This window comes from Scyliorhinus torazame, chromosome 21, assembly GCF_047496885.1.
Source record: "Scyliorhinus torazame isolate Kashiwa2021f chromosome 21, sScyTor2.1, whole genome shotgun sequence".
Taxonomy (NCBI): Eukaryota; Metazoa; Chordata; class Chondrichthyes; order Carcharhiniformes; family Scyliorhinidae; genus Scyliorhinus; species Scyliorhinus torazame.
This window is the reverse complement of record NC_092727.1, coordinates 123,595,576-123,850,867: the sequence shown is the minus strand read 5'-3', so window position 1 is coordinate 123,850,867 and position 255,292 is coordinate 123,595,576. Positions and strand designations below refer to the sequence as shown.

The 255,292-nt window shown below is 46.5% G+C and overlaps 2 protein-coding genes and 1 long non-coding RNA gene across 3 annotated transcripts; 2 read left to right on the top strand and 1 right to left on the bottom strand.

Annotated features, from left to right (window-relative positions):
* Positions 1-9,015: 9,015 nt before the first annotated feature.
* Positions 9,016-13,967, bottom strand: rpl23 (ribosomal protein L23). The gene is made up of 5 exons (XM_072487445.1): positions 13,879-13,967; positions 12,762-12,845; positions 12,033-12,161; positions 9,841-9,954; positions 9,016-9,155 (listed from the first exon to the last, which is right to left on the bottom strand). Exons 1-5 carry the CDS (start codon positions 13,889-13,891, stop codon positions 9,073-9,075), a joined length of 423 nt encoding a protein of 140 aa, XP_072343546.1. The 5' UTR covers positions 13,892-13,967; the 3' UTR covers positions 9,016-9,072.
* Positions 13,968-52,818: 38,851 nt separating this feature from the next.
* On the top strand, positions 52,819-239,690 carry lasp1 (LIM and SH3 protein 1). Its single transcript, XM_072487444.1, has 7 exons — positions 52,819-53,089; positions 105,201-105,295; positions 146,520-146,604; positions 192,702-192,809; positions 227,440-227,551; positions 234,921-235,009; positions 238,742-239,690. The coding sequence occupies exons 1-7, from the start codon at positions 53,021-53,023 to the stop codon at positions 238,913-238,915; spliced, it is 732 nt and encodes a 243-aa protein (XP_072343545.1). The 5' UTR covers positions 52,819-53,020; the 3' UTR covers positions 238,916-239,690.
* A 6,519-nt stretch (positions 239,691-246,209) lies between these two features.
* LOC140398605 (uncharacterized) lies at positions 246,210-254,160 on the top strand. The gene is made up of 2 exons (XR_011937515.1): positions 246,210-246,485; positions 250,396-254,160. It is a non-coding gene; the product is annotated as an uncharacterized lncRNA (long non-coding RNA).
* Positions 254,161-255,292: the final 1,132 nt, after the last annotated feature.

Below are 255,292 nucleotides of genomic sequence, written 5' to 3'. Positions count from 1 at the left end.
TGGAAGAGGGGGGAGGGTAGAGGGACAGAGCAAAGAACAGTACAGGAACAGGCCCCCTAAGCCTGCGTCGATCACGTGTCCTATCTAGACAAACCGTCTGTATCCTATACCCCATCTGTTCGTACAATCATAATCTTTATTGTCACAAGTAGGCTTACATTAACACTGCAATGAAGTGTTATGGGCCAGGGTCTAGAGAACCCCAAAGTGCATCATGGAGTTCACCTGACCCACAACTTTTAATAGACTGTGGTATGGGGAGCACACGGCCCAGTCTACAGGTGTGGTACAGCAGAAATGGAAAAGTATTTTTTAAAGCAAAACAATGTTTATTCTATGAATTCAAGTCAACCTTTTTAAAACATACAGTGAACATCTTAGCAACCATTAATTCAAATACAACCCCCAAAGACTACAACACTAAGTAATCCTTTAAGGTTTCCTTTTAACATCCATAAGACTTAAAAACACCTTTTTACAGAAAGATATCAGGTTTAACTTCACTACTGAGAACAGTTACCACGTTGAAATCAGCAAATGGACACTCATAAGCTTGCAGAGATTCACACACATCCTACTGTGATTGCAGCTTCTCCAAAACTAAAATGAAACCAAACCCACCCTGCAGCAAAAAGCCTAAAGCGAAAGTAAAAAGCTGACAGACAGACCAGTTCCACCCACTCTCTGACATCACTGCAGTAGTAAACACCCATTTCTTAAAGGTACTCTCACTACAGATATTTATATACATACCCATTTATAAACACCCAATTCTTAAAGGTACTCTCATATGACACCTCCCCCCAAGAAAAAAAAACCCATCAACTTCAAGATGGTTTAATTTTTCACCTTTTCACTATCCTTTAAGAAATTTATACAATAAATATATTTATTTGTTTCAAAAAACAACACATGCAAACAGGTATAATAGTATCGTCCATTTTTGTTCTTCTTACTCCAACTGGAATCCTTCTCGATTAACAGTCTCTTTGAACAAGAAGGTCTCTGCATGATCCATCCATTCCTCTATGCTCGGCATTTCTCTTTAAAGTCAGATACTTTAGTTCATTCTGATCACAGAGTCCCTTGTAATTCTCAAACACAGGAGCATTGGTTACCACAGCTTTCTGGCCGTCAATTGCCTGTTGAAAGTCCGCTGTACACTGAAATTTTCGACGCTTCTTAAGCAAGTCCATCAGTGGAGCAACCACGCTGCAAAAACTTTTCACAAATGTTCGATCAAATCCACTCATGCCAAGAAATCACATTATTTCACTTTGTGTCGAGGGTATTGGAAACTCCTCAATAACTGTTGGTTTCACATTCCGTGTGACCATTCGACCCTGTCCGACTGTATGGCCAAGGAAAGTAACTTGGGTTTTTCCAAATACACTTTTGGCTAGGTTTATCACCAAACCCGCCTCCTGAAGTCAATCAAATAACTCCATCAGATGTTTTAAATGTTCTTTCCATGTCTGGCTGAAAATTACCAGATCGTCCATGTATCCCGCACAATTGGGTAATCCTGAAACAACTTTGTTAGTTAACCGTTGAAATGTGGCTGGGGTGTTTTTCATGCCAAATGGCATAACTTTGAATTGGTATGTACCACCTGGAGTCACAAAAGCTGAAATCTCCTTCGCCCCTTCGAATAAAGGTACCTGCCAGTAACCTTTAAGTAAATCCAGTTTGGAAATAAAAGCTGATTGTCCCACTTTCTCAATGCAATCTTCCAAACGTGGGATAGGATAAGAGTCCGTTCCTGTAACTGCATTAACCTTTCTATAGTCCACACACAACCATTGGGTACTGTCTGGTTTAGGTACCATCACTATGGGTGAGCTCCACTGGCTGCAACCCACTTCAATTATGCCATTTTTAAGCATACTCTCAATCTCTTTGTTAACCTGTGCCAATTTTAAAGGGTTAAGTCTGTATGGATGTTGTTTGATTGGAACAGCATTTCCCACTTCTACATCATGTGTCTGCGTGGGTTTCCTCCGGGTGCTCTGGTTTCCTCCCACAGTCCAAAGATGTGCAGGTTAGGTGGATTGGCCATGATAAAGTGCCCTTAGTGTTGGGTGGAGGTGTTGACTATGGGTAGGGTGCTCTTTCCAAGATCCGGTGCAGACTCAATGGGCCGAATGGCCTCCTTCTGCACTGTAAATTCAATGATAATCTATGATTAATCTAGGACAAAGGTTCGGCACAACATCATGGGCCGAAGGGCCTGTTCTGTGCTGTATTTTTCTATGTTCTATGTATAGCCATTTTAGTACTTCCCAATTTATCTCCACAAACTTGCCCACGTGATATCAATAACTCTTTCAGGTCAGTCCGTTTTTCCTCTGGCAGGTAACTCAACAATTTATCCCAATTTTTAAGAACATCCTCATTTTCCAATTGAATTTGAGGTATGTCAAATTCATAGTCATCTGGATTTGGTTCGTCACTTTGAGTTAGAATCATTAAAACCTCCTCCTTTTTCTCTCCTTCCCTTTCAAAGTACCTTTTAAAAAAAATAAACTTAGAGTACCCAATTATTTTTTCCAATTAAGCAGCAATTTAGTGTGGCCAATCCACCTAACCGGCACAGCTTTGGGTTGTGAGAGTGAAACTCACGCAGACACGGGGAGAATGTGTAAACTCCACACAGACAGTGACCCAGGGCCGGGATTCGAACCGAGGTCCTCAGCGCCGTAGGCAGCAATGCTAACTACTGTGTCACCGTGCTGCTCCAAAGTACCTTTTAAGCATATTCACATGACCCACTCGGTGAGTCTTCCTTCTATCTGGTGTTTTTACCACATAATTCACCTCACTTAATTTCCTTTCAATCTGATAAGGTTCACAAAACCTAGCTTTTAAAGGCTCACCTACCACTGGTAACAATACTAAAACTTTATCTCCACTAGCAAAACAACGGAATTTGGATTTCTTGTCCGTTACCCGTTTCATCACATTTTGTGCAACTTTTAAATGTTGTCTAGCCAATTCACCTGCTCTATTTAATCGTTCCCTAAAATTTGACACGTAATCCAATAATGTAATTTCCGATTTCTCACTCACCAATACTTCCTTAATCAATTTATGTGGTCCTCTTACCTTATGACCAAAAATTAGTTTAAAAGGACTAAATTTGGTTGACTCATTAGGTGCATCCCTAATTGCAAACAGTACGAATGGAATTCCTTCATCCGAATACTCTGGATAATCTTGACAATAAGCCCTCAACATGTGTGACATGATTGACAAAATTTAACTACATCTTTATGTAGTCCAGGCCAATAAAAATGTTTTTGTATTTTAGCTTGAGTCTTCCTTCTTCCCAAATGACCTCCGACTGGTACCTCATGTGCAACTTGCAACACCTCCTTTCTATACCCTACCGGCAATACTACTTAATGAACTTCTGCCCACTTTTCTTCTGTAAAGGTCTCCATTTTCTCATCAAGACACCACTTTTACGGTAATAACACTCTGGTATAAACTCAGATTCTTCTTCCTTATATGCTTTCTGATACATCCGTTTTATTTCTACATCTTTCTGTTGTAACTCCACCAATTTTCCTGAACTAAAAATATCCGCCTCATCCTCCACCTGTTCTTGTTCAACCATCCAATCAAAAATCGTTTCTGATAATTATACTTCCACGTCATCTTCACTCTTTGATTTATCCTCTTGTCTTAACCTGTGACTTTGCGACCTTGTTACTACACAATCCGGTAAAATCCTAGGATATTCATCCTTCAACACTTCAGTTGTCTGATTTTCCACTTGCTTATCAACCACAGTGGGCATCACTCCCACCTGCGATCCAGCTACATCATTACCCAAGATAAACTATTACTGGACAAGATAGTTTCTCTATTACTCCTACCACTTCACCACTCTTCACTGGACTTTCCAACCTTACCTTATATAATTGAACACTACTCCTCTCACCCTGAATTCCACATATTACCACCTTTTCTGGCAACAGTCTTCCCAAACTATATAATTCCTCGTCTCTTACCATTAAAGATTGAGTAGCCCCCGTATCTCTTAAAATTGTGACTTCTTTGCCTGCTCCTCCTGATACACATGAGTAAACTTTACCCACACAAGTAAATTCTTTAAAGACATCTGGCACCTTCTTATCAATCACCTCTTGATCAGGCTGTACAATCTTTTGCAACTCCTTCGCTTCACTTGGGCTTTCCTTTAGCACTTTAACAAACCCCACTGTCTTATCCTGTTTTACCACATCAGCCTTCCCAGTGCTTTTCTTCAACTACCAACACTGTGACTTTGTATGGCCTAGTTTTACAGTGAAAACATTTGAAACTTTTCATTTCTTTTCCACCCTCCTGGATTTCTTTTTTAATCTGAGGTACACTCTCATTATCCCCCATCAGATCACCTTTACCACTTGAGTATTTCTCATGTCCCCAGTTCCTATCCCTCACAGGCTGAAACTGATGTCGGAAACCAAGCTTTAATTTATGAACTAATTCATAATCATCTGCCATTTCTGCTGCAAATCTCGCAGTTTTAATCCTCTGCTCTTCCACAGGAGTTCTCACTACATCAGGAATTGCATTTTTAAACTCCTCCAAAAGCATAATTTCTCGGAGAGCTTCATACGTTTGGTCTATTTTCAAAGCCCTTATCCACCTATCGAAATTACTCTGTTTGAGCCTTTCAAACTCCATGTATGTTTGACCAAATTATTTCCTTAAATTTCTAAACGTCTGTAGAATTCAGGCACTAGTTCATCTGCACCCAAGATGGATTTTTTCACCTCCTCATAGGTCCCGGACACCTCCTCCGGTAGTGATGCAAACACGTCACTCGCCCTACCTATCAGCTTTGTTTGAATCAGTAATACCCACATGTCCTGTGGCCATTTCATTTGTTTAGCTACCTTCTCAAATGAAATGAAAAAGGCTTCCACCTCCTTCTCGTCAAACCTTGGCAATGCTTGGACATATTTAAATAGAACGACAAGCCTTCAACGCTTTCTCACAATTCTCCAACTGTATGTTTCCCTTTACGTCTGCCAATTTGAACTGACTGTTGTTTCATAGCCATTTTCTTAAGTTCAAACTCTCTTTTTCCCTTTCCTCGCTATTTCTTTCTTTTTCCTCTCTTTTGTATTCAAGCTGCTTTAATTCTTTCTCATGTTCCATTTGTTTAATTTGTAACTGAATGTTTGCCATTTCCAATGAGTCAAACTGTATCTCATGCAACTTTAAATGCTTAGCCACCGCCATAATTACCTCAGCTTTTCATATTTTGTCAGGTAATGTTAACTGCAATGTTTTTGCCAAATCTAACAGTCTGCTTTTAGTCTCTGTCTGTAAGGTACAGCGTGTGACCGTCTCCACCCCCAAAAACTTCAGAGCCTCTGAAAGAGCCATTGTCCACATTTAAACTGGAATACCACGCCTGAAAAGCAACCACAATATGCTCACCCCTGTCTACTAAGCCAATCCAATAGATAAGACTTCTATCCCCTTAGCGCCCCCAATTTGTTGTGGGCCAAGGTTTCAGAGAACCCCAAAATGTATCATGGAGTCCACCTGACCCACAACTTTTAATATTGTGATATGGGGAATACACAGCCCACTCTACAGGTGTGGTACAGCAGAAATTGAAAAGTATTTTTAAAAGCAAAACAATGTTTATTCTATGAACTCAAGTTAACATTTTTAAAACATAGTGAACATTTTAGCAACCATTAATTCAAATACATCCCCAAAGACTAACACACTAAGTAATCCTTTAAGCTTTCCTTTTAACATCCATAAGACTTCTGTCTTTTTTTACAGAAAGACATCAGGCTTAACTTCACTACTGAGAAGTTACGTTGAAATCAGCAAATGGACACTCATGGCTGGTTTAGCAGTGGGCTAAATCGCTGGCTTGGAATACAGAACATTGCCAGCAGCGCGGGTTCAATTCCTGTACCAGCCTGCCCAAACAGGTGCCGGAATGTGGTGACTATGGGCTTTTCACTAACTTCATTGAAGCCTACTCGTGTCAATAGGTGATTATTATTAAGCTTGCAGATTCACACACATCCTGCTGTGATTGCAGCTTCTAGAAAACCAAAATGAAACCAAACCCACCCTGCAGCAAAAAGCATAAAGCGGAAGTAAAAAGCTGAGACAGCCCATCTCCACCCACTCTCTGACATCACTGCAGATATTTATATACATATCTATTTCAGGACTTGGGAGAAAACCCACGCAGACACAGGGAGAACGTGCAGACTCCGCACAGTGACCCAAGCTGGGAAATCAAACCTGGGACCCGGGCACTGTGAAGCAGTGCTAACCACGTGTCTATCCAGATAAGTCTTTTTTAAAAAATATATATTTTATTCAAAATTTTTTGGACAAACAAAATACAAAGGTTTTCCTTTTTACAACAATAAAACAGTATAAATAAGTGGCCGTTTTAACAAATAAATAAATAATATATAAACTAAATGGCAACTGCCATATCAAAAATAATAACTCTCCAAAAATAAAATCAAGCAATCCAATATACATAACCTGGTACAAATATCTATACACAAACATCCCTGAGGACCCGCCCGGGCCCTCCTCTCCCCCCTGGGCTGCTGCTGCTACCTTCCCATTTCCTTTATCGTTCTGCGAGGTAGTCAATGAACGGTTGCCACCACCTGGTGAACCCTTGAGCCGAACCCCTTAGTGCGAACTTTATCCATTCTAGTTTTATAAACCCTGCCATGTCATTTATCCAGGTCTCCACGCCCGGGGGTTTGGCTTCCTTCCACATAAGCAATATCCTTCGCCGGGCTACTAGGGACGCAAAGGCCAAGACATCAGCCTCTTTCGCCTCCTGCACTCCCGGCTCTTCTGCAACCCCAAATATAGCCAACCCCCAGCCTGGCTCGACCCGGACCCCCACCACCTTCGAAAGCACCTTTGCCACCCCCACCCAGAACCCCTGCAGTGCCGGACATGACCAAAACATGTGGGTGTGGTTTGCTGGGCTTCTCGAGCATCTCCCACACCTATCCTCTACCCCGAAAAATTTACTGAGCCTTGCTCCGGTCATATGCGCTGTGTAAAACCTTGAATTGTATCAGGCTTAGCCTGGCGCACGAGGAAGACGGGTTTACCCTACGCAGGGCATCAGCCCACAGCCCCTCCTCAATCTCTTCCCCCAGCTCTTCTTCCCATTTCCCCTTCAGCTCATCCACCATGATCTCCCCCTCGTCCCTCATTTCCCTGTATATATCCAACACCCTACCATGTCCCTGATATCACTCTATCTTGAATCTCCTGTATCGGGAGCTGCGGGAATTCCCTCACCTGCTGCCTCGCAAAAGCCCTGTTGCATGTATCGAAATTCATTCCCTTGGGGCAACCCATATTTTTCTGTCAGCGCTCCCACTCGCAAACGTCCCGTCTACGAACAGATCTCTCAGTTGCACAACCCCAGCTCTCTGCCATGCTCCAAATCCCCCATCCATTCTCCCCGGGACAAACCTATGGTTATTTCTTATCGGGGACCGCACCGAGGCTCCCGTCCTTCCCCTGTGTCGTCTCCACTGCCCCCAAATTTTTAGTGTTGCCACCACCACTGGACTTGTGGTGTATTTCTTCGGGGAGAACGGCAACGGCGCCGTCACCATTGCTTGTAGGCTGGTTCCCTTGTATCCTGATAAGTGTTAATGGTCGCCAACAGATCTGCCTCACCCACCTCACGTGGCAGTGCATCGCAGGCATCACACGGTGTAAAAATAACTTTCCACACACATCTCCCCTCACCTTGAACTTGTGCCCCCTTGTAATTATTTCAGCCCTGGGAAAAATCCTCAGCTGTTCACCCTATCTCTCCCCCTCATAATTTTATAAACTTCTATCAGGTCGCCCCTCAGCCTCCGTCTTTCTAGGGAAAACAATCCTAGTTTATTCAATCTCTCCTTATAACTGATCCCCTCCATTTCTGTACTCTCTCCAAAGCATCCATGTCCTTCTGGTAAGCGTTGTGACCAGAATTGGACACAGTATTCCAAACGTGGCCTAACCAACGTTTTAGAAACTAACAATTTGCAAACTTTGGGAAAGCGAGCAGCTTAATCAAAAATTCCTCCCACCCAGTTAGTCTCTCTTCCAATTTCTTCCATCGAGCAGGAGATACAAAAGTCTGAGAACACGCACGAACAGACTCAAAAAAGCTTCTTCCCCACTATTACCAGACTCCTGAATGACCCTCTTAGACTGATCTCTTCACACATCTTCTCTACTTAGTACTACACTCCATATGCTCACATCACCCAATGCCTGTGGATTTACATTATGTATTTATCGTATGTCCTGTTTTTTGATGTATGGCACAATCTGTTTAGACTGCACTTTTCACTGTACATGTGACAATAAATCAAATCCTCTCCACTCCCAGGAGGTATATTCCAGATCATAACCATACATTCCACAAGTATTTACTCGTGTCTATGTTTAATTTACCAATCACCGTAAATCATTGCCTCTGGTTCTCGATCCTCCTGCCACCATGGAACAGCTTCTCCCAATCAACTCTGTTCAGACCCCTCAGGAGTTTGAACACTTCATCAAATTTCTTCTCCAAGAACAACCCAGCTTCTTTAATCTTTTCGCCTAATTAAAGTTACTATTCTCATTAATCTTTCTACACCCTCTCTAAAGCACAGCTTTCCTCGAACCAGCGGCAGTGAAGGAACAATGAATATTTTTTAGTCAGGATGGTAAGTGGCTTTGGAGGGGATCTTCCAGCTGGCGTCCCCCCAGTTTACTATTTAACAGAGCCTCCTCAGCTAGTATGCTTAATTAGGGAGAGTAGTCAGTGAACACACCTAATTTTTAAATCTATATTAGAGACACTGCTGATATTAAATACAAGACTTGAGTGAAAAACATGTATTGTTTATTTACACAAACACAGGGATGGCAACTGTATGTTTAATTACAGAACATGCTACAGATAAATTAGGCAAAATAAATCAGTGACTGCTCATGTCTCGGAGTAAAAATATTTATTGAATTGCACATCTTTGCAGGAAACCTTTACAATTGTTATGCAATGCTCCCAGCATTGGAAGCAATCCTGGGCCACAGATCTGCACATTCCTTGGCAACAGGACCTGTGATCGCAGAACCTAGAAACAAAATCAGAGGATATATTAGCAAGTCAGAAATTATTCAAATGACACTTTTTCAGGGATTATATCAGTCCCAGGTGCTAATTAAAGTTAACAGGGCATAATGTTAGGTGAATTGGACATGGAGTTCTTCCTCGGTGTACCCGAACAGTTGACTCGGGGATTTGCACAGAAACTTCACTGCAGTGTTATGTCCCAGAAGCTTCACTGCCGTGTTTTGCTCCTCAAAACCAGTTCATTGCTAAGGTAATGAAAGAAAACGACCGACCCAAGTTTCAGGCGCTTGCAGTAGAGTGTCACACCGCTCATTGAGATTACACAGCACATTTGAGCTGCCATCTCACCCACAAGCCATGTGTTATTCTGCCCTCCTACGACAACTCACTGAGCCACTGAGAACAGGCAAAGAAAGTGCTTTTTGGAAGGGGACAATCATTCAATGTGCAACTCAGGAACTTTGATCAATAATAAGAACCAGAATGAACACACAGGGTATGACTAAATAACTGATCCGCTTGCTCTCTCAAAGGATACGGGTTACTTCTGCATTTCCCTGCCACAGGACATGTCAAAAATGATGCAAAACCAATACCTGGCTTTAAATGCAGGTTCATGTTTAGGTTGGTTGACCATTGATAATGTTTCAATTCAGAGGCCAAAGTGCAGCAATACCCGTCCGTACCTTTCATTTCTCCTTTGTTATTTACTATCACCCCTGCGTTGTCTTCGAAGTAGAGGAAGACTCCGTCTTTTCTCCGGTATGCTTTCCGCTGCCGTATCACTACTGCAGGATGCACTGTAACATGAGCAAACCAAAATAAACATCAATACTTTGAAAGGTCCCACATACAAAGCACGTGAGCCATTTACAATATTTTGTTTGGTCGCCAATCAATCCACTGTACAAATTACCAAGTAGGGAAACATTTAATATGGTGATCTCCATGGTTAAACATCAAGGACACAGCAAACATCACACTGAAGATCCGGGGATTCCGCCCCTTGAAAAATGAACTGTCCCACCACCGATTGAGATTCTACAACACAAAGCAGCTGCAATCTCACCCAAAGTAATGAGTTGCTATCCCCGTCCTTGACAACTCACCAAGCCACAGAGTACAGACAAAGCAAGTGCTTTTAGGAGGGTTAACTGCAATTAGGAAAATCCAGGTAGTCTTGAAAAGCAGCAAGTTACAGGGGCCATGACATCCGTATACTTGATACCCGGAATAGAAAATGTTACCCACAAGCACCATTTTAGATTTTGGGGGGCTAGAACAGTCAATAAATTCTACACACCATACAAGAACAAAACTTAGCAGACTTCAGATTTTCAACTCTCAGATCTAGGACACAATGTATTTGTTGGTTTGTTAGCAAATTATCTTAGTTTTTCTGCACAGCGTTGATAATTTTCCTTTGGGTACGAACGGTTCAGCAGTGATGACTGGGGTTGCTGTGTAGCAATATTTCTGCACCCCACTTCACCCAGAGTTTTAAGTACTGTGATTCTGCCACCCCCACCAGAAATGCCAAGTTCCTCACTAACAGTCTCCACTTTAATAGACCGGCTCCTCAATCACCTGCCAAACATTCAAACATTGATTTTCCAAACCAGGGGCTGGTTTAGCACAGGGCTAAATGGCTGGCTTGGAAAGCAGACCAAGGCAGGCCAGCAGCACGGTTCAATTCCCGTACCAGCCTCCCTGCACAGGCGCCGGAATGTGGCGACTAGGGGCTTTTCACAGTAACTTCATTTGAAGCCAACTTGTGACAATAAGCTATTTTCATTTCAACAGTTACCGACTCAACTGTAATGATTCTCCAGTCTAACTGAAATGTGCACAGATGTCTGCATCACCCAGATAAGTAGAAAAATGGTAAGATATTTCCAAAAGATCTCCTCTAGAAGATCTTAGTCGGGACGGTTATCTTAGTCACATCTTAGAGCCCAGACTCGGAGGAGACAACAGTCACTGGTTAGGCTGCAAAATTGTTTCCACGGAAGACCACCCAAAAACTTAAAACAATGGTGCTTAGATTTAAATGCAATCCATGATCATCATGAACAATTACAGCCATGCTTACAGTGCACACCCAAGTAAACTAGGCCACCATGTGACACTGCAAATAATTCCATTATACATTAATTTCACTGCCAATAAGAAACTATTGAGAACAGGAAGTAAACACCTGAAGTAGATGCACTGATTTCCAGAGTGAGTCCAGAACAAACTTCTATTTGTCGTTAGAGAGAAAACAATTTAAGTACAACTACAGGAAGGTTTAGTCAGTCAGGTCCCAGTTCTATTCTACAGTACAAATTAGAAACAATTTATAGGAAACCAGGCTCAGTTTTGGGCTATTTGAATGGCAAGATTGCCAACATAACCTACAATTCATCTACAAAACCAAATACTTGTATACTCTACTCTAATATCATTGGCTACTTAAAAGCAACCCCACACTGTCTGTAGTTGCCACCTACTTTCAAAATCCAACACAGCCCACTTTGCCTCTTTGGTACCAACCGCAACTCCCTTCCGCATTCAGAAACCAACTAAGGAATAACTTGCCTCCCTGTTACTCTTTATCCAGCTTGGTTTAGTGGGCCGAGAACATGGAAAAGATGGAGAAAGGAGATCCAAATGAACACATTTCAATAAAATTCACATTTAGGATTACTCACTGGATGGAAAACCATTTGAATGTTAAACGGTAACTGGGTAAATACGATATAGATTTGCTCAGCAAATGCTGTATTCAAGAATTCATACTTACTGAATGGATTGGATCAGTGGCATTGGATAATTTACCGATTTAAAGCCACACTTCTCGCCATTACAACTCACCAGTTTCAAAGAGTTCACTCACCCTTTTTCCGGAGCTCTGGTTTGCCTTTCTTTACAGTTGCCATCACCATGTCGCCAACACCAGCAGCTGGTAGCCTGTTCAATCGTCCCTTGATCCCTTTGACAGAGATGATGTACAGGTTCTTGGCACCTGAAAGCACATGATCAGTAAACATCTGTCCACACTCATCATAAATTAAATGCTGCTCCCATATTATTTGAATCTGGGCACTGTATCACCGATTCAGGTGGTCTGTGTAGGTACATAAACATGCACAGCTGTAAGCTTGATTTTAGAGTACCCAACTCTCTTTTTCCCCCAATTAAGGGGCAATTTAGAGTGGCCAATTCACTGACCCTGCACATCTTTGGGTTGTGTCCCAAAAGACATGCTGTTTGGTAATTTGGACATTCTGAATTTTCCCTGTGTACCGCGTCGGAGTGTGGCGACTAGGGGATTTTCACAGTAACTTCATTGAAGTGTTAATGTAAATCTACTTGTGACAATAAAGATTATAAGAATTGTGTTTCAACGAGGTCACCACTCCTTCCTCTAAATTTTACACCTAGTCTACTCAATCTCTCCTTATTGGAACAATCCCCATACTCCAGAAGTTAAGAGCAGCAAACTTTCCTTGCAAACCCTCCCAAGATCCTTCCTGAAATATGGAGACCAAATATCAAATCACGACACCTCTCCCAACTTCATCTTGTATCCTATATAAGGAACACAACACAAAATAGCTCTTACCCGTGTTATCGGCGCAGTTGATCACAGCCCCCACAGGGAGGCCGAGGGAAATGCGAAATTTCGCTCCGGACGAACCACCACGTCCTGTAACCAATGGAGATGAGGCATTTAAGCAGCACAGAACTGATCAAATGACAGGTGGATTGTTCAGCTGGGACTCCCAACCGCTGTGCATCTTCCACAGGCTGTTTACAAGACCTGCAGCACAGATATACATTGCAATAAATACACCACCAAGTAATTTCAAGCCTTTCAGAAGTGCAGAATGGGCAGTTTCACCAATCCTAGCAGTTTAACCAACTTGTAGAGGGGCAAGAAGCGAATGCACTGCAGATACTGGAACTTCAAAGGTGTGCGGGTTAGGTGGATCGGCCATGCTAAATTGCCCTTAGTGTCCAAAACATGTTAAGTGGGGGTTACTGGAATAGGGTAGATACGTGGGCCTCAGTAGGGCCCTCTTTGTAAGGGCCGGTGCAGACTCGATGGGCCGAATGGCCTCCTTCTGCACTGCAAATTCTATGATTCAAACTGCGAAAAGTGCAGCATGGAGTTGGATCTTGTCCTGTTCCAGTATGACCAGTCATTGAACAATATGCTCTGTGGTAATCTAGGCAGAACCCCTTTAATAGTGAAAGTTTCAAGCCGATCCCATCTGCCATTAAGCTGCCAGTCTGCGCCTCCCCCCAGTGCAGGAGCCCCAGGACCAGGTTAGTGTCTGGTTGGGGCCTGGCTGCTGCTGGAGCACCGGGCACAGCCTGCGGCCCACCCGCTCTCGGCTTCTCACCCAACAACCCGTTTAAATCGTCCCACTGGCGGGGGGGGGGGGGTTGGAGCGAACATGAAACCCGCTTTCCGGCCTGGGTACAGAACGTTCCCAAACCCCTCTCCCCCCCCCCCACGAAGCGGAACATCTTCAACATGGCGGCCGCCCCGGACACAACTTTAGTGTTTATCATGTTTTAAAAAACCACGTTAATCATCACCAATATCGACATTGAATGATGGCTAAGACAGTTATATAAATGATCGGAAGGCTGAAATGTGGATCACGGCAGCGCAAGGCTCCGATGGCAGCAGATTGTCTTTGGCCTCCCCCCCCATCCCTCGGGCCGCTTACCTCTCTTAGACATTGCGGCTCGGGGAAAGAGAGCGAGAGCGTTGAATCATGGGATATATCGGGGACGCACGCAGCACGTCGTGACGCGTTCGCGCACGCCACGTTGCGCCGGCGTCACGTGGCGTCCGCCATGTGGAACCCGGAAGCTGCTGCAAATTCACAGAATGGTTACAGCCCAGCAGGAGGCCATTCGCGCATGCGTGCCTGTCCTCTGCCAGAACAAGGCACCTAGCCAGTACCAACCCTCCAGCATCTGCCCGGAATCTACAAACATTGAGGATCAATCTCCAGGAAACTGGCTGCATGCAACCCTGGAGAAAGATCCCAGGGAGATTTTTAAAATTATGTTTTTTTTTTGTTATTTCCTTTGAACATTTTTATTTAGCAGATATAAAATCTTCGTGAAGACCATACGGGAACTTACTTATTGACAGCAATACTGTGTCCATGGGCGCATTTGACATTGATAGCCGATTCACTCTAACCTACTGTTTATGACAGCCATTGACATTGACACCATATCACTATATCATTGACCAAAGAGAAAATGCTGGAAAATCTCAGCAGGTCTGGCAGCATCTGTAGGGAGAGAAAAGAGCTAACGTTTCGAGTCCAGATGACCCTCTGGGCTCGAAACGTTAGCTCTTTTCTCGCCCTACAGATGCTGCCAGACCTGCTAAGATTATCCAGCATTTTCTCTTTGGTTTCAGATTCCAGCATTGCAGTAATTTGCTTTTATCCACTATATCATTGAATTTAATTTGATTTATTATCACGTGTACAGAGTACAGCAAAATGTCTTGGGCGGGATTCTCCCATCTGAAGGCAGAGTGTTGACACCGTCGTATAAACTAGAGAGTTTAACGACGGCGTCATCGGACCGCTAAGTGTAGCGATCCTCTGCCCTACAGGAGGCCAGCACGGCACTGGAGCGACCCAGGCTGCTCCGGCTGACGGTACTGGCGTCAAATGGGCGCCGCAGGTCTGCGCATGCACGGTAGCCTTCTCCGCGCCGGACACGACGCAACATGGCGGGGCCGGCGCAGAGCAAAAGAGGCCCCCACCACGAGAGGCCGGCCCGCCGATCGGCAGGGCCCGATGTCGGGCCAGGCCATGGTGGAGGCCCCCCCCGGGGTTGGATCTCCCCACCTCCCCACCAGGCCGCCCCCAACAGGATGGATGCTGAGGTCCCGCCGGATAAAACCAGATGTGAACGGCGCCGGCGGGACTCAGGCTTTTTGGGGCAGCCACTTGGCCCATACCGGGCAGAGAATCGGCACAGGATGATTTAGACGCACGCCATTGTCTGAATCTGAATTATTTGAATTCATGATTTCAGCAACTTGCACAGTTGAGTTCAGTTATTATTTTTTAAAAAATTTTAGAGTACCCAATTATTTTTTTCAATTAAGGGGCAATTTAGCGTGACCAATCCACCTACCCTACACATAATAATAGCTTATTGTCACAAGTAGGCTTCAATGAAGTTACTGTGAAATGGCCCTAGTCACCACATTCCGGCACCTGTTCGGGGAGGCCAGTACGGGAATTGAACCCGCGCTGCTGTCTTGTTCTGCATTACAAGCCTACTATTTAGCCTACTGTGCTAAATCAGCATTTTTCGGTTGTGGGAGTGTAACCCACGCAGACCCGAGGAGAATATGCAAACTCCACAAGGCCAGTGACCCAGGGCCGGGATTCGAAGCCGGGTCCTAAGCACCGTAGGCAGCAGTGCTAACCACTGCACCACCGTGCTGCCCCCGTTGAGTTCAGTTATAACAACACAGTGGCCCTGCTCCTTACAGCGCTAGAAACCGAGGTTTGATTCTAACCACTGCGCCACTGTGCTGCCTACCACTTGCTTATTTCTTAAATATAAATGATACACTTACCAACCTTGAATATGCAGCTACGTGCAAGAATTTCCTTACACAAGGGGCAGCACGGTGGCGCAGTGGATAGCACTGCTGCCTCACGGCACCGAGGTCCCAGGTTTGATCCCAGCTCTGGGTCACTGTCCGTGTGGAGTTTGCACATTCTCCCCGTGTTTGCGTGGATTTCGCCCCCCACAACCCAAAGATGTGCAGGGTAGGTGGATTGGCCACGCTAAATTGCCCCTTTATTGAAAAAAAATAATTGGGTACTCTAAATTTTAAAAAAAAGTATTTCCTTACGCACCATAATTAGCCCCATGCAGGATTCAAATTCACCTTTGAAATGGAGCAATTTAAAAAAAAAAAATTTAGAGTACACAATTAATTTTTTCCAATTAAAGGGCAATTTAGTGTGGCCAATCCACCTACCCTGCACATCTTTGGGTTGTGGGGGCGAAACCCACGCAAACACAGGGAGAATGTGCAAACTTCACACAGACAGTGACCCAGAGCCGGGATCGAACCTAGGATCTCGGTGCCGTGAGGCAGCAGTGCTAACCAGTGCTGCCCCTGAAATGGAGCAATCTAACAAGCTTCCTTTCTCCGACATGCTTGTTCAGATATCCACTAATAGGTTCTCTACAGTCAGCATGATGGCGCAGGTTTATCGGATGGGCACCGGGAATCTGTACGCCATACTGGGCAAATGCCCCAAAGTGTTTCAGGAGGGTCTGCACAAGATAAACGGGGCCAAGACTCGTATTTACGTGGATCCTGATGTTCCGGTTCAGTACTTTAGGGCAAGGCCTGCTTGCCAAGGTTGACTCAGAGCTACAGCACCTGAATGATATGGGGATTCTTTTTTTAAATTTGTAATTTTTAAAAAATGAAGGGACAACCTACCTACCCTGCGCATCTTTGGGTTGTGGTGGGGAGACCCATGCAGAGAGGGGGGGGGAACTGTGCAAAATCCACACTGACAGTGACCCGGGTCCGGGATCGAACCTGGGTCCTTGCTGCCATGAGGCAGCAGTGCTAACCACCAGAGTGCACGCCCCAGGATATGGGGATTATATGCCAGAAAAAAAAGTTAGCGCTTGTCCATTCAAATATAAGTGAATTTTGAATGGCATGCTAACTCTTAATTATAGGCAAGAGACTTTTGCAACACTAAAAATTAACTTTCGGAAGTGTGGAGTCTTGCAAGTTGTAGCCACACTAAGTTGCAAGTTGGCCAACTCCCGATTTAAAATGGAGAAAAGCAAAGGCTGAAGGGAGATTCAGCCAACATAGACAGAAACCAGCAGGTGCAGGTTTGCTGTGTATTTAACTCTGCAAAAGCCCAGGCAGCATCGATACCAGCGACCATCAGCATAATAATGTAGCAGCCATCTACATACTAATAAGCAATCCCCGGGAACAATCGCAACATTTAGGACAAACCAAACTAAGCCACACTCCCCGGCGCCAGCAGGAGCCAACACAAAAGAGGTTAACGAACACCTCAAGACCGCCCATCGATCAGGGAACCGCTCCAGTATTGGAGAAATCGAACCAAGCGATTGGAACAAAGTCCAATCACCTAGAACCAAGTACAGGGTCCGCCCCGAAAGGCGGGAAGCCCCTGGGGACTATAAAAGTTAAGCCCCAAGTTCAAATCATTCTTCTTGACCGGGTCACACAGCAACGCGAACCAACCTTGACCGTGACCGGTGCAGTTGCCGCCGAGAGACCGTAAGACTTAAGTCAACGCTCGCTACGAGATAGGCGCTCTTAGCTACCAATCCGTACCAACTTCGAATCCCGCAGACTCAGAACCCGAACGAAAGGCCATTTGTCCCCCTGACCTGGTGGTCCAGTCCGAAGTTAAGTATAGGCCTGTTAGTTGTAGAAGTAGCTTAGACGTAGAATTTGTGCATGAGTAGCGATTACTGTGTATAATAAACGTGCTTTGATTTGAATCTTACTAATCGGTGTATTGAGTTATTGATCATTACTTGGACTTGAACCTCGTGGCGGTATCATAAAGATACCTGGTGACCCGAGAGCAAAGGTTATAAAATTGAGCCAATTGAACCAACCATAAGTTAGCAACAAAGTGTAATATTGGAGATTTTAGAAACAAAAACATGTTTGTTTCAACTTTGCTTCTCAACCTTTTATCTCTCTCTTAATCACAGTAACTTCATTGCAGTGTTAATGTAAGCCTCCTTGTGACAATGAAGATTATTATGATTCCACAATAATTTTCCTCTCTTCATTTTGCTTTCAGTACATGATTTGACATTGAATTAAATATTCTAATCGAGACTCTCTAGTTTAGACTCTGGGGGCAGAGTTTTATTGCCCCGTCAGGGTGGGGGTGGAGCTGTCAAATGCAGCACACTGCACTAAACGTCATTGAAGGTCCCAGTAGCAGAAGGGGTTGTCAAAGTCCACCTTTAATGTCCCAGTAGGAATTCTGCAATCTGATTAGTTAATTGTTTACTCTGTTCGCACAGGTTCCAAATCCCTTGTGGAAGGCACAATTCTATTTTCAATTTCTAACCACAATTCCACTGTAATAGCCCAGAGAAAGACAACTGTATGGTCAAGTTTGAGAGTAGTGAAGACTAGCTTCCGATCATAAAATCCAATACCTCAACAGTCAATGTCGAGTATGGTATAACACTTCATATGAGACAATAGTTCATCACCATCAGTGCTATGTCCATTATAATGCACCATTTAAGGACTTAGCCTTCGGATTCAGAAGTACATTTTTGAAAAATTTGCTGACAATACCATATTGCAGGGTTTTATAATCAATGCTGAGACAGACTACAAGATGTGAATACACTGATAAAAGGGTGTGTAAATGGCAAATGAATTTCAATGTACACAAGTGTGAGGTGGTGCATTTTGGTGGAACACTCTTGAAAAATAAGACTCCAAATGAAATAAAAGAGCCAGAAGGTCCAGGGATGATTTATGAACCAAATTCTGTGATGCAGAACCCTGTGCTCTCTGGGTAGGTCCCATGGATACACACTGAGACCAACATCAACAGTGGCGAGAGGATCATTAACCCGGAGAAACGCGCTCTTTGGCCAGCCTGAAACCTGGTGGTTTCTCAGTGCAGAATTGTCCCCAATGGACTGTTGCAGGTTGGCACATGCCAAGGTCCAGGGCGATGTGTTGAGGAGCGCACTAAAGCTTGGGGTAGGCGCCGCTGGTGCGCAATGGGGGAAGGTCGCTGTCTAAGGCCTATCAGCCACAGTACACCGAGGGGCTCAAAACTGTTTAGAAACCCTCAGTCTGTGTGACTCACATTGACTATGCAGTGAATGTTACAGGTATCACAATTGTATTGAAGCACCTCAGATTGCAACCTCATCTATGTAGAAAATCTGAATGACATATAGAATCCCTACAGTGCGGGCAGCATGGTGGCGCAGTGGTTCGTACTGCTGCCTCACGGCACCAAAGTACCAGGTTCGATCCCAGCTCTGGGTCACTGTCCATGTGGAGTTTGCACATTCTCCCTGTGTTTGCGTGGGTTTCACCCCCACAACCCAAAAGATGTGCAGGGTAGGTGGATTGGCCACGCTAAATTGTCCCTTAATTGGAAAAATGAATTGGGTACTCTGAAATAATTTTTTTTTTTAATGTAATAAAAAAAAAAGAATCCCTACAGTGCAGAAGAAGGCCATTCGGCCCATCGGGTCTGCACAGACCCCCTGAAAGAGCACCCCACCCAAGCCCACTTACCCCACCCTATCTTTATAACCCCACCTAACCTGCACATCTTTGGACACTTAAGGAAAATTTAGCATGGCCAATGCACCTAACCTGCACATCTTTGGGCTGTGGGAGGAAACCGGAGCACCCGGAGGAAACCTATGCCGACACAGGGAGAAAGTCAAGACTCCGCACAGACAGTGACCCAAGGCCGGAATGAATCCCGGGTCCCCGACGCTGTGAGGCAGCAGTACTAACCAATGTGGCGCCCCTAATGTTGCACTTTCTGTAACAACCATCTTGAAATGTTTTGTAATGTCCTTTGAGATACTTTATGAGTAATAAATTGTACTTTTGCAAAAAGAACAAAGGATCGTAGAAGAATGTCAAAACTTTGGTAAAGTTACAGAGGAGAGCAATCAGAACAACGCCAAGGATTAGTGACTTCAGTTATGTGGAGAGAATATAGAAGTTAGGGATTGTTGCCCACAGAGCAGAAAAGGTTAAAGTAGATCATCACGATGTTCAGATGAATTTCGAAATCTTGGCCGCAGAAAAGTGGCGAAAGCGGGATCTCTGAATATTTTTAAAAGCAGAGGCAGATAGATTCCTGTTGGGCAAGGGAATCAAAGGCGGACAGGGAATTTGGAACTCAACACAAACAGATCAGCCATGATCTTATTGAATGGCGGGGCAGGATTGAGGGGCCGAATAGCCAACTCCTGCTCCTATTTTCTATGTTCGTATGACGAGGGGTTCCAGTAGCAAATGGGTTTCTAACCAGCCGAACAAACAGTGTGTAAACGGGTGATTTGCTCATTCTGTTTGCACAATGTTTTAATTGATTTGGTTTACATTGTTGCAGGTACATGATGACACTGCACACTTTTGAATTAGCAAACAGAACTGTTAGTCCTTGTGCAAGGGGACAAGAGTTTTAAAAAATAAATTTAGGGTACCCAATTTATTTTTTCCAATTAAGGGGCAATTTAGCATGGGCAATCCACCTACCCTGCACATCTTTGGGTTGTGGGGGCGAAACCCACGCAAACACGGTGACAGACATCAATTCAGACGAGACGCTGAGAAGCAGTGAACCGATACTTTAATAAGCTAAATATGTGCCGACCTGTAGCTCCTCCCGCACTGCAGGACTGCCCCAGGTCAACAGGCTTTATACCTCCACAGCTGGGCGGAGCCACAGGCGGAGCCAACAGCAGCACCAATAATAACATTCCAACAGTACAACAGCAACAACCATTCACAGAACAGCAATAACAATAAGTATATACAACAGTGGAGATAACAATACTAATAGAACAGTAGAACATATATACAACAGCCTTACATAGCCATACGTGGCTCACCACACACGGGGAGAATGTGCAAACTCCACACGGTCAGTGACCCAGAGCCGGGATCGAACCTGGGACCGCGGCGCCATGAGGCAGCAGGGCTAACCCACTGCGCCACAGTGCTTCCCCAAGGGGACAAGTGTTGCGGAGTTTTTGGGGCGGCATGTGGCGCAGTGGATCGCACTGGGACTGCAACGCAAAGGACCCGGGTTCGAATCCCGGCCCTGGGTCACTGTCCGTGTGGAGTTTGCACATTCTCCCCGTGTTTGCGTGGGTTTCACCCCCACAACCCAAAGATGTGCAGGTTAGGTGGATTGGCCACGCTAAATTGCCCCTGAAATTGGAAAAAATAAATAATTGGTACTCTAAATTTTTAAAAAAGTTGTGAAGGCCATCAGTTCCAGGGAAGCTGAAACTGCATTGCTCAAGTTGCAAGTTTGAAAAATCTGCTGGGAAAGAGTCCAAACAACATGGTGCTTCTGCAACTTCTGGGGGGCTCTGCATGTTTTTCCTCAGTTTTAACATAAAGTATAAATAATAAGAATTGGTATGCTGTTTGATTGAGGGGGCAATGACATCATTGCAACAATACACTCGTGGCTTTTTTTCATTAAGCTACCCGTGTTTCTCAAAAATATGTGAACAATTCAAGTACCAAGAAACCTTGTTGGTCCAATATTCCTTTATCCAGCTGTTTAGAAGTTTCCGGGCAGTCAGGTCTGTATGAATTGTCATCCGAGTTGGGAATTCTGGTTGGGAGAATTTAGTTTTGATTTTGGAATATCGTTGACAAGAAGCACTTATTTTCCATCCTTTGTTGCTGTGGGTCATTAAGAGCCAATCCTATGTAGGCCAGACCGGGTAGTGAGGCAAATTACCTGACCTGAAAGATGTTAGCGAACTGGTTGAAATTTTAAAAAATAAATTTAGAGTACCCAATAATTGTTTTTTCAATTAAGGGGCAATTTAGAGTGGCCAATCCACCTACCCTATACACCTTTGGGTTGTGGGGATGAGACCCACGCAGACACGGGGAGAATGTGCAAACTCCACCAGTTAGATTTTTACAACAATCCGTTGCTCTGATTTATTTTCTGAACCAAAATTAATTGAATTCAATTTCACAGCGTACTGCGGTGGGATTTAAATTGTGACCCCCATGTTTCTAATCCCGTAACCACACCCACTGGACGACTGCACCCCGAGAACAAGAAAAAAATAAAACCCTACAGATTAAAATAGAATACAGAATGATGCAGACAGGATGGTGAAATGGGCAGAAGCATGTCAGAGAAAATTGTTATGGGTCAGGGTTTAGAGAATCCCAAAGTGTATCATGGAGTTCACCTGACCCACAACAATTGGGGGCTCGTCCGGGATAAAAGTCTATCTATTGGGTTGGCTTAGTGAACTTAAAGACAATGAGAGGTGAGCATATTGTGGTTGCTTTTCAGGTGTGGTATTTTAGTTTAAGTGGGGCTTGTGTTGTGGACAACAGCTCTTTCAGAGGCTCAGACATTTTTGGGGGTGGAGACAGTCACACACAGTACTTTACGGACAGAGACTAAAAGCAGACTGTTAGATTTGGCAAAAACATTGCAGTTAACATTACCTGACAAAATGCGAAAGATGAGGTAATTATGGCGGTGGTTAAGCATTTAAAGTTGCCTGAGATACAGTTTGATTCATTGGAAATGGCAAAAATTCATTTGCAAATTAAACAAATGGAACATAAGAAAGAATTAAAGCAGCTTGAATACGAAAGAGATAGAGAAGAAAAAGAAAGAAAGAGAGAGGAACAAGAAAAGGAGAGAGAAGAAAGGAGAAAAGAAAGAATAGCCCTAGCAGAACAAAAAGAAAGAGAACGGGAGATACAGATCAGGGAAAAAGATAAAGAGAGAGAGTTTGAACTTCGGAAAATGGCCGTGAAACATGACAGTCAGTTAAAATTGGCAGCCGCAAAGGGAAATGTACAGTTGGATGATAGTGATGAGGATAATGAGAAAGAGCGTCAAAGTCGAAGGCTTGGTGGGAATCTATTTAAATATGTCCAAGCATTGCCAAGGTTTGATGAGGAGGTGGTGGAAACCTTTTTCATTTCATTTGAGAAGGTAGCTAAATAAATGAAATGGCCACAGGACATGTGGGTATTACTGATTCAAACAAAGCTGGTAGGTAGAGCTAGTGATGTCTTTGCATCACTAACGGAGGAGGTATCTGGGACGTATGAGGAGGTGAAAAAATCCATCTTGGGTGCATATAAGAACATAAGAACATAAGAACTAGGAGCAGGAGTAGGCCATCTGGCCCCTCGCGCCTGCTCCGCCATTCAATGAGATCATGGCTGATCTTTTGTGGACTCAGCTTCACTTTCCGGCCCAAACACCATAACCCTTAATCCCTTTATTCTTCAAAAAACTATCTATCTTTATCTTTAAAACATTTACTGAAGAAGCTCTACTGCTTCACTGGGCAAGGAATTCCATAGATTCACAACCCTTTGGGTGAAGAAGTTCCTCCTAAACTCAGTCCTAAATCTACTTCCCCTTATTTTGAGACTATGCCCCCTAGTTCTGCTTTCACCCGCCAGTGGAAACAAACTGCCCGCATCTATCCTATCTATTCCCTTCATAATTTTATATGTTTCTATAAGATCCCCCTCATCCTTCTAAATTCCAATGAGTACAGTCCCAGTCTACTCAAACTCTCCTCGTAATCCAACCCCTTCAGCTCTGGGGTTAACCTAGTGAATCTCCTCTGCACACCCTCCAGTGCCAGTACATCCTTTCTCAGATAAGGAGATCAAACCTGAACACAATACTCCAGGTGTGGCCTCACTAACACCTTATACAATTGCAGCATAACCTCCCTAGTCTTAAACTCCATTCCTCTAGCAATGAAGAACAAAATTCCATTTGCCTTCTTAATCACCTGTTGCACCTGTAAACCAACCTTTTGTGACTCATGCACTAGCACACCCAGGTCTCTCTGCACAGCAGCATGTTTTAATATTTTATCATTTAAATAATAATTCCTTTTGCTGTTATTCCTCCCAAAATGGATAACCTCACATTTGTCAACATTATATTCCATCTGCCAGACCCTAGCCCATTCACTTAGCCTGTCCAAATCCCTCTGCAGACTTCCAGTATCCTCTGCACATTTTGCTTTACCACTCAGCTTAGTGTCGTCTGCAAACTTGGACACATTGCCCTTGGTCCCCAACTCCAAATCATCGATGTAAATTGTGAACAATTGTGGGCCCAACACTGAACCCTGAGGGACACCACTAGCTACTGATTGCCAACCAGAGAAACACCCATTAATTCCCACTCTTTGCTTTCTATCAATTAACCAATCCTCTATCCATGCTACTCTTTACCCTTAATGCCATGCATCTTTATCTTATGCAGCAAGCTTTTGTGTGGCACCTTGTCAAAGGCTTTCTGTAATCCGGATATACCACATTCATTGGCTCCCCATTATCTACCGCACTGGTAATGTCCTCAAAAAATTCCACTAAATTAGTTAGGCACGACCTGCCCTTTATGAACCCATGCTGCGTCCGCCCAATGGGACAATTTCTATCCAGATGCCTCGCTATTTCTTCCTTGATGATAGATCATTTGCTAATTTCCAATCTGCCGGGACCACCCCAGAGTCTAGTGAATTTTGGTAAATTATCACTAGTGCATTTGCAATTTCCCTAGCCATCTCTTTTAGCACTCTGGGATGCATTCCATCAGGGCCAGGAGACTTGTCTACCTTTAGTCCCATTAGCTTGCCCATCACTACCTCCTTAGTGATAACAATCCTCTCAAGGTCCTCACCTGTCATAGCCTCATTTCTATCAGTCACTGGCATGTTATTTGAGTCTTCCACTGTGAAGACCGACCCCAAAAATCTGTACAGTTCCTCAGCCATTTCCTCATCTCCCATTATAAATCTCCATTCTCATCCTCCAAAGGACCAATATTTACCTTAGCCACTCTTTTTTGTTTTATATATTTGTAGAAACTTTTACTATCTGTTTTTATATTCTGAGCAAGTTTACTCTCATAATCTATCTTACTCTTCTTTATAGCTTTTTGAGTAGTTTTCTGTTGCCCCCTAAAGATTTCCCAGTCCTCTAGTCTCCCACTAATCTTTGCCACTTTGTATGCTTTTTCCTTCAATTTGATACTCTTCCTTATTTCCCTAGATCTCCACGGTCGATTTTCCCTCTTTCTACCGTCCTTCCTTTTTGTTGGTATAAACCTTTGCTGAGCAATGTGAAAAATCGCTTGGAAGGTTCTCTACTGTTCCTCAATTGTTTCACCATAAAGTCTTTGCTCCCAGTCTACCTTAGCTAGTTCTTCTCTCAACCTATTGTAATCTCCTTTGTTTAAGCACAAAACACTAGTGTTTGATTTTACCTTCTCACCCTCCATCTGTATTTTAAATTCCACCATATTGTGATCGCTCCTTCCGAGAGGATCCCTAACTATGAGATCATGAATCAATCCTGTCTCATTACACAGGACCAGATCTAGGACCGCCTGTTCCCTTGTAGGTTCCATTACGTACTGTTCTAGGAAACTATCGCAGATACATTCTATAAACCCCTCCTCAAGGCTGCTTTGACCGACCTGGTTAAACCAATCGACATGTAGATTAAAATCCCCCATGATAACTGCTGTACCATTTCTACATGCATCCGTTATTTCTTTGTTTATTGCCTGCCCCACCATAATGTTACTATTTGGTGGCCTATAGACTACTCCTATCAGTGACTTTTTCACCTTACTATTCCTGATTTCCACCCAAATGGATTCAACCTTATACTCCATAGCACCGATGTCATCCCTTACTATTGCCCGGATGTCATCCTTAAATAACAGAGCTAGGGCAACATGGTGGCACAGTGGTTGCTGCCTAGGGCACTGAGGACCTGGGTTCGAATCCTGGCCCTGGGTCACTGTCCGTGTGGAGTTTGCACGTTCTCCCCGTGTCTGTGTGGGTTTCACCCCCACAACTGAAAGATGTGCAGGATTAGCGGATTGGCCACGCTAAATTGGCCCTTAATTGGAAAAAATAATTGGGTACTCTAAATTTATAGAATTTAAAAAAAATTAAAATAAAAAATAACAGAGCTCCCTTACCATCCACTCTGTCCTTCCGAATAGTTTGATACCCTTGGATATTTAACTCCCAGTCGTGACCATCCTTTAACCCTGTTTCAGCAATGGCCACTAAATCATAGTCATTCACGATGATTTGCGCCATCAACTCATTTACCTTATTCCGAATACTGCGAGCATTCAGGTAAAGTACACTTATGTTGGCTTTTTTACCTCTGTTTTGAATTTAAAATTTTTTTTTTTTAATTTAGTGTATCCAATTAATTTTTTTTTCCCAATTAAGGGGCAATTTAGCATGGCCAATCCACCTACCCTGCACAACTTTGGGTTGTGGGGTGAAACCCATGCAAACACGGGGAGAATGTGCAAACCCCACACAGACAGTGACCCAGAGCCGTCATCGAACCCGGGACCTCGGCGCCGTGAGGCAACAGGGCTAACCCACTGCGCCACCGTGCTGCCCCTGTTTTGAATCTTAAACCTCGATCAGTAACGTCTCCTTAGTTATATTTCCTCTTAATTTTTCTCCTAATTTTCCTTGTCGTTGAACCCATATCTTCATGTAACAACCTGCCGCGTCGCTTAGCATTAATGTTTTTACTTCCCATTTTATTCCTTTCAGTATTACTGGGCCTATTCACTGAGCTCCCCTCAGTCACTGTACCTTGTACTGGTGCCCTTTTTATGAACTAGTGCCTGAAGCTTGCAGACAAAGGTTTAGAAATTTAAGGAAAGAATTTGGTCAAACATACATGGAGTTTGAAAGGCTCAAACAGAGTAATTTTGATAGGTGGATAAGGGACCAAACGTATGAAGCTCTCAGAGAAATTATAATTTTGGAGGAGTTTAAAAATTCAATTCCTGGTGTAGTGAGAACTCATGTGGAAGAGCAGAGGATTAAAACTGCGAGATTAGCAGCAGAAATGGCAGGTGATTATGAATTAGTTCATAAATCAAAGTTTGGTTCTGACATCAGCTTCAGCCTGTGAGGGATAGAAACTGGGGACATGAGAAATACTCAAGTGATAAAGGTAAGGGGGATCTGATGGGAGATAATAAGGAGAGTGTACCTCAGATTAAAAAAGAAATCTAGGAGGGTGGAATAGACATGACAAGTTTCAAATGTTTTCACTGTAATAAACTAGGCCATGTAAAGTCACAGTGTTGGTGGTTGAAGAAAAGCACTGGGAAGGTTGATGTGATAAAACAGGATAAGAGTGGTAAAGGAAATCCCAAGGGAAGCGAAGGAGGTGCAAAAGATTGGACAGCCTGTTCAAGAGGTGATTGATAAGAAGGTGCCAGATGTCTTTAAAGAATGTTGCCAGAAAAGGTGGTAATATGTGGAATTCAGGGTGAGAGGAGTAGCGTTCCATTATATAAGGTAAGGTTGGAAAGTACAGTGAAGAGTGGTGAAATGGTAGTAGGAGTAATAGAGAAACTATCTTGTCCAGGAATACAGTTTATCTTGGGTAATGATGTAGCTGGATCGCAGGTGGGAGTGATGCCTACTGTGATTGATAAGCCAGTGGAAAATCAGACAACTGAAGTGTTGAAGGACGAATATCCTGGGATTTTTCTGGATTGTGTAGTAACAAGTTTGCAAAGTCACAGGTTAAGACAAGAGGAGAAATCAAAAAGTGAAGTTGAAGTGCAATTATCAGAAATGATTTTTGATCAGATGGTTGAAAAAAAAAACAAGAACAGGTGGAGGATGAGGCGGATACTTTTAGTTCAGGAAAATTGGCGGAGTTACAACAAAAAGATCTAGAAATAAAGAGGATGTATCAGAAAGCATATACGGAAGAGGAATCTGAGTGTATACCAGAGTGTTATTACTGTAAAAGTGATGTCTTGATGAGAAAATGGAGACCTTTACATATGCAGGCGGATGAAAAGGGGGCAGAAGTTCATCAAGTAGTATTGCCGGTAGGGTATAGAAAGGAGGTGTTGCGAGTTGCACATGAAGTACCAGTGGGAGGTCATTTGGGAATAAGGAAAACTCAAGCTAAAATCCAAAAATAGTTTTATTGGCCTGGACTACATAAAGGTGTAGTTAAATTTTGTCAATCATGTCACACATGTCAAGTGATAGGGAAACCTCAAGCAGTGATTAAACCGCACCCTTAATACCCATTCCAGCATTTGAGGAACCTTTTACAAGGGTCCTAATTGATTGCGTAGGACCGCTTCCTAAAACAAAAAGTGGGAATCAATATCTTTTGACTATAATGGATGTGCCTATTAGGTATCCAGAGGCCATTCCAGTACATAATATTACAGCTATAAAGATTGTGGAGGAGTTACTTAAATTCTTTACTAGGTATGGACTACCCACAGAAATACAATCGGATCAAGGATCAAATTTTACCTCAAAGTTATTCAAAGAAGTTATGGATAGCTTAGGAATAAAACAATTTAAATCATCAACTGCGTACCATCCAGAATCGCAGGGAGCATTAGAAAGGTGGCATCAGACGTTAAAGACAATGTTGAGGGCTTATTGGCAAGATTATCCAGAGGATTGGGATAAAGGAATTCCATTTGTACTGTTTGCAATTAGGGATGCACCTAATGAGTCAACCAAATTCAGTCCTTTTGAACTAATTTTTGGTCATGAGGTAAGAGGACCACATAAATTGATAAAGGAAAAATTGGTGAGTGAGAAATCGGAAATTACATTATTGGATTTTGTGTCTTATTTTAGGGAACGATTAAATAGAGCAGGTGAATTGGCGAGACAACATTTAAAAGTTGCACAAAATGTGATGAAACGGGTAGCGGACAAGAAATCCAAAGTTGGTAGTTTTGCCAGTGGGGATAAAGTTTTAGTATTGTTACCAGTGGTAGGTGAGCCTTTAAAAGCTAGGTTTTGTGGACCTTATCAGATTGAAAGGAAATTAAGTGAGGTGAATTATGTGGTAAATACACCAGATAGAATGAAAACTCACCGAGTGTGCCATGTGAATATGCTTAAAAGTTACTTTGAAAGGGAAGGAGAGAAAAAGGAGGAGGTTTTAATGATTCTAACTCAAAGTGATTAACCAAATCCAGATGACTGTGAATTTGACATACCTCAAATTAAATTGGAAAATGAGGATGTTCTTAAAAATTGGGATAAATTGTTGAGGTACCTTCCAGAGGAAACACGGACTGACCTGAAAGAGTTATTGATATCACATGGGCAGGTTTGTGGAGATAAATTGGGAAGTACTAAAAAGACTATACATGATGTAGAAATGGGAAATGCTGTTCCAATCAAACAACCCTTTAAAATTGGCACAGGTTAACAAAGAGATTGAGAGTATGCTTAAAAATGGCAGAATTGAAGTGGGTTGCAGCCAATGGAGCTCACCCATAGTGATGGTACCTAAACCAGACGGTACCCAATGGTTGTGTGTGGACTATAGAAAGGTTAATGCAGTTACAAGAACGGACTCTTATCCTATCCCACGTTTGGAGGATTGCATTGAGAAAGTGGGACAATCAGCTTTTATTTCCAAATTGGATTTTCTTAAAGGTTACTGGCAGGTACCTTTATCCGAAAGAGCGAAAGAGATTTCAGCTTTTGAAAAATGAAAATGAAAATCGCTTATTGTCATGAGTAGGCTTCAAATGAAGTCACTGTGACTCCAGATGGTGATACCAATTCAAAGTTATGCCATTTGGCATGGAAAATGCACCAGCCACATTTCAATGGTTAACTAACAAAGTTGTTTCAGGATTACCCAATTGTGCGGTATTCATCGACGATCTGGTAATTTTCAGCCAGACATGGACAGAACATTTGAAACATCTGACGGAGTTATTCGATCAACTTCTGGAGGTGGGTTTGGCGATAAACCTAGCCAAAAGTGAATTTGGAAAAGCCCGAATCACTTTCGTTGAGGAGTTTTCAATACCCTTGAGACGAAGGGAAATCATGCGATTTATTGGCATGAGTGGATTTGATCGAACATTTGTGCAAACGTTTTGTAGCATGATTGCTCCACTGATGGACTTGCTTAAGAAACGTCGAAAATTTCAATGGACAGTGGACTTTCAACAGGCATTTGAAAGCCTGAAAGCTGTGATAACCAATGCTCCTGTGTTGGAGAATTGCAAGGGACTCTGTGATCAGATTGAATTAAATTATCTGACTTTAAAGAGAAATGCCGAGGCGTAGAGAATTGGACGGATCGTGCAGAGACCTTCCTGTTCAACGAGATTGTCAATCATGAAGGATTTCAGTTGGAGGAAGAAGAATGGAAAAAAATGGATGTGTTGTTTTTTTAAACGAACAAGTATATTTCCTGTGTGCATTTCTTAAAGGATAGTGCAAAGGTGAAAAATGAAACCATCTTGATTTATTTATTTTTCTTGGGGGGGGGGGCGGTGTCAGGTGAGAGTACCCTTTAAGAAATGAGTGTTTAAGAAATGGAGCTGCTCATGTTACTGGAGTGATGTCAGAGTGTGGGTGGAGCTGAGCTCCACTTCTGCTTTTTAGTTTCGGTTTGCGAAAGCTTGGGTGTGGCTGTGAGCTGCACTGTTGTTGATCTCTGCCATGAAGGACTATCTCTTAATCATTTGGTGAATTTAGAAGAATTATAAATGTTTTCAGTCTTGAATGTAAACCCTGATGTGCTCCTATTTGAAGATTTGTTAAGCCTTTTGGATGTTAAAAGGACGGCATACAGGTTACTTAGTGTTGTATTCTTTGGGGGTGTATTTGATTTACTGGTTGCTAAGATATTCACTGTTTGTTTTAAAAAGGTTAACTTGAGTTCATAGAATAAACATTGTTTTGTTTTAAAAACCACTGGTCCATTTTCTGCTGTACCACACCTGTAGAGTGGGCCGTGTGCTCCCCATACCACAATCTATTAAAAGTTGTGGGTCAGGTGAACTCCATGATACACTTTGGGATTTTCTAAACCCTGACCCATAACAAAGTTAAATGAAAAGAAATGTGAAGCGATGAACTTTGTGGGGATAAACATCGAAAGGCAGTAGACTGTAAATGACACAATTTTGAAAAGTGCAATCAACAGAAAGACCTTGGAATCCATCTACACAAATTTATAATCGGCAATTTGATATGGTGGGTAAAAATACATATGAGTTTCTTGGGTTTATATGAATCACTAGGGGAATAGAACACAAAAGCAAAGAGATTATTCTGGAACTTTGACAAAGGGTCATCTGGACTCGAAACGTTAGCTCTTTTCTCTCCCCACAGATGCTGCCAGACCTGCTGAGATTTTCCAGCATTTTCTCTTTTGGTTTCTGATTCCAGCATCCGCAGTAATTTGCTTTTATTCTGGAACTTCATGAATCTCTGGTTCAGCCTCAGCTGAGGTATTGCAGACAATTCTGGGACGGTAAAGGCCTTATAATAATTATAATCTTTATTGTCACAAGTAGGCTTATATTAACAGTGCAATGACGTCACTGTGAAAAGCCCCTAGTCACCACACTCCGGCACCTGTTTGGGTACATAGAGGGAGAATTCAGAATGTCCAAATTATCTAACAGCATGTCTTTCGGGACTTGTGGGGGGAAATCGGAGCACCCGGAGGAAACCCACGTAATCACGGGGGGGAACGCGCAGACTCTGCACAGACAGTGACCCAAGCCGGGAATCAAACCTGATACCCTGGAGCTGTGAAGCAACAGTACTAACCACTGTGCTACCGTGCTGCCCACACCATGCCATCCGGCCTTAGAAAGGTACAGAAGAGGTTACTAGGATGTTACCGGGATTGAGGAAATGTAGTTCTGAGGAGAGTTAGGGCGATAGTTCTTGGAACAGGGAAGGATAAGAAATGGCCTAATGGAGCATTTCAAGATGATAGGAGACTCAATATAGAGAAAGGCTGCTTCTGCTGGCGAATAGGTCAATAACCAGATGTTATAGCTTTGAAATAATTGGCAAAAGATCTAGAGGGCAGATTAGGGAAATTATTTTCACTCAGAGAATTTTGGGAATCTGGAAGACTCTATCTGAAAAGGTGGTGGAACTGCTTCCCTAAATCATTTTTAAAGGGAGTTGGGCGGGCACTTGAGACTAAAGAACCTATAGGGTTACAGACATAAAGCAGGGATGTAGGAAGATGCCCAACTGTTCTTTCAAAGAGGCAGCACAAGCACAATAATGAAGGGTACAGGACATTTAGGAAGCACAGGAAGTGAGGAAAAGGTGCTCAGTTTGAGGGAGAGAGAAAAGGGTGTGAGTACATGTGTTTAAACTTAAATAGGGCAACTATGAGGGTGTCAAAGCTAAGCTGGCTAAAGTGAATTGGCAAATAAGGTTGATTAAGGGATAGACAATAGGGATGCAGTAGCAGACATTTGAGGTAATATTTCAGAATACAAAGAATAGAAACATTCTAATGGGTAACATAAAGTTCAAAGTACAGATAAACCAGCTGTGGTTAATGAGATTGGTTAAAGATAGTATCAAACTTGAAGAAAAAGCATATCATTGTGCAAAGACAGATGGAAGGTCAGAAGATTGGACGGAATATAAGGAACAGCAAAAGGTGACTAAAAGAGTAAGGAGGGGAAAATTAGAGTATGAGAGAAATCTAGCCCAAAATATAAAAGCAGATAGTAAGAGTTACTATGAATATGTTAAAAGAAACGAGTTAACACAGTGAGCATTATTCCAATAGAAAGTGAACCCAGGGAATTGAAATTAGAAAACAAGGAGATGGCAGATTAATTGAACAGGTATTTTGTATCAGTCTTCCCTATAGAGGATATAAAGAACATCCCAGAAACAGAAATAAACCAGAAAATGGAAGGGAGGGAGGAACACGGCGTGTCGGGCTGCCAGTAAGGTGGCTAGGTTGGGGATAAACTTCCCAGTTTGATTGATGAGGCCTAGGAATAACTTCAACTCCGCCATGTTTCAATGGGTCAGTGCCCCTTTTACACCCTTTACTTTGGGCGGCCTGGTGGCGCAGTGGTTAGCACTGCTGCCTCAGAGCGCCGACCGGGCTTCGAACCCGGCCCCGGGTCACTGTCCGTGTGGAGTTTGCACATTCTCCCCGTGTCTGCGTGGGTCTCACCCCCAGAACCCAAAGATGTGCAGGGTAGGTGGATTGGATCGCTAAATTCCCCCTTAATTGTAAAAAAAAAAAAGAATTGGGTACTCTAAATTGCAAAAGAAAATATTTTGGCCTTTAATTGGTCCTCTACAGGGTGAAGGCGGTCTTTATTATCTGCTTGTGGCAGATGCCCGCGTCAGAGAATCGCGAAAGGACGGCCTTCAAGTTTGCCAGCTGTTCTTTTTTTGTGGCTCTAGTGATTAATACAACATCCAGGTAAACTGTCACCCTTAGCAGCCCTTAAAGAATATTTTCCATTACGCGCTGGAAAATGGTGCTGCAATGAGACTGCAGAAGGCAGGTGGCTGTATTTATATAACCCCTTATGAGCGTTGACGGTGACATGTTTCCGAGAGGTACACATGCACGGGCAGCCCGATAGCAGAAGTGGCTAGCACAGCGCCAGGGTCCCAGGTTCAATTCCCTGCTGGGTCACTGTCTGTGTGGAGTCTGCACGTTCTCCCCATGTGCGCGTGGGTTTCCTCCGGGTGCTCCGGTTTCCTCCCACAGTCGAGGGACGTGCAGGTTAGGTGGATTGGCCATGCTAAATTGCCCTTAGTATCCAAAAAAAGGTTAGGAGGGGTTATTGGGTTACAGGGATAGGGTGGAAGTGAGGGCTTAAGTGGGTCGGTGCAGACTCGATGGGCCAAATGGCCTCCTTCAGCACTGCATGTTCTATGTTCTGTGGCTCATGTCCAGCTTGGTAATCATGTGGCCTCCAGCCAGTTTTGCATACAGGACTTTGATATGCGACATGGGGTATCTTTCAAGGTGGGAGGTTTTGTTAACAGTTAATTTATAGTCTCCGCCAAGACACACTGACGTGATGGGCTTTAGTATCGGAAATAGTGGCACAGCGCATTCTGCAAATTGTACCAGGCATATAATGCCAAGATTCTCCAGCTGCTCTACCTTGGTGGGCAAGTCATAGGAGACTAGTCCCGCTCTGAAGTACTTAGCTAGGGTCCTCGGATATATGTAGATTTTTGCCCATGCTCCTTTGATTTTGCCACGGCCTTTCCGAAATACCTTGGGATATTTCCGGATTAATTTGTATATGTCACTGGTTCATATTTTGCAAATTTGCTGCCAGTCCAATCAGATGTTTTGCCGTCCAGAAGACTAAGTGCTGGTCCTTGTGTGACTATTAGGGGAGGTCTGATCGTCTGTTGCCCATGTGTGACCGGGTCACAGTGGTTCCTCTGATTCGTAGAGGTTCTCCCCACTGTAAGTGGCCAGCCTGGCTGTGGTGTCTCATGGGCCCAAGGCATGATGCCTACTTGGAGGCGGCTGAAGGTCTGTTCTCCATCATGGAGACAGCAACTCCTGTGTCCACCTCCATTTCCAAGGGGTGGCCATTGACCTGGAATTTATTTTCGATTGGAGCAACTTTGGGGGTGGTGATGCAGTTTAGCTGTATTAGTTCATCCTGCTTAGGCTGATGGAGTGCAAGGCTTGGGCCATAGGTGGTTTTGGCTTCTGGTCCGAGCCTAGGGGCTGGTTTAGCACAGTGGGCTAAACAGCTGGCTTGTAATGCAGAACAAGACCAGCAGCGCGGGTTCAATTCCCGTTCCAGCCTCCCCGAACAGAGGATTTTCACAGTAACTTCATTGAAGCCTACTTGTGACAATAAGCAATTATTATTATTATATTATACACGTATTGACGATTCTGGAAGCCCTGTCTTGGGTGTATCATTCGGCCACAGGGAAATTACTCTTACGACTGTTCCCTGAAATCCTCTGGAGAAGCTTCGCTAACATTTCTGGGGTTTCCCAACCGTTGACCCATACCCTTGCGTGCTGTGGCTGAGTGGTGAAAAGGCATTGGGTGGGGCATGGAGGTGCTTTCTACGCAGAGCCTGGTTTTCCTAAAAGGGGGATCATCCAATGTTGAGAACACTGCAGTCCATTGAACCTGAAAATTCCTGGGCCCCCTTTCTCAGCATTTTCTAGCGCCAGTTCAATGGTTCTTTTAAGGCCCAAAGCGGGTTCTGCAAGCAATTTTCTCTATGTTGGTGATATTGTTTATCCCGCAAAGCTGTCGATCCCGTAACATCTCTGGCAGGGATGACCCATATTCACAGTGTTCCGCTGGTTTCCTGAGCCTGGCCAGGAATTCCATTACAGACTCTCCAAGAATTCTTCAAGCCATGGCAGCACGGTGGCACAGTGGTTAGCACTGCAGTCTCACGGCACCGAGGTCCCAGGTTCGATCCCGGCTCTGGGTCACTGTCCGTGTGAAGTTTGCACATTCTCCCCGTGTCTGCATGGGTTTCGCCCTCACATCCCCAAAGATGTGCCGGGTAGGTGTATTGGCCACGCTAAATTGCCCCTTAATTGGAAAAAATGAATAGCGTACTCTAAATTTAGCCCCCCAAAATTCTTCCAGCCGTATTAAACCTCTAGTGCTGGAGAATTTCCGATGGTCTCGGGCCGGAGCAGTTTGCCATTAATTCGACCAGTTCATTCAAAGTTTTTGAATCCGGGGCTGCAAGGTAAGTTTAACTCTAAATGATGCCAAACATTGGGACTCCACAAGTGGTCTAGGATTACCTTTTGTTGGTCGTTACCTTCTATGCCATTCGCATGAAAGAAGTAGCGCTTACTTTAGGCGAACTGGGGCTAATTCTCCAAGCCCGCATCATACAGTGCGAGTTTCCTCAAATAGTGGCATTCCCAGGTTCTCTTTGTACATTTCCTTACCGGAGTTGTTTTCTTAAAGCATGGCCGTCGAGAATCCCATTCTTTCTCCTCATCGCCAGTGTAGTAATCCAGGATGAAGGCACCAGAATGTGGTGACTAGGGGATTTTCACAGTAACTTCATTGCAGTGTAATGTAAGCCTACTTGTGACAATAAAGATTATTATTAAACAGATTTATTCTAAACTCAGAAGTAAAGCGGCACCTGCAGCACACAACACAAAGACTAACAGAACATCCGGTCCGGATTTAAAGAGCTCGGTCAGGAGTCCCCACTGGGCAGACCCTCTGTTACCATGGGAACAATGGAACGAGCCCCACAGGGAAATCGATGACCCCATCGTCCTTGTGCGGGTTATCACAACCACATTGTTCTTTATTGGAGCTTGCTGTGCTTAAATTGGCTGCTGGCTTTTCTACATTATGTTGGTGTTTAATCGGCTGTAAAGCACTTCGGGATATCCTGAAGTCATGTCAATAAAATAATAATCAGACCAGCAGAGGGCACCCAAGATCTCCATGTGTCAATTGATCATTGCAATGCACACTGGTGCAGAGCATGGGAGAGTGAGCAACTAAACAATTGCAACAGCTACAGCTCAGCATGTTCTGTTCTGAACCTGCTGAGTATGTTTTAGGAATAAAGTGTTGATTAAAATCAGAATTACAGGTTCCTACATCACACTCATGTCATGATATCCATATTAACATATCATGGTGCAATCACACACACACTGATGGACAGGTAGATGGACCAACCAACACACACATAACATCGCAGCCAATCACCAGTGAGAGCACACGCACTAGAAAACAGGGAACACCACAGTTCCCGCTCATTCTACCAGGAGATAGCTCAGAGCACAGAGCTCACAGCGCGCCACTCAGACATACACCATGTGCTGAGTGCCTCACTAAGATAGTGCTAGGGCTGGGTCCACAGGTTAGCTGGTGAAGTACGAACCACAGCCAGGTATTAATAGTTATTATTGTACAGAATAATAAAACAGAGTTGGTTCGTTTGTGTATCGGAACACCCAATACGACAACTCACACTGTGTTTAATAATCCAAACGGATGTTGGATTTTTATGCTAATTTATTGCATCCAGAATTCCTGCAATCAACAAGCCCAACTCCAGCAGAACAGGAAATCCCCTGGTTCGGTTCCAGATCACCTCAGCCAGTGCTGAAATTTGAATGCTACAATTGGCAGCTGGGAATCGGGGAAGGCCGGGTTTTCCGAGTGTGATCACTATCTGCCAATCACACCGTTCCTGAGTCCAGCCACTTGTACATCCCACCCTCTCCTGTTGCGCCACCACCCCCCCCCCCACCCCCCGCCCTCCCCGCCACCCCCCACCCCCCGCCCTCCCCGCCACATTGGCTTAGCCCTCCCTTTCCGGACGGAATTCCAGCATTTTCCTGGAGCCTCCACAAATGGAAGATTAATCTCCAGGGCACTGTTACGAGCTTCGAGGTGCCGGTTGGTACATTGTCCAAGGAACCAGTGATGCATTTGCAAGCTCCTCCAGATCAAGTGGTGGTCCAACAGCAACCTCCGCTCCAACTTGCCCAGCCAGCATTGAGACACAAATCACTCAAAACCATCTCCGCTGCGCAGGACATGCAGTTGGGATGCCTGGTACCAGACTTTGATGCAACCGCTCTAATCATGGCAGGAGACTCCCAGGAGTATAGCGGTAACACTTTGGGAATGTCATCAAAACATCACTGCCGAGATTAACCATCCCTGCTGACTCATGTGAGTCCCTGTTTTCTGACCAACAGGAAATAGAGAAGGTTTATCCGGGACCACCGAGCACATCGAAAAACCTTGTGGGGAACATGCAAAATCGAGGCATGGGAGGGAGCATCCAAACTTCCAAACAACCCAGCTACTTAACCAAGCTCCACCAGCCCCGCAAGTTACAGGATTTGGAGATTGCACATTGGAATTATCAACCATCTCAGAACCCAGGGAAACAGAGTGGAAGCAAATCATTCTCAATCTCAAAGGACTGCGTAAGAAGAACTGCTGAGGGGTGGCAAGTGGCGCAGTGGTTAGCACTGGAACTGCGGCGCTGAGGATCCTGGTTCGAATCCCGGCCCTGGGTCACTGTCCGTGTGGAGTTTGCACATTCTCCCCTTGTCTGCGTGGGTTTCGCCCCCACAACCCAAAGATATGCAGGGTAAGTGGATTGGCCACGCTAAATTACCCCTTAATTGGAAAAAAAATAATTGGGTATTCTAAATTTAAAAAAACGAGAAAGAAAAACTGCTGAGCAATCTGGGAGAAAAACCATTGAGGTGTTCAAGCAGAATTGTGTTTCATTTATTTCCTTTAAACACCAGGAGCGAAGGCATGGCACAGTGACGCAGCGGTTAGCACTACTGCCTTACAGCGACGAGGACCCAGGTTCGATCCCGGCCCCGGGTCACTGTCTGTGTGGAGTTTGCACATTCTCCCCGTGTCTGCGTGGGTCTCACCCCACAACCCAAAGATGTGCAGGGTAGGTGGATTGGCCACGCTAAATTGCCCCTTAATTGGAAAAAAAGAATTGGGGACTCTAAATTTATTTTAAAAAATCACCAGGGGCGGTATTCTCCATCGGCTGATGCCAGAATCGCGAAACGCGATTGGGCGGAGAATCGGTTTTGATGCCAAAATCATAGTGGGCACCGGCTTCACGCTAAATCGCAATTCTCCGTCGCCTCGTGTGGTAGTATGCATTAGGGGTCATGTGGGACTGTGAAGCCGTGATGTCATTGGCTGACAGATCCCGGGTCCTGGTTGGCTGTTGATCTCTAGCTCCGCCCTGAAGGCGGAGTATAAGAACCAGGAATTCTCCCCGCAGCTCCAGTCTGTTGCTGAACTGCGGGGAACGAGTCACGCTTAATAAAGCCTCATCGACTTCACCTCTATTCGTCTCTCGGGAGTCTTTGTGCGCTATAATTTATTCTCCCCTACACCTCGACAGTGGCATCAATGCATTCCAGAACATAAGTACAGTAAATGCCCTTGGCATATCATTAACGGGCTTGACCCGGTATTCTCCGGGGCCTCCACAATGCTCCGCCTCCACTGGGGCGATTTCCCCTCACCGAGGTTCCCTTGTGCTTTTAAAAATTGTGCAACAGGCGCCATGCCAGTACTTATGTAGTTACATTGTATACCTTGTGTTGCCCTATTATGTATTTTCTTTTCCTCCCTTTTCTTCCCATGTACTTAATGATCTGCTCGCAGAAAAATACTTTTCACTGTACCTCGGTACACGTGACAATAAACCAATCCAATCCAATCCATGGCTGGTGAGGGAGAGAGCGGGGGTACGGAAAGTGTCCAACATGGCCATAGTTTGCTGACAATCGTGCTGCTGGCCAGTGGGGCACCTGCCAGGGCCGGTATCGGGGGATGACCAGGAGGTGGGCTGTGGGGTCGGGGTGGATGGGCGTGGAGCACCATTGCCACAGCCAGCAAGGCAGCCGTGCAGCTGTGCACGCCGCTGACTGCCCGCTGTGAACTTAGGGCCACAGGTTGTATGGGTGTCCCCCCCGGGCCATCCCCCCTAGGTGCCCTCTGGCCCCAACCGACGCATCGGCAGGATGGGCGCACTACAACGCAACCAGTGCCATCTTGTTGGCTGGCATACGGTGTGTGGGGAGTAGAGTGCTAACATGCGGCTGCAGCGTGTCAGCCTCCCCACTGCCAATCACGGATCAAGTGAATCCAGCACTGTTTTCCATTGGAATCGATCGTGTTCCACGTGGCGCCGATGCTAGTCCCTCAACGGACGCTGAATTGTTCCAGGTTTGGCACCAGTTTTGCTGTCATGGAACTCCACGAATCCTGCCCCGGCGTCAACACTTAATCTCTGGAACAGAGACTCTCGCTCCAGTTCATTTGTTATGAAGCAATTGCACTCCCCCAATCCCCCTTTGAAGGCTCTCTTTAAAACTCTTTGACAAAAATGTTTTGGTCTCCATCCTAATATCATGTCTTTGCCTGCCTCCACTTTGTTCTTTTTCTGCTTAGATTGTTTTGTCCGTGTTAAAAGTGCGATTTAAATGTAAGGTGTTTTTACTAAAATAAAACCTGGTGTATAAATAAACAAGGAGTGTGTACACCATTTCCTCCTTAGAGCGGAACAGGTTAAGGGGAGATTTAATTAAAACTATGAAGGATTTTGATAGATTAAATATGAAGAAACTAGTTTCCATTGGCAATGTTGGCAACTGAGTCAATAATCAGATCATTAATAGAATTGGTATTAAATCCAGAGGAAAGATGAGGAAAAATCTTATAATTCACTGCCTGAACTGGTGGTGGCAGGTTCAATACTAACTTTCAAAGGAGAATTGATAGCCTTGAATTTATTTTAACCTTCAAGTTATGGTGAAAGAGCAAAAAGTGTATTCTCCAGTCTCATTGAGAACAAGGCAGGAAAGTAGAGTTCAGGATTATCATTTCAGATCAGTCACGATCTCATTGAGTGGCGGAGCAGGCTTGTTGGGCTGAATGGCCGACATCTGGTCCTACGTCTGATGGTCCTTATGGTCCAAGTACGGTATTTTAACTGAAGAACGCTGAGTTTCCAATCTTTTACTTAAAAGCAGTAACCACCCTCTGCTACTTTTGCGAAACTCCAAAGGATGGGATGTGTAAAACAGACAGAAACCGGAGCCGTGTCCAAGTAACTAATCTTCATATGTGTGTGAGTTTCAACAAGTTATTCAAACATGGGGACAGTGCAACCGACATTTATCTTGTCCTCAACAGATATCCAAATATGGCTTTTTGAAAGGAGTCAGCCACTAAGTAGTTACTAGAGCACTGTGACATACTGGCAGCATTCTCACCTCTGAGTTAACGATCATGGATTGAAGGCCCACTCGAGAGATGAAACTGGGTTCACACATCATTGCTGCACTGTATTTGAAATGCAGGAGCTCTTGTGGTGCAGTGGTTAGCATCTCTGCCCCTGGGCATGGAGCTCTGGGTACAAATCCCACTTTAGGACTTGATGGCGATGGAAGGTTTTTGTTGATTCATTCATGGGACGTGAGCATCGCTGGCTAGGCCAGGCGTTACTGCCCATTCCTATTTGCCCTCGAGAAGGTGGTGGTGAGCTGTGTTCTTCAACCGCAGCAGTCCATGTGGTGCAGGTGATGTCACCTTGCTATGAGGGAGGGAGTTCCAGGATTTTGACCCAGCGACAGTAAAGGAACGGACGTATATTGCCAAGTCAGGATGGTGAGTGGCTTAAAGGGGAACTACCTGCTGGTGGTATTCCCATGTGTGCTGCCCTAGACCTTCTAGATGGTAGTGACCATGGGTTTGGAAGTTGTGTGTAATCTTGGTAAGTTACTGCATTGCACCTTGTAGATGGTACACACGGCTGCCACTGCATCTGGGTGGTGGAGGGAGTGAATTTTGGGGATGGGGTGCCAATCAAACGGGCTGCTTTGTCTTGGACGGTGTCGAGCTTCTTGAGTGCTGTTGGAGCTGTGCTCATCGAGACAAGTAGGGAGTATTCCATCACACTCCTGACTTGTGCATTGTAAATGGTGGATGAAATTTGTGGAGTCAGAAATTGTGTTACTCACTGCAGGATTCTGGCCTACTCTGGTAGCTTCACCATTTTCTGTTCAATGGTAATCCCCAGGATGTTAATATTGATGGTTTTTGTAAGGGCCCCGAAGAATCCAGCACGAGTTTAAGGATACAAAATAATAACGTTTATTTACTATAACAATATATACATAACAGTAACTTCCCTTGCTACCTTCTCCTTCCTCCTGGTTCCTGGACTGGCCAGCTTATTTATAGTAGGAGTTTCTCCGCCCCCCTCATTGGGGAAGTTCATACTCCCATAGGATTGTGGGGTAGTCATTAGTCCCCAGCCAATCATCAGTAGGCAGGTTATAACATCCCTCCCCCCCAAAGTCCAAGGAATCCACCGTAGGCCCTGGCGAAGGAAGGCGTCGAACTCGTTTGGCCGCAGGCCGGATGCCATTTGCACGCGGCGCTGGATCAGGCGGCGTATAACGAGACGGAGACCGGCGCTTCCGTGATGAACGGCGCGGTTGTACATCCACGGCCTGTGGACCCGAGGATTACCCCTCTGATTCATCCTGTGTCTCCATCTCGGAGTCAAGAGTCTGCCGCCTCCGTCATGTCAGCGTCTCTATCCCCATTCGGTCCCGTCATGACCTGCGCAGGCTTCGAGTGAGGCACCAGTGGAAGATTTGGAGGACTACATTCCCTTGTTTCTGGTCTTTGCCGCTGTTGAACTGAGCTCCGGGGGCGGGGAATCTTTTGCGGGGATGATCTTCTGGACCGGACGTGGTCCAAGTGTTTTCGCTGGAGACGACCCTGGGCTTGCACTTGGTATGATATAGGGCCCGTTTGGCGAAAGATTACACCAGGAACCCATTGGGCACCACCAGCAAAATTCCGCACGAATACTGGGTCACCGGGCGCAAACTGCCGAATCGGACGATGCCGAGACAATCCCGGTCCCTGCCGTTCTTGTGTGCGGCGTACTTTTGCGCCAATGTCCGGGAAGACCATACTAAGGCGGGTGCGAAGTCTCCGGCCCATTAAGAGTTCTGCGGGAGCTACCCCAGTCACTGTATGGTGGGTGGTCCTGTACGTAAACAAAAAGCGAGCCAGTCTCGTGTCCATTGATCCGGAAGACTGCTTCTTTAGGCCTCTTTTGAATGTTTGCACTGCACGCTCTGCCAACCCATTTGAAGCCGGGTGGTAAGGGGCAGTGCGGATATGGCGGATGCCGTTCATCTTTGTAAACCTAGCAAACTCCTCACTCGTGAATGGAGTGCCATTATCCGTGACCAGCACCTCGGGGAGGCCATGCGTGCTAAATGATAAACGCATCTTTTCAATTGTTGCGCAGGACGTTGTCCCCTGCATCTTATGCACCTCCAGCCATTTGGACTGGGCGTCAATTAGTAGAAGGAACATGGATCCCTGAAAAGGGCCTGCGAAATCTGCATGTAAGCGTGCCCAAGGCCACCCTGGCCATTCCCAGTGATGTAGGGGCCCGGCCGGCGGAAGCTTCTGATGCTCCTGGCAAATGGAGCAGTTTTGGGCCACCTTCTCAATGTCGGTGTCGAGGCCTGGCCACCAGACATAACTCCGGGCCAACATTTTCATCTTGGTCACGCCCGGATGCCCATTGTGCAAGTCTGATAATATCAGCTCCTGGCCTTTTTCCGGGACAATCACACGCGTCCCCCACAAGAGGATGCCGTCTTCCACGCTGAACTCTGACAGCTTGGAGGAAAATGCCCGCAACTCGCCTGGGAGCTGTCTATGCTGCCCACCATACAGGACTATGTGCCGAACCTTTGACAAGACTGGCTCCGTCTGGGTCCACTCACGGATCTGTGATGCCGTGACAGGCAAGGTGTCCATAAAATTTAGGGTTGCAACCACCTCACCGGTCGTGGGGGTCGACATGGGGCCGGTCGATAAAGGCAATCGGCTCAGTGCGTTTGCATTTGCTATCTGCGTACCTGGTTTGTGCTCCAGAGAATACTCATATGCAGCAAGCAACAAAGCCCAGCGCTGGATCCGTGCAGAAGCAATGGGCGGTATTGGCTTATCCTCTCTGAAGAGTCCCAGCAGGGGCTTATGATCAGTCACGATAGTGAAATGGCGGCCGTACACATACTGGTGGAAGCGTTTCACCACGGAAACCACTGCCAGGCCCTCCTTCTCGATCTGCGCGTACTTTTTCTCCGCTGCAGTCAATGTGCGGGAGGCGAAAGCTATCGGTCGCTCGGCCCCGTTCTCCATCTTGTGGGACAGGACAGCCCCAATACCATACGGGGATGCATCACATGTGACGAGCAAAGGCTTTCCCGGATCATAGTGGGTTAGTAACCCAGACGACGACAATTGTTGCTTTACCCGCCGGAAAGCGGTTTCTTGCGGCTGACCCCAAACCCAGGTGTGATTTTTCTTTAGCAGCAGGTGCAAGGGGGCCAGCGTAGTTGCCAGATTGGGGAGGAACTTCCCGTAATAGTTTACGAGACCGAGAAACGAACGAAGATGCGACGTGTCAGTCGGGGTAGGGGCATGTTGAATTGCACGCACCTTCTCTGCGACGGGGTGCAGACTCTCGCGGTCCACCCGATAACCTAGGTAGACTACTTCTTTTGCCTGAAATACGCACTTTGTGACGTAAACGGACTCCAGCCTCCGAAAGGCGTCTAAGGACAGCCTCCAGATTTTCCAAATGCTCTTGCTCCGACGTCCCTGTAATCAACACCTCATCTAGGTAGACAGCCACACGTGGTAAATCTCTCAAAATGCCCTCCATAATACGTTGAAAAATTGCGCAGGCAGAGGATACTCCAAAGGGCAACCGTGTATATTCATACAGGCCCCGGTGTGTGTTAATTGTTACATATGGTCGGGAGGCAGGGTCCAGCTCCAACTGCAGGTAGGCGTGACTCATATCTAATTTTGTGAATGAGAGTCCGCCTGCAAGTTTCGCGTAGAGATCCTCTATGCGAGGCATTGGGTATCGGTCGAGTCGGGAAACTGTATTCACTGTAAGTTTATAGTCGCCACACAAGCGAACTGTGGCATCTGGCTTCATTACTGGTACAATTGGTGCTGCCCAGTCAGCAAAACGGACGGGCCTGATAATACCCAAACTCTCCAAACGAGTGAGCTCCCCTTCTACCTTCTCGAGCAAAGCGTAAGGCACTGGGCGCGCCCGGAAATAGCACGGCGTGGCTCCTGGTTCAACTTGGATACGGGCTACGGCCCCTTTTATTTTCCCCAAACCAGGCTGGAATACCTCTGGGTATCGTCCTAGCCCGTATCCAAGTTGAACCAGTCAACCCTCCAGAAACTGTTTGGAGGATGTGCTGCCATTGCAACCCCAAATGGCGCAACCAGTCCCAACCCAACAGGCTGGGCCCATGGCCATGCACTACGATAAGTGGGAAACGCCCCTCCTGGCATCCATAGACAACAGGGGTCATTGTAGTTCCTGCAATGTCCAGTGGTTCCCCCGTGTAGGTGGCCAACCTGGCCTGTGAGTCAGTTAATGTAAGGGTCTGTATACCCTGCTTGATGCGGTCGAATGTCCTCTGGGCGATCACGGAGACCGCTGCGCCAGTATCCAACTCCATCTCCAGCGGGTGGCCATTGACCCGTACTGTCACCTTAATGGGGGCCACACGGGGAGCTGCCACACAATGCAGCTGCAGGCAGTCGTCCTCCGTCTCCACGTCCTCAGGAGTGGTCGCCGCAGGTTCATCCACATGGAAGGTACGGCCTCTGGGCTGGTCCCAGTTATGGCCCCTGGGCTGGTCCCAGTTTCGGTCGGAACGACGACGCCTCTGGCGTCCCCAGGACCGCCGTCCACAACGGGGTCGGCGCCTACAAGTCTGACACGGACATGGCTCCTCATCCATTGGCACTGGAGAAGGCTCCCTTCGGGGAGGAATGTCCGATGGCCACTGGCGTCGGTCTGGTCGTTGCCTCGCCCAAGGTACCGCAGGAGTGCGGGGGGACGTTTTTGGGCGGAAAGGGTTGCGCCCCAAGGCATGCACTTCCATTCCCTGTAGCTCCTGTACTCCTCGCTCTGCGCTCTCTCGGGACAAGACTATTTGTATTGCTTGTTGAAAAGTCAATGTTGGCTCCGCTAACAACTTTCTCTGGGTGGCCGCATTGTTAATACCGCAAACCAAACGGTCGCGTAACATTTCTGACAAGGTCTCACCATAGTCACAGTATTCCGCAATGCCACGTAGCCTGGATAAAAAAAAAAAATCGGCAAGGGATTCTCCAGGGGTCCTCTCAGTGGTATTAAACCGGTAACGCTGGACTATCGTGGACAGGGTTGGGTTAAAGTGTTGCCCCACTATATTCACAAGTTCGTCAAACATTTTGGTGTCCGGTGCAGCTGGGTACGTAAGGCTCCTAATCACCCCAAACGTATGCGGGCCGCAGGCGGTGAGCAATATGACCACCTGGCACTCGTTTTCAGTGATATTGTTTGCCCGGAAATAGTAACGCATCCGTTGTGTGTACTGGTTCCAGCTTTCCAGCGCAGCATCAAAAACATCCAAACGTCCGTACAGAGGCATGGTATAATAGAAAACAACTTCCAACCTGTATCCAACAAAAATCCAGGGAGGTGGCTTCAGCAGTGTAGACAGCTATTCACTTTTACCTTCGTCGCCAGTTTTGTAAGGGCCCCGAAGAATCCAGCACGAGTTTAAGGATACAAAATAATAACATTTATTTACTATAACAATATATACATAACAGTAGCAGTAACTTCCCTTGCTACCTTCTCCTTCCTCCTGGTTCCTGGACTGGCCAGCTTATTTATAGTAGGAGTTTCTCCGCCCCCCTCATTGGGGAAGTTCATACTCCCATAGGATTGTGGGGTAGTCATTAGTCCCCAGCCAATCATCAGTAGGCAGGTTATAACAATGGTAATGCTATTAAATATCAAGGGGCGATGGTTAGATACTCTCTTTTTGGAGGTGGTCATTACCTGGCACTTGTGTGGCATGAATTTAAAATAAATTTAGAATACCCAATAATTTTTTCCAATTAAGGGGCAATTTAACGTGGCCAATCCACCTAACCTGCACATCTTTGGGTTGCGGGGGCGAAACCTACGCAGACACGGGAGAATATGCAAACTCCACACGGACAGTGACCCAGGGCCTGGATCGAACCCGGGTCCTCAGCGCCCGAGGCAGCAGTGCTAACCACTGTGCCACTATGACACAGACTTTTTTGCACCTCATCCTGCGACAACTGAAATGTCCCGGCAACATTCAAGCTTGGATTTATGAACTAATTAACATCCCTCAACCTCGATGGACAAAAATATTTTCTTAAAATAAAAGATGAGTGGAAAAACGTGTCAGTCACAATGGTATTTTTGCAATTAACATCTCCACCCCAACTTCACAGGTTGAAATAAGACTCTGGGAAAGTGTGCAAACCCTGTCCTCGAAGCCCAAGTAACTCCGCCCTATTTATATTTACAAGAGCTAAATATGTGCTGATAATCGGAAATTAAAACAGAAAATGCTGTAAACACTCAGCAGATCGGGCAGCATGTGTGGAGAGAGAAACCCAGTTAACATTTCAGATCTATGGGGTGGGATTCTCCGTCCCGCTGCACCCGTTTTCTGGTGTGGCGCGCCCCCGCCGGCAGCGGGATCCTCCATCCCGGCAGTCGGCCAATGGTGTTTTCCCATTGTGGCCACCCCAACGCCGTCGGGAAATCTGCGGCCGTGAGTCTTGGGCAGCACGGTAGCACAAGTGGATAGTACTGTGACTTCAGAGCGCCAGGGTCCCAGGTTCGATTCCCCGCTGGGTCACTGTCTGTGCAGAGTCTGCACGTTCTCACCGTGTCTGCGTGGGTTTCCTCCGGGTGCTCCGGATCCCTCCCACAGTCCAAATAGGTGGATTGGCCATGATAAATTGCCCTTAGTGACCAAAAAGGTTGGAGGGGTTATTGGGTTCCGGGGATAGGGTGGAAGTGAGGGCTTAAGTGGGTCAGTGCAGACTCGATGGGCCGAATGGCCTCCTTCTGCACTGTATGTTCTATGTTCTAACTCAACACAAGCTGAGCTCTTCTTGCTTCACTTCAACCTTTACTTCTTTTTTTAAATATAAATTTAGAGTATCCAATTATTTATTTTTTTCCAATTAAGGGGCAATTTAGCGTGGCCAATCCACCTAACCTGCATACCTTTGGGTTGTGGGGGTGAATCCCACGCAAACATGGGGAGAATGTCTCCACACGGACAATGATCCAGGACCGGGATTCGAACCCGGGTCCTCAGCACCGCAGTCCCAGTGCTATCCACTGCACCACATGCCGCCCTAACCTTTACTTCTTGGCCAGGAGATTTTCCCCACACAGTGTATCCCGTGTACACACAGTGTCCCATATTCGGAATTGTTCTTCCTCCTGGGTCCCTCTCTCAGGCCTCGTATCAGAGAATCATAGAATGTACAGTGCAGGAGGAGGCCATTCGGCCCATCGAGTCTGCACTAGCCCCTGGAAAGAGCACCTACTTAAGCCCACACCTCCATCCTATCCCCGTAACCCAACCTAACCTTTTTGGACACTAAGGGGCAATTTAGCTTGACCAATCCACCTAACCTGCACATCTTTGGACTGTGGGAAGAAACCGGGGGAAACCCACGCAGACACGGGGAGATCGTGCCATCTCTGCCTCTACTCCTGTACTCAAATCCTCTTGAAATAAAGAAGTATAGCTGCAGGTATACAGAGCCTCGTTGAGACTGCACCTGGTGTATTGTGTACAGTTTTGGTCTCCTTACCTGAGGAAATATATATTTAGGTCATGGAGGGAGTGTAACAAAGGATCATCGGACTAGTCCCTGGGGCGGTTCATGGCAGGACTATCTGATGATGAGAGATTGAGGAGTCTGGGCCTGCATCTTCTTGAGTTCAGAAGAACAAAAGGTGACCTCGTTGAAGCAAGCAAAGGTTTTACAGGGCTGGACAGCATAGATGTAGGAAGGATGTTTACCCTGGTTGGGGGTGGGGAGGGGTGCTGTTAAAGGGTATTGAACGAGTGGACACAGTCTGAGGATAAGAGGTAGGCCATTTAGGATATCGATGAGGGGCAATTTCTTTACTCGGAAGGTGGTGAATATTTGGCATTCTCCACCCCAGAGGGCTGTGGAGGCTCAGTACTCGTGTATATTCAAGACAAAGCTCGACAGAGTCCGAGATATTAAGGGATATGTTGAAAAATGGTGTTTAGGTTGAAGATCAGCCTTGGGTTGGCACGGTGGCTAGCACTGCTGCCTCACAGCGCCAGGGATCCGGGTTCAATTCCAGCCTTGGGTGACTGTCGGTGTAGAGTTTGTACGTTCACCCTGTATCTGCGTGTTTCCTCCGGGCGCTCTGGTTTCCTCCCACAATCCAATGATGTGCAGGTTAGGTGGATTGGCCATGCTAAATTTCCCCTTCGTGTCCAAAAGATGAAGTGGGGTTACTGGGTTACAGGGATAGGGTGGGGGCATGTGCCTCGATAGGGTGCTCTTTCAGAGGGTCGGCGCAGACTTGATGGGTCGAATGGCCTCCTTCTGCACTGTAGGAATTCTTTGATTCTATCAAGTTGAATGGCAGAGCTGGATCGAGGGGCTGAATGGCCTCGTCCAGCTCATATGTCCTAAACCTTTTCACTGATAACAGTTTGTCTGCTACCCTCAGTCACTCTATCCTATCTCCCTCTGAAGTTGCAGTACTGCTTTCTCTCATGTCCCAGTTCTGAGAAAGCGCTATCAATCCGAAACATTAACTTTGTTTCTCTCTCCAGGTGTTGCCTAATCTGCTAAGTGTTTCCAGTATTTGCCGTTGCTACTTATAGCTGAACATCATTTCATTAATTTATTTTTAAATGACATGCCTGAAGTTTCCAATATTAGTTTTTTGTACAGTTGCCTCATTATCCTCAATCAGAATGTGAAGTCCCAGTGACCTGAGTTACTGCAAATTAATGGAAACAGGAAGAATTGAGCTTCAGTTGAATTAGCAAAATTCACAGCTGAAAAATTCATGGACCTTTTCTACAAAGAATCATGTGGTGTTTGTGACAGGCTCTATCTAACCTATCTATTTTAAATGGTTGGATAAAACTCCACTTGTTGTCATGTCAGGGCGGCACGGGGGCACAGTGGTTAGCACTACTGACTCACACCGACCTTGGGTGACTGTTTGGAGTTTGCACTTTCCCCGCGTGTCTGCATGGGCTCCTCCGGGCACTCTGGTTTCCTCCCACAGTCCAAAGATATGCCGGTTAGGTGGATTGGCCACGCTAAATTAAAAAAAAAATTTTTTTTTAAGAGTACCCAATTCATTTTTTCCAATTAAGGGGCAATTTAGCGTGTTCAATCCACCTACCCTGCACATCTTTGGGTTGTGGGGCGAAACCCACGCAAACACGGGGAGAATGTGCAAACTCCACATGGACAGTGACCCAGAGCCGAGATCGAACCTGGGACCTCGGCGGCGTGAGACTGCAGTGCTAACCACTGCACCACCGTGCTGCCCTTGGCCATGCTAAATTGCCCCTTAGTGTCAGAAAGGTCTGGTGAGATTACTGGGTTACGGGGATAGGGTGGGCGTGTGGGCCTAGATCGGGTGCTCTTTCAGTGGGTTGGTTCCAACTCGATGGGCCGTAGGGCACAGTAGAGATTCTACTATGACTTGGTAAGTTTGTACTTTGGGGTACAACGGGTGGCACGATCATCTCAGTCAGAACGTTATTGGTACAAGTCTGTAACCAGAGCTTTGAGCACAATCCAGGCCGACACTCTGGTGACAGTGCTGAGGAAGTGCTACGATTGTCAGAGACATCATCATCTTTCAGATAAGGCTGTGCCTGCATTTGTGTGGTACCTTTCACAACCCCGGGATGTCCCAACAACTGTTTATAATGTGGGAAACCTGGCACCTCGTCTGTGCACAGCACAGCAATGAGACCATGACTAAATAACCTTTTTTAAAAAGTGAAACCAAAACAGAAAATGCTGGATAAACTCAGCAGGTCTGGCAGCGTCTGTGGAGAGAGAAACAGATGAGATTGTGGTTTCTCTGTGCTCCCATCTTTTTTTGTTGCTACAAGACTGCCTGAAGGCCTTATATATTTTTTTCTGCTGCCTCTTCTTTGCTTTACTTGATTGGTTGCTTCTTCTTTGCTTGGGAGAAGGAAGGAGAGAGAGGAGGGAGGGAAGAACTGGGAGAAGTATATAAGGGCCCGAAAGGAGTCCACACCAAGCCGAACAGGTTGAATCAAAAGGAAAAAGGTTTAATGCAACAGAACAAGAGTGCAGAGCAGTTGCTTTACTACAGGAACCAGCTCACCGTTCATGGCCCTCTAGTTTTATACAGGGTGTAGAGGAGGTGCCCCGCCTCTCAATAGGGAATGTAAGTGACCCATGACCTTAAGGTTTCATTAGCGTTCCATGACCTGCTTAAGCCCAGGTTATGACAAGGAGCCAACTGCCTGGGGGAGTAGCAGAGGATAACTGTCACATGCAGAGTGGGAGTGGGGCACTTTGGACCGTATTTGCTGAACCCACACCCCCAACCGGGCTGAAGGCCCTGTCCTGCCCCAATCCTTCCGCCCAACAACTGCCTTGTCAGCAGGAAGCTGTTATTCTCTCTGCGTGGACCAGGGTGAGACTCTGCAGGACTCCGGCGAAGGTGTGTGTGTGTTTGCTGTGCCCTCTCGGGGCTGATGGCCCTGTATCCCCAGGGACTGTTCTCCAGGCAAGGGGACACCATTATTCTTATTCCATCAGGGCGCTGGCCTCAAGGGTCAGAGTGAGACTCTGTAAGGCACCGTAGACAGCGTGTGGTTGCAGAGCCATAATAATAATCTTTATTAGTGTCACAAGTAGGCTTACGTTCACACTGCAATGAAGTTACTGTGAAAATCGTCTAAATCGCCACATGCGCCTGTTCGGGTACACGGAGAGAGAATTCAGAATGTCCAATTCACCCAACAGCACGTCTTTGGACTGTGGGAGAAAACCGGAGCACCCGGAGGAAACCCAGGCAGACACGGGGAGAACGTGCAGACTCCGCACAGACAGTGACCCAAGCCGGGAATCGAACCTGGGGCCCTGGCGCTGTGAAACAACAGTTCCCGACTACACACTGACAGCTGCTTTACCAGATGGGCAGAGGGAGCCACCTTCCATTGGAGTGCTTGTCCCAGGTGGACTTGCAGAACGGAGCACCCGGAGGAAACCCACACAGACACTGAGAGAACGTGCAGACTCCGCACAGACAGTGACCCAGCGGGGAATCGAACCTGGGACCCTGGAGCTGTGAAGCAACTGTGCTAACCACTGTTCTACCGTGCTGTGCTCAATGTTGGTGATCAATGGTTCATGTGATGTAGGTGGTTTAGTTTTTATCCTTTGCATACTGACAGACTGTTTAATAAACAAAATATGAGAAACAGAGTTAACGACAGAATAGTAGAGGAGTCACAGACTGGAAACATTAACTCGGTTTCGCTCTCCACAGATGCTGCCGGATCTGCGGAGTTTATCCAGCAGTTTCTGTTTTAATTTCAGATTTCCAGCATCCGCAGCATTTAATCGGAGTAAATCTTTAATACCAACCCGAGGGCAAATGGCGCCTGGGTTTAATCCCTCATCCAGATGCCCGCACGCTTGACACTGCAGCACCAGCTCAGAGCTGCAGAATTTCAGCCTGCTCCAAGGCTTTGGCGTGTAACCTGAACCCACGCCCTTGGAGGCAATTATAGTGGGAGGAGGGTGACTCGTGTCGACTATTAACACAGTTGTTTTGTTTCTCAGCTACAGACTCGGTGGAACTTGTTTTACTTTGCACAGAATTTGGTATGTTGGCTCATCGCTAAATTTCCAACTGGCATATTTCGGGGTTCGTCACGGGACATCCTGCCTTTAGTTGAGTCAGAAATCGCCTCCAATCTCCAACATTCTTAGAATTAATAAAGAAAAGCATTCAAAGAAATTGAATGGCTCATGTCCCTCTGCATTTTGTCTTTACAGGTTTGCCCTGGAGATTAATCTACAATTCCCGGAAACTCCAGGGCAATTCTTGAAGCGTTCGGAACCCGATGAGAGATCCGTGTAAATTCCCTGGTAGCGCCTGAACTTGTCCAACCCGAATGAAGTGCCGAAAAATGAAAGCTCTGTCCTGAATACGCCTTTATTCATTTCTCCCACACTGCTCGCCAAGGGGCCAATGTTCCTTTAAATTGATTCCGCACAGTCCAACGTGTCATTGTGTGTACACCTGTACTTGCAAAAATGGCAGCATGAAATCGATTCACTGTAATCCTCCAACAGACGCGATACACAAAACCAGCACAACCTCACACTCGATTGTTTTCGACAAATAATAAAAACGGCAGTTGGATTAATGATTACACACATTCCTGCGGAATAGAAGCCTGGTTTCAAATTGCCCCTTCTGGCTTCCTGAACGTGCGCGTCTACATCAACGTGCGCGTTTCCATCCAACCCCTTGTTGGATGTGTAATTTCCTCCGAGCGCGCTCTCAGGGGCCCCTCCTGTTTATTCCCTGGTCAGATTCAGAGAGAGGGAAGAGCTTCCAACAGAAGCAGAAAGAAGGGTGGAACGTAGTCCGAGGAGATTGCAGAGAGCGAGTTGCGTGCAGTTGAGAGGTCGAGCGACAAAGGCAAAAAAATAAATAAAATCAGCTTCCCAAAATGAATCCATCTTGTGCCAGATGTAAAAAGATTGTCTACCCGACCGAAAAAGTCAACTGCCTGGACAAGGTGAGCTGGAATCGACACGATGTTTGCGCACTCGGTGCTCTCCTTGATCAGTTACACTGTAACTCGTCAGTTACACTGTTGCGAACCCTTGCCTCAATTTCCGCTTCTTCTCCTCGCATTTGCTACATTTTGTAACATTCACCGTTGAAGGCGCCAAGGAGGCGGAAGTATATATCTCCCCCCCCCCCCCCCCCTCGAATGTACATTTCTTTTTCACTCCACATAGACCCACAGAAAGATTTATCCAGATGTAGGGGGAGGTCTTGGAAAACATTTATTCTTTTTTAAAAAAGAGAATGAGTTTGTTCTTTGTATTTTTTTTTGGTAAACAAAACTTATTTTATGTTCGCTGTCTGGATTGCTGATTTTAAAATTCAGATCAGCCCCTGTCTCCTCTTCCTCGCTTTTCTTCTCTCTTAAACGTTTCAAAATCGTAACTTATCAGGTTTTTTTTTTGGGGGGGGGGGGTGGAATAAATCATTTAGTTTGCGTTGGATTTAAACCTCAAGAAACAAAATCGATCCAGACCAGTGGTAAGGGTTTGGAATATTGAGAGTGTTTTAGTTGGAGATAAGGCTGTTTTGAAGGGCGTGGATCGATTTGTTCCACTTTAAAACTGGATCTGGAGCTGATTCATTACAAAACATGGGCAGCTTTGAGGATCACTGTAAAAACATGATAACCGTATTACTAACCAGTAGGTTCGCTCTCTTCCAGTCCACCCCGTCAAAGAAATAGTGAAATAATTTAGCAATTCCCAAAAGGCGATCTGTCAACAAAAAAGGGGCGACTGAGCAATAAAGGGTGATTAAGAAGAAAACTAAGTGGGGTTTTCAACTGTTCCCCTCGCCCTCCCCTCCCGAAAAGGTTTTTCTGGGCTGGATTGAGGTTTGAATGGTGTCCTTGTGATACGATTCTTGGATCGTATAATCTTAGCTCAAGTCTTTTTTGTGAATCAAGTGAAAGTAATGAAAGAGGGAAGGAAGGAGAAACAGCGTTGATTGAGAAACTAAATTGTGTTCCTGGGCTCCTAGTCTGTTGTAAACACGGTTGATTTTTTTTTATAGGAAATAACTTTTTTTTGCCCCCCCCCCCCCAATGTTGCTGGTGCCTGAATTCTGTTAGTGGGGATACATGCGTATATGTCCACACAGTGTCACTGGACTGGCCAACCACGGAGACGATGGTAAAAGGTCCTGCCGATGCTGGAAATCTGAATTTTTTTTTAAATTAAGGGGCAATTTAGCGTGGCCAATCTACCGAGCCAGCACATCTTTTGGGTTGTGGGGGCAAAACCCTCGCAGACACGGGGAGAATGTGCAAACTCCACACGGACAGTGACCCAGAGCCGGGATCGAACCTGGGAACTCGGCGCCGTGAAGCAGCAAGGCTAACCCACTACCCCACCGTGCTGCCCTAGTGGAAATCTGAAATAAAATGCTGCCAGCACTTTGCTCGCCCTGAAGTTTCTCAGTCTCCAAATGTTGCTTGACCTGCTTGAGTATTTCCAGCATTTTATATGAGATGGACACAAATGAACGAGTGAAGAAAACTGGGGATTTGGTCCCTTAGTTGAGTTTCCCTTTATTTCTTTTAAAAAATAAATTTAGAGTGCCCAAATCATTTTTTCCCAATTAAGGGGCAATTTAGTGTGGCCAATCCACCTAGCCTGCACATCTTTGGGCTGTGGGGGCGAAACCCACACAAGCACGGGGAGAATGTGCAAACTCTACACGGACAGTGACCCAGAGCCGGGATCGAACTTGCGACCTCGGTGCCGTGAGGCAGCTGTGCTAACAACTGCACCAACGTGCTGCCCTCCCTTTGTTTTATATGTTAAAAAAATCATATGACCTATTGTACCAGAACTGCAGCTGTCCACACTGAACTAACCATAAGTAAACTTGGCACCTTTCTGTATTTTCGCACAGTGCAATGTCTTCTACTTACAATAACTTTACACAGTCTTTCCACAACTTTTGGATCTAAGCTTTGTTCTTTAATTTAAATTTAAAAATATATATATATAAATTTAGAGTGTCCAATTCATTCATTCCAATTAAGGGGTAATTTAGTGTGGCCAATCCACCTACCCTGCACATCTTTGAGTTGTGGGGGCGAGACCCACACAACCATGGGGAGAATGTGCAAACTCCACATGGACGGCGACCTGGTGCTGGGATTGAACCTCGGTCCTCAGCGCCGTGATGCAGCAGTGCTAACCACTGTGCCAGCCCCTGAACAGCAAAGTAACAGCGATCAGATAATATGTTTCTGTGATGTTGACTGATGGATGAAATTGGGGGGGGGGGGGGGGTTACCTCTCCACTATCATTTGATGGCTCCAAGGGATCTTTTATGTCCATCCGAGGGGTTAGACGGGGCCTCAGTTTAATATCTTTCAAAACGTTAGCACCGCTGACAATGCAATGGAGTGTCAAACATGTCCTGGATTGAGACTTGAACCTAGTGACTCAGGCGAGTGTGCTGAATCACAGCTGATGCAGATAGGAAATAAATTGAATGGATTTAGACAGGAGCTAAAATATTAATATAAGTAAACTTTAAAAATGTTTTTAAAAAATAGAGACATTTTGATATGTCACAAAAAAATGTTTCTTGGGGCCAGTGAGTGTGTTTAGCAGTAATTATGAAATTAATATGCCATTATACACCACATTCAACAAGGTGTAACATTTTCCAGGGTTTTTATAGTGAGACTAACAGTGGAGGAGTCAAAATTCACATCAGTTGAAAGACATTCATTGACTGCAATCTGGAGGAGAGGGAGTATTGAATCAGTAAAAAAACATTTGGACTTCCACTTTCTTATTATGCATGTGTCTGGTTCTCCAAGTTGCTTTCAGTTTGGGGGAATAATTACAGTGGTTGCTTACTGTTTTTCAGTCATTATCACTGCAACTTCTGGGGCATTAGTTTGCTTGAGTTCGTGACAATGGCACGTTGAATGCAGATGTGGAAGCTACTTGTTTCCATGATGTAATGTGGAACCGATGTACAATACTCCACATATGTACGATTCTCCACATAGGACGGCACAGTAGTTAGCACTGCTGCCTCACAGTGCCAGGGACCTGGGTTTTATTCCAGCCTCGGGCAACTGGAGTTTGCCACATTCTCCCCGTGTCTGCGTGGGTTTCCTCTGGATGCTCCGGTTTCCTCCCACAGTCCAAAGATACACACGTTAGGTGGATTGGCCATGTTTAAAATTGCCCCTTAGTGTCCAGGGATGTGCAGGTTAGGTTGGGGGGAGGGTCGGTGCAGACTTGATGGGCCGAAAGCCTCCTGTACTGTCAGGATCCTATGGATTCAAAGCAGCAACTGTAGCGCAGTTAAGTCGGGGTGGATTAGAAGATTATCTTTGTGTTTTAAAGGCACGTCCAGTTTCGTCTTTGATTTTTGTGATAGTGAATGTAGCATGCTGCTACCCCGTCCATGTTGAGTTGGCAGAACTCAATTGAAACATGGTAATGAAATTAGTCTTGGTGACCTTTGATAGGGGAGTCAAGGAGATAATCAGCTCAGCATCATTCTTCTGATTGTTATTCAGGCTCAAATGCTGGAAAGAATACATGCCCCTTAAAATTGACCCTTTATCCAGAGATCTGCAGGTTGGGGTGGGGGGGGGGGGGTGCTCTTTCAAAGGGTCGGTGCAGACTCGATGGGCTAAATGGCCTCCTTCAGCACTGTAGGGATTTTGTGGTTCTTTGTGAATTTGGATAACATTGAGACTTGGCTTCGTTTGTGATGCATTCAAACCCTCCCCCACCGACGTACACTGGCAGCCGTGTGTACCATCTACAAGATGCACTACAGTAACTCGCCAAGGTTCCTTAGACAGCACCTACCAAACCCACGATCCCTACCATCTAGAAGGACAAGAGCCGCTGATATGTGGGAGCCCCACCACCTGGAGGTTCCCCTCCAAGTCACTCACCACCCTGACTTGGAAATATATCGCCGTTCCTCGTTCCTTCGCTGCCACTGGAAAATATCCTGGAACTCCCTCCCCAACAGCATGTACCTACACCTCAAGAACTGCAGTGGTTCAAGAAGGCAACTCACCACCACCTTTTTTTAATATAAATTTTTTCCAATTAAGGTGCAATCTTTGGGTTATGGGAGCTGAAACCCACACAAACACGGGGAGAATGTGCAAACTCCACACGGACAGTGATCCAGAAGCGGGATTGAATCTGGGACCTTGGTGCTGTGAGGCAGCAATGCTAACCACTGCGCCACTGTGCCGCCCAATAAAAAAGAATCTTAATAGCCCACCATTAACACTGGTATGTTATGGATAATGGACGCGATTTTCCCAGCCTTGCGCCGGGCCGGAGAATCGCCGCAACCGCGACACGCCGCCGCTCCGAGGTGCGGAGAATCAGCGCCATTTGGGCCGGCGTGTTTGGTGCGCCGCCGGTTGCGGGCCGCTGTCCGCGGCGGGGCCGCCGATTCTCCGGCCCAGATGGGCCGAGCGGCTGCACGGAATAAGCAGAGTCCCGCCGGAGCCATTCACCCCCCCCTGGTCGCTGCCGGCGGGAACTCTGCGCGAAGGATCCGGGGTCGGCCTGTTGCGGGGGGGGGGGGGGGTGGCTTCCGATGGGTCTGGCCCGTGATCGGGGCCCACCAATCGGCGGGCCGCCCCCCCCCCCCCCGGGCCTATTTTGTTGCACGCTGACCCTTGAACACCCACGCCATGTTGCGGCAGGGTCGGCGCGCTGAAAAAGTCCCCCGCGCGTGCGCAGGTTGGCACGGCATCCACTTGGCGCCGGGAAGGGAGGCTGGAGCGGCGTGAACCGCTCCAGCGCCGTGCTGGCCCCCTGTGGGGGCCAGAATCGGTAGTCCCCGTGCCCGTTTCGCACCGTCATGAAACACGACTGCGTTCATGCCGGCGTGAACACTTAGTCTCCATTTTGGAGAATCGCGCCCAATATCTTGGTTGAGGCGGTTGGAGAATGGTCTATGTCTCTGTAATTGTATCCTGGTGTGAGATAGCACTTAAGGAGTAATAACTGGGGTTTGGCACGCACAAAATAATTTGCATTATATAGCATCTTTCAATGTCCTCTGGGCATTCTGAAGCACTTCATACGTAATTAATTGCATTTTTGAAGTTTTGCCACAGTTCTATGGCGGGGAAACCATAATAGGAGCAGAATTAGTCCATTCGGCCCATCAAGTCTGCTCTGCCATTCAATCATGGGGCCCAATTTATGTACAGAAAGGTGACAAACAGTGTGAATATGACCAGTTTTAATGTTGGTTTAAGGATAAATATTGGCCAGGACCTCAAGACGGCTGCCGCTACTATTCAAAGTAGTGCTACAGAATCTTCTACAACCAACTGTGGGAGCTGGTAGGACTTTGATTTGATGTTTCCCCTGAAAGATGACCCCTCTGGTGGTGTAGTGCCCCCTCGGTACTGTACTAGTCCAGGTGCTCCAGATTTGGAGTGGGGCGTGACAGTATGACTGACTTGACACAGCACCACCATTGATCCATGGCAGATATGTTATTGTGCAACAGGTAGGAACGTGTTGTGAACATGTAGGTGCTGGTGGATATCAGATTGCAGCAGTGTATAAAACAATGGTTTTGACTCTGTGCCCAGAAACTTGGTTTGATGGTTGATGTGCTCCAGTTATTGAATAATCAAAAGATCTGTGGGCTCCAGCGATAGCATTTTGTGACTGTAGCTGACAAGAACAGGAGCAATTGCAGGCAGGTTGTGCCGTGGGCCACGCTGGTATCACACCTTTGTATTCTTGGGATTTCTTTCATGCTCTTTGTCTCTCCAAAATATGGTTTGTTTTATTATGTTGTGCCTCTGGATCATCACCAAATTGGTTGATTTTCATTCTGTTTAGCACAGGGCTAAATCGCTGGCTTTGAAAGCAGGCCAGCAGCGCGGTTCGATTCCTGTAACAGCCTCCCCGAACAGGCGCCGGAATGTGGCGACTAGGGGCTTTTCACAGTAACTTTATTTGAAGCCTACTTGTGACAATAAGCGATTTTCATTTCATTTCATATTAGACTCCCAAATGTTTTGTCCGTTAATTTTCATGGAAATGCACTTCCTGACAAAGAGGCTTACAATCCTTTTTCCCCGCCCTATAAATTTAAGAGTGCCCAATTTTTCTTTTTTAGTGGGGCCTGTTCACCAACCCTGCACATCTTTTTGGGTTGTGGGGGTGAGACCCACACAGACACGGGGAGAATGTGCAAACAACACACGGACAGTGACCTGGGGCCGGGATCGAACCAGGGTCCTCGGCGCCGTGAGGCAACAGTGCTAACAACTGCGCCACTGTGCAGCCCCAGAGGCTTACAATCCAGTAGTACTTTTTGACAAGCTCCAGATGTCCCTAAGTGCTCTCCAGCCATGAGTCTTTTGTGAAGTGCAATCACTGCTGTAATATAGGAAATGCAGCAGCCAATTTGTGCACAGCAAGCTCCCACAAATAGCAAAGCAGTAATGGCCACAACATCTCATTGACTGGGCAGCACATTGAAGAACCCCTTACCCTTCTCCGATGGTTCAGTGTATTATATGAAATGCCACCTCTGACAGCACAACATTCCCTCACCATTGCATTGAAGTGTCAGCCTAGGTTACTTGATCGAGTCTCTGGAATTAAACTTGAACCTACAGCCTCCAGATTTCAGCAGGAAGGAATATAAATAATGAGAAGCCCATTTGATTTTCCCCATCCTCACCGCCTCCATGCCAACTCCTGGGTGCCAGCTGAGGCTCGGTGGGTGCCACATTTGCTCTGTGTCAGAAGGTTGTGGGTTCAATGCACAAACAGGCTCAGTTGGTAACATTCAGCAGACTGGAGGAATTGGAAACACTACCCTAGGAGTTGCTTGTGATTTAGACTGACAGATTAGTGCGCCTTTGAGGAGAGTGTCGCATCTGTTCAGGTGGATGTTAAGGATGCCATGGTACTTTTCGAAGAGTAGCAATACATTCTGGAGGCGATTCCTCCTTCAAACAATGTCACAAAGATTAAAGTAACTGGCCATTCATCTTGATGTGTGGAATGGTTGCCTCATTCTAGCACTGCTGCCTCACAGCTCCAGGGATCCTGGTTCAATTCCGGCCTCGGGTGACTGTCTGTGTGGAGTTTGCACTTTCTCCCAGTGTCTGCGTGGGTTTCCTCTGGGTGCTCCAGTTTCCTCCCACAGTCCAAAGATGTGCAGGTTAGGTGGATTGGCCATGCTAAAGCGCCCCTTAGTGTCCAAAAAGGTTAGGTGGGGTTACTGGGTTATGGGGATAGGTTGGAGGCATGGGCTTACGTAGGATGCTCTTTCCAAGGGCCAGTGCAGACTCGATGGGCCGAATGGCTTCCTTCTGCACCGTATGATTTGTGCATTTGACGTTTTCACATAATTAATTATATATGAAACATTCTGTGACACGTGAGCTGTAAAAGCGTTAGTAAAGAGTGTAGTACAAACCAGGTATTGTGGCTTTAAACCCAATCTAGTGGAAATGGATAACAGTCACCAGTGAAGTAAAATATAACTATTTCAAACTATTTCTTTATTTTAATTTCTTATTATAAATTTAGAGTACCCAATTCATTTTTTTAAATTAAGGGGCAATTTAGTGTGGCCAATCCACCTAGCCTGCACATCTTTGGGTTGTGGGGGCGAAACCCACGCAGACACTGGGAGAACGTGCAAACTCCACAGACAGTGACCCAGTGCTGGGATCGAACCTGGGACCTCGACGCCGTGAGGCAACAGGGCTAACCCACTGCACCACCGTGCTGCTCTGTAAACTATTTCTTAAACTTGTTTACAATTGCTGATAATTATGAATTTAATATTATGAATTGTGAAATAGTTAAACCTCACGAAGATGGTTAAAACAGATTATCTGATAATGATCACCATGTTGTTTGTGGGATCATTCTCTGCCCAGATTGGCTCTCCATTTCCTACGTGACAATGTTTCAAAAGTACTTCATCTACTTTAAAGCACTTTCGGACATCCTCTGGACATGAAAGTTGCGATAGAAATGCAAGTCGTCTTTTTTTGCTTTCAATAATCTTTGAATCTGTTGCAAATTTGATTCGATTCTGATGCAAAATGCTCCCTCAGTTCTCAAACAGTTAAAGGTTTTGGAGTGAGGACCTACTGTACGTTGCTAAAAACCCCACATGCTGTTGTAATTGCAATAAAGAGCTTGTGTGGATGGTAATTAACAGAAAGACATCCACAAATTGGAGGGTTGCGGAGTGGGCTGATTAACTCATTGGCAATTATTCCAGCATTGCACTAAATCAGACGGCGATTAATCCCGGTTATCTGGGCGCTTCCAACCTAGTGGTTGTAGATTATGGAGCTCAACCAGTTATTTTTGAGTATTGATTGGCTGAGATGCAAAAATCCCTTCCCCTCCCAGAAGTGACAGTAACACAGCTGAGTTTTTCTATTGCATTAGACACCGAGGACCCTGGAAATGTAGGTCAATTAATAAGTCTTAATATTTTGGTGTTGGCCTTTTGACGGAACTGCTTTGCATGAAAGGCTTTGAATGTTCAATTCACCGAAGCACAAAAAGATTGGGCTGTAATGTGAGTGCTGTCCACGTGTGAAAATTTGATCTGTCTCGGTGAATGGCCCAAGTGTGGGAACGAACCAAAATTGAAACAGAAAATAAAGAACTTACTTTTCTACAGCAACAGGATTTCCCAAAGCGCTTCACAACCAAATAATGACTTTTTGACGTGTAGTCATTGGTTGCCTTATTTCCCGACATTCCAATAATTTGCGCAGAGCAAGATCCCACAAACAGTAAATGGCCTAAAGTTAAAGCTAAACGTGATTCAGTAGAATCAGCTGAGGGTGCTGGTTGGTGATGAGGGAGGAAGACTGCTGCCACTGAGTCAAGGAGGACAATTAAAAATAAGCGATACGCACTGTGGGTTTTAGAAGTTGGTAGATGAGGTGCAGAGTTTCACAGTTTGGGGGTCCTGTTAACAGTTTCGGAGGTTGTGTGACGTGTATCGAATGCAGAGAGGAGGGAGAGCTTGGTCAAAAGTACAGGGTTTTGAAGGTAGAGAAGTGTGGAGATGTCAATGGAATTTGATTAAGTAAGGGCAAGGCTGTTGAAGGTTCTGACATGATGAAAGCTTGGGAAATAACCACAAAAGAGACTAGACAGCCTAACCACCAGTGTAGAGCTTAGTGAAGGATAATTGTGTCTATCTGGCAAGACAAAGGCTGCAACTTTTCCTGCAAATATCTCTTGCAAATATCTTGACGTCCTGTTAGAGTGACAGGAATGTCGTATTCAGGTGCAACCCCCACACCCCCCCACTCCCCTCCAAGTTCCAGGGCCATTGAGACCAGTTGTGCAGCTCTGCACCACCTCAACTAGGGTTGTCAAATCTCCTGTATCGTCCTGCTGTCCTTTTGAATTGTACATTCATTTCCAAGACACTGCCGCAAGCAAAGGGAATTGGCACATTTAGGGAAACAAATTCCCTCTTGGAACTAATAAAGGCAAGTATTCAAAAAATGATAGTGGGGATTGGGAGGGAAGCTGTTGGACAAGTCAAGCATCAACGTCGGGCCCGTTTGCTTTCCAGTTGGCATGAGATGCTCTGTGAGAATGGATGTGTGGGCCACCCAGAGGATGGAGTGGGGGGTGGTTAGCAGTCATGCGATGAAACTTCTGGCAATGCAGTTGACAAACCTAACTCACCTGAGCACGATTGATACAATTGATTTGTATTTGGGGCTTTCCTGCTCTGTGTGTGTGTGGATCAAGCTACTCAGTCCAGCCGTATAATGAAATAATGGGGGAGGAGGAATACCCAGATCGTGTGATTAACTGGAGATGGCTCTGAGTAACAGCAGAAACACAACTCCCAAGGCTGTCGCTATTATATTTTGGTTGTGTCAAGGCACTGTGAATCCTATTAAGCTTGTCACATTTATGCCTCTCTCCTATAGTTGACTTTCTGCCACGAGTTGGGTTTTGTCAAACTGCATACTCCAGCTAGTTGCTATTTTATATGCGGAAGTTTTGGGGGATTTTCAAACACAATAATTTGTGAAATAAAATTTCTGGTATCTGTTGTTTAATTGTTAATCATTATAAGGAAGAAAATGATAAGAATTGAGTCTGTATTTTTGTATTACTCCAAATCGTACTCAACAATTTCTATTTGATATCTAGGCCATTTCAACGGGCATTTCAAAGTCAACCACATTGCTGTGGATCTGGAGTCACATGTAGGCCAGACCAGGTTAGGAGGGCAGTTTTCCTTCCCTAGAGGACATTAGTGAACCAGATGGGCCATCATTAGATTTTTCATTCCAGATTTTTATTTTCTGTCGTGGTGGGATTCAAACCTGTGACTCTCGAGCATTACTTTGGGTATCTGAATTACTAGTCCAGTGACAATATGACGATGCTACTGCCTCCCCAATTGGGTAATTTGATACATAAATACCAATCCGTCCTTTCGCTTACAGTTTCAAATTTACTCGCAACCTCGGCTCCAGCAGAGTTTGCGCATTCTCCCCGTGTCTGCGTGGGTGTCACCCCCACAACCCAAAGATGTGCAGGGTAGGTGGATGGCCACGCTAAATTGCCCCTTAATTGGGGGGAAAAAAAATAGAATTGGGTACTCTAAATTTATAAAAGAAAATCCGTGGCATAACTGCGACCTGCTGGATGCCCCAACGGGGCCCTTACACTTAGAATCATAGACTCTCGACAGTGCAGTACAGAAGGAGGCCATTCAGTCCGATGAGAGTGTGCAAACTCCACACAGGCAATCACCAAGGCCGGAATCGAATCTGGGTCCCCGGCGCTGTGAGGCAGCTGTGCTAACCACTGTATCACCCAATCGCCCATCTGTCTTTAATTGTTCAGATGTATTACAGGAATCTTGAAATGCAATAGCTCTTTTGAAGGATATAATAACTTTAATTTGAAGCTGGAGTTTTAACATGCAATGTTGCATTTCCATTGTGCGTGAGTTGACCATGTGTCTCTCCAGACCTTTTACACTCAGCCGTAGATGGCAATTGTTTGCGTTGGCACACCCAGTCATTGTATTGCTGCTTCATTTAAAGAAAGGATTTGTATTCATACAAATGAAGTTTTGACATGTCTCTTTTTTCACCAATACTCGGGAAACATTATTTACAAAAATAAATCTCAATGTTCAACTGGCTGCTTTAATAAAATCACGACTGGTTGATTTGTTGAAGGTTATTCTTTAACTATTTCAACAACAAGTTAGCATATGGAAAAAAAATCATTTTGATTCCTCTTTTCAACACTTGCCCATTGAAAACCGCACTGGCAGATACAGACTCCTGAACTATTCCCTGCTGGTTTCAAAAAGCTCACCTGTGTGTGAATCTGGATATTAAGGCTGATGAGCTGCTCGACTGTGGAGACACCATATTTGTGCCCAATCTGTTCCACACAACCATGCTTACAGTAAAAGTACCCAAGAGAATACGGCTATAGGATTACAGTTGACCTGATTTATTTTTTCCTGCGTAAGCCTGAATTTGAGGCCAACTGCGCACTCTGCATGTATTTTGGTGTTGCTGCGCTGGTTTTCAATGTTCGCCCTGCTCAGTCCGGTTCCCTTACCCCAGTGATAGAATGGAGACACAGTTTTTGTTTTATTTATGAGACGTTACAAGCCTGGCGCTGGGACAAGGGAGATTGATTAAATAGCACAAATGATGGGAGCTGGCTGACCGACTTCAAACTGAACTGGTGCCAAAAGAATCCTGGAATAAAGCAACGTGGGAGACCAGCTGGATGAATTTTCTCTCTATTACTCAGCAGAGTCTATCCGGTCTATGAAGTCTGGCTCCTGACTTTGAGCATGAAGGAGCCAACAGAAGGGACTGAAACAGAGTGCAATTCATAATTGCAGCGTTAAAAACTCCTTCACTGTTGCTTGAAGGTTAGCTCGCTGGATTGCTGTGCTGTAAGTTATTAGAGGTCATGTTGCATTATTATTCTTGAATCCATTATCAAGGGCTTTATCGTGGAACATTAACAAAGCAGTGGCAGGATCAGTCAGAATCAGCATGGATTTATGAAGGGGAAATCATGCTGGACAAATCTGTTGGAATTCTTTGAAGATGTAACCAGTGCAGTTGACAAGGGGAGCCAGTCGATGTGGTATATTTGGACTTTCAGAAGGTGTTTGACAAATTCCCGCAAAAGTGAATTATTGTGCAAGATTAAAGTGCATGGGGATTGGGGGAAGTGTTTTGAGGTGGAGTCCAATAAGGCTCTGTTGGTGTTGATACTTCATATGAGCCTCCTCCTTATTTCCTTTTGCCTATTCAACCTATCCTCTATCTGTCCCTCCCTATCTCTGTAACTTCTTCCATAGAAAAGTTACGGCACAGAAAGAAGCCATTTGGCCCATCTTTGTCCATGCCACCTTGAGGACGCCCAGGTGCCCTTTTTAATCCCACCTTTCTGCATCTGGCCCATCGCCCTGTAGCTTACAGCACCTACGGTGCAGATCCAGGTACCTTTTGAAAGAGTTTAGGGTCCCTGCCTCCACCACCAACTCGGGCAGCGAATTCCAGACTCCCATTACCCTCTGCGTAAAAAAAGTTCTTCCCAGTGTCCCCTCTACACCTTCTGCCACTTATTTTGAATTCATGTCCCCTGCTTCTAGAATTCTGCACCAAGGGAAACAATTTTATCTTGTCCACTTGATCTCTACCCCTCCATCAAGTCATCCCTCAGCCTTCCTTGCTCCAAGGAAAATAACCCCAACCTATCCAATCTCTCCTTTAGCTGCACTTTTCTATCCCTGGCCACATTCTTGTAAACCTCCTCTGCACTCTCTCCAGAGCAATAACATCCTTCCTGTAATGTGGTGACCAGGACTACACACAACACTCCAGTTGTGGCCGCATGGTGTTTTACATAATTATTTTCTGTTATTCATTTTATGGGATGTGAGTGTCGCTGGTTAGGCCGGCATTTATTGTCCATCCCTAATTGCCCTTCAGAAGTTTTTCTCTCTCTTTTTTTCTAAATTTAGCGAATCCAATTCTTTTCCAATTAGGGGCAATTTAGTGTGGCAATCCACCTACCCTGCATATCTTATGAAAAGAAAATTACTGCGGATGCTGGAATGTGAAACAAAAGAGAAAATGCTGGAAAATCTCAGCAAGTCTGGCAGCATCTGTAGGGAGAGAAAAGAGCTAACGTTTCGAGTCCGATGACTCTTTGTCAAAGAGTCATCGGACTCGAAACGTTAGCTCTTTTCTCTCCCTACAGACGCTGCCAGACTTGCTGAGATTTTCCAGCATTTTCTCTTTCGTACCCTGCACATCTTTTTGGGTTGTGGGGGTGAGACCCACGCTGACACGGGGAGAATGTGCAAACTGCACATGGACAGTGACCTTGTGTGGTTCTGTGTAACACTTTGAGCTCCTGTGAAGCGCCTTATGGCTTGGTTTTTACTATGTTAAAAACACGAAACAAATACGAGTTCCTCCTCCTAAAGGATCATGTACTTACCTAATTTCCCTTGAAACGTGTCTATGCTATTTCCCTCAACTATTCCTTGTGGCATCAGGCTCCATTTTAAAAAAAGTTTCTCCTGAATTCCTTGTTGGAATAATAGTGACTCTATTTTGGGTTTATTTTCTAGTTTTGACATTCTGAACTTGCGTGTTCTCTTGCAATCTGTGTTCTTCTGATAACTGCATTTTATTATCATCAGTCTTCAACAAATATTAAATCTAAAGACCAATCAAGTACTGAGTCAGCCCGAGACATAATTAACTACTGTCCGCTGGGGAACAATTAGTCTCTGTGTATCTGAATAAGACTCTCTCTGTTCCTTATTTTAAGGGTCTTTTACCCTGTCTGTTTCCTGCTTGTCCAGGAAGAACTACGCACACCCTGAGTTGTTTTATTGTTTGGTTGGGTGCTCATCTTGCTGAGTAATGTGGAGAACCAATTGCTTAAGGCAGTGTTCATTGAAACCAGGTTTCTTAGCTGGACAGCTCATTCAATGGTAATATGATGAAGCTGTCAGCTGTGGCTATTTGCGAGCACAGTTGTCTCTGAGTCAGAGAGTTCCAGAGTTACAGAGTCATAGATGTTCACAGCATGGAAACTGGCCCTTTGGCCCATAGATCATAGAATCATAGAATTTACAGTGCAGAAGGAGGCCATTCGACCCATCGAGTCTGCACCGGCCCTTACAAAGAGCACCCTACCCAAGCCCACATCTCCACCCTATTCCTGTAACCCCACCCATCTTTTTTGGACACAAGGGCAATTTAGCATGGGCAATCCACCTAACTTGCACATCTTTGGACTGTGGGAGGAAACCGGAGCACCCGGAGGAAACCCACGCAGACACGGGGAGAACGTGCAGACTCCGCACAGACTCCGCACAGACAGCGACCCAAGCCGGGAATTGAACCTGGAACCCTGGAGCTGTGAAGCAACTGTGCTAACCACTGTGCTGCCCAGCTTGTCCATGCCACCCAGTTTCTATCACTAAGCTAGTCCCACTTGCCCACATTTGGCCCATATCCCTCCATACTCGCCCTGTCCATGTAACTGTCTGACTGCTTGTTTTTTTACACGCCTCTACCACTGTCTCTGGCAGCCTGTTCCAGATGCTCACCACCCTCTGTTGGGGAGCAAGTCCTACTCCAGAGTCTTGAGCGCATAAACTAGGCTGACCCTTAAGCACAGCATTTGTGGGAGTGCTACACTGTCAGAGGTGATGTCTATGGATGTGACTTTAAACTGAGGCCCCCCTGCTCTCTGGGGCGTAAGCAAAAGATTCTGTGAAGAAGATTTTGAAGAAGATATTTCCCTGATGTCCTGGCCAATATTTATTCCTTAGCCTACATTGTTAGCGATGTTCTGAAACACCTTACAACTGATGATGTACTATTGAAGTTCGTCACTATTAGAAGTGTAGTAGGGCAGCACGGTTGATGCAGTGGTTAGCACTGCTGCCTCAAGGCACCGAGGTCCCAGGTTTGATCCCGGCTCTGGGTCACTGTCCGTGTGGCGTTTGCACATTCTCCCCGTGTTTGCGTGGGTTTCGTCCCATTTTTAAAAAAAAAGTGTAGTAGCCGATTTGTGAGTACCAAGGGCTCACAAACCAAAATGATAGAACGGCCATATGAATTTTTTTTTAGTGGACAGTAGATGAGGGATTAGTATTGTCTAGGACACCGGAGAGAACACTCTTGCTCTTTGAAATAGCTCCCTGAGATCTTTTACATCTGCTAAGAAGGCAGAAGGGCCCTAGGTTTCAATGTGTCATCTGAAAGACAGCAGCTCTGACACTGCAGCACTCCCTCAGTCCTGGCAATTGGGTGTGTCTGTCCGAATTCTGTGATACTCGACTCTACCACCTCCTGACTTGCGCTCAGCGGCTGTACCCTTTAAAAAAAAATTACTTTAACAGAATTACAAAGCCAGAGTTCAGAGTGTGGATTGGGGCAAACCCCCAATCCAGCTCCTTGCCTGCTCCAAAAACCAATTCAAATTGAATCCAATTCATGGTTCCCACAAGAGAGACATACCAGATCCAGGCATTACACCTGACCTCATGCTCATCTTAGCTAAAAGGCCAAAAAGCGATCAGCGTCTGTAGCCTTGCTTCATAGTGACATTGCTACTTCCTGTGATGATAGGTAGACTATCATCTGTATGTAATATGAGTAGATCATCATCATCATCTGTATGTATATTATAAGTTATATGTTTTACTGCTGTAGTTCTAGCATCCGACCAGCAGGTGGTGCAAGTATGCAGGCATGTGACCCGGACGCATCATTTATTCCAGGACGAGGTGTTAGCAAGGAGTTGATAACAGTCGCGTATGACAGTAGCTCTGTAGTATCTTGGTGTAAGTTAGTGTTAGACCATTATTTCCAACTGTATTAACCTTAGACATTATAGTAATCCTTTGGAGTAGTGTTAGTAATGAATAGTTTTGTTGTAAAATAAGGTCTAATGTTCTTTGTTAACACTACCACATCAGCATAGTCAAAGAACATTACACTTCCTACACCGGCCATTGTTGGATTTGCCTGGAGGTTGTCAATTTGTGCTGAATAGTGATCCATCTTGTGTTGTGGGCTGATTTTTGTTGCAGGAAACCGGGTCAAACTAACTGAATCCATTTCATCTGGGATGTTTGCAACTGGGGTTAAAGTTGCATTTTATGCAGTTAATCTGTGCTGGTTTGAAACCCAATGAAAGCAAGTTACTCTAATTCATGAGCTGGCATGTCCTTTAGATTGGTTGTGTATCCAGGCAACATGAAACAGCTAATCTCTGCAACGTGAAATTAGCTGAGTTGCTAATTGTGGCTGTAAGAAAACAAAATCATTTTGAGAAGTGCTGTTGAGTTTGTGAGTGTTCCCTTGGTGTTGGTTGCAGCTCTCTACATGATATCTGGATTTTATCCAATCAACCTAGAATATCTCTTCATCGGCGAAGAGCACTATAACTCCGATGGGTTAAATTTTCTCATCCATAAGACATAGGAGCAGAATTAGGCCACTCGGCCCATCGAGCCTGATCCGCCGTTCAATCATGGCTGATATTTTCTCATCCCCATTCTCCTGCCTTTTCCCCATAACCCCTGATCCCCTTATTAACAAATCCGTAGACTTTATATTAAAAAAAAATCCTACTAAGTATTTCAAAAATGGAGATCTTAAAAGTTTGAGTCTGGCCCATTTTGCACTTGTCGTTCATTCAGTTATGTCTGTCTGCTCTGTGGTTTAGAAGAATGTGAATTAATCTCATTGAAACATTCAGGATGAGGAATGGGTTTGACTGAGAGGTTGTTTCCCCCTGGCTGGGGAATCTAGAACAAAGGGGCACAGTCTCTGGATAAAGGGGGCAATCATGTAGGACTGAGAGGGGGAGAAATTACTTCACTCAAAGGGCTGTGAATCTTTGGAATTCTCTACCCCAGGCGATTGTGGATGTGCCATAATTGAATATATTTAAGGCTGAGATAGATAAACACTTGGTTGCTCAGTGAATCAAGGGGTATGGAGAGAAAATAGGAAAGTGGAGTTGACCCCAAGATCAGCCATGCCCATATTGATTGCAGAGCAGGTTTGATGGGTCACATGGTTTCTATGTGTTCTGTTTCTGGTCAGACTCACCTGAATTCAACGGGATCCTCCTGCATTTAAGTCTGAGCTCTCTGATTTCAATTGATGTCCTGAGAGGTACCAAGTGCATCTTAGCTCATATGTTGAGCTCGGCTTTCCTCTTGTACTTTTCAGCAGTGTTTTTCAAACTTTTTTTCTGGCGACCCACGTTCACAGATTGGCCGACTCTCGTGACCCATGCCACATTCACAAAAGATTCTCCATAGATACTTCTAAAAACGTCATTGTTGACACTTCTGTATTATTAAATGTAAAATCGTAAATTGAGCTGCTGTTTCGCCTTAAACGACAGCTCCACCCTGACCTTACTAAAGGGTGAAACTCAGGATTATTTTATATCTTCACACCCATTGTTAGCATTTGGAGAATTGCCCGCAAGCACTGGAAAGATTAACAGGCTCAATTTTGCATAGTTTCACAACGTCATGTTCTCTCGTTTAAAACATAACACGACCTCTGATAGGAAATTAAACTTAAAACTTTGAGTTCAGAAACAGGAGCCCTAACTGTTGAATGAAAAACACGGCTAGACAGAATGTCACTGGACGCCTGTCAATACCGTTTCTTGGATAATTATGGAACAGACAGAAAACATGCTGAAAAAAGCAATGCTGGGCACAACTCAGCTGGCCAGTATGCAAAACGTGCAGACACATTCCATTCCATACACCTGCAACATTTTACCTGCTCCAGTATACATGAGTATAGTTTAGTCGCCAGCTAATGCCATCCTTGGCGAACAATTGAAGTCCTGGTGGAGGTAGATGCAAAAGTCCTTATGGTGCGGGAATCAATCCAGTTGATGGAGTCCATGTCGCCACATGGCAGAGACGGATGTTTGGGGACAAGTACCTGGGAGGAGGGGGTGGATAGCAGTGGGGGAGGGGAGGAACAAAAGGAGTGTTCTTGAAGGACAAGAGCCCCGGTGTGGAGAGACAATTGGGAAGTGGAAGTAGTGGACAATAGGGGCTTGCACGGCGGAGGCTGTATGTCCGGGTTAACTGAGAGAATGATGAAAAGCACGCAGAGTTTCTTAGTGACACACTGAACTCCCAAAATAACACCGGTCTCGACGCTGAACACAGTAGCCACCCAAAGAGAATTTTACAGGTCTCTGCAAACTGCCCCAACTACAAGAGGCAAGAAGTTGCATGGCACCGACTTCTACATCAGCCTCATGTGGTCATACACTGCACAGGAGTGAGAATTTACCCAGAGAGAAAACGTAGAAAATGGTCAGGTGATCTTTGTGGATCATTTTTGGTCAAATTTTGGCGTCCCATTCTACACCATCCCGCGACCCATCCACGGGTCGTGACCCCTGCTTTGAAGATCACTGCTCTATAGGAGTTTGTCCTTGTTGTTCAAGGCTTGATGTGACCCCTTTGGGCCTTCTCGTACCTTGCGATCCAATATAGCTCTCCTGAAGGCCTGGTGGTTCTTTCATTGATGTGCACACAATCAGCAAGTTGATGCTCTATGCATGTATTTGGGTTTACATTCAAATACACACAAGATACTGGTTAGCAAAAATGAGAGCGCTCAGAGTTGTGAGCATTTGTGAGAAATTGGGTAGGGGGGGAAGATAATTGAGACAATGGTTTGGTATTCCAATTTGCAGGATGTGACTAGTGGTGACCCCCAGGACGACCTTCTGAGGCCATGGCTTTTCACTTTTCAATGACTTGGGTGAAGGAATAGACAGCTGTAAGTAAGAGCAGAGAGTGGCAAAGAGACATTGATAGATTAAGTTATTGGGCAAAGCTGTGACAGATGAAGTTCAGGGGGTTGGGATGAGGGGGGTAGGGATTGTTTGCGGTAGTGGTGATCAGGTGCTCCCAATTCCCAAATCTATCATTTTAGTTTGGTACAGCGGGAATTATCCAGTACCCAAGCCGTCCCATAGCAGGGACTTCCAACTTGGCAGAACAAATGTTTGCCGCTATATTTTAACACAGTCATGGCTTTGTGCACGAGTCGGACCTGTTGACTGGGAAACTTGAGCAAATTTTGTTCTCCCTCTTCAACTGACTCCTTTCTCTCTTCAAGGTGGATACTTGCATTATGTGAATATTTCTCCATCGGGATAACAATGTAAATATGGGCAACACAGTGGTTAGCACTATTGCATCACAGCGCCAAGGTCCAAGGTTCGATTCCCAGCTTGGGTCACTGTCTGTGCGGAGTCTGCACGTTCTCCCCGTGTCTGCGTGGGTTTGCTCCGGGTGCTCCGGTTTCCTCCCACAAGTCCCGAAAGATGTGCTGTTAGGTAATTTGGACATTCTGGATTCTCCCTCTGTATACCCGAACAGGTGTCAGAATGTGGCGACTAGGGGCTTTTCACAGTAACTTCATTGCAGTGTTAATGTAAGCCTATTTGTGACAATAAAGAATATTATTATTATAATCCAGTGAGAGTCAGCAACCTATCTAATGAGAGAAGAGACGGGAGAAGTACTGACAAGAAAATTGCTTTGAAATTACAAGGCACAAACAAGCCATTTGACCCAACTCGAACGTGCTGGTCTTTATTCTTCATCAGTTCCACAGCCAAGAAAACTTGTATCTATGTCCTCTTGTCTTAGACCCTTCATCATTGGAAACAACCTGATTCTATCTTTCCCATCCCATCCCGTCATAATTTCAAATACCGCTGTCAAAATCACTCTGTTTTAAAATATTATGTTAATTTTCGGAAACATTTCTTCGTACTTGTAATGCCTTGTACCATGCTAGTGAACCTAGGTTGAACCCTCTCTATTGTCACAGCATTCAAAATTGCCCCAAGTTCTTACTAAGTTTCAGCATAGATTCTCCATTACACCTTGCTGTTTAGAATCTGTACCTCTCGCTGTAAAACCTAATATTCCCCAATTGCTTTTAAAAAAAATGATTGATCAGTTAGATTGATGCTTTTGATTGGGGACCCCAATTTACTCTGTTCTTTTACACCACGATGTTTATGAAAAGTTTATGAAAACATTGAATATGACTTGCAAGTAGCATCTTTCATGACTGCCAGGTGTTCTAAGGAGGTTTACAGTTGACGACGTACTTTTGAAGTGTAGACATTGCTGTAATGTAGAAACATGGAAGCCAATCTGCGCACAGCAAGCTCCCACAAAGATGTAATGTGATACTGACCAGATAATCTCTCTTTGTGATGTTGATTTGAGGAACAAAACATTGGCCTGGATACCAGGGATAGTTCCCTGTTCCTCTTCCACATCACCTGAGAAGGCAGATGATCTAACGTCTCAACTGGGAGAAGGCACCTCTGACAATGCAGCACTCCCTCCGCACTACAAACTGGTGTGTCATCCTTGATTATTGTGCTCCAGTTGTGGAGTGGGGCCTGAGCCCACAATCTTCTGATCCGTAGGCGACAGTGCTGCCACCATCCATGGCTAATACACAAGTATACTGGCTAGTACGGCTCAGGAGTGTCACGCCAGGTAGGGTATTTATCAAGTGAGCCGCACAATTGTCAGTACAGGTCTCTACAGGAAAAACTCCTGCCCTGTAGGTCAGTCCTCTCTGCCACAGTGTTTATCTCACGGAGCTACAAAATTCCCACAGAAATCTGTCTTCCTTCGTCAGTTACAGGAAGTTTAATTTGGCTGAGCACAAGTGTTTATTTCAGTGTCTGGATTACTGACTCAATTAAAGCATTTGGACAGCAGAGTATTGTGATCCATTAGCATGTTCTGTCACCCAACAGCAATGGAGTTAAAACAAGTTGTCAACAACTTGCTGCCTTGTATTCAATGTTTCTTAATTGTGCAACACTGTTTATTTTTAATGCCATTGTGATTTTTGTCCCAGATTGCTTGTAGCTGTATCCAGGAGATTAATCCTTAATTCCTAAAAAAGGGTGACAACTTTCAATTATATCCCAGTCTTGTGTTGCTCAATCAGGAGAAGAACAATTTGGCCGTTGAAATCTCATTAGTATATATTCTCGGGTGTCAAGTCGTCCCTGATCTCTAAAGTGGCTAACCCAGAGAACACCCAGTGTGAAAGTTCCCATGGAATAGTGATTTTTAATGACTTCGGGAACAAACAACCCTTCAAGTTTCAATACATGTTGGTCGTTAAACCTAATATGTGCTTTTGCATTCAGTTGACTGCCACTGACTGCTAATCCAGGTAGTGTTGGATCCAATAAACAAATTCAGAGTCTGCTGTTAGCAGAAGCTAATTGTTTTTTGACTGGAAGCCAATTGACCCAGAGACTGGAACAGTACAGAAGTTTCAGTCTGATGTGCATTGGCTGTAGGACTATGGGAGAGGGCTGGTCTGAACGCTGTACCTCAAATACTGGTTGTGAATTCATGGTTCAGCATGCAAGTGATCAATTGTAGTAATAGCATTAATGTTCTTCGCCATCATTAAAAAAAAAATTTAGAGCACCCAATTCATTTTTTCCAATTAAGGGGCAAGTTAGCGTGGCCAATCCACCTACTCTGCACATCTTTGGGTTGTGGGGGCGAAACCCACACCGACACGGGGAGAATGTGCAAACTCCACACGGACAGTGACCCAGAGCTGGGATCGAACTTGGGACCTCGGCGCCGTGAGGCAGCAGTGCTAACCCACTGTGCCACCGTGCTGCCCGGTTCTTCGCCATCATACCGTGTTTTGGGACAATTGAAACAATCTTCATTCAAAGAATCGTACAGAGCAGATTTGGTCCACCATGCCCATACCAACTCCTTGAAAGAAGTGCCACCTACCTCTGTCTCCCACAGACTTGCAAAATCTCCCTTTCTGAGCATCTATCCGATTTGCTTTTCCAAAGCTATAATTGAAGCTGCTCCACTGCCCATTTAAGCCATAACTTGCCATTTAAAAAAAAATTCTCTCCATCTCCCGCAGATTCTTTTGCCAATTATCATAAATTGGTAACCTATGGTTACTAAGCTTCCTTTTCAATGAAAACAGGCTCTCCCTATTTACTCTAACTAAACCATTCATGCTTTTAAATGACCTGAATTAATCTCCCCTGAATCTTCTTGGTTCCAAGGAGAGCAATTCCAACCTTACCACTTTCTCCACATATCTGAAGTCCCTCATTCCAAGTTAATCCAGTTATTGAAAAAGAACTTGGCAAGCTTTTTCCTGACCCTGCGTTATGAACACACTTGTAACCTTGGGTGGGGGAAGAACTGAAGAATCAGTCAGAATTCCTCTCCTAATGATGATCCAGTGAACCTTTATGGTAGCGGCACTTGGATGCATTAATATTAACAAGTCCGATAGCCACTCAGTTTGTGCTCATTGTCGACAAAGGGCTCTTTGGGAATGTGGATCTGCACACCAGCAAAAAACTGTGCTCCCTTGGAGGGCCTGGAGATGTAAGAGTGAGGAAGAAATAAAAGTTCAGTGGTGACAAAATTGCTACGTAGCTCTAATCTCTGTCCAAACAAAAGAGTTGTTAAATCATGTTAATCAAAATAGTAATCCCCCTTTTTAATTGGCTTTTGTTTTCTCCATTCTTTCCATGGACGCTACCACAACATCTTGTATTTATATAATGCTTGGATGTAGTAAAATACCTCAAAGCGCTTCACGGGACTGTTATCAGACAGAATTTGATACCAAGCCTCATGAGGAAACGTCTGAACATGTGAACAAAGCCTAGATCACGGATTGAGGTTTTAAGGAGAATCTTAAAGGATGTGGAGATGCAAAGGTTTAGGGAGGGAGTTCCAGAGCTTTGGGTTTAGGCAAGTGTTCTTTCAACTTTTTTTCCGGGGACCCATTTTTACTAACCGGCGAACCCTCGCCATCCACGCCGGCCGACCTTCGCCACCCATGCCGGCCGACCTTCGCCACCCACGCGGCGTACCTTCGCCACCCACGCCGGCCGACCTTCGCCACCCACACTGGCCGACCTTCGCCACCCACGCCGGCCGACCTTCGCCACCCACGCGGCGTACCTTCGCCACACACGCTGGCCGACCTGCGCGCCACACCATTTTCTCTTACCTTGTTTGTTGCTGAGATAAATAGAGGAAATGGTTTTGGGTCCCTTTGGCCCCAATGGTCCCTTTGTCCCTTTGGCCCTCCGAATTTGAAAATAAAAGGTTGCAACCATATTAAAAAACACGCGGCCTAACTGCGCATGATCAGGCACACATGCGCAGTGCGGCCAAATTATTTTTATCTGTTCCTGGCCATTTTGAAGGCCATGTGCAGCTGGCTGTTGCGCGCGGATTTGCGCGATCGGGAGCGCCGCGACGGATGGCTCCGCAACCCTCCCGACACCCACCCGCGGGTCGTGCCCCCGAGTTAACAATGCCTGGTTTAGGCAGCTGAAAGCATGGCCTCGAGTGGTGCAACAATTAAAATTTGGGATGCACAAGAGGCAGAATTAGAGGAATGCAGTAATCGTCGGAGATTTAGCACATAACCGTTTACTAAATTATTGAATGTGGTGTGCAGTGCTACCTCACGGCGCCGAGGGCCCGTGTTCGATCTGGGCCCCAGGTCACTGTGCATTGGAGTTTGCACATTCTCTCCATGTCTGCATGGGTTTCACCTCCACAACCCAAAAGGTGTGCAGTGTAGGTGAATTGACCACGCTAAATTGCCCTTAATTGGAAATAAATAAACTGGGTACTCTAAATTTATATATATAAAAAAAAAAGAATTGGGTACTTTAAACTTTAAAAAAAAAATTGAATATGTGTGTAGGAAGGGAAGCCAGTAAAACTGACAGTGAATCACATTTGGGAATAGAAGAATCTATTTGCTTTCTGAATAGTTTGGAAAGGCGAGAGGCCGAGAGGAGGGATGTGTTGGACAACCAATGGAGACTGAGTAAGACATGTTCATTGGAGACAAATGGTCATGTGATGACACCGTCAGAAATTCGTTCAACCAGTGCTGGTGACTGATGGTTGAGAAGCAGGATGGTACCAATGAATGTTGGGTGTTGAGATAAATTGACCAGCTAATGTGGAATAGGTTGAGGATGGAATGTGGGCATCTGTTGCGCGGTAGTATGACTGTTGGTGGGGGGGGGGGGGGGTGAAGATGTGCCCCATGGAGAAGATAGAGAGCACCCTTTTAAATAATCGTGTGATGTGTTGAGAGGAAGGAACGTTTGCATGTTGATTGGATTTGACTTGGTTTGGGAACATTGAGTACAGAACAGTCCATATCCTCTGAGATATTTACGAATCTTAAAGACCAGGGTTAGCTCATTTGTAGCCATTAACCCGCACAATCTGGTGTGGAACACCAAGCTACTCAGCTACCTTTGTACTTGTTTTACCTGCTCATTCATCCGGTTTGGATTTTTGGACCTGGGTTTTTTTTTTAGTGGTCGCTTGCCTAGTTACCGTACCGTACCTAGTTACAACACCCAAGATGATGCTGTACCGCAGCTACACGGGGTTTTACATTGCTCGTCATTTTAATTTACTTCAAACTGTTCAGTAGTGAGAAATTTTGTGATGTAACATTTCTTCATTGTTAATTGCTCATTTAAATCTGACTTTTGGTGAGCGAGCAATGTGACTGTAATATCCCATAGGAACCTACGGGGATGGGGGCGGCACGACAGCGCAGTGGTTAGCACTGCTGCCTCACGGCGCCGAGGACTCGGGTTCGATACTGGCCCCGGGTCACTGTCTGTGTGGAGTTTGCACATTGTCCCCGTGTCTGCATGGATCTCACCCCCACAACCCAAAGATGTGCAGGGAAGGTGGATTGGCCACGCTAAATTGCCCCTTAATTGGGACAAAAATAATTGGTTACTCTAAATTTATTTAAAAAAAGGAACCTTCAGGGTAGGAATGTTTGTCTTCCCTGTGCTCCTGTCAGAGTACAAACTCCCCCACTAGGGGCGAGATATCGCAATTGACTCCTGTATATAAAATCAGTGAGTAAGGCAGCGGAACACGGTACACGTCATTTGTATAAATAAAACCGTGCCCCTATTTTACTCGTTCTGGACTCCCTGTGTCCTTGTTAAGGGTCCAAAATTGATTTCCATGTGGATAATAAAATTTGAATTAGCATCAGAAATGTGCAAATTGGGTGGCACGGTGGCGCAGTGGTTAGCACTGCTGCCTCACGGTGCCAAGGAACCCGGGTTCGATCCCCGGGTCACTGTCCATGTGGAGTTTGCACATGTTCCCCGTGTCTGCATGGGTCTCACCCCCACAACCCAAAAAGATGTCTAGGGTAGGAGGATTGGCCATGCTAAATTGCCCCTTAATCGGGAAAAACATTATAATTGTGTACACTAAATTTAAAAAAAAAAGAAGTGTACAAATGAATAATACCCTGTATTTATACATAGGCCCCAGAAGGATACATGCTCCAAACCTATGTGGTCTACAAGGACAAAAGTCTTGAATGCCTACAGCATTAAGCAAATTTTCATGGACAAGGCCACAAAAGGGCTGGAATATTCCTTTAAGAGTGAAAGCGCACAGACTGATGGGAATTGGCAGTCACAAAACAGGTTTTGTTTGAATGGTGACGCATAGTCGGTCTATTCATAGTTGGGACATTTCTCGTCCAGTCATTCAGCCAACTCTTTGTGAAGTTGTTTTGAAAATTCTATGTGTACTGAATTTTGGTCCCAGTGCCGTTTCAATATTTAAATACAGCAACAAGAGTCATGTAGCTAGTCTGTCATCCCAGGAAGAGAAAAGATGGATTAATATTTTGGATACAGGCTGTTGGTCAGAAGCAATTAGTTTCCAAGAGTTGTTGAAGGTGTAGCCACCTAAAATGGCTGATTCCCGATTAATTTGGCCAAAACCTGATGTAAAATGGCTAACCGAAAAGGCTGATGGGAAAAGCAGCCAACAGGACACAAACGGACAGCTGCAGACAGAACAGTGTATTCGGCTTTGGGGAAGTCGGCCCAGATCGATACCTGCGACCATTAGCAGCACATCAACCCAGACATCTGCAGTTTAATCGGCTATCCCCGGGAACAATTGCAACATATTAGCAATTGAATGCCGGACCAGACCTCTCGGCGCCTGCAGTGGCCGAGACAAAGAAAGGTGAACGACCACCCCCCGATCAAGGAATCGCCCCATCATTGGAGCATATCGAACCCAGTGATTGGGAACAAGTCCAATCACTTGGGACCAGGGTCAAGGTCCGCCCCGAGAGGCGGGAGGCCCCTGGGACCTATAAAGATAGGGGCCAAGTTCAGATCGACCCTTCTCTCCCTTCTTCTCCTCGCAACCTTCGCAAGAACCATCGACTGGCAACCGTAAGTTTGACTCCAGCGATCGCTACCCGATAGAGACTCCTAGCCATCGACCTGTATCAGCCTTTGAATCCCGCAGGCCAGACCAAATTCGATAAGCCATTTGTTTCCCTGACCTGGTGGGCCATTCCCAAAAGTTAAGTATTGGCCAGTAGTGGTAGGTAGTGGTATAGAAAGTAGGATTATTGTGTAAGTATTTATTGCTGTACATAATAAATGACCGTTGATTTTAATCTTACTAAGCGGTGTGCTGTCTTATTAATCATAAATCGAGCTTGAACCACGTGGCGGTATCAGAAAGATACCTGGCGACTCGTGAGCAAAGGTGACAGAATTAGAGCTAATAAAACTAAGGCTAGTAAGAGCAACAAAGGGCTATATCTTAAAAGGTTATTCCCTTTCCAGAATTTTCAGTTTTGCTATTTTGCTTTATTTTGATTTTAGCAACTTTAATCTGTCTGTTGTTAAGAGCCCAAAATGAGGGCAGCATGGTGGTGCAGTGGTTAGCACTGCTGCCTCACGGTGCCGAGGGTCCAGGTTCTATCCCGGCCCTGGGTCACTGTCCGTGTGGAGTTTGTACGTTCTCCCCTTGTTTGCGTGGGTTACACCCCCACAACCCAAAGATGTGCAGGGTAGATGGATTGGCCACACTAAATTGCCCCTTAATTGGAAAAAATGAATTGGGTACACAACATTTTTTTTTTTTTAAAAAGATCCCAAAATTTCAACCATTTATATTAGGTCAAACAGGTTTCATCTGTTAACATTGTTTTTTAAAAAAATATTTTTATTCTCTGTTTTCACATTTTCTTTAAGATTTACACCCCGCCAACAAACAGTAAACGGTAATGAATACAATGTCAGTCCCCTTATTAACAACAACGATCCCATCCTCCCACCAACCCACAAGCAATGGCCCGCATGACAATATAAGCCTCGAATAAAACAAAAACCTCCCAAGGAATAAAAAAAGGAACCAGTAATCGCCTATGGTCGCCATTGACATATATAGTCCACCCCCCCCCCTAATATTCAACGCCATCCAATCCCCGAAAGAGTACCGTGAATGGCACCCATGAATTGTAGACCCCCCAACCACACACACATTCCTCTCCTCCACTTCCTCTTGTAAACTTCTCCCCCAACCTCGGTTCCTTCCCCCAACTTTTCACCCCAGCTGGACTCATCGAAACCTGTTCTGCCAGGCTCCGATGGCCACAGCCCCTCCCCCACCTCACTCCCATTCACTGGCCGGCTTAAACCGGCCAGCGTGGAGGCCCCCGCCCGAGTGGGGAGGCCCCCGCCCGGGTCTCCTTCCCCTTCCCCGGTCCCAGGAAAAACCACAAAATCCCCTTTAGCACACAACCCCAGCATACACACCCAAGCCCCAAAGAACCATCACTGCAAATGAAAGCTCCAACTCCTCTCTTGTCCAAATATACAGCCGTCGACTCATTTAGTACATACACCAACACGCAGTGAGAAAATAAAGTTACATGAGGCTACATCGGTACACGACCCGCTCTCAGTCCCATTTCTCAATTCTGCCAGAGTCCTTCTGCCTTCGCAAACCCCTCCGCCGCTTCCACCGTCCCAAAATAAAAGTCCTTGGATTTGTAGGTCACCCTCAACTTAGCTGGATTTACTATGCCGCACTGCACCTTGCTGATGTACAGTGCCTTCTTCACCTGCCGCCCGCCTCCTCGCCAGCTCCACCGTAAAGTCATGGTATATACGTATACCAGCTCCAGCCCACCGCACCTCCCGCTTCTGTTTTGCCCAGCACAGGACCTGCTCCTTCACGCTCTACCTTGCTCCCGCACCTTCGCCGCTGCGCTCTATACCGCCGCCCTCACCGAGGCAATCACCTCCTCCACCAGCACTTTCAATACCGCCCCCATCTCCTTCTTCATCGCTTCCATGTGCTTTGTGAACTGTTTTTCAAGTTCAACGGCCATCACCTTGGTCATTTCTTCTGCTGTGAGCATTGCGGCCTCCCCTGGTGCTCCAGCCTCCACTTTCCTTGCAGTCCCCGCGCTGACCTTTCCACTCCCCGGCGGACTTCCATTAACAACTTTTGTCACGGCCGTTTTTTCCCCCAACTTGGTCATCTCTCCTCTCTGTGCCTTCTTACTGCTTTTACAGCTTCCGTTGCCCCTGGGACCGGGCGCTAAGACCCCGAAAATATGGTTCCCGAACGGGAGCCTTCCAGTGTGCGGCTGCCTCCCGCCTGCCATCACTGGAAGCCATCTGTTAACATTGTTGAATAGGAAGGGAATTATGGCAATTTTCTGAGATAAATAACTGGCACAGCGTTCTAACTATATTTAGTGTAATATGAGGGAGGGGAATTTTTCATGTTATGTACACTTGGCAATATGCACTTTTTACGATATTAAAACTCTTGGGGTTTGTGCAAACGTCCTGTCACTTTGCCATTCTAAATTCCTAAGTCTGCATTTTCTATGGGGACTGCTATGAAAACTTGTCACCTTGTGAAATAGACCTTCCATCTCTCTCTCACCACCCAGTGGGTTTGTGTGTACCTTCCAACAAAACCTACTTGAGGCAGTCCCACCCTTCCTCCCCACTCCCAGTGCAGAGAATTGTTTGTTGGGATGTGTAAACAATGTGGATTTTATGTTGCGAGACATTTATGTTATGATTTCTTTCACAAAATACGAACAATGCTTGAGAAAAATGTGGAATTGGAGAATGGGGTGTTCAGAGACGGCCATTAATCTCCCATTGTTTTGAGAGAAACAGCATTAGGATTGTTGACATCCCCAGTGCGGTTGAAATGGAGCCATGAGCAAGTTCAGTCCCTGAGATGCTCTGAACTTGACAGGGGCAGCAGCGGCAAAGCTACAATTAATCTCCGTACACAAATGGGAACGAAGCAAGCATTCCTGGCCTTGATTGCTTGGTTGCTAAATCCTGGTTATGTTTGTGTGTAAACTTCAATTTTCCTTTGTTCCTGGTATATAAGCCATACCCTGGGTGCAGGTCGGGAAAGGAGACCCTTAGGGGAGTGGAGACTTATTTTATTATTAAGAAACCGTGATCCAAGGGCAGCACGGTGACACAGTGGTTAGCACTGCTGCCTCACGGCGCCGAGGTCCCAAGTTTGATCCCAGCTCTGGGTCACTGACCATGTGGAGTTTGCACATTCTCCCCGTGTCTGCGTGGGTTTCGCCCCCACAACCCAAAAATATGTGCAAGCTAGGTCGCTTGGCCATGCTAAATTATCCCTTAATTGGAAAGGGGCACGCTAAATTTATTTAAAAAAATAAACCGTGATCCAGTATTTTCTCCCTGCTGTTTATGCGTGCTACTTTATGAGGATTGAACAAAAACCTATCTCCTCGACCAAGCATTTGACAATTTGCCCTAATCTCCATATGTGACCTGATATCAAATTTTGTTTGCTTCTATGAAGCACCTTAGGGCGTTTAATTCTGTATATAAATGCAAGTTGTTTTTAGTGTCAATATCTGGGGGGACAGGCTCATTTTTGATGACTGACGGTCTTTATTTCATTTCTTTTCAATAAATTTAGAGTACCCAATTTTTCTTTTTTTAGAGTACTCGATTTGTTTTCCAAATAAGTGGCAATTTAGCGCGGCCAATCCACCTACCCTGCAGATCGTTGGGCTGTGGCGGTGAAACCCACGCAGTCACGGGGAGAATGTGCAAACTCCACACACACAGTGACCCGGGGCCGGGATTGAACCAGGGTCCTCGGTGGCGTGAGGCAGCAGTGCTAACCACTGCACCACTGCCCTTGGATCACGGTTTATTAATAATAAAATAAGTCTCCACTCCCCTAAAGGTCTCCTTTCCCGACCTACACCCAGGGTATGGCTTATATACCAGGAACAAAGGAAAATTGAAGTTTATCGTGCTGTCCCGACGGTCTTTATTTCAAACGTCTGTCCACCATCTTCATTTTGGCTTGCTGATGAAAAGGAGCCAAGTGAAGTTAGGAAACGCATTTTATATGTAACGGGTGAGAGAAGTTTAGAATTCTCTTCTGCAAGTGGAACAGATGCTAGATCAATTGTTAATTTTAAATCAAGATTGATAAACTTTCATTAACCAAAGATATTTAGAGGCAAAGAAAGGTATTTGGAGTGAGGCCGCAGAAAAGAGATGCGGCGCGAGTCAGTGGACAGAAGTTAAAGACCGCTTTCGGGCATGTTTGGCGGGGTGTTTCTCGGTGGCTGCTGCGCCGAAAATCATCTCGTTATTCAATAATAATAATAACCGCTTATTGTCACACGTAGGCTTCAAAGAAGTTACTGTGAAAAGCCCCTAGTCGCCACATTCCGACGTCTGTTCGGGGAGGCCGGTACGGGAATTGAACCCGCGCTGCTGGCATTGCAAACCAGCCATTTAGCCCACTGTGCTAAACCAACCCCAGATGGTCAACAGCACTTTGCAGTTTTTTTTTGGCCTCGGGGAATTTCTCCCTGACGAGGCCACACTTGGAGAGATTTCCTGCTGGCGAGCTGACCTTTGCTGACTCGTGATCGGCTTGTCGCGGAGCCTGATCCGTTCCCGATCCGGGTGAAACGGGATCGCTGAATCGTGCCCATGATAACGTTGAATTCTTGGGCAGGTTCGAGGGGCTAAATTACCTCCTTCTGGTTTAAAAAAAAAAAAAAAATACTTTATTGAAAATTTTTGGTCAACCATCACAGTACATTGTGTATCCTTTACACAATAATATAACAGTATAAATAACAATGACCTGTTTTATAAACAAAGAATAAATAATATATAACAAAAACGAAAACTAAAACTAAATGGCAACTGCCTTGTCTCAGATAAACACTCTCCAAAAATATAATTTAACAGTCCAATATACAATTATTTATAGCAACGACCTATACATATTATACATATATATTAACAACCCTGAGAGTCCTTCTGGTTCTCCCCCCCCCCCCCCCCCCCCCCCACCCCTGGGCTGCTGCTGCTACCTTCTTCTTTTCCATTCCCTCTATCTTTCTGTGAGGTATTCGACGAACGGTTGCCACCGCCTGGTGAACCCTTGAGCCAATCCCCTTAGGACGAACTTAATCCGTTCCAGCTTTATAAACCCTGCCATGTCATTTATCCAGGTCTCCACCCCCGGGGGCTTGGCTTCCTTCCACATCAACAGTATCCTGCGCCGGGCTACTAGGGACGCAAAGGCCAAAACATCGGCCTCTCTCGCCTCCTGTACTCCCGGCTCTTGTGCAACCCCAAATATAGCCAACCCCCAGCTTGGTTCGACCTGGACCCCCACTACTTGCGAAAGCACCTTTGTCACCCCCATCCAGAACCCCTGTAGTGCCGGACATGACCAGAACATGTGGGTGTGATTCGCTGGGCTTCTCGAGCATCTCGCACACCTATCCTCTACCCCAAAAAATTTACTGAGCCGTGCTCCAGTCATATGCGCCCTGTGTAACACCTTAAATTGAATCAGGCTTAGCCTGGCACACGAGGACGATGAGTTTACCCTACTTAGGGCATCCGCCCACAGCCCCTCCTCAATCTCCTCCCCCAGCTCTTCTTCCCATTTCCCTTTCAGCTCATCTACCATAATCTCCCCCTCGTCCCTCATTTCCCTATATATATCTGACACCTTACCGTCCCCCACCCATGTCTTTGAGATCACTCTGTCCTGCACCTCATGCGTCAGGAGCTGCGGGAATTCCCTCACCTGTTGCCTCACAAAAGCCCTCAGTTGCATATACCGGAATGCATTCCCTTGGGGCAACCCATATTTCTCGGTCAGCGCTCCCAGACTTGCGAACTTCCCATCCACAAACAGATCTTTCAGTTGCGTTACTCCTGCTCTTTGCCATATTCCAAATCCCCCATCCATTCTCCCCGGGGCAAACCTATGGTTATTTCTTATCGGGGACCCCACCAAGGCTCCCGTCCTTCCCCTATGCCGTCTCCACTGTCCCCAAATTTTCAAAGTCGCCACCACCACCGGGCTTCGGTGAGAACGGCAATGGGGCCGTCACCATAGCTTGTAGGCTAGTCCCCCTACAGGATGCCCTCTCCAATCTCTTCCACGCCGCTCCCTCCTCTTCTCCCATCCACTTACTCACCATTGAGATATTGGCGGCCCAGTAGTACTCACTTAGGCTCGGTAATGCCAGCCCCACCTATCCCTACTACGCTGTAAGAATCCCTTCCTCACTCTCGGGGTCTTCCTGGCCCACACAAAACTCATGATACTCTTTTCGATCCTTTTGAAAAAAGCCTTCGTGATCACCACCGGGAGGCACTGAAACACAAAGAGGAATCTCGGGAGGACTACCATTTTAACCGCCTGCACCCTCCCTGCCAGTGACAGGGATACCATGTCCCATCTCTTGAAGTCCTCCTCCATTTGTTCCACCAATCGCGTTAAATTTAACCTATGCAATGTACCCCAATTCTTGGCTATCTGGATCCCCAAGTAACGAAAGTTCCTTGTTACCTTCCTTAGCGGAAAGTCCTCTATTTCTCTGCTCTGCTCCCCTGGATGCACCACAAACAACTCACTTTTCCCCATGTTCAGTTTATATCCTGAGAATTCTCCAAACTCCTGAAGTGTCCGCATTATCTCTGGCATCCCCTCCGCCGGGTCCGCTACATATAACAACAAATCATCCGCATATAGAGATACCCGGTGTTCTTCTCCTCCTCTAAGTACTCCCCTCCACTTCTTGGAACCCCTCAATGCTATTGCCAGGGGCTCAATCGCCAGTGCAAACAATAATGGGGACAGAGGGCATCCCTGCCTTGTCCCTCTATGGAGCCGAAAGTATGCAGATCCCCGTCCATTCGTGACCAGGTGCCTCCGCATATTGCCTGTCCACCCTCCGAAGTTCTTGCAGCAACCGCTCCCGTCCCCTACTCTCCTGCTTTCCTTTATGTGCCCTTATTGATACCAGCTCCCCTCTAACCACTGCCTTCAGCGCCTCCCAGACCACTCCCACCTGGACCTCCCCATTATCATTGAGATCCAAGTACTTTTCAATGCACCCCCTCACCCTTAGACACACCCCCTCATCTGCCATTAGTCCCATGTCCATTCTCCAGGGTGGGCGCCCTTCTGTTTCCTCCCCTATCTCCAAGTCCACCCAATGTGGAGCGTGATCCGAAATGGCTATAGCCGTATACTCCGTTCCCCTCACCTTCGGGATCAACGCCCTTCCCAAAACAAAAAAGTCTATTCGCGAATAGACTTTGTGGACATAGGAGAAAAACGAAAACTCCTTACTCCTAGGTCTGCTAAATCTCCACGGGTCTACTCCTCCCATCTGCTCCATAAAATCTTTAAGCACCTTGGCTGCTGCCGGCCTCCTTCCAGTCCTGGACCTCGACCTGTCCAGCCCTGGTTCCAACACCGTATTGAAATCTCCCCCCATTACCAACTTTCCCACCTCTAGGTCCGGGATGCGTCCTAACATACGCCTCATAAAATTGGCATCATCCCAGTTCGGGGCATATACGTTTACCAAAACCACCGTCTCCCCCTGTAGTTTGCCACTCACCATCACGTATCTGCCCCCGCTATCCGCCACTATAGTCTTTGCCTCAAACATTACCCACTTCCCCACTAATATAGCCACCCCCCTGTTTTTCGCATCTAGCCCCGAATGGAACACCTGCCCCACCCAACCTTTGCGTAGTCTCACCTGGTCTATCAGTTTCAAGTGCGTTTCCTGTAACATAACCACGTCTGCCTTAAGTTTCTTAAGGTGTGCGAGTACCCGTGCCCTCTTTATCGGCCCGTTCAGCCCTCTCTCGTTCCACGTGATCAACCGGGTTGGGGGGCTTTTTACCCCCCCCCTTGTCGATTAGCCATCCCCTTTTTCCAGCTCCTCACCCGGTTCCCACGCAGCTGTGTCCCCCCCAGGCGGTGCTCCCCCGCCCATCCCACCCCATGCCAGCTCCCCCTTCTCCCCAGCAGCAGCAGCCCAATAATTCCCCCCTCCCACCCCACCCCCGCTAGATCCCCCACTAGTGTAGTTACACCCCCCATGTTGCTCCCAGAAGTCAGCAAACTCTGGCCGACCTCGGCTTCCCCCCGTGACCTCGGCTCGCACTGTGCGCCGCCCCCTCCTTCCTGCTTCCCTATTCCCGCCATGATTATCATAGCGCGGGAACCGAGCCCGCGCTTCCCCCTTGGCCCCGCCCCCAATGGCCAACGCCCCATCTCCTCCACCTCCTTTCCTCCCCCCACCACCTCCTGTGGAAGAAAGAAAAGTTACCACATCACAGGATTAATAACATAAAACTCCTCTTTCCCCCCTTTTTACCCCCCTCTTCGCCCCCCATACTCGCCCCACCACTTTGTTTCAAACGTTCTTTTTTTAATAACCCGCTCATTCCAATTTTTCTTCCACGATAAAAGTCCACGCTACATCCGCCGTCTCAAAGTAGTGGTGCCTCCCTTGATATGTGACCCACAGTCTTGCCGGTTGCAGCATTCCGAATTTTATCTTCTTTTTGTGGAGCACCGCCTTGGCCCGATTAAAGCTCGCCCTCCTTCTCGCCACCTCCGCACTCCAGTCTTGGTATACGCGGATCACCGCGTTCTCCCACTTACTGCTCCGAGTTTTCTTTGCCCATCTAAGGACCATCTCTCTATCCTTAAAACGGAGGAATCTCACCACTATGGCTCTAGGAATTTCTCCTGCTCTCGGTCCTTGCGCCATCACTCGGTATGCTCCCTCCACCTCCAGCGGACCCGCCGGGGCCTCCGCTCCCATTAACGAGTGCAGCATCGTGCTCACATATGCCCCGAAGTCCGCTCCCTCCACACCTTCAGGAAGACCAAGAATCCTTAGGTTGTTCCTCCTCGCGTTGTTCTCCAGCGCCTCCAGCCTTTCCACACATCGTTTATGGTGTGCCTCGTGCATCTCCGTCTTCACCACCAGGCCCTGTATGTCGTCCTCATTCTCGGCAGCCTTTGCCTTCACGGCCTGAAGCTCCCGCTCCTGGGTCTTTTGCTCCTCCTTTAGCCCTTCGATCGCCTGTAGTATCGGGGCCAACAGCTCCTTCTTCATTTCCTTTTTGAGTTCTTCCACGCAGCGTTTCAAAAACTCGTGTTGTTCAGGGCCCCATGTTAAACTGCCACCTTCCGTCGCCATCTTGGTTTTTGCTTGCCTTCCTTGCCGCTGCTCTAAAGGATCCACCGCAATCCGGCCACCTTCCTCTCCTTTTTTCATCCGTATCCAGGGGGGATTCCCTTCTGGTTCACCGCACAGTACTTTTAGCCGTTAGAATTGCCGTTGGGGCTCTTATTAAGAGCCCAAAAGTCCGTTCCACCGGGAGCTGCCGAAACGTGCGACTCAGCTGGTCATCGCCGCACCCGGAAGCTCGACCTCCTTCTGTTTTAATGTGAGGCACAAGAAAGTCCGGAGTTCCCGGAGAGTATATTCCAGTATGTGTCATCACCTACAGGAGAAGATGGTTTTACAAGATTAGGAAGCCAGGCCATCTGGCAGCCATTACTGCCAGTACCTCCGTATTTATAAGGACAGGGAATGTGCCTTTAATAAGCTCACAGGCCGGTGGTAATCACGGTTTGGCCGTCTGTTCCTGTACAACCAGAGTAAGTGTGAGATTTTCAATTACCCAGCTCTATGGTACACGTGTTCATTGAAATCTCTCCATCTGGCACTCGATCCAGGGCTATAATTTCCTTTTTTATTTTCCTAGGAATTCAAATTTAACTTTAAGCCTCAATATAAGAGCTGACGTAAATGAGACTTCAAACATTTTTGAATCATTATTCTGCAGTTCTCCCACACAACCTTCCCTCTCCAAATTAATTGCTACTTTTACATGCTCCCCCTGGCATTATCTAGACAAGTTTGTTGTTGGAAGCAGTTTGAATACAATAATTGTAAGTACTTGATTTCTCTTAAATAGCCTTGTGTGTGTCTATGTAACGATGAGATCCGCTAATTAGCTCTGCCTATTCAATATCCCTTTCCATTCCTATCTTGATCCACGGCTACGACATCTTGGTTGAACCCGAGAGAAATCAAATTTGCCAATTTATTTATTTATTGAGTTTTTAAATTTAGAGTACCCAATTATTTTTTTTCCAATTAAGGGGCAATTTATCTTTTGTTTTTCTGCCTCTGTGGATAGTTCAGGCAGTGCCCTATTTGCTCTTCCCCACCCCCCCCATCACAAACGCTCCGACTCCCTCCCTCCCACCACCCTCCTTTCCCCTCTCTCCCCACCACCCCACTTCCTTTCCCTTCTGTTGGTACAGAGGCGAGGGTATATAGGGCGGGATTCTCTGACCCCCTGCCGGGTGGGGGAATCGCCGCGCGAATCGCGCCTCGTCGCCGGGACGCGATTCTCCCACCCCTGTGAAAACGGCCGCGCGCGAAAGGCGCCGGGCCGCACGGAGAATCGCCACAAATGGCCGTAGCAGCGATCCTCCGGCAGTGCCGCGATTCTCCGGCCCGTATGGGCCGAGCGGCCGTCCGACAAAATCCGATTCCCGCCGGTACCGTTCTAACGTGCTCTGGGCCGGCGGGACCTCGGGTTGAAGGGTCCGGGGGCGGCCTGTGGGGGGGGGGGGGGGGGAAGAGGGGTCGAACCCCGGGGAGGCCCTCCGTAGTGGCCTGCGATTGGGGCCCACCGATCGGCGGGCCGGCCTCTCTGGCTGCGGACGTCTTTTCTTCCGCGCCGGCTCCTGGATCCCTGCGCCATTTGGTGTCGGGGCAGGCGTGGGGATGACGGCTAGTGCGCATGCGCTAGTTGGCGCCGGCCCAACTGCGCATGCATGGACCCCGCGACGCTGGGACCGGCAGCTGGTGCGGCGTGGGCTGCTCCAGCGCCGTGCTGGCCCCCCCCCCCCCAGGACCCGAGGATCGGGTCACGGAACCGGCGCCGGAGTAAAGCACACCCGTTTTGGCACCGCGCTGGCACTCTGGCGCCGGACCAGAGAATCGCGCCCCTGGTCTCTCCAGCGCAAGGTTTAGTGCGTGTACCATTTGTTTTTTGTAGAAACGTGTTGTGAACTGTTTTAATAATCAGAGTATTCACCCCCCCCTCCCCGTACATTGGTGCTGAGGGGAGGATACCCTGTTTCTCCAACACTAAATGAGTGTTTGTACCGTTTGGCCTGGTATATATTTTTAATGTTTTAATAAAAAGATATGGTCAATCCACCCACCCTGCACATCTTTTTAGGTTGTGGGGGTGAGACCCGCGCAGACACTGGGAGAATGTGCAAACTCCACACGGACTGGGATCGAACCCAGGTCCTCGGCGCCGTGAGGTAGCAGTGCTAACCACTGCGCCGCCGTGCCGCCCTTTAAAGTCACCAGTTTTAACTGAAATTTTTGGTTACTTGTCAAGCTCATTAGTTCTGAACTATTGAGGTTTCCTTTCTCAGTAACCAATACCGGTCTTCGAAACAGTGCAGTTATCAATAGTGATGACTTCCGTTTCCTGTTTTAAAAATAGGTTGTGAGTTCAAGTCCCCCTTTAGGTCTTTTTAAAAAAAAAAAAAGGGGCAATTTTTATTCGGGGTTTTCTCAAAATATCAACAACAGAATGGAAAAGGAACCCAGTAAAATTAAATACAGAACAAATTAAAACAACCCCCGTGGCTCCCTCCTCTCCCCCCCCCCCCCCCTCCGCCCCATACATAAATAATAAATTAACACCCCGAGTTTAACACAAAGCAAACATAGCAAATATATACACCCCCTCAGATCCCCCAGGGTAAATAAACAAAAATAAAATTGAACCCCCCCTCCCCTGGGTTGCTGCTGCTGACCATTGTCTACCGTTCTGCCAGGAAGTCCAAGAACGGAAGCCACCGCCTAAAGAACCCTTGTACCGATCCCCTTAAGGCGAATTTCACCCTCTCTAATTTAATAAACCCTGCCATATCGTTGATCCAGGATTCCACGCTTGGGGGCCTTGCATCCTTCCACTGAAGACGAATCCTTCGCCGGGCTACCAGGGACGCAAAGGCCAGAATGGCCCACCTGAGCACACACTCCCGATCGATGAACCGATGAAACCGCACCAGCACCGCCCGCGGAGGCTCGTTGGCCTTGGGCCTCCTCGCCAGCACTCTATGGGCCCCTTCCAGCTCCAGGGGCCCCTGGAAGGACCCCGCTCCCATCAGCGAGTTTAGCATGGTGACCACATAGGCCCCCACGTCCGACCCCTCCAGCCCCTCCGGGAGGCCCAGAATCCACAAATTCCTCCGCCTCGACCGGTTCTCCATCTCCTCGAACCGCTCCTGCCATTTCTTGTGGAGCACCTCATGTGCCTCCACCTTTACCGCAAGGCCTAAGATCTCGTCCTCGTTGTCGGAGACCGTTTGTCGGAACTCGCGGATTGCCACCCCCTGGGCCGTCTGGGTCTCCAGCAGCTTGTCGATAGAAGCCTTCATCGGCTCCAGCAGGTCCACTTTAATCTCCCTGAAGCAGTGCTGGATAACCTCCTGCTGCTCCTGCGCCCACTGCATCCATGCTGCCTGGTCCCCGCCCGCCGTCATTTTGCTCTTCTTCCCTCGCACCTTCTTTGGGTTCACCACCACTTTTTTAGTCGCCCCGCTCCTGGTCCAAGTCATACACTGTCGGGGAACTGTTGTACTCTCCTTCCCACACCAGGAAACATTGAAAAAGTGCTGTTGGGGGCCCTGAAAAGAGCCCAAAAGTCCGTTTTTAGCAGGAGCTGCCGAATGTGCGACTTAGCGCCGCATAGCCGCAACCGGAAGTCCCACTTTAGGTCTTGAGCACAAAATTTAAGGCTGACGCAGCGAAAGTAGTAGTGAGGAAGTACTGCACTGCCCAGCCTTCTCCCTCAGGTGGATCGAATGTCAAAGAAAAGCAAGGGAGTGACCCCAGTGAGCTGAATCTTTATTCCACAATCAACCTCACAAAGGAGAAGCTACCTGATCCTGATGACATTGCTGTTGTGTCAAAATTGACTTTGTGTTTCTAACATAACAACAGTGACTACACTCGTGCTTTAGAGGCTGTAAAGCGATTTGAGATGCCCTGTGGGTGTAAAAGACATACAAGTCATTCCTGGAAAAGGCTTCTGCATTACCAGACTTGGGGAAATGGGGTTAGAACTTAAAATTGAAGGATGTGTAAACATACAGTACAGAATGTGGGCAAAGTGATGTTTTCTTTGTTCTATTGGAACATTAAATAGAAGAGGCTCCTTGAATGGTGCAACTGGTGCTGGAATATCAGAAAAGGTCCCTGGTTGAGTCCAGGTCCGAATTAACAAACGTCAATTCGATGTTTGTAAGTCACATGACATTTAACCTTTGGCGAAGACAGATTAACCATGATTATGTTCTTTGATCTGCCAATTATCTCTTTAAAAAAAAAAAAAAATACATTTAGAGTACCCAATTCATTTTTTCCAATTAAAGGGCAATTTTGTGTGGCCAATCCACCAACCTGCACATCTTTGGGTTTAGATTTTCATAGAATTTACAGTGCAGAAGGAGGCCATTCAGCCCATCGAGTCTGCACCGGCTCTTGGAAAGAGCACCCTACCCAAGGTCAACACTGCCACCCTATCCCCATAACCCAGTAACCCCACCCAACGCTAAGGGCAATTTATCATGGCCAATCCACCTAACCTGCACATCTTTGGACTGTGGGAGGAAACCGGAGCACCCGGAGGAAACCCACGTACTCACTGGGAGGATGTGCAGACTCCGCACAGACAGTGACCCAAGCCGGGAATCGAACCTGGGACCCTGGAGCTGTGAAGCAATTGTGCTATCCACAAGGCTACCGTGCTGCCCTCACCCTGTGGGGGTGAAACCCACGCAAACACAGAGAGAATGTGCAAACCCCACACGGGCAGTGACCCAGAGTCGGGAAGCAATGATCTCTTAACTGGGAAGAGTGCTGGTTGGAACGGCCATTCAGGTAGATCGGGAGCCTCAGTGGGGACATTGAGCCAAGGCCACACTTAGTCCTGTGTTCTGCACTGAGGACCCCTGTTTTCTGCACTGAGGACCCCAGACGTGACCCCTGAACCCCCCCCCCCCCCCCACAAAGCCTACAAGGGGGTTCTCGGTCTAACCCCCCTCCCCCGCGCACCCTACCCACCCACGCAGGGCACCCCCAAGCCCAGTCCCCATCGAAAGAAAAGTACCAGTGTGACACCTTGGCAGTGGGTTAGTTCCGAAGCCTTGGTTAGGTGTCGGGAATGCTGTCTCGCTCTAATATGCAGCTTTGCCAGAAAGTGACCCTGCCCTAATGGGCGGGATTCACATTGTGACATCTCGCGATATTGCGTTAGACCTTGCGAGGCGTGGCGAGTCGGGTAGATCCCAGAAAAGGAATGCTACTGGGAGCCGACTCTTCATATCTGTGGTCGATGGTGGGAAACCGATAGTTTTGACATTGTTTGCGACGCTCGTCGTTTGACCACAGTGTATCGTCTTGGCCAGCAACCGAAAGTGAATACTTTTGGCTTATTACGCTGTTTAATATCCACATATCGAGACTAAACACAAAAAAGCAGCTCCCTTTGCTCAACCTCCCCTGACCACCACACTCGTCTCGGAAAATATCCGGTTTCCATTCAGGCCTAACCACAGCTAAATCAGATGAGGGTTATAACTTGGGATGAGGTTGAATGGACCAAACCCACACCCCAGGTTGAAGGGGGAGCAACAGTGGGGGACTAGATTTGTTCCCGGTCAAGCAATGCCGCAATTTAAAGTTCTTGTTTTCAAATCCCTCCATAGCCTCAACCCGATCCCTGTAACTAGCTTCAGCCTACAAACTGCTCAGCTATCCGAGTGCATTGAATTGTGGCCTCTTGGACATCTCTGGTTTTTATTGCTGCACCGTTCATGACCGTGTCTTCAGCTGTCTAAACTCTGGGGTTCTCTCTCTCCAGTCAGCTCTGCCTCTCTTTTGCTCGTCTTTTTTCTAATAAATTTAGAGTACCCAATTCATTTTTTCCAATTAAGGGGCAATTTAGCGTGGCCAGTCCACCTATCCTGCACACCTTTAGGTTGTAGGGGCGAAACCCACACAGACACGGGGAGAACGTGCAAACTCCACACGGACTGTGACCCAGAGCCGGGATCGAACCTGAGACCTCGGCTCCGTGAGGCAGCAGGGCTAACCCACCGCGCCACCGCGCTGCCCTTACTTCCTCTCTTCTTTTAAGATGCTCCTTTGAACTGAGCTTTTGTTCGTCTGTCCTAATATTACCTCATGTGACTCCGTCTCAGTTGACTTTAATGATGCTGAATGCATCATGGGATGTTTGATTTAGTTAAAGCCATAAGTAGAATGTGTTGTTGACAGAATTTGAGGACTCCTTTTGCCATAAGATTCAAGAAATAAACAACTAGGGGGCGATTCTCCCACATGGAGCCCAAGTGTTTGCGCCGCGTGAACGCCGTCGCGTTTCACGACGGCGCGAACCGGGCCCGGGTCCGACCTATTCTGTCCCCCACAGGGGGTCAGCACGGCGCTGGAGCGGTTCATGCCGCTCCAGCCTCCTTTCTTGGCGCCAAATGGGCACGCGCCAACCCGCGCATGTGCAATTGGGCCGCGCCAACCTGCGCATGTGCAGGGGACATCTTTAGCGCGCGGGCCCCGACTCAACATGGCGTCTGTGTTCAGGGGCCGGCCGCGCAGGGAAGTAGGCCCGGGGGGGGAGAGGCTGGCCCTCCGATCGGTGGGCCCTGATCGCGGGCCAGACCCCATCGGAGGCCCCTCCGGTGAAGGAACCCCCCCCCCCCCTACCGTTCGCGCAGAGTTCCCGCCGGCAGCGACCAGGGGTGAACGGCACCGGCGGGACTCTGTCATATCCGCGTGGCTGCTCGGCCCATTTGGGCCGGAGAATCGGCGGCCCTGCTGATTCCTGTGGCCGCGCCAAACGTGCCGGCGCAAATGGCGCCGATTCTCCGCACTGGAGAATCGCGCGCCGGCGTTGGGGCGTCGTGGCACGGTTGCAGCAATTCTCCGGCCCGGCGCGGGGCTCGGAGAATCACCTCCCTAATGCCTCTTCCAGAGAGCTGCAGAAGATCGTGAATGAAATGAGCGTTTGGGATTTCCACTTCAATTCCTAGAACGTGAAGTCTCCCGCGGACTGATTCATTTGTCACTTGGGAGTGATGAACACTGCGCTGAATGTAGTGATAAATAAGTATTGACCGCTGAATTTCTTTAGGACTTGTGCTTGTTTTGTGTTGTTGAGAACATTATACTTCGTGCAATATTGTCTTTCACTTCATGGTTTACTTTCCCCGAGAGTCTTTGTCCCTCATTATCGCTCAATAATATGGCTCAATACTAGTGGAATCCAAAGGGCTTGGCTCTTGGTACTGTTATAACGATTTATACCCCATTGCGTTTCTGAAAGCTGTGTTTGGGAAACCTACAAAATTAATCTTGCATAGAATAATGTGCAGAATGTATAGCACAGACAACAACAGGCCATTTGGCCCCACTGGACCATGCTGGGGATTTTTTTTTTTTTTGAGTACCCAATTCATTTTTTCCAATTAAGGGGGAATTTAGCATGGCCAATCCACCTACCCTGCACATCTTTGGGTTGTGGGGGTGAAACCCACGCAAACACAGGGAGAATGTGCAAACTCCACACGGACAGTGACCCAGAGCCAGGATCGAACCCGGGATCTCGACGCCGTGAGGCCGCAGGGCTCACCCACTGCACCAACGTGCTGCCCTATGCTGGTGATTTATTATCTGCACAAGCATCCTGCCATCCTATTTCATCACATCTCACCCTATCAATGTAACCCATTCTCTACTCCATCGAGCTTCTGGTTTCCTCATAAATTCATCGATGTAAATATCCCAACCACTCCACCTGGAAGGTGAATGTTGCTTCAATTGCTGAGCATAAACTGGGATAGAATCTTCTGTTGTGTTATATTGTTTTTGGCAGACATGTGACACTGTCTTGTGTTAACAGCACTGTTCACAGGGCTAATGCAATTGGCTCTGTTAGTTGCTTTTTGAAGCCTATTGTTGTAGCCAACTGGGACACTCTGCTTTGCTGCCAACGGTATTCATTTTATTCAGCATGTGATGAACTTGGCTGGTGTCCCCAAGGAAAAGAAAAGAGTAAAATTACCATTTTAATAAGTTGACTTGGCCTTTGTATATATTAACACTATATTATAATTCAAGATCTGTATTTAAACACTTACTTTCTTCCTCAAGCCACTTTCCTCCAGTCGGCTTATTCCTGAAGAATTTTTTGACTCTGATGATATTGCCGCTATTACTAGATGTTAGCCGAAGTAGGCCATTCGGTCCCTTGAACCTGTTCCTCTGCCATTCAATGAGATCATGGCTGATCGTGTTCCACGCTCCCGTCTACCCCTGATGCCCTTTGATTCCCTTGCCCAACAGAAATCTCTCTACCTCCACCTTAAAGATATTCAGTGTGACCCAGCTTCCAGCCTGTTGAGACTTTTGAAGTTAATGCCCAATTGAACTGTTTAAATAAGGGAGGCGAAATTGGTGAATTGTCTGAAGTTGAACTGAGATTCTGCCCAGCTATTCAAGCTTTTCAAGTTAAGTACATGGCAGTAGTTGAAAAACCCAGTGTTCCCCTGCTGTTCCAGCCTCCATTCCTCCCTGAATCAACAGCACAGACAACAGATTCTTGTCAAACCCACGCAGACACGGGGAGAACGTGCAGACTCCGCACATACAGTGACCCAAGCCGGGAATCGAACCTGGGACCCTGGCGCTGTGAAGCAACAGTGCGAATCACTGCTGCCCACCGTATTGCATTGCATATGCCTAATAAGCGTAGCGACGGTTCTTGTGTATACAAATTAATTTTTGTTTGACATTTCCCATTTATTTGTGGCTATCTGGGTTCAGCTGCTTCTGACTGACTTTATGCCATCACAGCCCAGAGTCCATTGTTGTGATAATAACATGCCTTACACCAATTTACATTAGCATCTGCTTTTAAAAAAAACGTTGATCTTTCTTATAACTTTAAAAAGAGAAATACTCGAGAGATAATGGGCCCATTTGTCTTGTTGGGAGATCCATATCTGATTGTGTAGGACAGCACGGTGGCACAGTGGATAGCACTGGGACTACAGCGCTGGGTTTGAATCCCGACCCTGGGTCACTGTCTGTGTGGAGTTTGCACGTTCTCCCCGTGCCTGCGTGGGTTTCACCCCCACAACCCAAACGATGCGCAGGTTAGGTGGATTGGCCATGCCAAATTGCCCCTTAATTGGGGAAAAAAATAATAATTGGGGACTCTAAATTTATAACACAAAACTAAACAAAACAATATCTGATTGTGTGATTTGGGGATGGAATCAGAGAATGGTTATTGCACAGAAGGGGGCTATTCGGTCCATCATGTCTGTACCAGCTCTCTCCAAGTGCAATTCACCTCGTGCTAATTCCTTGCCCATTCACTATTGAAATTATGAATTTGGCTGAATTCTGGTTTGCGCTCTTGGTTCTGAATGGTCTAGTTTGTGTTTTGGCTTTGCATTGATTTGAGCTAGGTCCTCGTTGGTTCCATGCAAATGTGCTCTCTTTATGCTCACCAAAGTAAGGGATCTTGGTACTGCGGAATGAAAAACCTTCCCATTTCGGACACCCAAGTCAAAGTTGAATGCTCTTGAGGTTGAACATGAGCAGTATGCTGTGCCTCAATGACACGTGCCCGACCTCTAAAGAAAATGCCTCCTGCACCAGTCTGATACCTTCCATTCCTCTTGCCAGAAGTCCTGAGGCTGTTCTGGCTCAAGTTGGAAGCAGTTTCTGCGGACCAGAAACTGGATTTGTGTCATATGTGCACCGTTTTAAGTGAGAGATGTACCTGCCATTTTTTTGTGTAATTCAAAAGGTTAATGAGATGGGGCAGTTTGACTGTTATCTTGTAGGAAATGGGCTATGAACTCTGGCAAAGAACTGAGTTTAGTCCTTTGGGTATGGAAATTCTTTACTGCACGTTGGCTGGAGCCTGTCCAGGAAAAAATAGTTTCATTTATAAAACTGACTGTGCTACCACATTTTACTAACACTGCCTGGCGGGGGCGGCATGTGGCGCAGTGGTTAGCACTGTGACTGCGCGCTGAGGACCCGGGTTCGAATCCCGGCCCTGGGTCACTGTCCGTGTGGAGTTTGCACATTCTCCCCGTGTCTGCGTGGGTTTCACCCCCACAATCCAAAGATGTGCAGCTTGGGTGGATTGGCCACGCTAAATTGCCCCTTAATTGGAAAATAAAAAAATAATAATTGGATACTCTAAATATATGCTGCCTGGTGGAAGTTTGGTTATCCTTCCAATATTCAGCTTCCCCCACCTTCCAACTCCTCAGCGACTCTTTCTGCTCCATGCATTATTGTTTACATTGCTCCTGCCTCCCAATTCCTCCGATAATCCAACATTCTTTGCATTTATTTTACGACTGAACCATTTTCTTATTGAATTTCTGCTTCTGACCACTTCCCATTTTCCTCGACTGTCAGATGTGTAGAATTTCAGATCTCTGGGTCTATTTGCTTATTTTGGGAGCTAGGATCCCCTTGTATATTCCACCATCGGCCAGTCTGGAGACTTGGAGATTTGTGGTGTGTGTGTGTGTGTGTGTGAGGTGGTTAGAGAGCTGCTTGTGTTTTCAGTGTGAGATGCTGGTAGCTGAGCTGATTAACACTGCTCTGCACAATCACTTGATGAGGAAGGCTGCTGGGTGAGGGTCAAAGGTCAACTTATCTAATTTCTGACCGTCCGGATGATACCAAGAGTACAAGGGAATACATGATCTGAAATAGAAACACAAAGTTCTGGAAAAGCTCAGCAGGTCTGGCAGCATCTGTGGAAAGAGGAACAGAGTTAACGTTTAAATTTTCCGCAACGTCAACTAATTCTGCACCTGCTTCAGATCATTGCCATAAATCTCATTCATGTATTTTTTTTTTTTACCCTGGACTTGACTATTGCAATTCATTCCAGCCTACCGTCTTCCACTCCATAAACCTCAGTTCATCCAAAACTTTGTTGTTTATACCCTAACTTGTACCATCTTTAATTAATCCATCGCCTTGTGTTCACTGGCTTATATTGGCTTTGAGTCCAGCAATGGCTTGGTTTTAAAAATAGCCCTGTGCTCTCTGTGTTCCTCCTAGTACATCCCAGATGTCCCACACCAGGCACCTACCTAGAGGAAACCAACACCCCCCACCCCCCCACACAGACAAGTCCTGTGGCAGTCAGTGAGAGGTGACAGGACCAGGACCGTGTGATCTGGCAGTCCCTAGGTTCGGACCGGCTCCTACGCGGTGGAGTTTAATTCAGTCGTCTCACTCTTGGAATGGGAACAGGAGAGCATTTCGGCAGCTTTCTTCACGACCGAGCAGCTCTCTTTAGGGGTCACTCTGCTCACCCCACATGGGGAAAGGGCGAGAAAAGGTGCTCCAAAAATAGTCTGTTACGGTCCCAACCTGGCTGGAAAACCTCATCCAGCAGCTCATCTACCTGGGGTCTGAAAATCAAAAGTCAATTTTGGAACCTGGAATGTACGAACCCTCATGCTCAATCAGCAAAACAATCGACTGGAAGGGAGAACTGCCCTTGTTACCCGTGAACTCGGGCGCTTCAACACTAATGTCGCTGCCTGCAAGCGACCTGAAGAGCAGGTGAAGGGCAGCTGAGGGAAGATGGTGGTGGTTAAACGGTCTTCTGGTGAGGAAAACCCTAGGATCAGTCCAGCAATCATGGAATTGGAGTCGCCATCAAGAATGAACTCTTCAACCAACTCCGAGCTCTCTGCCAACATCAATGAGCGTCTCATAACTCTCCGTCTACCACTTGCCGAGAACCAGCAGGCAACAGCCGGGAGTGCCTAAGCCCCAACTCTTGATGCCAATGTTGAGTCCAAAGAAGGCTTCTACTCCAGCCTGGAAACCATACTTTCCCACGTTCCTAAAGAAGATAAGATCATCCTCCTTGGGGATTTCAACATCAGAGTTGCAAAGGACTCCCAACTCTGGGAAGGAACTATTGGAAAGGAAGGAGTTAGGAATTGCAACTCCAAAGATTCTCTCCTGCTCACCAAATGCACGGAATACCAGCTTGTCATCACTAACGCACTGTTCTACCAAACAGACAAGTTCAAGACTTCTTGGAGACATCCAGGATGAAAGCACTGACACATGTTCGACTTTGTCATCATCCAATCCTGCGACCAAAAGGATGCCCTCATCACCAAAGCGATGACCGCTGGACAGACCACTGGCTCATCTGCTCCTCTATGTCCATCAAACTTCACCAGAGGCAGCGGAAGATGAAGAAACAGCACTTAAAAAAGATCAATGTTGAGTAGTTTCAAGAGCCAAATATGTGAGTGAACGTCCAACAATGTCTTCACCAAAATCTTGCTGTCTATTCTAATGGAGTGGAAGAAAATGGAAAGAACTGAAGACCGCCATCAACTAGAGTTGTGAAGAAACCATCTGCTACAAGACCAGGAAAAACCAAGCCTGCTTCAACAAAAATGACCCCAGCATTCAAGACCTCATCCACAAGGAGAGGAACGCTCACTGTGCCTAACCAAATGATATAACCAGCAGATTCATCAATCAGCCAAGGTGGAGGTACAAAGAAGAACTAGAGAAATCAAGAACCAATGGTGGACTGAGACAGCTAAGGAGTTGCAACTCCTCGCTGACGAGCACAGCACCTGGGGCTTCTTCAGTGCCACCAAGGCAATATATGGGCCCAATATCCTAGTCCTCAAACTGGTGTGGGATAAGGATGGAACCTGCTTGAGAGACAGAGAACACTTCACAGAACTCTTAAATTGTGATACAATTATAGATGAGGACATGTTTAAGGAAATTCCCCAATGCCCCATCAATGCTGATCTTGGACTTCCACCAAGTGTGGTCGAAGCTGCCGTTAAACACATGAAGAATGTAAAAGCCACAGGAGTGGACAGGATCCCAGCGGGGATTTTCAAACTTGGAGGGGAAGAGATATCCCGTCATCTCCATCAGCTGTTCTTGAAAATCTGGGAAAATCAGAGAAGAAATTCCTGCCAACCTCGGTTGCCATCATCGCCACCATCTTCAAGAAAGGACTGCGGGAACTACCGAAGAATCTCCCTACTCTCCATCACTGGGAAGATCATCGCCCAAATCCTCGCTAGCCGCCTTCTCACAATCATAGAATCTCTACAGTGCAGAAGGAGGCCATTTGGCCCATCGAGTCTGAACTGGCCCTTGGAAAGAGCACCCTACCCAACCTTTTTGGACACTAAGGGCAATTTAGCATGGCCAATCCATCTAACCTGCACATCTTTGGACTGTGGGAGGAAACACCCGGAGGAAACCCACGCAGACACGGGGAGAACATGCGGACTCCGCACAGACTGACCCAAGCCAGGAATCGAACCTGGGACCCTGGAGCTGTGAAGCAACAGTGCTAACCACTGTGCTACTGTGCCACCCTCTATTGTCTGGGGAGTATTTTGTAAATCATTGTAATAAAATCCTCCATCACCCTTTATTGTTCACAAAATAAATCATCTCATTAACATTATGGTGACATGAGGTCCAAGAAATACTAACCTGTCTACCTTTCAGAAACTTGCTGAAGGGCGAGAAGATATACATGCAAGTTCACAGCATCCTGTTCATATAAGCAGGAATGTCACTGTTTGTAGCTGCCCTTAGTCATGCTACCCTATCACTAGACATTGGGCCAAAACGGCAAAGTCCTGACCATACGCGACAGAGGATCCCTTATAAGAGACGGTGGTGCTGGGTCTGAGAAACACGAGCTGAAAGCTGTAACTGGTGTGTTGTCTATCAAACAGGATGCCTGCTCCTGGGTTGTTGAATACCTTTTACATGCAGTTAATTTACAAACGAGCATAAAGTGATTTTGCGCACTTTTATCAACCAATTTAAAGGTAAATCCGGATTTGTGTGCTTTTTCTTGGATGCAAAGGTGTTGGGATCCTTCATTCCAGTGTGAAATGCTCATTCTGCATCCTACTATAACCCTTCTCCCTTTTGTATAAAGGAATGTATGTGAATAAGGTTAACACTACTGCTACATTTTTAAAAATGCTCACGTGAAATACTTTGGAAGGTTCTATATTCAAGGTTGCTACATAAATGCAAAGTGTTTCTGCACAATGTATTGATGGGGGTTGGATATTTTTGGATAGGCAGAGCATAGTTTGTTCGTGTCTGTAAATTCTGTACTATGACTCTGGTTTCGAAGTTGCCTCTGGACAGGCAGCAGTGTCAAATGTAGATGTTTTGTGGCATGAGTTGGTTTCTGAGCGAGCATTTGCTCCCCACTGCAGCAGTGTTTTGTCTGTCTGGTTTTTCTGCACCTTCTCCAGCTGTAGGCAAGGGGCCCCGGCTGGAAATGGAGGTTGCAGTACCATATTTATACAAACCACTGTCGGTTTTGCTGAGGCTGTGGGAACTGGCCTGTGCTGCACAGCCATGCAGCGAGTGGTTTATACTTCGCATGAGATGTTAAAGGAAACAGTCAGTGCAACAGATCTGGAGAGAGGCTAGGCTTCAATCCATGCACCCAGTCCTTCATCAGAATCACAGGGTGATGCGGCACAGACTGAAGCTTATTGATCCAGTGACCTTGTTGAAACAGTTAGCGAATTAATTCCATTTCCCTGCACTTTCCCCACAGCCCTGCAATGTTTCCTCTTCAAATAGATGTCTCATTTTGCTTTAAAAGTTATTATTGGTCACTCAAAATTATTGTCAACATCGCCATAGACATAAAGCTGCACTGCCCCATGAATGCTACACCAGAGAGGACCTTTCAACCATTTGTATATATTTTAAAAGAAAATCATTTTAACAAAAAAGAAAGTTATTATTGAATCTGTTTCAATCTCACTTCTGGCAGTGCGTTCCAAATCATCATATCTTGCTTTTTGAAAAAACATGTCTGCTCTTGACAGTGTTTTTTATTATATGTCCTCGGATTATCAACCTCCTACTATTGGAACCAATTTCTCCTCAATTACTCTATAAAAGCTCTTCATGATGTTGAACACTGCTATTAAATTTCTTATCCTGATATGCTCTTACGTTTAAGGAGAACAACACCAAATTTAAAAAATAAACAAGCCCCTTTAATTAGGCTAAGAAAGACCAACGGGGGCAGGAGTAAAATGAAGGTAGAAGTCAAGACTCCCAATTTCTTTGGCCCCTTGTTCCCTGCCCTTCATTTTGTTCGGAACACCTGCCAGACGCGATCAGACCTGCCTGGTTTTGCTAGTATTTGCAATTCTGTTTGAAGCATCTCAGTAATTTATGGAATATGTGCAGACTTGAATTCCCTGGACTATGGTTAATTAGCTAGTGTGAGGTAGGGGTGCTATGATAGGCTACTGGATCAGGAAGCTCTAATAGAAGTAGCATGGTGAGCAAGGACCGGGCAGTAATGGTTCTTAAGGTTGCCATTCCTCTGGGATTGTCCTGGAGTCTTTTGGAATTAATGATTAATCTCATTATCACTAGTCCAAGTAATCTGGGAGATTAATTTTAGGAACATGCATAAATAATGCCAAAAATTGCTTGGAATGTTTTCAATTATTCATGAAAATATTGAGATAGGTGTGGGGGTTAAAGTCTGTGTGGTTGACCGTTGACTGTCCTGAATCAATTTCCAATTGGCTGTGGAATTTGGGGCTTTGCGACGGTGGCTGAGTCAGACATTCAATGTCTGGAATGGGCGAGGAAGAGTTGGAAATGGGAGATCATATGATAATTTCAGGAGTAGATCTACCAGAGATCGCCATCCCAGATGGTGTCTGCCCTGCAGTCGTGGTCATTCACCATTGGGGCTCTGATGAGGGATTGTCAATTGGAAGTTGGTTACTGGAATCAGAAACTGCAAGAGCCTTTTGGAATGGTTGGGAGGTGAGCAAAACGTGATCAGCGAGAAGATTGTACAGCTTTTAGAAGGGTTTGTACCAACGGAGGCTTGTGGTTAGAAGACATCTTGGGAGCGATGAGATGGCTATGCAGCTATGGATGAGGATGATTTTACACAACACACACAAGTCACAAACGGGCATTTAAACCCAACCAGCCCATGTTGACATTTACTTCCCCTACAAACAAACGGACCTAACCCCATCAATCCACCCTGTTCCAATATTCCTTCAGCCCCTTTTTCCTCTACTTATTCAATTTAACCTTGAATGATAATGTGCCTTCACCTTCGCCCACTAACGTTTTGAAGTGAATTCTACAGCCTCACAACTCTGAATGATTTTTTCTTGTTGCTTTCTTGTAGATCTCTTTGTATTTAACTTTATATCTGTGCACCCTCTCCATTCCAGACCCCTCAACCGCTGGAAACGGTCCCATCTCTTCCCCCATCACATCCTTTCATTATTTTAAAGGCTTCTATCATTATTTCCTCAACAATTTGTATTGATGGCAAAGCAGCAAAAAATGATTATGCCGCCTGATTTATTTGATCAATGCCAAATTATTTATATTTCCCTGACATTGGGGGATGGATATGAGTGCCAAACATTATTGCTGTTTTTTTTTGCAAAAATAATTAACTTGATGTTCCTATTTTAATGCTCCTATTTTCTGTTCTTGTTGCAGTTCTGGCATAAAGCATGTTTCTCGTGTGAAGTCTGCAAAATGACTTTAAACATGAAGAATTACAAAGGTTATGATAAAAAACCTTACTGCAATGCGTAAGTATTTTATATTTTTACATTCCTAATGTTAACGCTTGATTAGCCAGTGAGTTACTTGATAGCGATTGATGATGGTGATCTAGCATCCATTACTGAAATCAATACTTTTGGTTTTAGGGAAAATGATACAAACGTTTGCGAGTGGCAGGGTCTTTGGAAACTGTTACACCTTTGGCATGGTACTGTCAGTTTAGCTCGGTTGGTAGCACTTGCTTCGGTGTCAGGAGGTTGTGGATGGGTGAGAGTATCAGCTGTGTCTCAGTGGGTAGCACTCCTACCCCTGAGTCAAAAGGTTGTGAGTTCAGGTCGCGTTTTAGAGATTGAGTGCAAAATCCAGGCTAACCCCCCCAGTGTAGCCGTGGTAGCAGTCCAACCTCTGGGCCAGAAGCTCTGGGTACCAGTCCAACTTTAGGACTTGATGGGCCATGGCAGCTGTGTTCATGACGTAGCCAAAGCTGTTCACTATCAGCCTGTAAGTCCTTCCAATACGCCTGATAGCGGGCGGTGAGGACAGGAGAGTTTCATGGTCAGCCATGCTGCAGAAGGCAATGGCAAACGACTGCAACACTTTACCAGACATAATCATGGACCAGTCCAATGGAAGTCCGTGGTCACCAATGCCTTCTTGGGACATGGCACCTAGAGGAGGAGGAGGGAAGCCTTCAGTGCATTACTGAGGGAAAACTGCATTGTCAGAGGTGTCATCTTTTGATTGAGAATAGGAATGTGGAAGATTTACAGCACAGCGGAGACCGTTCGGCCCATTGCGTTTGTGCCTGCCGTTAGCAGCATGCAGTCTAATTCCACTTTCGAGCTCTTGGTCAGTGTTCCAGTCGGTTAGGGCACTCGGGTACAAATCCAAGCATTTTTAAACACCGTGAGGATTTCTGTCTCTACCACCCTTTTCCAACCGTGCGTTCCAGACTCCCCTGGATGGAACACAAATTCCATAACTTCCTTTAATTCTTCTACCAATTACTTTAAATCTATGCCTCCTTGTTATTGACCTCTCTGCTCACAGAAATAGATCCTTTCTATCTGACTAGGCCTCTTTTTAACTTTAATACACCTCAAATAAATCTCTCCTGGGCATTCTCTGTTACAAGGGAAGTAACCGCAGTCTATTCAATCTTTGGCTAATATTCTCCATTCTCTTTTTTTCCCGAAAATTTAGAGTGACCAATTCATTTTTTCCAATTAAGGGGCAATTTAGCGTGGCCAATCCACCTGCCCTGCACATCTTTGGGTTGTGGGGGCGAAACCCACTCAAACACGGGGAGAATGTGCAAACTCCACACGGACAGTGACCCAGGGCCGGGATCGAACCTGGGACCCCGGTGCCGCGAGGCAGCTGTGCTAACCACTGTGCCACCGTGCTGCCCAATATTCTCCATTCTCAACATCTTTGTAAATCTTTTCGGCACCCTCTCTTGTGCCTGTCTTTTTTTTTCCCACAGCGGTAACCTTGCTGGACAGGAACGGTTTCTTTACATGTAAAATCACACACTGGACTAAGTTGATGTAAAATCAACTCTTGTCCAAGACAAATCCTCCTGCTGATTGATTGATTTCTTGTGGTGTGGGCGGGGGGGGTTAATTTCTTGTGGGGAGGGGAGGGTTGGTGGGGTGGCAGTTCAGGGAGGAATAAGAGCGTTCCCTCTGATTCAATGCTGGGCCAAATGCAAATACAGCCCTGTAAGAAAATGCCTGCTATTTGTTTGCCTTTTTGCATACGCTGACCCAATAAACCATTGACATGGCGCTTGTCCAGCGCTAAATTTGTTGAGAGCTCCAAGTTGTTTATCCGCCTTTCTAAGAGAAAAGCTTGTGCTTGTCCTGTTTGGTTTCTAAGTCTTTTACTCAGTGCTTCTTGTGTGTGTGTCTTTGTGAAGGGATTTCTCTTTCTCTTGGTAATTTTCTTTCCTCTTCCGGTTTAGTGTTTCACAGCGACAAAGATGTATTCTACTTACATCTGGTGTTTTTCAACCTGCCTGTTCAATATTTCATTCTGCACATTTTTTTTTTAGTGCTGCGAATTCTGATGATCTGTAATCCTCTAGTTGGTTGGGCGGAGGAAGCAGATTCTGTAGTAACTTTCCAGTGAGAATTCGATAAATAATGAAGATGAAATGACTCACAGGGCCAGAGTGGTAGGAGAGGGGGGTTAATTGGATAGCTCTACTAAAGATTGCGTGATGGGGCCGAATGGTTGCTGATGTTAATAGGTCTGTAATTCCACAAGTTAAACACCGGTGCCTTTGTTGCTAGAAACTCTTGCCGTTTGAACTGTGACTAGGATACATTCTTGGGGGTTTCATCTCATGATTTCTCTTCCAACCGCCCCACCTAGTCAAAGAGCCCTTTTGAACCCTTCCCCAATATTTTTATAACCAAATTTTTCTTCTGGGCACATAAGTTCATAAGGGATAGGAGCAGGATTAGGCCATTCGGCCCATCAAGTCTGCTCTGCCATTCTTTCATGGTTGACATGTTCCTCATCTGCTACCTACAATGTTACAGACCAAGAGCTGGATTGTGAAATCAGCCAGAGCATCTCCTCCCTAAAACACATGACCTAGGAGCAGTAGTGGGAGTGTCCAGGTAGCTCTAGTAGTGTCTGGAGAGTAAACGTTTAATTCCTGTGGCCTCTCGGATAATGCTGAAGGGTTGAGCTGAAGGGTTGATGATTCTATCTGTGACGTAACTTGGAGGCTGGTCCTGTCATTAATGATTTCATTGTTCAAATAATGTAGTATCTAGAATCTGATATAGTAGTGAATGAGGCCATTCAGCCCATCATTGCCTGTGCCAGAGTCATCACCACCCTGCTCTTTCCCCATAACCTCTTTCCTGTCAAGTGTATAAACTAATTTGCTTTGAAAAGTCACTATTGAATTTTCTTCTGCCCCCCTTTTCCAGTTCTACATTCTGGACAATAACTTGCTGCATAAACAAAATTTTCCTGAACCTACTTCTGGCTCTCTTGCATCTGTGTCCTGTAGTTAGCAACCAGTGGGAACTACCTCCCCTTATTTACTCTTTTCAAAGCCCTCGTGACATTGTCACTTCAATATATTTCTTTAAGAGAGGTAAACTGGAACTTAAGAATATTTTTCTCGATTTCTGTCCTTGGTTGAGATATTAAACTGAAGTCTGGTTCGCTGGCTGTTAAAGCTGTAATTGGAATAGAGTAGCGTTGGTATACTGGAAGGATACGGCTGGTGGATTGCCTTCGTTTCACCTTCCTTGTGATTTATTTATTCCAAATGTCCCAACCCCCCCAACCGCAACACATCTGATAATATTCAATTTGTATTCCCATGCCTCCTGCGTCTGGTGCTCAACCTTGAAAGAATGCCGGTGACATGGGAGGCCAAGGCAAGGGAGGCCTGCTTAAACGGAGTTAATGGACATGTTTCCAGGGAACTCCTTTCAAAATAAAACAGCAGAACAAATTCTACCTCCAGCAAATAGGGTCTCTCTGGCCTTCCAGAGGACATCACCTGGGTAAATGACATGTACTACTTACTTTATGACGACTAAGACCCTTTTTTTGAAAATTCTCTTTGTGAATTCGATGCGACGGCTATGCATCTAGGGTTGCTGATCCTCCAAGATCAACTTTCAGTCTCCAGGAATTAAACTTTAATCTCTCCGATTACTGTTGCAAACAGTTCCAGAGAAATTACATTAGGACATTAAAGGTGTGTAATTTTTACTTCCTTTGTGCACATTCATTTAGTGGTTGTAAAATTATCTAGGGGGGAGGGGGGGTGGGGTGGTAAGGAAAGGGCTGTTTGACAGGGTGGGGTGGTAGGGTCATAGAAAATAGGAGCAGGAGGAGGCCATTCATCATCATGACTCATCATCTAACCCGGTAACTTGTTAGACCATAGAATTTACAGTGCAGAAGGAGGCCATTCGGCCCATCGAGTCTGCACCGGCTCTTTGAAAGAGCATCCTACCCAAGCCCACACCTCCACCCTATCCCCATAACCCAGTAACCCGACCCAACACTAAGGGCAATTTTGGACACTAAGGGCAATTTAGCATGGCCAATCCACCTAACCTGCACATCTTTGGACTGTGGGAGGAAACCGGAGCACCCGGAGGAAACCCACGCACACACGGGGAGAACGTGCAGACTCCGCACAGACAGTGAACCAAGCCAGGAATCGAACCTGGGACCCTGGAGCTGTGAAGCAATTGTGCTATCCACAATGCTACCGTGCTGCCCCATTTCTCATTTCTCCCCGTATCCTTTGATCCTTTTGCCCCAAAAGCTATATCTAACTGCTTCTTGAAAACACACAACGTTTTGGCCTCAACTGTTCCTGTGGTAGTGAACTGCACAGCCTTACCATTCTCTGGGTGAAGAAATTTCTCCTCTTCTCGGTCCTAAATTGTTTGCCCCGTATCCTCAGACTGTGACCCCAGGTCCTGGACGCCCCCCACCATCGGGAACATCCTTCCAGCATCTACCCTGTCTAATCCTGTTCGAATTTTATAAGCTTCAGTGAGAACACCCTCATTCTTCTGAACTCCAGCGAATATAATCCTAACCTCCTCCATCTCCCCTCATACCTTAGTCCTGTCATCCCAGGAATCAGTTTGGTAAACCTTCTCTGCAGTCTCTCTATAACAAATACACCCTTTCTCAGATAAGGAGAGTGAAACTATACACAATGTCCCAGATGTGGCCTCCCCAAAGTTCTGTGTAACTTCAGCAAGATAACTCTGCACCTGTACTATAATACTCGCACTATGAAGGCCAACATACCATTTGCCTTCGTTACTACCTGCTGCACCTGCCTGCTTATCTTCAGCAAGGACACCCAGGTCTCGCTGTACATTCCCCTCTCATTATTTCCAGCTACTCAGATAATAATCTGCCTTTCTGTTCTTGCTCTCTGTTTTTGCTCCCTTGCATTTATCCACGTTATAATACGCATTTACCCACTCACTCAGCTTGTCCAAATCACACTGAAGCATCTCTGCATTCTCCCCACCCTCCCACCCAGCTTTGTGTCATTTGCAAGTCTGTGCGAAGTCTGCACGTTCTCCCCGTGTCTGCGTGGGTTTCCTTCGGGTGCTATGGTTTCCTCCCGCAAGTCCCGAAAGACGTGCTTGTTAGGTGAATTGGACATTCTGAATTCTCCCTCAGTGTACCCGAACAGGCGCCGGAATGTGGCGACTAGGGGTAACTTCACTCGAGTGTTAATGTAAACTTACTTGTGACAATAAAGATTATTATATTTAAAAAAAATTAAAACTTGGGGTATGATGTCATTGCTGTCATTGAGACACGGTTGTGAGAGGGGCAGATTGGCAGCTCAGTATTCCAGGATATAGGAAATTCAGGCAAGACAGGGAGGTGACAGAGGAGAGGGTGTCGCAATTTTGATCAGGGAATCAATTGCAACAGTAAGGAGGGATGACGCCTTGGAAGGCTCTTCAACTGAAGCCATGTGGGTAGAATGTAAAAACCAAAAAGGAGCAATCACACTGCTGGGAGTGTTCTATAGGCCCCTAACCTATAGTCTGAGAGAAATAGAAGAGCAGATATGTAGGCAAATTTCAGAGAAGTGCAAAAGTAATAGGGTAGTGATAGTGGGGGATTTCAACTTCAAAACATTAACTGAGTTAGTCATAGTGTGAAAGGTTTGGAGGAAGCAAAATACTTAAAATGCATCCAGGAGAACTTTTTAAGGTGGTAAGTAAAAGGACCTATAAGCGAGGGGGCGGTCCTGGACTTAATTTTAGGTAACAAAATTGGGCAAGTGATTGAAGTATCTGTGGGGCAGACAGCAATCATAACTCCGTGCGATTCAAGATTATTATGGAAAAGGACAAGAATGGTCCAAATGTGGTTTGGCCAGAGTGGACTGTGAGCAGACGCCTCTAGGTAAATCTGGGACACAACAGTGGGACGCATTCAAAAAGGACATAGGGAGAGTACAGGACAACATGTTCCATCAATCCAACAAATCTAGTGAATCCTGGATATTAAGGGATGTACAGCGTTGGATAAAGAGAAAAAGGGAGGCTTATGGCAGATATTGAGGGCTCAAAACAGAACCAGAGGCGCATAAAATGTGTTAAGATGGAACGTAGAAAGGAAATGGGGAGAGCAAAAAGGGGCCATGAAAGGATACTGGTAGGTAAAGTAAAAGAAAATCCCTGGTTGTTTTACAAATACATTCAGGGCAAAATAATAACTAGGGAAAGCTTGGGGCCCACTAAGGGCCACATTGGTAATTTGTGTGCGGAGCTGGAGGATGTAGGTCGGGTTCTAAATGAATACTTTCTGTCGATGTTCACTATTGAAAGGGCCAGTGTGGGTATAAAAATAGGGAGAAAGACTGTGATAAAATTAAAGAGATTAACATAGACTGAGAGGAGGTTCTGAGTGGCCTGACAGGCTCAAAAGTAGATAAACCTCCAGAGCCAAATGAAACGTTGAGTGAGGCAAGGGTGTAAATAACAGGGGGGGCTGGCAATAGTTTTCAATTCCTCTCTGACCACAGGAGAGCTGCCAGTGGATTGGAGGATAGCCAATGTGGTACCATTATTCAAGAAGGGAGCAAGGGATAAACCAGGAAACTACAGACCAGTCGGTCTAACCTCCATGGTGGGGAAACTATTGGAAGTAATTCTGAGAGAGAGAATTAATCTGCATTTGGAGATGCATGGATTAATCAGGAACAGTCCGCATGGTTTTGTTAAGCAGAGGTCATGTCTGACTAACTTGATTGAATTTTTCGAAGAGGTGACCAGGAGTGTCGATGAGGGAAATGCATTTGACGTAGTCTACTTGGACTTCAACAGTACTTTTGATAAGGTTCCACGTGGGATCCAAGGAAATTTGGCAAATTGGATCCAGAATTGGCTGAGTGGCAGGAAGCAGAGGGCGATGGTCGAGGAATGTTTTTCCGACTGAAAGCCTGTATCCAGTGGGGTCCCTCGGGGATCAGTGTTGGGGCCTTGTTGTTTGTGGTTTATATAAATAATTTAGACATGCACGTTGGAGGGTTGGTCAATAAGTTTGCGGATGATAGGAAAATTAGTGAGGTGGTAAATAGGAGGAAAGCCTTCAATTACAGGAGGGTATAGACGGGCTGGTCACATGAGCTAATCAGTGGCAATTGGAATTCAATTCGGCTAAGGTGTGAGGTGAACCATTTGGGCCGGACAAATAAGGCGAGGGAATACATGATAACCAGCAGGACCCTGGGAAGCACCGAGGATCAGAGGTGTGTGCATGTACACCGGTCCCTTAAGATAGCAGCGCAGGTGGATAAAGTGTTAAGAAGGCATATGGTATACTTGCCTTTATTAACCGAGGCATAGATTTGAAGAGCAGGGAGATTATACTGGAACTGTATAAAACGTTAGTTCGGCCACAACTAGAATATTGTGTGCAGTTCGGAATCCACATTTTTGAAGGGATGTGATAGCACTGGAAAAGGTGAAGAGGAGATTTACCAGGATGTTGCCTGGACTGGAGAGTTTTAGCTATGAAAATAGATTGGATAGACTTGGATTGTTTCCTTGGAGCAGAGGAGACTGAGGGGGGTCATGATTGAGATGTATTAAATTATGAGGGACATAGAGTAAACAGGAAGAAACGTTTCTCCTTGGTGAAGGGATCAATGACCAGAGGGAATATACTTGAAGTTTCCAGGGGATGCAAAGACAAACATTTTCACCCAGTTGGTGGGAGTCTGGAACTCGCTGCCTGAAAGAGTGGTGGAGGCAGAGACCCTCATTACATTTAAGAAGTATTTAGATGTACACTGATGATGTCAAGGCAAAATGGGATTAGAATAATAATGTGCTTGTTTTTGACGGATGCAGATTTTGCTGTAGACCTCTATAATTTCCCTGTTGTAAATTCATGCTAACTCTGTCTTATTCTCCCACTGTTTTCCAAGTGCTGTTCTATAAAATCTTTGATAATGGATTCTAGAATTTTCCCCACTATCGACGTCAAGCTGACTGGTCTATAATTCCCTGTTTTCTATCCACCTCCCTTTTTAAATAGTGGGCAACATTAGCTACTTGCCAATCTGTAGGAACTGTTCCAGAGTCTATAGAATCTTGGAGGATGACCACCGATATATCCACTATTTCTGGGACCACTTCCTTAAGTACTCTTGAGGTGTAGTAGATTCCAGGTCATTAGAGCAGAAGGAAGCCATTCAGCCTATCGAGTCCTGCAGGCTCTCTGTAAAGCAATCTAATCATTCCCATCCCCATAGCCCTGCAATTTCATTACCCTCCAGTCCTCCTTATGATTTCCTTTTGAAACCATTGTCTCTGATTCCATTATCCTTGTAGGCGAAGGTTCCAGGTCATTACACTCGCTATTTAAAAAAAAAAAGGTGGTCTTCACGTCCCTCCTTCATGTCCCAAAAACATAAATCTATGTCTACCAGTGCCAACGGGATTTCACGTTATTCCCGGCCAGGGAACCAATGGCAGGCGGGACCAGAAGACTCCGCCGACAAGATTGGCCAGGAAATCCCGTACATTAACTCTGTTTCTCTCCACAGATGCTGCTTAACCTGCCGAGTGTTTCCACAAATTTCTGTTTATACTTCAAATTTCCAGCTGTATTTGTACTTGTGTTCAAATCAGTCCTCTGGTTAGTCTATCATCAGCTACTGGGGCACAGCTTTTCTTTGTCTACAGCAGCACTTAATAAAACAATTTCCCCAAAGAAAATTGGGTTCTGATGATATATAATGCAATCACATCGGATTGATGTGTTCGCTGATTCAATTTGTGGAGCACAAGGACAATATGACAAAACCTTGTGAAATAAGTCCAACCAGAATTGGCATCCCTGTCGGACGTTTGACTGGAGATTGGCAGAGCTTGTCAATGTAACTGGGTGTTCAGTGTTTGATTGTGCTGATCTCTTGGGCCAGCAATGGGGAGGCAACATTTTCTTTTTTTGTGCTGGCTTTTTAGCTCAAAACTGAGGACCGGCCCTGTTTCTCTGCCTCGGACTTCAGATCCAGTACATTTTCCAGGCCTAACCTTCTCGGGCTGTGGTTTCTGTATGAAGGGCTGAACACCTCACTGTAATGGCAACTTATTCCAGGGGTTCTGCGCCAATGAAAGCAACTTGGTCAGAGTTACACTGAGTAGCTTTGTCTGTATGCAAAGGAAATCCAAACCTTATAACTGAGAAGTTTTTTTTTTTTTTGGAAACCTCATTTCCCTGGGAAGGATGAGAGTTGGGAGCAGGGTGGGGTGGGTGTTGAGGGGACTGGTGGCAGGTGAGGTGACAAAAGAGGGAAATCAGTTGCATCTCTGTGGAACAGCAATCCGATAAGTGGGGAGGATAGATGCAGTTTTGCAATCCACACGTACAGTTAAAAGAAGGTGAGTGCTCCTATTCTCCCCATTTGAAAATGTTAATTATATACGTGTGACTATTTCCATTTTTATTTTAAAACAGCCCATTAAAATCCTACAAAATGAGTAATCTTTCTCCTGGGTATGGAGCAATTTCATGAGCACTGCATGATATTTGCCCACCATGCTCTGTGCAATACAACAGGAGTCTTTCTGGCCCTGGTTCCTTCCAACTTTTTTACTGTGTTTATTGCCTTGGCTTCTGATACTGTGGACACAGACAGCTGCTGTGCTTAAACCTAAAAGGAACGAAAGAATCTTAATTTATATCTCACCTTTCAGAATGTCCCAAAGCACCAATTAATACATTTCTGATGTGTAGTATTACATAGGATTATATTCACCATCTAAGGCACAAATCAAGAGTGTAATGGAATACTCTCCACTTGCCTGCAACTCCAACAACACTCAAGAAGCTCGACACAATCCAGGACAAAGCAGCCCTGCTTGATTGCTCCCCCTTCCAGAAGCACTCAATCCGTCCACCACAGATGAACAGTGGCAGCCGTGTGTACCACCTACAAGATGTACGGCAGTAACTCGCCAAGGTTCCTTAGGCAGTACCTTCAAAATCCACAACCACTACCATCTAGAAGGACAAGAGCAGCAGATACCTGGGAACCCCACCACCTGGAGGTTCCCCTCTAAGTCACTCACTGTCCTGACTTGGAAATATATCGCCGTTCCTTCACCATCACTGGGTCAAAATCCTGGAACTCTCTTCCTCACAGCACTGAGGGTGTACCTACACCACATGGACTGCGGGATTCAAGAAGGCAGCTCAACAGCACCTTCTCAAGGGCAATTAGGGTTGGGCAACACATGCTGGCCTGGCTAGTGACGCCCACATCCCATAAAATTAATTAAAAAAAAAAAGAAATCGGCCTTTGGGTGAAATGTCCCATGATGCTTCACTCTCACCTCCTTTTTCCTGAACTAAATCGGTGTAACCGTTTAGTCCATTCTCCCTCTTATGTTTGTCTCACTTCCCTTTAAAAATCTGTTCAATTGACTTCAACCACTTGCTATGGTAGCAAGTTCCACATTCTCACACTCTTTCTAGGGAGGGTGACACAGTGGCAGTGGTTAGCACTGCTGCCTCAGCAGCCGGGACCCGGATTCAATTCCAGCCTTGGGTGACTGTCTGTGTGGAGTTTGCACTTTCCCTCTGTGTCTGTGTGGGTTTCCTCCGGGTGCTCCTGTTTCCTCCCACTGTCCAAAAATGTGCAGGTTAGGTGATTGGCCATCTTAAATTTCTCCTTATTGTCCAGGGATGTGCAGGTTTGGTAGCGTTACGGGGAAAGGGCAGTGATAGGTTGGGCCTAGGTACTGTGAATAAATCAGGATTATTTCCATAGCCACCACCCTGCGATTGAGTGATGAACCTTTCTATTCCCCCCATTACTGATTATGTTTACAGTGATTTTTGGTTTTCTCTCTTTGCCACAAATCGTCAAAGCAGGTTGTAATGTGTTCCAGATCACGGAAGCATATTAACAGTCTGCAGTGTGTATTAGTGGTTGACGGGGTGGGTTTAGTGAGATTCATGCAGCATGTGGTTTCCTAGACACTGAATCTGTAACAAATTACAAACTTCTGATGATTCCGTTGCCGATTAATCAGAAAGGGTGGGTTCATGGGTCAACATGGAGCTCGCTAACTGTTGGCCATTCAGTATTCTTCCGTGATGATCTATACGTGGCCAAGCTTGATTTCATCTTCATTCAACTTCCAGGTGGGGACCAGGCCTTGGATCGTTATTCCAAATGGAGCTTGCCCTTGCTGCTCCGCTTTCCTGACCACTTGGCCACACAGCAGGACAATTATCTCCGGCATCACCCTAACTGAGATTAGCTGATTCAGTTCAAACATTTTATTTTATAAATTTAGTGTACCCAATTATCTTTTGGGTTGTGGGGGCGAGACCCACACAAACACGGGGAGAATGTGCAAACTCCACACAGACAGTGACCCAGGGCCGGGATTGAACCTGGGACCTCGGCGCTGTGAGGCAGCAGGGCTAACCACTGGGCCACCTTGCCTCCCCCAGGATCACTTCATTGACATCTTAGGTCAAATGCCCGGCTGCTGCTCCTTCTCTTCTCGTCCCATCTTCCAGAGCTTCCCAACTCTCCCCACCCAAACCACCGGAATCGCCTGAAACTGTCAGACTATGATGTCAGAATGTTGCCGCAGCTGCTGTAAGCAAGTTGAATACATTTCAATGAGCTGGATGAGAACAGTCGAGTGAATCCCAGACACAATTTCTTGCCCTTGTTAGTGAAGTATGCTCAGTATGGATTGCCAATCTACGGCCTTTGGGGCATGTACGTCCCCAAGCCTTGGCACTTGAAGCAAAGGCAGCACCGTTCCACTTGTATTTATATCTTCCACTTACAGTTTAGCTCTATTGTAAATTTCATGGGCTCGGAGATTTGGAAAGCCTGTGTTTACAGTTGTTTCCTGATTGCCAATTAGATCTTAAATGTTACAATTATGAGGTTTATAAAATTGTTATTTTTCGGGGGATGTGTGTTTCAGTTAGGGTAAAATAAAGGGGATCATGTTTGATTGTTAGAGTTAAAGGGGATGCCGATTATTTTGCTGGAAGGAAGGTGCAAGGTGTTTATACTTGGAGACAGTGGTGGTACCTGTGGATAGACTGTGAGTCTCAAAAATCCCCCCAAAAGGTGTGAACAATGTTGGTAGTAAATTGTTGTTTTAAACTGTCGACCTACTTCCGAGGTCACACTGCAGGACAAATCAAGTTGGGGGTCTCGAGGATAGCTAATCAGCGTTTCTACTTGGATACAAGGCTCATTTGATTCATGTTGCCAAATGGATGGGACTTGAGAGGGGGAGGATCTAAGATATCCCAGATATCTCTTCTACCAGGGTCTGGGAGAGCAAGAGTAGCTGTAGGCAGCAAGAGACTATGACTCACCAGGCAGGGATATGGGTGGAAACTTGTACTGTGATTGATTGAAAAGACCAAAATCATGCGTTTAAACATGGCAGTAGGATTCATCTAGTTTACGTTGGAGAAAGAATCTCTAGGGTGGAACCTCACAGTGAAAGTAAGCTCTGAGGTTAAAAGTTCCCACGCTGAGAAAAGAAAAGAACAGAAGGAAACCTTTTAGTGCTAAGAATCACCTTGGACTGGTTCTGGGAGAACCATGTATGGATAGTGACTTTAAAGTACATTTGTGAAGTTTATTTTGAGTTAAAAAGAAAAAGGAGAATGTTCTGTTTTGTGACTAAAGTATAGATTGCCTCCAAATATGTTTTTTAGTCAAAAGTGCTTTTAGTCTTTTGTTATAGTAAATGTCTTAAAACGTGAAACCTTGTTATCATCCTTTAAGTTATTAACTGGTAGTTTGAGATTGTCTGTATGGTGATCAGAACATAAATAAAATCACCAAGATTTGTTGGGAGTTTCATTCTATTTTGTACTTGTAGACATCCAGCTGTCATACACTGGCAATCATTCAAAGTGAACTTGCTAAATTTGTTAATATTGGCCAGTCTGTACAATGCAAAAGCAAATGTCAGAAAATTGTTGTCTATGTGAGTAAATAGGGACATGGAATGGATGTGATTCCAGAGGCTTAATGATGTCCGTGCATGCTGTCTGTCGTTGATGATTTGGGCACTATTCTCCATTATGTTAGCCACAAGCCACATATGTTTTCTGTGACTCAATGGGTGGTACTTTTCCCTTCTAATCGAAAGGCTGTGGGCTCAAGTCCCAATCTAACAACTGACTCTCCAAAGCCTGTCCAACATCTACAAGGCACAAGTCAGGAGTGTAATGGAATACTCTCCATTTGCCTGGATGAGTACAGCTCCAACAACACTGAAAAAGCTCAATACCATCCAGGAGAAAGCAGCCCGCGTGATTGCTACCTTTTTCACAAACATTCAACCCTACACAACCGATAGACAGTGGCAGCCGTGTGTCCCATCTACAAGATGCACTGCAGGAGCTCACCCAGGCTCCTTGGGCAGCACCTACCAAACCCACGACTAATACCATCAAGGACAAAGACAGCAGGTACCTGGAAACACCATCACCACGTTCCCCTCTCTCAAGTCACACACCACCCTGACTTGGAAATATATCGCTGTTCCTTCACTGTTGCTGGATCAAAATCCTGTGGGTGCACCTACATATCGGGGACTGCAGTGGTTCAAGAAGCAGCTCACCACCACCTTCTGAAGGCCAACTAGGGATGCGCAATAAATGCTGGCCTAGCCAATGACACCCACAACCTGTAAATGGGGAAAAGAAATGAGTTCAAGCTCCAAGTTGACACTCCCGGTGCACTTAACTGAAGGATGGCTTTATTGGATGAGGTGCTGTCTTTGGGATGTGATATTAAACCCATCTGCCCACTCTTGTGGATGTAAAAACTCCTTGACTAGGAGCTGGAGAGCTTTATTCCAGTGTCCTGGCCAATATTTATCACTCAGCCAACACCCCTAAAAATAGATTATCTGCTACTTGTGGGATTTTGCCGTGTCAACGTTTTCTGCATTAGAGTAGTGACTACACTTCAAAAGTACTGCATTAGCTGCAAGGTGTTTGGGAACCCCTGAGACTGCGAAAGGTGCTATACATCTGTAATTTTTTTATTAAAGGCAACTAGTGGCAATGAACATGGTTCCTTTGGTCAATCCAGAGTTTTTTTCTTTTTAAAAATAAATTAGAGTGCCCAATTAATTTCACCTGCCCTGCACATGAAATGAAATGAAAATTGTTTATTGTCACAAGTAGGCTTCAATGAAGTTACTGTGAAAAGCCCCTAGTCGCCACATTCCGACGCCTGTTCGGGGAAGCTGGCTCGGGAATCTTTGGGTTGTGGGGGTGAGAGCCACGCAGACACGGGGAGAATGTGTAAACTCCACACTGACAGTGACCCGGGACTGGGATCAAACCAGGGGTCCTTGGCACCGTGAGGCAGCAGTGCTAACCACTGTGCCACAGTGCCGCCCTTGATCAATCCAGAGTCATTGGTAATTTTGTATCTGGGTATGTTCTTGGACACAGTGGCTAATTCGTTTTCCTCAAATGATGTTAAATTTTCTTGTGAGGTCCGTAATGCTTCACCCTGCTACATGTAATAGTTCCGCGGCTGGATTCTCTGCCCCGCATCTTCACTTTTCTGCCCCGACCCGCCGGTGGGATGCTCTGCTCCGCCGGCCGGTCAATGGGGTTTCCCATTGTGGGGCAGCCCCACGCCGTCGGGAAAACCCCCGGGCGCCGGCAAACCGGAGAATCCCGCCCCCTTTCTTTCAGCTTTCTGTGAATGTGGTTGGCTATTCATCAAACTGACTGACTGTGGAGTTCAATATCCCAGTGGACGTGAGTCGACAGCACAAGAATATTTGTGTATTTGGCTGCGATTCAGCTCTCTCACTCACAGCTCCTGCACATATGGCTGGAAAAGTGTGGGAAAATAAGAATGTAAACTGCTGTGTAGGGAGCTTTCCTGTGATGTGAAATCGGCCTAGTATTAGAACAATAAAGGCAACTGTAAGAATTTTGCCTCGGGAGTCTGCTGCTATTTATATCTGATCTGGGAGAAGCACAAGGCATTTTTATTGATTTGCCAAGTGGTCCTAGGGGATTGGAGACTCTTGGCCCTTGCGTTTTACTGTGTCCGCTTTGTATAGCAGGCAGCAGATTGCCCCCTCCCCCAATTCCATTGCTACAAGAGAGGGATTTCTCTGCTTCTTGGAATGCCGGAAGTTAGGCCCTTTTTATATTTCCTTCTGTTGCTGACCACAGACCTTCGCATTCAGGGAATCTTGGAAAGTTACAGTGCAACAATGTGTCATTTCACCTAGGGGTCTGGTGGGATTTTGCTCCATGTTGCGTCTAATCCTGCTCATCCGCCATTCCCTCCCGTAATTCCTCTTAAACCAATTGTCCAGTTTCTGTGTTTTCACATAAACAAAACGTCATGGGTTCTGCGACCTTATTTTGCCTGCAACATTGTGTATTTAAACCACCCTTTTGAGTCAGGAAATTCTTTTTGACATCCCCTTCTTGGATATTATTTATTTCCATTCTGTGGTGCGCCACGTATGGCTGTTGTATATATGTTCACTGGTGTTCTACTGTTCTATTATCGTTACCTCCACTGTTGTATATACTTATTGTTATTGCTGTTCTGTTATTGGTTGTTGCTGTTGTACTGTTGGAATGTTATTATTGGTGCTGCTGTTGGCTCCGCCCAGCGGTGGAGGTATAAAGCCTGTTGACCTGGGGCAGTCCTGCAGTGCGGGAGGAGCTACAGGTCGGCACATATTTAGTTTATTAAAGCATCGGCTCAATGCTTCTCAGCGTCTCGTCTGAATTGATGTCTATCACATTCATAAGACTAGTACAGCACATAAAAAGACCATTCAGCCCATCGAATCGACACACTCTCTTTTGAAGGGAATCTAGTTAGTTCAACTCTCCTGCTTTTTCTCCTTGTCCCTGCAATGTCCCTCTCCTTCAAGTATTCTACTAGCTACTGTTGAATCTGTTCTGCCACAATTTCAGGCAGTGTATTCCAAATTCTAACCACTCGCTGCATTGAAAAAAAAACCTCTCCCATTTGGTTCCTTTGCCAATTACCTTAAATCTTGTGTCCTCTGGTTAACGCTTCGGCCAGTGGAAACTGTTTCCCCCTATTTACTCTATCCAAACTTCATCGTTAACAAAATGTGTTGCAATTAGTGCGGGCGAACTTTCAAACTTCGCCCCATTGACAATGCACCAGTAAGCGTTGGTCCTTACTCATTGAGGCCGTGAGTATGGGGTTAGTGAGATGACTGTTTTGCAGCACTATCTGCCTATTTAAGGACCTGATCTAACTCTGTTGTCAAAGTGCATAGAGGAAACCATCAGTTATTGGGTGGACTGCGAGCTGGAATAAGCATGGTTGTTCCGTAGCAATTGATCTGGAGTAGTTTGAGCTATGAAGAGGATGCCACATTAATAGAGGCATATATTGACAGAAGAGGAAGTGCCAGAGTGAGACTGAAATACACTTGGATGGTCTGTGCACATTTCTTTTAAAAAGCAAAGCATGCATATTATTTTGCAGCTAATTCCTAAACAATACCGTTTCCTTTCTATTCTCTAAAGAGCTAAATACATGCGCTCTCTCTCTCTCTCTCTCTCTCTTCTCTCTCTCTCTCTCTCTCTCTCTTTCCCTCCCCCCCCCCCCCCCCCCCCCCCCCCCCCCCCACACACACACACACAACACGCCGATGACTTTGAAGATATAAAAATAGGTGGCTCAGTACCGCTGGGCTAGAGTGAGGGGAAAATATCTGTCACTTGATTGTTCTCATGTATTTACTGTTACCTGCCCACAGCCCACTTCCCCATAACTGGACATCAGGTGAACAGGAGCGAGAGCTCTGGCGTATTCTGTCTACTGAGTTGAATAATCCAGTTGTAGAAAGTGGGAACTTTTCCTCGGGTGCCAGGGGAATGCTAGTTTCTGTAAAACACTCCTGTGACGTGGAAGGATGTCTTGCAATTCTGTGGTGCCTTTAACAACTCCAGGATGTTCCAAAGCATTTCACAGCTACTTTGTGAAGCGTAGTCACTGTTGCAATGTAGGGAAGGCAAATACAGGAGTGTGCACAGCAAGCTCCCACAAGTAGACATTAGATAATAACCTGTTTGTAATTAATGTTGTTTTGAGGGCTGAATGTTGGCCAGGGCGCCAGGGGCATGCCGCTGATTTAATTCCAACAGCACTTTAGAATCGTTTTCACCCACCTGACGGGGTAGGTGAGCTCTTGGTTGAACGTCTCATGGTGCACCATTCCCGCGAGTGTTGTCCTGGATTTGTACTCTGGTCTCCACTGTGGGACTTGTATGCTTGAGCGTGTGACCCGAAGGTAGGAACGTTGTTTGCTGACACTGTAGAAAGCACGTGTGCAAGGGTTAGCACTGCTGCCTCACTGCGTCGAGGACCCGGGTTCGATCCCGACCCTGGGTCACTGTCCGTGTGGAGTTTAAAAAAAAAAAAAAAAATTTAGAGTACCCAATTCTTTTTTTTTCCAATTTAAGGGACAATTTAGTGTGGCCAATCCACCTACCCCGCTCATCTTTGGGTTGTGGGGTGAAACTCACGCAGATACGGGAGAATGTGCAAACTCCACACGGACAGTGACCCAGGGCCGGCATCAAACCCGGATCCTCGGTGCCGTAGGCAGCAGTGCTAACCACTGTGCCACCGTGCCGCCTCCGGCGGTGTGGAGTTTGCCGCTTCTCCCCTGTGTCTGCGCGTCTCTCACCCCCACAACCCAAAGATGTACAGGGTGGGTGGATTGTCCACACTAAATTGCCCATTAATTGGGGGGGGGGAAAAAGAATGGGGTACTTTACATTTATTTTAACAAAGCACTCATGTGCTGCCCAGAGGTGTGCAGTTGAAACTTCAACTCTACTGACCATGACCGTGCTGAGTTCTGATGACCTGGGGCAGGCTGAGGGCTACTTGTGTCCTCTGCACTCTTGTGACACTGCTAGTGGTGCACTGTTTGCCTTACGGTTCACTGTGATACTGCTACTGCAGCTCATGCCAGACAAGGACAACCCAAGCTGGGGGCAGCTTTTTATGCTGGAGGTCATTTGCCCATGTTGTTTGACTGTCCTCCCTCTCCCTGCTCGCCAGACTTTCCCAGTGTTTGGTAGCATCTGGAAGTGGTTTGAGTGATAATAATCTGTGCATTTAATTATGGCGTAAAACGCTGGGAGCAAGGTTTTGGCTAATGTGTTGGGATCACTGGGCTGAGGCCTTATTTGGTGTTTGGAGTCAAAACTACACTGTTTCCACAAGAGGTAAATCTTGTTTCTGCTTTCATAACAGGAAGTGACACGGTCATTTCCATGCCGGCATGAAGATTTCACTTCCTTTGTTTATTCATAGATCTAATTGTTGTTCATCTGAAACTATTTACAAGAAGGTGTCTTTTGCAGGCAGAGTTAATGGGCCTATTTCATCCCAATGAGCAAATTAACTACAATTTGTACATTCATTAGATTGCTTTTTATTCAGCAAAATGCATTGGCATTTTATCGACAACTGTTTTTTCCCTCCGCCCCACACCGTGAAACTCAATCTAGTTCAAGTAGTTTTCAAAATTTGTGGTGTTCAATCCCGATGGGTTGCAGGCAAGTCCAGCTATGCAAGAGTTAAGTGCTCTTCTTGGCCAGCATTCCTCTCTCGAAAAATGTGACTATAAAAAGATACATGAACTGACCATCCTGTGTGTGGGATCTTGCGTTGGGAGAAATGGCTGCCAATTTACGTCCATGACTGTGGACAAATCAAAAGGTCCCAGGTTAGGGGCTGGTCTAGCACACTGGGCTAAATCACTGGCTTTTAAAGCAGACCAAGGCAGGCCAGCAGCGCGGGTTCAATTCCCGTACCAGCCTCCCCGAACAGGCGCCGGAATGTGGCGACGAGGGGCTTTTCACAGTAACTTCATTTGAAGCCTACTTGTGACAATAAGCGATTTCATTTAATTTCATTTTTTATTTCAAGGGTGTGCTGACTTGGCTGAAGCAACCCGACCTTCTGCACCTCATAACAGTGCTGGCGGCTTTCCTGGGGGACAGGCAGCATTCATGTAGCCAATTCCCATCCAGTGACCCCCCCCCTCCCAAACTAGTCGTGTGGATATTGAGTGAAAAGGGAGTTTGACTTTAGCTCACATAATTAAATAAGTCTCCAACTGTCCTCTGAGTAGGCTTTTACTCAAAGGATGGTTAGTTGAGCAAGGGAGTACAGAGGATTTGCAAGCTCGCAATGAAGATGGCCTGGAAATGGGAACTGGATGTTGGGAGCATGGGAGAAGAAAATTGTAGTGGAGAATGGAACTACTGCTCTATGGCCACAAAATGTGAGAACTCCGTCTGGAACTGTCATTAACATATCACACAAGGGCATACAAAATGTGAGCAGAAGGCCATTCGGCCCCTCGAGTCTGCTTTGCCATTCAATAAGGTCATGGCTGATCTGTTTTTCCGGTTTCACATTTCCATCTACCCCCCCAATAACCTTTGATTGCCTCTCTTAACAAGAATCTGTCTGCCTCTGCCGTAACAATATTAAATAACCCCACCTCTATCGTCTTCCGAGGCAGAGAGTTGCAAAGTTGCACGACCCTCCGAGAGGAAAAGATTCTCCTGATCTCTGTCCTAAAAGAGCGACCCCTGATTTTAAAACTGCGCCCCCCGGTTCTGACGTTACCCACAAGAGGAAACATCCTTTCCACGTTCACCGTGCCAATATTGTTCAGGATCTGACATACCTCAATCAAGTCAATCCCTTACTCTTAAGTCCAGTAAACTAAACTAAAGAATTTACAAGAAATAATTTGTTCCTTTTGGCGAGGCAGGATAATGGGTTTGCTATTTGATGTCAAATTTGTGACACGACTATAAGACCGTAAGCCATAGGATCAGGAGTAGGTCATTTGGCCTATCAAGTCTGTTGTGCCAGTCAATGATTCACCTGAGGAAGGAGCAGCACTCCGAAAGCTAGTGATTCAAAACAAACCTGTTGGACTTTAACCTGATGTTGTAAGACTTCTTACTGTGCTCACCCCAGTCCAACACCGGCATCTCCACAGCATGGCCATTCAATGAGAACATGACTGATCTGTGCTCCACCTTATACCAAATGGTTGATTGCCCCTTCCCTCGTGGTGGGTGGCTGGCATACTTACCCAGTCAGCCGTAACCTGCCAAAATCAGCAATGGAGCATAAAACAGCTAATGGCCGATTGCACTATTGCAGACAAAGCCACCAGCAAATGGACAATTTCATTGAGAATTCTTTCAGCCTGGTTTCTTCGAGACCTGGGTGCATAATCTAAGCCGATTCCTCTGTACAGTACTGAGGGAGTGCAGCATTGTTGTAGGTGCCACCTTTCAGCTGAGACATTAAACTGAGGCCATGTTTCAACTCTCAGATGGACACAAAGGCCTCATGACATTATTAGAGGAGGATCAGGGGAATTGTCACAAGTGGTCTGGCCAATATTTATCTATCGAGCAACACCACAACAGGAGATCATCTGATTATTGTTTTAATAAAGGCGAAAAGGAGTCAGACGGGTAATACTAAGAAGATGCTTCTCTATAGCACGTACTATTTACAATGGAGCTCTGTCAGTCCTCACCGGATCTTCTCTCTCTTGCGATTTAGCTCATTTGGCTGGACAGCTCGTTCGTGATGCAGAGTGAGGCCAGCAAAGGTCCCGCCTTCTCAACCTCACCCAGGTTAAATTGCCACCAGTCAGCTCTCCCCCTGAAAGCAGCCTGTGGTCATCTAGGACTATGGCGGGTTTACATGTTATATGTGGGATCTTACTGTGTGCACTTTGGCTGCTGTGTTTCCTATGTTGCAACAGTGACTGCACTTCAAAGTACTTCATTGTAAAGCACTTTGGGGTATCATGAGGTCATGGAGGGCAAAATATGCAAGTTTAATTTGCATTTAAAAAAATTCCAAATAAGGGGCAATTTAGCGTGGCCAATCCACCCACCCTGCACATCTTTTGAGTTGTGGGGGTGAGATCCACGCAGACACTGGGAGAATGTGCAAACTCCGCACGGACAGTGACCCGGGGCCTGGAGCAAACCAGGGTCCTCGGTGCCGTGAGGCAGCAGTGCTAACCACTGCGCCACTGTCAAGTTCACTTATTTGTTCCTCTGTGTTGAACAGTGGGGTAACCGCAGCTTTTGAGGGCTGAATACGATCCACTTTCAAATCCAGACCTGCTCCTGCGGGTTCAGTTTCAATATTTGCTCCAGAGCGTGGCGACATGGCATAGTGATGATGAGTCCCTTTCTCATCCAGTTAAACATTACACCTGGAGAATGACATGAGAACAATCATGTAGATTTCAATGACTCCAGACTGTCTTTACCCCCTTGTTGCTTTCCAAACTGAATTGTTTGGAAGAAGGGATTAAAAGCAGAAAGTGCTGGATAAACCCAGCAGCTCTGGCAGCATCTGTGGAGAGAGAAGTAGAATTTAAAAACAAAAAAATTTAGATTGCCCAATTCATTTTTTCCAATTAAGGGGCAATTTAGTGTGGCCAATCCACCTAGCCTGCACATCTTTGAGTTGTGGCGGCGAAACCCACGCAGACACTGGGAGGATGTGCAAACTCCACACAGACAGTGACCCAGAGCCGGGATCGAACCTGGGACCTCAGCGCCGTGAGGCACCGGTGCTATCCATTGCGCCACCGTGCTGAGAGAAACAGAATTAACATTCCGAGTCCAATCTAACATTTTTTCTTCATGTGGACTTGAACGTGAACTCTGTTTCTCTCTCTGGTTAGCACTGCTGCCTACGGCACTGAGGAACCGGGTTCGATCCTGGGTCACTGTCCGTGTGGAGTTTGCACATTCTCCCCGTGTCTGCGTGGGTCTCACCCCCACAACCCAAAGATGGGCAGGTTAGGTGGATTGGCCACGCTAAATTGCCCCTTAATTGGAAAAAAAATAATTGGGTACTCTAAATTTAGAAAGGAAAGAAAAACTCTGTTTCTCTCTCCACAGACGCTGGCAGGACCTGCTGAGTTTATCCAGCATTTTCTGTTCTTATTTCAGATTTCCAGCATCTGGAGTATTTTGCTTTTATTTGGGACAGTGAAGAGCTTTGTGTATGTTGTAACATCTTATTTAAGCACCATAAAGCATAGATCAGGTCACTCATTTTGCTGTCCTTGCAAACAGGAAAGAAAGGCTTGCATTTATAGTGTCATTTATACTTGGTGTATCCCAAAGTGCTTTACATTCAGTGTCTGCCGTTATTCAGGTTAGGCAATTTTGATGCCGTTAGTTGTGAGCACTATGCGCCCAGAATGTGTGACTGAGATTGCTTCGTGTCAGAAATGGGAGAAATTAGGGCAGCACAGTGGTGCAGTGGTTAGCACTGCTGCCTCATGGCGCTGAGGTCCCAGGTTCGATCCCGGCTCTGGGTCACTGTCCGTGTGGAGTTTGCACATTCTCCCCGTGTTTGCGTGGGTTTCGCCCGCACAACACAAAGATGTGCAGGTTAGGTGGATTGGCCAAGCTAAATTAGGTACTCTAAATTAAAAAAAAAAAAAGAAATGGGAGAAATTAACATTGTTGTCCGGGGTCACTTCTGAGATTTTGGGGAGGGTTGGTGATTGAAATCTGCTGGGGTAGAAAGAAGGAGTTTTACTGAGTCTGGACTTCACCTGCTCTGGGAGTGCTTTACACCGAGTCTGAAATGGAAAGTGCCCCATTATTCATTACCAACATCCATTTCTTTTGGTGTGGGGTGAGGAGGTAGAGTGGGTGGGATGGGGGGGGGGGGGGGGGGGGGTGGGGGGGGGGGGCAGGGTGCAGCAGGGCTGTGTAGGTGGGGTGGGGCGAATGCGTGGACGAGGGTATCAGGAATGAAGTTGGAAAATATTCAAATTACAGAATGGAGCTACTAACGGAAGACTTCTCCACGTTTAGGGACCGTTTATGCATCGGCTGTTTGAAGCCCCCAGCGAATGTCTCTTCCGATATTGATGGGCATGTTGTGTGAGGAATGAATGTGTTGCGCAAGCCGCCCATCAGATCCCAGCTTCTCATTAAAAAAGAAACTGTTTTACAAATGTTGCTTATTTGGTGCCTGATTTGATTTGAGCAGCTGCGTGCAATTCACTCCTAATATCTGACCGGTTTCCGAGTTTCAAAATTGAATTTGCAACAGAAGAACACCCTTAAATATTTGGGGCTGATGCGAGTGGAGCCACGTGCAGCCCGGGTTTACTGTTCCCTCTTGTAAGGTGTTTAGAAACTTGCAGGAGCATTCCTGGCTCGACTTGAGCTTTCCCCCAACTTGCTGTGTTTGGAAAAACTCCCTGTGGCCGTCATCTATATTCTTGATGGTGTTTTGCTGCCTGAAATCTGCACCCTGGAAATTGTATGTTATGATTCTTGCAGCTAATGTAGGAAAACTGATGGTGTCAGACCTGCCTTTATATTGGCACCTGGAGCTGCATACTCTCAAAAGAAAGGCTTGCATTTATATAGAGCCTTTCTTGGCCTCGGGGCATCCCAAAATATTTCATAGCTTGTGTAGTACCTTTGGTGTGTTTAAACGTGGCAGCCAATTTTGTACCTTGTGAGATTTTAAACAGGAACATGATACTCATGGTGGCACAGTGGTTGGCACTGCTGCCTCACAGTGCCAGGGACCCGAGTTTGGTTCCGGCCTCGGGTGACTGTCTGTGAGGAGTTTGCACTTTCTCCCCGTGTCTGCGTGGGTTTCCTCCCACAGTCCAAACATGTGCAGTTCAGATGGATTGGCCATGTTAAGTTGCCCCTGTGTCCAAAGGCTAGGTGGGATTACGGGTGTTCTTTTGGAGGGTTGGTGCATACTCAATGGGCCGAATGGCCTCCTTCTGCACTGGAGGCATTCTATGATTCTATGCTATTGACCGGATTGTCGTGTTGGGTGTTCTGGTTCACAAACAAGCCAACAATGCTGGAAGTGGTGTAATGCTATTTTATTAACTGTTCAACTATGCTAACACACTGTAAACGTGGGTATAAGCAATACCAGCTTAACTGTGGACCCTTTCCTATCACTAGCTATGGTGAGGCACTCAGCACATGGTGAATGTCTGTGCTGCAGGGTATGAGCTCTGTGCTCTGAGCTGGCTGCTGCTAGAATGAGCGGGACCTCTCCTGTCCCCTGTCTTTATAGTGCTTGTGCTCTCACTGGTGATTGGCTGCGGTGTTATGTATGCTGGTTGGTCCTACTGCATGTCCATCAGTGTGTGTATGTGATTGCACCATAATGTACTAGTGTATATTATGACACGGATGATCTGTTTTATTCATGTTGGCTGAGGAATAAATGTTGCTCGGGGAACCTGGGATCTGTCCACCTGATGTGGCTGACCGGTCTGCAGTTTACATCTCACCCAAAGGCTGGCACCTCTGCCAATCCAGCACATCCTTGGTGCTGCACTGAGAACTGAATGTTCAAGTCCCTGTAGTTAGACTTTAACCTGCGCCATTCTGAACCAGAGGCAAGAATGCTACCAACCACACGGCCGGCTTCAGCCTCTTGGATGGGCCTACGTCTACTACAACTGTCTTTATTTTGGCCTTTGACAGCACTAGGCAACAAATCAAATGCAAACTGACGTATTCACACAATCGGGGGAACCTATATCGATCATTGTCTTTGCATTAAACTGACCTTAAATCTGTCAGGTTTACCTTGTGAACTTCACCAGAATGGTTCAGGGAAATCAGCTATTCCTGGTGCACAAAGAGGTTCGAGCCTGGGGTCATGACCTGGAAACCTCAGATTTAAAATTCTATTCAAAACCAATCTGTGGAAACAATATTTCAGAGAATATCCGATAATTGGAACACTGGGAGGTGATGAAAACAATTTGTGTTGATACAATCATATGCAAATTAAAGAAAGCTCATTCAGAAACAACATTTGGCGACACAGTGGATGTGTAGTTTGAGTCCCGACGCGTGCGGACTGTACCATGATGTTGCCGCCATGCTTTTTTCAGACTTGTTCGCTTAATTTGTGCCCAAAATGTAGCCCTAATATTGCCTTCACTGACCAGGCTTATTTCAATGAGTGTGTCTCCTGTTACCATGGGAGTGCTAAAAAAATCGGGCAAAGAGGCTAGTGCGGAGCATATGTACCAGTATAGTCCAGCTGGGCTGAATGGCCTTTGTGTGTCAGTAAACCCTTGCAAGTTGTTCCAGTAACCAGTTTATACTTGTGCATTTTTCTTTCTCTCTGTCTCTCGCTCTTTGTGTGTGTGTCTCCCACTTTCTCTCTTGGTCTCTGTCTCAATATTAGTTGTCCCATCCAGTTGACAGTTTATTTATTCTCATTTCTCCACATAACCCTGGCAAGCTGATCTACCTTCCAGGGCGCGTACACAGGGTGGGGGAGAAGAGCCACTTGATGGAACCTTGATGTTGTTAAAGACTGGTTGCAGGAGAAATACTGGTGCCAGTTTTGAAAGCTGCAACAAATATTCTGTCCTCCCAAGTGTTGAGTGGTCAGCTGCTAACAATCTGACTGTTCTCCTGGGGCCTTTATTTAATAATCATTTGTAGACAGAATGTCAGTGCTGGAAAGGGAAGGGAAGCAAAGGCGTGGTCTGAGAAACTGCCAAAAAGCAAAATAACTCCAAACGATTCTGTTCCTTTGTGGTAAATATTAGTGGTTTTCCTTAAAGATCTGAACTGAACTAATGAACATTGATTTCCTAATTGTCTTTGCACAAAAATACGACTTTCCATGTTGATTCAAGCTGACTTTTTTTGACTGGTGGGTAGATTTGTCACCTGGCGGTGCATTCCTGAAGCTTTCAACACTGCAGTCCTGTATCCAACATCTGTGCAGTTCGCTACTGGTCAATTGGTTTCCCAACACATCCATCTCGGTGCTACATTTCATTCCCCTATCAGTTCAAAATTGAGCGTTTGAAGTTTGAGCTAGCTCAGCACATGTAGAGAGTTAATGTGGATTCTGCTTCTCTCTCCACTAATGCTGCCTGCCTTGCTGCATGTTTCCAGCATTTTCTTTCTTTTCATTAGGCCTGTCCCTTTGTTCCACTCTGATTAATATTTATCTGTATCGAATTTCATTTTGCCATTGATTCCCCGGCTGAGATTAGCTTACTCAGCAAAGACTGGCTCAGGTTTGACTTCAATGAGCTACCAGGGATAGTCGTTATGCTTTTGTCAGTCCTTTTACAAGTTTTCATTTGGGGAATGAAAGAATGCAATTGTTTAATTTCTTCTCAACCCAGTAAGTTGGAAACTGGTGCTTCTTTATGATGGGTCAAGTTGCTTTATGGCATTTACGTGGTACCTTTCAAGACCACAGGACTCCCTAAAGCAACTAATGAAGCCCTTTTTTAAGTGTGGCCGACCCACGACAGCCAATTTGTGCAAAGCAAGCTCCCACAGACAACGGAATGGTTACCAGGTAATCTGTTTTTCTGGTGTTGACGGAGGGATAAATATTGGCCAGGACACCAGTGAAAACTCCAGAGCTCCACTTTAAAACCGTGCTATGAGATCCTTTACACCCCCCCCCCTGACTGGGACCCCGCCCAATGTCTCCAAAAGGCGACGCATGTCTTGGACTCTCACTGCTGCACTGGAATATCAGCCTAGATTTTAGGTTTCGTGTTCATCACCTTTTGAATCGGTACAGAGTCTGCTGCCTACTGAACTGACGCTCTAACTTGAACCCTTTTCCCAGTTTTGCAATCTCAAAAAGTGGCTCTGCTCTTCTGGCTTTGAGCAATTGGACTTGTTCGTGCTCCATGTGTTTCTGTGTTTTTAATCGTGACTCAGATGTACCAGGCAGCGTGTGAGACACACTCCTCTCCACAGCTGTTTTTAAAAAATATATATTTTTATTCTCCTTTTTTCACATTTTCTCCCAAATTTACACCCACCAACAATAAGCAATAATCAGCAAGAAATATGTCAATCCCCATATCAATAACAATGATCCCATCCTCCCACCAAATCCCAAACATTTGCCCGCATGTTTACATAAACAAATGACAAAAAGGAATCAGGGATCACCCCTAGTCACCATCAACACACACAGCCCCCATCCCCCCCAACCAATGTTCGACGTCATCCAGTTCTTGAAAGTGCATGATGAATAAGGCCCATGAATCCCGTAACAGCCTCCCCGAACAGGTGCCGGAATGTGGCGACTAGGGGCTTTTCACAGTAACTTAATTTGAAGCCTACTTGTGACAATAAGCGATTTTCATTTTCATTTCATTCATTTAATTTCATTTCATTTTCAATTGTAGAACCACTCCTTCCTTCCCCTCAGTTCAAACTTTAATAAAATAAATTTAGAGTACCCAATTCATTTTTTCCAATTAAGGGGCAATTTAGTGTGTTCAGTCCACCTACCCTGCACATCTTTGGGTTGTGGGGGCGAAACCCACTCAAACACTGGGAGAATGTGCAAACTCCACATGGACAGTGACCCAGAGCCGGGATCGAACCTGGGACCTCGGCGCCGTGAGACTGCAGTGCTACTACTGCGCCACCGTGCTGCCCTTTCCCTCAGTTCAAACTTAACCGTCTCAAGGGTCAAGAATTCCAACAGGTCCCCCCGCCACGCCAGGGCACAGGGTGGAGAGGCTGCTCTCCATCCCAACAGGATCCGCCTTCGGGCGATCAACGAGGCGAAGGCTACGGTACCTGCCTCCGCCCCCGTTTCCAACCCTGGCTGGTCCGACACCCCGAATATGGCCTCCTGATGACCCGGGTCCAGTTTCACACGCACCACCTTGGAAATTACCCTACAACCTCCTTCCAGTAATCCTCTAGCTTTGGACAGGACCAAAACATATGAACGTGATTAGCGGGGCCCCCCCCGCAACGCTCACACACATCCTCTACTCCTTCAAAAAATCGGCTCATCCTCGCCCTCATGAGGTGTGCTCTGTATACCACCTTCAGCTGTATCAGCCCCAACCTCGTGCACGAGGTGGAGGCATTTACTCTCCGGAGCACCTCACACCAGACCCCCCTCCTCTATAACCTCTCCCAGCTCTTCCTCCCACTTTGCTTCGATCCCTTCCAGTGGTGCCTTATCCTCTTCCAAAATTGCTCCGTAAACCACTGACACTGCCCCCTTCTCCAGTCCCCCTGTCGTCAGCACCTCCTCCAGCAATGTGGAGGCCGGCTCCGCCGGGAAGCTCTGTAACTCCTTTCTGGCAAAATCTCGAACCTGCATGTATCTAAACATTTCCCCCTGCTCCAGTCCATACTTCACTTCCAGCTCCTTCAGTCCTGCAAATCGACCCCTAAGAAACAAATCTTTTAGCGTCTTAATCCCCTTCTCCTCCCATTTCCGAGAATTTCCATCCCACTTCCCTGGCTCAAATCTGTGGTTCCCCCAAATCAGCATTTCCCTTGACCCTGCCCCTAACCCGAAGTGTTGACGAAACTGCCTCCAAATTCTCAATGAAGCTATTATTTTATTTTATATTTTTAATTTAGTGTACCCAATTCATTTTTTCCAATTAAGGGGCAATTTAGTATGGCCAATCCACCTAGCCTATTGGGTTGTGGGGGCGAAACCCACGCAAACACGGGGCGAATGTGCAAACTCCACCCGGACAGTGACCCAGAGCCGGGATCGAACCTGGGACCTCGGTGCCGTGAGGCTGCAGTGCTAACCCACTGCGCCACTGTGCTGCCCCCAATGAAGCTATTATTACCGGACTCCCTGAGTATTTCCCCAGGGCTATCGGGAGCGGCGCTGTTGCTAGTGCTTTCAATCCCGACCCCCTGCACAAACTCTCCTGCATTCTGACCCACTGGGAATCAACCCCTCTGACCCAGCTCCGCACCTTCTCCACATTCGCCGGCCTGCAGTAGTACAACAGGTTCGGGAGACCCAAACCCCCTGCCTGCCTTCCCCTCTGTAGCAGCACCTTTCTCACTCTGGCCACCTTCCCTCCCCATATGAACAAAGTAATCCTTCCCTCAATCTCTCTGAAAAAAGCCTTTGGCAGGAAACTCTGTAGGCATTGAAAAATAAACGGAAATCGCGGCAACACATTCATTTTAACCGCCTGTACCCGACCCGCCAGTGACAGAGGGAGACCATCCACCTTGCCAGATCGGCTTTCACTCTCCCCACCAAACTAGAAATGTTGTACCTGCGAAGCCTCCCCCACTCCCGGGCAACCTGCACCCCCAGATACCTAAAGTGAGTCCCTGCCCTACGGAACGGCAGTCCCCCCACCCCTGCCCCCACCCCTGGCCGAGACACCACAAAATACTCACTCTTGTCTAGATTCAGCTTGTACCCCGAGAAAGACCCAAATACCCACAGTAGCTCCAATATTCCCCCTATCGACGCACTCGGTTCCGACACGTATAACAACAAGTCGTTGGCATATAAGGACATCATATGCTCTACCCCCCCCCCCCCCCCCCCCACCCCCGCACTATTCCTTTCCATGCTCCCGAACATCTTAATGTGATGGCCAAGCCAACGGCTCAATTGCGAGTGCAAACAGAAGGGGGGACATAGGACATCCCTGCCTCGTCCCACGGTGGAGAGAAAAGTATCTCGAGCTAATGTTGTTTGTGCGGACACTCGCCCTCGGCTCCTTATATAGTAGCTTTACCCAGTTCACAAACCTTGGTCCAATCCCAAACCGCTCCAGCACTGCCATCAGGTACCCATTCTATTGCGGCAACACCCTCTTCCATATCGCCTCCTCAAACATCCCCACCATCAGGGGTGCCAACCTATCCTTAAATGTTTTATAATATTCCACCGGAAACCCATCCGGCCCTGCCACCTTCCCCGACTGCATCCTTCCAATCGCATCCTTTATCTCCTGCTCCACTATCGCTCCTTCAAATGTAGCCCTGTCCCCCTCCCTTAACCTCGGGTACTCCAACCCATCTAGAAATTCCTGCATCTCACGGTCTCCCCCAGGTGGCTCTGACCTGTACAATCTCTCATAAAACTCCTCAAAAACCTTGTTGATCGGATCTGGAGCCGCCACCAACTCCCCTGCCCCATCCCTCACCTGAAGAATTTCCCTTGCCACTGCTTCCCTCCGGAGCTGACCTGCTATCTCCGTGTTCATAAACTGCACCCCTTGCTCGTCTCAGTTGGCGCACCGCCTTCCTGGTGGACAGTCGGTCGAAGCTCGCCTGTAATTCCTTCCTCTTTCCAGCTTTGCTGGGTCCTCATCTTCTGCATAACTCCTATCTACCCCCAACATCTCATCTATTACCCTCTGCCGCTCCAACCTCTCCTCTTTGTCCACCCTGGCCTTAAATGAAATTACCTCACCCCTCACCATCGCCTTTAGAGCCTCCCAGGCAACTGCCTTCGACACCTCACCCGTACAGTTGAAACATACATATTCCTGAATTACCTTTTCAATTTTCTCACAGAGCACTTGGTTCCCCAAAAGTCCCACATCTAATTTCCACCCCGGCCTCTGCGCTACCCCCTTCTCCAGTACCATATCCACCCAATGCGGAGCATGATCTGACACTGCAATTACCGAGTATTCCGACCCCTTAACCCCAGCCAGCAAAGCCTACCCCACCACAAAAAAGTCGATCCGCGAGTATACGTTATGGACTCTCTACACAGCTGTTAATAGACTTCAGCTTTGAGTACAACCACTTCAGTTCAAAATTGAGGGTTTGAAGTTTGAGCTAGCTCAGCACATGCAGAGAGTTAATGATGACATGTGAATTCCCTTTGTTTCACTCTGATTAATATCACAATATGGTTATCCAAAACATGCAAAATCCCCACAAACTGGAATATTCTGAGAATGAGGGCTCAGTTTTGATGATCTGTTGAGGGAAATAAATCTTTCTAGAAACGGATTAACTGCAAGATATGGGACTTTTTGAGTTGCCATCAAAATATTTTTTCTCCTGCAGTCTCATGGCGCCGAGGTATCAGGTTCGATCCCGGCCCTGGGTCACTGTCCGTGTGGAGTTTGCACATTCTCCCATGTTTGCGTGGGTTTCGCCCCCACAACCCAAAGATGTGCAGGCTGGTGGATTGGACTCACTAAATTGCCCCTTAAGTGGAAAGATGAATTGGGTATTCAAAATTTTTTTTTTTAAATACTTAAAAAAATGTTTTAAAAAATAAAGCTAGAGTACCCAATTCATGTATCCAATTATGGGGCAATTTAGCGTGGCCAATCCACCTAGCCTGCACATCTTTGGGTTTGGGGGCGAAACCCAGGCAAACACGGGGAGAATGTGCAAACTCCACACGGACAGTGACCCAGAGCCAGGATTGAACCTGGGACCTCGGCTCCATGAGGCAGCAATGCTAACCACTGCGCCACCGTGCTGCCTTAAATACATTTTCCCTGTGGTTCAACATTCGGTCTCTTGGGCAGTACGGTGGCTCAGTGGTTAGCACTGCTGCCTCACGGCGCAGAGGTCCCGGGTTCGATTCCGACTCTGGGTCATTGCCCGTGGGGAGTTTGCACATTCTCCCCGTGTCTATGTGGGTTTTGCCCCCACAACCCAAAGATGTGTTGGGTAGATGGGTTATCTTGCTAAATTGCCCCTTAATTGGAAAAAATGAATTAGGTACTCTAGATTTACAAAAAAAAACATTTGGTCTCTTACACAGAGTTTGTCGTTCCATATCTTCTCTGTCACCAAGATTTGCTACTTACAGCCTAACTCCACACCTGCTTCAGCTCAACTGCTGCTGAAACCGTCAACCATGCTTTTATTAACTCTGGATTTGACTATTCCAACATTCTCTTGGACAGTCTCCTGCCCCCCACCCAACCCTGAAGTCATCCAAAACGATATCCTAACTTAGACCAAGTCCCATTCACCCATCACCTCCTGAGCACATTGGGGTTCAGTCCTGCAGCTTTGCGGCAAAGGGAAACAGGTTACTGAAGAATTTTGTCCTCCACTCATCAGGACAATCACAAGAATACCACATTTCAAACAATCTCAACAATTTACACTGCAGGAGAGAAAGAGTACCGATTGGTGGGCCATTCTGATTGGCCAAGATGTTGCCATGACAAAAATAACCGGGACCTTTAGACTCATTCAAGGCTCCATGCAATTAGAAAAAATGGATAAGTGTGAACATATTCCTTTTGTTTGCAGAGAACAGGCCCCTGTGTAAAAATGTATGTTGCTCCTCACATGCATAAATGAGCCACACTACCAGCCCAACTAATGATCTTAAATTGGTTATTAGTGTAGCTATTAGTGCAGTAAATTGTTAGGAAATTTTGAAATTTGCTTTTCTTGCATTGTCATGATGAGTGCAAAATGAAAATCTTTGGCAGCGTGTCTCTTTTTTTTCAGCAATATTCAAGTTCTGCAATCTTCAAATTCCTCCATGACTTGATCATCCATGACTTCTTGTCTTCAGAGAATTGCGTGGAATTTGCATAAGAGAAACAGCCCAGCCAACTCAGAGCCCCACACTAGTCTCCTCCCACTTTATTTATTTCACCTCTTGGTCTTAAACATAGAGAAATGGGTCCCAGCTCCACCTCTGAAATCTTGTGTATCCCCCAATTTCTTCACCCCACCGCTGGACTCCATGCCTTCAGCTGCTAGGTATTTTCTCACTAAAAATGTCCGGCGCTCTCTCCTTCCTTTGAGTCGCTTTATAAAACCTACCGAGGCACTTGTAAAAAGTGTGACTTCCCAAACCTTTTCTCTGTATTCTTGGGGGAAAAAAATCCCTTTCAATATCTATCTTCATCAGCAACGTACCCTGAACCATTTGGCTTATAAGATATTAAAAGTACAATATAAATGTAAGTCCTTTGCTGGTGTTGAGATTACGAAAATCCAAACCTGATTTATTGATACAGGAATCCCTTGTGACCGTAGACTCGCTCAGCTTCTCCATTACCTTGCCCCTGACTTAACCTTCTTGTAAATGTATGGAATGATCCAAAACAGGAGGGGGCCATTCACCCTGACTGCTTTTTGAAAGAGCTATTCAATTAGTCCCACCCACCCCCTCTGCTTGTTGTCCATTCCATTTTGTGAATGCTACTTCAATAAAACACCCGTGTGCAGTTGCAGCCTAGTGTTTGTGATTCTGCGGATATCTTGTGTGTTGTGGTGATCTTTTCCCAACCGTCAAAATCGTGGCAAGGGAAAGAGGTTTTTTTTTTTTTTTGTTGCAGATTTATTTAATTTGATCAATCTGTTGAAAACATTCAGTGATCTTGACAAGCTTTTTCATAGTCTGCATCAAGTCATGTGATCAGATTGGTGGCTATGCAGCAGAATCTAAACACATGTTTTGACAATTCCCAAGGAAAGCGGATATACATTCCAAAGGATTGAGTATTTTGCTGCTCTCTCTGCATCTACATCAGGCTGTGGTACTCAGACTTGTCCTGTTGAATGGGTTGGTCTTTGTTATTTCATTGTGTGCTTTTTTTTGATGGGAGTTGGGGAAGATGAAGAGGAATGTGGGAGGAAGCTGTCGCTATTACAAGATTACCCTGCCTCTTTCCTCTTTAATTATTGCAAATCTGTTTCCTGGACTTTCTTGTCCCTCTCTGCCTCCTCTTTCATCTGCCTCCTCCTGTCTCCCAGTTTGAGGTCTTCAGATACCTCCACAACCCACTGGACTTGAATCATTTCTGCTTTACTTTGCTGAAAATTGTGAGTGAGCAATCTAGCAGTGCTGCCTGAAAACCATGGCTCACAATGTCCTTCCCCAGAGAACTAGTGTTCCAGGAACTGGACTTACACCTAAAAATCATCTTGTATTGATGCCATGTTAACTGCAGGGCTTAGAGAGAGAGTCTATGAGCTTTGATAATGAAGGGTAGTGGGAGGTCAAGAAACATCCCAAACATCCTCAGCTAATTTAACCTTCAATGAAACAAATAAGTTTAATGTTTACCTTATTATGGTAGCACGGTGCTTGGCACTGTTGCTTCACAGTGGCAAGGTCCCAGGTTCGATTCCCGGGATTATTTTTAAAAAATAATCTTTATTGTCACAAGGCTTACATTAACACGGCAATGAAGTTACTGTGAAAATCTCCTAGTCACCACACTCCGGCGCCTGTTCGGGTACACAGAGGAAGAATTCAGAATGTCCAATTCACCTAACAGCACGTCTTTCGGGACTTGTGGGAGGAAACCGGAGCACCCGGAGGAAACCCACGCAGACACTGGGAGAACGTGCAAACTCCGCGCAGACAGTGACCCAAGCGGGAATCAAACCTGGGACCCTGGAACTGTGAAGCAACAGTGCTAACCACTGTGCTACCGTGCCGCCCAATAAAGATGATTATTATTATTTACCACTTGGTTAATTATTTTTGGGCGGAACAGCATTCCTGTTATCCCCACACAAGGGGTAGACCTTCTTCACTTAATCCCGGAATGTTTCTGTCCAATGGCAGCAACTTGGATTTGTATAGAAGCTTTAATGCAACAAGCTGCTACACAGGAGCATTCTAAAGCAAAATTAGCATGTATTGGAACAGGTGACCAAAAGCTTGTCAAAATGGTAGGTTTTATGGAATGTCTCAAAGGCGAAAATCAAGGCGGAGAACTCCGGGAGGGAACTCCAGAACTTAGTTGTTGGCAGCTGAAACCACGGTGAGCAATTCACAGAATCATAGAAGCCATACAGTGCACAAGGAAGCCATTCAGACCATCGAGTCTGCATCGACCTTCTCAAAGAGCATCCTTATTCCCATAACCCTACCTGACCTTTCTGGACATTTGAGGCAATTTAGCGTGGCCAATCCACCTAACCTGCACATATTTGGATTGTGGGAGGAAACCCACGCAGACACGGGGAGAACGTGCAGACTCCGCACAGGCAGTGACCCAAGCCGGGAATCGAACCTGGGACCCTGGCGCTGTGAGGCAGCAGTGCTAATCACTGTGCTACCGGGCTTGGGAAATAGTTAAATTTGGGGATGCTCCGGTGCCAGACTTTGATGACTGCAGAGATCTTGGAGCATCATTGGACTGGAGGAGATTACAGAAACAAGGAGGGGTGAGGCTGTGGAGGGAATTACAAACAACAATGGGAATTTTAAAAATGAAATATTGCTGAACTGGGAGCCAATGTCAGTCAAGCAAACACAGGGTTGATGGTGAACTGGAAGATTAAGGACAGAGTTTGGATGACTTCAAATTTATGGAGGTTGGAACCAGGGAGCCTGACCAGTCTAATAGAATAGTCCATTCTAGAAATAACAAAGATGAACGCAAAGGCTTCAATAGCAGGTGAGCCGAAGGAGGGACAAGAGTCGGGCGATTGTATGGAGGTTGAAATAGTCATTCTTAGAGTATGTAGGCGGAAGCGCTGCTGCAGTTCAGATATGACACCGAGGTTGTGAAATTCTGGTTCAGCCTCACAGTTGCCGGAGAGTGGAGTTGGTGGCTAGTGAATGGGGTTTGTGATGGGGACCATTTAATCGAAATAAATTTCTGTTCACCCAGGACTGAATGGCTGGCAAGCAATCTGTGTTGGGTAATATTGCCAAGTGGCAGCATATAGATGGATGTGGAGGGGGGGGGGGGGGAGTGATTGTGGTGGTGGAGAGGGTGGCATTGGTGGGGGGTGGAGGTTTGCCAAGGGTACATCTTGGGAGAATGCGAGAGGTAGCGGGAAGAGATGCTCTCGCAGGTGATTCTTGGCTCCAATTCGATTGACTGGAATCAGATGAGGGAAGTCTCACCCATCTGGATAAGTGACACTCGAGCAGCCCCTTCTGGAAAATTGTTGACTACTTGTTGAAAAACTGTCCCGAAAGCACAAGTTGTCTTTTCATTGCCTCACCAGATGGTCATCCTTTGAATCTAAGCTAAGGTGGCTATTCTAGTGGGTTAGCAGGGGAGTCAGAGCTGGTGTAGGGTACTCCTTAAATATTGACGTTGATGAAGTAGGTGCATCTGACAAGAAGTGTATTGCACCTCATTGAAGTGTTCTGAGTGCAGCAGTGGTTCTGTTACAGGACTAGCAATCAAGAGAGCTTGATAAATTAAATGATGGTTCAAATCCCCGGGGCAAATAACCATCTGCAACAAATTTTCTGTGTCCCTATGACTGAGATTTGGAGGTAGTATCAGTAAGAGTAAGCATGAAGCTGCTGGATAATTCTAAAAACCCAATTGGCTCATCAATTTCCATTTGGGAAGAAGAACTGGACTCGGAATGATTCCAGACCAACCCCAGCATAGTTGATTCTGGATTGCCACTGAAGTGGCTTCGATTGAAACACTAAATGAAGGTGAGCAATAAATGGCAGCCTTGCCAGAGATGGCCACATCCTGGGAGCGAGATTTTTTAAAAAAAGTACATACAGCCCTGGACACCAATGTCACCACTCGGTTTGCAAGATGTGTTGCTTCCCAGTTCCTTTTCCCGTCCTCCTTAACATTATCTCTTTGCATTCTTTATAAGAGTTGAAACTATTGGACCTTGCTAATGAGGATTTCTCCAACAATGTTCTGTTTTTCTTCCTGCCCTCCCCCCCTTCTCCCCCTCTCCTTTCCCTATCTCGCCCCCCCCCCCCCCCCCCCCCCCCCCCCCTCCTTCCCTGATGACACTGACATGTCCTAGAGTCCAGTTCCTAGTGCTGACAGTTGTCCTCCAGTATCTTGCCCAAGCAGCCATATTTCACACCTCGGGTTCGGGGCTATCAAAGAGGTATCTTAATTGCAGAGGGGCTCAGAGCTGAACCTGACCCTGTATTCATTTGACATCCCCGCATACAGGCTATAATTCTCCATCAGGAAACTTTGGATTCCACTTGGGGGCAGGGACACTGTCTCATTCCTTTCCTTCAACACTGGGGATCAAATGTAGCCCGTGTCAATGTATTTACTTTTATGAGTGGTTCCACTGGGCTTGTAAACTCATGAATGTTTTAGTGGAGTCCTCGGTAAAGCAGCAACTTAATTAATTATTGATTTTATTTAAGCTGCAAATGACAGATGGCATCCCCTTGGACTTGTACCTGTGTTTGTGGATATCAGGAGGTGTGATCTGTAAACGTGCAGAACGATATTAAACCATGAAAGATGCGATGCCTCACTCGAGGGACAGTAGCTGAAAGACGGTGCCTGCAAAACCAAGCTTCAAAATTTAGTTTTGGAATCACCCTATCCCAGGTCTGGAGTTCTGGCTAACGCTTGTTCCACATCATCGTCTGTCCACCAGGCAAACATTATTTGCTTCCGAATTTGGTTCATTGCTGATGTCCCCTCCCCCCACTTGCCCAGGACTTCCCTAGAGTTTAAGGAATTAATGATTAATCTGGACACTGCAGAAAGCAAACCCAGGAGAAAGGTAACCGGGGCACTAAAAATTGTATTTAAAAATAAATCTTTAACGCTTTTTTGTTTTGTTTTTGTTGCTAGAGCTGGAGAAGAAAATAGAACTCTTTGACCATCTGTCAAGAATAACTCAATTGGGCTAATTTAGACTTCTTATTCCCCGACTACGGCATGGCGGCACAGTGGTTAGCACTGCTGCCTCACAGCTGCGGGGACCCGGGTTTAATTCCGGCCTTGGGTGACTGTCTGTGCGGGTTTGCACTTTCTCAAATTGCCCCTTAGTGCTCAAAAAGGTTAGGTGGGGTTTGGGGGATAGGATGGAGGGGTGGGCAGACTTGATGGGCTGAATGGCCTCCTGCACTGTGGGGATTCTGGGATCTACTAGCAGGGGAAATAGGCTGCACGGTGGCACAGTAGTTAGCACTGCTGCCTACGGCGCTGAGGATCCGGGTTCGGATCCTGGCCCTGGGTCACTGTCCGTGTGGAGTTTGCACATTCTCCCCGTGTCTGCGTGGGTCTCGCCCCCACAACCCAAAAGATGTGCAGGGTAGGCGGATTGGCCACGCTAAATTGCACTCGGACAGTGGACCGGGGTCGGGATTCGAACCTGCCTCCTCGGTGCCGTGAGGCAGCAGTGCTAACCACTGCACCGCCATGTTGCCCTCACAACCCTTCAATCCTGAGGATTTGCCGGCTCGACCAATTCTCCAGGTTCTCCACTTTTGCTCTCAGGCCCTTATTCTTCTCATCCACGAGCAGTATTTCTGCTTCCAGCTCGGCGAGACACCCTTCATGCTGTGACTAGGCCTCCTCCACGCCCTTCAGTGTTTCGCCTTGCTCCCTCACAGATTTTGACGTCTTCCCCAACTGTTCTTTGATCGGGCCCAATGCGTCTTCAATGGTAACTTTGAAGCATGCCCTCAGCTACTTGCCTTGCCGACCAAACTGCTTGTTCACTTTGTAGCCCAAACTTTTCAAACTCCTCCGCCATCACCACAGTCAGCATGTCTACTGTAATGGGTGCGGCTTCACACACCATCGTCCCCCCCTCCGATTCCCTCACCGGACTATCAGCCTGAGACCTCTTTACAGCAGGCTTCTTAGACAAAATCTTCGACATAATTCTGCCATTAATTTTTTTACAAAGTTTGGCAGGCTGGGTTTGACCACAAAAATGCCCCGAATACGGGGCAAAAAAGGATCAGAAGAACAGGACTCTGGCGGGAACTACCTATTGTGCGACCTGCTCTTGCGTGACGTCACCAGAAACCCCGGGGCTTTGCTTTAATGGCTCAGACAAGACACGGTACCTTCTGTCAGTAAGACCCTCCCTCAGCATTGCTGTGCAGTGTCAGCCAGGATTATGCACTCAAATCCCTGGATTGACATTTGAACCCACAACCCTCTGCTGTTGAACACTTAATTCTACCCACTGAGCCACAAATGGCATGAGAATTGGTGATTCCCCCCATTGTACACTGTGTTCCTGTGGGGGTCCAGCCAGGCAAGGTTAAATTCACCACTTCACATGAGCTGATACCGCCAGTTACAATATAACCTCCGGTTTTTAATTGGGAAGAATCTCAGGCAGGGAGGATAAGTCTGTACCCCCGGACTGAGTCAGTCAGCCAACGTGTGTTGTCAACACCTTCAATTTCTGCAGTATTAAACTTAACAAATATAACACTGAATGTGACAATGTGATGAACTTTCCTCGCTCTAGGGCAGCACGGTGACTCAGTGGCTAGCACTGAGACTATGGCGCCGAGGTCCCAGGTTCGATCCCGGCTCTGGGTCACTGTCCGTGTGGAGTTTGCACATTCTCCCCGTGCCTGCGTGGGTTTCGCCCCCACAACCCAAAGATGTGCAGAGTAGGTGGTTGGCCATGCTAAATTGCCCCTTAAGTTGGAAAAAATGAATTGGATACTCTAAATTTTTTAAAAAAAACTTTCCTCACTCTAAAATAAGATTATATAAACCTTCATTTTGCCCTTCCTCTTTCAGTTTATAGTTGAAGCTATTGGGCAATGGTCTTGATTTGCAAAACCACAGACAGATGTTTTCAATGAGATTATTGTAGGGTGGGGGGAGGGAATGAAAATTCTGTTTTCTTTTGTGTTTCTCTTTCGTCCGGAATACTTGGAGCGTTACGTTGACTGCCACCACACGGCCAACGTTGGATGATTCGACATCGTCATGTTCTGTTCCCACTGTCAATAACCAAAAAAAGATTTGCACTAGAAAGCGTAAGAAATAGGCGCAGGAGTAGACCATTTGGTCTACCATCAAGCCTGCTCCGCTATTCAATAGGATCACGCCTGACCTTGGGCCTCAACTCCACATTCCTGCAGTGGGACGAGAAGATGTTGCCAACATGAAGGGCCAGGCAATCTCACCCTAGTTGTTTTCAAACTTTTCTATGAACTATGAATGTTCTGTTTGGGACACTGGCCATTGGGTACTTGGTTGCCCAAAGGAAAACCATATTAGAAATAATCTGCTGATATTACGGGAGTCAAGACCAAGGGAATACAACTTCAATTAGAACTCCGCTGTTAATAATAATAATAAATTGCTTATTGTCGCAAGTAGGCTTCAATTAAGTTACATGAAAAGCCCCTAGTCGCCACATTCCAGCACCTGTTCGGGGAGACTGGTATGGTTTCAGAAAACATTCCTCCATGCACAAAAGGCAGTGGAAATAATAATAATCACCTTCTCCCAAAACGCTGATGATGATGGGGGGGGGCCAATTGAAAATTTCTAAACCGAAATTGAAGGACTTTTGTTGGGGAAGGGCATTAGAGTATTAACGGTTATGGAGCCAAGGTGGATAGATTGGAGTTGAGATGCAATCAGTTGTTATCTGATTGAATGATGGAGCAGGCTCGAGGGGCTGAGTGGCCTTCTCCTTTGCTGAATAAGTCTACAAATTCAGAAACCTAATGACAAGCAAGCAATCTTATTGAGGGCGCCCTAGGGCCTAGGAATCTCTTACATAGACAGAAAGTACAGTGTTCTTTGAAATAGGCTATTTGGAGCCTGTCTATCAATTAGGAGCAGTTTGGGTTTGTGTCAATGTACGTCAGTAGATCTGTACTCCTAGAAGAAGGATGTAGTACTTTTATACAAACTTTTCAGATCTCGGGAGTTCCCAGAGTGCTCATCAGCCAAATAAGTGTTTTTTGAAGTGTGATACTGTTGTTATGTCAGCAACATTATATCTGTGTATTGTAAGTCCCACAAACAGCAATGTGATAATGATCAGAGTGGTTGGAGGGATAAATATTGGACCGGACATGGAGGAAATGTCGCCTACACGGAGAGGCAGGAGTGTCCATGGCTGGAGCATGTTTTTTGAATGTGCAATGTTGTGTTAATGTTTATGCTTGCAGAAACGTTTCCAGCAATTACCAACGTATGTGCCACCAATACCTGACAGCTTTGTTTGGATTCCGAGAAGCGTCCAGTTGGGAGAGTCTTGCTTGTCTTCGCGACTCTTGTGAAGGCAAATTTACCTTTGCTGCAAAGTTGAATGTACATTTGGTGGTTGTGAGAAAAATGCGGGGGAGTCTAAAACCAAACCATTGTAGCTGGAATCTGGATGCGATGGAGTGAATGACCTTTATCTTCCTCTCAGCCGCATTTCAGCCTCTCTTATCATTGGTGCAAATCACAATTCTTGACTGAGGTATTGTTAATTTATAAACCATGGTTGTCCTAACATCACAGACCCTTTGATCAGAGTGGAAGCACCGTCGCTTACTTGTCAAATTTCACTGGGTTCCATTGCTTGCTTCGTTAATGGGGTTAAATCTTGTGGGAATAAATATACAAACATAGACACAGAAAGTTTTTTCATTGCTTTTTTTTCCTCCCCCCTCCACCCCCACAGGCACTACCCAAAATCATCCTTCACTGCTGTCGCTGACACCCCCGAAAACCTGCGGCTGAAAAAACAGAGCAAGCTGCAAAGTCAAGTAAGTAATACGGAGAGAAAAGTGAAATTGTTCAGAACCAGAAATCGGAAATAAAAATCTGAAAATGGTGGAAACACTCAGCAGGTCAGGAGGCATCTGTGATGATAGAAGCAGAGTTAATGTTTCAGGTCACTGACATCCTCACAAACACCAGCTTGTCTGAAATCGCTCTCGCAGCGTGGAATTGCTTGCTATCCTCCCCCTGTCAGGCCTGCCTGGTAGACGGCTGAAGGTGCTGGCTGTGCCGGGCTTTGCTGAAGGTGCTGGCTGTGCCGGGCTTTGCTGAAGGTGCTGGCAGTGCCAGGCTTTGCTGAAGGTGCTGGCAGTGCCAGGCTTTGCTGAAGGTGTTTACTCACTGGGTAAAAGACAATCTGCTTCTCAGTTAGTGTGGGAAGGCAGGGATCAACAGGGACTGACGTGGGGTGCCAAAGGCAGAGCACAGGATAGGTGGAGCGTCGCAGGGGGAATGGGCTGGGTGTGTGATGAAATCTCATCTCAGAACTCGTCCAACTAGACTTGGTAACCCTAACTGGATGATCCAACCAATTAATGAAGGACATTAAATTCCTCCCAATTTGAATATACAACGTGGTCCATCAGAAGTTCAGATTTACTAGAAAGTCAGAGTGACTGCAAACCTATTTAAACAAATAGAGCATTGTTTAATCTCGCAAAGATGCTTTTGCTTTAATGGTAATAAAGAAAGAAATTAACTTTTGTTCCTGGTACCTTGCTGTCGTAATGTCAGAAATGTAGCAATTTGCGCACAGCAAAGTTTCACAATCAGCAATGTGATAACAATCAGAACATTTGTCTTTAGGTTTTGGTTGAGGATGCTGCGGCAAACTTTCCTGCTCTTTGCAATCGGGCTGTGAGATAATTTGTGTTCGTCTGAAAGGGGGGAACCCCATAAACCCTTTAACGGTGGCACAGTGGTTAGCACAGCTGTCTCACAGCGCCAGGGACCCGGGCTTGACTCCGACCTTGGGTCACTGTCTGTGTGGAGTCGGCACTTTCTCCCCGTGCCTGCGTGGGTTTCCTCCGGGTGCTCCGGTTTCCTCCCACAGTCCAAAGGTGTGCAGATTAGGTGGATTGGCCAGGATAAATTTCCCCTTAGTGTCCAAAGGTTATGTTGGGTTACGGGGATAGGGTGGCGGGGGGTGTGTGGTACGATGTTTTTTCAGGAGGATCGGTGCAGACTCGATGGACCGTATTGCCTTCCTCCTGCACTGTAGGGATTCTATGATTAGGGTTTTCCTTTTCAACTGGGCACCTTTTGATGCCATCTTTGGAATGTTGAGCTCCATGCACTTTTATAAACCCGAAGCAGAGCCAATGAATCGGGCAGCCGCTCAAGAAAACGCAGTTGCACTCCAGATGCCGTCACACAGCCCAATCCATGTGGAAGTCTGAATGTTCAAGTGCCTTCGGAATGAGCCATGGTTAAGAAGAGTTACAATCCTGAGAGCAGCTCATTCCCCATGGAACAACATCCAGGCTTCTTGACTGAACGACCAAGAATGCCAGTCTTCTAGAAACAAGATCTAACTGTCCCTGAAACATTGTACTATTAAGTATTTGGATCCTCACTCACTTCAGGTGATGTCCCGGAGGACTGGAGAATAGCCAATGTTGTTCCTCTGTTTAAGAAGGGTAGCAAGGATAATCCAGGGAACTACAGGCCGGTGAGCCTTACTTCAGTGGTAGGGAAATTACTGGAGAGAATTCTTCGAGACAGGATCTACTCCCATTTGGAAGCAAATGGACGTATTAGTGAGAGGTAGTGGTTTTGTGAAGGGGAGGTCGTGTCTCACTAACTTGATAGAGTTTTTTGAGGAGGTCACAAAGATGATTGATGCAGGTAGGGCAGTGGATGTTGTCTATATGGACTTCAGTAAGGCCTTTGACAAGGTCCCTCATGGTAGACTAGTACAAAAGGTGAAGTCACACGGGATCAGGGGTGAGCTGGCAAGGTGGATACAGAACTGGCTAGGTCATAGAAGGCAGAGAGTAGCAATGGAAGGATGCTTTTCTAATTGGAGGGCTGTGACCAGTGGTGTTCCACAGGGATCAGTGCTGGGACCTTTGCTGTTTGTAGTATATATAAATGATTTGGAGGAAAATGTAACTGGCCTGATTAGTAAGTTTGCAGACGACACACAGGTTGGTGGAATTGCGGATAGCGATGAGGACTGTCAGAGGATACAGCAGGATTTAGATTGTTTGGAGACTTGGGCGGAGAGATGGCAGATGGAGTTTAATCCGGACAAATGTGAGGTAATGCATTTTGGAAGGTCGAATGCAGGTAGGGAATATACAGTGAATGGTAGAACACTCAAGACTATTGAAAGTCAGAGAGATCTAGGAGTACAGGTCCACAGGTCACTGAAAGGGGCAACACAGGTGGAGAAGGTAGTCAAGAAGGCATACGGCATGCTTGCCTTCATTGGCCGGGGCATTGAGTATAAGAATTGGCAAGTCATGTTGCAGCTGTATAGAACCTTAGTTAGGCCATACTTGGAGTATAGTGTTCAATTCTGGTCGCCACACTACCAGAAGGATGTGGAGGCTTTAGAGAGGGCGCAGAAGAGAGTTACCAGAATGTTGTCTGGTATGGAGGGCATTAGCTATGAGGAGCGGTTGAATAAACTCGGTTTGTTCTCACTGGAACGAAGGAGGTTGAGGGGCGACCTGATAGAGGTCTACAAAATTATGAGGGGCATAGACAGAGTGGATAGTCAGAGGCTTTTCCCCGGGGTAGAGGGGTCAATTACTAGGGGGCATAGGTTTAAGGTGCGAGGGGCAAGGTTTAGAGGAGATGTACGAGGGTAGTGGGTGCCTGGAACTCGCTGCCGGAGGAGGTGGTGGAAGCAGGGACGATAGTGACATTTAAGGGGCATCTCGACAAATACATGAATAGGATGGGAATAGAGGGATACGGACCCAGGAAATGTAGAAGATTGTAGTTTAGTCGGGCAGCATGGTCGGCACGGGCTTGGAGGGCCGAAGGGCCTATTCCTGTGCTGTACATTTCTTTGTTCTTTGTCCTTTGTATGCTGAAGGTGCTACGTAAATGCAAGTTGTGCTCCATTGAAGTGCTGGTTCACAGTGTGCCTTTTCAAAAATACGTTCAATCCAAAATCTTAACTTTCTAAACAATTACCCTGAAAGTATTTTATTTTTATTTTGTGCAGTGCAGAAGTTAAATATAGACAAATGGAACATTTCACACATTATTAGGTTTGTTAATCCATGAGTGTGGAAGCTCTATAATTGAATCAATAAATGGTGCAGTTGATGTAGTGCCTCCTGGACAATCAGCTATTGTTGAAATTCAATGAATGTGTAAATGTGCAATGATAGAATGTAGCAGATTCTGGTCTCTTACCAACAGCATTGCTGGATTTGATACTTAATTGCAGCCAGAGTGTATCTTCCTTGCTTCTGAGAGTTACATTCTATCAAAGGAGAGTTGTCTTTCAGTCAGGCAGTGAGGGAAGAGCATTGCAACTCTGGGGGAAACCGCACCGTAAGGATTTCCTGGATTGGTAAATAGTATCAAGTTAGGCAACTGAAATCACCAATTTGGTTTGGGGAGGCTTCTCGTCCCCCGTCTTCATTAATAAGGCAGACAGGAGGTCTGTTTCATATCTCATTCAAAGGATGGTTTGGTGCTGGTTGACTTATGTACAGCTTATTGATTCTGAAATTGCAGCTCTGGAGAAGCAACTCTGGAGGCCACCAATGTCCTGAGCTCAAAGCATGACCTTGACTATTTCTAGTCTATGCATGTGCCAGCTCTGTGAGAAGAGCACCATTCACACACCGAGCACCATTGACAAGCAGAGTATAAGATTGAACTGCCAGGGCACAATATAAAAAAAAAATAGTTTCATAGAATTTACAGTGCAGAAGGAGGCCATTCGGCCCATCGAGTCTGCACCGGCTCTTGGAAAGAGCACCCTACCCAAGCCCACACCTCCACCCTATCCCCGTAACCCAGTAACCCCACCCAACACTAAGGGCAATTTTGGACACTAAGGGCAATTTAGCCTGGCCAATCCACCTAACCTGCACATCTTTGGACTGTGGGAGGAAACCGGAGCACCCGGAGGAAACCCACGCACACATGGGGAGAACGTGCAGACTCCACACAGACAGTGACCCAAGCCGGGAATCGAACCTGGGACCATGGAGCTGTGAAGCAATTGTGCTAACCACTATGCTACAGTGCAGCCCCATGTTTCCTCTCCTCCACTGAGAAATTTGCCGTACGTGCGCAAAAAGTATTTTTTTATGTGAGAATACTGAGTCCTGCAATCAAACACAATCCTGTCCATGCTTTGCACTTGGAGCTTTATGGATAGCAGTGATGGAATCGCTGCTGTCTCTTCCCCCATCATCATCATCACCACACCACCTCCTATTTTAATCCACCCATAAATCTCTGGCCCAGGTGAGGTTGATTACATTATCCTTTTTGCTACCTGGCGGCCATCAGCTAACGGAGCATAAACCAGCTTGAACTGGTGGTTTTCTTGATCTTGTTGCTTTGTTAATTAACTGGCAGAGGTATTAGCAAATCACCACGTTACCCTTGGTTTATGGTGGACCCGCCCCCACGGTGCAGTTTCAGTTTTGATACTGGTTCAGCTACCGTGGGAGCATCTGGCTGTGTGTTTTCATGGTCCAGCTATTGCGGTGAGTCAGCTGAGTTTTCAACAATGGTCTTTCCAAATGGCTGTCGGATCTCCTTGTGCTCTTCCAGCTGGTACTAATCTTGTCATCTTCTGCTTGTGGCATTGTGAAGTCCACAGGAGTGGCAGGCAGAACGTCAACTCATCTACAACACAGAAACAGGCTGTGCTCCACGTGAGCCTCTCCCAAGCCTTTCCTCTAACCCTATTTTTATATCTTTCTGTTCCCTTTTCTCTTATCGAGCTGTTTCTGAAATGCCTTCAGGCTATTTGCCTCAGCCACATCCTTTGGAAATGACCTCCAAATTCACATGACTCTCTGGGTGAAGAAATTTAGCCTGAGTTCCTTATTGGATATTTTGTTGATCATCTTACGTTGACTGTTCCTAGTTTTGGTCTCCCACAAGGGGAAACATCCTCTCCACACCTATCAATCCCTTTTATAATCTTAAAACTCTGTATTAGGCCTCCCTCCAACTTTCCCTTTCTAGAGAGCAAAGCCCCAACCTGCTCAGCCATTCCTGATCACACACGACCTCTCAGTTCTGCAATCACCCTTTTTCATGCAACTTCTGGGGCGGGATTCTCCCCTACCCGGCGGGGCGGGGGTTCCGGCGTAATGGAGTGGCGGGAACCACTCCGGCATCGGGCCGCCCCAAAGGTGCGGAGGTCTCCGCACGTTTAGGGGCCAAGCCCTCACCTTGAGGGGCTAGGTCCACGCTGGAGTGGTTTGCACTCCGCCGGCTGGCGGGAAAGGCCTTTGGCGCCACGCCGAACCGGCGCGGATAAGTCTTCGCCGGGCAACGCATGCGTGGGAGCATCAGCAGCTGCTGGCGTCATCCCCGCGCATGCGCAGGGGAGGGGGTCTCTTCCGCCTCTGCCATAGTGAAGACCATGGCCCCCCCCCCCAGGACCCCGGAGCCCGCCCGCGCCCCCTTGTCCCGCCGTTCAAAAGGTGTTTTAATCCACGCCGGCGGGAGAGGGTTGACAGCGGCGGGACTTCGGCCCATCGCGGGCCGGAGAATCGCCGGGGGTGGGCCCGCCGACCGGCGCGACGCGATTCCCGCCCCCGCCGAATCTCTGGTGGCGGAGAATTCGGGTCACGCCAGCCCCGGCGATTCTCCGACCTGTGGGGGGGGGGGGAGAATTGTGCCCCTTATCTTTTTTGTAACATGGAAATGAGTAGATGCACAGTCCTCCAAGTATAATGGAACTTTCAACTCGGGGAGATTATGGTTTGCATGGGGAGATGGGGTGGGGGAGGGCGGGGGGGCTGGTGGCGGGCAGGTGGAGGTTGGCAAGGAGGAAGAAGAAGATACACTGAGGCAAGATGAGCATCGTTTACCAGATTGACTAATTTTCTCCTTTCTGAGCATGCACAAGAGGTGTAATTATGAAAAAATAAATAAAAAATTTAGACTACCCAATTCATTTTTCCAATTAAGGGGCAATTTAGCGTGACCAATCCACCTACCCTGCACATCTTTGGGTTGTGGGGGCAAAACCCACGCAAACACGGGGAGAATGTGCAAACTCCGCACGGACAGTGACCCAGAGCCGAGATCGAACCTGGGACCTCGGCGCCGTGAGACTGCAGGGCTAACCCACTGGGCCACCGTGCTGCCCCACAAGAGGTGCAATTCGAGATTGCTGCATTGCGCAGAACATTTATATAAATACAAAAAGCCGGCAGAACGCTGGCGCAGTGGGTTAGCACTGCTGCCTCACGGCGCCGAGGTCCCAGGTTCGATCCCAGCTCTGGGTCACTGTCCGTGTGGAGTTTGCACATTCTCCCCGTGTTTGCGTGGGTTTCGCCCCCACAACCCAAAGATGTGCAGGGTAGGTGGATTGGCTACACTAAATTGCCCCTTAACTGGAAAAAATGAATTGGGTGCTCTAAATTTAAAACAAATAAATACAAAAAGCCGTGGTTCATTTGTCTGTCTCTCACACTTCGTAAAAACTTTATAATGCTTGGTTAAAAAAACATCTGCTCCTGATAAGGTCTGTCAGCTTCCTCGTGACATTCATTCAGTCTTGTGAGTAGTCCCCAGTGCTCTTTGTCTTGAGTGAGAGTCGGGAAGAGCACTGTTGCTTTCATGATTGTGTCTACATCTCCCTTTCGCAGTCCCGAGACCTGGGCACAAATACTTCCAAATTATCAAGGATTTCCGAACACCCGTGCCAGCTTTTAATATACCGTGGGGTTAGGAATGACCAGCCAGATTAGTGCCTTGATTTAATCTAGTCTGAGGAATGGGGAGGGAAGGAACAAACTGTATTGGTTCCGATCCATAGCCAGCAGCCAATGTTGGTCATTTGGAATGAGAAGGGAAAGGAGTGTAAGTTTTGTTTTCATAGAATTTACAGTGCAGAAGGAGGCCATTCGGCCCATCGAGTCTGCACCGGCTCTTGGAAAGAGCACCTTACCCAAGGTCAACACCTCCACCCTATCCCCATAACCCAGTAACCCCACCCAACACTAAGGGCAATTTTGGACATTAAGGGCAATTTATCATGGCCAATCCACCTAACCTGCATATCTTCGTGTGTGTGTGTGTGTGTGTGTGTGTGTGTGTGTGTGTATGTGTGTGCGCGCGCGCGCGACTGGTGGTTATGTGTTCACTGGTGGTTATGGTTACCAACCCTCCAGGACTGTCCAGGAATTAAAGTCTTCAGCAATTAAAAATTAATCCACTGGATACTGTTGTGAGCAGCTGAGGAGGCCAGCAAAGTCATAATGGGATTTGTTTTTGCATATTCTTCAGAAGCTTTCATTCATTCATTGATTTATTTATTCATTTAGTTTTTTTTAATTTAGAGTATCCAATTCATTTTTTCCAATTAAGGGGCAATTTAGCGTGGCCAATCCACCTACCCGGCACATCTTTGGGTTGTGGGGGCGAAACCCACGCAGACACGGGGAGAATGTGCAAACTCCACACAGACAGTGACCCAGAGCCGAGATCGAACCTGGGACCTCGGTGCCGTGAGGCAGCAATGCTAACTATTGTGGCACCGTGCTGCCCGAGAAGCTTTCATTTATTAACTATGAAGTTATTAGAGGGAGTGCAGAGAAAATATTTTGACTGCTGGAGGCGATTGCAGGAGGGAGGACGTGTCATAATCAGAGTTGCCAATTCTACTGCTTGAGCACTGGGTGAAGCTTGCCTCTTGCTTTCACCATGGCCAGTAGTCGCTCGCTTTACCCAGCAAGGTATGGGAGGGTGAATGGTGTGTGTAACACCAAACTGGCCTGACCCTCAATTGCCAGGAAGGAAAGTGCAAAGGGATATGATTCATCACATTATAGTGATGAAACATGCATTATATTGCAAAGCTCTCCATGGCTGGTTTCTCAAATTCCGTAAAATCTTAAGAATCTTAACTCGGGGTGAGGTCTTACATGGTTTTCCTTGTATGATGAGACTAGTCACTTAATTTTTCTGTGGTTGCGTTTTGAAAAGAAAAAGAAAATCATTTGTTGCCCTGTTTCTTTTAAGTACCCAATTATTTATTTTCCAATTAAGGGGCAATTTAGCATGGCCAATCCATCTAGCCTGCACATCTTTGTGTTGTGGGGGTGAGACCCACGCAGACACTGGGAGAATGTGCAAACTCCACACAGACTGTGACCCGGGGCCGGGATCGAACCCGGGTCCTCAGCGCTGCGGGCAGCAGTGCTAGCCACTGTGCCACATGCCCCCCCCCCCCCCCTGTTTCCCTGGTTTTACGTGAAAAATAAAATGGTAGATGGCCAAAATGCCTGGTGTGCAGTCACAAATTGCACGGGTAACATCTTCTAGCTCCGACTCATACCTATTGAATTTAAGTCCGTCCTGTAGCAGTTTGAATCAAAGAAACAGGAGTATCTTATCCTGCCCCTCAGGCCTGTTAAGCCATTGAAGGATATAAATATGTTAGCAACAGATCAGAGAAGGTTAACTTGACTGATACCTGGGATGGCGGTGAAAGTTAGTTTACGCGGGATAGTTGTGCAGGCTGGGCCTGTATCCATTGGAGTTTAGAAGATTGAGAGGTGACCTGATTGAAACATATAAGATCCTGAGGGGACTTTACAGAGTGGAGGCTGAAGAATATCATAGTATCATAGAATTACAGTGCAGAAGGAGGCCATTCGGCCCATCGGGTCTGCACCGGCTCTTGGAAAGAGCTCCCTACCCAAGGTCCACACCTCCACCCTATCCCCATAACCCAGTAACCCCACTCAACATTAAGGGCAATTTTGGGCACTAAGGGCAATTTATCTTGGAGCTGTGAAGCAATTGTGCTATCCACAATGCTACCGTGCTGCCCATTTGTTTTCCCTTGAGGGGAGACGAGAACTTAGGGACACAGTTTTAAATAAGGGGTCTCCCATTTAAGATGGAGATGACAAGAAATTATTTTCTTTGAATCTTTGGAACGCTCTTCCCGAGAGAGCGGTGGTGGCAGGGTCAGGGAGTGGAATTCTCCCATGCCCCCAATGGCGGTTGGGGTGGGGAGAATTCGGCGGAAACTTTACACTGGTGTGAATTTCCAGCGGGATTTTCCACTGGTGCCCGTCACGGCGCATCAGGAAACCTGTAGGAGGCCGGAGTGAAACTGATTTGCATCCCACTTATGAGATGCAGATGAAGCCCCGACTGGAATCTTCCACCCACATCCGATTCTTCATGACTCCAGAGAGGAAAATTGTTGGCAAAACATGCCTGGAACAATGTGGCATGCAGATGTCAGGACTCTCCTAAACAATGCCTGGTGCAGCATGTGATGATTGGAAGATTTTAGGAAAATTGGATTATAAATGTAGCGGGCAAGTTAAGAGTTAAAAACCTGGGGGTATAGTGTGTTTGACTGCAATGGTCAGGTTTTTATAAAGGATTTTATTTTGCTTCTGGTAAATAGAAGGAGAAATTGACAAGGAATGTGTTTTTCAGCCTAGGCTAATGGACTTTGGTTTGACTGGTGAAGTCCCTGGGGACTTGGTGTACTTTTGCAGACTACAGGGAATTTGTTTTTTTTAGTTTGAGGAGATGAGGTCATTGCTGGGTGGAGTTCAGAGAGGCAGTGAGTTTGGAGAAGCTTTGTGTGAGAGAGAGAGGAGCTGACTTCTAATGAAATGAAAATCGCTTTAGGCTTCAAATGAAGTTACTGTGAAAAGCCCCTAGTCGGCACATTCCGGCACCGGGGAGGCTGGTACGAGAATTGAACCGTGCTGCTGGCCTGCCTTAAAGCCAGCGATTTAGCCCGATGCCAAACCACCCCCTCTGCCTGACTGATATTTATTGATTGATTGATATTTATTGATTGATTGATATTTATTGATTGATTGATATTTATTGTCACATGTACCGAAGTACAGTGAAAAGTAATTTTCTGCGGCCAAGGGAATGTACCGAGTACGTACATAGTTGCCAAAAGAATAATCAACAGAGTACATTGACAGTGGTGCATCAACAAATAGTGATTGGTTACAGTGCGGAACAAGGCCAAACAAGAACAGCATTCACAAAGTCCACAATTCTTTCCAAGTAGGATGTTTTTTTAAAAAATGTAAATATTTTGAATTAGAGCATTCGTGTCTGAAGACTAGGAAGAGGCTGAAAAATCCTAGTTGTAGCACCTATTTGAAGATATTCAGCCAGAGTCTGAATGGTTTCCAACCAGAGTCAAATCTGTTTTTAAAAGCAAGTATTACTCTATGCCCTGCTAATTTTAAGTTGTATTAAGAGCTGCATGTTTCTTGTTGTTTAATGGGAAATTGTATCGTAATGTTAAGGGTTAATTGTAAGCTGTTCTTTTCGGGTGTGAAGTGAAACGTTTATATTGCATTCTTAATAAAGTTTTGTTTTAGAAATACCAAAGCCCTATTTTTCCATGCAATCGCTCCTGGAGCAAATCATTCTATTTGCACCGTCTTAAAAGAAACTAAAATATTGGGGTTTTGGCCCAGTAATCTAGCCACTAGTGGGATCGGAATACTGCATCCGGAGTTCAGAATGGAGGCTGCCAGAAACCCGGAACGCCATAGCAGTGGGTGTAAGGAGCGTCTACGGGTGGATCTTCCAGATTCGAGAATGTTCCCGAGATCCACCTTCATTTTCAGGAGGTTCATCTTCTTTCTCCAGTGATGTCGGGCGCCTTTACAATGTGCTGCCTGGATCTGGTGGCGGACTACACCCCATCAGGGCCACCCTGCCACAGAATATGATGCTGAACAGCTGGTTGCAAAATTAATGAAGTCAGGCCGGAGGATATGGCATATTTTACCACTTCCCCCCCAATAGCAGGACCCACTCCACATTACTGTACCTGCAACAGGACTTAGTCCCAGATGGGAGAGTTCCACCCGTATATTTTTTAAGGCAAAGGTAGATAGATTCTTGACTAACAAGAGAGTCAAAGGTTATCAGGGGTAGGCAGAATGTGGAATTGGCGTGACCATTGAATGTTGGAACAGGCTCAAGACTGAAAATCCCAGCCATTATGCCTGCTCCAGAGATGCTTCATGGTTTATTCAAGTATTTTCGCAGACTGTTCTCGATATGCAGTGGCTTTGCTGCATCAGGGAGTAGCCATTGTCAGGGCGTGTCTCCACCATTGATTTGAGAAAAATGTCACTGCATTGTAGCATTAAGGACAAGCAGAGGCTCGGCCCTGAAGGAATGTGCAGTGTCCAAGGTTTGAGACTTTCTACAGCAAGCGGCCACCTGAGGGATCTGGAGTGTTTGGCGGGCACAGGCCATAAAATTATTTGCATTTTCCTTTGTTGTAAGATTTAGTTTTCTGTCCATTATGCCCTTCTGTAAGGACAGCGTGGTGGCGCAGTGGTTAGCACTGCGGCGTCACGGCGCCGAGGTCTCAGGTTCAATCCCAGCCCTGGGTCACTGTCCGTGTGGAGTTTGCACATTCTCCCCGTGTCTGCTTGGGTTTCGCCCCCACAACCCAAAGATGTGCAGGGGAGGTGGATTGGCCACGCTAAATTACCCTTAATTGTAAAAAATGAATTGGGTAATCTAAATTTATTTTAAAATGTTTTTTTAAATTATGCCCTTTTGTTGATGATACTCGAATAATCCAGTGCCACCTCATAAAAGATAGACCTAATGTGAAATTCCCTTTTAATCTGATCTGATTGACAGTGATTAGCACTACTGCCTCATGGCGCTGAGGACCCCGGTTCGATCCCGGCCCCGGCACATCATAGTCCATGTGGAGTTTGCACATTCTCCCCATATCTGCGTGGGTTTCGCCCCCACAACCCAAAAATGTGCAGGGTAGGAGGATTGGCACGGTAGCATTGTGGATAGCACAATTGCTTCACAGCTCCAGGGTCCCAGGTTCGATTCCATCTTGGGTCACTGTCTGTGCGGAGTCTGCACATCCTCCCCGTGTGTGCGTGGGTTTCCTCCGGGTGCTCCGGTTTCCTCCCACAGTCCAAAGATGTGCAGGTTAGGTGGATTGGCCATGCTAAATTGCCCTTCGTGTCCAAAATTGCCCTTAGTGTTGGGTGGGCTTACTGGGTTCTGGGGATAGGGTGGAGGTGTGGACCTTGGGTAGGGTGCTCTTTCCAAGAGCCGGTGCAGACTCGATGGGCCGAATGGCCTCCTTCTGCACTGTAAATTCTATGTAAATTGCCCCTTAATTGGAATTCTTTTTTAAAAAAATCTGATCTGATTGAGGTAATTGTGGAATTCTGGAGCAGGTTCTCCTTGACCACTTGGCAATTCACAGGCTGCCGGTTGACCAGTTCCATAAACTCTGCTTTTGCATGCAGCCTTTCACATCCTTGGGATGCTCCAATGGGGTTTCTGAGCCACCTGTTTAGTGTTGAACGTGCAGTTACTATGTAGGCACAACAGTCAACGCACGGCAAGATCCCTCACAAGCAGCAGTAAAATGAATGACTCCTCCGTTGACCTGTTTCTGGTCATGGGTCGAGGGGGTGACCATTGGTCAGGACGCCGGGATCGTTGACGAGCCGGATTTTTCTGCAGCCGGTTGCTGAAGTGCTCCAAACACTATGATGGGTGAATGAAGTTGGCGTCCCTGGTAGCACAGATTTAGACAATGGCGCCTCTCCTGTCCCGAGTGTTGAGGTTGCGTGGACTGAATATGGGAGTAAAACCCATTCTTTTGGCATTGTGATCATAGAATTTACAGTGCAGAAGGAGGCCATTCGGCCCATTGAGTCTGCACCGGCTCTTGGAAAGAGCACCCTACCCAGATCCACACCTCCACCCTATCCCCATAACCCAGCAATCCCACCCAACATTAAGGGCAATTTTGGACACTAAGGGCAATTTAGCATGGCCAATCCACCTAACCTGCACATCTTTGGACTGTGGGAGGAAACCGGAGCACCCGGAGGAAACCCTCTCACACATGGGGAGGATGTGCAGACTCCGCACAGACAGTGACCCAAGCCGGGAATCGAACCTGGGACCCTGGAGCTGCGAAGCAATTGTGCTAACCACTATGCTACCGTGCTGCCCCTTATGCTACATATGCTGATGGTGGCACATGGGTAAAGGGTATTCACCTGGGGGTGAAGGGGGGAATATGTGGAGCTGGGGGGGTGGGGGGGGGGGGGGGGTGAGGAGGAGTCACAGTGGATGCAAGGAAAATGCATCACCTGATGAACTCCAAAGCAGGTGAGTGATCTCGTCCCTCTGTGGAAAATACGCAGGTGAGCAAGATAAGCAGGCACTGACCTCTATTTATAAAATATTAGCCTGCGGATGAGATCACTATGGTAACCATAATAATGCCACTCAATTGCACGCTGCAGGGAGCCAAATATAGTTGTATTGTAAAATGTCTGGATGTTGCAGAGAGAGTAGAAAAGGATGCTGTGCACACATCTGGAGAATTGCTCTGCTGCCGATTGACTGTGTGGGTGGTATGTACTTAAATGCCCCATTCCACCTTCCCCACATGATGCTGGGCTGGGCAAAAGATTCCCCTTCCCCACCCCCACCCCCCCATTGCTCTCAGTGATGTGAAGAACTTGGGGAATTTCATATATATGAGGTGTTAGGGATGGGAAAAGTGATTCAGTGGGCAGATATGAGACCCAAAGTGCAATGGAATCAGACACAGTCCAAAGACGAGCAGGTTAGGTGGATTGGCCATGATAAATTGCCCTTACTGACCAAAAAGGATTAGGAGGGGTTATTGGGTTACGGGGATAGGGTGGAAGTGAGCTTTTAAGTGGGTCGGTGCAGACTTGATGGGCTGAATGGCCTCCTTCTGCACTGTATGTTCTATGTCTATGTTTAAACAAGGTAAGAAGTCTTACAACACCAGGTTAAAGTCCAACAGGTTTGTTTCAAACACTAGCTACCTCAGGTGAATGACCTTCCTCTGGTTACCTGAGGAAGGAGCAGCGCTCCGAAAGCTATTGTTTGAAACAAACCAGTTGGACTTTAACCTGGTGTTGTAAGACTTCTTACTGTGCTCACTCCAGTCCAACGCCGGCATCTCCACATCATGTTTAAACAAAGCTGCAAGGGCCCCAGGTTAGCAGATCAGAACCACAGTAGTTGATATGGGGGCTACAGATGGTCCTCAACAGGAGGGTGAAAAAAATTAGCCATTGTTACCGATTCCGAGTACAACACCCTGCTGGGACGTGTATACATGCAGCATTTGCGTGGTAGTGCTTAGCAGTGTAACAGCAGGAACATATCTTAGTTGCATTTTTAGTTTTACCTGTGATCACTGCTTTATGTAACTCGAACAAGATGTTACTGTCTGAAAAGGCAAGGAATTTGGGGCTGGGTGGAATGTGGAGCTTAATGCTTCAGGAATGCAGAAATACATTTCCCTGTTTCTGGAAATTCCTCAGAATTGATGGGAAGCAGGCCATTAAGCTGAAGGATTTGAAATATTTTTTAATGGTTGAATGTATGCTCTTCCCCACCCAAAGAATCTTTCAAAATATTTACCCTTCATTTCCTCCCATTGCAAGCGTAGTTGAGGTTTCTAAACAATGAGCCAGCAGCAAAATGGTCTGTCTCCAACCATAAACATCCCCCAAGTTGCTTTACATGGGACAGAAAGAAGGACCGATCAACAGCAGAATTGGGAGAGGTCATCCAAAACTGTAAAGATAGATTTTGAGATTTTCTTTTGATAGCTGTGTGGGAATTAGCAAGGAAATGTTCAGGGAGGGAACTCCCATGGAGTAGGATTTAGTGTGTGTACACATCCCTCTTGAGTTGCCTAGTATGCAGTTTGTATTTGTAGATTGATATCATAGAATCAACAGTGCAGAAGGAGGCCATTCGGCCCATCGAGTCTGCACCGACCCTTGGAAAGAGCACCCCACTCAAGCACACACCTCCTTCATCCCATCCCCCTTAACCCAGTAACCCCAATTAACCTTTTTGGACACTAAAGGGCAATTTGGCATAGCCAGTCCATCTAATCCGCACATCTTTGGACTGTGGGAGGAAACCGGAGCACCCGGAGGAAACCCACGCACACATGGGGAGAACGTGCAGACTCCGCACAGACAGTGACCCAAGCCGGGAATCGAACCTCGAACCCTGGCGCTGTGAAGCAACTATGCTAACACTATGCTACCGTGATGCCCAAATCACAAAGGGAGACCATTTTGTCCATTTGAAAGAGCGACCTAATACTGCACCCCTCATTCTTTCCCCAAAGAATGGCAAACTTATCCCCTTCAAATATTTATCCAATCCTCTTTTTAAACACGCTACTGAATCTACCCTTTCAGGTATCATAAGTTGTTGTCCACTTTTTAATCTCTTGTCCTGCCTCTGTTTCTCTGCCAATTCTATTAAACACAAGTGAAAACCATTCTGTCAAGTCAAAGACTCAGGAGGCATTAAGTCCACGTTAAACTGAACACATTTGCACTGTTGCCATTCATGTTGAGTATTTACCTTTGAGGTTTTTTTTGGATCTGTAAAAGGTTGTGGCCAAATACCTCCTGACTCCTTTGGGATCACTTGCCCTTTTGAACATATAGTTTTACTTTTCATAATTTCTTCACAACTTGGTCACAGTCCACAAAACAAGCAAGTTTAAAAAATTTTTTTTATTGTACTCAATTCTTTTTTTTCCCAACTAAGGGCAATTTAGCGTGGCCATTCCACCTAGCCTGCACATCTTTTTGGGTTGTGGGGGTGAGACACACGCAGACACGGGGAGAATGTGCAAACTCCACACGGACAGTGACCCAGGGCCGGGATTGAACACGGGTCCTTGGCGTTGTGAGGGCTGCAGTGCTAACAAAAAAGAAAGCTGTTCTGTGGGATCTTATCGTGCGCAGGTTATTTGCGTTTCCTACATTGCTACATCGACTACACTTCAAATACTACATGATCGGTTGTAAAGCGCTTTGGGGCGCCTTAAGTCCATGAAAGTCTATCTTGCTTTTTCTTTGGATCTTAGCAACCTGTTTCCCTCAATCAGTACCTCAACAAACAGATTAACTCTTCACTTCTCTTGTTGGTGCATTTGTACGGAATTGCGACCAAGCTTGACCATGTAACCATGGTTGCACAAGCTTCAGTAGCAGCGCAGCATCCGACGATGTTTGTGAGAAACGTATTCGGGTGCTATACAAATGGAAACATTGTCACGCAAAGGCAAAGAACATGTTTTCTATCTTGCAGTCTTTTTTGTAAAGTCCCTCACTCTTGCAGTCTCACCTCACCATAGGAGTTCCAGGGATCAACTCTGGGGACTTACTTTATTGAACCCGATGGGACATTGAATAGAGTCACATTTTTGTTTGTCTATCATGATCCTGGTTTTCCAAAAGGCTGTTCATTTATAGTAAGGGCTACAGTGGTAAAAACAAATGCACACTTTGTTGGGATGTGCAATGGGGAAACGATGCTACGCCATCTAACTGATACATTCTGGTGTTTCTGCTCTACATGAGCCTCCTCTCGATCCAGTCTCACTTTCCCCAATCAGCACAATCTTCTCTTTTTTTTTTTCCTCCTGTCTGACTTTCTCTTAAAGGCATCGCGACATTATGGGTTCCCCCTGAACTGTCATAGTGACTTTATTTCCCAGTGTTCGTTTGAAGAAGTGCAATGCGTGTCTGTGATCGGTATTTGCTGGGTTGATGAAATACCGGGTTTAAAAATAAGCGACTTGGGTCCGGGGCCCCAGACATGGAATTTTTAATTTTATAAAGCCCGCTTCCTTCTGTTTAAGGAACCGTCCTAAATCTGTCTTCACCTTTTGGGGTTTTCAGTGGGACTATTTTATAGTTGTTGGTCCACTTTCTCTAAATGTCTGCCTTTTATTCTAGTTGCGTTTTGTATATTTACAACCAATGAGGCAGATTAATATTTTATTAACATTTTGCCCCTTCAATCCCGTTAGCAAGATTGTCAAGGAATGCCTGACTCCAGTTCTCCCATTCTCCCCTCTCTCTCTTTTCTCTCCGCCCCCCACCACCCTTTTGCACTTTCCCCCCCTCCATGTCACACTCACCTTTGTGTTATCTCTCGCGCTCCAGCTTTACTGTGCCTGTCTGTACAGGGTCCGCTGATCAAAATGGCTGTTCGGACTGGCCTCATGCCCAGTCTGTAATGCTGAGTGTTATCTGTCACTATAAATTGGGAAAGACTAAACCGCTTGAGGCTCTTTTCCTTAGAAGCGCGGAGACCATGGGATGACCTAATAGAGGGATTTTAATGTGATGAAGGAGTTTAATAGGGAAGTCATAGGGAAAATGTTTCCACTTGTGAAGGAGACTAAAACTGGGGGCCACAAATATAAAATGGTCACTAATAAATCCAATGAGGAATTCGAGATTGAGAATGGTTAGAATGTGTTTGCACATTCTCCCCGTGTCTGCGTGGGTCTCAGCCCCACAACCCAAACATGTGCAGGCTAGGTGGATTGGGCCACGCTAAATTGCCCCTTAATTGGGAAAAAATGAGCTGGGCAATCTTAAATTAAAAAAAAAAAAATTGTGAGAAGCGCAAATTGTGACAGGCCAGTCTGTCCCATTGACTTTTATAACTTTGGTAGCATCACCAGACATTACGTAAAGTAATATCACTCGGGCCACAGAGCTGTGTCTGAGAGTCACCGCCAGAAATGATTTTTTTTTACCCACCATTACTACAGCAATCCAAACCTCTCGGTCAGGGTTGACTCCAGCACTGTATGTACCTAATGGCTGTTTTATTTGTCAAATGACCATTGAAAATGAGCCAATTAAGACTTGAGTTTGGAATAGGGAATGTAAACAGACACTTTTATGTATAATCTTGATTGTCACAAGTAGGCTTACCTACAATAACGTTACTGTGAAAATCCCCTAATCGCCACATTCCGTCGCCTGTTCGGGTACATGGAGGGAGAATTCAGAATGTCCAAATTACCTAGCAAGCACGTCTTTCGGGACTTGTGGGAGGAAACCGGAGCACCCGGAGGAAACCCACGCAGACACGGGGAGAACGTGCAGACTCCGCACAGACAGTGTCCCAAGCCGGGAATCAAACCTGCGACCTTGGTGCTGTGAAGCAACAGTGCTAACCACTGTGCTACCGTGCCGCCCTCCTAGATTATGTTAAAGCAAAATGAAAGATTTGCATTTACCTATTGCCTTTCAGAATCTCAAGATGTCCCAAAGTGGGTTACAGCCAATGAACTGCTTGTGAAAGGCATTCATCGTTGTAATGTGGGAAAATGAGAGAGCCAATTTGCACACAGCAAACTCCCACCATGCCATCGACCTGATAACCTGTTTGGGATTTTAATTGAGGCGTAAGTATTGGCCAGTGCACCAGGGGCACTCTGAATAGTGCCATGGGATTTTTTGCACTCCTGAGAGATCTCGTCTGAAAGGCCGAACCACTGGCAGAGTGGCACTCCCTCAGGTACTGCATTGAATATTGGCTATGGTTTGCTGGAATGGGAATTGAACCCACAGCTTTCTGACTCCGAGGCGCCAGTGCCACCCTCTGGGCTACAGTTGACACGCACACGGGGCGGTGCAGCTCCAGAGCAGACTGGCCTGGGAGGAGGTGGAGGTGGATACCCTTGACAAATGTGAGAAATGCCAGACAGGTATTTACTGAGACATGGGAGGAATAAATTAGAGTGTTCGTATTGACTGAGCTTTGGTGGATTGCATTAGTTGTTTTGATGTTCCTGAGGTGCGTTGGCAGGTCGCACATCCCTTTCAGCTCTCAAATGTCTGGGTTTTGTTGGTCAGATGGAAGAAACTACTGGACCAGTTGCTGGATCAGTGATGGGCAGCCTAGGCTGGTGAGAGGGCTGCTTGAGTGACCCTCCTTCATCTCAGTGGGCCGCAAGATTGAAATCAGGCTTGTTCACTAACCATGAATAAGATTGAATACACTTAATACACACCAAATATTTCACAAAGTCACAGAATGACACAGTGCAGAAGAGGCCCTTCAGCCCGTCGCGTCTGCACGCACACGTGACAAACACCTGACCTACCTACCTACCTGATCCCATTTACCAGTGCTTGGCCCACCGCCTTGAATGTTACGATGTGCCAAGTGCTCATCCAGGTGCTTTTTAAAGGATGAGTTATAGGAAATGCTTAATCATTTATATATTAATAGAACTATCACCAACTTCAACTGGTAAAAACAAAAGAAATATTTAGGCTTTGATTGGATACGCAGGAAGAACATGGGTAGGATTCTCCCCTACCCAGCAGGGCGGGGGGTCCCGACGGGATGGAGTGGCGTGAACCACTCCAGCTTCGGGCCACCCCAAAGGTGCGGAATCCTCCGGGGCTTGACGCCACGCTAACCGGCGTCGAAGGGCCACCGCCGGCTGGCGCGAGTCGGCGCATGAGCGGGAGCGCCAGTGTGTGCTGGCGTCATCCCCGCACATGTGCAAAGGGCTTTGGTTCCGCACCGGGAATGGCGGAGAACCACAGCCTCCGGTGCGGAAGGATAGAGGGCCCCCACGGCACAGGCCCGCCCGTGGATCGGTAGGCCCCGATCGCGGGCCAGGCCACTGTGGGGGCACCTCCCGGGGCCAGATTCCACCCCCCCCCGCGCCCCTCCAAGAACCCTCATGACTTGGGGGGACAGGCAAAGAACGGGCGGGACTTCGGCCCAACGCGGGCCTGAGAATTCGTGGAGCCCCGGAGCCCATTGAGTCGCGCTGGTCCCCGCCATTCTCCGAGGCGGGCGGCACGACTCACGCGGGGCCGATTTTTGGGGGGCGGGAGAATTTGGAGGACGGCGGGATTCATGCCGACTCCCGGCGATTCTCTGACCCGGCGGGGGGACTGGAGAATCCCGCCCCATGTCTCTCACAGTCGATGTTGTGTGCAATTAACATGCACTTCATGTGCCCTTGATTTACTGGCTCATCACTCTCGTCATACCAACAGGAAAAAAAACTTTGCGGACGGGAACTAGTGGAATGTGGTGCAACCCTGCGTGTGGATAACAGTCAACAAATTGTCTCTTGGGCAGCAAGGTGGCACAGTGGTCAGCATTGCTGCCTACGGAGCTGAGGACCTGGGTTTGAATCCCGGCCCTGGGTCACTGTCCGTGTGGAGTTTGCACGTTCTCCCCGTGTCTGCGTGGGTTTCACCCCCACAACCCAAAGATGTGCAGGATAGGTGGATTGGCCACGCTAAACTGCCCCTTAATTGGAAGAAGAAAAATAATTGGCTACTCTAAATTTATAAAATAAAAATATCTCTTGTAATGCACTCAGAATCCAGATGGACCACAAAAGCCCCCGGGCCACGGCTTGCCCGAGCTAGAATGACCCTCTACCCCCTCTTCCACCTCCCCACTCTGTGATATCGGTCTTCACCCCCCTGCAGGTGTTGTGTATTTCCTGAGTGAATTGCTGCACTGCCCATGAGCTAACATGAGCACATCCCCTTCACCTGAACCATCTCCCCTGAGTTTGCCGATCTGTCGGTTCAGCAATGCCTCAAACATAAAATCCTCGTCTTTGTGCTTACGTCTTGTCATGGCCTCACTAACCACCTCCTCCCCTGCAGCCACCTTCTCAAAACCCTGCACTCTTCCAACCAACACTGGCCCCTTGGTGCATCTCTGATGTTAGTAGCTGTGGCTGAAGTCCTGAGCTCTGTATTTCTGTCCTGAATCTCTCTCTTATGACGCTTCGTAAAACCTATTTCCTTGACCAAGCGTTTAACCACCTGCCCTTTATAACTCTGTGTCAAATGCTGTGGATAACGCTCCTTTGAAACACCACGGGGAGATTTTACTATATAAATGCAACCCAGGAAGTTAATTTGATAATATTATCTGTATGTACCTCTCTGGCAGATACATTTTGAGAATCATAGTTGTTGACATCATGCCATAATTTCATCGGACATTAATGACCAATTGTCATTTGACATGGCCTTGCTTCCTCCCTCGCTGAGCCACTGGTCTCAGGTAGACCATGGTGTGAATAGGGGAGTCGTGCTACAGGGCCTAACCTACTGCGTTAAAGGCCTTAAACTTGCCAGCTGTAGGTCTTTGCATAGCTGTGTTTTTTCTGGTACTGGATGTGACATAAACAGGGTGGGTTTAAAAGCAGTCAGTGACTTTAGCTCTATTGTAGAACCACATCTTGAAGCAACTCTGCAATGTAAAGAGGGCATTATTGCTTGGTTACTCAGAGTAATGAAGTCTGCTTAAATTCCTATTGCAAAGCCGGGTCATGACCCACCCCATCTCTTCTTTCCTACAGCATTCTGACCTCTGGCTGTAATTTTGTGTTGAAAGTCTTTATTGGCATTTAACTCTTTAACAACCACAGCAGCCAAGATCTCCAAACCAACTCGACTGGAAATAACGCCAATTATTTTTTTGTGGAACTGAGTAAGGGAGAGAAGAGGCAGACCGTTGCAAATCTTTTTTAAAAAATAAATTTAGAGTACCCAATAAATTTTTTCCAATGAAGGGGCAATTTAGCGTGGCCAATCCACCTAGCCTGCACATTTTTGGATCGTGGGGGCGAAACCCACGCAAACACGGGGAGAATGTGCAAACTCCACACGGACAGTGACCCAGAGCCGGGATCGAACCTGGGACCTCGGTGCCGTGAGGCAGCAGGGCTAACCCACTGCGCCACCGTGCTGCCCTTGAACTTTGCAAATCTTGACAAAGTTTGTTTACCAGTGTATCTTCACTTCAGTATGGACGGCACGGTGGTTAGCACTGCTGCCTCACGGCGCCGAGGACCCGGGTCCGATTCCGGCCCCGCGTCACTGTCCGTGTGGAGTTTGCACATCCTCCCCGTATCTGCCTGGGTCTCATCCCCACAGCTTAAAGATGTGCAGGGCAGGTGGATTGGCCATGCTAAATTGCCACTTATTTGGAAAACAAATCGAGTACTCTAAAATTTATTTTTAAAAAATCTTCACTTCGATATATTTGTCTCATGACTTGGCTGCTGTAACGGGAACTGAAAGAAGGATCACGCGTGGAGTGGATGGACTCCTTCACTTGAGGTGGAAGTTGCTTGGGCTTCTATTTTGTTGGAAGAGGAAGAACTCTGTCTTCATCCAACTCTAGAATGTTCACCTCAACCTCTTTGTGGGATCCTGCTGTGTGCAAAATGGCTGCTGTGTTTGCCAATGTGCAATGCCTCGGAATGATTCATGTTTCTCAGACTTGATAAGGTGATGTGTAACGTTCTTCACCATCTGCTTCATTTAGGAAGAACTTGTCGAGAACAGAACTAGATCCCATAAATATAAAATGTCGTGAATAAATCTGGTAAATTTAGGAGAAATCCTTTTGTACACAGATGTAGTGAGAATGTGGGTCTCACTACCACAGGGAGTATTTGAGGTGACTAGCACAGAGGGGTGGGGGGGGGGGGGGGGCGGGGGAGTACTTATTTTAAGGGGAAGCTGCATAAAGTCATGAGGGAGAAAGAAGTAGAAGGACATGAGGCTGGATTTTCAATATGGGGTCAGGACCCCTACACCTGGGTGAATTCTGGGCCCCAATCCCATGCCCAATCTGTGTCGTGCTTGCCATGATATTTTGAAATCTATGGCCTAATTGGGTAGGATGCAAGCCTTGGTGCCCGATTAGAGGCACAAAGCACCTCTAGGAGTCAAGAGCCTCATGGTGTCAATGGTCAAGGCTGGCGAGTCATGTTGGAGGTTGCCACCAACTTGTTGATCTGAGTAGGCAGCTTCCGTGAAATGGATGAAGGCCAACGGAGGCCTTGCGTAACAAGGTGGGGACGGCGCTAGTTGGTCCCAAGCACATGTTTAGAAAAAAACATGACCATCATGTGCGTCCTGCGGCAAACCCGACAGCTGGGCACTGACTTGTACAAGAGTAGTCGGGCTCAATCGAAAATCTTTAGAAAATTCTGATGTGGTCTGTGTCAGCCTCTCAACAATCTAACCAAGGTGCATAAGGGGCCGTTCAATGCTGTAAGGCATCACCCCCATTCTTTTGAAAGTTTGAAACTGTCCTGAAGATGACCCCAGCGACTGTGATTTTCAAAGCCTATCTGCACTGGGCCCCGGCCCTGTCACTCTTGAAACTCTGGCCTATGTTGTTGGAGTGGGAGAAAGCTCATATTGACTGTGAACACCAGCGTAGGCGGCCCTTAAAACCTGCTTCCTTGACCAAGCTTTTTGTCACCTGCCCTAAAATTTCTTTAGAATTTAAAAAATAAATTTAGACTATCAAATTCTTTTTTTTCCAGTTAAGGGGGAATTTAGCGTGGCCAATTTACCTAGCCTGGTGTCGCACCCCCGCTGTTGCCCGTTCACTTTGCAAATGTTTTCTCTTTGGATAATGGCCCTATTCCCTTTTGCAAACCATGATCGAATCTGCCTCCACCACACTTGCTCGCAGCCGCATTATTCTCTAAGGAAAACAACGGAAACTTCTCCAGTCTGTCCTTGCAACTGAAGTTCCTCTCAACCCTTGGAACCATGATTTATGTGGCCCCAGGACGAAATATGGTAGCTAACGTCCCTGTAAGGTGTTTTAGGAGGTTTTATGATGGGAAACAAATGCTGGGCCATGTCAGTTGATGCCCACATCCCATGACAAAATGTAAATATTTGAATCATGGAAGAGCTTGGGGGCGCTTCTCCGAACCCCGCGCTGGACCGGAGAATCGCCGCAACCGCGCCCCGACGCCGATTCTCCGAGGTGCCTCCGATGGGGTCTGGCCCGTGATTGGGACCCACCGATCGGTGGGCTGGCCTCTCCTCCCCCGGGCCTACCTTCCTGCGCGGCCAGCCCCTGAACACTGACGCCATGTTGAGTCGGGGCCGGCATGCGTAAGAAGTCCCCCACGCATGCGCAGGTCGGCGCGGCCTAACTGCGCATGCACGGGTTGACGTGGCGCCCATTTGGCGGCGGGACGGGAGGCTGGAGCTCCAGCGCCCCTGTGGGGGCCAGAATCGGCCATCCCTGTGCCTGTTTTGCGCCGTCGTGAAATGCGACGGCTTTCACGATGGCGCGAACACTTGGGCTCCATTTGGGAGAATCACCCCCCCCCCCCCCCCCCCCCCCCCTGTATTTCACAGTGGCACAGTGGTTACCACTGGTCCCAGGTTCAATTCCAGCGTCGGGTGACTGTGTGGAGTTTACACGTTCTTCCCGTGCCTGCCTGGGTTTCCTTCGGGTGCTCCGATTTCCTCCCACTGTTCAAAGATGTGCAGGTTAGATGGATTGGCCATGCCAAATTGCCCATTAGTGTCAAAAATGTTAGGTGGGGTTACTGGGTTACGGGGATAGGTTGGAGGTGTGGGCTTAATTAGGGGCTCTTTCAAAGGGCCGGTGCAGACTCAATGGGCCAAATGGCCTCCTTCTGTACTGTAAATGCTGTGATTCTATATCCTGCTCTTGCTCTCCCCACCCCCACATTTTACTCCAGTTAGAAACGGACAGATAGAGTAGGATGAGATTATTATTCACCCAATGTATCCCCAGAGTAAATAGTTCCTAATCCATTCAGTGAGTAAATGTTCAATTGAGTTCCTTTAACAAAGGACTTCCAGTTCCATTTAGTATGGCTCACTCGTCTCAGCAAATGACCTACACTCCTTGCTGTGCTAATCCATTATGATGAGCTCGATATCCTGTGAGATGAGGATGTATTGGTCTTTCTCAGTTGCTCATTGAGTCTGCGGAATGACGTGGGCATGAATCCCTGGGCACAGTCTCAGATTTGAGTTGACATGAGGGCCCGAGGTGCTAGTAAACTCATTAGCAACAGCCTGTGTCGAATCTTAATCAGTTCGCGTTTCAGCATTCAGTGATTAGTAATGATTTTACAAGTCTGCATGACGCAGTTTTGCTCTCACCCATCAATAGCTGCAGCACCAAGTGGATATATTTATCTCAGAAAGCTAGATTTAAAAACCCTGAAGGAATTCAACGTTAAATCAAGCTTGTAGGATATCTTCTTGGGATGTCCTTATTCGTGAATTTGAACAATATTGAGTTTGTTTTTGCTATTGCTGGGGAATGTGGACGATGCACTGAATGGTCGTAGTTGGATTGGGATTTGAAAGCAATTTAATAAAACAGGGAATGCGAACATTGGGAATGGAATATAGGAGCTGTATCCACTGATCTAAAATTGTTTTATTTACACTTGGCTAAACCAGTCATTTCTGTTTCCCAGCGGAGGATATAGTTACAGGAATGGCTTTTGGTGAAATGAAATGACGTGTTAATTGATTTTGGTTGCAAAGAGCTTTAGGACCAAGTTAGTGGACAGTTTAAAAAGCAATCAATTAGTACAAGTCAGATGAGCTCTGTGTGACCTGGGCGTGGGAGTATTTGCTTTAATTTCTCTGGTCACAGGACAGTCTGCTCACAGAAGATGAGCAAGAGTTTGTGACTGATTCTGAATGAGGACTGCATTGGATAACTGCAGACTGGTGCAGGTTAACCGGTGCTCTTAGAATCAGTGACCATTCATAATGTGTGTGTTAGGGGTGGGCAGCACGGTAGCATAATGGTTAGCACAATTGCTTCACAGCCCCAGAGTCCCAGGTTCGATTCCCGGCTTGGGTCACTGTCTGTGCGGAGTCTGCACGTTCTCACCGTGTGTGCGTGGGTTTCCTCCGGGTGCTCCGGTTTCCTCCCCACAGTCCAAAGATGTGCAGGTTAGATGGATTGGCCATGCTAAATTGCCCTGAGTGTCCAAAGTTGCCCTTAATGTTAGGTGGGGTTACTGGGTTATGGAGATAGGGTGGAGGTGTGGGCTTGGGTAGGATGCTCTTTCCAAGAGCCGGTGCAGACTCGATGGGCTGAATGGCCTCCTTCTGCACTGTAAACTCTATGAAATTCACTGTACACCCTGAAAGGCGGTGGAAGCAGGTGATTCTTTTCTAATAGACTACCCGATTCTTTTTGATTCCAAATAAGGGGCAATTTAGCATGGCCAATCCACCTACGCCGCACATCTTTGGGTTGTGGTGGTGAGGCCCACGCAGACATGGGAGGAATGTGCAAACTCCACACGGACAGTGACCCGGGGCCAGGATCGAACCTGGGTCCACGGCACCGTGAGGCAGCAGTGCTAACCACTGGCGCCCTTCTTTCCTAATATTTTAATTAGAAGAGTTCGTATCTCAGCCTTTAAGCATCTCCTGTCCTTGGTAAAGTTCAACTGAGTAGGAAGATAAATGATATTTGCAGTCCAGTTTCTTCCAGTACAAAGGTGGCACGGTGGCAAGCACTGCTGTTTCACATCTCCAGGGTCCCGGGTTCAATTCCAGCCTCGGGTGACTGTCTGTGTGGGGTTTGCCCTTACTCCTCATGTGTGCGTGGGTTTCATCCGGGTGCTCCGGTTTCCTCCCACAGTCCAAAGATGTGCAGGTTAGGTGCATTGACCATGCTAAATTGCCCCTTAGTGCCCAAAAGGTTAGATGGGGTTACTGGGTTATGGGGATAAGGAGGAGACGTGGGCTTAAGTAGGGTGCTCTTTCCAAGGGCCGGTGCAGACTCGATGGGCTGAATGGCCTCCTTCCGCACTGACATTTCAAAAATGTGTCATTGTCACTTTGGGACGTTTTGAGGTCATGAAAGAAGCTATATAAGAGCAAGTCTGCCCTTTTATAGTTGACAGCCTCTAGTTTTTTGCCCAGGTCATCCTGCCCGATCTTAATAGATTGCTGCGATATTTAACTTCATACCAATGGGATCTGTGGCTGATTAGCTGAATGGAGAAAGTTTGCTCCAACTCCAGAAGAAAATGAATGGATTCTTTGGCAAATCTTCCTTCGATTTTTTTCCCCACCCCTCTCCTGGTTTGATGGAACAATATCTCGAGGCAATTTTGCCCGTTCTGCCTCTTGCGGCTCTTTTGTCGAGTTAACCAAATTGTTCCATTCGACCTGCTTTTCCCCAATTACCCTGTAAATGTTTCTCGCCAAGTATTTGTACCTATATGTAATGTATCAAAGCAGGTAACAAATTGACGAATAAATAGAAGGAGGCAACAAGACTGATGAACTTGCGCCTCTGGATTTTGCTTTGAGGTTCAGACCAGTGACACTGAGTAGGAACGGATCCAAGGACCTCTGGTCTATGTGATTTCAGAAGGGTGATATATTTCAGAAGGACAATATTTTTATTGCTTTATTTAAAAAAATGTATTTACAGAGTGTGGATTGCTGACTAGGCCTGCGCTTTTTGCCCCATCTCTAGTTGTCCTTGAGAAGATGGGGCGGCGTGTGGCGCAGTGGTTAGCGCTGGGACCGCAGCGCTGAGGACCCGGGTTCGAATCCCGGCCCTGGGCCACTTTCCGTGTGGAGTTTGCCCATTCCCCCCATATCTGCGTGGGTTTCACCCCCACGACCCAAAGATGTGCAAGTTAGGTGGGTTGGCCACGCTAAAATTGCCCCTTCGTTGGAAAGAAAAAATAATTGGGAACTTTAAATTTATTTTTAAAAAAGAAGAGAAAGAGAAGGTGGTGGTGAGCTGCCTTCTTGAACCGCTGCAGTCCATGTGGAGTAGGTACACCCACAGTGCTGTTAGGGATGGGGGGAGTTCCAGGATTTTGACCCAGCGATAGTGAAGGAATGGCGTGTACCTGAAGAGGCGCCAGAATGTGGTGACTAGGGGCTTTTCACAGTGACTTCATTACAGTGTTAATGTAAGCCTACTTGTGACAATAAAGATTATTATTATTATTTCGAAGTCAGGATAATGTGACTTGGAGGGGAACCTCCAAGTGGTGGTGTTCCCAAGTACCTGATGCCCTTGTCCTTCTAGATGGTAATGGTCATGCATTTGCAAGATATAATTCTGTGAGTATGACTATGTCAGGCTGTTGCTTGACTAGCCTGTGAGACAACTCTCCTAATTTTGGCACAAGCCCCCAGATGTTAGTAAGGAGGACTTTGCGAGGTTGACACTGTTGATTTTGCCTAGCGACAGCAGGTAGCCAGTATTCAAAAAGTCGGATGAGATGCATCTCTCCCAGTAAATAGATTAGAAGACATTTAGATTAGAATCGGGTGTGAATAGCTTATTAGCAGAAACTGCTTACCTGGACGATTGGGAGGTCAGTGAGATATAGACACGCGAATGTCTAGAGTCAAGGATTTTCATGGGGCTGACAGCCAAATTCACAGAAGTCAGAATCAAAATGGAACAAAGATATAATTGCCAGGCCCTCAGAAGCAAGGGAGGTTGGTTGATATCCAGTAGCCTCTGAAGCAGACAAACCAGTTTCCAGCTAGCAGTTGGAGGCCAAGTTTTACATCTAAGAGCCTCTGAGTCTTGGGGCCAAGGCAATGCAGAAACCTTCATAAAGGGAGTTTAAATATCTTTGCCGGACCCGAACAAAACTCCATACCTGATTATCATCCCTGTAATGCGTGGTAACTATAGGCTGGTTTTAAGCTATAGATTTATTTAATTTGGATATTGTTTGTGGAAACGGGGAAGACGTAAGGAATTCGGGGATCGTCGGTATATTTTGGAACAAGGGGTATGTTCTACATAAACAGTGTGTTTTGTGGTTGATATATTTCATTGTCTTCGAGTAGTAGTGTAGCCCTTTTCTTTCATTTAATTAATAGTCTTTAATAATTATTACATGACAACTAGGCCGCTTATTCTCACTGGTGTTTTACTTGATTCCTTCCATCACTCCAAAAACAAAACTATATACCCCCACAAACCGGTGTTCCAAATTGGGATACCCTTGCAGATAACATCAGAGTGGTTCGTGGCAACCTGCCGAGCATTAGCTGACCAAAACCAGGAGAGCAGTCATCATGTTCCAATTAATCTTGAGGGTCACTTGGGTTCGGGGCTGGGACTGTGCACATTAGGAGCGGAGAAATGTACTGTGATTATAATCATTGCATGTTCAGCTTTTTGCAGTAAACTTTGTAAGTGGACTCTGCAAAATGCTGCATTTAGCCGGAAGACATTTGTAAAGAAAATGGGTGGTTATGCCCTGCAGATTTTGAAAAATGCAATCTTTCATGAGATGCAGGTGTCGCTGGCTGGGTCAGCGTTTGTTGCCCATCCCGAACTGCCCTCGAGAAGGTGTTGGTGAGCCACCGCCTGGCAGCCCATGTGGTGTAGGTACACCCACAGAGCTGGTAGGGAGGGAATTCCAGAATTTTGATCCAGTGACAGCCAAGGAACGGTGATTATAGTTCGAAGTCAGGATGGCGTGTGGCTTGGAGGGAAACTTGAGAATTTGCCATTTGTGAGGTAGAATATTCCCAACAAGGTGGGCAGTGAGGGAGCTGCTGCTAATGGGGAGTTTTGATGTCTCGGCAATTTAATAGCAAGGTCACACCCGTTCTCAGGTACTTTCTGCAGGCCCTGGATATTACGCAACAGCAATTTGCATTTATATAGCACCTTAGTTGTAAAATGTCCCAAGGCCATTGGCAGGAGCCGTATTACAAGACAAAATATGAAAGTCGGCCACATTTGGGCCAGCTGATTAATACCTTGGTCATAGAGACTTGCTTTGAGGGGAGCCACAAAGGAAGGGAGCAAGGTAGAGCGTTTTGGGGAGGGCTAGCGCCTGGATACCGAAGTGCATGATTGCCAATGGCAGATCAGTTCAAATTGTGAATGCTGAAGAGGTGGATTATCTTTGAGGATTGTTGGCTTGGAGAAGGCTGTGAGATGGGAGAGGCGAGACCATGGAGTGTTTTGGAAAAACAAGGATGAGAATTTTAAAATAGCTTCTGGTTAAGAAGTATCTCAAGTATAGGTCAGGAAGCAGAGGGGTGATGGGTGAACGGGACATAATGACATGATGCGAGTTAGCAGAGAAGCTATTTTAAAATTCTCAACCTTGTTTTTCAATGACGTCAGGTTTGCGAAGGGTGGAAAATGGGAGGACGGCCAGGAGTGAATTGGAATAGTCAAGTCAAGGTAGCAAAGGCAAGGACGAGGATTTCAGCAGTGGATGAGCTGGGGCTGGGGCACAGGAAAAGTCAGGAGATGTTTTGGGAGTGAGAATGGACGGTGCTGGTGATGGTGCAGATACGTGGTCAGAAGCTAAACTTGGAGCTAGACCATTCAGAGCTGCTGCCAGGCTGGATTTCTTTACATGCACGGTATTGTCAATATGGAACTCTCTCCTCACCCCCCCCCCCCAATCTTCCCCCTCCCCCCCCCCCCCCCAGCCATCCCACCAAACATTATTGAAGCTGGAAGTCGATTGAAAATGCCAAAAACCGAGACTGCTGGGTTTCTGTGCAATGCAAAGATACTGCACAAAGCAGTTGGATGCGTTAAAATACAGATCAGATTACGATACAGACCATAATATAATCGAATGGCTGAAGAGGCTTGGGGTGGGAGGGGAGTGAATGGCCTCCTCTTGCTCCTACATGTAGTGAGTCACATATTTGTTTAAGAATCAATTTAGCATTGATTCACTTGAATGAATGAGGAACCATTGACACTGGAGACACATTGGGTGCATCTTGTCGGATTGATCCTGCACACAGATTCTCATCTGCATTGCCAGAATGTTCAGAATGTGTTCAGCTGGCTTTATTTGAATGCAGGAAGAATTGGCTGGTTTGATTGTAGACCTGCTGGCCAGCCAGTTAGCATGCAGATGGGCAACAAGCTGATGATTTAATGGTCTGTCGCAGACGCAGGCATTTTTAAATGCGGGTCTCTTGGGCAGCATGAATGACCTTTTTGTGTCAGTGCCGTCTGCTCAGCTGGGGCCTGATGGGGGTCTCTGACTGCCTGATCAGGCTTCTTACTGTGTGACTGTCAGCTTGATATCCATACAGAAAAATTACTGTGGCAATTTAAATAATTCGAAAAATGTAATTACAGTTGACACCCATTGGATCAATCTGTTCCTTGCAGGCAAAAGGTCTCTAGTTTCACAGACGTGACCCCGCCTCTTGTTCTGGTCTTTTGATTTAGATATCGGATGTCTAGCTCCCAGCATTTGTACAATTTAATCCGTCTGAGCTCAGTGAGAGAACCAGTTTTACTCGGGTCTGACTTCTCCACAGGGTTAGGAAGACGAGGACAGCCAATTCAGAGACTAGGGCCCCAGGAGCTGCATTAATGGATAACTGAAACAGCAAGGTCACCATTAGTAGGCCTGCGTAAAACCAGGTATCGGAAAATAGCATGTTGAAATACTACAACTAGAAAGAGCTTGGATTTATAGTGCAGGTCCTCCCAAATCATTTTCCAGCTGATTAATTACTTCTCAAATGCAGTCAAAACGTAGGATTTACAGCCCAGATGCAGGGCATTCTACCCAACTGGTCCAAGCTGGTGTTTGTGCTCCATGAGCCTCCTCCCATCTATCCTGCTTAATCTCATTCCATTTGTAAATCTTTCTATTTTTACCTTCCTCACGTGTTTCTCCAGCTTCCCCTTATCTTAAATTGTCTCAACTACTCCCCGTAGGAGCAGGTTCCACAATCTATTATAGAATCATAGAATTTACAGTGCAGAAGGAGGCCATTCGGCCCATCGAGCCTGCACCAGCCCAATCCCCGTAACCCCGCCCAAACCTTTTGGACACTAAGGGGCAATTTAGCATGACCAATCCACCTAACCTGCACGTCTTTGGACCGTGGGAGGAAACCGGAGCACCCGGAGGAAACCCACGCATACACGGGGAGAACGTGCAGACTCTGCACAGACAGTGACCCAAGCCGGGAATCGAACCTGGGACCCTGGAGCCGTGAAGCAACGGTGCTAACCACTGCGCTACCGTTCTGTATTCAGGGCAGCCAGATTTGTGAATGACAAGGGCTCACAAGGTGATCGATTTCCATCACTGTCAAGACGTAACCCTCGCAGTACAACCGGCAGTTTTATGTCGTGTCTTTAACATGGTGAAACGTCCTACGGTGTTTAGTTGGACTGTTAACAAATAGAAGGTGAACACTGAACCATGTGAGATATTAGGACAGGTGACCAAATGTTTGGCCAAAGTGGCAAGTTTTAAGCAGTGTCTTAAAAGGAGGTGAGAGAGGAACACAGTTTAAGGAAGGGAATTCCATTGCTTAAGGGCTGGACAGCTGTATGCATAACCATCCATGGAGGGGTTGGTGAAAATCAGGAAGGGCAAAAGGCCAGACAGAATAGGAGGAACACCAAGATTGTGGAGCAACGTAGGGCTGTAGGAAGTTACAGAGAAAAGGGGAGCGAGGCCAAGGTGGGATTTTAAAACCAGCAGGAGAACCTAACCGCCATCAATTGGCAAGATTAGTATTTTTGTTGGCTTCAAAGGTCAATTTCCTTTGAAACAATTAATCCAATTCATGTCCGTTCCCTGTCCTCTCCTCATCCAGATTTAAAGTTTGGCTCAGTCACATCTATTTTCACTTATGCCTATTTTATTTCTCTCGTGATGCTCCAACAGAAGGTCTGCGGTGAAATTTTGTGTACTCCTATGGACATTGATGAGCAGAGTAAATATGTAATTGAGCAGAAGGGATTCTGGAGTTTAAAAAAATTCTGTGTAAGGAGCTTATCAACTGTGTGTGCATTGCTCAGAGCGTTATTCTGTAAAACCTGCGAGCTGGTAACACTTTTGCCTCTGAGTCAGAGGTTTACTAGGTTCATGCTCCAGTATTTGGCATGTGATCCAGGCTGGCGCTCTGGCGGTAGCACTGACGGAGGCCTGCGATGTGGCTGTTTAACTTAACATTGAACTGAGGTCGTTGGGCTTCCTTTCTGCAGATCATGTGGATGTGAAATTCTCCGGGCACTATTTGGGAAAGGTAGAAATGCTCCTGACCAACAACCTTCTTATGGCCAGCATCACCAAACTGACTTTGAAGGGGAGAAATTCCTCAGGGGCTAATTGGATGGAGTCAGGGGATTTCACAGCACAGAAAGAGGCTCTTTGGCCCATCATGTATGTGCCAGCAATCGGGCACCTATCATTCTAATTCAGCATTGGTCCCTATAGCCTTGTATGCTATGGTGTTTCAATCGCTCATCTAAATGCTTCTTCAATGTTGTGAGGTTCCCACCTCTACCACGCTTTCAGGCAGCGAGTTCCAGATTCCCACCCCCCTCTGGGTGAAAATGTTTTTCCTAAAATCCCCTCTAAATCCCCTGCCCATGACCTTAAATCTATGCCCCCTGGTTGCTGACCCCTCTACTAAGGAGAAAGGTTCCTTCCTATCTACTCTATTTGTGTCCCTCATAAATTTGTACACCTCAATACATCCCTCTACCGGCCTTCTTTGCTCTAAGGCAAACAATTGCAGCCTAGACAGCCTCTCTTCATAGCTGAAACGTTCCAGCTCAGGCAACACTCTGGTGAATCTCCTCTGTGCCTTTTCTAGTGCAATCGCATCCTTCCTATAGTGTGGTGACCAGAACTACATGCAATACTCTAGCTGTGGGCTAACGAGCCTTTTTTACAGCTCCATCATAACGTCCCTGCACTTACATTTTTCGTGTTGGCTAATCAAGGCAAGTATCGAATATGTCTACATAACCACCTTGTCTCCCTGTCCTGCTACCTCCTGGGAACTATGGACATGCACCCCAAGATCCCGCTGGTCCTCTGTACATCCTCGTGCCCTACCATTCATTCTGTCCTTCCTTGCCTTGTTTGCCTTCCCAAGATGCATTACCTCACACTTTTGGGGGTTCAATTGCATTTACCACTGTTCTGCCCATCTGACCAACCAGCCTGTAGTGCCCTGTAATCTAAGACTTTCCTCCTCACTATTTACCACACCACAATTTTTTGTGTCATCCGTGAACTTACTGACCATTCCTCCCACATTCCCGTCTAGATCCTTCATGTAAACTACAAGCAGCAAGGGACCCAACACCAATCCCTGCGGTACACCACCAGACACAGGCTGCCGGTCACACAACCTCTTTTTCAAAGTGACAGTATGGGTAGAATGGGGCAAATGACCTCCAGCTAAGATTTTATGAGCTGGTCAATCATCTAACTCATTGATGTTCGTGGGATATTGCTTTGCACAAAATTGCTGTCGGAATTGGCAATATAATAGGCACTAACTACACTTCAGAGCAATTTGGTTGATGAGATCGTTTAAGCTGGTCTCAGACTCCCAGTGGAATTTTTAATAAGCTGCATTTCCTATCCAGCTGGAAGTGTGTTTTCATCCTGTCCTTTAACTCACGGAGCATGAGAGAACCTTACCTTTCATTCAAGAACTTTAGATGTCTTTTGTGTTCGCTTACAGTTCGAGGCTGTTAGAAATGCAGTTCCCGTGCCATCTTGTCCAGTTTACGTGATTTGCCTCAATACTCTTGAAAATTGGACTTGGAGCTTGAATTATTTTGAATGAAAGCAAGCAGGAAATGGAGCTTGTGTTGTTGACAGTGAAAGGCCCCTCATAAACAAACTTTGAATAAGCAGGATGTTTTCTTTACTTTGCTATTTGGCTGCTGTTTGTGGGCGTTGAGTATTTTGATGCTCTAATGCTTCCTTATACCTATAGCATCCAACATTCCGAATCACTGTCCCACTCCAGAGAAGGGAGCATGAAATCTAGGCTGACGCTCCAGTGCAATACCGAGGGAGTGCTGAACTGCCAGAGGTATTTTTCAAATGAGATGCATTATGGACAGGGAGAGAGATCACTTTTTCCCTCTCGCAGCATCTCTCATTTTTCTTCAACAAGATGTGTTCTCGAGGGAGTGTTATGATTTTCGGTAAAAACTTGAAGCATACTTTTGGATAAGTCCAAATCTGGAGACAAGATAACGTTTATTCGCACAACGCCCTGTAATGTGAAGACAAACAATCCCTCACGAGCACAGACACACACGCACAATGAATTCAAGACGTTTGGATTATTAGCAGAAATACAAGAAATGAATCACATGCTCAGAATCAGTTCTTGAAGATGTACGCGACGCAGGTCTGGATGGATTCACTCTCGTGCTTCTTTGGTTGAATGTTCTCTTGTCACGCTCGCGTTGCATTTTCTCTCTCTCTCTCTCTCCCTCTCTCCTGGGTTCTCTTGTGGAGTAATAAGGCCTTGACTCCCCTCAATCATGTGATGGTAGGTTTCAATGCCTACCATTTCCCACATAATTGGTTGGAACTGGGATGATTGGTGCCCTACGGAGAAACGACTGACAAATCCATCAACATGTCATTCATGAGCAGCTCATTGGAAGACTTTATTTGATATTCCGCCCTCGACAGGTCCAGCAGCCATTATTTGTTAAATCTCTTCCATGAGTTGGTGGAGCTTGTCAGTTTGCACCTGGCAAACCCACTTGCATTATTAAGTAACCTTCTTGATCCTGTCTATTCAGAAACTGCAAACAAGAGGGCAGCACGGTGGCGCAGTGGGTTAGCACTGCTGCCTCACGGCGCTGAGGTCCCAGGTTCGATCCCGGCTCTGGGTCACTGTCCGTGTGGAGTTTGCACATTCTCCCCGTGTTTGCGTGGGTTTCGCCCCCACAACCCAAAGATGTGCAGGCTAGGTGGATTGGCCACGCTAAATTGCCCCTTAATTGGAAAAAATGAATTGGGTATACTAAATTTATAATAAAAGAAACTGCAAACAAGTCACCTGACTTGCTGGTAGCACATTGGCAGCGCTCTGTCCACTTTTTAAAGTCAATTTCAAAAGAATTCACGTTGGATAGAGTATATAGCTAGAAAGTAAGGGCACGACAGATGTTAAACTGAGGCCCCTGCTGCCCCCGCGGGTCAGTGAAGAAGCTCCTGCAGTATCACTGCAGATTAGTTCATGTTAAAAGGCCCTTCATTTTTTTGTTTTGTTTTTGTTCTATTTTTTTCTTTTTTAAATTTAGAGTACCCAATTCACTTCTCTCCAAGTAAGGGGCAATTCATCCTTGGGTTGTGGGGGAGAATGTGCAAACTCCACACGGACAGTGACCCAGAGCCAAGATTGAACCCGGGACCCTGGCGCCGCGAGGCAGCTGTGCCAACCACTGCGCCGCCGTGCTGCCCTAAAAGGCTTTGGAAAACTCTTATTCCTACAAAATACAGTGGTGTAAATCTATTAGAAGTCTATAATTTGCTCGCAGGGCCATTGTAATTACGTTGCTCCTCTCACTCCTGTGAAAAAGAGTACTCGGCGGAAGAGGGGCTGGGATGAGGATTGCCAGCTTTTCAGTGTTGCCCTGGAGTCTTCAAGAATGAATGGTTAATCTTCTCAATGCAACCCAGAGCAAAACCAAAGGTTTGTTAAGAAAAATGGTGCTTTCAAAATTTCCTTTGAGAACCTTCATTAGTGAAAAATATATTGGTGATGGGGGGAGAGGAGGAATGCTGTTCGATGTGACAGAAAGGTCAGGCCTCCCAAGAATAGGTCAAACTAGAGTTAACTAGCTAATGTTTAGGGGAGTGCCTTTGCATTGGAAAGATTTAGGATGACCATCTGTGGATAGTCCACATCAAGACCACCATATTGGATATTGATCGGAGTCCCTTCATGCCTATAGTGTGACTTTTTCTTGCTCCAATCAGAAATGCAATCAGAGAGGAGCTAATATCCTTGGCTTGAGAGGTCTTATGATGCGGTGGGTGACATCCCTACCTCTGCATCAGACGTTCTGAGTTCTGATGGCTGCAGGAGGTGTATTCATAACGTGGCCAAGGCGGTTGATGATCAACCTGCAGATCCTTCCAATACACCCGTGGCAGGCAATGCAAAGGGTAGTTTTCTGGTCAGCCAGAACCGTGTGATAGCTGCAGTGCTAAACACCCCCACGTTAATAGACTAGACACGCAAGCTCTTGCCACAGGCTGTACTCTGTTGGTTGTCACATACGCCACCTCTGAATACAGAGTTGCTGCCTTGGCAACCAGGGCCTTATAATACAGACCTCAAGACAAAAGAGAGCCGGAACTGAATGTTGGAGGATAGTTGCTTTAAAGTTAGTATGCTTTTGAGTCTGAATTTGGTTGATTAAAAGAAATAAAAATGTTGTCAAACATTTCTGAATAATGTTGGGCGACTGATGATTGGAGTGTGGATTGGGGACGTTGGGAGGTGATAGGTCACCTGATGAAACCTCCAGGAATATGTCCAGCTAGAGTTGGCAACCCTTGGTCTGTGCAAGGTTTGCCCGTGTCTCTTTGCAGTTGGCAAATGAGTTTCGATTTGAGTTTGGATCCCCAAGTATGCGAGCGCCTGTGCTGAGTGGAGAACATATTGCTTCTGGGTGCTCTCTTCACTCACCCCCCTCCCCCTGCACTGGATGGCACTTCATAAACCCAAGCCTTGCTCTTTCTCTTTCGATGCCGACGGTTAAAATGTTGGTCTTGCAATGTAATGATTGAACCAGATTAAAGCAAGTGTGATGATGCAATACATTCTTTACTAGGGAGAGAAGCACAGTGTGCTGGAGATGGAAATGGAAAACGCGACGGTGCACACGGTGTGGCTTGGAGGCAGGACTCTCGCTCCCTCTTCTGTACATGAGCCTCTGTCCCCACATGTTTTAATGAGGCACTGTTTCCAGTTATAACAGTATCTATCCTTCCAGGTGCTTCATGAAGCTCTTTGGGATGTTTTGAAGCTGTGAATGGTGCTGTATAAATGCAAGTTTTTCTTTAGATGTCAGCTGTTATAAAGTTGTCCCCATGGAACAACTGAATCAGTGTCTTTTTTGAGCAATATGTTCTTTATTGGGTGGTGAAGCACATTACGCATTATAGCTTGCCCAATGAGATGAGAGTGACCATAAATATTTCATTGCTTTTGTCTAAACTGCTCTTGATGTATATTATCCTGCGTGTTCAGATATTGAAATTGTTTTCAAGACCATTCTGCCACAAGGGACTTGATTAAGCAGGATGACTGCCGTTGTTTCCCTTGGAGTGGGATGTGTTAGTTGCCACATTGTGTTGCGCCTTCTGCTGCGTTTCTCTATTGAAGAACGTGGGCATCACCAACACTGGTTGACCGTACTCCTGGAGGTTTCATAACGTGGCATCTTGTCTCCAACCACTCTGCTCGTGTTCTCGGACCACGAGGGCTCCTGAAGGGCCCATCCTTCCAATACATTGCCTTCCCTTGACAAATATAATGTGAACCAACTTTTTGTTAATAGATTGGATGAGTGTCAGCTCTCAGTCAAACTGTGTAGTCCCCACCTCCACTAATTTTATAACTAATAAATGAAAAGGGCTCAGAAAACAAAAATAATTTTCAACGATGGTGCAGAAGCAGGCCACACTGCCTCGAATGTCCACAGGAAACCCATCATGTTGCCTTGGAAAATGATCAAATCTCCAGCTCTAACATTCTTCACCGTTTGAGAAACACAATTTCTAAAATGCCAGTAAACAAGGGGCTATAGCTGGGGGAGGGGTGACATTATCATGAAATGTAAACCAGTTCTTACTAAATCCCCTTTTGAGGCAGGGAAGTGTCCTCTGATGTTTGTTTATCTAGTGGTACCTCAAAGAATTTTTCTTTTCATAAAATGCCTTCCAATCAATGAAGCATCAATGGGACAGTCTCGGTGGTTTGAAATTCTTTCCAAAAACATTTATTTTCATTCGTGTTGCGTCGCTGGTGTGTGGCGCCTGTCATGTTGGGTGACCAGCTAATCTGTGGACCCTGTCCTATTACTATCTGGGTGAGGCACTCAGCACATGGTGACTGTCTGAGTGGCAGGCTCTGAGCTCGGTGCTCTGAGCTGGCTGCTGCTGGAATGAGCGGGAACTGTAGTGTCCCCTGTTTTTATAGTGCGTGTGCTCTCACTGGTGATTAGCTGCGATGTTGTGTGTGTGTTGGTTGGTCCTACTGCATGTCCATCAGTGTGTGTGTGATTGCACCATGATATGCTTATCTAAATATCATGACAGCGCCTATTTGGATAACGTCTGGATCACCATTATTTAGACATTGCTGGGTTTGTTCGAATGATTGAATGTTCAGAGGCTTAGCCCTGGAGGTTTGTTGACACCAAACTCTCCCTGGGACAGTCAGTGACTCCGGCTTCTGATGCTGCAACAGACAACCCTGTTCAGACAGTTGAGAGAGTAGTAACCTTGCCTTCTATGGTTCCCTCTGGTTTATATTCGGGTGTGCTGATGAAGGTGGGCAGCAGATTGAAAGAAACCAAAAGGTTTCTCACCAGCTACAATATAAAGCAAATAATAACTAGAATTCACAGCTAAGAAGAAGGAATGTTTGGACAATCCCTTCACCTACTCTATACCATTTCCTGAATATTTAAGCTCTCTGTGACAATTGTGGCCAATAGTAGGGTCTCGTGGGAGAGTGATAGAATGCGGAAGAGGACGAGCCTGAACAGATCATTTCAAATCCTGGAATCTAAAGAGGGCATGTTGGTGCTGGTTTTTGGAAAGAGCTATCCAATTCGCCTCACTCTATCCAAGATTACATAGAATTCCATTGAACCTATGGCACAGAAGCAGGCCATTCAACCCAATCTGTCCAGACTAGTGTTTAGGCTCCATTTTGAACCTCCTCCTATTCTTCCTCAACTTACCGTTAATAGTAAAACCTTCTCCCTCAAATGCTCAACTACCTCCCCCCTTCAATGTATCATAGTTTCCATCTCAGCACCACCGCAGGTTCTGGTCTGACAGAACGCCAGTCCGATTGCTGAATTGAAGAGCACGGCTTGTTTTCTGCTTATTCTGTCCTCCCTGTGCTGTGACCGCGTCTTGCCCTCCATCTGAAGGTGGAGGTTTTCCCTGCCCGTGGACTCCAGGGGTGTCGCTGTTCTCCGCATAGCTTCTGTTTTCAAACGGGTCAGTCGGAGCAACGTTGATTTTCTTTTCTCCTCCTTTTCCACACTGGGCTAAATCGCTGGCTTTGAAAGCAGACCAAGGCAGGCCAGCAGCACGGTTCAATTCCCGTACCAGCCTCCCCGAACAGGCGCCGGAATGTGGCGACTAGGGGCTTTTCACAGTAACTTCAGTTGAAGCCTACTTGTGACAATAAGCGATTTTCATTTCATTTCGTTTTCCTTGGAATACATTTTTTGATCGTTGGTTATTTTAAAGTAATCAGACATGGGGGTGAAACAATTGTTTTTGAGAGTCAGGAGTCGGGTAATATGGAGTCTACTTGCTTATTGATTGGTAGAGGTTGGGTGTGTTGGGTCACCAATGGGGAGCATGCGAGGCAGATATAGGCAAGAGAGGGTAATGTAACTGGGCTAGTAATCCAGAAACCCCAGGCTAATGCTGTGGGGACATGGGTTCAAATCCTGCCATGGCAAGGGATAGGGAGAGATCCCCCTGCTCTTCTGCAAAATAGAGCCATGGGGTTTTTAAACATTCACCTGTGAGGACCAACAGCGCCTCTGATAGTGCAGCACTCCCACATTACTGCCCTGTTTCCCAGAATTTCTGCTCAAGTCGCTGGACCTTCAATCTTCTAACTCCTGTATCACTGCGCGTAGGGAAAGAATATTTATTACTGGGGAAGGGAGGTTGGTGGGGGGAGGACTTCGTAATGGGCGGCACGGTAGCATAGTCGTTAGTTCTGTTGCTTCACAGCGCCAGGGTCCCAGGTTCGATTCCTGGCTTGGGTCACTGTCTGTGCGGAGTCTGCATGTTCTCCCAGTGTCTGCGTGTGTTTCCTCCGGGTGCTCCGGTTTCCTCCCACAATTCCCGAAAGATGTGCTGTTAGGTCATTTGGATATTCTGAATTCTCCCTCCGTGTACCCGAACAGGCGCCGGAATGTGGCGACGAGGGGCTTTTCACAGCAACTTCATTGCAGTGTTCTTGTAAGCCTATTTGTGACAATAATGATTATTATTATAATATGGCAGATGGAAGTGTTGGTGTGGGCAGCTATCATCATTGCCTCCAGATAATGAAAACCTCTATGGAGGCGTATGCAGCGTCTCGCTTGTATTGTGATATATCCTCCACAGGCAGCACCGCACTATAAATAAAGTATTAAAATTAACCCTGTGGCTGGGAGCTGAACGTATTTTAAAAATAAATTTAGAGTACCCAATTATTTTTTTTCCCCCAATTAAGGGGCAATTTAGCGTGGCCAATCCACACAACCTGCACGTCTTTGGGTTGTGGGGGCGAAACTCATGCAGACATGGGGAGAATGTGCAAACTCCACACGGACAGTGACCCAAAGGACCTGAACGTTTGACTGCCTGCACTACTGAGTTTTTACTAGTTCTCTTTAGCATTAAATGAGGATGCACCACGGATATGGACAGCCTTGAAGCTAATGGTATGTTAGTGTTACGAGTAAGATAGTTATATATTAGCAAAGTGAATTGGACGGATTGCTGATAGCAACAAATTAAATTTTGTAGTGGCTTTAAGATCGCAGAAACATGCAAAGTTGCTTTGCAGGAGCGGTAACCAGCAAAATTTAACACTGGGCCAAAATAGAGATAATAATCTTTATTAATGTCACAAGTAGGCTTACATTAACACACCAGCTTTAGTGCATTTGGAGCCACCGGGTTCATTTAATAAAAGAAACAAAAAAAAATCTTTATTCGTGTCGCAAGTAGGCTTACATTAACACTGCAATGAAGTTACTGTGAAAAGCCCCTGGTCGCCACACTCCGGCGCCTGTTCGGGTACACTGAGGGAGAATTCAGAATGTCCAATTCACCTAACAGCACGTCTTTCGGGACTTGTGGGAGGAAACCGGAGCACCCGGAGGAAACCCACGCAGACACGGGGAGAAGGTGCAGACTCCACACAGACCGTGACCCAAGCCGGGAATCGAACCTGGGACCCTGGAACTGTGAAGCAACAGTGCTAACCACTGTGCTACCATGTTGCCCGTAAACATTAGGACAGGTGATCAAAAGCTTGACCAAAGAGAGAGATGGAGCGAATCTGAAAGGTTACGCACACCATTCTTCCACATCTGACCATGACCACGCAGTTAGTCAGACACGAGATTCCTGGGAGGGGAGGAGGGTCGTTTTGGGTAAGTGGAGTTCAAGGGGCACCCTGTTAGGGCCCCATAACATTGAGCTCCCAGCATGGTTCATACCGTGCCATTTGCATCTGCTCCAGTCAGAGGCAGGGATGAGGGAGGATGGTGGATGACTTCAAGGGGCATGGCTGGTGGAGATGGCAGTCAGTCATGATACCAAACCTTTGTCCTTTAGGATGAATGGTCATGGCTAACAAGAGATCAGGCAGTTCGTCATTCTATACTGCCAAGGCAATGGTCTCTCAGTGTTTCAAAGGTAGAGGAGGCAAATGTAATAGCGTTAGAGGGAAGCTCCTTGCATGTTGATCTTTATCCAGGGTGTTAAGTCACCATATATATTCATGTACGAACTGGTGAAGCCCCAATCTCTGATCCTCAGGATATTTCACCTGGCTTTAATGGGGGGAAAGCTGGAAAGGATATACTCACTAAATATATCACTTCAGTTTGTTCAAAACTCCAGAGGCGTTGATAATACAGGCGGTAGGCAACCCTGACTTGGTAATGGCTCTTATCCAGATGAGGAGAAGCAGGACCCATCGCGGGTTGGCACGGGACTTGGAGGGGCAAGGGCTTGAGCAGCAAGAGTCAGCAGAGTCTTGAGAAGGTCAAGAGGTTGGCAAACAGGATATCGTGCAACATCGTGACTATATCGCAGGTGGTGCTCTTGTCTAACAATGAGTGATAGGCAATGCTGGAGGCGCCCTCCTATGTCCCAGGATGTGGTCACTCACATCAGCCAGCATCTCCAGTATGAGCTGTGGCCGCAAGGGTCGTTTGAGGTATAATGTGGAGCTCCGGGCCTGCAGTGAGTGAATGGCTGTCCGGGAGCTAATTAAATATGGCGGCAGGACCCCATGAGGTAACAACATTGCGAGTGGCTTCCTGCTTGCTCCACAGCGAGATTTGCCATGTTCCTTGTAGATGCAGAAGTAACGAGTTGAAAAGCAGACGATCCTGTGTGTTCAGCTGATCTGACGCCTGGCAGGATTCACAATGACTTCTTCATCCCCCATCGAACATGGACTCCAGAATGGAAAGTTCTGCCTAATAGAACTGCATCTTGTAGCTGTGTGTAAGAGGCTGCTGATTGGTTAACTTCCCACATGTCTGGTGGCTAATTTCAAACAAAACATCACTTATAGGAATATATATTTAAACGCAAATACTTTTTTAATGCAAACAAAATGAGTATTTGTGAATGAAGATAGTTAAGAAGCCAGGGGTCAGATTCTCTGATTCTGATGCTAAGTGCGGAGGATCTGTGGCATTTTACGTGGAAATCATCGCCGCTGCCCCCTCGTCGCCGCTGCGACCGGTGAGGGGCTAGTAGCCGCGCCACTCCCGGCCTCCCCAAAACAAACGGCTGGAGAATTGCCGGTTCCATGGCCACGCATGTGCATGGCGACGACTTGCAGCGGTCGCGCCATACAACATGGCGGCGGCTGTTCATGGACCCGGCCGGCCAGATAGTGTCTCCCTGGACACCCCCTGACCACCCCCCACCATTCCCCCCCCAGCCCTTGCGGAAGCCACCCCCCCCCCCCCCCAGCCAGCAGCACGGCTTCCGCCCGACTGTGGCGGTGCTGGACACAGTCCGCAGCCGCCATGCCGGGTTCCCGCACGGCTGGGGCCACATGTCCCCTCGCGCCGTCGTGTACTGGGTCCATCGGGGGCGTGGCACCAGGGGAGGGCCTTCAGGTGATGCGCACAATGATGCCATTTTGGAGGGGGCAGAGCATGCGAAACCTGCGTCAAACCGTTGCCGCCCCCGATTTCGGCGTAAAAAGGAACTCTCCGCCCGCTCGCTGGTTACGCAATTGGTGTCGGGGAAACGGAGTATCTCGCCCCCGGCGTACAGGTTTAAAGATTGCTGATACTTCCTGCTCAATTGATATTAAGTTCTTGTTCTACACGGGATTTGGGCATGTGTTTGTTTGTTAAACAGTTACTTGACGCATCTGTTTACGACTGCTGAAATTCTAATTGGAATAAGTGGAGAGGGAAAAGTGACTTTAAAATGAAAGGCTGTCCTTGAGAGACAGAGTATCTATTAAAAACAACAAATCATTCCTGCCTGAGTTTTGGCCTGCCTGGATATTTAATTAATTTTCCAGTGCTTTGGGAATGGAAGCAAAGTTTCAATCTGGATGCCGTCAGGTTGCCAACTCTTGTTGCAGGCAGCATCAAGTGACCCGTCGCTTCCAATTGCCCCGTCCCACGTCCTGCCTAAGGTCGATAACATATTAATTATCACGAGTCTCCGCCTCCCTACGGCCAATTGCAAAATGAAACCATTCCTTGCTGAACAATTGACTAATTTATGACACTCCTTGCCCTTCCCCAAACCAACAAATAAAACTGTTCAACGAAAAAGGGGAAGAAAGAATAATTTTGTTTTATAGCCCAATAGTCTTTCTCCATCGAGTCTCTCAGTCGTGTTCAGGAGATTAATCTTGCGTTCCTGGATATTTGCAGATAAATCCTGCAGTGTTGGCATCCTTACAGGTGACCTGAAAGATGGAGAAAGAACATTGCTGTGTGTTGGAATGTACAATAAAAGCAACAGCTCATTTCTGATCAGGAGTATCTCACAAATGGCAAGGCGATAATTAAGAGCTTCCTCTATTTCTCTTTGACGGAGAGATTAATATTGGCCAGGACATTGGGGGAAAACAATAAAACGATCAAGCATTTATATTGAGTCTTTCACTGCCTTCGATCCTAAATTGTTTTGGGACATCGTATAAAGTAATTTTTCCGAAGTTTAATCGCTCCCATTAGGCGCCACCACCCTATTTGAAATAATGCTGTGGGGATTTGCAATGGACACTCCGAGGACTCCGTGCTGGGCACATCGGGGTCCTTTTCAGAACACAAAGACATCAGATGGTGTCTTATTTTCACTTTTACTGTCTGTAATGTTCTTGTCGGATGGCCTGATTTATATTACAAGAACACTTGTAGCTAAAGTTACAAAGGATTTATTAATATTAACTGTGGGTCAACTATATACAAAACAACAGATGAATAACAGTAAGATCATGCACAAGCAACCTCTCTCTTCCAGCTCTCCAGTCAGTCTGAGGGGGTCACCTGACTCTAACATTCACTTATATACTAATGAGACTCCTAGTGGTCAGTCGGGGAATTACAACACAACCATGTTATCACTGCACTGTCCGGTTTCCCTCCTCAATGCCCTTTACCTTGCAAGTGTTCACCAACCGAGGCAAACTGCAACTCGATTAAAAATGAGCAGTCTTTACAAGGCGATTTCTCAGACTTAATGGATCACCAGAATTGGAGGAAAGTAGATACCTGAAAGACAGAAAGGGGGAAACTCAAATGTTGAAGTGACCGAGTTTGTGGAGCATTTTTCTAATTTTTTTTAAAATAAAAAATATCATCTCTTTGAGGAACCATGATTTTAATAGTTCCACCATTGGTGGCCATGTCTTCAGCTGCCTGGAGCGAAGGCTCCATGATCCACTCTGTAACCTTCACTACATCTTTTTACTCCGTTTAAGATTCTCCTGAAAACCTAGATCTTTGACCATGCTTTTGGATGTCTAATAGTATCTCGGTGTTAAATTTTGTTTGATGACACTCCTGTGGAATGCTTTGTGCCATTTTGCTACCTTAAAGGCGCTAGATAAATGCAAGTGTCCGTGCTATGTATGTTGGTTATTATTAAGCAGTTTTGAACCTCACGTTCATCATTAATTGTTTAAAAAAGGGAAACAGTGACATTTTCTAGTCAGACGATCAGCAAAGGTTACCTCCACAGTCCCTCTTCTGCATCCAGGGCCTTGTGCTAGATGAATGTATGAGGGAGGAACGGGCAGAAGGATGTGTTGCTGGAGTGAGATGAAGTAGGGCTGGGAGATGGCTCATACTGGCACATATGAGATGGGCCGATTGGCCTGTTCTGGGCTGTTAATTATGTGTAACCGTCTCGGTGTCTGCCTAGCTTTCGAAGAGTTTGGCTAATTCTCTCTCTCTTTTCTGCTCTTAGGTGCAATACAAAGAAGATTTTGAAAAGAGCAAAGGGAAAGGCTTTAGTGCTGTGGCCAACACTCCAGAACTGGAGCGGATTAAGAAGAACCAGGAACTGGTCAGCAATGTAAGTATCTGACTGGAGCCCTGATGTGGGCCAGAAGCTTTTGTTTGAAAGAGATGTGTGTCTCCTGGACAATCGAATTACATAAACGTTACGACCCAGAAACAGGCCATTCGTCCCATCTAGCTGATGTCTACGTACCACTCAAAACTCCGCCCTTTCCTTGCATAACTCACTCAGCATGTCCCTCAATTCCGTTCTCCCACAAGGTTCCCATAGACTCATACAGCACAGAAAAGGCCTTTTGCCCATCACGTCTGCACCAGCCATAAACAATCACCTAACTATTCTAATTCCATTTCCCAGCACTTGGCCCACAGCCTTGTACACCTAGGGATCGCAAGTGCACATCTAAATATATCGTGGATGTTACGAGGGTCTCTGTCTCCACCACCCTTTCAGGCAGCGAGTTCCAAACTTCCACCACCCTTTGGGTATAAAAGCATTTTGTCACATCACCTCTGAACCTACTGCCCCTTATCTTAAATCTATACCTCCTGGTCAATGATCCCTCCACCAAGGGGAAAAGTTTCTTCCTGTCTACTCTATTTATGCCCTTATAGTTTTATACATCTCAATCTCCTGTGCTTCAAGGAAAACAATCCAAGTCTATCCTCGGTGCTTTACAGGGTCCTGCCCAAGTGCTTCACCTCCTACTTTAGCTGGATTGAACTCTGTTTGTCATTTATCAGCCCATCTGACCAGCTTGTCTATATTATCACAGAATTTACAGTGCACAAGGAGGCCATTCGGCCCAGCGAGTCTGCACCGGCTCTTGGAAAGAGCACCCTACCCAAGGTCAACACCTCCACCCCATCCCCATAACCCAGTAACCCCACCCAACACTAAGGGCAATTTTGGCCACTAAGGGCAATTTATCATGGCCAATCCACCTAACCTGCACATCTTTGGACTGTGGGAGGAAACCGGAGCACCCGGAGGAAACCCACGCACACACGGGGAGGATGTGCAGACTCCGCACAGACAGTGACCCAAGCCGGAATCGAACCTGGGACCCTGGAGCTGTGAAGCAATTGTGCTATCCACAATGCTACCGTGCTGCCCCTTCTGTACTCAATGGCTATCCTCCTTTTACCACCCCAGCAATTTGTGTATCATCTGCAAACTTACTGATCAACCCTCCTACATCCATATCTAAATCATTTATATCAACCACAAATAGCAAGGGCCCCAACACTGATCCCTGCGGGACCCCATTGGACACTGGCTTTCAGTCAGAGAAGGACCCCGTGACCATCACCCTCTGCTTCCTGTCACTCAACAAATTTTGGATCCAATTTACCAAATTTCCTTGGATCCTAAGGGCTCTTACCTTCGCTATCAGTTTCCCATCTGGAACCGTATCAAAGGTCTTGCTGAAATCCAAGTAGACTACGTCAAATGCATTTCCTTCATCTACGCACCTCTTTGAAAAATTCAATCAAGTTGGTGAGACGTGATCTCCCCTTAACAAAACCATGCTGACTGTTCTTGATTAACCCCTGCCTCTCCAAAGCAGATTAATTCTGTCTCTCGGAATAGCTTCCTATAGTTTCTCCAGCACTGAGGGTAGACTGACTGGTCTGTAGTCTCCTGCTCTATCCCTTCCTCCCTTCTTGACTAATGGTTCAATGGCTATCCTCCAGTCCTCTGGTACCTCTCTTGTGATCAGAGAGGAATTGAAAATTATTGTTGGCATCCCTGCTTCAGCCTGGGACACATTTCATCTGGCCCTGGAGATTTGTCTACTTTTAAGCCTGCGAGACCACTCAGAACCTCTTCTCTGTCTCTGTTAATCTCTTTAATTTTATTGCAATCCTTCTCCCTGATTTTTATACCCACATTGTCCCTCTCACGAGTGAACACTGACACTAAGTATTCATTTAGAACCCTATCTGCATGCTCCGGTTCCACACACAAATGACCAATGTGGTCCTTAATGGGCTCTACTCTTTCCATTGGTATCCTTTTACGCTTAATGTACTTGTAAAACAATTTAGGATTTTCCTTGGTTTTACCTGCCTGTATCCTTTCATGTCCCCTTTTTTGCTCTCCTAATTTCATTTTTATGTTCCCTCTTACACATACCACATGCCACAATGCTTCTGCGGTTTTGAATCCTCAATATCTGCCATAAGCCTCACCTTTTCTCCTTATCCAATGCTGTATATCCTTTGGTATCCAGGGTTCACTGGATTTGTGGGTCCCACCCTTTTCTTGACTGGAACACGTTGGCCATGTACTCTCCCTATTTCCGCCTTGAATGCGTCCCACTGTTCTGTCACAGATTTATCTAAAAGTGTCTGCTCCCAGTCCACTCTGGCCAATTTTACCTGATCTGATTAAAATCAGCATTCCCCCAGTTTAGAACTTTGGTCTCAGGCCTATCCTTGTCCTTTTCCATAATAATCTTAAATCTTACGGACTTATTTAAAAAAAAATTTTTTTTAGATTACCCAATTCATTATTTCCAATTAAGGGGTAATTTAGCGTGGCCGATCCACCTACCCTGCACATCTTTGGGTTTTGGGGGCGAAACCCACGCGGACACGGGGAGAATGTGCAAACTCCACACAGACAGTGACCCAGAGCCAGGATCGAACCTGGGACCTCGGCACCGTGAGGCAGCAATGCTAACCACTGCTCTACCGTGCTGCCCTAAATCTAACGGACTTATTATCACTGTCTGCAAAATGCCCCCCCACAAATACTTCAACCACTTGTCCAGCTTCGTTACTGAAAATTAATTCCAGGCCCACCCCCTCTCTTGTAGGTCCTTCTACTTATTGCCTTAAAAAGTTATCCTGGTGCATTTTAAGAATTCTGCTTCCTCCAAACCTTTCATTATGACTACCCCAGTTGATATTGGGGAAGTTGAAATCCCCCACTACCCTATTACTTTTATACTTCTCTGAAATGTGCCTACATATCTGCTCTTCTATTTCTCTCGGACTGTTAGGGGGCCGATAGAACACTCCTACCAATGTGATTGCTCCTTTTTGGTTTTTAAGTTGTACTCCTATGGTTTCAGTTGAAGAAAATTCTAAGATGTCATCCCTCTTTACTGTTGCAATTTTGATGAGGGAATCAATTACAACACCCCCTCCTCTTTTACCTCTTTTCCTATCTCACCTGAGGATCCTGTATCCTGGAGTATTGAGCTGGCAATCCTGCCCTTCTCTCAGCTGTGTCCCAGTGGCCCCCATGTTTTAGTTTGTGCCCTCAATTCATCTGCCTTGTTCTTCAGATTCCTTGCATTAAAATAAATACCATCCAATCTTGCCAAACCCCTTTATGACTTAACTGGTGTAGACATTTTGTGTTTTCCTCACTCACTTGATGTCTCTTTTAATTTTGACTGTGCATCTATCCCTGCTGACCCTTCTCTCCGGATCCCAGGCCCTGCCAAGTTAGTTTAAACCCTCCCCAACAGCACTCACAAACTATCCTGCAAAGACACCGGTCCCATTTCGGTTCAGGTGCAAACCGTCCACCTTGTACAGGTCCCACTGCCCCCCAAAAACAGTCCCAATGTCCCTCCTGTCTCTCTCCTGCACCATTTCTCCAGCCATGCATTAATCTGTCTATCCTCTCCTTGAGTGCTTTTATAGTATTCACTTCAGCAATTCCATGTGGTGGTCGGTTCCACATTCTCACCTGCCAGAATTCTTCGGCCGTTGTGATTGACGTTTCCTACCAGCAGCGCACCCCCACCTGTAGGTTTCCCAGCAGCGAGGGGTGGCTTCAAAGGGAAATCCCATTGACAAGCGCCGGGAAGAGAGAATCCCGCCACCAGTGAACGGCGCACCTCCGGGAAACAAACGGCTGGGGAACTGGAGAAACCCGCCCACCATTTCTGAGTAAAAAGGTTCTTCTGAATTACCTGTTTGATTTCTGCGTGACTTTTATGTTGATGACTGCTAGTTTTACTGTTCTCGAAAGCTGGAAACACTTGCTTTGTGTTCACTCTCTCAAAACATTTCTTAATTTTAAAAGATCTCTATTAAGGTCACCACTCAGCTTGTCCCTTTTAAGAGAAGAGGGACCCAGCCTGGCAATAAATTACCTTGCAGTTCTTTTTTGCATTTTATCTAGAGACTCTATTTCCTTTCCTAGAATTTGGCGACATGAAGCCAAAATATGGTCTCAATTTCTAAGAATGTAAGACATTTGGGAACTGCCTGGTCATGTATAGTTGGTACATGGAATTACACGCAAAAGCATCATGCTGATGTTAGGAGAGTTGTTCTCTGCTAGGCCGATGGCCAGCTGTTCCAGATGCTGTGATTTTGTTTTAAGATGGTCCTGTTTGAACTTCTTAGCATTGTAGCTGAGGGCTGATGTTGCAAAGAGAGCTTAAGAACGAATGTGCAATCTGTCAAAGTTAATTTTAGAAGTTTGTTTGCTTTGGCCATTCTTCAGAATCATGCAATGCAGACAAGACCATAGGCGGGATTCTCCGACCCTGCGCTGGGTCGGAGAATCGCCGGCGGGCCGCTCTCCGGCCCGGATTGGCTGAGCGGCCGTAAGAAAAGAGCCGAGTCCCGCCGGCGCCGTTCTAACCTGCTCTGGGCCGGAGGGACCTTGGCGTGTAAGGGTCGGGTGCCGGCCTTTGTGGGGGGGCGGGGGGAGTCCGACCCTGGGGGGGGCCTCCGATGTGGCCGGGCCCACCGATCGGCAGGACGGCCTCTGTGGTTGGGGGCCTCCTTTCCTACGCGCAGGCCCCTGTAGCCCTGCGCCATGTTGCGTCGGGGCCGGCGCATTGAAGGAGGCCACTGCGCATGCGCATGTTGCCGCCGGTTCCACTGCGCATGTCCTCGTTGGCGCCGCGCAACTGCGCATGCACGGATCCCGCAGCGCACAGTTTGTATCGGAATCTGCAGCTGGAGCGGCGCGAACCGCTCCAGCACCGTGCTGCTCCCCTGGAGGGGCCAGAATTACTGGTGGGAGCGGCCCGTTCACACTGTCGTAAAACGTGACGGCGTTTACGACGACGTGGACACTGCCGCGGGATGGGAGAATCCCGCCCCATGTGTCTGTACGCTTGTGCTGACTCTTTGAAAAAGCTGCTCAATTTGTTTCAATCCTCTGCTTTTTTCATAGCCCCCAAATATTTCTACTTCACATTTCAAACCAATCTCACTATTGAGGGATTTTGAACCTGCTTCCACGCCCTTTCAGGCAGCCCTTTTTCCGATCACAAAGCTCGCTGGGGGGGGAGGAAACCTTCATCTCCCTTCTGTAAAATGCTTTCAGTTAATGCATCAGGGTAGGATGTGCAAAATGCTGTCTGCATGTGTGCAATTTGTAGGGGCGGCACGGTGATGCATTGGTTAGCACTGCTGCCTCACGCCACTGAGGACCCGGGTTCGATTCCGGCCTCTGATCATGGTCCGTGTGGAGTTTGCATGTTCTCCTCATGACTGAGTGGATCTCACCCCCACAACCCAAAAATGTGCAGAATGTGTGGATTGGCCATGCTAAGTTGCCCCTTAAACGGGGGGAAAAAAAGAATTGGGTACTCTAAATTTAAAAACCAATGTGTATAATTTGTAATAGGAGGAGGCTTCTTTGAATACCCACTTTGCAATTCTCTGGTAGGTGGCATGGTGGTTAATACTGCTGCCTCCTAGCATAAGGGACCCGGGTTCAATTCCAGCCTTGGATGATTGTCTGTGTGTGGAGTTTGCTCTTTCTCCCGCATCTGCGTGGGATTCCTCCGGGTGCTCCGGTTTCCTCCCCCAGTCCAAAGATGCGCAGGTTAGATGGGGCGGAGGGGATAGGGCGGGGGAGTGGGCCTGAGTAGCGTGCTCTTTCAGAGGGTCGGTGCAGACTCGATGGGCTGAAAGGCCTCCTTCTACACTGTCGGGATTCTTTGACTCTACGATGTCGGTGACTGTACCGTGGCCTTTAGCGCATCCAATGCCCGTTAACGCTCCAACCACTGAACTGAGGTCCACGGAAAAATCCAATGGCTGCCTGAGCTACTGAGAACGAGGTGAAGGGGCGAGGCCCACACCAGAGACCGAGCCAAGGTTGAAATGAGACAGCAAGGCAAATCCAGAAGCTGTGATTAGATTAGTAGTTTGAGTTTTGAAATGCTGTGGCAAGGAGCGAGGGACTGAGGTATGTGAGGAATTCAATAGTTTCGCAGTCTTGGGGTAGGGCGATTGCAAGGGCGCTGTGTGTATGTCAGTGCATTTTGGAACTTAGGAACATTTAAGAGGAGAAACAGCCATTGGTTAAAATGGAAAGGAATGGGGAGGCTGGGGTGGGGATGGGGGTCGGGTAACTGGAACTGGTTCAGCGGGTCTCAATAAATATGCACAATGCAGTTGGCAGGAAATCCAATATTCTCTTGTGGATTGGGGGAGCGATTTGGAATTCAATCATAATTTATGTTTGGATTAATCATTTATGTGGGTGTACGGCTTGCAGCATGGCTGACACGAGGACAGCACTAATTCCCTGGTAAGGATGAATCCCTCTGCCTGTACTCCAGCTTCCAGTTGTTTAATTAAGGGTGGCACGATAGCACAGTGGTTAGCACTGTTGCTTCACAGCCCCAGGCTCTCGGGTTCGATTCCCAGTTTGGGTCACTGTCTGTGGTGGAGTCTGCACGCTCTCCCCGTGTCTGCGTGGGTTTACTCCGGGTGCTCCGGTTTCCTTCCACAAGTACCGAAAGACGTGCTTGTTAGGCGAATTGGACATTCTGAATTTTCCCGCAGTGTATCCGAACAGGCATCGGGAGTGCGGCGACTAGGGGATTTGCACAGTAACTTAATTGCAGCGTTAATGTAAGCCTACTTGTGACAATAATAAAGATTATTATTAATAAAGATTATTAGATTGGATTGGAGAAGTTGGGACTGTTCTCCTTGGAGAGATAAGGAAGATTTGATTAGAGATGTTCAAAATCATGAGGGGGCTGGACAGAATCGATGCGGAGAAACTGTTCCCACTTATAAAAAGATCAAGAAAGAGAGGGTACAGATTTAAAATGATTTTCAAAAGAGGCAGATGCGATACGAGGGAAAAAATAGTCTTCACACAACGAGTGGTTCGGGTCTGGACCGCACGGCCCGGAAATGTGGTGGAGGCAGGTTCAGTTGAGGCATTTCAGAGGGTGTTAGATGATCACTTTAATCGAAACAATGTGCAGCGGAATGGCCCTAAATCAAGATGCTGTTTTGGTGAGCCGGTGTGGCCTAAATGGCCGAATGTCCTCCTGTGTTATAACAATTCTGTGATTCTGTGCACGCCCTCTATTGGAGGGATGTCCTGCCTTGGGTTCGGAGGCCAAAACTGTCATGATATCCACATCAGCATATCATGGTGCAATCACACACACACTGATGGACAGGCAGTTTAGACCAACCAGCGCACACACATCGCAGCCAATCACCAGTGCGAGCACACGCACTATAAAACAGGGAACACCACAGTTGCCGCTCATTCTACCAGGAGATAGCTCAGAGCACAGAGCTCACAGCGCGCCACTCAGACATACACCATGTGCTGAGTGCCTCAATTAGATAGTGATAGGGCTGGGTCCACAGGTTAGCTGGTGAAGCATGTACCCAAGCCAGCGGTTAGTTGTTACCGTTGTTTAGACAATAAAACAGAGTTGTACCATCTACAGCCGTGTTGGATCATTTGTGCATCAGAACACCAACACGACAAAACTGTACCCTGTACTCCAGGTGCCGCCTCACCGGGTTCTATCCTTGGTGTCAAAATCCTGCAGCGCTCAATGGAGTCTCCAGTTTCCTGCCACAAGTCCCGAAAGACATGCTTGTTAGGTGAATTGGACATTCTGAATTCTCCCTCTGTGCACCCGAACAGGCGCCGGAATGTGGCGACGAGGGGATTTTCACAGTAACGTCGTTGCAGTGTTAATGTAACCCTACTTGCGACACAAATAAAGATTTTTTTTTTTGTTTCTTTTATTAAATGAACACGGTGGCTCCAAATGCACTAAAGCTGCTGTGTTCACTGTAACGAAGGCAACAGGAATTCCCATGATGTAATTGCTTTTAAAAAAAGGTCACGGCCTGCACTGAAACACTCTTCCCCCTTGCAGCTTCCTTAACTATTTCCTCATTAACAGAGAATGTCAGCAGTGAAGAAACATGTTGCTTTTGAATTTAAAAACTCATGGGTTTCAGTGTAACCAAGAACTGTCCATATGAATTTATTATTTTGTTTCAATCCTTCTCTCCTCCTCTGGTCATCCTGACTTTTCAAAAATTAATTACTGGATTGAGGATGTCGATGATGTCCTTCGTTGTCCTTGCAAAGTTGTCAGTGAAGCTGCTTTCTGAACTGCTGCCGCCTGCTTAGTGATGCACATTCTCAAGGCGCTGTGGTTTCAAAGACTGTGCTCACCTTGCAGCATCAAGCACGACAGGACGTTATTCAGCTGTGAACACGGCAAGTGCACAGGCTATCGAGGTTGTGGCTTGTATTTATATAGCAGGTGTGATGCGACTTGCATTCGAGATGGGTGGAGGATAGAGATGACTGAGCGATTAGGAAGTTTGGCTGAAAACCGGGGAAAGGAAATGATAAATTGTAAGCTCAAAATATCCCAAAGTGTTTTGCGGTCAATGAAATGTAGCTGCTGTCGTACAAGGATCTGGCACATGTAGGGTTAATATGGGACGGAGTACAGTACCGCCCGTATGGTTATGTAAGAAGGCACATGACCCTGACCCAGGGTCAGTATGGTGCTGAGCAGAGAGGTGAAAAGATCGAGATGTGGAGATAGCTCCATGCCTGTACCCATGACTATATATGTATGGAGTTACACATGGTTAATAAAGGCTTGCGGTTAACCTACCAAAGACTGAAGACTTGCAGCAAACACCCATCCAACAGTCACTGAAACATAGATTTCAAAATTAGCGGTAGAAGAGGTGAATGATTTAGGGAGGTGAATGATTGAGGGAGGGCGTTACAGACAGTAGGGTTGAAGTGGCTGATGGCTTTACTCCTAATAGAGAGTGGGGGGGCTAATGTACAAAAGTATGGAGTTAGGGGACTTGACGTTGGAGCTAGATTATCATAGAATTTACAGTGCAGAAGGAGGCCATTCGGGCCATTGAGTCTACACCAGCTCTTGGAAAGAGCACCCTACCCAAGGTCAACACCTCCACCCTATCACCATAACCCAGTAACCCCACCCACCACTAAGGGCAATTTTGGACACTAAGGGTAATTTAGCATGGCCAATCCACCGAACCTGAAACCTCCTGAAATCCACCTATGACCTGATAGGTCATAGAGTGTTTTGGAATGAGAACAAAGGTTTTAAATTTAATGCATCAGAGAGTACAGGATAGTGAGGGTAAGGGTAAATGGTGGACAAGACTGGTTATGAATTTAAAATCTGGATTTCTAAACTTGAGAGGTTGTAGCTTATAGAGACGGGTAGGGAGGCCTTCGTAAGCCTGCATGTTTGGGCCTAAAGCTGACATCTTTAGCATCAGACACTTTTCCATAGAATCCCTACAGTGCAGAAGGAGGCCGTTCGGCCCGTCAAATCTGCACTGACCCTTCGAAAGAATACCCTACCTAGGCCCAATTGCCCTCCCTATACCCGTAACCCACCTAACCTTTGGACACTTAAGGGGCAATTCAGCGTGGCCAATCCACCCAACCTGCACATCTCTGGACTGTGGGAGGAAACCGGAGCACCCGGAGGAAACCCACGCAGACACGGGGAGAAAGTGCAGACTCCGCCCAGACAGTCACCCAAGGTTGGATTCGAACCCGGGTCCCTGGCGCTGTGAGGTAGCAGTGCTAACCGCTGTGCCGCCCACGAGGGATCTAACAATAATTGAGACGGATGATACCTCCTCTGTTGCTCGGTCTTTGGCATTCCCACCTCAGAGTCCAAGGTTGTGGGTTTGAATCTCACTGCAGAGCATCGAATCTAGGCTGACACAAACAGTGTTAATACTGAGGGAGTGCTGCGCTGTCTGACGTGTTATCCATTGGATGAGATGTTGAGCCATGGCTCTGTCAAACCTCTCTGCCTGATGTTCAAGATCCATTGTACTATTTTGAAGGACAGAGGGGGTGTTCCTCATGCCCTGCCCAATGTTTATCCCTCAACTAAAATTACTAAAACCGATTATTTGATGACATATTTGGTTGCTCTTTGTGTGCACAATGGTGACTACATTTCAAAAATACTTTTGTCGAGGGTTAATATGGGATGGGCTGAGGTTGTGAAAAGCACAGCATAAATACTAATCTGTCTGTCTTGTAGCCAACACAAACGACCTTTCGGGACAATGTATCCAATTGAGATAAACTAATTTTATTGCCGAGGGGTCAGAATTGGGATGTCCCTGGTCTGTTACACCACTTACCTGATGTGCCTTTCCTCGGTGACTGCGAGGGAATAGCTGACACTGATTAGTGAGGGTAACTCCCCTTGTAACAAGAAGTGTAGAGTTCGGTGACAACCAGGCACAGGGCACAGGAAGCCCAAAGCTTCAAGAAAACTGCAGCCATGTTAAGATATCTTGATCATAGTTGCTGCAGCTTCCCATTAGATGATCGTAGTCCCAAGCTTCCAGTTTTAACAATTTGTTTTTTCACAGTGTGAGCAAAAATGATGACCTTGAATCTTATCGGGTAGAACAGTGGCTAGCACTGTGGCTTCACAGCACCAGGGTCCCAGGTTCGATTCCCTGCTGGGTCACTGTCTGTCTGTGCGGAGTCTGCACGTTCTCCTAGTGTCTGCGTGGATTTCCTCCGGGTGCTCCGGTTTCCTCCCATGGTCCAAAGATGCGCAGGTTAGGCGGATTGGTTATGCTAAATTGCCCTTAGTGTCCAAAAAGGTTAGGAGGGGTTATTGGGTTAGGGGGATAGGGTGGAAGTGAGGGCTTAAGTGGGTTGGTGCAGACTTGATGGGCTGAATGGCCTCCTTCTGCACTGTATGTTCTATGTTATATGGACTATGATCAAATAAATCTCCTCCAGCTCCTACACTCTGATTTTTCTTTTGTTGTGCACTTGATTGGTTTTCTTTAGAGAGAAACAATGCGAGAAAGGGGGATAATGTTTATTCATTTAGTCCAATGTGTAATTATTACTGGAGTCCTTGAAAGTAATCTAGATAGGAAAACAACGCGTGATAGCGTTGAATTCTTGTCCGCTCTGCGCTCCCCGCTGTGCTGCCTGCTGGATCAGTCAGTTAGATCACAGATTGTGTCTTTTTATCGTCCTGGCAAACTTGACGATTGTTGGAGATTTTGGCAAAGGCAAGCTGTGAAAGATTAATGATGAGTCTGGTGCAACTGAGCAGGCCACCTTGACACAACATGGCCCAGGCATTTAATTATTATTTGCAGATTTACCTCTCTGGCTGCAGCCTATCTAGCTTGGATTCCTAAACTTGATTTATCAATATTGTATTTCAAGATATTCATGGGGGAGTTTCTAATGTCTAGTTTCTACTGAAAACTGGAGGGGTTGAGGAAACTCCAGCCTCCTGGCTTATTGCTACCACAGTAGCCAAAATCTTGAGAATGTGCCAGGCTTCGTACCCCTCGAGTTCTCCTGTTACATGGATACTTGGAGCCCATGGGTACCTCATCTATGTGATCATTCTTTATATGTTGAACGATGGGAGCCTATTGAACTCTGTGGGGTATCGGGGCTGAGCCTGAAATTGTTTTCAAACTTAGGAAGTGCTCCGTATCTTTTTGGTAGCTCAGCTCAGTCCTACGGGGATGCTTCACTTGTCTGAGGTGCTGTCACCTTGTTGAGATGTGAAAACAAGGCCCTATCTGACCCCGTCGAGTGAAATGTAAGGATCCCACAGCACTATGTCAACGACGAGCAGGTGTGGCAAATATTTATCACTCAGCTGCCATCATTAAACACAGATTATCTGGCCACTATCTCATTGCTGTTTGTGGGATCCTACTGTGCCTAAATTGGCTGCTGCGTTTCCTGCATTACAACAGTGACTACACTTCAAAAGTAGCTCATTGGCTGTAAAACTGAAGACATTATCGAAACGCAAGTTGTCTCTTTCCTTTTCTGACCAGAAGCCATTTCTGTTTCTAAAAGAAACATTCCCTTGGTAATAGCAGCACGGTAGCATTGTGGATAGCACAATTGCTTGACAGCTCCAGGGTCCCAGGTTCGATTCCGGCTTGGGTCACTGTCTGTGCGGAGTCTGCACATCCTCCCCGTGTGTGCGTGGGTTTCCTCCGGGCGCTCCGGTTTCCTCCCACAGTCCAAAGATGCGCAGGTCAGGTGGATTGGCCATGATAAATTGCCCTTAGTGTCCAAAATTGCCCTTAGTGTTAGATGGGGTTACTGGGTTATGGGGATAGGGTGGAGGTGTTGACCTTGGGTAGGGTGCTCTTTCCAAGAGCCGGTGCAGACTAGATGGGCCGAATGGCCTCCTTCTGCACTGTAAATTCTATGATTCTATGAATTGCAGTGTATCGGCTCTGTAACTAGCTGAGCTCAGATAACTCATCAAGTTGCACAATCTAGGATCTTTCTGATCCATGCAGGTCAGTTTACACACTGCTACTAACTTTCTGCCTTACTCTGACTTAGACCATAAGACATAGGAGCAGAATTAGGCCACTCGGCCCATCGAGTCTGCTCCGCCATTCAATCATATTTCTGATATTTTCTCATCCCCATTCTCCTGCCTTTTCCCCATAACCCCTGCTCCCCTTATTAATCAAGAACCTTTCTATCTCTGCCTAAAGACACTCCATGATTTAGCCTCCACAGCCTTCTGCGGCAAAGAGTTCCACAGATTCGCCACCCTCTGGCTGAAGAAATTCCTCCTCATCTCTGTTTTAAAGGATCATCCCATCAGTCTGAGATGGTGTCCTCTGGTTCTTGTTTTTCCTACTAGTGGAAACATCCTCTCCACATCCACTCTATCCAGCCGTGCAATATCCTGTAAATTTCAATGAGACCCCCTCATCCCCAGGGAGTTCGGTAGAAGATTAAAAAGCAGGACCGCTAGCGTAGTAATCTCAGGATTACTCTCCGTGGTACGTGCTAGCGAGGCTAGAAACAGGGATGTAGTGCACCTGAACACGGGGCTAAAGAACTGGTGCAGGAGGGAGGGCTTCAGTTTTTTGGATCTTTGGGATGTCTTCCAGGGAAGGTGAGGCCTGTACACGAAGGACGGGTTACACCTGAACTGGAGGGCCACCAATATCCTGGTTGGGAGGTAGTGTGATTCGGGTGGGTTTAAACTAATGTGGCAGGGGGTGGGAATCAGAACAGTAAGCCAACAAGTGTAGACACTGGGGATAAGCATGGTACCAGGGTCAGGCTGGCGAAGAGGGAGGGTAAGCTGGGGGAAGGTCGAACACAGTAAGCCTGGAGGTCTGAAGTGTATCTGCTTCAATGCACGGAGTATAGCAGGTAAGACAGGTGAACTTAAAGCCTTGATTCATGCTCAGAACTTGGATGTAGTTGCGGTAATGGAGACTTGGTTAAAAAAGGGACAGGACTGGCAGCTAAATATTCCGGGATATAGGTGTTTTAGGTGAGACAGGGAGGAAGGCCAAAGAGTTGGGGGAATTGCAATACTGGTTAGGGAACATATTACAGCTGTACAGAGGGAGGACACCATGGAAAAATCAAGTAACGAGGCACTGGGTAGAGCTCAGAAACAGGAAGGGGGCAGTCACTATGATAGGGGTGTACTACAGGCCTCCCAACAGACCACGGGACGTTGAAGAACAAATATGTAAACAGATTCTGGATAGATGTAGAAATAATAGGGTTGCTGTAATGGGAGCTCTTAATTTCCCTCATATTGACTGGAAATCCCTTGGGGCTAGGGGTCTGGATGGTGAGGAATTTGTTAAGTGTGTCCAGGAAATTTTTTTTGGAACAATATGTAGATAGTCCGACTAGGAGGGGGCTATACTGGACCTAGTACTAGGGAACGGGTGGGTTTAAAAGTTGCAGTGGGAGAACACGTGGTGAACAGTGACCATAATTCCGTGAGCTTTCGGATACTCATGGAAAAGGAGGAGTGTTGTCCGAGGGTTAAGGTGCTAAATTGGGGGAAGGCTAACTGCAACCAGATTAGGCCGGATTTGATGGCTGTTGCTTGGGAGAGGCTGTTTGAGCGTAAATCCACATTTGGCATGTGGGAGTCTTTTAAGGAGCAGTTGATGGGAGTGCAGGACAGGCATGTGCTGACGCAAAGGAAAGGCAGTGTTCAGCAACCGTGGCTGGTCAGGGAAGCTACGAGTCCAGTCAAAAAGAAAAAGGATGCATACGTGAGGTCTAGGCAACTAAAAACAATGAAGCACTTGAAGAATTACAACAAAAGAAGAAAAGAGCTCAAGCTGGAAGTTAGGAGGTCAAAAAGGGTCACAAAATGACCTTTGCAGACAGGATTAAGGAGAATCCCAAGGCATTTTATACATAAATTAGGAACAAGAAAGTAGCTAGAGAACAAATTGGTCCACTCAGGGACAACGGAGGGAAATTATGTGTAGAACCAAAGGAAGTAGGAGATCCTTAAAGAGTATTTTGCATTGGTCTTCACAAAGAAGAGGGACATGTTGTTTGGTGGTGTCTCAGAGGGACATATAAATACTTTTGAACAGGTTGTTATTACGAGGGAGGAAGTGTTAGGTGTGTTAAAATACATTAAGGTAGACAAATCCCCAGGGCCAGTTGGCATCTATCCCAGATTACTGAGGGAGGCAAGAGATGAAATCGCTGGGCCTCAAACAGAAATCTTTGTTTCCCCGTTGGCCAAAGGTGAGATCCCAGAGGATTGGAGGATAGCAAATGTTGTCCTGTTATTGAAGAAGGTTTCCCAGGATGTTGCCTGGTATGGAGGGTATTAACTATGAGGAGAAATTGAATAAACTGTTCTCCCGAGAGAGACGGAGGCTGAGGGGGCGACCTGATGGGAGTTTATAAAATTCTGAGGGGTATAGATAGGGTGAACAGTTGGAGGCTTTTTCCCAGGGTGGAAATGACAATTACAAGGGGCACAAGTTCACGGTGAAGGGGGATAGGTTCAGTGGAGATGTGCGGGGGAAGTGTTTTTGCACAGAGAGCGACGGTGGCCTGGAATGCACTGCCAAGTGAGGTGGTTTAGGCAGCTATGTTAGCGACCTTTAAGACTTATCTAGATAGACACATGAACAGATGGGGTATAGAAGGATATACTTGGTTGGTCTAGATTAACATAGAATTTACAGTGCAGAAGGATGCCATTCGGCCCATCCAAACTGCACCGGCTCTTGGAAAGAGTACCCTACCCAAGGTCAACACCTCCACCCGATTCCTATAACCCAGTAACCCCATCCAACACTAAGGGCAATTTTGGACACTAAGGGCAATTTATCATGGCCAATCCACCTAACCTGCACATCTTTGGACTGTGGGAGGAAACCGGAGCACCCGGAGGAAACCCACGCACACATGGGGAGGATGTGCAGACTCCGCACAGACAGTGACCCAAGCTGGAATCGAACCTGGGACCCTGGAGCTGTGAAGCAATTGTGCTATCCACCGTGCTACCGTGCTGCCCACGTTTATTCAATTTCTCATAGTTAATACCCTCCATACCAGGCAACATCCTGGGAAACCTTCTTCAATAACAGGACACGTGATTGGCGCAGGCTTGGAGGGCCGAAGGGCCTGTTCCTATGCTGTACTGTTCTTTGCTTATCCTTCGAAACTCCAACGAATATAGACCCAGATTCCTCAACCACTTCTCATATGACGAGCTCTTCATTCCAGGGATCATTCTTGTGAACCTTCTCTGGACCCTTTCCAAGGCCAGCACATCCTTCCTTCAATACGGGGCCTTGAGGAAGCAGTGCTAACCACTGCGCCACCGTTGTCGCCCGAACCTTCTCCTAAGTGGTAACCACTACACTCAACGCTGCCCCTGACTCTCCTGAAGTTCTGGTATCCCACTGGTGAATTCCACCATGAAGGCTGATGCACAGTAATTATTCAGTTCCTCTGCCATTTCTTTGTTACCTGTTATTCTGAGTCCCTGAGGGGCTTCCAGTTGCAGGGACTGTGCTTGCATTTGACTAACCTTACCTGCTACTTGGAGACAGACGAGCAACAAATCCCCAAGTCACCGGCAATGAGGTTGACTGTTTGTACTTGGTTTGGGCAGTGCGGGCGGCAAGCTTGAAGGAAACGGATGGCACGGACAAGCTGGGCCGAGGGGCCTTTCTCCATGCTGGAAACATCAATGACTCTATGAAAGAACTTGCATTTATATCGTGCATTCCATGCACTTTGCAGCTAGTAAAGTACTTTTTGAAGTGTGGTCACTGTGGTAAGGTGGGGGAATTCTGCAGCCAATTCCTGCACAGCAAGACCCCAGAAATCGGGCGACGAATGATTGGCCAAGCAGTCAGTCGCTTGAATGGTAAATATTGGCCAGGACACCGGGGAGAACTGGTCTATGATAACTTTAAACTAGTGCCACTGGGATTGTTTCCTTCCACGAGAGAGGGCAGACTGGGCCCCTCTCTCATTCCAACATTGGTAGTTGAATGAAGGCTCCCCGAGATGAGACCCGATTTTCCCAGTTGACTCGCAGAGTGCGCCACAAGTTACTCCAGCAAGAACAGCTGCCTGTTGTTTTCTAAAATGTGTTTGCTTGGGATTTGAATCCAGGAAATGCTGATGTCATGGGGCAAGTGAACACAATGACAGCTGCGCACTTTGATGTGCAGTGAATCAAAAGTCCATTACAATCAATGCCATAAGACTGATGTTAGCAGGTGATTCCTTCAGCCGAAAGTAAAAGGGCTGGGGGATGGGAAGGAGAATAAATCAAAAGGATTTTTTTCCCCCTTGATGTCATTGAGCTGCAGCCAGCATTGAAACCTCCCTGATTTCATCACCAGTGAGTCCTTATTTTTTATTCATGGGGTGTGGACCTCGCTGGACGGGCCAGCATTTATTGCCCATCCCTAATTGCCCTTGAGAAAGGTGGTGGTGAGCTGCAGCCTTAAACCGCTGCAGTCCCTGAGGTGTAGGTAGGCATTAAGAGCTGGGTTATTAAGAGTAATGAATATCGCAATGCACTTTACAGACAAAACATTTGCTTTCCTCTAATAATTTGATGCTCTTCATATTTAGAAGCAGATTGGGTGGCATGTGGCGTAGTGGTTAGCCCTGGGACTGCAGCTCTGTGGATTGGCCACGCTAAATTGCTCCTTAATTGGAAGAAGAAAATAATTGGGTACTCTAAATTTATTTTAAAAGAATATTTAGAAGCAAATAATATTCCGGATAATTGGTGACTAGCTGCGGTACAAAGCAGTAATGCTCGACCACAATCTAGTCTCCTATTTCACTCCTTTTCCCAGCCCCACCGTGCCAACTCCCACTCACACTGTTCCTCAGCCTGAGGTTACATGTCAGCTGGGATATTGTTCCCTGTGTGATAACAGCCTCACCCCTGACTGCTTATTAAATTCTTTGCACAAATCCCAACAATGAATGTTGACGGGTGAGAAGGACGTCACTGCCAGGAACAGTTCTGTCCCCCAGCCAATATCAATGCCTGCGCAGGCACAAACGCACACTTGTATTCATGGTTCGGTATCACATCATGCAGTCCATTTATCTCTTGTTTCTGCTTTTGTTGTTACTTTTGCTGGAGAATGATTTACAGCTACAGCTCGCATTTGCACAATGCCTTGAGCACAGTTAAACATTCTAAGTCACTTCATAGGAACCCAGGGCCGCTGCGACTACGCCGCAGGCTAGGCGTTCACTGAAAGCGGCAGAATTGTTGGGCGGTTGGGTTTGGGGCCGGGGGAAGTTAGTGGCAGCAAAAAAACGGAATGAACGATTCTTGAAATGACAGAAGTAAACAAACAGGCTTCAGCAGTGAGAATGAAAGATCTGAATGTACTGATCTACATCCATATATACTCACACAGACATTAGTATTTACAATGCAGTCTTTCCCAAAATTTCAAATGATATTCTTCATGCTGCTCATGGGACAGTTTCACAGATTTATGCATCTACGTGATTATTGCAAAACTGCAAACCAGTGAACAATTAAATTTCATCCGGCTCACTCAATGGTGATGATCATTGATTGTGTAATTTGCACATAAAATCATCTCGCAACTGCTAATATCATGTGAGCCCTGTTACACATTATAATGTGCATTTCTCTTCCATTACACATTCTATTTAAAGTGTGGAACAATGAGAATAGTTCCCTTTTTCATGCAAAATAAATCCAACTATAATGCAGAATTTCTATTCATTTTTGAAGGTTAAATATAGGGGGAAGGCCAAGGGTAACTAATACTCTTGAACCTACAGGGACATCTTCAAACCAAATTTGGCGCCAAGCTGCATAAGGAGGTATTGGAACAGTGGGAAGTGGTTTATTTATTTAAAAATTAATTTTGAGTGCCCAATTATTATTTTCCGAATAAGGGGCAATTTAGCGTGGCCAATCCACCTACCCTGCACATGTTTGCATTGTGGGGGTGAGACCCACGCAGACACACGGAGAATGTGCAAACTCCACACGGACAGTGACCCGGGACTGGGATCGTACCCTGGTCCTTGGTGCGGTGAGGCAGCAGTGCTAACTACTGTGCCACCATGTCTCCCCAGTGGGAAGTGGGCTTTAAGGAGCCTTAGAAAGGTAGAAAGAGAGGGAGAGATCGAGAAGAAGAAAGGTTTAGCAAGGGAATTCCAGAGCTTGTGGTCTAGACAGCTGAAGGCCTGGTCACCGCTAGAGGGATGATGAACATTGAGGATGTGCAAGAGGCCAGAATTGGAGGAGCATGGAGCTCTCGGAGAGTTGGAGGAGATCAGAGATTGAGAGCGGCGAGGCCACGGAGGGATTTGAAAATCGGGCTAAGAAATAAATTGGGTCAGTGCTGGATCAGTAGCCAGTGTAGGTCAGTGTGCACAGGGGTTACGGGCGACCAGGATTTGGTATGAGTTGGGACACAAGAGGGGGAGCGTTTTGGATGAATTTAAGTTTACAGAGAGGGATGATAGGCTGGAGAGTATTGGAACAGTAGAGCTGTTTTTAGTTGGATGCTATAAAATGGGACAAGTCTGGAGAATATTAGGTTTCATTGATTGCCACATTATGAAGCAGTTCACCATGCTCACATTCTGTTATGCACAGCTATAACAGGACCTGTCTGTTGCAAGATTGGCCCAAATGTGACAGTCGTACCATATGTGCTTCACTAAATGGAGGGGATGGTGCCAGCGTCTTTTGGCTCCTCGAATGTGCAGCTGACACTTCAATTGTTCAAACTGGACGTGGATTGTTGGCTGCACATGGCTGTTTTATTTTACCACTTCCTCGCTGATACAAAGATCCTGGGAAATGCTTATCCAGTGGATGCCAAATCCAGTTACATTTCTTTCTTTGACTATTTCTTCAGGAAGGCACCTTTTCCCGGCTGGAAGCCTCAGTGCAGCAACTGAAAGAACTGATTGGTGCTTTTCGTGTTGGCATGGTTGCAGCTGACCTGTTCAGAGGCCAAAGGTTAATCACTGGTTCAATGTTTGGCACCTTGAGCCTAGAAGCCCGGACGCTTGGGCAGATTAGTTCTGCAGGGAGTGTTTCTCGGGATGTCCTAATGTGGGGAAATCTTGAATGAACGAACGAATAATCCACTTGGTGGATGCACGATATTGATCGCCAGACTATTTCTAGAATGCCACCATTCTGTGTACATCATCTTCGTCACTTCACGCTCACGGTTTCTCTCTGATGCTTTCAAGTTCTGGAAACCGGGATTAGGTGCTTGAAGGCTGTCACAGGTACGATGGGCCAAATAGCCTCTTTCTATGCTGTAAAACTTTGGTACAATTGGCTTGGTACAATTCACACCTCTTTAACCTGGGGTTACCCCATCTCTGGATCTGTAAAGATTTAATCACCTGCTAATGCTCGCATTCCTAGCATTGTTTAGCATCTTTGAATTTGTCTATATATGTGTTTCTGGAACAGACCTCTTCATTCACCTGAGGAAGGAGCAGCGCTCCGAAAGCTAGTGACATCGAAACAAACCTGTTGGACTTTAACCTGGTGTTGTAAGACTTCGTACTGTAAAACTTTCTGACCATCCTTTTACAAATTACAGCAGTAGTCCCACATTCCCAAAACATTCCCTTCCTTGTTCTTACCGAGCGCCGTTAACCTCAGTGAAGGTTATTGTTCTCACTTTTAAATCCCTCCATGGTATAACTACCTGACCTTGGGAATTACCGCCAGCCTAATTTTTCTCCCCCTTGGCACTCTAATAATGATTGTTGACCACTCTTTACCCACTCTGCTACAGTCACCTGGAACCCCCTCCTCCAGCCGCCTTCACCTCCCTTCAACCATCCTGCTTTTGCAGACCAGGTGGGTGGGTAAATCCCGCCCAATGTTCCAGGCCACTGAGCTTCCAGTAGAACCACTTTGATGCGACCATCAATTCACACGAGACGATTAGTAGAAGTGAACAGTGGTTTTAAGAAGCTCGATCTGTGCCTGCGACTGCTCTGTACTGAGTGCTGCCTACAGGCTGCAGATCTATATACCACCCCCGAGGGGGCGGAGCCACAGGCGGAGCTCACAAGTGCATCAACATAATACAATACAGTGGTGAATTGTAGCAGCAATACGTTCACCACATACTTTTCATCGGATAAACTCTCGTTCTTCCATTTTCAATTTCACTCAGTTGCCTAAAATGTTTACCCATTGAAGATCCTATGTTCGTGGGCGGCACGGTGGTGCAGTGGTTAGCACTGCTACCTCATGGCGCTGAGGACCCGGGTTCGATCCCAGCCCCAGTCACTGTCCGTGTGGAGTTTGTACATTCTCTCCGTGTCTGCGTGGGTATCACCCCCACAACCCAAAGATGCGCAGGGTTGGTGGATTGGCCACGCTAAATTGCCCCTTAATTACAAAAAATAATAATTGGAAGAAGATCCTATCTTCGTTATTGGATGGGATTGCTCCAGTGTAACCAGTTACCATCATAGAATTTACAGTGCAGAAGGAGGCCATTCGGCCCATCGAGTCTGCACCGGCTCTTGGAAAGAGCACCCAACCCAAGGTCAACACCTCCACCCTATCCCCATAACCCAGTAACCCCACCCAACACTAAGGGCAATTTTGGACACTAAGGGCAATTTATCACGGCCAATCCACCTAACCTGCACATCTTTGGACCGTGGGAGGAAACTGGAGCACCCGGAGGAAACCCACGCACACACTGGGAGGATGTGCAGACTCCGCACAGACAGTGACCCAAGCCGGGAATCGAACCTGGGACCCTGGAGCTGTGAAGCAATTGTGCTATCCACAAGGCTACCGTGCTGCCCCAGTTACTCGAGCATTTAATCGTAACCCTGATCTTTGGTGGGCTTTTCTTCCCCATCAACCTGTAACTTCCCAAATAATTTTAAAAAATCATTTTACTGTTGTGGCATAGCTTTTAGAAACCTCTGCCTCGGCAATCAGTGGTGAGAGATACCTCCAAATCTCTCGTTAAAACCTCTTTGACTCTCTCCTTTTCTCTGAGGCTGAGGTGCAGCTTGTTCCCTCCCCCACCATTGGCAGCTGCTCTTTCAGCCCTTTCCACCTTTCTGAAACTCACTCACTGAGTAAATTCTTTAATGGAATCTACACGAGCAGATGAAGAGCCGCGCAATGCAATGCACAGCAATATGAAAGACCTGCATTTATATAGCGACTTTCTCAATCTCAACGCACCTCCAAGCACTTCACAACCAATTAGGTTATTTAAAAGTGTAGCCTTTGTTGTAATGTGCAAAATGTGGCAGCCAATTTGCATGTATCGAGCCCCCTCTAACAGCAATGAAATAATTACTGGATTTAGGCGTTGGGTGAGGGCCAAATGTTGGCTAAGACAGTAGGAGAATTCCCGTGCTCTTCTTCAAATACTGCTATGGGATCTCTTGCTCCCTCTGTGCTGCGCTGGGAGCGCCAGCCTGGCTTACACACTCTGGTCTCTGGAGGGAGAATTGAACCCACAGCTGCTTGACTCCGAAATGACAGTGCCACAGTTAACGGTGTATTAACATGTACACAGGTTGTTGTATATTCACATTTGCTCCTAGTTGGAACCAGGTCACATGAGGCCAATCATGTGACGTACTGATGACGCCAATGGCTGTTTGTGCAGGCAAACAGGCAGTCTATCCTAACAGCCTGCAGACTAAACACCTTTCCAATGAAACTCTTGTTTGTGATCTGCAAGACTAACCAAATACCACACAGGTATACTTTCAAAATGATTTTCCAGCCATGGTTTGACAAAGCAGTTCCAGTGTTGGGAAATACAACACGAAGCATTCTCAAGTGCTTTGATTTTCTGAGTGACTCATAGCATTCAATGAAGGGCTGGGTTTATTTTTAAATGAGGTGTTTAGAATAGTCTATTACTCCTGAAATTGGGTCAGTTAATGTGACGATAGCCAAATTGCTGTTGAACAATTTGAAAATCATGGCGTTGTAATGGAGGACCGACTGAGAATATTCCGGTAGTTTCCGAGAGATATTTGCAGAGCCTTCTTGTATTCCCTGGGAATAACACTTGGCTGCTTGAGTTCTTTATCTCCGATTCAAACAGATGTCTGGGACTGGATCTCTCTCCCATCTGTCTCTGCCTTCAGGATATACAATTTATGCTTTTAGAAGCTGTGATCCTTAATCAAAACAAGACCAAACTCTCACGTGCCTTCACGGTTTAGCTTTTTCTTCCCTGTCCCCTCCCAGCAGTTTCCTGATTCTTGTTGGGCTACCGGTTTCTCTGATGCGTCAGGGGGTCCCAGATGCCACACCTATTACTCACAGTCCAGCCCAATCCGAGATCACAGCCCAGTGCTTTTGTTGCTGCGCGATGAGAACCGAAAGCTTAATCGTGTCTGCCATGGTAAAATAGTGTCTGCTCAGGGTTGAAGAATAACGTACTGGCAGCAGAAATCGCCCAGTTATTTCAGATAGAATGTAAGGACATTGGCTGCCCCCCTCTCATCTACTGCCCAGCCGTCAACATAGTTGTGACATTATGAGAAATGTACAGAACTGTAAGGGTTAACGTTATGTCTGAATCAACCACTAGAGGGAGCTAGATCCAGAACTATGTAAAGCATCAATGCTAAGCCTTCTGGGAGAGTGTTGAGGAGAAGGCTAGAAGAAAGACTGTAGAAAAGCTAGTGTGAGTGAGAGCAGATCATAGTTATTGTATTAGTGTAGAGATTAGTGGTAGATGAGTGTAGATTGTATGTTTATTGCAAATTGTTTATTATATAGAAGTAAGAAATTGAATTCAATTAAGCAGTGCAAATAAACCTTTAGCTTTGTTTAATACAAAAGCTAGTTGTGGTCTTTGTAAACACTACGCCAACCATCCTAGGATCTGAACTACAAAGAACACCGCAATTGTAACAGGAGGAGGCCATTCAGCCCCTCCAGCTTGTTATTCTACCATTCAATTGGAGCATGGCCGATGCTTTTCAACTCTATTTACCCGCCTTGACTACCTAACCCTCTGCGTAAGAACGACCTATCTGAATGCAGAGAGCCTGTGCTGTGCTTTTGGCTGCCGACTCTGATATCTCTGTCTGTCTGTCGATGGGTCCTAAACCTCAATCCTGGATTTGATGCTCAAATAGTGGTGTGAAATTTATTTTGCCCACATGTTTTTTAAAAAATTGTTTGAACTGTTGTTGAGGGCTGGACATGAGTTCGTTGTGAAAAGGATGTTCTCCCCTACCACTGAGTTGACAGTGTGGTGATGTAAATCAAAAAGTTTTCATGTGGCTTCCTGCGATTCTCCTTTTTAAAAAAAGTGTACACGCGAATACCTTTTATGGGTGTTTTTTGCAGTGACTAATTTCTAAATATGGAAGAATACAACTTGTGACTTTGAGTCCGTTGTCTGTAGGCCCACGCAGTGTGGGGTGTGTTTTATTTTTAAATTCACGAGTCAATTTGAGCTGGCAGTTTAGACTGGGGGGCCCATGAGTAGGTGGGGTGTGTGGGTGGGTGCACAGAAGGACTGGTGCTGAAATAGGTCATGTGCTGAATCACATCCCTCTTCTGATGAGAAAAGGGGAATGCCAATTTCTCCCCAGCTAGCAAAATTGCATTTTCCAATTGCATGTCTCAAGACTTGCATCCCATGATTTTTTAGGTGGGTGGGACAGAGATAGGGAAGGGGATGTACATTAAACATGAGAATTCGGAGCGCAACTTGACCATTCAGTCTGTCGAGCATGCTTATCATTTGATAAGATCATAGTTGATCTGATTGTGGCCTTCTACATTCCTGTCAACCCCCTATGCCCTTAGGTTATTGACTGACAAGGAAGTTCATCTAACTTGGCCTTAAAAATATTCAATGATCCAGCCTAAAAACCTCACTGGGAAAGAGAGTTCCAGAGAACTCCTGAGAGAAATAATTTCTCCTCATCGCCACCTTAAATGGGTGACCCCTTATTTTAAACTGTGTCTCCCAGTTCCACCGTCCACCACAAGGGGAAACACCCTCTCAGCATCCATCCTTTCAAATACCCTCAGGATCTCGTATGTTTCAATAAAATCACCTCTCATTGTTCTAAACTCTGATGGATGCACACCCAACCTGCCCAATCTTTCCTCATGAGCCAGCTTCTCCACCCCAGGAATCAGTCAAGTGACCCTTCTTTGTACCACATCGAATGCAATTATGGTCTTTCTTCTAAAAAAAAAAAATTTAGATACCCAATTCATTTTTTTCCAATTAAGGGGAATTTTAGCATGGCCAATCCACCTACCCTGCACATCTTTGTGTTGTGGGGGCGAGACCCACGCAGACACGGGGAGAGTGTGCAAACTCCACACGGACAGTGACCCAGAGCCGGGATCGAACCTGGGACCTCGGCGCCGTGAGACAGCAGTGCTAACCCACTGCACCACCGTGCTGCCCACAATTATGACCTTTCTTAAATAAGGACACACAGTATTCCATTTGTGGTCCTATTGACACCCTGTACAACTATACCAAAATATCCCTACTTTATTTTCCATTTCCCTTTGCAATAACCAACAACATTCCCTTTGCCTTCCTAATCACTTGCTGTACCTGCATTGATTTGTGTACCTGGAGACTCCAATTCCTTTTGTACCCCGGGGCTCTGCAATCTCGCTCCATTTAAATTATTTGCCGCTTTCCTATTCTTCCTGCCAAAGTAGACTAGTTCGCACTGTCCGACATAAAACTCCATCTACCAAATATTTTCCCACTCTCTTGACTTGTCTATATCTCTTTGCAGACTCCCTGGGCAGGAGGCAGCCTGTCACTGACTAGCGGGGGTATCTTCTGGTCCTGCTATTATCATAGAATTTACAGTGCAGAAGGAGGCCATTCGGCCCATCGAGTCTGCACCGGGTCTTGGAAAGAGCACCCTACCCAAGGTCAACACCTCCACCCTATCCCCATAACCCAGTAACCCCACCCAACACTAAGGGCAATTTTGGACACTAAGGGCAATTTATCATGGCCAATCCACCTAACCTGCACATCTTTGGACTGTGGGAGGAAACCGGAGCACCCGGAGGAAACCCACGCACACACGGGGAGGATGTGCAGACTCCGCACAGACAGTGACCCAAGCCAGAATCGAACCTGGGACCCTGGAGCTGTGAAGCAATTGTGCTATCCGCAAGGCTACCGTGCTGCCCGCTATTGTCACTGGGGTTTCCTGTTGTTTGCATTCTCTGCCACTGGGGAACCCGCAGCGGGGGTTGCCGTCAGCGGGTCCGGAAGATCCCACCTGTGGCAACGGCCGGAAAACCCCACTCTGTGCCCCCTTCACAACTTCCTCGCCTACCCATCTTTGTCATCAGCAAGTTTAGGAACCTTATATTCACTCCCTTTATCCAAGCCATTTATATAGGTTGTAAATAGTTGAGGCCCCAGCACTGATCCCTGAGGACTACAACTTGACAATTTTAAAAATATCCCATTTATCCTTACTCAGGATCCTGTTAGAATCCTCTATCCAAGTTAATCTGTTACCCCTATACCATGAGCTTGTATTTTGTGTCTTTGACCCAGCATCTTGTCAAATGCCTTATGGGAATCTAAATATACCACATCATATGTTCCCCTTTATCTGGGTTGCTTGTTACTTTCTCAAACAACTCTAATTAATTAAAGTGATTTCCCTTTCACAAAACCATGTTGACTCTGCTCGATTGCATTGAGTTTGAAGTGCCCCTCTATTCCCTCATTAATGATAGATCCAGCTAATGATAGACCCCCCCCCCCCCCCCCATCTCTTGATTCACAATTATTTCTGGGATGTTGTTTGTTTCCACAGTGAAACCAGACACAAAATATCTGTTCAATGCATCTGCCATTTCCTTATTTTTCATGATTAATTCCCCATAATCTCTCTCTGGGGGACCAACACTCACTTTATCCACTCTGGGTGGCTCTAGAATGTGCTGCTCTAAGAGACTGTCCTGGAAATACTCTTATGAATCTCTTTCAGGCTACCTTTGCAAATCTAATTGGTCCAATCTTCTGTCTATCCCATCCACCAGTGTTGTTACTATTAGGGGATGGACCTACAAACTACTCCCATAATTGACAGCCCTTTGCTATTTATTTATTTATTCTTTTTTTGTTTTTAAAATAAATTTAGAGTACCCAATTCATTTTTTTCCATTTAAGGGGCAATTTAACATGGCCAATCCACCTACGCTGCACATCGTTCGGTTGTGGGGGCGAAACCCACGCAAACACGGGGAGAATGTGCATACTCCACACGGCCAGTGACCCAGAGCCGGGATCGAACCTGGGACCTCGGCACCATAGAACATAGAACATAGAACAATACAGCGCAGTACAGGCCCTTCGGCCCACGATGTTGCACCGAAACAAAAGCCATCCAACCTACACTATGCCATTATCATCCATATGTTTATCCAATAAACTTTTAAATGCCCTCAATGTTGGCAGTTAACCATGAGGCAGCAGTGCTAACCACTTTGCTATTTTCTATCTGCACCCAAACTGATTCTACACCTTGATGTTTAGAACTCTTAAGACCAACTCTCACTGTGGTACAAAGGTCATAAAGTCATCCTGAATTAACAGAGCTACCATCAATTGGGGAAAGTTTAGGGAATTATTCCGACTTTATAACAACCCATTTACACCAGGTGTGGGTGAGGAACAAGGATGTCTGTGCTCTGCAGTGTTGTGAAAAAACCTGGATTAAGGAAAAACTGGTTCTAGATTCCTCTTTTCTTTTTTATCTTTTATTAGTGTCACAAGTAGGCTTACATTAACACTGCAATGAAGTTACTATGAAAAGCCCCTAGTCGCCACACTCCGGCGCCTGGTCGGGTACACAGAGGGAGAATTCAGAATGTCTAAATCACCTAACAAGCACGTCTTTTGGGACTTGTGGGAGGAAACCGGAGGAAACCCACGCAGACACGGGGAGAACGTGCAGACTCCGCACAGACAGTGACCCAGCGGGGTATCGAACCTGGGACCCTGGCGCTGTGAAGCAACAGTGCTAACCACTGTACTATCGTGTCGCCCAATGTATGAACAACCTTTTCTGAGCCTTCAGAAATGTCATGTACCCTTGAATGTTCAGGTGCCAGCCTGTGCCCTCTTGTATTCAGACACAGAGCCTTTAGTTCTGTCTTTTAACTATTTCTTTGCAAACTCTAGCCTTATCTTCTGGCACACCCTTGAGTTTGTATGCCCTGTCCCTTCCGGCTGTGCCCGAATGTCATTGCACTTTTTGCGATCTTTCTCTCTTACCTTGACTTTTCCTTGTATTTGACCACATTTTTACTCCCTGGATCCCTTGCCCACACCGTTTAATTTCAGGCTTTCTCTGCCACTTGTGTGTTGCAGCTCACCAGAATACGGGTCCCAGCACGGTTCAGGTGAATACTATTTGCCCAAAATCTGTCATAGAAAAAAATGCTTGAATCTATTATTAAGGAGGTGATGGGAGCCTGTCAAGGTGTGCTCCAACAGGAAGTGATACCTGGCTGGGGCTGGGGATAAAGGAGAGGAGCGGTGGGGGAAAAAACTCCCCTTAGGCCCCATAGAACACTATACTGGGGGGGCGGGGGGAGGGTGATACCGAATGTTCTGATGTTTATTCCCGGTATATTCTGCTTCTGCTCAACAACAGTGAATCTGCTTTCCTCCTCCATGTGATTGTGGTTTCCGTAGACTAGAAGGGAAAGATGGTGGGTAGGTTGCAAAATAGTGCTGTTTTTAGATGGATTTTGTCTCTCCTGCTGGCTTTCTGCCTCGTCCTCTTTTTCTCTCCCATGCACTATCCCTTCTCTTGCCTCTGTGTCTTTCTCTCTCTCTCTTTCCGTCTGTCTATTTCTCTTGCACACGCTCTTTCTCACACATGCAGTGTTTCTCCTATATTGCAGCAGTGACTACACTTCAAAAACACTGCAAAAGGCTGTGCTGAATATACACCTTCCTGCTTTGTGTATGTCAGGGAACCAGATTTCTCATATCTGTCATTTTAAACGCCAGTCTGGCAAAACTTGCACTGACCAGTATTATGACCAGCCTAAACGACTAGTTGACTATTGTATGGATCCTAAAGTAACTGCAAACTGCAATCAATGTTTTTAAAATTTAGAGTACCCAATTCATTTTTTCCAATGAAGGGGCAATTTAGTGTGGCCAATCCTCCTACCCTGCACATCTTTGGGTTGTGGGAGCGAAAACCCACACAAACACGGGGAGAATGTGCAAACTCCACACAGACAGTGACCCAGAGCTGGGATCGAACCTGGGACCTTGGCGCCGTGAGGCTGCAGTGCTAACCACTGCGCCACCGTGCTTCAAACAGCAGTCCATTAAATTGGTGGTCCATTTTCAGTCTCTTTCTAATCCATTGCAAAATATTCTTGGGAGAGTTCAGTACAATATTGCAGCTAAACCTTGACTGAGGATTTGATATTTTCTTCAACTGCAGCCTCTCGAGGCACTTTGCACTGAGATCGAAATGCACAAAATTAGAACCAGGTGATAAAACACTTTGTTTTTGCTTCCTGCCCCACTCCTGGTTAATGACTCTGTCGATGGTGGTATCGCAACACGCAGACAGGTGGGATTCTAGGCTTCATCTCTCTGACCTGAGATTGCTGGCCTCGGGACCCCGGGGTAAGGAGGAACAGAAGCCTCCAGATAACACAGCCGGCCAAGGGCAGAAAGAGAACTGAACTTGCACTGACCCAACATTTTTCATGACCCTTGGGACATCCCAAAAAGCTACACAGCCAATGAAATAATTTGACAAATGCAGTCACAGAAAACGTGGCAATCAGTTTGTGCAAAGCAAGCTCCCACAAGGAGCAAAATGATAATGTCCGGGTAATCTGTTCTCGTGATGTTGATTGAGGGAGACGCTGTTCATCACTAAGGCCACTTAGCCCCATCTCTATCACCATTGTCTGATTCTGACCTGCACCCTGCTGTTGAAACCCTCATCCATGCCTTTGTCACCTTTAGACTTGACTATTTCAATGTTTTCCTTGGTATCCTGCCATAACCCCCTCCCCCCTAATGCCCATGTCCCTTCTTATCTCTGGAATGCTCTCGAACCCTAAACCCCATCAGCTCTTTGTCTGTCCTCTGATTCTGGCCTCTGGCACACCCTCATTTTCATCACTCCACCATTAAGCCCTCACCTCAGCCCTGGAATTCCTTCCCTAAACTTCTCCTAAACCTCCGGCTGCTCCGGTTTCCCACAAGTCCCGAAAGACGTACTGTTAGGTGAATTGGACATTCTGAATTCTCCCTCCGTGTACCCGAACAGGCGCCAGAATGTGGCGACTAGGGGCTTTTCACAGTAACTTCATTGCAGTGTTAATGTAAGCCTACTTGTGACACTAATAAAAATTAATAAGATTATTATTATGAGTCTCAGAGAAATTTGTCCGAGAATGCTCCCATGAAGCATCTTGAAATATTTTACTCTGTTAAAGATACTTTTTGTTGTTGGAAGGTATTGCCCAAGACAAGTAGGAAACCCCCGCTTCTCACCCTCGAGACAGTTCCATGGAACTATTATTTTTTTGAGAAGAGGCCCTTGTGTTTAACGTCTCGTATGAAAAAATGTACCTCGAGAGCGCTGGGGTGTCCATCAGCATAGATTGTGTGCTCAAGTCTCCTGGAGTGGGAATAAAACCCAGGGCCTATTGACTTAGGGGGCGAGTGTGCTGTGGCTGAAGAAATCATAGAATTTACAGTGCAGAAGGAGGCCATTCGGCCCATCAAGTCTGCACCGGCTCTTGGAAAGAGCAGCCTACCCAAGCCCACACCTCCACCCTATCCCCATAACCCAGTCACCCCATCAACACTAAGGGCAATTTGGACACTAAGGGCAATTTAGCATGGCCAATCCACCTAACCTGCACATCTTTGGACTGTGGGAGGAAACCGGAGCACCCGGAGGAAACCCACGCACACACGGGGAGAACGGGCAGACTCCGCACAGACAGTGACCCAAGCCGGGAATTGAACCTGGGACCCTGGAGCTGTGAAGCATTTGTGCTATCCACAATGCTACTGTGCTGCAAATGGATTAGACCTGATTATGATGCCCATATAACAGTAAATGCCTTGGGGTTGTGGGTGGAGAATAGGTTGCCTGAGTTTCTGGAAAGGAGCCTCCCTTTGTGAGGTGACACCGCTGGGGAAGAATGTGTGAGGAATTGCATGTCTGGAGAGCAAGCGAAGGAGCAACAGCCGAATATGGTTTTTGTTTCAGTCTAATTAGTTAAAAGGCCTTGGCTGCAACTGCAGCTATGGTGCACAATCTAGGCTGACTGAAACACTCATACTTATTACGCCATTGCTTGCCTGGGGCAATGGTAGGGGGTGGGGTGAGGCGTGGGTGGCAGTGGTTGGGAAAGAGGGGGTGGGAGGGGGAGGTAAAAGGGAAGTCATGTGATTTACTCCTCTCACCTGACTAGAGAAAATGGCCGAGGTTTTTCAGGGTTATCGGTGTATGGTGTTGGCTCTTTGCCTCCCCCTGCTGGTTAGATGATGGAGTGGGACTGAGAGTCGCAACTGATCTGCAGGTTCCATTCGCCCATGGAGGCCTCGAGCTCTGTCACCAATTGTCTCTCAAATGGAGAGACATGCCTCGTGGACAACCTCGAAGGAGGTTGAGGGGCGACCTGATAGAGGTATACAAAATTATGAGGGGCATAGACAGAGTGGATAGTCAGAGGCTTTTCCCCAGGGTAGAGGGGTCAATTACTAGGGGGCATAGGTTTAAGGTGAGAGGGGCAAAGTTTAGAGTAGATGTACGAGGCAAGTTTTTTACGCAGAGGGTAGTGGGTGCCTGGAACTCACTACCGGAGGAGGTAGTGGAGGCAGGGACGATAGGGACATTTAAGGGGCATCTTGACAAATATATGAATAGGATGGGAATAGAAGGATACGGACCCAGGAAGTGTAGAAGATTGTAGTTTAGTCGGGCAGTATGGTCGGCACGGGCTTGGAGGGCCGAAGGGCCTGTTCCTGTGCTGTACATTTCTTTGTTCTTTGTTCTTTGACAAGGGGCCTGAAAATTAGTGTTGGGATGTTCAGAGACGATGTCGAGAAGTATTTCTTCACAGAAATCTGGAACTCTTCCCCAAAATGCTGTGAGGCCACAGAGGTCCACTGAAAGTGTCAAAATTGGGATTGGTAGATTTTTGTTGGGCGGGGGGGTCTTGAGGGTTACAGAGGTGGGCAGACAGAGTTAGGATGGCGATCAGCTGCGATCAAATGGAATGGCAGAGGAAGCTTGAGGGCTAAACGCTATTCCCCTGTTCCAATGATCTTGCAATGTTACCAGTTAACAATTGCAATACATTTCGATAAATACTCGGTCTTTATGGCTTAATCATCAAAAAGCTGGTACTTCAACAGTTGGAACTGCTTTCCTGATCAACTCGGATCCAGTTGCTACTTAGCATGTATCACAGTGTGTGTTATCCACACTCGACGAAGGGATGAAAGGGGACCCAGTGTGCGGTTCTGCAGCGTGTGCTGTCTGGGCATGTGAGCTAACATCAGGTTACAGACACACTGAAGTTAGTTGAATGGGTGTGCATTTGCCTTTGAATTGTTTCCATGGAAACGGTTGAAGGCCTGAAGACTTGGCCCAACAAAGGGGGTAGCGTTAATCCGCGTGAGAGCACCACCTTGTGGAAAGGGTTGGTAAAGCGTGTGCAGGAAATAAGCGAGGTTTCAACTTTTACAAGGAAATCAGTGGCGGAGAGTGGCTGATGCTGGCAAGGCCATCGTTTAATGCCCTAATTTCCCTTGAGAAGGTGGTGGGGAGGCCGAATGGCTTGCTGGACCATTTAAGAAGGCAACCGCATCCCCGTGGGACTGGAGCCACATGTAACCTTGAGTGTGGGTAGTGGATTTCCCTCACTAAAGGACATTAGTGACAATCCATTGGTTATATGGGTTACAAGTCCAGGAACATAACCACCAGGGCTGTTTAGCGCAGGGCTAAATCACTGGTTTTAAAGCAGACCAAGGCAGGCCAGCAGCACGGTTCAATTCCCGTACCAGCCTCCCCGAACAGGCGCCGGAATGTGGCGACTAGGGGCTTTTCACAGTAACTTCATTGAAGCCTACTTGTGACAATAAGCGATTTTCATTTCATTTCATTTCATCTCCATTAACTAGCCTGGACTTCAACCTTCCACAGTCCCACATTTACAATGGCCAATGGAATCTGAGAAGTGTGTTTACGTAGAATTTACTGCACAGAAACAAATTTAATTTAATATTTCTGTGCCTGGAAGGGTAAAACCTAAAGTTAGGTTCATGCTGGAGGGAAGTGTTTGTATGAAAGGCGGTTGGTTGTTTCTGTTGTACCTGGACAACAGGGTGAGGAATGAATCAAAGGGATAAGCATGTGGATGTTGCTTAACAACTGGGCATTGTCAGGTAGAGAAGCTTTTAAGTTTTAGTTTAGCTAATTTGCGGGCAGTTGGAGATGGATAGTGAGAGAGAGGGCAGCGCTCGTAGCTCTGCTAGAAGCAGTTGGTTCAGAAGGCAGGAGAGGGAAAATTTCTTCTAGCAGAGTTGAGAGAGAAGCCAGATAATGGTGTAATGGTTAAGAAAACAAGTGCAGAGATCTGAAGAGCAACTGGTTAAGGAAACTAGATAAATGAAGGGAGCTCGCCAAGAATCTGAGGTTACAGGTACTAGAACCGAGAACTGTTGAGTAAAGACAGACTGAGCTAAGAAGGAGGTTGAGATGCCAGCGAGTTACATAAAGTGGGGCAGCACGGTGACGCAGCGGTTAGCACTGCTGCTTCACGGCGCTGAGGACACGGGTTCGATCCCGGCCTCGGGCCACCGTCCATGTGGAGTTTGCACATTCTCCCCGTGTACTCTGTATTTATTTATTTTTATAAATTTAATGTACCCAATTCATTTTTTCCAATTAAGGGGCAATTTAGCGTGGCCAATCCACCTAACCTGCACATCTTTGGGTTGTGGGGGCGAAACCCACGCAAACACGGGAAGAATGTGCAAACTCCACACGGTCAGTGACCCAGGGCCGGGATCGAACCTGGGACCTCGGCGCCGTGAGACAGCAGGGCTACCACTGCACCACCGTGCTGCCCCAGGATTCTATATTTATTAAAAGAAAGATACGTTAAGTGGCTTGCTGGTTTGTGAGATTTTACTACAGCCTGTGGAACGTGACATAAAATAACTATGGAAATTGGTGGCTGAGTTTGTGTAAAAACAATTAAGACAAAGGAAACCTAAAAGGGGGTGGCATAAAATCCCAGACTGGAGTTACTGTTAGAAGTGGAGCGGAAGCTTTAAAAGTGGCATTTGGAAAACCTGGTCTGGATTTCAGAATGCAATCCACAGGAAAGCATTATTATGAGAGAAGATTTTAAAGCATGATTTTGGGAGTGGAGTTTGGAAGCCATCATTATCGGGAGGGGGTTGATTCTGAGGAGAAATACTCAGACACTACCCTGGGCTCAGAATGGAGTGTTTACTTGACCTCAGTCATGTTGTATGCTTAACAGGGACCTTTGTGTTAATGAGACCATTCCAGCTTAAGATGTACTTTGTAATTCATGGTCATCTATAAATCTGTGTGCATTTGTTAAGCTAAGGGGAAAGTGTTCGAGGAGTATTGCGTAAGAGTACAACTTTTCACGTTTAAGAAATGTTTTTTGCTGTTATTAGAACTAATTAGTGGTCCTGTGACGCAGTTGCTCCATGTTTTATTTAAAAATAAATGTTACGGTGTTCTGAGCCAGGATTCCATTCTGGGAATTCCTATCCAGTTATAATGACAAATGTGATCATGATAAGAGCTCTCAGCCTGCTCGATCATTCCCGTTATATGGCTCCCAGGCGTTAACTTTAATGGCCATTCGATTCCGAATGGGGTGGAGTCCCAACACTGGGGCTAATCGCATATTTGAAGCAGGTTGATGAAGTGTGTTTCATTCTCCCGGAAAGATAAACCATGACCCGCAGTCTGCTTTTAACATGTAAACATGTTTTCTACATCTTTTTTTCATCAGATTAAATATCATGAAGAGTTTGAGAGAAGCAAAGGAACTTCTGCAGCAGTTGGTGAACGAAAGAACTCAAATGGAGGTCCACAACACAACGTCCAGCATGATATGCATAGAGGTGAGCACGCACACACCCGCGCACACGCACCCCACACGCACACACCCGCGCACACGCACCCCACCCCCACACGCACACACCCGCGCACACGCACCCCACCCCCACACGCACACACCCGCGCACACGCACCCCATCCCGACACGCACACACCCGCGCACACGCACCCCACCCCCACACGCACCCCACCCCCACACGCACACGCACCCCCCACACACGCACACACACTCACCCCCCCCCACACACACACACACACTCACCCCCACACACACACACACACACTCACCCCACACACACACGCACATACACTCACCCCCCCACACGCACATACACTCACCCCCCCACACGCACATACACTCACTCCCCACACACGCACATACACCCACCACCCCCACACACACACACTTACCCCACACACACTCACATACACGCACCCCCCACACACGCACACACACTCACCCCCCCCACACACACACACACTCACCCCCCACACACGAACACACACTCACCCCACACACACGCACATACACTCACCCCCCCACACGCACATACACCCAACTACCCCACACACATCCCACACCCAACTTCCCCACACACCCCACACATACCCATCATGTCCACACCCACATCACACACACACCCACCCCACTCACACACTAATTGGTATCCTTGTCCGATTGTCGATTTATAAATGGCATTTGAACTACAAATGCATCCTTTCTACACCCAGATCCCAAATTATGGGCGCGATTCAGCCACCGCGTTGCTCTCAGGGGAATCCTGTGAGAGTCCCATCTGGCTCATTTAAATACCTGGATGTTGTGTGCAGCCCGACACCTGGAGTCAACGGCCGCCCCTGCGAGACCTTAACTGGGTACGGTTTAGCACTGCTTTCCACAAACATGGACCATGGGTTTCCAGCTAGCCAGGGGGAACGAGCTGAGGTATCTACAGCTCAAAACTTCCTACGAAAGGAGACAAGGACGTACCCACAACCGCCACGACAGACACTACTGGAAGAATTACTGGTCACAAGTATACTAGATAAAGGAAACTGCAGTGATATGTATGACCGACTGGTAGAAAGGGCCAACGCCGTACTGGACGCAACAAGAATGAAATGGGAGGAGGACCTGGGGATTGAGATAGGGTGAGGACTCTGGAGCGAATCACTGCATAGGGTCAACTCCACCTCCACGTGCGCAAGGCTCAGCCTGACGCAGCTAAAAGTGGTACATAGAGCCCACTTAACAAGAACCCGGATGAGTAGTGTTGTGTTGGGTGCTCTGGATCCGTGGAACACATACAGGCCACCAACACTTAAAATAGTGCAACACTATTTTGTTAAGTTAGAAACTGTTGAACATACTTTCACTGTGGGTTAACACGATGTTAGATTAAACTAAAGACCTATGCCTGTCCGGACCAGTCTATGCACAGAGCACATGGTGAAGATCTGTGCTGTAAGCTGTAAGCTCTGTCCTTCTGAGAGGCTGCATCCCGAATGAGCAGGAACTCTGATGCCCTCTGTCTATATAGTGAGTGAGCTCTAACTGGTGATTGGCTGTGGTGTTGTGTGTGTTGATTGGTCTTGCTATGTGTCCATCAGTGTGTGTGTGTGTCTGCACCATGATATACTGGTGTATATTATGACAAGTAGGTTCTTCCCGGAGGTGGAGGACAGATGTGAACGGTGCCAAGGAGGCCTGACCAACCACGCCCACATGTTCTGGTCTTGCCCCAGACTTGCAGGGTATTGGACAGCCTTCTTCGAGACAATGTCCAAAGTGGTGGGGATCTGGGTGGAGCCATGCCCGAGAGTGGCGGTCTTCGGGGTTTCAGACCAGCCAGATCTATTCCTGGGGAGGAGGGCGGACGCCCTTGCCTTTGCCTCCCTGATCGCCCGCCATAGAATCCTGTTTGGCTGGCGGTCAGCAGCACCACCCAAAGCTGCAGACTGGCTGTCCGACCTCTCGGAATCTCTCCAAATGGAGAAAATCAAATTCGCCATCCGAGGGCCAGACAACGGCTTCCACAGAACGTGGGAGCCATTCGTCCAATTGTTCCGGGACCTGTTTATGGCCAACGAACGAGAAGAAGAATAGTCAGGTAGCCAAGAATCAGAGGAAAGTAGCCAAAGCAGGAGAGGGAGAGATAGACCGGGAGAGGGGGGGGGGGGAGAGAGAGAGAGAGGGGGATAGACCGGGAGAGGGGACGACGACTGCTGAACCTAAGAGGAAAGAAAGGCGAACCACAGGAGTGGGGGGGGGGGGGGGGGGGGGGGGAAGAGACAGGGAACAAGAGAGGAGAACCAGGGATGTGGGGGGAGGCAGGGAAATGAGAGCCGGAAGGAAGGCACGGGATACAGTAACGAACAGGGCATCTCCAGGAGTAGGGAACGAGGAGAATGAAGACGAAAGACGGGAGGAACGGCAGAAGCGGCGGTGAGCGCGAGACGGCAGCGAGATCCGTCCGGGAGAAGCGACAACACCACCAAACCCATTCGGGTATTGCCCACTGCAATTGTCTCTCCAGCACCCGAATGTATATTTACCTCCCCAGTCTCCACCCCTCTCCCTCCCCCCCCCCCCACCAACAGTCGCCACTTATGTGTCGTAAATAATTTTGCCAGGTGTACAGAGTTGTTGCTGTTGAGCTGGGGCACAATACCCTAACCAGTTATTCTATTTTATTTGTTATTGTATTTTAAAAATTATTTATTATTTTCTTTTCTTTGGTATATTTGGGTGTGCCCCTCTATTCTATATATATGTGTGTATATATATATATATATATATATATATGTTTCTTATCCTGTGTACATAACGGTAAATATACTTTGTTCAAAAACCCAATAAAAAACATTTATAAGAAACATGGACCATGGGTGATGGCACCTCGGGTGGGGGCAGGTCTCGCACGTCATTAGAACCCCCGGGTGGTCATGGACAGGGCAGGATAGTACTGTGGCACTCCCCTGGCACCCAGGTGCCTTGGCACTACCAGCCTGGCATCTTGGCCGTTCCAAATGGCCACCCTACCAGTGCCACCTGGGCACTGCCAGGATGCCTGTGTAGCACTGCGAGGTTCGCAGTGCCAAGATGCCTGGGTGCCAGTTTGGGCCCTGGGAGTACTTGCCCATGAGGGGGGGTTGGGGGGCGGTGGAATCCAAGGAACAATAAACGGCCTGAAGGAGGGTGTAGAGATCGGGGCAATCATTCAAAATGGCGCCACGATCTGTGAGGAGCCTGTGCAGGTAAAATGCTTAATTGTAAATTCCCCGAGATCCCAAAATAATGGCAAAGTGCCATTGAATAGCGGTGTCAATCTCCGTGCTTCAGCCGCAGACCCCGCCAACAGCACCCAAGAGCAGATCAGAATGTTTTCCGCTGAATCGTGCTGTGTGTATCACGTTAGAATCCCATCTTTACTTATCAAGGTTGATCGCCTCAAGTTACTTCAGTTACCTTTGGTCCCTTTTCTTGTACTTATAATTCCACCAATTTCTAACCTTGTTTGGGTTTTTAAACGTATGAAAGATAGTAAAGAAATATTTAAACACTCGACCAAATATCTTCTGGCTTCTCGCAGCCTGTTTGAAGGAGAACCAACCCCATCTCTCTGTAATTAAAGTAATCATCCAGTCACCATTCTAGTAAACCTCTCCTAATGACATCCGCGCTACGAAATCCTTCTTTGATTGATTTGATTTGATTTATTGTCACATGTACCGAAGTACAGTGGTCACATGTACCGAAGTACAGTGAAAAGTATTTTTCTGCGGCCGAGGGAACGTACACAGTACGTAATAGGAGACAAATAAAGAATAATCGACAGGGAACATTGACAAATGGTACATCGACAAACAGTGATTGGTTACAGTGCGGAACAAGGGGCCAAACAAAGCAAATACATGAGCAGAGCTGTTGCCAGGAACAGCAATTGTCTCGCTCAGTAGGTCCTGATGTACGAGGTGATGCATTTTGGGAGGGCTAACGAGGTAAGGAAGTTGGCTGCTACGAAGTACAGAGGAGCGGAGGGACCTTTTGGATGCATGTCCAGAGGTCCATGAAGGGAGCAGGACACAAACAGGGGCTGTTTAGCACAGGGCTAAATCGCTGGCTTTGAAAGCAGACCAAGGCAGGCCAGCAGCACGGTTCAATTCCTGTACCAGCCTCCCCGAACAGGCGCCGGAATGTGGCAACTAGGGGCTTTTCACAGTAACTTCATTGAAGCCTACTTGTGACAATAAGCGATTTTCATTCATTCATTTTCATTCACAGAAAATACTGTACAATTGCAGCAGATCTGACAGCATCTGAAATGAATGAAATGAAAATCGCTTATTGTCACAAGTAGGCTTCAAATGAAGTTACTGTGAAAAGCCCCTAGTCGCCACATTCCGGAGCCTGTTCGGGGAGGCTGGTACGGGAATTGAACCGCGCTGCTGGCCTGCCTGGGTCTGCTTTGAAAGCCAGCTCTTTAGCCCTGTGCTAAACAGCCCCATCAGTGGAGAGAGAAGGAACCCAATGTTGCGAGCCTGGTTGGCTCTTTGTTAAAGCACATGGAATACTTGCCTGTGTTGGCCGAGGCATGGAATATAAGAGCAGGGAGGTTATGATGGAGCTGTATGAAACGCTCGTTAGGCCACAGCTAGAATACTGTGTGCAGTTCTGGTCATGGTGTGATTGCACTGGAGAAGGGCAGAGGAGATTCAGCAGGATGTTGCCTGAGCTGGAGCACTTGGACCAATGAACAGAGGCTAGTTCGCCTGGGGTTGTTCCCCTTGGAGTAGAGAAGGCTCGGGGGAGGTCCTCTATGAGGTGTATGAAATTTTGAGGGATACATAGGTACATAAGGACTAGGAGCGGAAGTCGGCAATTCAGCCCTTCGAGCCTGCTCCACCATTCCATCAGATCATGGCTGATCTCTTCCTGGAGTCAGATTCACCTCCCTGCCTGTTCCCCATATCCCTTTAACCTGTTTTAAAAAAAAAAATCAGAAATATATCTACTCCTTCTTGAAACCATTTAATATTTCAGATTACACCGCACCATGGAGCAGTGAGGTCCACAAATTCACCACCCTCTGCGAGAATGAGTTCCTTCTCATCTCAGTTTTAAATCTACTGTCTCTCAACTTATTGCTGTGACCTCCTGTTCTAGATTGCCCCACAAAGAAGCATTTAGATCAGCACTTGAAACACCATAGCATACAAGGCTATGGATCAATTCCTGGAAAATTGAATTAGAATCGATAGGTGCTTGGTGGCCGGCACAGATGTGATGGGCTGAAGGGCCTTTTTCTGTGCTGAAAAACATTCGGACTATATTAATGCTGTGGTCAGTGATACACGTGCACACACCTGACTTTTCACTGTGAAATTCTAGCTCTCCCTCGTGTCGTCCGACTACAGCCTCTGACAGCCTGACCATGATTTGCTGTCTCTATGTAGCACTATATTTGAGCAGCTCTGCAAGAAAGGAAAGAGAGAATGCTGGAAAATCTCAGCAGGTCTGGCAGCATCTGTAGGGAGAGAAAAGAGCCAACGTTTCGAGTCCAGATGACCCTCTGAGCTCTGTTCTTTACTGCACATTGTGTATTTACTATTGTAAACAACTGGTATTCATAACGTGACTTTTTTAAAGTTGTACCCATCTCAAAATGTCTTAAATTTGCAAACCCCCCCTCACCCTGCCCCTCTGAAGCTTTGCAGTTCTTCCACATTTCCATTGCTTTTCAGGACCAAACTATTTCCCAAACTATTTTCCCTGTTGTAATTATTTGATGTTCTGAGTGCGAGCGGTGTTAATTAATTTTGATCGTCTCATTTCCTGTGCGTGTATGTGTGTGTGTGTGTGTGTTCAGTATCCTATCTGTTACCCTGTTTCGTACCCAGCGCCGTTTTCAACCTGGCATGTGACGCTAATGTGGAATGTGACTTCAATACTCAAAGCTGTGGAATTAAAAGCCTAATGATGACCACAAAACGATTGTTGTAACAAGCCATCTAGTTCACTAATGTCCTTCCATTAGGGAAGGAAATCTGCCGTCCTTACCTGGTCTGGCCTACATGTGACTCCAACAATGTGGTTGACTCTGAAATGCCCTCTGAAATGGCCAGGCAAGCCACTCGGTTCAAGGGCAATTAATTAATCTGCGTGAGGGAGGATCGTAATAGTAGTTGGACGAAAGGGCGGCATGGGCGCAGTGGTTAGCACTGGGACTGCGGCGTTGAGGACCCGGGTTCGAATCCCGGCCCTGGGTCACTGTCCGCATGGAGTTTGCACATTCTTCCAGTGTCTGCGTGGATTTCACCCCCACAACCCAAAGATGTGCAGTTAGGTGGATTGGATTGGCCACGCTAAATTGCCCCTTAATTAGAAAAAAAGAATAATTGGGTACTCTAAATTTATTTTAAAATAAATACTAGTTGGACGGTTGGCATGTGGCTAAGGAGTGGGGGGGGGGGGGAGTGGGCGGTTGCTGTAAGGTTTGTGGGGGTGAGTGGGTGGCTGGTGTGAGGTTTGTGGGGGTGAGTGGGCGGCTGGTGTGAGGTTTGTGGGGGTGAGTGGGCGGCTGGTGTGAGGTTTGTGGGGGTGAGTGGGCGGCAGGTGTGAGGTTTGTGGGGGTGAGTGGGCGCCTGGTGTGAGGTTTGTGGGGGTGAGTGGGCGGCTGGTGTGAGGTTTGTGGGGGTGAGTGGGCGGCTGGTGTGAGGTTTGTGGGGGTGAGTGGGCGGCTGGTGTGAGGTTTGTGGGGGTGAGTGGGCGGCTGGTGTGAGGTTTGTGGGGGTGAGTGGGCGGCTGGTGTGAGGTTTGTGGGGGTGAGTGGGCGGCTGGTGTGAGGTTTGTGGGGGTGAGTGGGCGGCTGGTGTGAGGTTTGTGGGGGTGAGTGGGCGGCTGGTGTGAGGTTTGTGGGGGTGAGTGGGCGGCTGGTGTGAGGTTTGTGGGGGTGAGTGGGCGGCTGGTGTGAGGTTTGTGGGGGTGAGTGGGCAGCTGGTGTGAGGTTTGGGCAGGTGAATGCGGCGGCCATTGTTGAGCAGTTGGTTTGAAATGCTGTTGCCAATGTATCGGGGGCCAATGAAGGCAGTCCGACAAAACCATATCAATACGAGATACGTTAAGCATATTAAAGGACCATCATGAAAAAGCGTTTGTGATAATATTTTCCCTCTTGCTTATGTTGACAAAATCCACCTGGTCACTTCACTGTGATGCAACATTCCAAAGTGATGGGCAAAAAATAAATTTTGGAAAACTTTCTCATGTTGAATCTCCTCTTCTCTAAATTTTAATGTTTGCCGTTGCTGTAATGTAATGCAATGATGTAGGTTGTTCTCAACTTGTCTTTAATTATCTTCACCTTTATTCAGGCTACCAGCAACATCAGCCAGATCCGGAGCCTCAAACCCAGGCCTACACTCCGCCCGCTGCACCATGCGCCCCACCCCCCTCAGCTGGGGTAAGTTCTTAACCTTCTTCTTAACCCCGCTGCTTGTTCTCTCGCTGCTGCTGTGGGAAGGTGAAGAAAGAAAGAATTTGCATTTCTATAACACCTTGTCTGACTTCAGGAGGCCCAGACAATCGGCACCTATTATAATGTTGGAAATGCTGCAGGCAATATTCTCCACGGCAAGGTCCCACAAAGAACAATGAGACAAATAAACAGATATGTGATGTTAATGGGGGATAAAAATGGGCCAGAATAATGGGAAGAAGGGCAGCACGGTGACACAGTGGTTAGCACTGCTGCCTCACGGCGCCGAGGTCCCAGGTTCGATCCCGGCTCTGGGTCGCTATCTGTGTGGAGTTTGCACATTCTCCCCGTGTCTGCGTGGGTTTTGCCCCCACAACCCAAAGATGTGCAGGCTAGGTGAATTGGTCACACTAAATTGCCCCTTTATTAGGAAAAAATGAATTGGGTACTCTGAATGTATTTTAAAAAAATAATGGGAAGAGCACCCCTGCACTTTTTCGAAGTAGTGTCATGGGGTCTTTTCCATCCCATTAACTGGGTGGATGGGGGCTTGGTTCAATGTCTCATCTGAAACTTGAGGCCTCTGATGGTGGAGCAGTACTGCGCTGGAAATGGATTAACAGATGCATAGTGGCAGCAGTGTAAGAAGCACTGCAGCAATTTGTGGGCAGCACGGTAGCATTGTGGATAGCACAATTGCTTCACAGCTCCAGGGTCCCAGGTTCGATTCCGGCTTGGGTCACTGTCCGTGAGGAGTCTGCACGTCCTCCCGGTGTGTGCGTGGGTTTCCTCCGGGTGCTCCGGTTTCCTCCCACAGTCCAAAGATGTGCAGGTTAGGTGGATTGGCCATGATAAATTGCCCTTAGTGTCCAAAATTGCCCATAGTGTTGGGTGGGATTACTGGGTTATGGGGTGTGGAGCTTGCGTAGGGTGCTCTTTCCAAGAGCCAGTGCAGACTCGATGGGCCAAATGGCCTCCTTCTGCACTGTAAATTCTATGAAATTTATCAAGACTCCGTCCTTTGACAATACCTTCAAAATTTGCGACCTCTACCACCTAGAAGGACAAAGGCAGCCGATGCATGGGAACACCGCCACCAAGCCGCGCATGATTCTGACTTGGAACTATCTCCATGTTTCCTCATGTCGCTGGATCCCAAAGCCCTGGACCCCCCTCCCTAGCAGCACTGTGGGTGTACCTACACCATATGGTTCAAGAAGGCTGCTCACCGCCACCTTTGAGAGCAACTAGGGGTGGGGACCCAAAGCTGGCCTCGCCAGTGTTAAGACCACCCCCAAGTGAGGATCCCCAAATTTGTTTATCCGGGCGAGACTCCTTGACTTGTCACCATCCGGCTCGCATACCCCCAAATTGTTACAAATCTGGGTGGAGAGGGAGGGAGGGCTGGCCCCGTCTTTATTCAACCCCCTTTGCGGGCAGCAGCAAGGTTTAATCTAACTAAGATTCCCTTCCCTGATAGTTACGTATAAAAAGGAGTGATTTAACCAGACGTTCTTGAGTTAAATTAGAGTAAATTTATAAACTATTAAAAAGGTCATGAGGAAAATGGTAAAACACATGTTTATACATTCATACAAGTTAGAGGTGAGAATTGAGTCCAGTTTTAAGTAAATATAAGTAAGAAGGTAGACGGAACAGTCCTTGACTCGTGAGGAGTAGATGTTGAAGCGTGCAGCCATTACGATTTGATTCCAGTAGAGTTCACCAGTCGGCGAATAGTTGATTTTTTGACTCCAGTGTTCTGCGGTTTGGCAAGGAAATTCTCCAGTTCCTCTTTCCAGTTGGGATGTTTTTGCTGGCTGGGCTGATTTACTCTGTCAGAGAGAGAGCTTTGAGATGTACAGCTGCTTATCCATTCAGAGTATACACAGAGCACTGGCTTATAACCTGTTCCTTGTATATTCCAAGTGAAAAATGGAATCCACCAGCCTCGGCATTATAGAACATAGAACATTACAGCGCAGTACAGGCCCTTCGGCCCTCGATGTTGCGCCGACCTGTGAAACCAATCTAAAGCCCATCTACACTATTCCCTTATCGTCCATATGTCTATCCAATAGTTGTACGGGGTGTCAATAGGACCACATATGGAATACTGTGTGCAACTTTGGTCTCCTTATTTAAGAAAGGTCATAATTGTGGGGCAGCAGGGTGGTGCAGCGGGCTAGCCCTGCAGTCTCACGGCGCCGAGGTCCCAGGTTCGATCCCAGCCCCGGATCACTGTCCGTGTGGAGTTTGCACATTCTCCCCGTGTCTGTGTGGGTCTCGCCCCCACAGCACAAAGATGTGCTGGTTAGGAGGATTGAGAGGGTGTTTCCCCTTGTGGTGGACGGTGGAACTGGGGAGACACAGTTTAAAATAAGGGGTCACCCATTTAAGGTGGCGACGAGGAGAAATTATTTCTCTCAGGAGGGCCGTTTGTACGTGGAACTCTCTTTCCCAGTGAGGTTTTTAGGCTGGATCATTGAATATTTTTAAGGCCAAGTTAGATGAACTTCCTTGTCAGTCAATAACCTAAGGGCATAGGGGGTTGACAGGAATGTAGAAGGCCACAATCAGATCAACTATGATCTTATCAAATGATAAGCATGCTGCAGAGGATCTTTTGAGATGAGATGACCATTATGTCCCTTTGCCTTTACCGGAGATGTTAATCAGTCCCTGGATGGTTCTGGAAGTACCTTGACTAGAAACAGGGAAGGGGGCTGCATTGTCCCTTACAGAAAGAGAAATTTCTTCCAGTGGCTGACTGTACATTCTCAGCCATCCTTGGGGGTTCGTGTTCATTTGAAACAAAGAAAACTCGGGTCTTTTTAAAGTTCAACATTTCTTTTTTAAATTTAGAGTACCCAATTATTTTTTTTTTTCAATTAAGGGCCAATTTAGTGTAGTCGGTCCACCTAGACTGCACATCTTGGGATTATGGGGGTAAAACCTGTCATGATATGCAAACATGCAACCAATGAACACTCAGAATAGGACACAACCAATGGGCGGTCAGGACACTCAGGCGGTGGCATCACCACAAGGGGGCATGACTTAAACACTATAAAAGGGATGAGGCACTCACACCCTGCCTCTTTCCACAGACAGACATCTAGAGAGTTAGACAGGGTTGATCAGCAGCATCACACCCCAGCACGAGGCTTAGAGCAAGCTGGTACAGTTAGACCTAGTTACTACAGTTAGATTAGCAGAGAGTCGAACTCATTTGAGAACTGTGTTAATCGTTCAATAAACACGTTGAACTCATTTCCAAGTCTGGAGCATCCTTTAGTTAAGACTGCATCAAGTCCGAAGCAGCATAACACAACAAAACCCACGCAAACTCCACACGGACAGTGACCCAGGGCGGGGATTCGAACCCGGGTCCTCAGTGCCATAGTCCCAGTGCTAACCATTGTGCCACCGTGCTGAATTTCTGGCATAATTCTGTGGTTTACGCTCCAGCACTCGTCCCGTGAAGAAATAATGAAAAATGTTCTCAAGTCTCTGGAATAGGACTTGAATCCAGAACCTTCCTGTCTAGAGGCAAAGCTGTCGCCCATTCAGCTGTCATGTAGTGAGCGTCCAGATGGTCGACATTGATCATGGAGCCATCCTGGAAAGAGGGGCAAAGTGTGTGTTTTGGGGATGGGGTTGGGGGGAGCGGGTGGCATTACCCTTTGGTAATCTCTCTTTTATTTTGTCTTGTAGAAGAGATTTCGGGCTGTGTACGACTATGCAGCTGCTGATGACGATGAGATCTCATTCCAAGACGGCGACTTAATTGTTGATGTACAACAGATTGACGAAGGGTGGATGTATGGCACCGTGGAGAGAACGGGTGACACGGGCATGCTGCCCGCTAACTATGTGGAAGCAATGTAATGGAGCCCAGATCAACCCCTGCTTATGCTTTGATTATATATTATAAATAAATTACAGTGTGGATCCCAACAGTAATTTGACAAAAATATTAGGTTAAAATAATAATGTATTAAATTGTGGTTCCGATTACGTAACAGAGCTTTTTTCCATTTCTCTGATTTTACTGGAATAAATACAGTCAAAATTTTCTTTGGCTTAACTATCTTGAAGAAGGAAAGGTAGTCCGCATTCAAAGCTTTTCACTGTCCTACATTGTCCAACTGCCCTTTCTTTAAATAACCCTACCCCTTGCAGATCCTTTATTTGAAATTCTTGGCCCTGGATTACTGTACTTGGTGATTGAGTTGGATAACCTCCGATTACGCCTCACGCCTATCCTAGTTAAACTGAAGCATTGTTTTTAGCTTGTAAATTGCTGTAATAACTTGTACAGGACCAAAATACAGGATTATTCTCTCAACAGGGGAGAGAGTTTGAATGCAGGTTGGCAAACCTTCTGTTTCATTCTTCAGCTCTAAACACAGAGAACGATACAGACACACACACAGCACACAGAGAGACATAGACACACACAGCACGGAGAGAGGGACACACACACAGCACGCAGAGAGGGACACACACACAACACGCAGAGAGGGACACACACACAACACGCAGAGAGGGACACACACACAACACGCAGAGAGGGACACACACACAACACGCAGAGAGGGACACACACACAACACACAGAGAGGGACACACACACAACACACAGAGAGGGACACACACACAACACGCAGAGAGGGGCAGACACGCAACACAGCGAGAGACACACACACACAAACACCAGAGAGACACAGATAGACACAACACAGAGACACAGACGAACAGGAAAACTGGAATTCCAGTCTTCCAAATTGTATCTTTTATGACCTCATTCTTAATGTGTTAACCTAGCGAGTGAGCACAACAATATTATTTGACTGTGGGCGAGGTATCATAGCCATATAGTTCAATGAAACATGTCCACAATTCTTATAGAACCAGCAATCTCAATGTATTGCCTCCTGCAAATAGTGGAATTATTTGGCACTTGCAATTTTTAGGGAAGTGAAGGAAACAGGTTGGAACTAAAAGTCTCCAACCATCCTTTCCCTCCAAAATGGCAGGGGATAATATGGACCAGCCAACAGACATCAGAAATTGAATCATTCCTGGAATTGGGGAACTGAATGAAATTCTACCTGCTGCCAATCTTCCCCCAATCCTTCACCCAACTGTCCCATAATATCAGCCTTTTATAACAGCCCTCAGTTACATGCCAGAATAGAGACAGTGTAATGCAGGTTGGCTGTACGGAGGTGAATTTTAATACTAGGAGGAGGTGGGGGGTTGGTGTGGGGGTGGGGGGAGAGAGAGTGAAATTGGGAATTGATTTGAATTGAAAAGGTTGGTAGGTGGGGGAGGAGTCCTCCCCATTTTATTTTTAAAAAGTGTTACACTCAATTGGTTTAACATTTGCAATTACAAGATTGGTATTCCAGCAGAACCCAAGCTGGAGGAAATATATTTATCTTAGTCAGTTGCTGACCCTACCTTTAGCTGTTTGTCCAATAGCTGTCACTCATTGCAAAAACAACGCTGGACCTTCTCATTGGTGACACCTGCAAACTTGCTATTCTTCCTCCCATTTTGAAAATCGGATTTTGAAGCATTTTATGCCATTAAAATTAAACTGTGAAAGAATGAAATTGGCAACAATATGCAACTTGAACAGAATGGTTAGTTTTCCAGGGATTAATGCATGTTGCTTTTCAGAGTCATACCTGTGTTGACTTGCAATACGTGGGGCTTTGGTGAGACTGAATCCCAGTTTGACGCAGAAAATGCTGCCTGAGCAACATTTTTATCATTCCTATCAAGTTAAGTGGTGCTGACAATGGAGACCTGCCTCCAAGCAACTCCCTCCATCACCTGGGTAATGAGTATCCAGTGGGAACCAGTCTGGGATCTCTTTACACACACACACTGTCCGTGTATTGAGATACTTGGAAGAGGGCAGCACCCGCCTTTCTGTGCCCATGTAAATGCCCGTTTATGAGTTCGGGTACCAGAAATGTACCAGCTGAGCGGCCTCGTCAAGTCATTCATTTTGTCAGTTGGCTGTTTCGCCTGCCATTGTATTAATTAGTTGATCGATGCTGGTATAGAACATGATGGATTGATGATGTCCCTCAGAAGATTGGATTGCGTCACCCAGAGCTCTAACAGTTTTCTGCTGTTTTGCTAAACAGTAAACAGCTCAGCATACTTAGAAAGCGTTGTAAATCCCCCGAGATTGTTAAGGTGAAAGGTGGAACATTTTGACTGTCCGTAGTGAAATGAATATGAAACGGAATAGAATATTGTATTGACTAATGTGGGTTCAGCCTTCAGCCAAGTGCCAGCCTTTCAATCGAGTCTGTGCATCACGAATACAGAAATATTTTGTGTGGTTGGGTAATTGTAAGGTGGGGGGGAGGGGGGGGGGGTGCAGGAGAAGAGTGTTCGCCTTATGTTATCACCTCCAGAAACAGTAAAAGCAATAGAATCCTTGTGTGAAATGGCCTGGGCTTTACATGTCCGGTTAACTGATATGCTGGTAATATTCAGGCTTTTAAGCTCGTGGACCACAGAAGATATGTACATAAAGCACAAATGTGTAGACATTGGGTGCTAATATTGATGACTCTTTCAACATTCCATGGAATCAACACGTTAACTGCTTTGTCTTAACATGCTATTTAATTTGAAACTCGCAGTTGTTATTGCTAATTAATTGGTAGGAAAATTGTGGTTTTTAAAAAATAAACATCGTGCCTATCATGTTCTGCGTAGGGCTTTTGCTAAAGGTGTTATTGAGTTACGCAAGTACCTTGGGGGGGGGGGGGGGGGCATCTGAAGTTAGCTTTGGTTCTGAGTGGCTCATTGAAGATGAGGTACAAGTGCAGGGGGAGCTACCGTCTTTAAGCTGCATTTCCATTGAAACGCATTGTTTTGTTGAACTTTTGCGGGGGGGGGGGGGGGAAGAGGATAAAGTAATTTTCCCGTGAGTTATTCTGGGTCATCCCCAGCAGCGGCGTGTGTCTCCACATCCCTCACACAGGAGCTTACAGCAAGTGGGGGGGGTTCCCCAGCAAAGGGAAATGTCCTCTATCCGTCTTAACTTGCCATTCAATGGTGAGACCTTTTTGCACCACCGACCGTGCAACGTCCAGTATGTTTAAAAAGGTGTTGTTGCAAGAATTTGGCTAGTTTGGAGGTTTGAGGGTCTGTGGAAATAAAAGGTGGTGTTAAAGATATATATAAGTAATTGCATAAAATACTGTGATTCAGATGAAGCATGTCTTGGCATTTCTGAATTCTTCATTACCATGCTTGCAATTTTTAGGAAAAAATGTATTTTTGGCATGATTCTTGTATGACAGACTGTCAATAAACTAAATGATGGGAAATAATGTGGGACAATAGTGTGGACTTTATTTATTCAGAAATGTGTTTTATTGTTGAAACTATTAACCTGTTATAATCTTAAATCTCTTTTTCCTCAGAAAGGAAGAATTTTGCATTCGTATAGTGCTTTACATCATCTCAGGGCACCCCAAAGTGCTTTATAACCAATGAAGGGGCAGCACGGTAGCCTTGTGGATAGCACAATTGCTTCACAGCTCCAGGGTCCCAAGTTCGATTCCGGCTTGGGTCACTGTCTGTGCGGAGTCTGTACATCCTCCCCGTGTGTGCGTGGGTTTCCTCCGGGTGCTCCGGTTTCCTCCCACAGTCCAAAGATGTGCAGGTTAGGTGGATTGGCCATGATAAATTGCCCTTAGTGTCCAAAATTGCCCTTAGTGTTGGGTGGAGTTACTGGGTTATGGGGATAGGGTGGCGATGTTGACCTTGGGTAGGGTGCTCTTTCCAAGAGCCGGTGCAGACTCGATGGGCTGAATGGCCTACTCCTGCACTGTAAATTCTATGATAATCTATAAATACACTTCTTCAAAGTGTAGTTAGTCTTGTAACATGGGAATCGCAGCAGCCAATTTGTGCACAGCAAGGTCCTACAAACAGCGATGAGATAAATAACCAATTGAAGTTTTTGAACAATTAAATTAGCCATATCCCAGTTAAGGTATTAAGTATTGGCCAGAACAGAGGGATCAATCGCCCTCTGTTTGAAATAGGGCCAAGGGATCTTTTATGGTCACCTGAGAATGCACACGGTCTCTTGTTTAACACATCTTGTTTAACACATCATCAGAATGACTGATACATGTTAGAATTGATTTAAATATAATTTTAGCCAGGATTATGTAAAAGAGGATGGTGACGTAGTGGTATTCACAATAGATGGTGAAATTCGAATTCAATAACAACATTTTGAATTAAAACTCTTGACGGTGACCATGAAACCAATTGTCGATTGTTGTAAAATCCTATTGGGTTCACTAATGTCCCTTTAGCGAAGGAAATCTGCCATTATTACCCAGTCTGGCCTATGTGTGATTCCAGATCCACAGCAATGAACACTGAAATGCCCTCTGAAATGCCCAGGCAAGGGCAATTAGGGATGGGCAATAAATGTTGATCCAGCCAATGACACCTGCATCACATTAATTAACTAAAAAAAAAAAAATAGGGTTTGGAGAATTTCGGTCGGCTAATTGTGAACTTGTGAAAAGGTCCATCTGCAAGGCTATCCCAATTGAAACACCGTTTCGAGGGGGTGTGTAGTTTTAGTTTGTTTTGGTGTGTGGAGACAAGTGAAACCCTAGTGGGAATAAACCGCCCAGTCGCGGTGTAACAATCATTAAAAACTATTTATTATAGTAAAGACAAATACACACGAACAAGACTACTCTGCTCTAACACAATTAAGATGTATGAATTCTAAACACACACGCAGTTTATATGGAACGTACCCCTGGCTACATAATATATCTATGGTACCTGAACTCTGTAAGACTTCCCCTGTTTCCCAAACAACATCCAAATTGAATAACCAGCCATTTTTACCACATAATACAGGGATGATATTCAAATCTGGGAACCATCCTTTTCCTGGTCCAGCGAAGATATTTTAAAACTGCTGTTACGAAGGTTTTCTGCACTGCCTTGGCTCCAAGACTTAGAAGCTTGTTTTCTGTAAACTTGGTCTTCAGGCTGGAATCTGGCTGGTCCGCTTTCTGAGAATGCTGGATGGTAACTGCCTCCCTTGGCTTCTCCGGGTCTGGGCAATTATACCTTTGTTGTACTTTGATTATGCGTTCTGTGTATTCGGCTGTTTGCCCCCATCAACTCCCTTGAATATATATTAACACATGTATATCTCGTAGACCTTCCCAATTGTCTATAATCTGTTTCTCCTCCATAAGCTATGACACTTGATTATTACCTAAACTGCCGTTCTAAACTTGTCACCTGGAGCGACGCATACCAATTGAGGCGCTTTGAATACTGAATATTGCTGTGTCCATGCAGACTCATGGCACTGAGTTCTCCGGTGTTCTGCAGGACTCGCCTGTCTTGCCGCTGGGGAATCGGCCATGGAGGTTACCTTTGAGTGGACTGGAAGATTCCGACAGTAGGAAGGGCTACAAAATCCCACCTTCTGTCTTTGGCAACTGGTGCTTATTCATTAACAATGCCTGGCTTAATAAAGAAAATCTTGTATTTATGTATTTTTTCATAAATTTAGAGTACCCAATTATTTTTTTTCCAATTAAGGGGCAATTTAGTGTGGCCAATCCACCTACCCTGCACATCTTTTGGATTGTGGGAGTGAAACCCACGCGGACACGGGTAGAACGTGCAAACTCCACACGGACAGTAACCCAGGGCTGGGATTCAAACCTGGGACCTCGGCGCCGTAGGCAGCAATGCTGACCACCGTGCTGCCCCCCAAAAATCTTGTATTTATAACATACATTTCACAATCCAAGACCTGCTTTTGACAAAAACAAAATGTTGCCTCAGCTGAAAATCTGAAAAAAAAAGAGAAAATGCTGGAATTCTCAGCAGGTCTGGCAGCAGCTGTGGAGCGAGGAACAGTCACTGTTTCAGGCCAAATATGGAATTCTGATGTTCTCACATTCCCCCCGTGTGTGCGTTGGTTTCCTCCGGGTGTTCCGGTTTCCTTCCACAGTCCAAAGATGTGCAGGTTAGGTGGATCGGCTGTGCTAAATTGCCCTTAGTGTCCAAAAATAAATTAGGTGGGGTTACGTGGATAGGGTGGAGGTGTGGGCTTAGGTAGGATGCTCTTTCCAAGGGCTGGTGCAGACTCAATGGGCCAAATGGCCTCCTTCTGCACTGTAAATTCTATGTATCTATGTATGTTGATAGCTGGGTCATGTAGATGCAACAGTTGAGATGAACGTAGGAAATTGTAATTTTTGGAGTTTTTGCAGTAATGTTATTAAAACCTGGGTTCAGATGCGTACAGACAGTATGCCTGCTAGAGTGGTGATGAAGGTATAAGTTGTATAAGTGAGGTAATCATTTATTTGCAGGTTGTTTTCTGCTAATAGATCTTGAAAACCATTTACTTGTTTGCTAATGAAATGTTGTTTATGTTTGAAAGACTACTGGGGTGCAGATAATTTATGAGGGATATTATGTTTGGTCCTTGCTAAACAAGTCAAGGGACATCTTGTAAGACGAGCCAAAAGAATGCCTTATGATTTGGGTACAGATTGTGTAGTTAACAGGAGGAGCCAGGTCTGTCTGAAAAGTCAGTTTGGCACAGAGCTCTCATCTGAACAGAGGTTTTCACTTTGGTTCTGAAAGGTTCTCTCTCCAAAGCAAGTAGAAACCTGTTGTTTAATTTCATTCATGAGGTATTTAAAATATATAGGTTTGCTTAATTGGAATACAGTGGCAGTTTTAGCATTTATTTAGCATAGCCAATCCGCCTAGCCTGTACATCTTTGGGTTGTGGGGGTGAGACCCACGCAGACACGGGGAGAATGTGCAAACTGCACACGGATGGTGACCCGGGTCCGGGATCGAACCCAGGTCCTCTGTGTCGGGAGGCAGCGGTGCAGGAATGTTTGACTTCTTCAGGGATGCTTTGAGGACATCCCTAAAAAGTGTTTCCTGTTGTCCCCTTGGGAGTTCTCCTGGAGTTCGAGTAGGCACACACACACACGCCAACAGGGATCATGGACAGATTTCCCAACTGTGATCCATTTCTCTTGTGACTGTTGACTTGAAGTCACTGTGCACTTCCCTCCATTGGCACTTGGTGTCTCCCTCTCTTACGCAACCCCCACCCTCTCCCTTTTTGACACTGTTGTAATCTGAAAACGGGACACCATTGGAAGCCAGTCCACTTGCTGTCCTTCCCTAGCCTCTTTCTTTCCCCTCTCTATTTATTCACAATGCTGGACGTGTTCCTGCTGATGCTTTTTGCCATTGTGAGTTTAGTGATCCTCTCCTACATCATCTACGTCCTGTGAGAGATGGAAGCAGCAACACCCCGGGGGAGGGGGGAACCTGACAACGCTGGAAGGCGGAGGCTGGGGGGAGATGGCCCCCACCGCGGATTTTCCAACAGGTTTGTGCAAAATATTTTTCAGCAATCATTTCTGCAGATCTTCGAAACGTCAGTGCAACTAAAGATCCAGGAATTGCACATTGCAAAACCTAAGCCTCGTCTAATTGCAACCCGAACCTTTAAATGCAAAGGCATTTTTGACCCTCCTTAGTGGGGTTTTATTGCCGCGACAACAACACATTTTATAGATTTTACTGGAAACAGTGATGTCACACACACAGGCTTTCATTTGTCTTTTATTGTCCCCTGGGGTTTGGAGACGAGCCCATCTAATCCGGAAATGTTGATGGACAGCTGGGAGAGCGAATTACAAAGCGGGTTCTGTCCAATGAGCAGAAGCGAGACCTTCCCTCCTGGTCCAATCTGCGGGATGTTCCAACCTAGGGTCTGCCCCTGTGTCTTAAAGGTGCAGTAGGTAGGATTCCCCCCCTCAGCGTGGAGACCAATGCCCATTTGGAAATGTCTTTGCTTTTGGACATGACAATTGATGAAATTTTTTTAAGACCTAGAAAATGTTGAGTGAACTGAGCAAGTCTGGCAGCATCTGTGGAGAGACAATCTGAGTTAACGCTTGGGGTCCACGAGGACTCAGTTCTGCGGAAGGTTCCTTTGGGCTCGAAACATTGGCCGGAGGTTTCTCCCCATTCTCGCCGGTGGCATTTTCCAGTCGCGACAATGCAGCCCCCCCCCCCCCCACTGCTGTGGGTTTCCTTGCAACAGGGAGTGGGGAGAAGGGGAAACCGTGTTGACAGCGGTGGGATCAGAAGGCCCTGGCACCAGTCGATGGCAGGCTACCTGCACCATTGCGGAACACTCCGCAAGGGCTGGGAGGCATAGAAAATCCCTCCCGTTAACTCTGCTTCTCTCCACAGACGCTGCCAGACCTGCTGAGTTTATCCAGCATTTTCTGTTCCTATTGCAGCTTGCTCCAGAATCTCCCCACTTTCATTAATGATCTTCTTCCCCCAACCTCAAGCTGTCTCAGTGATAGAAACTGGGCGGCATGGGATCTGTTTTGGGGCCACTGCTGGTTGTCATTTTTATAAATGACCTGGAGGTGGGCGTAGAAGGATGGGTGAGTAAATTTGCAGATGACACTAAAGTCGGTGCACTTGTGGACAGTGCGGAAGGATGTTACAAGTTACAGAGGGACATAGATAAGCTGCAGCGCTGGGCTGAGAGGTGGCAAATGGAGTTTAATGCAGAAAAGTGTGAGGTGATTCATTTTGGAAGGAATAACAGGAAGACAGAGTACTGGGCTAATGGTAAGACTCTTGGTAGTGTGGATGAGCAGAGAGATCTTGGTGTCCATGTACATAGATCCCTGAAAGTTGCCACCCAGGTTGAGAGGGTTGTTAAGAAGGCGTACGGTGTGTTAGCTTTTATTGGTAGAGGGATTGAGTTTCGGAGCCAGGAGGTCATGTTGCAGCTGTACAAAACTCTGGTGCGGCCGCATTTGGAGTATTGCGTGCAATTCTGGTCGCCGCATTATAGGAAGGATGTGGAAGCATTGGAAAGGGTGCAGAGGAGATTTACCAGAATGTTGCCTGGTATGGAGGGAAGATCTTATGAGGGAAGGCTGAGGGACTTGAGGCTGCTTTCGTTAGAGAGAAGAAGGTTAAGAGGTGACTTAATTGAGGCATACAAGATGATCAGAGGATTAGATAGGGTGGACAGTGAGAGCCTTTTTCCTCGGATGGTGATGTCTAGCACGAGGGGACATAACTTTAAATTGAGGGGAGATAGATATAAGACAGATGTCAGAGGTAGGTTCTTTACTCAGAGAGTAGTAAGGGCGTGGAATGCCCTGCCTGCAACAGTAGTGGACTCGTCAACACTAAGGGCATTCAAATGGTCATTGGATAGACATATGGACGATAAGGGAATAGTGTAGATGGGCTTTTAGAGTGGTTTCACAGGTCGGCGCAACATCGAGGGCCGAAGGGCCTGTACTGCGTTGTAATGTTCTATGACTCTATGACTCTTGTCCTAGGAAGTCTCCAATGCATTTTTTCACACTCTCCCTCTCTCTCTTGTTCTCCCTCCCTCTTGCTCCCTCTCTCTCTCTTGCTCTCCCTCCCAATCTCTCTTTCTCTTGCTCTCTCCCCCTCTCTCATGCTCTGTCAATGCACCTTGAGCTTTTACACAGATGATGGCCCCCCTCGCGTTTTTCAGCTTGCAATTATTCTCACCATTCCTTTAAAACCACTGAGTTAATCACCCCCTCCTCCTTTACCCCGCTCCGTCAGCTACTATACCCTCCCCCTGTCAGAAAATTCTGGGTTTAAGTCTCACTCCAGAGACTTAAGAAACCAAGTATAGATGTTCAATATCTGGCTCGGTGTCAAATTGTGTTTGATAAAGCCCCTGTGAAGTGATCCAGGATGTTTACTAGGACTGCTGCCTCCCAGGGACCCGGGTTCAATTCCGTCCTCGGGTGACTGTGCGGAGTTTACACGTTCTCCCCGTGTGTACGTAGGTTTCCTCCGGGTGCTCCGGTTTCCTCCCACAGTCCAAAGATGTGCCGGTTAGGTGGATTGGCTATGCTAAATTGCCCCTTGGTGTCCAAAGATGTGCAGGTTAGGTGGGGTTACAGGGATCGGGCAGGGGAGTGAGTCTAGGTAGGGTGCTCTTTTAGAAGGTACTTGATGGGCCGAATGGCCCATTGACATTCTATATGGTGCATATAAGGTGCTCTATGGGTTGTTTTTGGTGGTGGCTGCACAATTAAACAGGGTCTTAGTGTTCCGCCTGGGCACACTGATAAATGTTGACTGTAAATATTTTATTTCTTTATTCATTTATGGGATGCCGGCATCACTGACAAATGTATTGCCCTTCCCTAATTACCCTTGAACTGCACATCTCAGGGGGTAGTTAAGAGTCAGCCACATCAATGAGGGTCTGGAGTCACATGTTGGCCAGATTGGGTAAGGACGGCAGATTTCCTTCCCTAAGGGGCATTAATGAACCAGGTGAATAATTGATGATAATGTCATGTTCACCATTACGGAGACTAGTTTCTTAATTCCTTGGTGGGATTGGAACCCATAGCCCCAGAGCATTAACCTGGGCCTCTGGATTACCAATCCAGTGACATTATGCCACCATCTCCCAGTACTAAATAAATACTGAAGGACCGCAAGCTCCCATGGGATTGAACTTCGGCGAGAGCTATCTCAATGCAAGTTGTGGTGGCAGTTTTATCAGATGTGTTCTCAGTATTTTAATTTAAGATTAAAAGTTAATTGGCTATTTAGTAAACTTACCTTCTGGACAGATCTGATTGTTGAACTGCAAAGATTAATTTGCTTCCTGTTTACATTTAGGACTTAAAAAAAAAAAATTTAGAATACCCAATTCATTTTTTCCAATTAAGAGGCAATTTAGCGTGGCCAATCCCCCTACCTGCACATTTTTGGGTTTGTGGGGCTGTTGTACCCTCAATAACGACACTTAGAGAGTAAACGGTAAAGAAGGCTTTAATAAGCTAAGAACCAGCCTGGTGCGAAGATGGGTGCTTACTGGGTGCCGCCCACAAGGCGGCCCCTTATATACGACTCCCAGGTGGGCGGAGCCAGAGGCGGAGTCCCCCAGGGTTCCAAGCCCGGTCTTAAAGGGGACATCACCTTACATGATGATAAGGGTACAGTAATACAGTCAACGTTCATCACAGGGGCAAAACCCACACAAACACGGGGAGAATGTGCAAACCCCACACGGACAGTGACCCAGAGCCGGAATCGAACCTGGGACCTCGGCGCCATGAGGCAGCAGTGCTAACCACTGCGCCGCCGTGTTGCCCCACATTTAGGACTCAATGGAACGGTCCAGAAATGGTTGCAGATTCTAGACACAATTACCCTTGTGCCTTTTGTAATTCGGTAAAACTGGTCTTTTCTTTCTGCAGCTGGCCTCTCGCACAGACGCGAGGCTCCCTGCTGGACTGTTAAGAACATCTTTCTGGGACTCGTCTCCGCAGTGGGATGGTGTGGAATCCTTTTGAGCGCCAGCAACTGCTGAGCGCCACTTACTCACTGTCAGGAAGATTAACGGGCACCCTGAGATTTCCACCAAACAAACATCATTGGTCCCTGGTTTTCCAGAAGATCCTGAGATGAACTCTGCCTCCTGCGATAGACTGTGCCTTTGGGCAAGACGTTTCGACCATTAGAATGCTGAAACACCTGCACATCTCTCATCCACTGTGAATTCCGTCAGTGGATTAAAAAGCGATGTCCACTCGGGCCGTTGTGGTTTCTCATTGCTGCCCAGGATTGGGCCCGAACTGCTTCACCTGTTGACACATCTGTGTAGTGATGAGCTCAGTTCCTTCAGCACAGAGTGACAGATCGCACAAATGTTGTACGCAGTAGACACGGTGCAGTACCCTGACTATAAGTCAAAGGAAAGTTAAATTAAGATTCCACATGAGATACGCAGCGATTTTATTGTACTTTATAATTACTTATCCAACTGTTCAGAGTCAAGACTGCCGAGACACATTTAATCAAATAACCAAACACTGCAGATGCTGGAAATGCGAAATAAGCACATCAAATGCCGAGAGAGAGAGAAACAGAATTAGCTTTTCCCGTCGATGGCCTTTCTTCAGAACTGGAAGAAGTTAGAGATTTAACAGCTGGAGGGCAGGGATGATTAAACGACATAAGGGGATGACGGCAAAAGACAAAAGGGGCAAGAAATGGAATAAGTGAAGAGACAGAACAAATGTCACGCAGGAGATGCGCGACACATTTTATGTAGGGGAATTCACTCTTATTATATTTCACCCCCATCTCCCCGCAGGTATTTGAAGCTTACCCCTGACACTGAGAGGCCAGTATCTTATTCAGCACCAAACTGCTGTCCTTTGTTTGATTTTGGAACTCAGTAAATGTAAGTGTTTATTTTTAGAACCTCATAGGTATTATTGTAAAGGATGCTCTGTTTTGTATTGGAACGGATTGAAAATAATAAGCTCAAACCCACCAGAAGTGAACAAACTTCCCCAGTGCACAGACCCTCATAGAATCCAAGAATTGCTGTGGGCCTGGGGGTCGCATGTAGGCCAGACCAGGTAAGGACGGCAGATTTCCTTCCCTAAAGGACATTAGGGAACCAGATGGGTTTTTATAACAATCAGTGCTAATTTCATGGTCACTATTACTGAGACTGTCTTTATAATCCCAGATTTAATTAATTGAATTTAAATTCCATGATCTGCTGTGGTGGGATTTGAAACTCTCCCTTGGCCAGATTAGCCGTGGGTATCTGGATTACTGAGCCTGTGACATTACCACTATCCCACCAAGGATGCACTGTCTGAAAAGGTGGATTCGATGGTAACTTTCAAAAGGAGTATATACTAACCAGAGTTAGTATATACTTGAAGATTGAAACTTTGCAGGGCCATGGGGAGAGGACAGACGCATGGAGCTAATTGGATAGCTCTTTTAAAGAGCGAACAGATCCTGCTGCAGGTGACAATCAGGTTGCAAAGGGAGATGTGGTTAAGTCGAGTGTAGAATCCTGTGGAGGTTCCTTGGGTATAGGTGATGTGGGACCACCGTCCTCCATCGTTCAGGAGCCATCAGGAGAGGGGAGAGGACAAGAAAATTAGACAGGAAGCTGTGGAACAATTTAATGAGCTGGGTTTAGGAGGACAGAGAAAATATTCCACAGGGATTCACGAGCTGTCGGCCCGCACTCTGCAAAGAGGTCACAGCAGACATTTTCCAACACCTGCTCTTGCATACCAAAACTGCATTGCTGCAAAGTTGATGGTGAAAAAGAAAGGTAACATCTTTCGCAACCTCCAGATAACTCAAAGCGATTTACAGCCAACAAAGTACTTTTTAAAAAATAAATTTACAGTACCCAACTATTTTTCTTTAAGGGGCAATATAGCGTGGCCAATCCACCTAACCTGCACACCTTTGGGTTGTGGGGGTGAAACCCACGCAGATACGGGGAGAATGTGCAAACTCCACACGGACAGTGACCTGGGGCTGGGATCGAACCCGGGTCCTCAGCGCCGCGAGGCTGCAGGGCTAACCACTGTGCCGCCATGCCAGCCCTACAAAGTACTTTTGACGAGTAGGTGTTTGTAGCGTAGGCAATGACACAAACCAATTTGTACAACAAGGTCTTGCAAACAACAATGAGATAAATGTCTTTCTAAATGTAACAACGAATAAAAAGGGGTTGGCAAATTGGTGACACAAGTTGCCGAACAGATGAGCTGGCAGCTTTTAGAACATTTGTTTCAAACATGAGTGAGATTAATTTAAAAAAATCCCCAATATCCAGCCAAACGTTATTGACTCCTTTTCGAAGTAGAGTTCCAGTTTTAACCTTTGGTACCTTAGCCATTCTGTTGGGTAAGGGTGTCTGGAGCTATGGAGCTAAGGTGGGCAGAGTATAAAGAAACAGCCCATTCTGCTCAACTGGTCCAATGCCAGTGTTTATGCTGAACATGAGCCCACCCACCACCCATCGCTCTTCATTTAACCCCATCAGCATATCCTTTACCCTTTGTATTCCTTTCTCATTCACGTTGTGGGGAATGTATTCACCATAATGCATAACACTGTAACCATTGTATCCACCTCATGTAACCTTTGACCTGGAAGTGGTGATACAAGCTGCTTCCAGATACTGTGACCCCGGTGGGCTCCGCCTCTGGCTCCGCCCTCACCGGGGCCATATATAACCTGGCCACCTGCGGGTGGCCCTCATCTGCACAACCGACTCTGGCTAGGCAAGTTCACAACTAATAAAGCCTTATGTTCACTCGCTCTCTCGGCCTCTTGGTGAATTGAAGGTATATCACACGTATTTATCGAGCTTCTCCTTAAGGGTATCTAAATTATTTGACTCGCCTGCTCCATGCGGCAGCCCGTTCCGTATTCTGACCACCTGCTGGATAAAGAGGTTTCTGTTGAATCCCTTTCTTGATTTATCTCATAATTGTGGCCCCGAGTTTTTGCCTCCCCCACACCTCGCACTAAAACCTTTCATAATTTGAAAAGGAGTTGAGATTGAGATCAGCCTCGGAGCTGTCTAGGGGAGTGGGGATAAAAAGTCTAATCCTGTCCCTGTAACCATGGGCAAGCCTAGAAGGTAGAACGGCATCTATCCGTTCAACCATAGACAAGCGCCGTCCTCCCCTTTCCTGAGCAACCAAAGCCATATGTGGTTCCCCAGGCAGTGCACTCGCAATTCGTACAGTGTCTGCTATTATCCTGCCCTCTCAGGACATCCTATAGTACATCACATCTGTCTGATGAAGCTGCAACCACAGTCATTGTGTAGGAACATACCAATAACAACACCAATTGCTTTTGTACATTGCCCGTAACATATTAAAATGCCACAAGTTGCTTCACAGGGATCATTATCAGATAAACTTTGACACTAAGTTATATGAGGGGATGTTAGCACAGCTGACTAAACGCTTGGTCAAAGAAGTAATTTTGAAGAAACGTCTTAAAGGAGGAAAGGGAGACATTAATTCAATGTTAATTTTGTTTATTTGAATGCAGGTAATCATGAAATGGTAATTCACTTGTCTCCCTATAAATAGACACAGACTGAAACCACGGCTGTTGTGCTTGAAGGTGTATATTTGTAATGTGTAACCCTATAATAAATGCTTATAAAAATGTGCAAAGATTGGCTCCAGTTTTATCCTTCAATTGGCTTTCTGGATGTTATCAGAGACAGGCGGATAGATTCAGGGAGGGAATTCCACATAGGGCTCAGGCAACTAAAGCCAGGCTACTGATGGTGGAGCAATTCACTCCTGTGATGCTCAAAAAGCCAGAATTGGAGGATGCAAGCATCTCAGAAGGTTATAGGGCTGAAGGAGGTCACAGAGATAGGGAGGTTTCGAGGCTGTGGAAGGGTTTGAAAATGAGGGTGAGCATTTTGTAGTCGAGGTTTTGTAAAATGAATTGATTACCTTCGTGCTGAAGTTTGGACTCCTAGTTTTCCCCAGTGTGCGGTTGGATGCCTCTGGCAGTGCCTCTGCAGAGTGGACGGGCTCAGTGGCATAATGCACCACCATTTCAACAAGATTTTCTGATTAAATTAATTGCTGATTAAGCATGAATCTAGCTCCGTGATGGATCTCCGAGGTGACCTGCACGTTATTATTGATAAATACAGGACTGGAAATCTCAGTCGGTTCTGGCCTGTTCACATGAGAATCACGGGACGTGTCAGTTTGCCCACTCACGATGCTCAGAGAGCGGCCTTGAAGTAAGAAGAGAAAGAAATACTTGCATTCGTGTAGCACCTTTTGCACCTCGGGACATCCCAAAGCACACTACAGCTAATGAGGTACTTTGAAGTATAGTCACTGTTGCAATGTAGGAAACACGGCAGACAATTTGTACACAGCAAGATCCCACAAAAGGAATGTGATAAATTATAAGGCACTGTGTTGTGGTGATGTTGTTTGGAAGATAAATATTGGACAGGGATCTTTTATATTTAGCCGAAAGGGCAGATGGACCACAGTTTATCATCTCAACGGCACCTCCAACACTGCAGCACTCTCTCAGTGCTGCACTTAAATGCCAGCCTAGAGTATTTGGCTCAAGTCTCTGTAATTAGATGAATTAGATGCTGCCAATTGAATTGTAAATTGATCCAAAACCAGTTTGGACTATTATGTTCCTATGGGTACACTACCTCTAAAGGTTTGATTTGAACAATGCCCTTCAGGCATTAGCAGATTGCCCGCTCATTATACACACCTGTTCCCTTCCAAAGCAAATCGTTAAAATTGGCCTGCTGTA

Excerpts from the sequence above, each read along its gene's own strand:
- lasp1 (XM_072487444.1), top strand. The coding sequence starts at position 53,021 with ATGAATCCATCTTGTGCCAGATGTAAAAAGATTGTCTACCCGACCGAA. Across the intron at positions 53,090-105,200 it reads AAGTCAACTGCCTGGACAAG|TTCTGGCATAAAGCATGTTT; the intron begins GTGAGCTGGAAT and ends TTCTTGTTGCAG. Across the intron at positions 192,810-227,439 it reads ACCAGGAACTGGTCAGCAAT|ATTAAATATCATGAAGAGTT; the intron begins GTAAGTATCTGA and ends TTTTTTCATCAG.
- rpl23 (XM_072487445.1), bottom strand. Across the intron at positions 12,162-12,761 it reads CAACTGCGCCGATAACACGG|GTGCCAAGAACCTGTACATC; the intron begins GTAAGAGCTATT and ends ATGTGCTTTCAG. Across the intron at positions 9,156-9,840 it reads TAACAAAGGAGAAATGAAAG|GTTCTGCGATCACAGGTCCT; the intron begins GTACGGACGGGT and ends TTTTGTTTCTAG.